The sequence below is a fragment of the Amblyomma maculatum genome, chromosome 6, assembly GCF_055883805.1.
Source record: "Amblyomma maculatum isolate TAMU_Amacu chromosome 6, ASM5588380v1, whole genome shotgun sequence".
Taxonomy (NCBI): domain Eukaryota; kingdom Metazoa; phylum Arthropoda; class Arachnida; order Ixodida; family Ixodidae; genus Amblyomma; species Amblyomma maculatum.
In genome coordinates, this window is record NC_139349.1 from 94688827 (window position 1) to 94938043 (window position 249217).

General features: G+C 45.7%; 5 protein-coding genes across 5 annotated transcripts in view; 2 read left to right on the forward strand and 3 right to left on the reverse strand.

The window, feature by feature from the left end:
- The first annotated feature begins 50413 nt into the window (after positions 1 to 50413).
- On the forward strand, positions 50414 to 95888 carry LOC146186304 (uncharacterized). The gene is made up of 12 exons (XM_084605653.1): positions 50414 to 50535; positions 61019 to 61080; positions 61976 to 62023; positions 69972 to 70019; positions 72410 to 72512; positions 79654 to 79763; positions 80878 to 80910; positions 86847 to 86882; positions 89719 to 89878; positions 90459 to 90497; positions 90634 to 90665; positions 95675 to 95888. The coding sequence occupies exons 1-12, from the start codon at positions 50457 to 50459 to the stop codon at positions 95753 to 95755; spliced, it is 831 nt and encodes a 276-aa protein (XP_084461779.1). The 5' UTR covers positions 50414 to 50456; the 3' UTR covers positions 95756 to 95888.
- A 2149-nt stretch (positions 95889 to 98037) lies between these two features.
- Positions 98038 to 112268, reverse strand: LOC146186305 (uncharacterized). The gene is made up of 4 exons (XM_084605654.1): positions 111914 to 112268; positions 102730 to 102944; positions 102072 to 102266; positions 98038 to 98513 (listed from the first exon to the last, which is right to left on the reverse strand). The coding sequence occupies exons 1-4, from the start codon at positions 112248 to 112250 to the stop codon at positions 98250 to 98252; spliced, it is 1011 nt and encodes a 336-aa protein (XP_084461780.1). The 5' UTR covers positions 112251 to 112268; the 3' UTR covers positions 98038 to 98249.
- Positions 112269 to 112820: 552 nt separating this feature from the next.
- LOC146186306 (uncharacterized) lies at positions 112821 to 143633 on the reverse strand. Its single transcript, XM_084608025.1, has 6 exons — positions 143504 to 143633; positions 122458 to 122850; positions 118845 to 119141; positions 116959 to 117342; positions 112991 to 113229; positions 112821 to 112842 (listed from the first exon to the last, which is right to left on the reverse strand). The coding sequence occupies exons 2-6, from the start codon at positions 122842 to 122844 to the stop codon at positions 112821 to 112823; spliced, it is 1329 nt and encodes a 442-aa protein (XP_084464151.1). The 5' UTR covers positions 122845 to 122850; positions 143504 to 143633.
- An 8464-nt stretch (positions 143634 to 152097) lies between these two features.
- Positions 152098 to 157933, reverse strand: LOC146186307 (prolyl 3-hydroxylase 2-like). The gene is made up of 3 exons (XM_084608026.1): positions 157825 to 157933; positions 153851 to 154041; positions 152098 to 152307 (listed from the first exon to the last, which is right to left on the reverse strand). The coding sequence occupies exons 1-3, from the start codon at positions 157931 to 157933 to the stop codon at positions 152098 to 152100; spliced, it is 510 nt and encodes a 169-aa protein (XP_084464152.1).
- Positions 157934 to 245522: 87589 nt separating this feature from the next.
- The window catches only part of LOC146186308 (putative cytochrome P450 12c1, mitochondrial), an 11574-nt gene continuing 7879 nt past the window's right edge, over positions 245523 to 249217 (forward strand). The window contains exons 1-2 of the mRNA XM_084605655.1: positions 245523 to 245721; positions 246607 to 246766. Of these exons, the coding sequence (XP_084461781.1) occupies positions 245612 to 245721; positions 246607 to 246766 (270 nt within the window). The 5' untranslated portion in view covers positions 245523 to 245611. The remainder of the gene's footprint in view (positions 245722 to 246606; positions 246767 to 249217) is intronic.

Genomic DNA, 249217 nt, shown 5'->3' on the forward strand with positions numbered 1-249217 from the left:
TGAAAGTATAGCAGCAATAAAAAACAAAACAAAATTCTCGTAGTTGGCATCCAGGTCATCCACATCGGTGGTGCCAATGCTCTCAGTGAAATCACAGTGTTTGAAGCAGCTTGCTATAACTGTGGTGGTGTGTTGTTCCAAACGGGCACTAGAATGTGCATTGCACTGAGAAGAGGGATGTCATACTTGCATCCTGCTTCCAAGCATAACAACATACCGTATTTATTCGAATGTAACGCGAGCTTTTTTTCATGATTTTTGGCTCTGAAAGTCCATACTCGCGTTATAATCGAATACTGCGATTCGGTGTGCTCAAAGCAGCACTGGGATGCAGCCATACTGAATCCGCTACCACTCGGTTTCGGTTTCTGCCGATTTACGATGTTATGTTGGCAACATGGGTACCAGGGAAGCCAAGTCTCAATCCATCTAAAGTCACAACGACTTGCTTTTTGCTCGTGGGCTCAGAAGCACGTTGTCGCCTTGATTGTGTACTTGTCGCATCTTTCACATTGGATTAGCATGGTTACTTATGTTATCGCATTTTGCACATGGTGACGTGCCGTGCACAATATGACACTCGCCTCAAGAAAGCTATTCTGATAGCAGAAGAAATCGGACATCCTGCAGCAACTCGACGGCTAGATGTTACTAATCTACCTTATGTGGATGGCGGGTGCAGCGGGAGGTGATTTTTAATTGTGAGCCTGACCGCAAAGGCTCCAGATGACATCGTCTGGGAAGACGAGAGTGAAAAGGAAGATTTGGTTTCTGAGAACTCGGCCTCTGACGACAACGACGACGAATCAGCGTTTTTGATTAGACTGCAATGGCGATAATATCTATTAAAGGTACTTTTTCAAGCACTTATCTCCCAATACATTCGCGGTTATGCTACATTCGAGTAAATACGGTACATTCAGAAACATGCTTGCGGTATCAGGTTTTCAGGTACGGAATTATTCCCGTGTCCATTGGGTTTATTAGGAGGCAGAAAAAGCAGCTCGATGTTTTCTAGCCCCGACATCCTGCTGTATGCACTGCAGTTGTCGAGCACAAGCAATGCCTTGCATTTTTTTTTTTGCAGAAAAGCTGCGGTCCAGTTGATGTAGCCAAGCTTGAAATATTTCGGATGTCATCCAAGCTTTTTTGTTTGATAGTCTACAGGCAGCTGTTTTATGTTCTTGAAGCACCGCAGTTTCTGTGATTTTTTAATAACAAGTTGTGGCAGCCACTCCGTGCTGGCCATGTTCACTCCGAGCAAAATTGTCACCCTGGTTTTACTCCATTTGCCGCTGATGCAAGGGCCTCCTTTAAATGCGAGTGTCTTATCTGGCAGAGCCTTGTAGAAGTGCGCCGTCTCATCTGTATTAAACACATTGCGGGGCTCATAGGCAGCAAGGCGCCTCGGAAGCTTGCTCCTCCAGTCGTTCGCAACGCTTTCGTTCACATCGCCTGTTTGGCCGCAGGCAATGTGGAAGAAAGACTAAATTATGCCTCTTTTTTGAAGCGGTCAAACCATCCTTCTGATGCATTGAAACCTTCAGTGTCCGTCATTAGAGCATGCCTTCCTGCTTGTGCGCAGATTAGGGATCCGCTGAAGGGCAGCTGTGGACGGCACATCTGTGATTCATCGAAGCAGTGCTTCTTTTAACTTTGGGTTCACCGCTGTTCGGGGTCTCTTCCGCTTAGAGAACTGTCCATCGTACGCTTCCAAAATTTTCGTTTCATTTTTAATGTATGAGCTGAGTGTGCTCCTCTTCACGTTATACTTTGCCATGATGTCCTGTCGCAGAATTCGTTCCTTTACAGCTTTCAGTATTTCTACCTTTTCTGACAACTTTCCGCCACATACGTCGCTGGGGCCACGATGGCGCTGTCGGGAGAACGCTGTCCACACATGCAACAACTCACACTCAATGGCACATATGCAAACAGAGAGAAAAAATGGCGAGGTGCAGCTGCGCAACAAGAAACAAGAAAGCATCCTGTCGTGCCTTCTTCGCTGATTTTTACAACGATGAGAATGGCACCTTTATTTCGGTTGAACACCAGCGCCGCTCCCGCTATCGTCGCCACCATTATCACCTCACCTCGGCTACCCTCACAGCTGCCCTCTACACATGCAAGCTCTGCCGCCTGTCCAAATTAACCGAAGGACGGCCAAATTTGTCCAAATTAACGAGTTTCACGCCATAGTTGACGGGACCGGATGGGCTGTCCAAATTATCTGATTTTCCGAATTAGTGAGGGTTGAATTAACGAGGTTTTACTGTAGCTCGCATTATCATAGTGCCTGCCATGGATCAGTCTACCTTTGTACCTCAGTTGTTAGCTACTTCTTGCATAGCTCAGTTAAGTCTTCAGCTTGTCGCAGTGTTCGCAGAATCTCTTAACACGCCCTCAAACAAGGTACCACGTGCCGGGAAGCTTAAAAAATGGCATGTGGCAATTATTCTTGTCACTTTCGTGCTTCCACTTCATGTTATTTCATGTCTTCATAAAGTTCTATGTAAGTATTGAGTCAAACTGTACTGTTCGAAAACCATCTGAGGATTTAAGTTAGGAGGTAGCCTAGACTAGGAGGAGAAAAGGTTTTAAAGGCCTTTTCTACAGAGAGTGTCAAGGAATGGCAGACAGCAGACTTGTTAAGGATGCAGATAGGCAACTGATCCTTGAATCGTGACCAAACAGGTTTGTGTTCCGCAAGCATTACGACAGCTGCATCACACACAGGCAATGCTGACACCATTTGAAAGGCTCAGAAAGGCAACTCTAATATCGATCATATCCATACCATCAATTAGGTGATAGAAAAATGCTCGGAATATAACCAGCCCTTACACATATCATTCATTGATTACGAAAAAGCATTTGACTCAGTTGAAACCTCGGCGGTGATGCAGGTATTGCGAAATCAGGGGGTAGACGAGCCGTACGTGAAAGTGCTAGAAGATATTGTTACGGGGATGCACTTAATGTAACAGCACTGCGATGGGCTGAACTCGGCGCTGAGACTTCAGTAGCCGTGCAGTGTCCACTCTGTGAGCGTCGTCCTCTTTCTCAACGCTTTTTGTGTCGTCCTCTTCGTCAGTGAGCACATCACTTTGGTACCGCGTTTCCAGGTAACACTACCCCCCTCGGCAAAAGGCAACGTCCCGGTGCGTATTAGGCGTGCGATGTGGAGGGGGAGTAATATGGCTTTAGGCGGGCGACATGTACGATTTCGGAAGTGGGTGTAGCAGTCGGTGACTTTGGGTGGAGCGGTGAAATCTCATAGGTAACGTCGGTCACTGGGCGTAGTACACGGTAAGGACCTGTGTAGTGGGGCAGAAGTTTTTGACACAACCCCACACGACGGCACGGAAGCCAGAGCAACACCAGAGATCCGGGAGGGTAGTGCACATCGCGGTGGTGAGCGTCGTAGCGGCGTTTTTGAGTTTCTTGAGAGATGGTGAGATTCTGACGAGCAATCTGGCGAGCAGCGTCGGCTCGGGCGATGGTATCGCGGGCATAGGTTGTGACGGGGCTAGCGGCGGAGAGCAAAGTGTCGAAGGGCAGTAAGGGGTCTCTTCCAAAGAGAAGATAGAATGGAGAGTACCCAGCAGTGTCATGACGCGAAGAGTTATATGCAAAGGTGACAAATGGCAGACTAATATCCCAGTCGCGATGACTGTCGGATACGTACATTGCGAGCATGTCGGTGAGTGTGCGGTTAAGACGCTCCGTAAGGCCGTTCGTCTGAGGGTGATACGCAGTGGTGAACTTGTGCCGAACGGAGCAAGAACGAAGTATTTCCTCAACAACTCGGGAAAGGAAACAGCGGCCACGGTCGGTAAGGAGTTGACGGGGAGCACCATGGTGTAGTATGACGTCGTACAAAAGGAAGTCAGCAACGTCTGTGGCGCAGCTGGTTGGAATGGCGCGAGTGATCACGTACCGCGTGGCATAATCGGTGGCCACAGCGATCCATTTGTTTCCCGACAAGGACTCGGGGAAGGGCCCTAGGAGGTCAAGGCCAACACGAGAAAATGGCTCAGTCGGGATAGCAATCGGCTGCAGGTGTCCAGGTGGTAGCACAGGGGGTTTCTTCCGGCGTTGACAGAGGTCGCAAGCGGCTACATAACGTTGGACAGAGCGGTAGAGTCCAGGCCAGAAGAAACGCCGGCGCACGCGGTCGTATGTGCGTGAGAGGCCAAGATGACCAGCTGTAGGAGCGTCGTGCATTTGTTCGAGAACGGCGGAGCGTAGGTGTTGGGGAACGACCAGCAAGTGCTCAGCACCATCAGGTCGCATGTTGCGGCGGTATAGCGTATTCCCATGAAGGAAGAACAGGGCGAGGGAAGAGTCACGGCTGTGTGTGCGGAGGCGGTCGATGAGAGAACTGAGGGTTGGGTCCAACCGCTGTTCGTCGGCTATGTGGGAAAAGTCCGAGAGAAGACCCAGGGGTCCGACTCATGGTCAGTAGAGGAAGGGGGATCGACGGGATAACGGGACAGACAGTCTGCATCCTGGTGAAGCCGACCGGATTTGTATTCAACGGAAAAGGTATACTCCTGCAAGCGCAGTGCCCAGCGGCCGAGGCGGCCAGCAGGATCCTTCAGGGAAGAGAGCCAACATAAGGCGTGGTGATCGGCAATTACAGTGAAGGGACGGCCAAACAAATAGGGTCTGAATTTTCCAACGGCCCAAACGAGAGCCAGGCACTCCCGTTCCGTAATAGAATAGTTCTGTTCTGCTGATGACAGGAGACGACTGGCGTAGGCAATAACGCAATGTTGGCCGCGTTGTCGCTGTGCAAGAATGGCACCAATCCCGTGGCCAATGGCGTCGGTGCGAAGTTCCGTCGGGGCAGACGGGTTGAAATGGGCCAACACAGGAGGATTGGTGAGAATAGCGATGAGGGTGGAGAATGCGTTAGCCTGTTCTGGTCCCCATGAGAAAGGAACGCCTTTCTTCAGCAGATTGGTGAGAGGACGAGCAACAGCGGCAAAGTTTGGGACGAACCGGCGAAAATAAGAACACAGTCCTATAAAGCTGCGGACATCACGGGGTGAACGGGGACATGGAAACGCACTGACAGCGCGAACTTTGTCGGGATCGGGTTGCACGCCGGTGGCATTCACCAAATGGCCAAGCACTTTAAGTTCGCGGCGACCAAAACTGCACTTCTTTGAGTTCAGTTGAAGTCCGGCACGGCGAAAAAGTGCCAAGATGGAAGAAAGGCGACTAAGATGGCTTTCGAACGAGGGCGAGAAGACAATCACGTCATCCAAGTAACATAGACAAGTCGTCCATTTGAAGCCGCGGAGTAAGGAGTCCATCATGCGTTCAAACGTAGCAGGGGCGTTGCAAAGTCCAAAAGGCATAACCTTAAATTGGTAAAGTCCGTCGGGTGTGACAAAAGCTGTCTTCTCGCGGTCTTGTTCGTCAACAGAGATCTGCCAGTAGCCGCTACGAAGGTCGATGGAGGAAAAGTAGCGGGCTCCATGTAAACAGTCCAAGGCATCGTCTATTCGCGGCAGCGGGTAAACATCTTTCCTTGTAATCTTGTTCAGATGTCGATAGTCGACACAAAAGCGCCAACTGTCGTCTTTCTTTCTAACGAGCACGACAGGAGATGCCCAGGGGCTGTTCGAAGGTTCGATGATATCATTGCCCAACATCTTGTCGACCTCCTGCTGGATGACTTGGCGCTCAGAAAGGGACACACGATAAGGCCTCCGATGTACAGGCTTTGCATCGCCGGTGTCAATGCGGTGAGTCACAACTGATGTTTGGCCCAGAGAACCGGCAGCAAAGTCAAAAATGTCGGAGAAGGATAACAAAAGGTTGCGCAGGTCCTGAGCGTGTTCAGGGCTGAGGTCAGAGGCAATCATTGCGGAAATAGGGTCGGTAATTGTGGTGGAGAGTACGGGTGTTGGAAGGACGCTTGAATGTGGGCCAGGAGTGAGTGCACAAATGGTGCAGTCTGTGAGAGGGGACAAGGTAGCAAGGGATATTCCTTCGGGAAGAACTTGGGGTGACAGACTGAAGTTCAGGATAGGAAGGTAGGTGCTGTTCTGTGTAACGCGTACGATGAGATGAGGAAGAACGGCGTTGCGGTCAAGAAAGACCTCGGTGATAGGGCAAGCAAGATAGTCACCGTCAGGCACAGGCGGGAAAGGTGACAGAGGTAGGTAAACAGCAGAGTCAGGGGGCAGGCGAGCGAACTCAGTGGAGCGAAGGCGGGGTGCAGATGGAGGATGTTCTGAGCAGACAGGTAGGTCCAAACGAAGAAGGCCGCTGGAGCAGTCGATAAGGGCAGAGTGGGCCGTTAAAAAGTCAAGGCCGAGGATCACATTGTGAGGGCACTGGTTGAGGACAGTGAACAAAACAGGGATGTGATGACCGGCAAGGGTGACTCGGGCAGTGCACTGCCCAGTGACGGCAGCAGTACTGCCATCGGCAACACGAACGGTGGGCGAAGCGGCGGGGGTGTGTACTTTCTTGAGGCGGCGGCAAAACGATGAGCTCATGATCGAGACTTGGGCACCAGTGTCAATGAGGGCAGAGACGGGAACACCATCCACGAACAGGGACAGGAGGTTACAGGGCGAAGAAATGGGCAGTAGAGGATTTCCAGGTCGGGGTACCAATGCAGCGTCACCTCCGGGAGCTGCATTGGCTAGTTTCCCGTGAAGCGGCCGGCAGAGGACGGCGAGGAACTGCGGCCAGGAAGAGGTGAACGGGAACGGCGGGCTGGCGGGGAAGGAGACCGACTGGACACAGGAGGAGGCGGAGTAGTATCGGTGCGGGGCGGCTCATAACGAGGCGTGAAACGGGGGTGACCGTAATTGGAGTAGCGGTCAACGTAAGGAAAACGTCGAGGTGGTGATGTCCAGCGGCTGCGGCAGTGGCGAGCGATGTGGCCAATACGCGAGCACGTGAAACAGATAGGCCTGTCGTCAGGGGTGCGCCACTCATCAGGATTGCGGTATCGGTAGCGTGGCGCGTAGGTGTTGCGGGGTGTAGCGGTGGCGACCATGGGAGGGACGGAGCTCGAACTGTGTTGTTCTACGGTGTGGCTACAGGGGACGCCCAAGTTGGCAACCTCTTGACGAACGACGGCTTGAATGAGGGATATCGTCGCTAGGTTGCTGTCCGAGGAGGGCGGGTTGGATGCAGCAGGGGCGAGCGCTTCTAGTTCACGACGCACAATGCGTGTCACATTTTCAGTGTTGGAAGGTTGCCTTAGGGTCGGCAGATCCTCGCACGTGGAGGTAGGGGCAGTGTTGGGGAGCCGATCGAAGCGATGTGCAATGCGTCTGTGTTTGGCCTGCTCGAAATGTCGACAAACCTGCAAAACGGAGTCAACCGTAGTACAGTCCCGACAGAGTAGAAGATTGAAGGCATCGTCGGCTATGCCTTTCAGGATGTGCCCCACCTTATCAGGTTCTGGCATGTCTTTATCAACTTTTCGGCAGAGGGCCAGAACGTCTTGTATATACGTAATATAAGGCTCGGTAGATGTCTGGGCCCGTTTGGCGAGGTCCCTCTTAGCGGCGAGTTGACGGCCAACCGGTTTTCCGAACAGGTCACGGAGTTTTTGTTTGCAAATATCCCAGGAGGGTATTTCTGCTTCATGCGTTTCGAACCAAACGCGTGCCGTGCCAGTAAGGTAGAAGATGACATTGGCCAGCATCAGCGTGGCGTCCCACCTGTTGTGCTGGCTAACACGCTCATAAAGCGAAAGCCAGTCCTCGACGTCGACCTCATCTGTACCGCAGAATGAGCCAGGGTCACGGGGGTGGGCTACGACGACAGTTGGGGTTGCGGAGGTAGATGGAGCCGCGTCGGTTGTCATCGTGACGGTTCCGAGGTGACGGCCACTGCGGAGATCCAGCGTCAGATTGTGTCGAACCCGCGACCTCCACCAAGATGTTACGGGGATGCACTTAATGTAACAGCACTGCGATGGGCTGAACTCGGCGCTGAGACTTCAGTAGCCGTGCAGTGTCCACTCTGTGAGCGTCGTCCTCTTTCTCAACGCTTTTTGTGTCGTCCTCTTCGTCAGTGAGCACATCACTTTGGTACCGCGTTTCCAGGTAACAATATATATAGTGGCTGCACAGCAACCATATATAGTTCTGAATAAAGAAAGTAACAAAATCCCCATAAAGAAAGGTGTAAGGCAAGGAGGCACAATCTCCCCAGTACTATTCACAGCTTGCTTAGAGGAAGTATTCAGATGCTTGGAATGGGAGCAGTCGGGGATAAAGGTAGATGGAGAATACCTCAGTAATCTGCGATTTGTTGATGACATTGCCTTGCTAAGCAACTCGGGGGATGAACTGCAAATAATGATTGGTGACCTAGACAGGAAAAGTAGAAAGGTAGGCTTGAAAATCAATATGCAGAAGACTAAGGTAATGTTCAACAGCCTCGGAAAGGAACAGCAGTTTACATTAGGTAGCGAAGTTAGTAGGCGAATATGTCTGCTTAGGACAGGCAGCAACCGCATATCCGGACCATGAAAAGGAAATAACAAGAAGAATAAGATTGGGATGGAGCGCATTTGGCAAGCACTCACAGATTATGACTAGCAGCTAACCGGTATCACTAAAGAGGAAAGTATATAAAAGTTGCATCTTACCTGTACTCACCTATGGGGCTGAAACGTGGAGGCTAACCAAGAGAGTTCGACTTAAGTTGAGGACAACCCAGAGGGCTATGGAACGAAAAATGGTAGGGGTAATATTAAGAGATAGGAAGCGTGCAGAGTGGGTCAGATAAATAACGTTACCGACATTCTAGTGGAAATTAAGAAGAAGATATGAGCACGGGCAGGACATGTAGTGCGAAGAGAGGATAACCGATGGTCGCTTAGGGTAACAAACTGGATTGCAAGGGAAGGCAAGCGTAGCAGGGGGCAGTAGAAAGTTAGGTGGGCAGACGAGGTTAAGACGTTCGCAGGGTCAAGTGGATGCAGCTAGCACAGAACGGGGTTAAGTGGAGAAATATGGGAGAGGCCTTCGCCCTGCAGTGGGTATAGTCAGGCTAATAATGATGATGATGATGATGAAAGGCAGCAACCTGACATTCTGGAAAAGTGCTTCACCATTAGCTTAAAAAGCTGGATAAAACTTCAGGAAGGCAGTTGCAATGCTTGATAAGTGTGTTGCATTGTGGTTGCAGAGATTTCCGACGTAATTTGCGAAATGGAAGTCTGTGACCTTGTGACGTCACACTGGTCAGCCATGCGTACTATTTTTCTCCAGATTCGAAGCACTTCCTGTTGTCACCGTTGGACGTCTGGGCTCTTTTTCGTAGTCTCGGCACATTCGAAATTGCCGCCCCCTTTTTTAAGTCATCGCTTTCTTCTCAGATTTCCTTCTGTTGCTCGGAGCGACAGTGTCATGCAGTCTGCGAAACGAATGCCGATATTCGGGTCAAATGGTGTAAATAGAGCGGCACAAGCGATTATATTTACCAAATTTACCAAATCGCGATGGGGTTTACCTTGGAAGCTGGGAAGAGGCTTAATTTCGTGGTTTATATTCGCTATGTGAAGCATGCCACCGGGAGCTAGAAACTGGTGAAATGGTGGAACCATGGATGTACCACCGTGTGGGTACAAAAAATGCAGATGCAGCGACTAGTGGTGCAGTGTCCTTAGATGGGATGATGAAGAATTAATTCGGGTGGTAGTGCAGCAAGTAAGTATAACTGATGAATGGATAAATACAAACTGGGCCTGTTATGACCGTGTGGTCGTTTGCACTTAGTAGCGCTAAACTGTGGGATTAGCAGCTTGTGGGAAGTTTGATGTCGCATGTGGAACAAAAAATATATACATTGCCACATGTCGCTGTTGATTTGTGAAAAAACTTCAGATTCAGATCAGATTGGTCCATGGGTGGCCTGATTCTTAGACCACGATGGTTCTAAGCAATAACGTGGCTCTTTACGCAACGACTGCTTTGGAGGAAATGTGCATAAGCAGTGCTTGAAGCAGATAATTACGTTTGGATGCACATTAGTGGTTTGCACATGTGTACGATTTGTTTCCAAGACTTAGGCTCATCGTGCACCAAAGAGGAACCGAAGGAATGAATGCATGGTTCACGACTGCAGGTCTCGAGAGGACCCCCGAAGTTGAGAGCTTGGTCCGTCGTTGTGCCAACCTTGCTTTGGAAGGAGCGTCGGCTCGTCCCAATAAGATGCCCATTTATTTTTTTATTATTTTTGATTTGTTTTTGCGTGTTCTTGCCGCTAAATGCAAGCCCAAAAAGGACCATCATGGCAGTCTGTGGTTGCGTAAATTTATCTACTTATTAGTACTTTAGTTTTGTCAGTTTTTCTTGTGGTGGTCATTTTTTTTAGTGAGTGTTCTTGTGGCCTGGCATCTGGGTCGTTTTCCGCCGTGCATGGGGCATGCAGCTACCTGCCCGTGGAGAAACACTTTATTTTGTTGAAGGCAGAAGACAAAAAGTTTAGGCAAACATTTTACTGCACTTTCAAGAACTTAAATTAAGGTCGCAGAGTATTACAGATCTGTGTTTGGGAAACTGGAGAAAAAACAATATTTCTCAGGGCTTTCCATGCAATTGCTGCCTCCATCAAGACGTCATTTTTTTGTTGTTGCGTGGAAATAGTTATGCGCCAAGAAGCATGGGTGAAACGTCATATGCCAAGTCCATTCTTATTGCCTTGGCAACCTGGTATGAACGATGAAGCCATTAATTGATGTGTCGTGAATGCTGTTGATTTTATTGGCCGCATGGCAGTTAAAGATGCTGAACCAGGAGGGAAGAAAAAAATAAAGATTTCCTGGATTGCGCAAAAAAATCAAGGCTGAAATGGTCTGGGTAGAGGAAAATGGCAGCTGGAAATGCTGGAGTAAGTCCAGTTGTGAATATGTAGTAGAGTTTCTTTTGTGTAGCATTCATTAATAGAAGATGAGAAATGCATTTATCTGTCAGGTTCAAAATTGATATGGGACTGTCGAAGGAAGCTGAATTTAATTGAGGAGTGCTCAGTCAGCTCTGTAGCATGCCTTTTCTTGCTCACACTGCATTTGCAGACAGCTGCCTGAACCTGCCTCCCAAGTCAGCTGTTGGCAACCTTGCAGACTTCCTAAAACACCTAGGGCTGTCTAAGTATCTGTCCGTGTTTGAGTCGAAGGGCATTGACCTGGAACAGTTCCTCACATTTGGCGACGCTCAGCTTGAGCAGGCAGGCATTCGGTGAGGACAGACTCAATTCTGTTTCTTTTTTTTTTCAAAATTTGTCGTTTAGCAAACGGTTGTGCATGCTTGTGTGTGTGTGTGTGTGTCTGTGCGTGCGTGCGTGCATGTCACAAGGGGCTTTCTGCAGGGCACCTTTACATGGGGGACTGGAGGTATATCCACCGGTAAAAAAAAAAAAAAAAAGCATATCCCAACCTCCACATGCCCACCTCCACAATCCTGAAGCTCCACATAGTCTCCTCTTTTGTTGCAAATTATACAAGAGGTAAAAATAGGTAAAATACGTACCAATTATGGAAATAGGATGCACATTCGAAAAACAATTTCTTATCATAGGTATTTGGTGCAGATATAATAAAAAAATTAGGGAAGCGCAGAATTAGTTGGATCGGGATAAAAAATTTGAATTTACAAGGCAGTAACTCTTGATGAAAGTTGCTAAAATAAATTCTGGAAGACATAAAACGTTTTAAATCTTTCTAGATGCTTGCCGGACAAGTCCTAAAATTATATAACACAAATGCGTTTTGAGGTAGAAATTTTCCTCGTACAACTTGAAACAGGGTTTTTTCAGCCTTTGATTTGAAATTATTTTTCTCTCCGGGAAGAGAAAAAATTTAGAAGTGAATTTTTTTTACTTAACTAAAATTTGATAACAATGCTTTAAACCATTATCGGTTTACACTAAGATCACTTTTGAGAACTTAAGGAAGAACTATCAAATGATAGTGAGAAACCGAAGCGTACGTGCGCCGCAGCCGCCATCGTTCTGGGTTGTTGTTTCCGAGTTTCAATATTGGAATCAAAATTCAAGGATGCAGCATTGTCTTCTGAGCCCCTGCTGCTGATAGCCTCCAGCACTGCTCCAGAGGGAAAAAATTTGCTCGAAACAGTTTTTTTGCGTGCGAGTGTTGTTCCCGAGGCTGATGCCATGTTGGGAGCGTTCCAAGCTGCAGCCTGACGTTCAGTGGCATTTGAAAACCAGCTTCCACATGAAAAAAAAAAAAAATTCAAAGCGCTGAAAACTGAAATAAATTGTTGAAAGTACAAGCTTGACGGTGCAGCAAGTCTGTCCGTTGGGGTGCTGGTGGTGCAAAATTTGAACTTCGAGTTTTTCAATCACCAGTGGGGGATGGAGTCAGAATGGAGCAGTAATAAAAGAGTTAATAAAATGTGAAGCTAATACGCCACCACTGCCTTGCCGGGTTAAGCTTAGCTGGACGGACGCGCTTTATTCATGACGCACTCTGACGAAACACGTAGCTCAGCAGCCCTCTCTTATACCATGCGTGAGGCGTACGCGGCCGTGCAGTCCGCGGCTATACACCACATCACAGCTGCTTCTCCGCGGCTCTTCACTGTAATGGAGCAAGGACTAGGCAGGCGGGCAAATATCAGCAAAATGCTGGAGTGAGGGTCTTGGAGCAGCACTCAGAAATAAATGTGAAATCAAGTTGAAATACCTCATAACAGTCATAACAGATGAAATACCTCAAAGCACGGCATAACAATAAAATATACAATCGGTACTACTCCTGAAGGTTCATTGCATCACATTTTAGATTGCACATTTTTCCGTGAGCTAATTTCGGTATCATTCAACCGGTATTGTTCAAGAGAAAAGTGTATAACAGTTGCATCTTACCCACCCATACTCACCTATGGGGCTGAAACGTGCAGCTTAAAGAAAAGTGTTCTACTTAACCTCAGGACATGGAACGAAAAATGGTAGGGGTAACATTAAGAGATAGGAAGCATGCAGAGTGGGTCAGAGAAATAACTCAAGTCACTGGCACTCTAGTGGAAATCAGGAAGAAGAAATGGGCACGGGCAGGGCATGTAGTGCGAAGAGAGGATAACCAATAGTCGTTTAGGGTAAAAGCTGGATTCCAGGAGAAGGAAAGCGTAGCAGGGAGTGACAGAAAGTTAGGTGGGCGGATGAGGTTAAGAAGCTTGCAAGTGTCAAGTGTATACAGCTAGCATTGGATCAGGTTAATTGGAGGAATATGGGAGAGGTCTTCGCCCTGCAGTGGGTGTAGTCGGGCTGCTGCTGATGATGATTTCTCCTTGAGCAGAACATGGAAAATTCACTGAACACGAGCCCTTTTACAGCATGAGCTGTTTTGCATAAGGGCAGGAATCACATAAATTTTCTGCATGCGAGTGTAACTAAAAGAGCACGAGTCAGCAACCTCTAGTTCTTTAGCCATCTTAGTGCTGGTGTTGCGTGTTATGCCTTGAGCATAGTTCATTTCTTTCAGCATTCTGTGCGTGATGCTGTATTGTCGAATGCTTAGTGCGTTGATATAATGCCTTTGTTTCTTTTTTTCTGATAATCGTCTTTCAGCCTTGATAAATTGTTAAAATGGGCTGTTATCCACACTGTGCCTCAGAATGTAAACAGTCGTGAAATTCTTGTGTTTCTTGCACTGCAGCCTAATTGGCCCAAAGAGGAAGATGGCTGTTGCCATTTCCAACTGGAACGAAAGAGAGCGACAGCTCGCAGCAGATCGTGGACGCTCGACTGTGCTTCCATTGTGATGACACTTGGCCGTAGTCTTCCAGAAGCTTTGAGGAGCTTTTTATTACGCTCTTGCTGTTTGTGATTGTGCTCCTGCGTTGATTTCTTAAGAACGCTTTGTGTGCTGATGGTACAAAGAGACAAGAAAGAAACGACATGGAAGAAACAGAGCTGCTAGCTCATTATCAATGAGGTGTTCAGCGTTATATCAGCTGAAGGAAGTTCAATGCTCGAGAGTTTGTAGGTTTCATGGTGAGTAGCAGACACTCTGCCACAAAATGTCTGTCGATGAATTTATTAGCGTCTAATGGCGGTTGCATATTGTAGTTTAGCCTTGTGCAAGCTAGAACTAACATTTAATTTCACATATCATAAACACAGTCTCTCTAAGTGTTTTGTGTCCACTTTACTATATTTCACTGTGAAATGCTGTGGCTTTTAAGGGATTTTTTACGTTTTATTTTAGATAATTTTAAGGGCTAGGCTATGGCTTAGTGATCCCACTGTTAGCTGGAACACCAGTCCTGTCAAGCATGAGTTCATATATCTCAAGTGCTCTTCTTGATATTTTGTTTCGGTACGAATTTATTTTTGATATGATCTTGGTTTTGCCTTGAGGAGTAGGTGTCGTGTAAACGGCCCCAGTATTCTTGAGGCTTGCTTTTAGGGTTGTACAGGGTCCATCATTGAGATGTATTTTGCTCATAAAATATGCATGTTGGACATTCACTCATTGTATTACTTTTGCACTGTGAACGATTGCTGCTATTTTTGTATCAGACTCATGCACAGGATGTTTCACTGCAAGAGATCAACGCACTACTAGGAGGGTAGTCAAGCCAGTAATCTTTTTTCATGGAGAAGTATTGTTAGAAAACTGCTGAATGCTATGACTATGAATATGCACAAGATTTCTTTTAATAGCATTCAGTCAACAAGAAATGCTAATAAACTCAGTCATTAACTTTATTTTAAAGACACAATTCTCGTGCCAATCCCAGGTTAGCCACGTTTGTTGCTCATAAATTGTCATGCAATGAAATTAAGCTTACCAACTGTATGAAATATCTACAAGATTTCTTTTAATAGCATTTACTCAATAAGAAATGATAATAAACTTAGTCGTCAACTTTATTTTATAGAAACTATTCTCATTCCAATCCAAACTTGGCCAAACTTGGCCAAGCTTGTTGCTCATAAATTATTATGCAATGAAATTAAGTTTGCCAAATGGATTACATGATTAATTAAAGGCAAACATGGAATATTATGTTGCTTTCTTTAGTGGAAAAAATCGTCTTCTGGGGAATGGCTTTTAGGAACAAACATTTCCTTCCATTTATACTTTCTGTTCTGGGGTCCGGTGTCCACTTTTGGTATAATTTCCATTAAAGTCCAAGGCATTTATGAGGCTGCATAATCTGTGTTTTTATCTTTTTATGTTTCCTTGCAACCTAATAAAGAAATGTGGTGTAGTACCAGCAATGCTTTATTTTCCTCTTTCAATTCACACATCACTTCACCGTACCGGCAGAATGCAGAACGATTACATAGAAACCCAAAGGTGTTGCTGGTTGAAGCATAAATTTACGTGTTTGGATGCATTTAAAAAGTGTGATCATTTCTCAGCTGTATATTGTGTTTTTAGCGCCGTCATATAGTGGAGACCGAGGCAGAATGTGATGGGGCAAATTGGTTAATAAACTTTGTAAGAGTCCTTAGATTTTAAATGGGTGACTGCATTAACTAGATATTTATGTGCTATGACCCGCCAGTTGTTCTTTACGATTCAGTTTAAAGTTGACTGAGAACGGCCTTTTTGTAAACAGGAAGAAATTCTGATGCAAGATTAGGTGAAGTGATCAGAATGGCGCTAAGTTCCGCATACAAATTCTTTAAAACTGTGCTGCTCATTCAACATGATCTAGATTAAGGTTGATTCATTGCAGTTGGTTACTGTCCTAGAATTATTTTTGCAAAAAGTTACTTCCTGGGGCAAAACATAATGTTCTGGGGTGGTTAAGTAAATGAAATTGTTTTGTTGCTTCCGGTAAAGCTCTGCCCACTTTTGTCTGCTCTCTGGGATGGTCTGTATGCACAAAATGGAAATTTGAATGCCGACTAGCAGGCACCAAACATGGACAAATCGGATAAATCTTTGAAAAGACACAAGCAGCAACCTGTCAAGCGTATTGGTGCTCCCAAAGGTTCTCACTGCTGAAAAATAATGAAAGTAAGAGCATATGAAAATCAAAAGCTGTATGTAAAGTCTTAAGAACTTCAGAGCCACACTCTGGTGACAGGACATCCCAACAGTGGACTAGCTCAATTCATTCTGGCCAACAATCACACTGAAAACCTCGAGATCATGGGATATGAACTCCACCAAATCGCATGCCCCTTCAACGCTGCTGAGCAAAAGAATGGCTGTCACACTAGATATATTGCAATGAAAGTCGAAAATTGGAAAAGACGCAGCCAGGCTATGTGCCGAGCCTGGCAATAAATACCATAGCTGATAGTGGGGCATGGAAGAAACCGGTGCTGGGTTCAGTCAATAGAGTATGTGTGATTCAAATAGGCTTGCGGACGTCAAGATGTCAATGGAGCAATCGCTGGCACTCATTGTAAGAACAAGGAATGTGTTCATTCTTAAAGGGATGTTTAATGTCACGCCATGGGGTGGAGCAAAATATGATAGTTCGAAGTTTTCAATCTTATCAAATTTCACTTCCGTCCTAGCTGGCCATTTGCTATTTGATGAGCATGATGCCAGAACAGCAGGGAATGATTTCGCTGTGTTGGCTATAACTTGGAAATTTCCGTCACATTTTCTCCCACTCTCCTACTGCAAAGTTGGGGTATGAAATCTTGGGATGTGCTAAAGCCAGAGATCACAGAGGTGACGAAAAAAGACAGCCCTTTTGCCACCCTGTAAAGAATTTCAGCAGAGGTCATTATAGTTGATGTGTCAATTGTGGAGGCATAGCTGGCAACACGAGAGCACAAACATTTTTTCGGCGCTGTCGCCTCATCACTGCCAGCAATGGAGAGAGCACAACATTCGTGGGTGACTCAAATTGCGTGTTTCATCCAGGTATGCGTTTTCGCACTTTGCCAGCTCCGGCTGTGAGCTGGCTTCAATTACTCGGCTATCTCGACAAATATCGGGTAATCTAACGGTGCTGCAGCACCGTCCCAGCTCATTTTTGAGCTATGCACATTCCCTCCTCAGAACAGCAATTGCGGCGGCCTGGCAGTGATGCCACCGAAGAAAAAAAGTTGCGGACGATTACGTTATTTAATGCGAAATTTGAGCGCAGCTCATCAGCTGTTTCACTTTTCGATAGATCGAGGCAAATGATTTGCGCAAGACATGGCTGTATGTACAATTACAGGTAACTTTTAGGCAGGCGGTTCACAGTGGCGAACGGCGGCGGCTATGCGTTTCGGCTCGGGCGGTGCACCTGTATCGAGATCCGCCGCCACCGATCCGGTGCTGATTGCAGCCGCGCAGGGTTGGCATTGGTGGAGCGAAGAGAGCAATTAAGTTATCGGGAGGTCGCGGGAGGCAGCGCGTGGGCCGTACGGCGAAGAGATAGAAGCGACTGACTGATGCCGCTAGCGAGTCGTCAACGTAGATCTGCGTTTCGGCTTGGGACACGCACCGCACCGTGATCCGCTGATGCCAAGCCGGTGCTTCGGCAACCGGAGAACACCGTCGCCGCCACGCCGGAAGCGGTGGGGGTACACGCAGCAGCGAACGATGGCGGCAGAAATGGGCGCAGGAATCGGAGAACACGCGGTTGCCGCCACGGAGGAAAAGGGAGAGGGCGGGTACACGTAGCGGCGAGCGGTGGTGGCAGGAGCGCGGGCAGCAACCGGAGAACACACGGCGGGAGGGTACATGCAGCGGCGAATGGCGGTGGCAGGAACGCGCGCAGTAACCGAAGAACACAAGGGGGGAGGTTACACGCAGCGATGAACGGTGGCGTCAGGAGCGCACGAAGCAACCGGAAAACACGAGCGTGAGGGTACATGCAGCGGCGAACAGTGGCGTCAGGAGCGCGCGCAGCAACCGGATAACGCGCTGTCGCCGCCATGGAAGAGGGAGGGGGCGAGTACACGCAGCGGCGAATGGTGGCGGCAGGAGCTCGAGCAGCAGCCGGAGAACACGAGGGGGGCATCAATTTGGAAGGCTTAGCAAATGAACTAATAATCCATTTAAAATGCGAGGTGATAACTGCTTTGCGACACATTCTAAGTGGTCCTTGTTTTTTAGTTTTTCTATTCATAAATTCGACCTTAACTGTACATACCCCTGTGTAAAGTTTACCAATGGAACTGCCGTGGAATTTGCAACAAAGAAGCGGAGCTAATGGTACACATTGACGAGCAAGACAACAAGCCCGATGGTAATTGCGCTACAGGAGACAAACGGGAAACCAAGACCTCCGGGGTACGTCACTTACACGGACCCCACGGAGAACGGAACTGCGCGGTGTTTGTTCGCAACAATGTGGCGGCAACTCAAAATGCTACGGCGCAGGGCGGGTGCGAGCACACGCTGATCGAAATTCATGCAAGAGAAATTGGCAGCGCGGGCAATTTATTTGTAATGAGCGCGTATGTCGGCCGTCACAACAGCAGTACGAATTTGACCGCATCGTGAGCCAGGCGAAAGGGTTGGCGGGGACCAGGCCGCTCCTGATCCTTAGCGACTTTAACGCCCCTCACACAACGTGGGGCTATAAGTTCCAGTCAAAAAGAGGAAAAGCATTGGTCAAAGCAATGGAGGATCACGAGATTGCCCTCCTGAACGAGCCGGACGTAACTACCAGAAGAGGAAACAGTGCCGCCAGGGACACCACACCGGACCTTTCGTGGTTATCGGGCATGCTAGACATCTCCTGGAGAAGCGAAGTAGTGGACCTGGGGTCTGACTACAGCGTGATCGACAGCACGATCCGAGGTTCCCGATATCGGGCTGTGTTGGGCACAGCGCGGATCACGGATTGGGACAAGGTGAGAGAGTTCACCCATGAACGAGAAGAGGCGTCTGAGGAAGAATCGGGACAAGCTGAAACGCAACAGACCTACACCGAATGGTCTAGGGACCAGAAGAAGACCCTCCAAACTTTTACCCAAGAAATCGCAACGACGTCGCAGACACCGTACGTGGATGCCAGACTGACCCACATGTGGGCGGCATGGCAGTCGTTAACGCGCCGATTGAAACGTCAGAGGCACAACAGAAAGCTGGCCAAGCGCATAGCAGCCTTGAACAAACAGATTGCCGAGCACGTGGCCCAAATATGCAGGGAGAATTGGCTGAAGACCTGCAACGGCGTGCAGGGCACGCTCTCGACGTGGTGTCTCTTGAGGCATCTAATCGACCCGCTGAGTAGAAAATTTAACTGCGACCAATCGCAACCTTACCAAAGTATAGAACATGTACAATGGAGACGGCCGCAGGATCCTGGAAGACCTGAAGGCGAAGTACCTAAAGACAGAGAAGAGGCAGTACCCGGTGCCCGAGAGGTTCAAAGGACCTGATAATGGAGTTGGACCGGCCGTTTTTCATGACGGAACTGTGGACAGCGATAGATGAAAGTAACAAGAGAAGTGCACCTGGCAGGGATGCCATCATACAAACTACTCAGTAACATGAAAGGTAAAGAGGCCCGCGGCCTCCTAGGGCACATCAACGAAGCCTGAGAGAGCTTGCGGTTGCCGAAAGAATGGAAGGAAGCCGAGGTCTGCTTCATTCCAAAGTCCGGCAAGGCCCCCACGATAGACAACATGCGGCCCATCTCCCTCAAGTCCTGCGCGGGAAAGGTGATGGAACGCATGGTCCTTCGCCGCCTGCAGAAGCATCTCGAAGAAACTGATCAGATGCCGCAGACGATGTACGGCTTCAGGCAACATCTCAGCACCCAAGACGTAATGATCCAACTTCACGAACTGGTTGTCAAGCCGGCAACGAGGCACGCGCCACGCGGGATGCTCGCCCTCGACCTGAAGGGAGTGTTTGATAACGTGTCCCACGCGAGCGTGTTGCGGAATCTGAATATGACCAGGTGTGGCCGAAAGACATTCGGCTACATCAAAGATTTTCTGTCAAACCGAACAGCGGCCATCAGGATAGAGGAGAAGTCAGACTTTGTTGAGCTCGGTGATAGGGGCACCCCACAGGCCGGGATCGGTCTTGCCGCCCCTGCTCTTCAATCTGGCCCTCTTGCCCCTGCCCGGTCTACTCAAGCAAATCGAAGGCGTGGACCACGCTTTCTACGCCAACGATATTACGGTGTGGACGGCTCGAGCCGGGTCTGATGCCTGGATGGAAGAAGCCTTGCAGAAGGCGGCATAACGAGTACGCAAAGTCGTGCGGACTGAGCTGCGCTCCCCAGAAATCAGAGCTGCTTATGATCCAACCGGGAAAATCCAAGAAAGAGCTGCCGCCGAACGTGATGGTCACCATCGACGGAACGGCCATCAAGCCAACACAGCAGATTAGGATCCTCGGCCTACTACTTCAGACGACAAGTAGGCACACGCCGCCATCACAAAGATCAAGACCAACCGAACAGATGCTCAGTATGATAAGAAAGGTAGCTAACAGAAACCGAGGCCTCAAAGAGGACGATGCCATGCGTCTGATACGCGCGTTCGTGGTATCGCGGTGTACCTACTCCGCCCCTTATCTCCAGCTGACGAAGGCAAATAGGGACACCCTTAACACGATGCTTCGTAAGGCAACGAAGCAAGCACTGGGCATACCCATATACTCGTCCACGCAAAGACTGTTAGACATGGGCACCCACAACACGGCGGAGGAGCTCATTGAAGCCCACCTCTCTAATCAGAGAATCCGGCTCAGTCCCACGAAACACGGACGAGCCGTCCTACGCAAGATAGGATGACAGATTGAGCTAGTACCCCTCAAGGAAGCCCTTCCGGAAGACGACCATTCAGACCAAACACCTTCCCCGGAACATGACGCCGGGCAAGGACGATGAGAGGCGCACCGCGCGGGCCAAAGCCATAACCCAGAAGCTGGAATAGAACCCCAGTGTCCTCTACGCGGACGCATCGCTCCGAAAACACAGTGAGCGTGTAGCGGTGGTGATTACGTCAAAAGACAGGCTGATCATCAGCGCGTCCATAAAGACAACAAACCCCGCTGTTGCCGAAGAAGCGGCCGTGCCCCTCGCACTCGCACAGGCGAGCGTGGACACCGTGGTCACCGACTCAAGGACAACCTACAGAAGCTTCCGCAGAGGCGTAATCCACTCCGCGACCCGAGCCAAGTGCAAGCCTCCGGGAAGAGCCATAGAGCTCGTGTTGGTCCCGGCTCACTCGCAGGTAGCAGGCAACACCATCGCAGACTACCATGCCCGAGAAATATCAATCCGGGGCGAGCACGAGTCGGAAGAGCTACCGCATCCAATTACTAGCTTTTGGGAGATAACCTGTATGTACCGAGAGGAAAGGTGCAGACTGCCAGAACCGCACCCCAAACTCACTAGGCAATATCAGACGATCCTGCGGCGAGCGCAGGCGGGATCGCTTGCGCATCCCGTACTGATGAACCGCATGTACCCTGCGGAACACGATATGCTCTGTCCTCTTTGAAAGAAAAAGGCATTCTGCCGCACGTTTTGGCAGAATGCACAAAACTCAAGACCCCCGCTTTTCCCCATCCCGCTAATACCCCCAATCCCCAACCCCTTGAGCGATGGGAGACCTTCTTATCCAGCACCGCCCTATTAATCCAGCTCGCACTGACGGACAGGGGCCAGGAGCTGCTGGGAACATATGGGTCCCGCAACTAGGGAACCACCCCCTCTGGTGCAAGCATGCACCACCGAATTATTTCGGGCCTAATAAATGTTGATTCCTCCTCCTCCGAGGCAAGCGTCTAGCGAGCTCCTTGTGTAGTTGATAATAATCATTTTTCCTGCGCATGAAGTGCGTAGTACATGCGTCTGTGATAAGCTCGAGTGTGGTATTTACAGACGTGTTGTATCGTGAAGGAGACAGTCACAGCAATCGACTGCTCTATAGCCGTTCCGTATTCTTTCTTTTCCTCGCTCGCTCTGCGTGCGCGGGTGCAATAACAAACACTTCGTCGTTATCACACGCGTCATGAACACAGGTATTAGGTAAGAACCACATTTCCCTCTCGTGTCGCCCACAAGCGTTATTTGCTCTTTAATCACGATGGGCTATGTGTCAGAGTCACTGTCCAACTAGACTGCTGTCGTGGCTCCCCCCCCCCCCCCCCCACACACACACACACACACTCCCAATGCGGTGTCAAGGCTTTTTGCTTTATACCGCATTTGCACGGGGACGTTAACCACAGTTAACTATGTTTCCCATAACTATAGTTAGCTGCGCTTACACGATATGCAGACGAAACTGCAGTTACTTCAAGTAGAGCTTGCGCATAACAATAAATGAATTCCTTCTCTCCATCCAAAGTGCTAGATAAGCGCTCTTGCGCCAAAAACAATTAGAACACGTAGACAAATAAAGGTGATGATTTCTTTTTCAGCTCTACATGCGCAGGTAGAAAATGTGAATGGTAGAAAAGCGGTGCCTCCCGGAGTCAGCGCCTTCAGCCTGCTGGTGCTGCTGCTGATCAACAAGCAGTTGGTATTTTTCGTCCAACGCAGTTTGCCTCCTCGTTTTCAAGTCCAACACGCGAGAGGCGCTACCGCTGAGTCTGGGCCTTCGCGGAGTTCTCGAGCTAGCCTGGATGGCCGACCACAAATAGTGGACGTTGCCTGGGAACTGACCGGCATCCCGACCTCAGTGAAGTCGCAGCGCTGTCATGCGAATTTTGAGAACAGCATGGTCGTCGCATGGCGCAGCCTATTTTCCTTCAGACATGATTTACAGGTTCTCATTGAGGATTTCACAGACACCCTCGCCGAAATCAAGACGCGTCACCGCAGATTTGTGCTCGATGTCCGAGCGCAAGGAGCAGCTAGGTTTTAACCTACCGGATGAATCTGACGAACGCGTGATGGCGGCTGCAACAAAACCGTCTGACAAATGTCCTTAAGCAAGTCACCGTGCTGACGGATCGCAGGAACGTTCATAGCAAACTGACGGTCTTCCACGACTACTTTGCATTCGCACTTTACCACCCTGACCTGCCGCTAGCTTTCGACTATAGTGAACTAGTTCACTATACTTTCGACTACGGTGGCGCTGGGCACTTCACTGCAGACAAAATTCTCAGACGACTCTTTCCAGATTCCGTGTACGACAAGAAGCCGGGGCTCACAAACACCGCCCGTGATACATCACAACCAGAGTCCTACTGCCGAGACTCCATCGGAGGGGTTCCCGCATAGCGTGCCGAGCGCTATCTTGGCCGCCTTGATTGGCTACCGACTACGCATCTAGCGGTACCCTATTGGCGAGCCTTCCAGGTTGTCGAGCCTCGCTCATGACCGACTTTTCTTCGTGTCCTCCTGTTACGCGCTCTGCTCTAGCTGCTACCACGGGGATGAAGTGTGCGGAGATGTGAGCGGCCGCTGGAAAGAGCAGCTCAAAAAGTTATCCTAGTCTACGGCTACTTCAAATGAAAGCTCAACAATCGTTCGCATCAGATTTAGCCTAGGAACCTTCTCACGGCTTCATCTTTTTTTTCTTTTTATTTTCAGGCGAAAGCCTTTCTTGCCTCATGAGACGCTCTGGTGTCAACTCGAGCTGAGGACAAGAAAGTGTGGACAGGCGGTGTCGATAATCGTCGGCCAATATCAATAAGAAAATCGTGTCCACGCTAGGACTCGAACCACTATCATTCTGTGCCCCAGCCGAGCGCGTTAATTACGTTGACAATTCATGCGAACGTGTCCATAATTCTCCTTGTCCAGCGCAATTTCTGCTTTTAAACTACTCGCATTTCTGGTTCAGTAAGTTTGTGGTACCTACTGTGTGACGCGTGTTCACTACGTGGCGCCGCGGGCGTATTGCAGTTGCCCGAAAACTGCAGCAACGGAAGTGCTGGGTACGTCACTAATATATAGAACACAACAAAAAGCAAGTCTACAAATTTAGCCTTACGCTTTGCTCGAGCATACAGAGAAGTACGCAAAATGCACTATTAATAAAATAGTTTTCTTTATTAAGTCTAGAGTAGAGATCTTAATACATTGGTTGCGTCCATTGCGCCATCTTTGCTACCTTGAATAAGTTGACTTGGTTATCGGTGCGGCATAATTGTTGTTGTTGTTGACCAAATAACATAAATTGGGTACCTAAGAAGTTTTTTGAAGTGTAATTAAAAAAAAGTGATTTGAGGGGTAGAGAAAAAGGAAACAAAATGGGAAATAAATGAAATATAAAATGAAATGTGGTAACACACACGGGAGGTTGACACTGGAATTGCAGAACAAGTGATGCTGAAATATTTAGCTTGGCAAACGATTTGATTCCAGTAAAAAAAAATTTGCATGGTGGCAAAAACAGACCTGTGACTGTGTCCAAGGATGGTGGTACCAAATGATAACAATATCGGGCTACTTAAACTGAGGCCAAGCTGTTGAAAGGCCTTTCCATCAACTGTCTTCTCAAAGTAGTGTAGTGGCGGCAAAACAATAAAAAGTGATCTAATGATTCATGTTCACCGCAAAATTTGCAGAATGAAGAAAGGGGCAAACCAGACTTGTGAAGATAGAAATTTAAAGGTGGAATACCGCATCCTTGTTAGAAAAATCTCAAGTTGCAGTGAATGACAATTTCCTATTGCAAGAATAATTTAGATGCAAGTAGTCATCAGATCTTTAAAGATGTCCAGTTTGAATATTTAATAGAACGTTTCTCCGAAACCTCGCTGCGGTGATGTACGCTGTCGCCAGAAGGATAGATAATACGGGGCCATTGAGAGACTCTTTTGCCAAACTATCAGCATATTCATTTAAAGTCACACTGCTGTGGCCTAGTACCCATACCATGTGCAAAAGTTTCAAATGTTGAGGGATCAGGGAGAGAAAGACTTTTACAATTGCAGAATCCACTTACGAAGAGAGGGACGAACACAAGGATAGAGAGTCGGAAATTACAGCCACTTTAGAAAAAGAGGAGTCTAATTTCCGTAAAGCGAATACCACCGCCAGAACCTACGCTTCAAAAATTGGGGTGAAGTCCGGAAGACAAACAGAAAACGACCAGTCTAAATGCGGACAATATATACCCAAACCCGCCTTTTCATTACACTGAGATGCGTTAGTTAGCTATTGCTAAGCTAGCCTAAAGGCTTCCTAAATGATTTTCTAATAATCAGTTTAGAATAACGGATGATAAGTCTAGCATTATTTCGGGAATATGTCGTCAAACACAGTTTCAACAGACGACCCGCTGGTTTGTATGGGCAGAATACTAGGAAGGGAAACGTTTAAACGATCTAGCAAATTTCAACCATAACTACCTGCGGGGTGTGAAATTCAGACCAATGGACACCGAAAAAGTGGTCGGTTGACAGCAAAAAATAGACATACATCGGTGAAACTCTGATTCATATATGCTTAGGTACGCATGAATAGTTAGAATTTGTAATCTACATATCAAACTGTTGTGGGCGCCCCTGACGACAGCGCCCCAAGCGGCAAGCTAACCAGGCGGACCGCCGGGAGACCCCGGCATGGGCGACCGCGCCAAGCAGAGCGAAAACGGGTGCCGTTACCTGATGTATAAATAAACGGTTTTGCTTGTTATACCGGCTACATCTATCACATGGTGAAAGCGGCGGGATAACCAACGCAGCGTGACACCCAGAAGGACAGCGAGCCTAACGTAAGCGGCCGCAGCGTCATGCCAGACACTCGCGGCGCGAACGAAGAGCGCGCGAGCGGCACTCCGAGAATGACGTTAAACCCGCTCGCCGTGGAACTGCCGACAAAGCTCGATTTCCGCAAGCCCGAAGATTGGACACGATGGCACCGCAGGTGGGAAGGCTACCAACTCATCTCCAGTCTAACAGGACAGGACGAGACGACGCAGATCAACACATTACTCTACGCCATGGGCGAAGAAGCGGAGGACGTGCTCGCTCTTTGCAACTGACAGGCGAACAGATGGCATCATACTCCGCCGTGGTGAGTGCTTTTGAAAAGCATTGCCTACCTCGAAAGAATGTCATCTATGAGAGAGCGCGGTTTAACTCTCGGAAACAAGAACAGCATGAAAACGTCGACGCATTTGTTCAAGATGGCCGAAAGATGCGATTACGGAACTCCCAAAGACGAACTGATTCGGGACAGGCTCGTGGTCGGCTTGCGAGACGTAAAACTCAGCGAGAGCCTACAGCTTGACGCAGAACTCACTCTTGAAAAAGCAATCACAGCTAACGGCAATTCAGAGAGCGTGAAACTTCAACACAAGGAAATTCGCTCCATCGAACAGCCAGCTCTAAACATGGGAGCAGTGCGCGGCCAGACAAACGTCAAAACTCGCCGGAACGAAGCGAAGGTGCCTTTCAAGTCGCGCCCTCAACGTACACACAAGACGGGAGACAAACGCTGCAAGTGGTGTGGTGGTGTGCGTGACCACACGAAGACACAGTGTCCCACGATAGACAAGACGTGCAACCAGTGTGGGAAAAAAGGCCACTACGCCCACGTCTGCATGTCTAAGCCGAAGGACGAGACCTCGAGTGTCCGACAATGACCAAAAGATCTCGGAGAGATATATCTCGGCGAAATCAAAGTGGGAGTGAACACGCCGTGGAAGATTACTGCTACCGTGAACAACTTGCCTTTTATCTTCAAGGTCGACACCGGCGCGGATGTGACTGCAATCGCACACGACCAGTACGACATAACCGTCATGGGACCCATCAAGTCAACGCAGCAGCTGTTGATAGGCCCAGGCCAGACAGCGATATCCACTGCGGGCTACATCGATATAACAGTCACCTGGCGCAACACTGAAGTCCAAGAAGCAGTATTCATCATCAAAGGATTAAAAGAAGCGCTGCTCAGTCGACCAGCTATAGAATCACTTGGGATTCTACAGCGCCCTCTTGAGCTAGGCGAAACTCTCGCACAATCAACTGAAGTCCCCAACTTCATGGCGTCATACCCAAAGCTAACGTCTGGGCTTGGAGTCATGAAGACTGGGTACCGCATCAAAGTCAAAAAGGATGCCGAGCCATACGCAGTCAGTTATCCTAGGCGCATGCCTCTTCCACTGCTTCCACTTGTGAAGAAAGAACTAGAAAGGATGGAAGACTTGGGAGTCATCCAGAAGATCGAGCGAGCAACCGAGTGGTGTTTTTCAATGGTTGTCGCACGAAAAAAGAACAATGAGCTGCGCATCTGCGTGGACTATGGTCAACTCAACCAACAAATAATACGCGAACGTGTGCTCATGCCTACGGTGGACGAGTGTCTTGCAAAATTATCAGGTGCAACAGTTTTCAGCCGCCTAGATGGATGAGCAGGGTACTGGCAGGTGCCACTGTCCAATGACTCTCGCGAATACACAACCTTCATCACACCAGTTGGCAGGTTCCAGTTCCTGAGGCTTCCCTTCGGAATCTCCACAGCGCCAGAGTTCTACCAACGAGAAATGCTCCGTGTGCTCGAAGGACTAGATGGTGTGAGTTGTCTACAAGATGACATCATTGTCTCAGGGAAGACAACTGAGGAACACGACACCAACCTACTGCTGGTGCTGAGGAAGCTGGAAGATGCAGGTGTTACCCTCAACATCGACAAGTGCTCCTTTCGACAAACAGAAGTAACATTCTTAGGACATGTCGTAAACTCAACAGGAATCAGCGCAGACCCGGAAAAGGTCAGAGCCATAGTCCAGCTCGACCCACCACGTGATGTGTCAGAAGCCAGGTCTTTGTTGGGCTTTGCAAACCACCTAGCGCAATTTCTTCCAGAGCTAGCAGACTTTACGAAGCCTCTCAGAGACTTGCTCCACCAAGACGCCGATTGGCACTGGGGCCCAGCTCAGCAGCAGAGTTTTGAAAACTCAAGCAAGCTTTAAGCAGGACGCCGATTCTCACTCACTACGATGCTCAGTCGCCTCACAGTGTCTGTGGATGCTTCCTCATACGGTCTTGGGGCTGTACTTCTACAGCAGTTGCACGAAAAGCTCCTACCTGTTACATATGCATCACGCTCCCTTACGGATACAGAACAAAGATATGCTCAAATCGAAAAGGAGGCACTGGCAATCACATGGGTTTGCGAAAATTTCCGCAAATACCTGCTGGGATCAACCTTTCACGTGGAAACGGACCACAAGCCGTTAATACCGCTGCTGACGACTAAACGACTTGACGAGCTGAGTCCTCGCCTTCAACGTTTCAGGATGCGCATTTTGGCATACGACTACACCATGTGCCACACTCCCGGAAAAAAGCTGTACACAGCTGAACTTCTGTCCCGGAAGCCATCTGGGAAACCAGCAGAAAAAGAAAGAACTCTCGAGAGTGCAGTGCGCGAGTTTGAAGAATTATCACTTGAACAGCTCCCTGCTTCAAACCAAATGCTGGACAGAATCAGGGCAAGCATCCAGTCAGACGAAACACTTTCCAGGGTGGCTAACTTCTGCACTACATCATGGCCAACTGTGCATGGGCTGTCGCCTGACCTGAAAAGGTACGTCGAGGTGGCTAGTGAGATTTCGCTCGTTTATGGTCTGCTATTCAAAGGCGACAGAATAATCATCCCGCCAGATATCAGAGTAGAGGTTCTGGGAAAACTCCATGCAGGCCACTTGGGTACAACGAGGTGCCGAGAGAGGGCAAGAAAATGCATATGGTGGCCAGGCATAGACGGCGGTTCATGGTGCGTCCCTTGTCGAACACAACCAGCATTCCATTGAGTGCATCAAAGTTCACTGGCGTTTGATAATTCGTTTACAAGAAATTAAAAACGCAGCATCTGTCACAGGCAAGCACATTGAAGACTACATGGAAAAGTGTCCAACTTGCTGAGAGCACAGAAAGCCAGAAACAGAACCCCTGCTTCAAACCCCATTGTCAGCACACCCTTGGGACACAGTCGGCATGGATCTCTTCACGCTGGAGGGGAAAGAGTATGTTGTAGTAGTAGACCACTACTCTCGATTTTTCGAGCTAGACCAGCTGCCGAGGACCGCTACAAAAACATAGCCGTAGTCTTGGAGCCAATGTTTGCACGGTACGGTGTTCCACGGATAATAGACAACGGGCCGCAGTTCACTTCCACGGAGTTCAAAGAACTAGTGCATCACTGTGGAGCCTCACACACAACTTCAAGCCCTTACTACCCGCAGAGCAACGGTATGGCTGAGAGGGCTGTGCAGACAGCAAAACAGCTTTTGAGGAAGTCTTCCAACATACACGAAGCGCTGCTTGCTTACAGGGCCACATCCAGCGTGGAAGGGTTTTCACCAGGAGAACTCTTAATGGGTCATCGTCTGAACACCACAGTACCAACCACTGCGAAGCTGCTAGCGCCGAAGTGGGATGACAGCGAATTCAGACAAAATAATGAAGCCTACAGAGCTCGTGCAAAACGATCATACGACACCCGGCACAAGGTACAGAGCCGAGAGCGCTTACCAACAGGCACAGCGGTGCGCATCGTCGCTGGAGCTGCATCAGACGGCGTGGTAACACAGCCAACATCAGAACCAAGGTCTTACGTTGTACAAACCGACACAGAGGACAAGCAAGACGTACAGCAAGTCACCTGCAACCGTTGCAGGACACGAGCACCACAAGAAGTGGACGTGTTTGTAAGAGACCAGAACGCCTGGACCTATGAGATCTACTGTTCCCAAGGACGCGGGATCGAATCCCGGCCTCGGCGGCAGCTTTTCGATGGAGGTGAAAAGCAAGGCGCCCGTGTGCTGTGCGATGTCGGTGCACGTTAAAGAACCCCAGATGGTCGAAATTACCGGAGTCCTCCACTACGGCGTCTCTCATAGCCTGAGTTGCTTTGGGACGTTAAACCCCACAAACCAACCAACCAACCAAACCTTCCAAGAAAGGGAAGTGTTGTGGGCGCCACTGACGACAGCGCCCCAAGCGGCAAGCTAACCAGGCAGACAGCCGGGAGACCCCGACATGGGCGACCGCGCCAAGCAGAGCGAAAACGGGCGCCATTACCTGATGTATAAATAAACGGTTTTGCTTGTTATACCGGCTACGTCTAACACACAAAGGAGGAATCCGGGCTTCAGGGTAGAGCACATTGTTGGCAACAAATTTTGGAAGTCCAAGACACAACCGAAGCGCGCTTTTCGCTCCAAGAGAACAAGCGGCCGAATTTTATAAGCTGCTGAACCAGAAAACAAGACTGAACAGTACTCTAAAACTGGACGCACATACATAACATAAACAATTAAAAGCCCATCTCTCCGCATTCCAGACCGGGGACGACTAATTCGGCGCAACATGCCCACGGACCGACCCCCTTTCGTAGCAATATGGTTAATGTGGGGCTGCCATGAAAGATTATCATCATAAGTTACCTCTAAATAGTTTAATGATTTAACCTGAGGTATTATTTGTTGCTGATACACTACAGACAAGTTTATAGGATCTTTTATATTGAATACAAGCACCGCGCTTTTGTTCACATTTAATTCCGGCACAAGGCACACCAGCGTGTGCCGGCCGCAATGGAACAAAACTTCATGAGTCCTGCTACCCCCTCACTTGTTAGTAATCCCACCGCTTTACAAACACCCCAGTGGGTCGACAGTCATCCAGAGTTTGCCGCCTCGTGCAACGGTATGCGCCGTAGTTTCAACTTGGGGCAGGAGGAGTGTTGTGGTGGTAACTAGCGCCGCCGAGGTGTGTCGGTAACCAGCGGCACGGAGTGGACATTCAGGTGGCGTGCAGAAGGCAGACTGGACGCGGTGTCTCATGCGGTGTCTGGTGATCTGTGTTCCGTGTGCTTGGGTTAGGGCTAGGGTTGGTTGGACAACCGCAATGCTGGCCGTATGTAGTTGAGGTTAATAAAAGTGTATTAACACTTGTAACAGTTGGTACCCGCATATTATTAACCTCTCGCTGTAACGATACACCACACCAGCCGCCGAAAAAGGTCGAGAGTCTCAGCTAGAGTTAAACTAGTGTCTATTCATCGGACCATTCCTTTTGTGCATGCAAGATGAGATTGGATAAAGCTGCTCACCTGAAGCGATACAAATAAATTGCATTTAAGGAGATCCTTAACGCAATTGAGGTCTGGAGATCGGCACAGTATCCCGCCACGTCCAAACTGCCTCACTTCAGCAATCGAGTCATACTGCGAAGAGGCTGCCTGGAGAGCAGCTCTAACTTCCAGGGTTAGTCATTTTGATAAATCCGCCATCCTTGGGCACCAGCGCTACAGGAATGTTTCGAACGCCAGATCGTTGGAACGCTTCCAGAGGTAAATAATGAGGCACGATGAAAGCCGACCAGGGGGAGCTCTCCTTGCCTTGTCAGATGGAAGGGAGCATGCACCAGATGCAGTCCTCCTGTGAGGGTACAGACCTCAACCAGTGACCATCATCATCCTACGGCAACCCCAGGCAAGGCCTCCCGCACCACAGGGGTGGGGGGCGGGGGTTGTTTCGGGGAGCGGGCTTTTTCCTGGCCGGGAAGCTGCGTAGACATCACTTTACAGCTACAATCTCTCTGCGTGCATTATCAACACGGTAAAAGGCGCAAATGCGCAGGGGAAAACAGAAAAAGAGGACCAGCCACCCAATACTTAGCCGATTCACACCATGGTGCGTCGTAATCCACGTCAGCACGTGTGCTGACAGCGGCATAATTCTTTTTTCTCAATGGTAGGGTCCCATAACTTCTTTCTCCTTGTCTCCCAGCGAAATAAATGGCGATTGCTGCTGAGAGGTGCTCTGAACGCAACCTTACGATAACATACATTCACTGAAGTCAGTAATTGATTGCGGTGAAAGTAATTGCATAGTGTAACCGTTGTCATACCGTCACCTCCTGGCTGTGTATTTTTAATTGGATCACAGGAAGGGAAAGGCGCTGTATGTGTTACACTTGAAGGGCTACGTGGTAATTTAGACCACCTGGGAATCTTTAACGTGCACTGACATCGCGGGATCCTTCCCCTGATGGGGCTGGGGCAGGTAGGTCACCGCCGCTTGCGGCGGGGGCTAGTCTGCCACTGATTTTTTATCTGTTGTAGGCCGTCATTGCACCCGGCACCGCTTCGGCGGTGGTGGACGGCGGCTGTTGTTGTGGCGGGCGTCTTTCTCTCCCTCTTCTTTTTTTCTTTCTTTTCTATTTTCTCTTCTGTCCACACGAGGCAGCGAAGGTGGCTCACCTACAGAGCCAGTAGCAGGCCCATGCATTTTCTTTTCTTTCTTCCGACAGCCACAAAACAACTGACATCGCACAGCACACGGTCACCATTTCGTTTCGCCTCCATCGAAACGCAGCTGCCGCGGTCGGGATCAAACCCGGGAACTCCGGCAAAGTAGTCGGGCGTCTCACGACTAGTTTTGGGGCTATCATCATCATCATCGTCATCATCCTGACTATACCCACTGCAGGGCGAAGGCCTCTCCCATATTTCTCCACTTAACCCGGTTCTGTGCTAGCTGCATCCACTTGACCCCCGCATACGTCGTAACCTCATCCACCCACCTAACTTTCTGCCGCCTCCTGCTACGCTTTCCTTCTCTTGGAATCCAGTTTGTTACCCTAAGCGACCATCGGTTTCCTCTCTCCGCACTACATGTGCTGCCCATGCCCATTTCTTCTTCTTAATTTCCACTAGAATGTCGGTAACTTAAGTCATTTCTCTGACCCACTCTGCACGCTTCCTATCTCTTAATGTTACCCCTACCATTTTTCGTTCCATAGCCCTCTGGGTTGTTCTCAACTTAAGTAGAACTCTCTTGGTTAGCCTCCACGTTTCAGCCCCATAGGTGAGTACAGGTAAGATGCAACTGTTGTATACTTTCCTCTTGAGCGATACCGGTAAGCTGCTAGTCATAATCTGCGAGTGCTTGCCAAATGCGCTCCATCCCAATCTTATTCTTCTTGTTATTTCCTTTTCATGGTCGGGATCTGCGGTTACTACCTGTCCTAAGTAGACATAATCACCTTCTACTTCCAGTACTTCGCTACCTAATGTAAACTGCTGTTCCTTCCCGAGGCTGTTGAACATTACCTTAGTCTTCTGCATATTGATTTTGTCATCAATCATTATTTGCAGTTCATCCCCCGAGTTGCTTAGCAAGGGGCTATGAGGAATCTAAAACATCACATTATGCAAGCTGAAGGGGATCACGCCCTAGGAAATATGTTAGTAATTTATTTGAATGGGGTGAATAAAAAATAAAAATTGCACTCACAGGATTCGAACACATGCTTTAGTGCTGAGATAAGTAGTGTAAATCCATTGCGCCACAAAAGCTTTTCAGAGAGCAGCTCTTTGGCGCCCGTTCCTGGGTTTCGCGTCGTCGTCGCCATCGACGTTGTTCCTCATAACCAGCTCCACTTTCATTCCCACATACCTTCTTTCCCTTACAGCGAGATTCTGGTGCTCACAGAAACAAGCGTGACAGCCCTACTGAAAAATGAAAAGTTCTACGGGGCAATAACCTCACACAATCTCATCAGATCACATACTCTCTCATACGTGCATATCATTATCATAAAATATCTTCCATAATTTATGCTAATGTGCAAGAAACGATGAGATCATACGCAATTATATGCGACTTGTATGTGATTTCTTACGTGAATTGAGTGAGACTGTGGGAGAAAATGTGAGATTATTTCCTCACACAAGTTTTTCAGTAGGGAGATACTGCGCCTTTCCATTCCTGCGAACCAATTATGAAAGACACTTCAGAGCTCAAATGGACATTCACTCCCACCTTCTTTCCCTTACGGGGCAATTCTGGTGCCCCCCCCCAAAAAAAAAAAAAAAAAAAAAGATCACTGCAGAATCTGCATTGGAGTAATGCGAAAGCACGGATGCAGGTGGTCGAAATTTCCGGAGTCCTCCACTACGGTGTCTCTCATAGCCTGAGTTTCTCTGTGTTGTTAAACCCCACAAACCAAACCAAACCAAGCCGATGCTGCTGTTGGTTGCTTCTGGTTGCTTCTAGTTGCTTAATTCACTTCTTGTTTCCCCATTTTAGTCTTTGGTATTTTCAAATTGCGCGCCAATCCCTTCCTATGCCCTTTTTCGGCTCTACTTCTGGTTGCATGACGTCACACAATCTACCTCACATTAATTCACTTCTTGTTTACCCATTTTAGTTTTTGAAAGTATGCCAAAGACTAAAATGGGTAAACAAGAAATAGACGTCATAGAAATAAATGAGCGCTATTTATAGAAAGGGTCGTGAAATTCGTGGCCTAAAATCAGGGAGGTGAGGCTAAGATGCAAGAGCAGTGTTAACAAGTTAGGCAGGCATAAGCATGGTTTGACCTTGTGCCGAATGCGGTAAGATGGTCCGGTTCAGAATAGTGTTTATGAGCAGCATTGAACAATTCAGTAGGTTCTAGTATGGTTCAACTAAGTATCGAGCGTAAGCGGTATGACGATCCGGTTCAACAGCGCGTTTAACAGGCTTCCGATTACGGTCATGCTCCAGCCTTGCAGCCAATTCTTTGGTCTCCGCCGCCGGATCGTCCACCTCACACCTACGCCCTCGCTTGCTTCGCTGCACTGCGGCTACGGCAGAGCCGCAGAGTTGCTATGTATAGCGTCAGCATTGGAAGTGGTACTATGCGAACCATTGAGATTGACTTTTGCATTTACTACAGCTTTCGCGCTAAACACTTTCTAAGATAAATTGTTCATAGAAGCTACGCGTTAAGACTAATAGAGAATTGATTATTATATCAATATGACAGATTTTTTAAAGAAATACGAAGATAAATATTGAGCATGGCGGGAGCTAACGTCCAATCGTTTGCAAAGAAATGCTCATGTATCGTCCACCTACTGACCCATCCACTGGGCAAGAGTCCGTTTGTCGTCCCGCCCGGCTATCAATCGATCCGTCGGTGCTTCCGTCCCTCTGTATGCCTGTGTGTACTGGAGTCTGTCAGTCCGTCCATCCCTCCGTCTATCCATGCACCCGCCAACCCACTCACCTAATAATTTACTAGGTCGTCTGTAATTCATCCTTTCTTCATTTCTTTCTCCGTACGGGAGAAAAGGTTTTATGGAACCTTTTTTGTACAGCTGGACACCCAGAATGGCCTAGTGCCCAATATCTGGTCATACTATATGATTCGGCAGATATTGGTGGGTCGTGTTGGGTAACCACGTTTTCCAGAGCTGCCGCACGAAATTCAGAAGCGTGCCTCTATTAAAATTGGTGCTTCTCATTTGCATCTTTAAACCAAGTTAGGAGCTGCCGTATCCTTTTAACTGCCGACCATTAAATGCACGCAATGACCTTCAGAAACAAGTTTATGAATTACTCATGAGAGCAGTGCGCGGGTAGCTCTTATGACGAAATTTTGGCAGCATTTACATCACGTATCAGATAATACTTGCGGATGTCGTGAATGAGATTGTCGCTGGGGAAAATTCTTTATTCTCGTTAGAAGCACACCGCGCTGCTGCGCCCGATAAGGGGTAAGTGGAAGCCTGCTTGCGACAGGCTGCGTCACGAGTGCCAGCGAAGCGACAGGCAACCTGCCTGCGAAGTACCTCAGCATGGACTTGCCAAAGAAGAAGGAAAGTAGCCTAAAAGCATAAATATAAAGTGCATGATCTCGGCGCCAGCAGACGACGCCGGACGTATTGCCAAATACACGCCGATTTCCCGCAGATGCACGGGCTTGCATGATACCAAGTTTGCGGCGCACATTTTTCTACAAAGCTTGTTGCTATGAGAAACGCGGTCTCTGCAGCTGTACTGATCTGCGCAACTACAGAGTTGAAAGCGGTAAAATGTAGCGAAGGTGGTAAGCGGAGGAAGGAAGCTTTCACAATGCACAGCCTTCTTACACGTGTGTAAGCGTCTACAGCTTAGTAAAGTCTCTGTTAAGCTATTTCCTTTATGGAATTATGATGCAGTCAAAGGAGAGTTTATATAAGGTAATGAATGCTCGCAGATATTGCACATATATGTGAAAAGCATGCTTGAGCGCGACAGAATGTAGACTATAGCTATGACATTCCTAAAACCTTTTCCAGGTATGAAAACACATTCCTACAAACCCAAAGGAAACAACCTGAACACGCTGCGGCCTTTTGTTGGGCAAGAATTATTCAGTTCAAAAAGGCATGTGACATGATCCTCCCCCTAAAAATTAAGCTTCGCCTCGATGTGAAAAGAGTTGTGTATAAGAAAAAAAAAAGAAACAGAAAAAAGACCTACACAATTATTGCACAAAGGAGCATTACACAGCCTGGGCAAGATGGTACACGCAGCGATGGTAAACACAGCGCCGATGACGCTCAGTCCCTAGAAAAGTAAGGCTTGAGCCTCACCTCGTTCACGACTTCGGGCCGCTGATGCCGATGAGCCACTGTCGTAGTTCCGTCAGGCACAACTTCGTAGTTCACGTTGCTTAGGCAGCGGAAGACATTGTACGGGCCAAAATACCGATGCAGGAGCTTTTCACACAGGCCCTTGCGATTCACAGCTGTCCACACCCACACCTGGTCACCCGGTTCGTAGTGCACGTCCCTGTGGCGAAGGTTGTAATGTCGGGCATCGGCACCTTGTTGTCCTTTGATGTGAAAGTGGGCTAGCTGGCGTGCTTGTTCTGCTTGTTCCACGAATTGGCCAGCGTCGGAGGTGATGTCGTCACCTCATGGTAGCATGGCGTCTAACATCATGCACATTTTCTTACCATACACGAGACGGAACGGGGTAAAACGTGTTGTTTCCTGCCTCGCGGTATTGCAAGCGAAGGCGATGCAAGTCAGCATTTTGCCCCACGTCTTGTACTCACAATTGACGTGCATTAAAATCATGTCTGCCATGGTCTTATCGAGCCGTTCTGTTAGGTCACTCGTTTGCCGGTGGTAGGCGGTAGTTCTTCGATGTTCAGTATGGCTCAGTGTCACGATATCCCGTAAGAGCTGAGCGATGAATGCATGTCCCTGGTCAGTGATGATGGTCGATGGGGCGCCATGTCGAAGAAGGATGTCGTGCATAAAGAACTCAGCCACTTCGGCTGAAGTAAAGCGCGCAAGGGCCTTCATCTAGGCGAAGCGGGTCAATTAGTCCGTGGCAACTACGATCCACTTGTAGCCAGTCGATTACAGAGGAAAGGGCCCAAGGAGGTCTATGCCCACTTTGTCGAATGGTATTTGTTGGGCTCGATGGACTTAAGCATGCCTGGAGGTGGAAGCGCAGGTTTCTTACGACGCCTCTGGCATTGCCGGCACGTTCGTACGTAATGCTTGACGTTGGACGCAAGGTGTGGCCAGTAATAATTTTGACGGGCTCTAAAGAGAGTGTGCCTGTAACCATGATGGCCGAACGTCGGTTCGTCATGACACGTAATAAGGACTTCATCGCGAGGTTCTCAGGGTCAGCCGGGATGCCACCAGCACACACGATGTGCCCAAGAAAATTCAATTCAGTGAAACCGAAGTGGCAGTTTTCAGGTTTGAGGGACAGGTTGGCAGACCGAACGGCGTCGAGGACAGCTCTGAGACGATGACAATGTTCTTTGAAAGTTGCCGAAAAGGTGATCACATCATCCAAGTAAACTATACATGTCTGCCACTTTAGACCAGTGAGCAACGTGTCCACCATCCTCTGGAAGGTTGCAGGAGAGCAGCACAGCCAGAAGGGGAGGACACGAAATTCGTAAAGCCCATCGGGTGTGATGAAGGCAGTTTTCTCCAGGCCCCTCTCATCAAATTCAATCTGTCAAGAGCCACGTCTGAGATCGACTGAAGAAAAGTACTTAGCGTGTCGAAGTTTGTCCAGGGAGTCGTCTATGCGCGGGAAAACGTCTTTCTTCGTCTCGCTTTTAGCTTTCTGCTGTCGACGCAGAAGCACAGTGTGTCATATTTTTTCTTGACGAGAACGACAGGAGAATATAAATGGAAGTTGGAGGTAGCAAATTGGAGAAAAGCAACATGGCTATACTGCTGATTAAGTTTCACTTTGGAATGCCACACTGCATATTTCAAAACAAGGTATGTTTGTCTCAAAGACAGTATCACCTGTAGAAGCTCCTTGACAGTAAGCTCGGAGTATTGTATGTCGGTAAAGTCCAGTCATGTATTCGATAGAGACATCATACACGACGTAACAACAGCCATGCGAAGCGTGCATGAAATGTTCTGCAGTTTCAGGCGTTATATTGGAATTATGATTAATAAGACAGTTGATGCATGTGCTATGTGAAGTCACAAAATAAAAAGAAAGAAGAGAAGCATGTCCTAAAAAACTGCATAACGTGCTAAGTTAAACAATAATATGCGCCTGACATGAAAGTAAATAAATCCACCTAGCCATGATTGATTTTGAACGCAAAAGTCATGCACACACTACTGACATTTTAAAGCACATTTCATGCTGTAATCAAACGAACCGAAAACTTCAGTATATAAATCGTTTTCTGCTTATTGGCAATGTTAATGATAACTTAAAATGGAATAAATTCGATATTTTTTGCCATTGCATGGTAATTACATATGCAATTGACGGTTTAGCTTTTACTCTACCTTGTATTTTTTATTTTTTAGAGCAGTACTATTCAATCCAGCTCTTAACAACTTTACTTCTTATCTTGGCTATGGCAATGATAACAATACATTGTTCAAGATTACCTAAAGTGCACTTGCGTACTATCATAAGCAGAACGCATAGCGTCATTATAGTTCTGGTGAAATTATATTTCTTTACGCCTGCGGCACGAATTAGCCGAGATGGCGAGTATTGTTGTTGGAGAAGCTATCTAGCCCAGAAAAAAGGCGGGATAACACAAAGCGAACCCGCCATCCACTTAACCTGCAAAGTCTCATGGCTTGCAGGTTAGCTTAGTGGCGGGTTCGCTTTGTGTTGTTTCGCCTCGCCTAGCCTATAGATAGCTCTATCGACATGAACACTCCCTATATCGGCTCTTTCGTGCCGCAGGCATAAAGCCATATATAGTTCTCTCAAAGCTATTATGCTGAGTAACAGTTTCATGGAAAACTATAAGTTCAGAGTTGATTTTGAAACCAAGAAGTAGTGTTCGAAGGTTCCTATTAGCAGTTATCTTTCGTTAAAAAGAGGGCGAAACTGCATCTTTTGTTTCTGTGTAGACACTACTTATCAATGCCGTTGTTCGAAAGGGCGAATAATCATTGAATTAGTCGCGCCAGAATACCTTTTCAGCTGAATTATCTGTACCAGACGTCAGGGCTGCAGCGTTTTACGCAGATATCTTTGACATACTAGGAAAGTATTTTCATACTTGGAATGTTTTCAGGTGTGCCATATGTCTGCCTTCTATCCCAAGTATGCATTTCACATATATGTGCAATGCATGCTGGCCTGCTTTTTCTGATAATAAAACTGTCTCTCGCAACTTCCTCCTGTGTCGGATCTTACTGTGTTTACCATATTTCCATAAAGAAATTGCTTCGTTGAAGGTTTCGTAAGTCGCAGCCGCTTACAAACGTTTGCGACGGTAGAATTTACTGTGCTTCATTTCACCATCCTCGCATCTTTTTCCTCCATTCAACATTCATACTGCAGTCGAGAACATCCACTCAGAGCGCCCGCATACACTTGTGAGCGTATGTAGCCGTATGTGAACGCATATGCGGGCCAGCCAGTTTGGTATTCATGCAAGACAATGCATCTGCGGTATACTAACAAGTCTTAGGCAATACGCATTTAGGCCAGTGCTAACAGTGCGCCGTGAATAACATTCCTTGCTTGTGCTTGTTTTGCTTTGTTACCATGCAGTGCATGCTCACATGCTGCACAAAAGGCGCATCTCTTCGCTGGGTCTACTTTAGTGGCCAGTCGCAAGCAGGCCTTGAAGTAACCTCTCATCTGCCTCAGAATCTAGAGGTACCTCAAAAGAGAATAAAGACTTCCAACAATTTCCTAGATAAAGCGTAATGGCGAGCAAGTAAAAAGAGTATGCTCTTTTTTCTTGTATATGCTTGGGCACAAATGTAGAATCATACATTCCCCTGCATGCCCAAATTGCCCAGAACACTATGCAAACTTAGAGCATTGCATCTTTTCATGCCCTGTCGCCCTCCAATCTCCTCACTTTCCACACCCTCCTCCCCCAACGTGGCGGGCTTGGTTAGCCTCTGACCAGCTGCAAGATCAGTTGGCCTTGGTGACCCTGGCCCAGGACATTCTTAACGCTTAATGCAATGCGTTAAATAAAGTTGTTTCCTCCTCCTCCTCCTCTAGAATGAAAGGTTTTCTGTTGATGGCAGTTACGAAAATTTGTCGCTAAAAGCAGCGGTTAGTCTTTCACATTGCTGCCTTGACTTCGTCATAAAGTTGGAAGTACCAGAAGGACGTGGTATCTCCTGTCAAGTCGGTCTGTACACGAAAGAGAGAAATATAATTTTTAATTGAGGCATGTATTCAACGACATGCAGCAATGCGCGAAGGTGTACCCACTCAGAACACCAAAAACCTGTACAGCCAACTATTGCAGGAAAGAGGCCACAAGGCAATTCTTGATGTCAACTTTAAGAGCACGTTCAGTAAAGTTATCTGCTTTATGCAAACTGACGGATGAATGCATGTATAGCTGGACGGACGGGAGATAAAGTGGTTGGCTGGATTTTATCATGGGGTGAGTGACAGATGATGACTGACGGACGAACGGCCGGACGGACCAACAGGCTGGCGGGCGTGCAGACTGGTAGGAGGAAGGGTGTTTATGCATTCATGTATGGGTGTATGTGTGTGTCTATATATTTATGTATGAACAGGTAGATGAACGGACGGATGGATTGATGGATGGATGGATGAATGGATGGATGGATGGATGGATGGATGGATGGATGGATGGATGGATGGATGGATGGAGGGACGGGCGGACGTATGGATGGATGGACAGGCGGATGGACGGATGGATGGATGGATGAATAGATGGGTGGATGAAATAACGGATGGTAGCAATGATGGCTGGACGGATGGACGGACAAACGGATGAATAAGAGGTGTGATGGGCGGGTGCTTGTTTTGCTGAGTAGAGGATGTATGGGTGGGTGGATGGACGGACAAGTGGGAAAATACGTATGCATGGATGGACAGATGAATAAGTGGATAGTTGAACATTCCGGGGAGTCTACCTGCCCAATTAAATGCAAATACCTGCGCGTGAAAGCCACGTTTAAACAAAGTTGATGTAGCAAGCATGCATGAAGGCGCAGAATTTCACGCGGAACATAAAATGACAGTGTTCTATCAAGTCTTCTTAGACGGATGTTTCGGGCGCCTGGCTGGGCCTAGTAAGCTGCTGTAGCATTTTGCATACAGTTCGTTAGAAGACACGCGGTATCCGCTCATGAAAAAGGCACAGCTGTTTGGATTCCACTGCTGAGGGCGCTCTGCTTCAGAATCGACCTGTTCATTTCCATTGATCCCGCAGTGCGCAGCGTTTCACTAAAACATTGTACTGTGGCCTTGCAGTCGGGCAGCAGGTGAAGGTGGTGAAGGTTGGCTGTTCCTGGCCCTATGGGGCTGGGATGGTAGGTCAACGCCGCTTGCGACGGGGCTAGCCTGCCACCAGATTTTTATCTGTTGTAGGCTGTCATTGCACCCGCCACCGCTTAGACGACGGCTGTTGCGGCGCGCGTCTTTCTCTCCCTCTTTTTTTCTTCTCTACTTTCTCTCTTCTGCCCGCACGAGGCAGCGGAGGTGGCTCAGCTACAGAACCAGTAGCAGACCCGTGCATTTTCTTTTCCTTCTTTCTACAGCCACACCAACAACAACAACGGTCGAGCAGCAGGGGTTAGCGGGAGGCGGACAGGTAGTGAAGGTTGACTGTTCCTGGCCCTACGGTGCTGGGACTGGTAGCCTGCCACCAGATTTTTATCTGTTGTAGGCCGTCATTGCACTCGCCACCGCTTAGGTGGTGGACGACAGCTGTTGCGGCGCACGTCTTTCTCTCCCTCTTCTTTTTCTTTCTTCTCTACTTTCTTTCTTCTGTCCGCACGAGGCAGCGGAGGTGGCACAGCTACAGAGCCGGTAGCAGGCCCGTGCATTTTCTTTTCCTTCTTCTTACAGCCACAACAACAACAGTTGGGAAGATGTAAGGAGTTCCATGGTGTTGAGTGCCAGAGACTGGTACGCGGTGTGCTGTAAGAAATTTTTCGAAATTTGCAATGCAGTCTTTGAGTCCGTGAATATATATCATCATTGAGGTAGTTCCCCACATATGTAGGTAATAGATTCCCGAAGGGCTGCAAGTTCAGCGGCGATTGACGTGGAAATATGCCCCAAAAGGAAATGAACAGTCGTTTTCTGAGCAGGTATCACAACGAATACAGCGGATGCCTGTGCTGACACAGATCCGTCAGTGTATACGAGAATATAAGTATGATTTTCTGACCAGATGTGCGCAAGAGTAAGTTGTTTGAGTCGACTAAATAGCCCCATGAATTCCTTTAGTATCTCGGGAACACGTAGGAGGCCCCGCCGGGGTGGTGCAGTGGTAAGACGCCCGACTACTGTGCCGGAGTTCCCGGGTTCGAACCCGACCGCGGCGGCTGCGTTTCGATGGAGACGAAACGAAGAGGCGTCGTGTGCTGTGCGATGTCAGCGCACGTTAAAGATCCCCAGGTGGTCGAAATTACTCCGTAGCCCTCCACTACGGCTCCTCTTTCTCTCTTTCCACTTTCATTCCCACCTTCCTCCCTTCCCTTACGGCGCGGTTTGGGTGTCCACAGAGCAAGTGTGACAGTTACTGCGCCTTTCCCTTCCTGTGAACCAATTTAACTTTAACTTTAACACGTAGGAGCACAGAAGTATTATCCATCACGCATGGTGGTTGGGCGGGATAATATAGCCTGTTGGTACTTGCGAGTGATGACAGCGAAGTGCACTTTTAAAGCTACAGTCCGGCCGTTCATCCACAATCTTCATCACTGGCCGACAACGATGCAGTGGAAGTGCTCGTAAATACACGCGAATTAGTTCGTGTGACAAGTATATCGACATTGCACGAGCATGTGCCTCTTCAATTGTGCCTTTGTTAGAGGTATGTACATACATATGGGCAATTCAAGGAATATCATCAGCGTCTGCGCTTGCACGCTTTCCAAAGTCCGCGAGCAGGAAATGCTCATTACGAGCAGTCTCGTAAAGTCGTATTAAGGAGCGCTGAGTGAATTGTTTGATAAATGAATAGGTTTGACGGATGAACGCTTGCAATTATGCATGCATGGACAGATGAATGGAGGAATTGATTGAGTGACAGGTGGTTGCGAGTTTTTGTGGGTTTGGTGTGTTTAGAAGTCGAATGTAGATATATACCTTGTTTGCGCACTTTGTGCACAATTATAGCAACTTGGAGTTCATTTTTACAAACACAAATCCTGGAATGAACAGGTAGAAGCTTTTCGACAAAGGCTTTCTAAAAGTGTGATATTAGTAACGCATGCTTTCTTCAATGGGAAAACATTATGGTGTTAATTTGCGACTCTTGGCTTCTATCATATATAAATTGTTTCAAAGTGATATGAATTACCACTACGCAAAATTAAATTGCATAATTCATGAAAAGAAGTGCTGTTCATTCTGGCTAATAAATCTTTGGACGCCGCCACAGGACACATATTTAAAAAAAAATTAAGCTTGGGCTTGTAACTGCTTTACACGAAATTATGCTGTTAAAAAAGTTGGATGTGGTTTAGCTCTTAGCGCACGTTAAAGATCCCCAGGTGGTCGAAATTACTCCGTAGCCCTCCACTACGGCTCCTCTTTCTCTCTCTTTCCACTTTAACGCCCACCTTCCTCCCTTCCCTAACGGCGCGGTTCAGGCGTCCACAGACACAAGTGTGAGAGATACTGCGCCTTTCCGTTCCTGTGAACTACTTATTATTATTATTATTATTAGCTCTGGTTAACCCTAGTTGAATTGCGAAAGCAACGGCGGAAGATTCTTTTGCCTGCTACATTATTCCCCTATAATCTTCTAAATTTAAAAATGCTACTGTTTCATTGGCTCCATCTCTATGTGTATTTGGGACATGAAAAATTGCTAGGGGGCATCGCAGAGGCTTTCTGCGAAGAAGCGAAAGCCGATGGTTGTAGCCCTCCACTATGACACCTCTCTCTCTCTATTTCTTCTTTCACACTCGCCTGCCTTCTTTTCCTTACCCCCGCCGGGGTGGTGCAGTGGTACGGCGCCTGACTACTGTGCCGATGTATCCGGGTTCGAAGCCGACCTCGGCGGCTGCGTTTCGATGGAGGCGAAACGAAGAGGCGTCGTGTGCTGTGTGATGTCAGCGCATGTTAAGGATCTCCAGGTGGTCGAAATTACTCCGTAGCCCTTCACTACGGCTCCTCTTTCTCTCTTTCCACTTTTACTCCCACCTTCCTCCCTTCCCCAACGGCGCTGTTGAGGTGTCCACAGAAAACAAGTGAGACAGTTACCGCGCCTTTCTCTTCCTATAAACGAATCAGTTTTTTTCTTTTCCTTACGGCTCGGTTTAGGTGTCCGCGGAGAACTGCGACTGATACTGCGCATTTTCTTTTCTATAAACCAATTGAAACGTCGCTGCAGGCTGCTGTACTGCGTCTGCTTCTATATGCTGGGGACAGCGTTCGAGGTAGCGCTGTAAGAAAGGCGTTACACGAACGCCTGGATCTGCCGCCCGGCGGGATCAGCTTCGTATATTCGTGAATTTTCTGGTGGCGTCGTGACCGGACGTGACGTCCGGTTACTAGACATGTTTGTATAGGACATCATGATGACGTGTCGTCCGGTTATGACCACGGCCGATCACATCACTATGTGATGACGTTATGGTCAGTCATCTCTGTCATTACCCATGACTTGTCAGTAAGACTAATTACTAATTAGTCCTAGTTAGAGACTAGTTGGCCATCAGTACTAGGTAGTCAGTTCGTACTGGTTAGTGACTATTTAGTCATTAGCCATAGCTATTATTGGCACTAGTTAAAATGCGACATGGTCGTAGCCGGACGGACAGGGTCATGGCCGCGAGTGTGAGCCATTGAAGGCACAATCTCGCGGAATTTCGTGGAATCTCGCGAAGATGCGTGACACTTCTCGTAGCCGGACAGACAGGGTCATTCATGGCTTTCGCCTTAATTGACATAGGCACTACGGCACGTTGGCCTAGAATATGTTGCGCCCGTATCTATCCCCAGATTGCAGAATGAATGAATGAATGAATGAATGAATGAATGAATGAATGAATGAATGAATGAATGAATGAATGAATGAATGAATGAATGAATCCTTTATTTGAAGGAAGGGGTGGCTCTCGGCCGCTGTTTGGGTAATTAGGGAGTTAGGAGGGATGGGAGTGTAGCTTCGTTTTCACGGTTCTTCAAGCTGTTGCTTGTTGTTTGCCATGCTGCCGATCTTCGCGCTGTAAGTCGACCTCTTTCACACTACACGAAGCAGGCCACACTCACTGCCGTATGTAGCAAAGGAATGTTATATTGCGGTACTTGATAGAATCTGATCTGCTAGGGTGGGCATGTCGTCATGTGGAATATGCGTAATTTTGTTTCTTCGTGAAAACAAGGGAAAATGCCATATAAGGTGTTTTAGGTCTGCTGTACACAGTTTCTGACAGTGGGTGCATATGCTGTGTTTTAGTGTTTCGTGTCTTCCGAGAAACCACTTGTCAAGTAAGTGCGGTGTGTAAGTTGCGTTTGTTATTTTTACTTTGTTAAGAAATATGTCTTGTGGTCGAGTGAGCCCTTTCGTGTTAACACCGGCCTTGGTGTTGATTCATATAACCTAAGCTTGCTGTCGTGTTTTATTTTGGAGCGTACTATCGGGCGTCAAATGAAACGCGAACAGCGGAACGCGCGATAGGCCCAACTGAGGCCGCCTGCCTATCGTTATCAGAAAGAGGCGCGAATTTCCAGTTCGCGATAGTTTGTTTCATTTTCTTTGGCGTTCATTATCTTGTTTTGCCACAGGAGCATCACAGTTATATTATCCATCGATCGCAACTGCCGCAGCGCGGTTTCTCTGGCGAAAGTGGCTTATCAGAAAAAAAAAAAAATCGATGAAGAACGTCACGTAGAGCACCGACCGTTCCCGATCGGCCGCCTGCGCTGTTCGCATCGCAACCAGATGCTGATGGCATGCATCGGTGGAAGCCCAATCAAAGTGCTGTGTGGTGCTGTGCGATGCGGCGTTCGAGGAAGCGGCAAATGGTTTGGTTTGTGGGGATTTAACGTCCCAAAGTGACTCGGGCTCTAAGAGATGCCGTGGAGGAGGACTCCGGAAATTTCGACCACCTGGGGTTCTTTAACGTGCACTGACACCGCACAGCACACGGGTGCCTTTGCTTTTCACCTCCATCGACAAGCGGCCGCCGTGGCCGGCATTCGATCCCGCATCCTTGGGAACAGTAGTCGAGCGCCGTAGCCACTGCGCCACCCCGGCGGGGCGGAAGCGGCAAATGAAAGGCGCCACACGGACGCCTTGATCGGATGCCCGGCGGGGTCAGCTTTGTATATGAATGAATGAATGAATGAATGAATGAATGAATGAATGAATGAATGAATGAATGAATGAATGAATGAATGAATGAATGAATGAATGAAAACTTTATTTCCACCGAAAAGGAGCCCTTCATCTCCCGCCCCCGGCACGCAGGCCGGGGAGCAGGTCAGGAGGGCCCCGCAGGCTGAGGTGAGGTGAGGTTACAAGCACTCTTCACGGCCTCAGCCGCCAGGCGGGTCGCATGCCGCTGAACGGTGGGATCTCCGCTCCGCAGACAAACCTCCCAGGCTTCTCTACTATCAATGTTAATGCCGGCGCCTGGGGAATCGGCGCATTGCCATATTATATGATCTAGCGTGCCTTTTTGCCCGCAATTTTTACATTTAGAATCTTCTTCCTCCCCGGTCTGTGTTAAGAAAACCTAGACAGGGCAGATGTAGTTATCGGCTTGTAATCGCCTACAGATGCGTGCTTCATTGTTAGTGAGAGACCGATCTGGGGGAGGGTATACTTTTCGATCTAATTTGTAAGATTCTGTGATCTCATTGTATGTGATAGCGCATTCTTTAATTCCCTTGCATTCGGGCTGTTCTACCGCTGCCCGGTGGTAGGGATCTCGGGCCAGCAGGTGCGCAGCTTCCTTGCCAGGGACAGACTCGTGTGCTGGCATCCATATGATGGATATGGTTCTAGTAATGGGATTTGTGAGAAGAATCTTTTTGGCCTCCTCTGAGATCTGTCCTTTTGCAAAATTCTAGACAGCCGTTTTGCTGTTAAAGTTAAAGTTAAATTGGTTCACAGGAAGGGAAAGGCGCAGTAACTGTCACACTTGTTCTGTGGACACCCGAACCGCGCCGTAAGGGAAGGGAGGAAGGTGGGAATGAAAGTGGAAAGAGAGAAAGAGGAGCCGTAGTGGAGGGCTACGGAGTAATTTCGACCACCTGGGGATCTTTAACGTGCGCTGACATCGCACAGCACACGACGCCTCTTCTTTTCGCCTCCATCGAAACGCAGCCGCCGCGGTCGGGTTCGAACCCGGGAACTCCGGCACAGTAGTCAGTCGGGCGTCTTACCACTGCACCACCCCGGCGGGGCCGTTTTGCTGTCGCTGATTATAGTTTTGGCTTGTGTACCAGTGCATGCGAGCGCTATTGCGACCTCTTCAGCTGTACTAATGTGACGGGTGCGTGTTGAGGCCGCAATTTTAGGTGCACCTTCTCCGTTTACTACTGCCGAGACAGCTGCTCCGTGTCGTCCGCATGATGCGTCTACATAAGCAACTTCATCGACTGCTTTGCGTTTCATTCTTGTTAGCGATGGCTTTGGCTCTGTATTCTCTGCGTTCTTTGTTGTAGTCTGGGTGCATGTTTTGAGGTAAGGGTGGTACCAGTATGTGTTCCCTCATGTTGGGTGGGATAGATGTTTTCATCTGTGGGCCTCTGTCTGATTGGAGTCCGACCCAGTCCAGGATGGCTCTGCCTGTCTCCGTCTGACTTAGTCTTTCCAGTTGAGAGATTCTGACAGCCGAATTGCCTGGTGACGTCATGACCAGTCGTGACGGTACATCGCGCGCCTTTTGTCGAACACAACCAGCATTCCATTGAATGCAACTAAGTTCACCGGCGTTCTTTAATTAGTTTACAGGAAAGGAAAGGTACAGATATCTAGGTGTCACTCGCGGAATCCCGCTATCATCCTCGCGGTAGAGAAGGGGAATTATGATAAGCGTCTCACGATCCGGTGCGGGGCGCAGTTGGTTAAAGCGTTGGGCTGGGGATCCAAGGGATGGAGTTTCGATTCCTGGTGGAAGCAACATTTCTTTATTTTTAACTTCACGTCCGGTCATGGTCGATGACGTTACCAGGCCATGACGTCCCAATCTCGCAATATCCCGCGGAATCTCGGAAAGAAATGTGGTGTGGAAATTAAAAAGTTGTTTGTAATTGTACATACATGTCTTGTTCAAATTCTTTGCCTCAATCTATCGGAAAGCTGAAACAGCTAATGAGCTGCGCTCAAATATTGCATCAAGAAGTAACGTAATCGTCGGCAAAAAAACATGGCCAGCGGCAGCTACGTGATGCACGTACCCATTTTTGATGAGAGGGATCAAGCAGCGTTTTGTTTCTTAGCCTTGCAATGAAACGGTTTTGGAGCCCTTTGTCTTAATAAATTATATGAATTATAGACCTTTTCAACGTTCCAGATAAGGAGATATTAATGTAGCAGTTCCAGAGTGCTGTCTTTGGATAAAGAAATGGTTTCGAAAGATAGCTGGTCTTCTAAACGCCTAAACTAGCATGATGGCGCAGTCTATTCCTCGCAGGCGCCTTCACCCACATCCTATTTTACTGGTCATGTCAAACCACTTCTTAGAGATTTTTCATATGTCTATGAAAAATCCATCGGTGCGTTCTCTGCAGCTTGCTTGTATGGAGCGTCAGGCATTATTTAATTGATAAAGCTAATAGAATAATATTGATTTAACACTGAAATTTGTAATTTGAATGTATTGTGAAAGTGAGCCGACTTTTTTATTGCTTTAAAATTGAAAACTTGGCTTCAAATGCAAACTTAAAAAAAGATGTTTTTGCCAGGTTCTACAGCATTCAAACGGCGTTCATGCATCTGGTGCCCCTGCGGGAACGGCGAAAATGTATTCTGCGCCATAAAATAAATGAAACGAAAAATATTTCATGCATTAATAACGAGTAACAGTTCGCATCGCTGTTCAACGTAGGAAGGAAATACTGATCAATTTTAAGAAGTAAGCCTTAAAAAAAAAATAGTATAAATTGGTCCTAAGAAAGGAGACGTGCTGTATCTCTCCCACTTCGCGGTCGCCACCTGGCCACGCCTTATGGGAATAGAGGATGATAGATATGACTAAATAAAAGAGGTGCCATAATGCAGGCCTTCAGAATAATATCGATAAATTGGGGACATTTAGCGAGGTCGGAATTATTCGGCAGCCCTGTACCACGGCACCTTTTATCTTTTGCTTAAAGTATGCATTGCCTGCTGGGAAAAGTCATCGTGCAAGAGTTATGTGTGTATAATAACATGAATCGTTTGCTTCCTTAACTGAAACTGGTTTAGGAAACATGCATCTGCATAAATTCGTTAAAGCAAACAGAATATGAAAGTTCATGCGATAACTTCATATTACTGTGAGTTGTCCATCACGGCTGAGAAAATGTTTTTCATTTCGCTCATATACTGCGTGCCTTTTTTAGTGGGTCTTGGCGAAGTTTGCATAAATAGTCTAAACAAAAACTCCTTTTCAGTAATATAGTGTATTGAAAATTACCGTTTTCGTTGCAGTACTTTGCGGTTGTTACTTGATTTTGCTAGCATACAATTTCTTGTGCTGAAAGGTGACTGGCTACTTCTATATATGAAATTCAAAAGCGTATAACGGCCCGGCAAGGCACGCTTCTTACATATTTTGCCATGAAATATCACAAAAACGTCACTAGGCCTATAGAAGAGGAAAACAGAACACTGGCAAATTATAGCAGTACATAGGCAAATTCGCGCACTAAGCGGGCTCAAAATACTTCTGGCAATTAAAAATGCTAGCGGCTAGTTGTTGGTAATATAAAAGATTTGAATTTAGGGTTAATCATCGAATATTCCAGAACTATAGCATATCCACTCGACAAAACTTTAAGCAACATAATTTTTTTTTTTTTTGTGATGTGATGATAGAGTAGAGCTAGCTGTTCGCAGCGCTCTTTTTTTTTTTTTTTTTTTTTTTTTTCTTGTGAATACAGCAGGGTTTGACGGGTGGCTGCGCAATACATTCCCAACCTCGTAACACATGACTGCTGGCAGCTGGCGACATTTGCCACGCATGCGGCGAATGCGGCTATTGAGCAAGCACTTGAGATATAGCTTACTGGCGGTGAAATAGTGAAAAAAGAATGAAAAACTAACAAACCAAAAATAAATGTCTAATATCACGTTAAGCTTCCTGTTGGGCCTTTAAATAGGGCGCGCAAGATCTAGCTAGATCATATAGACTTTGTGAGAGGCTGTCAGTCCATTTAGAAAGCACTCTCTGGCTAAGAAATACTGTAGAATCATGTTAGGATGGAATCTGGCAGCACTTCTTGGCCTTGCCATCTTTACGTCCTGGGCGCCGCTTATTCCGACGGATGCAGGTGAGAAATCATCGTCACCGTCCTGCGACTGCGGACCATTATTCGGAAACCCATCTATTAGAAAGAAGTGCACATTCTTTCAATTTCATATGCCTTGTTTGCTGCTTTCATACGCACAATTGATTTACAACTTCTCATTGAACTTTCTTAAATATGGCAAGAAGATACAACAACAGTCGGTGCACTCCGAAAAGTATGTTATAAAAGTAACGAAGTCCACAACTGCGTGCCTAGCGACAGCATTGCGGTGCATCAAAGAACAATAAAGACTGAGCAATCGGGCGAATTTTTCGCCCTACGAATTTTGTACTGTAGCAGCTGAGAGTCTCAAGGGCATTTCCCTTTAACGAATGCGCAGGACACCTTCAACAACTGAGTGCCTTGCTGTCAATGCGGAAACGGGAAGGGGAGACAAAAATTTAGGCTCAAGCATTTTTAGTTGCCTTAGATGAATTTCTTTTGTAATCATTTTTATATTTTCGCACAACTGAAGGAACAAAGACTGCAGTGAAAGTTTAGAAAAGGTTAACAGAAAACTGAAAATATTGAGGTCGAAGAAATTCTGTGGAATAAAACTTGTAAATTGTAGAGAACATGCTCAGCACAATACCTGCAAGGACAGTACTGCGTTGTGCCTGATTTTATGGCGCATATTCAACTGAAGCTATCTTGAGCCAAGAAATGAAAACTGCAGGAACACCATTTTTCTAAAGATATGCACCCCAGGAAAATATTTCTCAGAGCTTTGTATTATTTGTCTTTTTTGCTTCAAAGGCATTGGCACAGGCACATATCACTGGCTTGTTATACGAGATAGGACCCGATTTACCTTAAATGGTTATACCCATGCGCAACTGCTTCTACACAGTTCCAGATTATTGTGGCTGTTATTCCTACCTCAGAGAGCAGCGGTGATTAAGTTTGTTGTTGCTACTTGTAGCACATTTGTTGCTACTGTTGCGGTTGAATTTCTGATTTCAGTACAGCCCTCCCAATACAGACATTCTGAAAGCTTTTTTTATCCTCCTGAGCACTGGACTGCTTTCACTACTATTCACCAATGTAAAAGAGGCACACATACTATACGTCCGAAACTGAGTTTTGAAATCGGATATAAAGACGGAATAAAGCACATATATGGTACGTAAGACTCGTTCAAAGCTCATTTTGCATTGCTAAGTAACATCGATGACTGACATTACGATTTCCAAGTCCATAACCAGGAACGTTCATAGTGTTCTGTGATAAAATTCTTCCCCAAATTGAGGACCTCTTGAGAAGGCATGTAACTCTATAAACAAACGAAAAAATAGAGGAGGGGGGGGGGGTCCATTTCTTCCCATTCAGGTATTAATGCTATTTGATTTTGAGATTTTAGTGTGGCATGTACTCTTCAGTGTGTAACCAAGTATATGGTGCTGCGGCTGGTAGCTCTATTACAAGAAATATTGAAAAGCGCACATTACACCAGCGCTGAAATAATGAAGTCTTCACTGGCAAAAACACTTGCTAAGGAAGCTTGTTTTATGCATGCAGCCCTTATAGACCAACCGGAGGTCTTTTCGTTGAGCGCACCCATACGGTAGATGCCAGTTTTACTTTGCTATTTGTAGGCGACAGTATTGTAGCCACATAATTTGAGTTGGAAGCATATGTCGGCCTTTAGTTTTTATTTTGAGTTGCAGTGCTTTGTTTGATATTGTGGACTCCAATGTCCCTGCCAGGCGCCTGAAATTCTACATTGTTTTAATTATGGGTCTGTGTATTCAGCGTGTACACAGACAATGCAACCACTGGGTTTAAAATATGGAATACAAAATGTTAGCGCGTGCGCACGAATGAATTTCATCGCCAATGAGAGCAGTATCAGTGTAGATGCTGAGAGTATCTGAGTCCACATCCTGAAGCTGCTGAATTGCAAAAACCTGTGGGGAGGGAAAAATTGTCGCGAGATATAAGTGATATATCGCCGAGAAGCGATCGGAGTATATCTTTCGCGAGCCGAGAAGGAATAAGCACGGGAGCACCGTCACATTACTGGAAATTTCAAGCTAGAAGGCGCCTGCCTTGTTGGTCATTTTACGAATGAATATGATGTTAAAACAGGCATCACAGATAGCGTGCCGCAGTGTTGGGCTAGCGCCAAAATGTGCCTTCTTCGTTTATGTATCCCTCTGCGCTCTGAGCTTCTCACAATCTTAGAACCATTTGCGCCCTCCCGCGAACTGTAATGAAACCAATATGAGTCTTCACTGATTGATGCGCGGCTTACTAAGAAATATTTCGCTGCCTCAAAGGAGGCCGCAGACACGGGCATTCAACCATCTTCCACATGCATGCGCAGGTAAGGAATGATATTGAAATAATTTGTACACCATGCCCGGTGATAATATGATGGGAACTGCTGCTCCTGCTACCCCAGATAGGACGATCATTTTTAATTTACCAACCCTTCAGGAGAGAACTTGTATGCTACACAACCTCCTCAGCAGCTACACTAGGGAACAGGGCAACAAAGACTGGGGAACAGGGCGACAAAGACGGGACAAGAACGAGACAATAACTCTCTCGTCCTTGTCCTTATGCCACCTTTGTTGCGCTGTTGCCCAGTATCAATGCATAACAACTCGCCCACGTCTCAGCTTTACTCTTCAGTATCCACCATGCACTGAGCTCGTGCGTTTCTTCATAAATCAAGTCGTTCCCGCATGAAAAAAATCACTTCACCGGTCCTCGTTTTGTGCAAGACCAGCCTTGAACCGTCCCACGTGGTCTTTATCAACAAGGGTTATGCTGACTCGGCGTATACCCATATACTCTTGAGAAATAGCGACAGCCCGTACTGTCGCGGTAACGTGCTCGCAATGCGGTCTGCACTGCGGCGCCGACCTTACCATTTGACTCTGCCAGTGTACTGCATTTGAAACCGGGCGAATGGTGTCCAGCCGACAGATTCCAGAGCCGCGCTGCTCCGTGCTCTAGTTAGCGACATATAGAAGCCAAAACTGCCTGATCAAGGTTGAGTAGGGAGGCTGACTGAGGCCCATCTGATAGGGTGCAGCCATAGAAAAATGGTACACACATTCGGACCTAGAGATGTGACTAAAGCTCTTTCCGCATTTCCGCCGCAGAGGACTCATGCCTTCCCTTCAAAATAAAGGACTCTCAATTAATGAATCTCAATGTTTCTTCGATTGAGCCCCGTTAGGTCCAATTATGCACACCTCTCGCATACAATGACATCTAGTCACAGCCATAAAATACTCTTTTGTTTATAGGTAACAATTTTAGTGCAGCACTTAAGAACGTACTGCTCAGCAAATAAGGGAACTGATGGAGAACTGTTCAATTATTGAAAGTATCAATTAGCTCGGAACAAAGTGTGGTTTTCAACTTGAATTCATTACGTTCTCCTATTTGTAGTTTTTGCACTTCACCTGCATGTACACTCCTATCGTAGTCATGAATAAGACCGATAGTACATCTAATATATGAGATATAAGAGAGCGAAAGAGCAATTACGGTTCCTTCAAGACAACGCCATCGCTTAAACAATTCCTGAAGGAGACACATTAAAACTGCAACCTATATATAGTGCCGACGCCCGGATTTATCAGACCAGCCACTTATGTGACTATGTATCTTTTACCGTTTTCAGTCGTAATTTCACGCAACACAGTCTAGTGCACGAATCACGTAGTGTCATTTGCCGGCTTCGCCATAGGTCAGAGATTTTAGCAAAGCGCGCAAGGACGGCACAAGAGACCCAGTTAAACATCCTCCCACCTCAGCGACCGGAACCCGACTACACGCACGAGCACCTCTTCGTCCTACTGCCTATAATTCATCCTATTCAAGCGCATTAGCAATGTGCAATTCTCATCTAAACACATCGATTCATACAACTGATCGTAAGATAATCACCGAGAAAGCTGTAAGGGGGGCACGCAATTACACTATATCTTGGCAGTGCGCACTAGAACAAAAAAACTGTTGATGCCATTGCACTGTATTTTTTATTCCGTCTAAAGACAATTATTCGTATCATTTTGTCAAGGGTCTCGAACCCGTACTAATATAAACACCACGCTAAGAACATCTCTTCTCCTGCGTGCCAGGACCTAGAAAATAACAAAAATAGGGAGGGGAGGAGGTCACTGACATTGCGCAGAGTGTGCACTTCGCAGTCCGTTAAAAGAAAATAGGTGTTAAAAGAAATAGAAAAAGAAAGAAAAGAAAGCAACGGCGGAGGCTTTTTTTGCCTGCTACATTATTCCCCTATCGCGCCCTATCAGTGTAAGGTGCTACATTATTAGGGACACTTAAGCTCACCCTATGACGCGAGAGCGTAAGCTACCAGCCCACATATGAAGTTACGCTTCAACCAAGCCGTATGGATGAGCCTGCGTATCGTACGGGTAACGAGAATGCAAACGGTTCTGGCATGCTGATTTTGATATTACCCTTCCATATGAAAGGACCCGCGTTGGCAGCTCCTGTCCATGGCATAGGGGTAGCGTGAATTCATATGTCATGGCAGGCTGATTTTTTTACGAGCAGACCGTAGGTAGGTAGGTAGCAACTTTAATGATTCAAAAAAGAACCAGGTGAGGGGGGGTAAAGGGAAGCGAGGGAGCAGGACGACGATGGGCCCTCAGGCCGAGATGGCCGGGCACTTTTGTGCTTCGGCGACCCCTCGGGCCCAGCTCACTGTCAGAAGCTGTACCTCGGGCAGCGAGCTGCGCAGAGCAGCCTCCCATCGCTCCTGGTGTCTTGGCCCTTGCCACGGGGGCTTGGGTTTGTTCGGGCAGTTCAGGAAGACGTGAGTAAAGTCGGCTCTGGTGCTAGGACACAAGTGGCAGTGAGGAGAGGTTTCGCCACGGTTTATAACCGAGAGAAGGAAAGGGGTCATGACTGTGGCCGTCTGAAGTCTGCGCCAGAAAGCCTGGTCGCTTTTGGGAAGAGATTTATGCGGAGGAGGGTACAGCAGGCGGGATTTCTATAAAATACGGTGAGGTCGTGGTAGTTAAGAAGCCGATCTCTGGCACTGCCAGACGAAGGCACCAGGTCGCTCTCAGCCCGGTTGACGAATGCTCGGGCTTGGGAGTGAGCGGCCGTGTTGCCTGGGTGCTCGCTGTGCGCAGGGACCCAGAGGAGGGTGATGAGGTGATCCGGTGGAGGGGATGATGCTAGAATGTTTGCGGCCGGGGAGTGGATTTTGCGATGGGCATAATTACTAATTGCTGTTTTGGAGTCTGAGAAGATATACTCAGCAGAGGAGTGTGTGATTGCTAGGGCAATTGCTGCTTCTTCAGCTTGCAGGGAATCCTGCAAATTTGGAATGGACGCACTGACTATCGTGTTGTGGAATCCATCCACGACGGCAGACCGTAGCTTCGCCTCTTCACACCTCTTCACGGCGTAGCTGCGGTCGCCCGAGGTCTAGTTTTCGCTGTCATAGTATTGCTTTCGTAATAATATCCGGCATTAAGCGTGGCCCGCATGGAGCGTTTTTCTAGGCGATTAGTCGGCGTCAATGGCAGCGGATAAGTTTTTCCGCCGTCCGAAAGGACGTTTTTGCCAAAGCCACGGGGGAGAGGTGCGGCAGAGGGCCAGTGAGAGTCGGAGGTGTCGTCACGGGATTCTGGGTGGAGCCTTGCCGTTCGAAGGAGTCGCGCACGCGACTCGAGGAAACAGTCATACGTGGTGGCGCAGCTGCTGACCTCGACTCCAGCACTGAATAAGCAGCTTTCCCGGCGTGCGTCATCGACGGTGGCGCATCTACCCCGTTATCTCGTTAAATGCCTCTTGAAGGTAGCTGCTCAAGGCTATACTGAACTAGCTATACTAGACTCAAAAAGTAGGGGTGGTAATGGCAGCGCGGAGCACATCTATGGAAGTCACTGACTCCGAAGTACAGTACAGAGTCGCGCGCTCAGCGCATTGTCAAGGGAGTCAATTTTATGAGGCTTTCAAACCGCAGTCGCAGCCAGTTTGCTTCATTAGGAAAAACTATCCTATATTTTAGTGATTAGTGTAACAGCGGAGCGCGAGTGCGATTGTTGTGTGATTGCCAACTCTCGCCCTGTCATCGCACCATTTCGCGCGGGTAGGCGCATGGTGCCCCGCAACTACCCCATCCCCATAACCTGTTGGTCCCCCTATTCTAAATCTCGCTAAGGAGCGTTTTGCCTTGTCAGCAGACCTCAGGCTCCATTTTTTTGGTATAGCTCCAGGGATGCTTTTTCAAGCATCCTCTGAGTACCGTCGTCTCCGAACCATAAGAAATTAGGAAGTTATCGGAACCGGCAGTTCCTTTTTATGGCAACGTAGACGCACATAGATGCTGTGCAGTGATTTTTTTTTCGGCGTCAGATGCCTGCGAACCGGACTTCGGCAGCGTTGACGGGATTCAGCTGCTTAACGAAAAGGCAGTAGATTGGAAAAAAGAAAAAAAAAATTCAAGGACAGGTTGGCAACTGAAGTGATGAAAGGCGAAAGCCTGAGTTTTGCGCTAAATTTGCGCCTGTCCTTAGGTGCAAGCATTTCGGGGAGATGACATTAGCTCATTAGCAACGAGATCGCGCTTCTTGTATCTTCGCAGTTGTTCTCCGTTTACGGTTGTGTGGTTGATTTTACCGGGTGCGCGGCATTAATTAGTAATTATTGGTTAGTTAGGCATTAGTCAATAATTATTTATTAGTCAGTAATTATTTAATGAATTAGTCGTTAGTTAGTAATTGATCATTGAATGACATACGACCATGGTGTGCGGCATGGATTAGTAATTAATTAATCAATCAACCATGCAACTATGCCATTAGTAATTAATACTCATTTATAATTCATGATTAATTAATAATTTTTTGCCATTATTGATAATTGTTTAATAATTAATTAGTCACTGATTAGTGATTGGTCATTGGCATATGGCTATATAAAGCACGCATGGGCGCATACTGTGGTGATGCTCTGTGATTGGTCGAGACCTCCATGACGTAATCCTGTCTCGACCAATCAGAGCCGCCGCAAAAGCGTGACACTTTTGCTGACAACGATGAGGCAATAAAGGCTTTCGCCTTAATTAACGCGCTACAAAATACAGCAGTGGGAAGAAAGCATGAGTGTTCATTGTTGGGTAGTAGGCTGAGAAGCGTGTGCTACCTCTATAAATGCCTAGCGAAGATGGATGCTCAAGAAAATCAGAAATTGTAATGGCAGCGAGGAGTTTCTGGGGAAGGGACCCGTCCGGAGAACATTGAATCTCACTCTTAGCGGATTGTCGAGGGGTCAGTTTTATAGCATTTTCAAGTCGCAGTCGCTCAAAATTGTTGCAGGAGAGCGAGGTCGGTGAAGGCCAAGGTGGGCCGCCGACAGGGACCACGTGCGATCGTTCGTGTTGAGCTCAAAAGTCGTTAATGAGCTGCTTGCCTTGCCAGAACCCAGACGCCTTCCGTGTGCTATGGCTTCAGTATTTACATCCATAGCTGTTGGAAGTGATGACTGTGTACGTTTCTTTGGCACAAATGACGCAGAATAGAGAGAGAGAGAAATCACAGCTCAAATTTCGCGGCGACAGGGAGACCCATAGATGCGTGTGCCCGGAGGGGTGCGTTCGCATCGAGACACTTTAGGGCGATCCGATTAAACGGCGCTCTTCTGGCTCGGCTCCTGACCATGCGGAAGTGAATTCGTCGACGCCGGCTGGGGCGTTTGGCGCGCAGCGTGATTTCGCGTGCAAAAAATGCTTCATGCGGGCCAAGCTTTAGATCTTGTGCGATGATGATTCGCATGCTTTCTCTAAGGAGCCCGGTTACCATTCTTAAACGCAGAACACGGTTTTTCAGTTTCAGGAAATAGAATATATAGCTCGCAGAACTTTGGCTCAGAATCACAAATCCTTACAACTTAGAATTAAGGGAGAATTTTGAACTTTTATTGAAAGTTCGCGGATGTATTCAAACTAAGTTTATTTTTTATTGAGATTTCGGAGAAAATCTTGTTAAGCATCGAATATTCTTGGGTAACGTGTCCTAGAGATTACAGGGGTGGAAAGTAGTTCAGAGTTGCCGCTCTTCAATGGCACCGCCTAAGTTCTAACTTCGTCGAAAATAGACGAGCACCTTCACTCTCTGCCATTATATTTTTCTCGTTTTCCCAAAAGCTATGCGTTAAAGATGTTCCGGGGATAGCATTAGTTTGTCAGAAATGCACGGTCGATTGGATTACATTGCACTTTCAAGAAGCAGTCGGTTTCCTTTCTGGGGTAAAAAAAAAAAAAAAAAAAACTCTATTGAGCACATGTATTTGGCTGAACGAGCACGCGTTTGTGCGGCATAGAATCTCCATATGAGTGTTGCCTTTTATCTCTTGCAACACAGAAGTGAACTGACGGTGGTTAAGCGTTCTTGAACGAGTGAAGTTCACTACGCATGACACAATGTCCATGATAGATTTCGTATGCAATTCCTTGCTGCACTGTGCTTCTTCGTATAAGACGCAGTGCACCACCACGATCTCTTCGGTGACCCCGAGTCCTGCAAGCTTCGTTATACCAACGTCGCACCCAAATATAACTAGCTACTTATAGAGGCACGCGGGTAGTAGTGAGATTGTCGGGGATAAGATATGAATGAGAAAATCAGCTTACTGGACCGTGTGGGGCTGAAATCGCAAGTTTTCCTTTAAACAAATATGAACCAAAACATGCTACCGTCGGACACCATTCGCTCTTTCCTCGCCGAAGGAAAAAAGGACAACGTGCGCTCTCTTGCGTGAACTGCGGACTGTCGCCACTTAAGAATGGCTCGGTGACAGCTATTGAAAGTGTGCAATGAGAAATACCACCCTCTCTTACCTTCAAAAAAGAAATGTAGACTTGAAAATCAGACACAGGGATGAATACACCAATTTTCTAAGGGAAGGAAAGCTAGCACTGGGGGACAGATAATTAGGTGGGTGAATGAGGTTGAATTCGCAGTGGTCAAGTGGATATAGGTAGCACAGGACCTGTTAAATTAAATGATAACGGACAGGTCTTCTCACTGCAGTGGTATAGTCTGGCTGATGATGAAGGGAATGGTGATGATATATTCACACGAGGAAGCCATTTCCATTAATGGAATGCTTAGTCGTCATGTATACACTGCTGCACAAGGAAGGATGTAGCATATTTGCATAGCGTAAGGTACCGTGAAATATCAAGAGCAAATGCACAGCCCTTAGGATATTACACTCAGAAATTGTAAGCACGATCAGCACCAATCAGGAAAGGTGTCAGACAGCGAAGTGCAAAGGTTAAGTGCTTTTCGACGCGCCTTCACTGAAGGTATGTTGATAATTGCAATCAGAAGACTTAGATCAGTGTTGAGATTATCTCGGACTTCCACCGTCATTATTAACCTCTTCCGACATATTACAGCACTTGCGCTTATCGAAACAAAAGTTCCGCCTACATCTAAATGATTGCACAAATCCGAACAGTGTAATTTACGTCGAATAAAACGATGCCATTTAACAATCCAGGAAAGCTTCAATGAGTCAGAATCATTCTAAATGGATTGTAAATTTTGCAGGCAGAAAGCAGATTTATGCCATACGGTATGGGCCTGCCAGGCCAATATTACCTCATTCACTATAATAGAGCCAACGTGGGGAGGATTGGGTGTAGCCCTGTCCAGCTCGGGCCTCGAGGACCGAGAGCATTCTCGAAAGAGTGAGGGCGGGAGCGCCAACAGAATTCCGCGCTAAGGATCCGACCATCCTTCCCACAATTCCGCCTCCCTCTTTGCTTTCAATAAACGTTTTTCACCATCATCATTTTACATTTTCATTTTCTGATGAGGTAGCCTTGTTTTATCGTTGTGCAAGTCAGGAGACGAATTATGAAGCTTAAGAGAGAACAGAGACACACAAAATATATCAGTGAACTCGGGAATTACAACCAAGAGTTCTAAAGCAACGTTCAATACTCTCGGAAGGGCACAGAAGCTTACAGTGGGAAGTAAAGCATTGCAAATTTTGTCAGCTGTCGTTGTGTTGCATTTGAACTAACCACTTTGGCTGACAGTAGTGTATTATCGATCCGTCGCCTATTAGTAGCGTAATCAGCATTCTGCTGACGCTAAAGATAGTGCAAGTGCCGCAGGGATAGTAGCCGTTGTGCCAATTTGTGTATATTGAATCCGGCTTTGCGATCCCGCGACGGTATAAGCTTTTTAAGTCCGTAGCTGGTACCTGATCCTGGTTAATTGGAGGAATATAGCAGAGACATTCGCATTGCAATGGGTGTACTAAGGCTGATAATTTTTTTTATGTCGCCCTTTAATCTCTTTCTTGATGAGTGCCAGGTCAATATTGCCGAAACACTCTGAGCTGTATATAAGCGTTGGTTTCGCACTTGTGCGTCAAACGATACAGAGTCATTCTATTTATATTTTTTTTGCAGTTTTACTAAATATATTTGCTTTGTGCATGATTCCAGCTGATTGTTGTACATTTCGCCTTCCCACCATTGGAAACAAATGTGTTCTGAAAAGTGGAATGGTAAGTTATCTCCTCATTGTCTCGAAACGTTTTTGTTATTGCGAAGGTGAATTGTGCTGGTGTCGAAATATTTAGGCTGAAGGTGAAGTGTCGTTGGTGAGAAAAAAAAAAAAGGGAGTTATGAGGCTTTTTTAAAAAAGAATATGAATCTAAAGAAGACATTATATCTTAGTCGCTAGTGCTAGCGAATCAAAGAAAAATTTTAAAGAACTCAGAAATGATTTTAATGCCTAACTAGAGTGAAAACATACTGCAGATGTCATCATTGGGAGTTTTAGAATAAGTTAGCTTTTATGCGTTGACCCCATGATATAAATCTAGTGTTACAAACAGCAGTTTGTCATTGTATCCAATGAGGGCAAACTATGACGGTGCGTTCTAAACCGCACATGCACCGTTCAGCCTTCGCAATAGGTGCACCCAAACGACATAGGCGGGATGAAGCGCGGTAGGTCAAAGCCCCAAACATGATATATTTTTTAGGCATTCGCATGTATCAGTTTCAAGGGGAAGAAGATACACACGACGTTTATCTTCAGATAACTTGTACGTAGTGAAGCCCAGACAAAAATGTTAGTGCGGAGGTGAGAATACCTAGCTTCAGTAAATATCGTTTCACAATTTTTTACTCAAATTTTGCAATTTTTCCTCTTTGTGCTTGTTATGTTAGAGGCGGACGGTATGTAAATGAGCACCTCATCAAAGAAAATGCCATTTAAACGTAGCGCTTCATCTCTCCTCAATTTTTCCTTTGTTTACTTGATTTCGTAACAATCAGTTTTCATGACAGAGTATCAACGGCCTTCAGAGCTTTTCTTCCGCAATGTCGGCTTAAGTAAAGGTAAAGACAAGAAAGCGTCGCTGTTGATGTTTGTTTTATTCTTGCTGTTTTCAGGTGTTCCACATCGATTCTATTAGCCAGATGCAATGCGGCACATCCCCGGTAAGAACAAAAGTATATGAGATAGCTTGGGTAAGAAAGAAACGAAGAAAAAGTGGCTCGTTTCTCGGCATAAAGGTCGCATATTAACGGGACCGCTTTAATTAGCAATCCCGTTACGTCAAGAAATCCGGCTTCGGCATTTTCGTTGTGAGCGACAAATCGCGAACATTACTGCTGCAGGTGGTCGGTAGCAAGGGACTTTTTGGATAATACCAGTTGGGAAACTGCTTCAAAAGATGACCAGTTTTTGTATGAACTTTTCTGGTGCCGATGACGTGTTGCGCCATCTAGAAGCGGTCAATAGAAGCCTTCCGCTGTTGCCTTCATTACCTTATGGTAATTACTTTTTCTTTCTTCTCTTCCATCTCAATTACCTCGACGGCAGAGATTTCTAGAAGGTTTCAAATAAGAAATTTTCTCTATGCAAGTTTTCATCCAATTTTATTTTCCAGGCGGTTGTGAATTATCAACAATCTGAAAGTTTGTAACTTCGCCCAATTTCTTTAAAGGCCACAGGCGGTCCCAATATTCGTACACAGCCTAATTTTGACCAATCAAAATCGCCGAATTTTTATACATGGGCCCTACGGGAAGTTTCGTAACTGGTAGTATTGAAGAGCTCTGAGTGGCAGGTTACAAAGCCGAGCTCCCATTTGTATGCGGGTCGCGTGATGTCCCAAGATCGCATGACTCGGCCAAGTTCACAGAGCCTGCCGACTCAGGGCCTCTCAGTTTGGGATGGAACCTGGGTCTCTGGAGTCCAATCAGATATGCTACCCATAGTCTACACAGGCATGTTCGCATGGCTTTGCTAAAACAGGGCTTTTAAGGTGGAAGCCTGTGTCCGCTCATGGGCTGCGGACATGTTCCCAAGAACTGAAAGTTGAGAAAACAAAATGTCTCCACCGGTATTCGAACCACTATCTTTCCGATCATCAGTCGAGAGCGCAAACTATTTTTTATTTTCTTTATTATCTGGCTTTATCACCTACTGTTTCACAAAAACAAACCACAATCACAGCATTAAGCGCACATGGCTACGTATATATATAGAGAGAGACATCATGATCAGCCACGTTTAGCCTGGCTTTGTGACATTGAAACTCCCTCAAAGAAAACAAGGGCTGTACCCTTGAGGGCCGGTCGGGAGGTTCTGAAGCCACTTTTGCTATCATGACAAACCAATGCATAGTCTAAAAAATAAATTCGAGCAGGTCTGGCATCCCTGTGATAGGCGAGGCCTGGCTCGTGAGAAACCGATCATAATTCTCTTTCACTAGCGTGAGATTAAAAGTAGCGATGACAACGACTATGTACTCAGTGACAGTGATAGTACTAGCGCTGATAATGACTTTGCATATGGTTGATGCTGATGATTGTAGCGATAGTGATGATGAGAGTAGGGGTGAAAATGACGCAGTTCGTGAAACCGTCCTTTAGAGTGGCTTCCGCAATTTCCTCTCTTAAGAAGCAGAGTCCTGTAATTTCTATTCTTGTTGGGTAGTCTCTCACGTAATGCGGCAACATATGTACAACTGTATGCTCAAGAGTATACGTGTGAGGTGTCAGTCACATATAAAGGGATTTTCGTTTAAACTGTTAACACAGTGAATATACTACACGAACGAGGACAGGCATTGGGAGCCGTGGACAGAAGCCACTAAATGGATCGCAGCAAACCTTCCACGTCAGAGTGTCACATTATCGAAACTTTGTTCCCACAACCAAGAGTTTCAGGTGTGGTCAAGCATTTTCACTTCTGAATATCTGTAGGGGCTGATACCTGGCACTCTTTGCTTAGCAGATTTCGAAAGATTTCATCCCTATGTTTACCGTGTCCCACAGTAGCGGTCCTGCTTATCACTTTTAGCGTGCTAATTGCGCAGCGGTTTTTAAATCTTCTTTGCATTTCGCAGATATGTAATGCAACAGAAATGTGGTTCTCATAAACAAAAGAAAAAATTACAGCACTGCATGTAAGTGTGCTTAGGAGAGAAAATCGCGAATGCCACTTTACTGCAAGGTTTTCGCTAACCGCATCTTCATTGTCATCACTAATATCATCACCTCTGTCGCTACCGTCATCATAATCATTGTCACTGACTGCATCGCGTTGTCATCGCTATGAATCTCATCAAGCTAACCAAGGAGAATTACAATCGGTTTTCGCGATCCCGAGGTGGACTAGTTTCAAGACTCGGAACTGTCAATTCGTGCGAACATTTCCTGCCAACGTTTCCTGCCGGCATTTCCGGCGCCCATCAGACTAGAAATGCTTAAAATATGAACCGCTGTAACGTTTATTAGAGGCGGTAGGCATCAACTGACTCAGTATTTGCCTACAACACGAGCTGTGAATTCAGGCTGAAGAAGCATGAGCTATTTTATTTACTGATGAGACATTCTTCCGCGCTCTTTGCGAATGCACTTCTAGACATTAAATCTTTCTCGTGCAGTTAGATTTTCTCTTGAGCCTAGTACGTACTGGCCAACTTTTTCTAATTGTCCGTAAAATACATGATTTTAGACGCGTCTACTGACTTTAGAGTCCAGCTTAGTAAAGGTAATTTGTATTTGCTTTGCGCTTTTGCGAAAAGACAATTTCTTTCATTCATGTTACAATCTCAAGTCGCAAAAACGCTCTGCAAGACGCAAAAACGCGGAACACGAAGGTAACCCGCCGCTGCAAAACTTTCGCATGCCTGTAATCTTTATTATGTTTTAGTTTGTTGGTTACGTTATTGCTGTTCACGTCGCTTTATTGGTTTGTAGCTGCTGCGCAAAAAGTGGGGGGCTTCTTTTAAATGTGAAGAACAGCCATCGAAAGTAATTTATGTCTAGATATGGAGACGAGTAGGCTTGAATAGCTGTAAAATTTTCGCATTTAATTGGGGCTATGCTCGGGCTTTTATCGTCAGTGTATAACTACGCAGCAAAGATACAGTGTAAATATAACTTATGAGACCATTAACTGCTTTAAGATTTCTCGTATTCTAGTCCGTAGACCTGAATTCGAACGCTGTAGACAAGCCTGCTCACGTCGGTACAATTCATTCCACTGTCAGACTGATGCAGCGCATTTTTCCAGGAGCGGCCGTATCAGCTGCTTCCGAAATATTTTGCAGATGTTTATTGTATGGTTTTGGCCGTCTCTTTCACTAATCCGGAGTGGACCTTGTATGTAATGGGAAAGGATTGCTAAAAATAAGCATTCTGCATAGCTTGTTCCTACCCACTGAACTCCAGGTAGTTCGGGACCTTATTAAGAAAGGTATATGTATAAGTTACAGAGTCCACCTACTTCCAGATATGAATATCTCAACGGATCATCGCATATACTTGGCCTCTCTCTATAGAGGCGTCGCATTCAGCTGGAGGTGTTCGAGTCGTGACATCGGCACAGCGGTCAATTGGTAGCTTCTGCTTTCATCTATGCTCGATTTAGTCTCGCACTTAATGCACATAGCTTGGAAACACAACCAGTGGGGAGCGCGGACACAAGATAAACATTTCGTTCTTAGTTTCTTGGAGTCCTCTTGATTTCAGTGCAGCGATGTATACCGGTTATTTGTTACTCGGCTTACATGTACTTCATTTAGAGCCTGGATCATGCAAGGAAGTACGCGACAGCGCGGTTGCATGCGAGGCTTTTATTCGACGATGACCGCGTAGCGTAAAGCCTCTCGCTCACTAGAAGTTGCAAGCTGCAGACTAATGAAGAAGCGATGGGCGCCGCCACGTAGCTTTCGCTTTCGACTCGAAAGAAAATGTAATCAGTGAGCACCAAAACCGCAAAGTGAAACAGTGAGAACAGCGATGCTCTTAATCTTGTGATAATTCGCGAAAGTGCAAATTTCGACAACACTTTGCTTATTGAAAGAAGCGTAGATAGGTCCCGCAAGTCCCGCAAGGATTTTCGTGCTCGAATGAATACGGTGTCCCGTTATCGCCACCACCACCACCACCACCACCACCACCACCACCACCACCACCACCACCACCACCACCACCACCACCACCACCACCACCACCACCACCATAATTATCATCATTATCATCAGCAGCAGCAGCAGCAGCAGCAGCAGCAGCAGCAGCAGCAGCAGCAGCAGCAGCAGCAGCAGCAGCAGCAGCAGCAGCAGCAGCAGCAGCAGCAGCAGCAGCAGCAGCAGCAGCAGCAGCAGCAGCAGCAGCAGCAGCAGCAGCAGCAGCAGCAGCAGCAGCAGCAGCAGCAGCAGCAGCAGCAGCAGCAGCAGCAGCAGCAGCAGCAGCAGCAGCAGCAGCAGCAGCAGCAGCAGCAGCAGCAGCAGCAGCAGCAGCAGCAGCAGCAGCAGCAGCAGCAGCAGCAGCAGCAGCAGCAGCAGCAGCAGCAGCAGCAGCAGCAGCAGCAGCAGCAGCAGCAGCAGCAGCAGCAGCAGCAGCAGCAGCAGCAGCAGCAGCAGCAGCAGCAGCAGCAGCAGCAGCAGCAGCAGCAGCAGCAGCAGCAGCAGCAGCAGCAGCAGCAGCAGCAGCAGCAGCAGCAGCAGCAGCAGCAGCAGCAGCAGCAGCAGCAGCAGCAGCAGCAGCAGCAGCAGCAGCAGCAGCAGCAGCAGCAGCAGCAGCAGCAGCAGCAGCAGCAGCAGCAGCAGCAGCAGCAGCAGCAGCAGCAGCAGCAGCAGCAGCAGCAGCAGCAGCAGCAGCAGCAGCAGCAGCAGCAGCAGCAGCAGCAGCAGCAGCAGCAGCAGCAGCAGCAGCAGCAGCAGCAGCAGCAGCAGCAGCAGCAGCAGCAGCAGCAGCAGCAGCAGCAGCAGCAGCAGCAGCAGCAGCAGCAGCAGCAGCAGCAGCAGCAGCAGCAGCAGCAGCAGCAGCAGCAGCAGCAGCAGCAGCAGCAGCAGCAGCAGCAGCAGCAGCAGCAGCAGCAGCAGCAGCAGCAGCAGCAGCAGCAGCAGCAGCAGCAGCAGCAGCAGCAGCAGCAGCAGCAGCAGCAGCAGCAGCAGCAGCAGCAGCAGCAGCAGCAGCAGCAGCAGCAGCAGCAGCAGCAGCAGCAGCAGCAGCAGCAGCAGCAGCAGCAGCAGCAGCAGCAGCAGCAGCAGCAGCAGCAGCAGCAGCAGCAGCAGCAGCAGCAGCAGCAGCAGCAGCAGCAGCAGCAGCAGCAGCAGCAGCAGCAGCAGCAGCAGCAGCAGCAGCAGCAGCAGCAGCAGCAGCAGCAGCAGCAGCAGCAGCAGCAGCAGCAGCAGCAGCAGCAGCAGCAGCAGCAGCAGCAGCAGCAGCAGCAGCAGCAGCAGCAGCAGCAGCAGCAGCAGCAGCAGCAGCAGCAGCAGCAGCAGCAGCAGCAGCAGCAGCAGCAGCAGCAGCAGCAGCAGCAGCAGCAGCAGCAGCAGCAGCAGCAGCAGCAGCAGCAGCAGCAGCAGCAGCAGCAGCAGCAGCAGCAGCAGCAGCAGCAGCAGCAGCAGCAGCAGCAGCAGCAGCAGCAGCAGCAGCAGCAGCAGCAGCAGCAGCAGCAGCAGCAGCAGCAGCAGCAGCAGCAGCAGCAGCAGCAGCAGCAGCAGCAGCAGCAGCAGCAGCAGCAGCAGCAGCAGCAGCAGCAGCAGCAGCAGCAGCAGCAGCAGCAGCAGCAGCAGCAGCAGCAGCAGCAGCAGCAGCAGCAGCAGCAGCAGCAGCAGCAGCAGCAGCAGCAGCAGCAGCAGCAGCAGCAGCAGCAGCAGCAGCAGCAGCAGCAGCAGCAGCAGCAGCAGCAGCAGCAGCAGCAGCAGCAGCAGCAGCAGCAGCAGCAGCAGCAGCAGCAGCAGCAGCAGCAGCAGCAGCAGCAGCAGCAGCAGCAGCAGCAGCAGCAGCAGCAGCAGCAGCAGCAGCAGCAGCAGCAGCAGCAGCAGCAGCAGCAGCAGCAGCAGCAGCAGCAGCAGCAGCAGCAGCAGCAGCAGCAGCAGCAGCAGCAGCAGCAGCAGCAGCAGCAGCAGCAGCATCCGGACTATACCCACCGAAAGGCGAAGGCCTATCTAATATTACTCCAATTAAACTGGTCATATGCTAGCCGCATCTACGTGATCTCTGCGAACTTCTTAACGGCACCTCATCTACCCACCTAACTTTTTGCCGCCCCCTGTTACGCTTTGCTTCTCTTGGAATTCAGCGACGATTGATTATCCTCTCTTCGCACAACATGCCCTGCCCATACCCATTTCTTCTTATCTTTAATTTCTGCTAGAATGCCATTAACTTGAGTTATTTCTCTGACCCACTCTGCACGCTTCATATCTCCTAATGTAACACATATCATTTTCCGTTCCATAGCTCTCTGCATGGTTCTCAACTTAAGTTGAACCCTTTTTGTTAGCCTCCACGTTTCAACCCCACAGGTGAGCACAGGTGATATGAAACTGTTACATACTTCCTCCTTGAGTGATACCGGTAAGCGGCCAGTCAAAATCTATGAGTACTTGCAAAATGGTCCCCCTTCTAAATATTATTCTCTGTGTTATTTCCCTTTCATGGTCCGGATCTGCGGTTAGTACCTGTCCTAACTGAAAAAAAAAAAAAAAAATCGTCTAGCACTTCCAGCGCTTCGCTAGCTATTTTAAGAGGCTCTTAATTCCCGAAACTGTTCAATATTAGCTTGGCCTTATGCATATTAATGTTTAGGCTCACCTTTCTACTTTTACTGTCGAGATCATCCATCATTATATGCAATTCATCACTTCAGTTACGTCGCAAGGCAGTGTCACCAGCGAATCACAGATTACTGAGGCATGCTCCATGAACACTTATTCCTAACTAACCCCATTCCAAGTCTCAGAATACTTCCTGTAAGCAAGCTTTGAATAGTACTGGGGAAAATTGTACTAACTCCTTCCGTCATAGCAGTTTTTTTACCTCCTTTATTCTGAAAGTTCGTTACTGTGCAGTCGCTATAAATATCTTCCAGTACTTGCACACACGGCTCATCTACAACCTGATTTGGCAATGCCAGCACGATTGCGAGGTTTCGACTGAGTCACGGGCTTTCTCGTAATCATTCTTTTTGTGTCATGCCATACGTCAGCTTACATATCGCGCTGACGTAGGAGCCTAAACGAGTATAGGCTCCGGAAGTTCATCTATGAGGTGATGGCTGATACCGTCGTGTTGCAAAGCAGGGCTGTTAGACACGTTAGCCTTGCTTGCCCCGTCGGCACCGCAAGCTAGCGTCGATTCATGCCAGGTTGTGAGCGCCACCTGCTGCATTCCACGGTTGGTGCAGCGAAGACTCAGCTGTTCTTCACCATTCTTGGTCCACGCTGTAGCCACCTGCCAAACTTGGCATGTGCAAAAGGGGAGACGGAGTCCCCCCTATACTGGTTGCGGATGGAAGCGAGAGGCCTCCACAGAATGAAGCCTCATAAATGAAATTTGTAATCTAGTTAGCCCCCCCCCCCCCCCCCAATTAATGGGAAATCACTTGTAATAACTCAACAAAGATTACAACAAAGGTGTTAGGCAGTTTGCTTAACAAAGTTAAGGAAAATTTTAATTCAGTAAAATGCCCATAGAAATCTATGTAGTAATACTTCTGAACCAGATGTAAATTGATGAAAAGGAGTTAAGCCCAAAGTGAGTAACTAATGCTAAACATTGGCAATTAGAAATAGTTATTATAAAATTTGTAATTTTTTGTTCACTAGCCAGTGAAATCATCTTGGTTGTTCATGAGCCTTTATAGTTGAGCTTGCGAGAAACAGTTCCACTGTTGCTCTTCTTTGCCACTTAAACAATATAATTTAAATTGATGGAATAAGCTCGCCAAGGTCATGATACCTTTTCCTTTGCTATGTTTTGGGGCTCGGTAAATATCTGTCTCTGCACAGATGGTTTATAAAAGTTGTCAAAAAAAAAACAAAAAAAAAACGTTAACGAGAACACGTAAAAGCATCTAGTGAGTCGGCTTCGTGCCTGAATAAGGATCTTTGCTTTAACTGAAAATTTTCATTTCTTTCAGAAAGAAGATTCACTGAAATATGCGATGATCTTGATTGATATCTTCAACGTACGTCTTAATTTTTTTTATAAAACGTTTCGCTTGTGCCTTACTCTATTGCTGCGTCAATCTTGAATAACAGTTGCCAGTTAGAACCTGTTCTGTCAAATAGCCACTCTTGCTCTTAAAGTGAACAATAGAAAATAAATACGCACCGGTGCCTATATCAGAACTGAAATTAGGATTCAGATTATGACACTGTAAGGCGACTTTCTTTACGCATCTTACGAGTTAGGAAGCAAATTTAAATACAGGCATTCATTATTTAAAAAAATAATTGAATTTTTTCGACTAGATGCTTGTATTCAATAATATAGAGGTCATTGCAGTGTCTGAATAAAATTTATCTGGAATAAGAACTTACACGAGAAAGTTTAAATGCAGTATGCTTGGCTCTTAATAAATGATGCAATTGCTACCTCCGGAATAAGCATCAGCATTGTTTAACCCTGTAATCTGGCTAATTTTGTTCTCAAAAAATGCATCTCATGAAAGATTTTATGTTTCTAGTTTTCATTCACCTAGATATTAGAAATGAATTCTAAATCCAAACTGTATAAAACAGGAAAATAAAAAAAGATACGTGAATTATCAGCAGCATCATATCATCTAAGACAAAGCGGCGTCTAACTCTCAGAATGCTGTTGGTCTTTAGAATCCCAGATGTTTACCACGCGTGTCGTCCTTGTGCGTCTGCCACAGGTGGCATTAGAGTTTGTCTGCCTGTGTCTGACATGGACTTCCTGAAATTGAAGTGCCTGGCCATGTCGATGTGGTCGGAAATTCAATATCCTAGTTGCGCTAGCATGATCTATTCGAACCCGCACCACACTGTACACGTAGCAGATATTGGTGCGTCCTCTCTGCAAGCGCTCTCCGGAGGTATGTTCACGTGGTCATTGTGATTGTACACGTGTAAGCCAGAGAATTAGCAGTCTTTAAGACTGCCAGCTCTGGTTATGTGCTCGGCCGTAAGCATGGACTTCCCCATTCACCTGCTGCTCGAGACATCTATTTAGGTAGGTGAGCGTGATACTGCGACCGCAATGGGAGTTTTTCAAAATGCAATATTATTGCCTTTATATCAGTTAGTTAGAATGTGTATTCCATAAAGGTATGGTATCATGAAAAGGGCGCTCTCGATGTTTACTCACCCTTTCCAATTTAAACAAACTTAGACGCTTTTGACACACTCGCGTTTCAGATTATAGAGCTGGAAGTAAAAAAATAAAATCGCTTTTTTGAAACTGCATTGACCAATGATGAACGCCCAACATGCAATGTTCCTTGGGGACGTTTAATGGTTATCATGCAAGATTAAAGAAATCATTTTTGAGAATATTAAAACTGCTTTCCAATTCATTTAATCTGACCAGAAATTAGTTACAGCTTTAAAAATTTGCATAACGTGAGCTCCTTCTTTTAAGTGGAAAATAACGTGCCTGTGAAATCAGACCCGAAAGAGGAACTCGTTTTCATTATTATTAGATCAGGCGTCGAGCATCTTTTGGTCAAAGCGAAATTAAATCTTGTCTAATTCTTTTGAAGAACAAAATCGTTGTTGAAACGAGATTCTGAGAAGTCGCGAAAACGGAAGTGGAAGCACGGGACGCTTAGCTCAGTGATTGAAGACAAATATACAAATTAAAATAAATATATATTCGAGCCACACTTACACGTAAGAGAAAGCTGTGATATATTTGCCTTTCCCTTTCTCCGCCTTTGGTGACGCATTTGAAGCCTGATTACCATCCTGATTGTGAGAGCACTACATAAAACATGTCGCCAAAGAACATTGTGAAATAAACAAAAATGAATCGACTTGCAAAGGCAATGCATCCTGAGGAGAGCAATCGAGTCTGGATTGAAGCAAATGGACTGTGATGTCAAAATAAATCATATCACTAGATACAAATCTAACCAATGACAACAAAATCATAAAACGAAGGGCTACCTAAAAATGAGTGTTCAGACACTGCGAATACCTTAAGACCCAAACAATCTCGTAGCTAGATGGTGGCGCATATTAGAGCAGGAATCTACTTTTTTAGGCTCAAACTTGGGGTGACCTTGAAGCTTAGCAAAGGTCAATCTAATACTTAATCTGCATACCGACAAGCTTCTTGTAATGTAGTTGGTATGTTGAGCTGGTGTATAACCGAGTCACTACCTGGACACGTGACCATGTCTAATCCCATTTGGTCGTGTAGGGTGCCTGATTTTTCATAACGTTGGGGATTACGTCATTGGCGTCCGAAGACGTCAGCTGCATATATGGTGTTAGCAACACAGACTTTCTCTCGTAACACTTGTCTTTGCGTTTGACCACATGTATGTTTTCCTGATTTGGGCCATCGAGGATGATTTCGCAACGATCTGTTCTTTTTTTTTTTTTTCAGTGTATGTTCTATAATTTGGTAGCCAGTAACAAAGGTTCGGTGGCTGCGCTCGCACTTAAAAACTCTTTGTGGACGTTTTTCGTGTTTGGCCCGGAAGGATACAGTGAGTAAATTGTACACTGCGTGTTTGTTTCGTGTTAACTTCTAGTCGATATGTTTTATAGGGGTCTCTTCAGTACCCATAAGATGTGATGCCACAGCATTGACGTGAGCATATAAGTGATGTTATTAAGCGATGGTCATACTAAGTAGAGCAAGTGATTAGTGCTATATAGTAGTGGTAAGTAATACAGTTACATAGTAGCGAAAAGTAGTAGAAGTAGGTAGTAGTGCCACCCTGTAGTTCTGATTAACAATGTAAGCTCTTTGCTATCAACAATTTCTATTTGCTGCCCATTCTAAGATATGAGGCACGTGCCTAACATCTCGAAAAATATCACGCTAAACGAAAGCTCCTCAGCGGCGCAGAGTTAGATTGCCCGGCTAGCAAGCGAAAGGGTTCGGTTCCCGCACTATCACTTTATCTTTTTCGCGCGAGTGTTTTGCTTTCTTCGGAAGCACTTCGTAACAATATACAAATAGACGCTTTGCGTAGTACTCTTTAGAGCGCAGTTGCAAAAATATTGGGAGGCCAGTGAAATGAAAAGTCACAACGCGCAACTTGTTAGTGGCGCCTAGAGCACAGCAATAGCACGGAAACTGGCAAACTTCTCGCTTTATTGGAAGGCCTACAGAGACATGAAGACAAAGTTTTTGTCAGGCATTGAGTAATGTATTTGCAAAAGGTAATCTTAATGGACTAGAACGAACAGTAAAAAAAAAATGGCAGTGGCTTAGCTCCGGTTAAGTCTGGTAAATTGCGTTAGCAATGGCCGCATGGTAGCTTGTGTGGTTCGATAATTTGGGAGTAACACATGACACACAATGGTTACGGCTGTTCTTCCGGCGATTCTTCAGACGAACTGTATAACGGAACTTTTTGTTCCCTCAGACTTGGTCGGCATGTATTACACATTTTAGCATTTTGCACAGTCTCATCGTCCCACTCTGGGTAAGCTAACCGTTGTTCACGTTCTTCAGCAGTCTCTTGAGCCCGTTGCCGTTTTCTGGCTTCGGCGCATCGCCGATGCTTCTCTTTGCAAGACTGCACAGTAACTGATTTACCCCGACGCGAACTCCCATTTCTCTTCTTCCACTTTCACTCCTATTAGCGATCGTCTTTTAATAATGCGCAATTCCTTACCCTGGGCGGCGGCCGTCCACCCCTTGGACCCTGAGTGGTGCGTCCCGGCCACCGCTATGGCGCACGTGCCTGGATTTCGACGCGCATGCAACATTGGACCTTGCTCGCATCGCATGTGGTGAGAGAGTGCGATCCGGGGAATGCCAGGAGTGCGAAGTACGTGAGGGCGCGAGTGAGCTGTGCGTGGTGGTGGTGGTGACAAACGTTTATTGAATCAAAAAGGGGTAGATGTATGCATCGGCCGGATCTATGAACATCCAGCCCTTACAGATACTGGGTGGGGTCCCTAGTACGGGACCCCAGTGGCGTCGGCCGCTGCCCGGGCGCGCTCGACCAAGGCCTTTTGGGCCTGCAGGTCATAGCAGCCGAGCAGGGTCGCCTCCCAGTCCTCCCGAGTGGGGTTGGGGTGAGGAGGAATAGCTGGGTTGGATGGGCAAGCCCTCACCATGTGGTAGATGTCCGAAGACTTCTCCGCACAGTGCGGACAACTGCCCGTGAAGGAGGGATTAAAATGTTTTAGTGCTGCCGGGCACAGCAGAGTGTTGGTATAAAGACGGAGTAGAAGCCGCTCCTCCGTCTTAGATAGACCTTTACATGGGCGAGGGTAAAGGCTATGACAAGATTGATAATAAAGAACAATGTCTTTAAAAGAATACGCGGGTTCGAATTCGAAATCCTGATCTAGGGGGTCGAGATGGGAAGCCCGGAAAGAGAGCGCGCGGGCGGCGGCGTCGGCTGCCTCATTCCCCTCGAGACCCATATGAGCAGGAGCCCATACTATTTTCCGGTAAGCGGGGTCCCCGGTGTAGGTGCAATTTTGAAGTAGTCGGTAGGCTAGGTATGGCGCCCAGCCTTGCTCGACGTTCCGACAGGCCCCTCGCGAGTGGGAGATAATTGTTTTAGAATCAGTGTGGGTAGCTGCCAGCGCAATGGCGACCTCCTCCACGTGGGTTATGTCATGGGCGCGAAATGTAAGCCCGTTAACCGTTTTAGACTGGTGGACCACTGCGGCCGTATAAAATCCCCCATGGTGGGGGCCGGAGGCGTCCACGTAGTAAATGCCGGGTTTCGACCCATAATGGCGGCCCAGGGCTTCCGCCCGCGCCAGGCGCCGGCCATTGTGGTCTTCACGTGTCATGTTTTTAGGAAGAGGGCGTACGTGGAGGGCGCATCTCCAGCACGGAGCGCGAACGCTTGAAAATTGTGTGAACGTGTGTGAGCACTCCCCCCTTTACGGCGCTGTTCATGTGTCGACGCAGCTGCGACTCAAGATGAAGCATGGCCATGAGCATGGCGTTGTGAGGCCGAAGCAGCGGCGCCGTTGCAGCGCGCGGCGCGCCGACCTGTGCCGCCATCTGGCGGAGTCCGGCTGAAGCGATTGCTGTTCAAGGTCAAGCACGGCGTCGGCTGGGGACACGCGACTGCACGAAACCTGGCGCATCAAAGTTAGCTGAGCATAGATGAGCAAGTGGCACAGTGCAAACGCCAAATGTATTCGCCCTCACTATCCATCTAATGATAGACTTATTACGGCGTTCTACTTTGGTGATATGTTTTGTTTTATATACAGAAATGGTGTGGATTGAGAGAACAGTTGATATTTTTCGTTTTATCGATTAAACGTCGATTAAACGTGGTGTATATTCAGAGAATAATTTTATTATACCTACTCGGACTGGTAAATTGGTAAATTGGTTTACAGAAAAGGAAAGGCTCAGCATCGGTTAAACGTCTCCGTGGACACCTGACCCGCTCCGTAAGGGAAAGGAAAAGTGGGTGTTGTTGTTGTAGTGGTTATTTATTGTATGTACAAAAGGAAAGAAAAGATGTTTGCCAGCCCCGGTATCTGCTATCTTATATCTGAAGCACCTGAACTGGGGCGGCGGAAATAAAGGGATAGCGAGGAGAAGGTAGATGAAATCAAAGAGGTGAGTGATAGGGAGAAAGAAAAGGGTAGGTAAAAATAAAAGAAATATATACACTATGGTACAGTATACAGTAGTTTACTTGAGGCCCACCCGCAAATGTCTTGTCACTGAGCACTCGCACATCGGGCGGGCCTCCGCAATAGCTCTGCGTCCAGGCAACTGTTCACAACGCACGCACTGGCCAACTGTACAAAACACTGACGGCTGTCGTGGGCGATAGGCCGTTATTGTGGGAAATAGCACACGTGGAGCGTTCAGTCCCAGCGCGCACTATCTGGCGAGGTGAAATAGGCGGGTCATCAAGCCCGCCTGTTCGATGTAATCACACAGGCTCACGTGAGCTCGCTCGCGGACGCGCGCACAGCACGGCGGCCACAGGAGCACAGCTACGCTGTCCGGGATTACCCCCTGCACTCTGTAAGCCGCCAGAAACTCACGTCGTGGTTCGGCTAGCGCGGTGCAGCGCAGTAGAAGATGTTCGAGAGTTTCTACCGCGCCACAGCCGTCACACACGTCACTAGTGGCAAGTCCGTGGCGCATCCGTCGTACCCCAGGCCACACACATCCAATGCGTGCACGGAGGATCATTGCGCGTTGCAGTCGAGTCAGCGAGCGGCCGCTGACACTGTGAATGCGCTCACCTCTTGCGATGCGTGGGTCGGGGGGCTGCTTCCGGAGGTGATCGTCAATTACCGCACGCACATCCTCCAAAGCGAGTTGCTCATCGCTAGGAGGGAGTTCATGTGCTGCGGTCGCGAGCTCGTCGGCACGTTCGCTGCCCTCTATGCCGCAGTGCCCGGGGATCCACTGTGCCCGTATAGCGCAGCCACGCTCCGCCAAGCGCTTGAGACGCGCGCGAATCTGACACAGCAGCGGAGTTCCCCGGCCGGTGGTTCGAAGGCGGCTGAGGGCAGCGCGGGAGTCACATAGCACGGCACACCTGGGTGGCGGCGGAGTCAGTTCAAGCAGTAGATCCAGGCCTAGGCGTAGGCCCAGCAGCTCCGCCGTGGTGGAAGAACCCAGGTATGACAGGTGCAGCTGTCTGTGCAGTTGCAGGGCGGGGATGGTAGCCGCCGCTGCTAGCGAGCAACTGTCTCTGGCCACGGAGCCGTCGGTGTAAACGAGGAGGTGGTGTTGGAGTTCCTCGTAGATGACGGCTCTGGTCAGCTGCTGCACTGCACAGGGCGGTGTGGTGCGTTTCCCCGCGATTCCGACAATCTCTCGCTGAACCTCCGTAGCAGCGGGCCAGGGCGAGAAGAGGTCGTAGGGGGCCGTTGCATTGGTGAGCTGCTCGTACTCGAGCAGCGCCGCTCCCATGCGCGAGTGGCGATGATGTCGCAACCGATCTAATAGCGGGCCGCCGTCCTTTGCGCGCTGTAGGCGATCGATGTGTCGGAGCGCCCGCTGCGTGGCCTGAAGTTGTAAAGGCCACGCACCTGCCTCGGCCAAAGTAGCTGCGCATTGAGAGCTCTGAGGTAGGCCGAGGCAAATGCGGAGCGCCTTGCGATGCTCGACCTCTAGCTTCTTCCAGCATGGTTTGCGCAGTGTGACGAGCGGTAGCGCGTAGAGTATTGCCCCCAGAGCCGCGGAGTTGTACAGCCGTAATGCTGCTTGCTGGGAGATGCCCTGATCTCGAGCAGTGAGCCTGTGTACGGCGGCGGTGGTTCTCTTCATCTGCAGGCAGGCCGAGTGGGTGCAAATTATGATTTTCCCTCGGCTTGTCGTATAGTGAACTAGAGTACTAATTTTTCCGCAACGGTCGGCCTTTACCCGCAAACCCCTTCTTTACGTGCAGTTCACGTGTGGTAATGGTTTACAGGAAACGAATGACGCAGTATCAGTCACGTGTTTTCTGCGGGCACCTGACTCACGCCGTAAGAGAAGGGAGGGAAGTGGGAGTGAAAGTGAAGAGAAAGAAAGGGTTTCAGGTGTCCGCAGAGAACTGTGGCAAGTTCGACTCCTTTCCTATGAACCAATTCAGCATTTAAATATATAGATGTCCATCTAGAAATGTGATCGATACTACGCTTTTCCTTTCTTATGTCATCATCATCAGCTGGACTGTAGCCACAGAAGGGCGAAAGCCTCGCTCATAATCTTCCAATTAAGCCATTATTGTGCTCGCTGCATTCACTTGACCCCTGTCAGCTTCAGAACCTCATCCACTCACGTGAAGTTCTGACGCCTCTGCTACGCTTTCCTTCCTTTGGCTTCTAATTTGTTACCGTTTTCAACCATCGGTTGTCCTCTCTTCGCACTACATGCCTTGCCCATGCCTATTTCTTCTTCTTCATTTCCAATAAAATTTGACTAACTCGAGTCATTGTTCTGACACACCCTGTACGCTTCCTATTTCCTGACATCACACCTATCATTTCTCGTTCCAAAGTTCTCTGCGATGCCCTTCATTTAAGTAGAGCTCTTTTCGTTACTCCACGTTTCAGCCCCATAAGTGAAGTGAGGTACGATGCAACTGTTATTAATTTCCTCTTGAGCGATACCGGTAAGCTGCTAGTCATAATCTGTGAGTACTTGCCAAATGCATTCCATCCCAATCTTATTCTGCTAGTTAGCATCTCCTTGTTATTTTCCTTAACAGCCCGCCAGTGTTGATCTCTTCCCAACAATTCTGTTGATCCATACGCTACCAGGAATAACTGATGCTATAACTCTACTGATGGAGGACTCGAGCGAGGCGCGGTTTTTATTATATCATGAAAGCTTTCTTTGCAATTAACTCTCGCATTCTGTCTCTAAAGCGAAATCTTCAGGAATCTGCAGTCCGACTATAACCTTTATACGCAGTTACCTTACTGAGCGAATTGAATTGTTCACGTTAGGGGAAAGTGTAACTCAGCCAGTGTTTATTAACCAGGTTATGCCATAGGGTTCAATCGTGGGCCGCTTCTTTTCTCAGTACGCCATAAAAATTCTACTTTAATTTTGAAAATTTACTCGCACTTTGTTTGATAATAACACCCTATACAGTCGCGACCGAAACATATATGACCTAATATCAACCTTGAATATTGACCGTGAAATTACACATGGTTGAGATCGAAATAATCGCCTGAATTATTCCTCAAAACCACATTTTGTGGTCTTTTATTCGCATCGTAGTAAACAGATTGCTGTTACTCCACATTGTTATGTCAGCTACCTCAGATCGATTTTTAATTGTGCTGTCCATTGTGACACCATAATACTCTAACATCTGAGATATGCCTTATACTATGAATAATTATGGAGAAAGTCGCTTTAGGCACACGGTTGCGTAAGATACTCTCCACAACATGTTCTTTGTCCCTATTATGTTTCTTCTATTCACAGCTACCTAATGTATATCATTTCGTGGGTGGACGTGTTACTAATATCTCAAGCATCCGCCATTAAAAAAAAAATAGTGCACTTTGATTGCTTACTTGCCCTATTCACTAGCACAGCTGTCCACTCGTATTAAAATCCCAATAGCCTTCCTTTACTCAGCCCGCTTCAGTTGCAATTTGTTTCGCTCATCCACCGCGCGCGTATGGAAGGCATTTCAATCACTGTAATTCCCCCATCTTACTTTAGAATGTCTTCTTGCTACATTTTCCCAGGACGACAATTTGCTGCTTCTCAAAGTTATTGTAAGCAAACCCTTTTGTTTTCTACAGTAACGTTATGGTACTCACTGCTTTCGCGCATTGATTCCATAGTTCGGGGTTTACAATGTGGCCTTAAAATTTTTGTTAGCAGTTATAACCAAGCTGTTGGGCTATATTTTTGAATTTTTAATTGTGTTGCTGTGTATTTGTATTAGGCACATTGCTTTAGGAGGGCCCCCTGAAAATTTTGATTTGGGACCACCTGCTGTAGCAATGTACTGAATACCCGCTTTTTTAATGTATTGCATTCGATAAGAAAACGTGAAACATTTAAACTTATTCCAGACAAGAACGAGGACTTTCACTCAGCAATCACAATTAGCACGGGCCGAGAAAGCGTGTAAAAGGTTAAATTTTGCAGCGTCAAGGGAAGAAAGCAGGAATAACAGTGAGACACTGAACATTCATTTCTTTTTTTGTTTCAAGAATACCTCGAAAGAGATGTGCGCAATGCTTTAAACAGCTCGTTCGATCCTGAATCAATAGTAATCCAAAGGTCAGCGGTTGACATCTCCCTCAGCGAGTGCCCAGAGCAGGTGAGTGTTCTCACAGCAGGTGTTTGAGGAATATCAGTATAATGTCGACGATAAATTATTTTCCTTAAAACATTATGTGTGTCCAAAGGTTAGTCTTTTCGTTTTTTAACGCTCAGAATATAAATTTTCTTGAAATATTTAATCAAAGCGTTTTAACTTGATTCCTAAGAGAAAATCCCAATGACGGTTAATCCTAAAGGCTCGTAGACAGCGGAAACGCCGCGCAGATAAGTCAATTACTGCAAGATTATGACTATATTGTTACGAAGCGGCAAGCCGATGACAACAGGAGAACAGAGGACAGAAAGAAGATGTTAGATGACAGTGAGATGATGTTTAATGAAAATGTCAGTGGGCTTAGCGCGAGCGCTCCTGCCCGCGCCACTGCTCGCTTCGTCTTCCTTCCTCGTCCGTAACAATATGAGGACGAAAATAGGAGTTTGGTCAAGGGAATTGGCCCAAACTGGTAATACTCTTTTTCCAGCAAAAATAATTTATCCGTCGAATATTTCTAATTTTTGTGTTTGTTGGTAAAAGCGAGCAAACATATTTTTAGTTTGAAAGAAAAACATTTTAAAAATTTCTTGAGGGGAGCCGTGAGTTATGGGAAGCATACAGACTCGAGATTTGAATGCGGAGTTCGGAAAGAAAACTATTTATCGAATAGACTGTTAGTGCTTTCTGAATACCACTCACCAAAATTGAATAAGACCTACACCGCGATGACACCATGTGTGGCCTTAAATGAAGTGCCTATTTCATTCATTTTTGTTTCCCAGTCAATTTGTGCTTATAAAAACGCGAGCGGACACAAAAGAATGCACAACAAATGAATGAAAAATAAAACAATATTTCGGCATTTTTTGGAAAACATTTTTTTCACTGTTATTAGAAAAATCGACGTAAAGTACACCGACTGTGCCACGTATCAAGAATACATCTGCATTTGAAGTGTCGCTTTAAAACTAGAGCTCTTCACCCTCTTTTCCCTGTAGTAGTAGCTAAATGTACAATAATAAGACAAAAACAGCAGGGTGCAGACAGTAAAATATGCGTCTTCAAGACCTGTTAAATGAAGCTGTCGGCGATCAATCAACAATTTCTTTTCTTTCAGTGCAAGGAACCCGAGAACCCTAACGACAACAACGTAAGTTTTTCTTGCCAATAAGCAAACTCGAAGTGCACCCAAGTGGGAGTACAGCTGGGAAAGGAGAAATGTTAATGCGAGCACAAGTGCCTACAGGAGCATCTAGATTATTATACATTCATAGCGGGAAAATCAGTCGACCATGGTGATTTTTGTCCCAGCATAAGGATTTCTATAAAAAGCTTGAACGCAATTCATCATACCGTTTAATGATGACTGGTGAAGGCTGCTCTTTCTGCCCGGACATGGTGTATTTCTAAAAACACCCGTCTACGTTACTGCTCGCATAGCTTAATAGAGACAGGAAGCTGAAAGGTGGCCCGAGAACATATGACGCGAAGTTTTACGGGAGGAAGTTCGCTGCCATTCAATTCACGTTCTTCGCGCCGTCTAGAGTTAGCCAGCTACAAATGCAGCGTTCTGTGCGCGCAAAACTGATAATTTTATAATAACTTTTGTTCAAACCGTTTCTTAATTTGAAACAATATGCGAGCATTGTGATCACAGAACATTAGATACCATCGCACAGTATGGAGGCATCTGCGAAACCACGAATGGTCGAAGAAAATGCCGACTGGAACATCATTTTATAATGACGAACACAAGTTGCCCAAGAGCCAAGCCCAGCGGGGGACACTAGATAAAACTATATATAGTTGTAGGAGAGTAGTTGTTATTGTTAACAAACTGATAAATACTCTTTTGGAAACAGGACGCTCATGTTGTAGAGAGTGAAATCAAAATTCTGCAAAATTTGTTTAAGCCACCCTTATTAGGCACACTACTAAAAGCGTTTCAAAAAACGAGCCAGATGACGTCAGTCTAAGAGGTAGTTAAGGTTGCGATTGGTAGCGAGCAAAAAACGTTGGTTTTCACATCAGGAGCCGCACCGAAAACCATGGTGGTTGGCAAAAACCGAAGGATTTCGAATCAGGATGTGTTGCGACTTGTCAATACATATTGTTGCCTTGGTAGTTTGCATGCTGTGGATGTTGCTGCAATTGAATGATAGCTATCACAATATTGATGTTGATTTCTTTGAAAACTGATACTACTCAAATCTGATTTTAGTTGTCTGGAATTGGGGGGGGGGGGGGGGCTGTAGCAATAGAGTGCTCAGGGATTATTTTCATTATGTGTCTCGAGGCATCCTTGGTGCCTTTCAGTATCTTAATTAATATCACCCGGTCCAAGGACACTTGACAAGCTTGGCTTATCAGATTGGTTTGCTATTCCATAAGAAGTTATCGTAAGACGCAAACCAGCGAAAATGTCAACCTCGTGAGCGTGATGGAACTTTGGAGGAGTCATTGCTAGTAAAAGAGCTACAAATCGGAGAATTCTTCAGTGACACCTTAGTTTTGTAGAAAACTTTTATGGTAGAATGATGGCATGACGTTCAGGGGGATATTACAGCGTTTTTAGTGTGAGGAATCTCTCACGTGTCCGTGAAGCACCACAAATGCTTTTCCCACTTCAATGCACTTGTCAAGAGCTTTCCTTGATGTAAGAGCAGTTTGTTTCATTTTAAACGTTTCTGAGAATTTAAGAAAGCTTGGGCTTCCTGGCCACACTTCGAATGCACATGATAGGTATATGTGTAATTATGAGTAAAAATATACTGTGCTTGAAAATGAGCCAATTTTACGAACCCTTCTCTCGAAAGCGTATATGGTGAAGTTTGGAAGATCTTGTCAAACAGAATGAAAAGTCTTTTTTTTTTTTTTTCGTAAAAACAATTATGCATGGTTTGGGAGTATTGATGGGCGAGGAAGAAATGTAGAACAATGTACAGTGATTGCTGAAGCCAGCAGTGCACGATAATAGCGTTCTCCATTCAGAGCTCGGAGCAAAAAGGCAAATATTTTAGGCAAAATGGAGCCCCGAAACTGTGCGTGAAGGTGAATGTAAAAACCTAATAAAAAAACCTTCTCAATTGTCAGTATGTGTGAATAAGCAAACCGATTAAGCTCTAAAGCTGTAATGTCGTCGCTTAGTAAGTAAATGGCCAGGGGAAAGCATTGTTTAGACCCTGTATTACCGAGTACAGGTGACTAAGAAATTCAATTTCGCTGTCTGAAGCGCGATAGCATACATCGAATAGGATTGTAGTCTGCAGAAGCCATATGTTAACAGAAACAATGTCATGATTGGAGATGATGAATGCGACTGACTTTATTGTAGTAAAAGGTGTAGGGTACTCCGCCGTCGATCTGCAATGTTGCAATACGGTATCCCAGCCGACAAGAGATGCATGCTACATGGGCGTTAAAGCGGAAACCATATGGCGGGTACATTCTATGCGGCAGCAATCAAAGAGGTCAGCAGGGCACGACATTGTTACTGAGACAGCACTACTTGGGCAGAAAACTGCCCCGAGGTGGTAACTAACTTGCGCAGAGACACTGTTTAATGCAACTTTTGGACGCTCCGGCGTGTCGCCTGCAACGAAGTGGGCATGGCGCTTTAAGTATAATGCAAATATTAGACAAGTATAGGTTTAACAAAATAATTTCTTTACTAAAAAGTTAGTCCTGCCTGGTGTTTTCTCGGTCCTTTTCGAAATCACCACCTGCCAGGGGCACGTTTAAGGTTTTCAGAATCTGTAAGTTTTCCAACTGTCGATGACGCCAAAGCCAGCGCTTACGACATCAGACATTTTATTTTGAAGCGGAAGCTTCACGATGGCAGCGAGCTCGAGCAATCAGCGTCACTGTCGATGGGAGCCTGAAAGAGCGCCAACTCGGGCCTCTTCTTTCATGTGGAAGGCTGACATTAAAATCAGCCTGCCATGGCATTTGAATTCCCGTTACCCATATGCCACGGGTAGGAGCTGCTAACTCTGGTCTCTCCTTTCATACCGGAGGGTGATGTCAGAATCAGCCTCCAGAACCCTTTGCATTCACATTACCCCTAGGACACGCAGGCACGTCCGTACGGCTTGGTTAAAGCGGGACTCTATATGTGGGCTGGTAGCTTAGACTTTCATGTCATACCCTTGAACGCTGAGCTTAAGTGTCCCCAATAATGTAGCTCCTTACACTGATAGGCCGTGATAGGGTAAGGATGTAGCAGTCAAAACGTTGATCTAGGTTTAACCAGAGCTAAACCACAGCTGATTTTTATTACACGGTGACACTAAAAGATCATGTCTCATCAGATCGGTGGCGGCAAAGAAAATCTGGCGGTGAAATCAGTGAGCGCCTTCAAAACGACGCGCCGCGTGGTCCCGTTACCACTATGTCAGCGTGTTTTGTGTTCAAGGAAAAATTCTAGTTTTATTTTCCACGGATGGCGCTCCCGATGAGGCGCACTAATGTCATTTGGAGGTTATTTAGAGCGGGCTATACCCATAGGTAGTACTAGAATGATTTTAACGCAAGATGTTTAGTACACTATGTCGGGGAAAATTGTCCGGTGACGTCAGCGGTGTCGACCATATGAAGTCACGTAGCCTAGAAGTGAGTGTGCCTTTTCGAGTTCATAGTTCCCTGGTAACGTTACCTGACATTGATTGATCAGCGGGTTGATCGGAGGACAGTACAAGGGGAATAAGAGGACGACGAAACGAGTAGTTGTTCGCAAGAGAGGGCGTGACACGTATCACGCATTAAGCGTGCAGACCCGCAACTCATCATTCCCCGTAGAACCGTAAAAGGATCAGCATTTCTAGGACAACAGCACTTTCATTGGCCTAAACAGGTGCGCTTATTCATGCGATACAGCCGAAAGTGGGCCAGCAGTATTATCGAAAAGTGTCAAAGAATTCCTCTACCAACATTTAAAGAACTATTTAAGTATCCCTGAAGCAGCCTGAAACCATTTGTTGGGCACCAGAGCGTAGGAGCTGTTTTTGCTTACGTCGTCCCAAGATTCTCATACCACAGAAATATGGTTGAAAATTAAATACTAATTAATTAGTGCCACACAAGATGGACGCTGTATTTAATTTGCATGCCCTCAAATCGGTCATTTACACATAGCCTCGGATGGCCAGTATCTGGCTTTTCACAAGGCAGTTTTAATGGCACATTGTAAGAAACTATTCTCGTGGTTTTCCAGCAACCAGACACTTTCTCGCAAATAATTCGACGCCATAGCTTGAAGTTTGCTTTCGTCCTCTTCTTCCTGTCACGAGCGGCCCTTTTGTGCGTAATGAAATTGCTATAACCAAGTGGCAATGCAACACTTATGAACGTGAAGGTGAAAGGCTACCAAAACAATGACAAGTAAAAATAGTCTGCGTAGTTTTCACATGCCTTAAGGCCCAGGTCCTTCGGTTATCAGCCCACGAAAGTTCTGAGCAGTGTGACTACGTACAACACAAGAATACGCAAACGACAGAACGTGCCATACGGCGAGAGGCTGTTAAAGAGCAAGTGCCAAAACAGTGTATATTTTAGAGGAAATTCAATCGCACCCTTGTTCACAATCTACAGAAATACATTAGTAACAAGGAGCAGAATGGAAACATGTTTTTTCTTCACACTTTTCCTGTTTGTCGGTCGCATTCAGGGATCCTTTTCATAGGGCCCTCCTATCGTTTTTTACACAACGGTCTTGAGAGAAGCCGTAAACTATGAGCCCCTTTTGCGTCAATCCGGTGTACAAAGGACGCAAAAGCTGTTCATCTTCCTGCGCCCAAGCTAACAAGTGAACGTCACTATCTAACGTATTTACGGGATTGTGGACATATAATGCGCATAAAGGCCGCAAATTACGCACCACTGCAGCTTGCTTGTGCCAATATAGCGGCCGGGCGGCGCGAGGTTTCGCAAAGGCTGTCACCAACCTGGACTATGGCGCTGCCATCAAGGCACCCTAAGTGAGATACCTATACTCCTAGGCGATGGAAATAAGCTGTGGGCGAGGAAAGGCAGAACAGGGAGCGTAGAGAGGGTGACAGGTCGAGAGCTATGCCCAGGGAGAAAGGGAGGAAGGAGACGCTGCAGCTGCGTTGATGTTTTTGGTTTGGTTTATGGGTTTTAACATCCGAAAGAGGCCTCAGCCTATGAGAGAAGCCGTAGTGGAGAGTTGCGTAAGTTTCGATCAACTGGGTTCTTTAACATGCACTGAGACCGCACAGCACACGGTCACCTTGCTTTTCGCCTTCATTGAAAAGCGGCCGCGGCGTTCTGGCTTCGATCTAGCATCCTTAGACACGGTAGTCGAGAACCATAAACACTACATCACCGCGGCGGGCTTGATGCACTTGGGTAGCATCTACTCGGCTTACACGCAAGAACACTTTCGATCGGCGCCTAGTGCCACATTTGTCAATCCCAGCGCACCAAGGAGAGGAAACTCGGTCATCCCGGTGCGCTGGCACAATAAATGATTCAAAGTGATTGAGAGCAAAAAAAAAAAAAAGAAAACTTCCTGTCATTTCTTTGCATAGACGGTAACAAAAACACCTAGCATGCTGAATAATGTAAACTCACGCCTACGGGCTTAATAGATCTCATTGGTTGCCTTCGAAATTTTTGCGAATAACATGACCTGCTCAAGAATTGGCTGGCTTCTTTTCAAGAGATACCGTCCCTAAAGGTAATTTCCGATACTAGGCCCTTTCAATTAGAGGAGCTAAAAACGCAAGAAAGCATTTCTAGCCGCCCAATGAGCTCATACACTCGATGTTTTTCTCAAGCGTCAGCGTAGATTTTAATATGGGTGAAGTGATAAAGACCTCTGAGCATGCATACTAGCAATCCCCGCGGAGCGCTTCAGAGCCGGCTTGAGCGGTGCTGTAACATGGCTAACGGGGTTGCGTGCCTGCATATTTTCTAGATCGAATCCTAAGGGGCACAAGAGGTAAATACACTGAAGCTCCATTGCAATGCTATTGGCGGCACATTGAGTGCTTTTTAAACATTGAGGCTTCGTGGCGCAAATTGTGGCATCCGTAATAAAGGCTCACCACCAAATTTCTTTTTCAGACCGTGTACCTGGAACGAGTCAACATCGCATTTCCAGTAAGGATGCAACGGAATGCCCTCCGTGGACTTTCTGGCCTTCAGTAGCTAGCAGCTGTATAGTTGTAGAAACATTTTAGGAACATTCAGCTATTAGCATTGAAACCGGGATATAAATGATAAATAGCGAGGTGGCTGCTTGCAACACACGTGTTGCTTTATTTCAGCACTAGGAGTTTACAGGCATCACGATTAGCACATAAAGAGCCTATATGCCCTTAATATACGACCTACATAAGGCACAGAATCTGGAATTTTAGATCAGAACTATAGATGTGGCCTGCCCTGAAAGAACAACAGTATAGTTGTTTCGCTTTGTGCGCAAGATGCATAAACATCATGTCTTTTTGGCTCACTATTGTAACAGGTGGCTTCTTTCGCTGAAATTAAAGTTCTCACCTTGCAGGGCAATGCTGCGGAGTTTTAATGTGAAAGCTTCCAAATAAACTTGCATAAACACACACACACACACACACACACACACACACACACACACACACACACACACACACACACACACACACACACACACACACACACACACACACACACACACACACACACACACACACACACACACACACACACACACACACACACACACACACACACACACACACACACACACACACACACACACACACACACACACACACACACACACACACACACACACACACACACACACACACACACACACACACACACACACACACACACACACACACACACACACACACACACACACACACACACACACACACACACACACACACACACACACACACACACACACACACACACACACACACACACACACACACACACACACACACACACACACACACACACACACACACACACACACACACACACACACACACACACACACACACACACACACACACACACACACACACACACACACACACACACACACACACACACACACACACACACACACACACACACACACACACACACACACACACACACACACACACACACACACACACACACACACACACACACACACACACACACACACACACACACACACACACACACACACACACACACACACACACACACACACACACACACACACACACACACACACACACACACACACACACACACACACACACACACACACACACACACACACACACACACACACACACACACACACACACACACACACACACACACACACACACACACACACACACACACACACACACACACACACACACACACACACACACACACACACACACACACACACACACACACACACACACACACACACACACACACACACACACACACACACACACACACACACACACACACACACACACACACACACACACACACACACACACACACACACACACACACACACACACACACACACACACACACACACACACACACACACACACACACACACACACACACACACACACACACACACACACACACACACACACACACACACACACACACACACACACACACACACACACACACACACACACACACACACACACACACACACACACACACACACACACACACACACACACACACACACACACACACACACACACACACACACACACACACACACACACACACACACACACACACACACACACACACACACACACACACACACACACACACACACACACACACACACACACACACACACACACACACACACACACACACACACACACACACACACACACACACACACACACACACACACACACACACACACACACACACACACACACACACACACACACACACACACACACACACACACACACACACACACACACACACACACACACACACACACACACACACACACACACACACACACACACACACACACACACACACACACACACACACACACACACACACACACACACACACACACACACACACACACACACACACACACACACACACACACACACACACACACACACACACACACACACACACACACACACACACACACACACACACACACACACACACACACACACACACACACACACACACACACACACACACACACACACACACACACACACACACACACACACACACACACACACACACACACACACACACACACACACACACACACACACACACACACACACACACACACACACACACACACACACACACACACACACACACACACACACACACACACACACACACACACACACACACACACACACACACACACACACACACACACACACACACACACACACACACACACACACACACACACACACACACACACACACACACACACACACACACACACACACACACACACACACACACACACACACACACACACACACACACACACACACACACACACACACACACACACACACACACACACACACACACACACACACACACACACACACACACACACACACACACACACACACACACACACACACACACACACACACACACACACACACACACACACACACACACACACACACACACACACACACACACACACACACACACACACACACACACACACACACACACACACACACACACACACACACACACACACACACACACACACACACACACACACACACACACACACACACACACACACACACACACACACACACACACAGCCCTTTTGAATCTGCATCTGTAACCTTATCTTCTTATTTGGGCTATCATTCTTCTTCAATACATTTTTTTAACATTTTGTCGCTCCGAGATTTATCGTCCTCTTCGTTCACGCTTCTTGCAGTGTTTGTACGCCCACTTTTGGCGACACTTTACAAAAGACCAAAGGGAGGCATATATAGTACGTATGGCCGACAACGTTCTGCACTCGGCCCACACTTTAGAAACAAGCACCCAGGATGACATTATGAAAGAAGTGGAGCGTATACTTGAGCGTGTATCAAGTGAGTATTATAAATAGGCTTCTTGGGAATTATGCTGTACATTACCCGCTGTCTGGTGGTGTATTCTACAGTTTTAAAATATGAAATTGTTAACCTCCCCGTAAACGATGCTAATATCGTGGCAGGTGACTGAAAGTTGTGGGACATTTGTGCATCGCGCAATTTAAGGATAAAATGGTGCATTTTAAGCGCAGTTGACATCACCTCAGCTATGAGTTGCGAAAATAGTTATTGTCTATTTCGACGTGGCGACAATGTTCCCACCATGATTTCTTGAGAAGCTCCTACGTCCATTAAAATGCCCATAATACTTTGATTTTTAATCAGGAGCAGCTACATATCGAAAGGAATTGCTTTTTCCTTGCTGATTCCTGACAGATTTCTGAAACTGAAACATTTCCCATTTGTCCACCGAGTCACTTAGCCTCGCTACTAAAGATCGAGGAATGAGAAAACCAATTCAGGCAACTCAAGTCTTTTTGTGAATATGACTGTACCACCACTTTGGCTAGGCAGCCATACAGTGACGTGATATGAAAAGTTTTAACACATGAAATCTTTATGCACTCTTTTATTTTAGATGATACCAGTGACTCTGGCGAAAACAACACCGAGGATAGTAAGTAGTGCAACGCCTCTCTGCTATTTTTTATACTGTGAAGATTCCTACACCGGCATCTTTGCCACGCAGCCGTTCAATACTGCCATATGAAAAATTTTAGCACATGAAGGCTTATTTTCTTCTTTTGTTTCAGCCGACCGTGATGATGAATACGAGGAACACATAGTAAGTCAGGAAACTACTTACTTCTATTTCCTATATGCGCAAATTACTACGCCGCCAAATTTTACGCGTAGCCATATTTAGCGTCATTTCAAAAATTTGACCGCATGAAGGCTTATTTTCACTTGTTTCAGCTGAAGCCAGTGACTGATACAAAACAAGAACGAGCGGAGTATGTCGTGCTACTTCTCTCAGTTTTCCGTATACCGCAGAGATGGCTACCCCACCACCTTTGCCACGCCGTCGTACAGTGGCATATCTATTGAAAGATTTAACGCATAATAGCTTATGTTGTGTTACGTTTCAAGAAACACCATTCACTAATATGCAAACGAGGACTAAATTGAGTCGTGCTATTCCACTCGGTTTTTGTCATGCCGCAGAGATTCGTGGTGAAAACATGCAACGCTTATGTGTGGCCTTTAGCAATAAATCAAAACAGTTAATCGCCTAGTAATAACTAGAGCCCAAAACTTTCGTGCTCTTAGTGTGGTTATGGTAATGTTGAGCAACCTTTAGTTTGCCTTGAAACAGTTCTACTTATCATCTTTAGTAATATCATTCACATCGCTTTTCCGGAAAGCTACAGACTCGTCATTACTCTAAGGAATTATTTCGCTCCTTTTGTGTTTACAAACACAACAAGCCTCACGTTTTTGGTTCTGCTGGCGCCGTTTTGGCACCGAGAAGCTCCTAACCACGACGGGCGTTATGCGCATCACGAAAACAGCAATGGACGAATTGATGCTTTTTGTTTATTTTGTTTTGTTTTTATTTATTTATTTAATAATTTTATTTATTTTTTTTATTTTGTAACAATTGAGTGCTTCTGAGTGACCCCGTTGGGCATTCTGCGTCGGTGAAGACAGCCAGTGATATCAATTGGATTGCAGCCGGTGATCTATGGCGTATATCGATGACAATATCGGTAGTAGTTTTTTCAGACAAGCTTACCAATCTGTTTAGGTATTGTCAGTGACTCTTCATTTAGTTCCAATTCGTCGATTTCCATTTCATTTGCTATTTTATATATGTGCAGCTCCTTTATGCAGAGCTATACACGTGAAAGGTTTACCTTTAGTTTCTTATTCTATGTGCTTGGTGCTGTGAGCGGAACTTTAGCTCCAAAATGATGTTTTCAATTGGTTTCTTTGTCTCATGCCCGTGTCCTGCACAATGAACAAAGAGAAATTTGGGCGCGGATAGTCATGCCCACCAGTTTGCAAACAAGTTGGCGGTTTTTGTTTTAAGCCTATATCTTTGCTTTGTATAAAGGTAAAGGAGCCTAGGGGATTCGTTGAGGGGATCCATAGTTTGCCACATAATATTGCCAGTAGGAGTAGCCAGTAGCATTCGCCCGAACCGTTTCTGGTTTCTGAAGGTTTGGCTTTTTTGCAACTATAACTCATGCTCACGGAATAATATTTGCCCTAAGAAATAGTCATTTCATTTCATTTATTTTCCTTAAAGGCCCGGTGAGGGGCATTATTCGTTAGTTATATTATGTAGCTTGCACTGAGGTTCCTTTTTCTTCTCTTGAACCTGATGCTTCTGCCTGGAATGCCCCAACGGTGGCGTGACAAGCGTAATTTTATAGCATACCTATTCTTGAACAGTTGCTCAAAATGGCTGAATAAGAATATAACCGTTGCATGGCTGTATATTGATCAGTATTTAAATAAAAAATGTTTGAGGTGGTTTGGGCTGCCAGTCCTTCAAAGAATTCAGGACTTTTGCATAACCCGTAGGGATACCACACATAAACATCGCATAACCTATGATTGAAATGGCGCATAGTATGTAGTGTTTTCTTAAATGTCCATTTGCAAAAGTTAAAATTAAACTCTCTATACTTCGCCATGAAAGACTCTTTTCCGCACACTAAGGTTTAATGATCACAGCTGAATATGCGATGTAGAAACGACTTCTCTGCGGAAGTTTTTTTCAGAAATCTGAAGCTGAGTATCGCACACAAGTTTTCATGCGGGCTGGCAGTTGTATGTATACAAGTGCACTTGCTGTAATACGTTTCTCTGGTGAAAGAAACATTCTTTCAGGAATTTTTCAAGTATTTATAGACGGCAGCGCCAGAAGTGGACCTGATTCATAGACGGTTGTAATTCAGTGCTACAGGTGGAGCGACAAAACCAGTTGTCACCAGATTAGTGCTTGGGAAAGGTGTGGATACTGTTTTCCGAGAATTTAGCTGGTCGGATCCAAGAAAAAGGTCAATAAACTCCTGCCATTGACCACTGTGGTTGCATTAAATGCATCTGATATAAGAGTGTGCCTCTTGTTTTCAGAACCTTTTTTTTATAATTTCCAGCATTGCATTATGTTTTGCTGTTCGGCCAACAATTGCATCTGCTCCTGCGACATCGGAAAACACCCTGCAATTCGTGTACAAACGTTGGCCTCTGCCGGAATTCTCTAATCATTGTTGCCATTGTTTAGCTTGCTTGGACGCCAGACAGCGGACAGCTTTATTTTGCAAGTGTTGGTTATTGGAAATGTAAATTATTCACGCAATATACTGGAAGCCAGCAGTTGTGGAGGTCAGGATTGTCAATAACAATGCTCATTGTGTAATACTTTTCTCAAAATTTATTCTATACTCCTTCAATTATGGAGAGCAATAAATAAAGGTAGAGCTAATAGTACATTTGTAGGTGCCATGCATCCGAAGCCATACCAATCATATACAAAAAAAAAAAATAAATAGAGCTGCGCTGAAGGTGAATAAAGTATTAACCTCTATCAGGGGAAGAATGCGAGAACAATAAAAAAAAAAGACTATGTTCTGTAGATCACTCAGCAACTTATCGGCGATGCTCCACAGCAGATGGGAGGTATACCCTGCCGATGCTAGCCTCTGTATCAGGACGCGCAAATTGGAGCTGTCTTCATGCTCTCAGGACCTCTCGACGGCGCTCATGAGTCGACGATCCCTCATTTCGCTAGCTTCGAATGGGACGATGTGAATGGAAAAAGCAGCTTTTTTGAGCGTGCCTCATACTGCCAGCAAACTTGGTCTAGGAAAATTAAGGTAACCCGTTTGTGTAAAAGTAAAAATATTTATGACACTGAAGCCATTTGGTAGAAAATAATGTTTACACGCTCCAGGTGCCTCCTACAATGCAGAGCTAAATGGCCTGCTGCAAAGTTGAGCCTAGCTTCACTGTGGGTATGCTTTACAACCTTCTGATTTACATAAACAGAACATTTGGTGTTCTTTTTGCTTTCTTGTTTTTCTTAAATTTATCCTGCCCTTTTTCTTCAAGAATGCTTCATATGCGCATACTCGCGCGCCTCGACCCACTGAGACATTCTTGCGCCACCCTTCAAAACACCGCGTCAGCTTCGGCTTTTTATATATCGCTTCAACGATCGAATTAACAAGGATTTAGCGCGCTGTCGTTAAATGTCACGTGTTGACGAATCTCTTACTGCGTCAGCATCGTCATTGGTTGTGAGCGTAAAAACCCGATGGACATTAAAATTCAAGACCAGATTGAAATGTCGAATTGTTGTTAAATTCCACAAGGAAGTTCATGTAACCAAAAGAAAGTAGTTGAACAGTAAATGAAAGGACTTAGCTTTGAGTGGGGTCAGAATTCGGGTCCAGGGCTAGAGGAGTGTGAGGAAGACGCGCAATTCTTAGGCCACGAAGCAGCTGGTTCGAACTGAATAGAGATGGACCTACTGAACGTGCGATGGTGGTGGTGGTAATAACTTTTTTAAAATAGAGGAGTTTGGGGCATGCATGCCCCTGGGCGCCCGACGACCCCACTACACTCAAACGTTCATGTTCCTATGGTAAGACGAAAGCCTTCAATGGCTCATACTGTGGTGGACAAAGTGTGTTCCGCTTTTGCGGCGGCTGTCGCGTAGCGTTCTTTAGCGCACGTTCAAGTGTGGGATTGCAGATGGCAGGATCGCTAGACAAGATCAGACTTCTCAGGCTTTCGCCTTTCACTGCTTTAGTCGCTAAGGCCCTCGTAATTTTTTTTGACAGACGCGCATTCATACCTCGTTCGCAACGCGTTCATAACTCGTGTCTGTTTTTGACAGCGTACGTCCAACTGCAGTGCGAGATTTCGCCTTTGTGCAACGTGTGTCGCAAAAGTTTTGCTGATTTGTTTTTAGAAATAAGCACTGGATCAGTGGCGGTGACAGGTCTGCGCTGATGCTGCAGTGTTTTCATCGAGTGTGCACGTTTTGAGAATGCCTGGACATTGCTGTGTACCGCGGTGCCGCGGAAACTGTGATGGTGGGGATAAAGTGAGAGTCTTCACGTTCCCAACGAACCCTGTGAGAAGGGCTAAGTGGATAAAAGCCATCCATCGTGCTGATTTCACACCAGGAAAACGATCGGTGGTAAGGCAAATATTCCTCTTTACTATTTGTTATCGGCAACTTCTTTGCATCATTAACGCTACATAGATACTCCGAGATTATGTGTACGTGATACTTACCTTAAAAATAGCGAGGGACTTTAGCAAGTAAAGTAGTGGAAGGCGAAAGCCCGAGAAATCTCATCTTGTCTAGCGTTCCTGACATCTGCAATCCCACACTCGAACGCGCGCCAAGGAACGCCACGCGACAGGATCGCGATGGCGTACCATCCAAACTAACACTTGTCGGAGAAAGTGCGACTGATACTGCGCCTTTCCTCCAGAAGTCTCATTTTGTCTAGCGTTCCTGCATCTGAATTCCACACTTGAACGCACACCGAGGGACGCCAAGTGACAGCTGCCGCAAAAGCGGGACACACTTTGTCCACGACAGTATGAGCCATTAAAGGCTTCCGCCTTAAAAGAGAAAGTTTCCATAGCTATGGTGCGAACGTTATTCTATACTACGTGAATGTGACTTAGAAACACAGTATTACTGATATTTAGTGCGCGCGGACTTAAACTAAATTGCGATCATTAGAACCTTAAAAGGAAGGGCTGCTGGTTGTTTTTACCTTCTGGTATTGCATCCTTCTAACGTCTCATTTCACATCCTAGGCCTGGCCGCGTCCCTATAGGCCTTTGTACGTGCCCTACATGAAGAAATACATGGATGCGAAGACAGGAAGAGTATATTGAAGCTAAGCTGACTGGTACGACTTCGACCTGACGCAGTACCAAGCATACTCCCAAACTGCTAAACGTATCTTTCTGGTCCAGCTACAAGTGCTTCTCGAGAGTATTTTTTTAATAAATACTTTCATACTCGATACGTTTTACGTATTTATTGAGCTGAAATCAATTCTATAGCCAAAAATAGTCTACTGCTGATCGTAGAGTTGCATGTTTTGAGTGCTATGAAATCATTGCGAAACTTTCTTAACATTTGTTTCCAAAACGAGTACAGAAACTTAAGAACGTCCCACCGTTTATAGAGCTGACTCTGAAGCTATGTTTACATCCGTAGCGTTATACTAACACTGGCACAATAAAAGCAGTGCTTCTGGCTTTTCATAAACTCATTTAGATTATGTGCTGTTGTCTGAAACTTTAACCTTTAGAAAACCCGCTGCACGAATATACAGACGTTTACTTACGATATTGCAGCCGACTGAAAAGTTATGTATTACCTTCCTCCCTTCCCTAACGGCGCGGTTCAGGTGTCCACAGAAACAAGAGTGACAGATACTGAGCCTTTCCTTTCCTATGAACCAATTATTATTATTATTATTATTATTATTATTATTATTATTATTATTATTATTATATTATTATTATTATTATTATTATATTATTATTTTTATTATTATTGTTATTATTTTTATTATTATTATTATTATTATTATTATTATTATTATTAAACAACGGGGCTTAAAACACCAAAGAATATTTTCGCGTGCGGCAACAACTACAATTCTAGTGAAACAATAAGTCCGCAGCAACGCGCAGCAGCGTGCACCTTCCGCGTTCGTCGTAGTGTGATGACGTCTCGGAGGAGCGGAGAGGCCTTGAGTAGTCTAGGTGGTGTTGGCTCCTGCCCTCATCGTTCGCCGCTGAGTGTACCCTCCTCCCCTCTTCCTGCGAGGCTCCGGTTGCTAGCCCCGCCGGGGTTCGATGGAGGCGAAACGAAGTGGCGTCCGTGTGCTGTGCGATGTCAGCGCACGTTAAAGATCCCCAGGTGGTCGAAATTACTCCGTAGCCCTCCACTACGGCTTCTCTTTCTCTCTTTCCACTTTCACTCCCATCTTCCTCCCTTCCCTTACGGCGCGGTTGTGGTGTCCACAGAAAACAAGTGAGACAGTTACCGTGCCTTTCCCTTCCTATAAATAAATCAGCCCCGCCGGGGTGGTGCAGTGGTAAGACGTCCGGCTACTGTGCCGGAGCACCCGGGTTAGAACCCGACCTCGGCGGCTGCGTTTCGATGGAGGCGAAACGAAGAGGCGTCGGTGTGCTGTGCGATGTCAGCGCACGTTAAAGATCCCCAGGGGGTTGAAATTACTCCGTAGCCCTCCACTACGGCTCCTCTTTCTCTCTTTCTAGTTTCACTCCCACCTTCCTTCCTTCCCTTACGGCGTGGTTGCGGTGTCCACAGAAAACAAGTGAGACAGTTACCGCGCCTTTCATTTCCTATAAATAAATCCGGAAGCGCCAGCTCAAACGGGGGGGGGGGGGATGAAAGGGGGCGGAGCTGGTTACGAGGCCGACGCGGATGACGCAGACGAAGACGCGAAACCCAGAAACGGGCGCCAAAGAGCTGCGCACTAAAATGAATTGGTTTCTATTGCAGTTTGTATGTTCAAGGTCTATAAGAAGACAACGCCAATCCAGCACACAGGTACATTAAGTTTGGTTTGGTTTGGTTGGTGGGGTTTAACGTCCCAAAGCGACTCAGGCTATGAGAGACGCCGTAGTGGAGGACTCCGGAAACTTCTACCATCTGGACGGAGTAATGTATATATATATATATATATATATATATATATATATATATATATATATATATATATATATATATATATATATATATATATATATAGAGAGAGAGAGAGAGAGAGAGAGAGAGATATTGAACGCCAGTGCAAGGGAAAATTTACAGTACTCCTACTTACTAGCTTTTTTAATTCCGCTGGAGCAGGCTGTGGTTAGCACTCTGTGATGGACAATTTCTTGCTTTATCTTGGCCAGGCAAAGGTTTCGTTACCTTTAGCAGCGTGTTCTTAGATTTTCGTGATTGGATCAGGCCGCCACGCGCCGAAAGCAACTTCCAATATGATTCGCTCTTCTAACTTCGTCCATCTTTTTAATACCCAGACACTTCTTTCCAAGACACTAGTGTTTGCCTTTTTGCGTTCATTGAAGAGTGAACGCCGGGGCATAGATTGAAACAATTACCTGTGGGTTCCATTGCGAAGTTTCTTCCTCTTTATTATTCTGTTTGCCTTCAGTGTTGTTCTTTTGGCTTCAACGGAGAGTTGTCAGTGCATAAAATACGCGATGAGCGTATTTGACGCCGCAGCAGTGGTACAATAAGGGAGAATGGTTCAAACACATGCAATGGTGGGATGTGAGCACTCGTTATCTGAGCGTCGTCTACCTCATCCGCAGGACTTGGGCCTTATACCTTCCGGCGGCGCTAAGCGCCTGACGGAGCAAGGCTGTTTTTAGTCGGCTTTTCCTCGTCTCGTGTGCTGCATAGATGCAAGGCTTCGCTAGGAAGGCTTGCTGACTGATCTTCATCGTCCAGGATGTCACTAAGCTTGAGCAAGGAGGAGATATGCGTGAGCACGTACTGCCCGAGTTGATCAAGCTGTAAGGGCACATCTCTGTCATCGTGGCTGCCGTTGTCCGGTTGGTTGCACTGGAGCTCTCCTTTCACAATTCTCGCAAGCTGCCAGAACTGCATACAACAGAACAGAAGTCACCGTTGGCACAAACATCAGATGCATTTCGTGAAAATGCTGCCAAACCATTCCGGAAGGTGTTGCATCACAGCAGTATAGTTTTGCTTGGTTTGCTTTATATTATTTAACGTCCCCGTGTACTCAGGTTATGATAGAGGTCGCAGCGGAAGGCTCAGTAAATTTCGATCATTCGGGGTTATTTAACCTCTGGTGACTTCGCACAGCACACTGGCGCCTTGCTTTCCGCCTCCATTGAAAAGTGGCCCAGGCCGGGATTCTATCCCGTATTCTAGGGTACAGTGTGCGAGCGACCCCTCTACTTCGCCACCACTGCAGAGAGAAAACAGCCCTGTATTAGCGCTAATATTACACCGTTATATGTCGAGGTAGATACATTGTTGACTCACATTGAATGTTATGCTCCACTGAACAGAGCTGGAAATATTTGATCTGTTTTTTAAGGAGTCATCATCATCACCATCAGCCTGATTATACCCACTGCAGGGTGAAGGCGTCTCCCATATTTCACCACTTAACCCGGTTCTGTGCTAGCTCTATACACTTGAACCCTGCGAACTTCTTAATCTCATCCGCCCACCTAACTTTCTGCCGCCCCCTGCTACGCTTTCCTTCCCTTGGAATCCAGTTTGTTACCCTCAGGGACCATCGGTTATACTCTCTTCGCACTACATGTCCTGCCCATGCCCATTTCTTCTTCTTAATTTCCGCTAGAATGTCGGTAACCTGAGTTATTTCTCTGACGCACTCTGCAAGTTTCCTATCTCTTAATGTTACCCCTACTATTTTTCGTTCCATAGCCCTCTGGCTTGTCAACTTAAGTAGAACTCTCTTGGTTAGCCTCCACGTTTCAGCCCCATAGGTGAGCACCGGCAAGATGCAACTGTTGTATACTTTCCTCTTGAGCGATACCTGTAAGCTGCTAGTCATAATCTGCGAGTGCTTGCCAAATGCGCTCCATCCCAATCTTATTCTTCTTGTTATTTCCTTTTCATGGTCCGGATCTGCGGTTACTACCTGTCCTAAATAGACATATTCGCCTACTACTTCCAGTATTTCTCTACCTAATGTGAGCTGCTGTTCCTTTCCGAAGCTGTTGAACATTACCTTAGCCTTCTGCATATTGATTTTCAACCCTACCTTTCTACTTTTCCTGTCTAGGTCATCAATCACTATTTGCAGTTCATCCCCCGAGTTGCTTAGCAAGGCAATGCCATCAGCAAATCGCAGATTACTGAGGTATTCTCCATCTACCCTTATCCCTAACTGCTCCCATTCCACGTCTCTGAATACTTCCTCTAAACAAGTTGTAAATAGTACTGGGGAGATTGTGTCTCCCTGCCTAACACCTTTCTTTATGGGAATTTTGTTACTTCTTTATGCAGAATTATGGTTGCTGTGCAGTCCCTATATATATCTTCCAGCACTTTCACGTACGACTCGTCTACCCCCTTTTTTTGCAATGTCTGCATCACCGCCGAGGTTTCAACCGAGTCAAATGCTTTTTCGTAATCAATGAATGCTATGTATAAGGGCTGGTTATATTCCGAGCATTTTTCTATCACCTGATTGTTGGTATGGATATAATCGATACTAGAGTACCGTTTTAAAGGAGTGAACAGGTAATAATCGCGATATCGTACAAGTAGCAAAACTTAAGAAATCCGAAGTGAATGTGTGTGCCTGGCGTGGTAATCAACAAATCCAACTTCATATAGAGACTGGGCAGAGCAGTTGCACTGCGGAGGTATCCCCCACTCTTCCGGAACCCGTTAAACCTATCACTTTTATGACAAAATACAAACTCGAATACGGAGTATTTTTACATTTAAGTGCTTCATCACCCCGTAGTATGAGGAGCGGAGAGAATGAAAAACTGATTGAGTGCATCATTTACGGTTGGCTGACTTGAGAAAAATAATGATAAATAGGAAATAAGGCTTTTATGAAATAAAGCAGGTGGAGCAGACATTGTCTAGAGACAGGTGATACAAGCTTTGAAGCCAACACAAACACATAAACACGCACATTATATATATATATATATATATATATATATATATATATATATATATATATATATATATATATATATATTGTTACATATATGTCATTGCAGAAGGCAGAAGACGGCTATCAATAACAGAACTGAAGACGAATTGGTGGCTGCGGTTGATGCAGAGAAGTACAGGTACATCCAAGCAAGTCATCAGCTGTTGTATCTCTTTGGTTTTCCTTGCCACGTATAAATATCTCTAGTGGCTGCATAGCAACCATAGTTCTGCGTTAGAAAAGCAAAACAAAATCCTGTAAAGAAAAGTGTTAGGCAAGAAGACACGAACTCCCCAGTACTCAGTAACCTTCGATTCGCTTATGACATTGCCTAGCTAAAGAACTAAGGGATTGAACTGCACAGAATGATAACCTAGACAGAAATAGCAATACGATAGGCTTGAAAATCAATATGCAAAAGTCTAAGGTAATGTTCAACAGACTAGGAAAGGAACAGCAGTTCACAATAGGTAGCGAAGCACTAGAAGGAGTAGGGTAATCTCTCTACTTGGGAGACTGTTTGTGGGGCTCAATGCCCCAAAGATAAGCAGACTATGAGACGTCGTAGTGGAGGACTCCAGAAATTTCGACCACCTGCGATTCTTTAACATGCACTGAAATCGCACAGCACACGGTGCCTTGCTTTTGGCTTCAATTGAAAAGCGGCCACCGTGGCCGGGATTCGATCCCGCATCCTTGGGTGCAGTTGTCGAGCGCCCTAAACGCTGCACTACCCCTGCGTGACTACTATCTAGACCATGAAAGGGAAATACCTTGGCGAATAAGGTTGGGGATGGAGCGCATTTGGCAAGCACTCGCAGATCATCACTAGCAGCTTACCGGTATCGCTCAAGAGGAAAGTATACAACAGTTGCATCTTACCTGTACTTACCTATGGGGCTGAAACGTGGAGGCTAACGAGACGGGTTCTACGTAAGCTGAGGACAACGCAGAGGACTATGGAACGAAAAATGATATGTGCAACCTTAAGAGATAGAAAGCGTGCAGAATAGGTGAGAGAAATAACTCGAGTTACTGACATTCTAGTGGAAATCAAGAAGAAATGGGCATGGGCAAGTCATGTAGTGCGCAGAGAGGACAACAGAAGGTCGCTTTGGGTAACAAACTGGATTCCAAGGAGAGGAAAGCGTAGTAGAGGGCGGCAGAAATTTAGGTGGGTGGATGAGGTTAACAAGTTCGCAGGGGTCAAGTGGATGCAGCTAGCGCAGGACCGGGTTAATTGAAAAAGTATGGGAGAGGCCTTCGCTCTACAGTTGGTATAGTCCGGCTGGTGATGATGATGACCAGAGGGAAACATTTTTCGTTTGTTCGGAAGCCAGAACAGAAAAGTGGAGCAACTAATTATGAGGCGATTAAAATGGATATGGCATATGCCGTCAACGGCAAATTGTTCGGCTGTGGGAAGAATCTAAAAGGCTACTGTCTACGTGGTCCAGGAACTTTGTGTGGAGCACAGCACTTACGTTGCAGTGAACACGACAGGCGGCAACTCTGATCCTTCTCTCAGCTTCTGCTTGGCTCAGAGCACCGATCCGCTGCACCGCTTCCACAAGCTGAGGTTGCGACAAAACCAGTTGGAAGGCTTGTGCTGCGCGCTTATTCTCAGATCCGAGAACGAACCCGACGGCGCAGTGGAGAAGACCGTAGTTACGGTGAGCCTACAGTGTGCAAACATTGAGAGAATATAGCTGCAAACACAACCGTGTCTCCGTAAGAGTTAAATAGCTTGTTTGCGACTTTAAATTACGAGCTGATTCACCGTTGCCAGGGGAAGGTTTTCGGAAAGCTTTTGCAACTGGCTTGTCATAGTTATATGGAAGAACGACTCCTATAGCTTAAGTGAATAATCCAACTCAAGTTCATGCAAATCAAGTAGCGATAGGACTGCAGTTTAAAGGCTTATGTTTCAAACCTTCATGACAACAGACATTTCTGTGAGAAAAAAATTGGCTTATGCTATTTGCCCCGTATAAAGGTACAAAAATGCAGCCGAATGAAGTAAAAAGTGTATACAGCGGATTTGGCACATGAAAGGTATACGTGTCGCAAAAGGACTCGCCAGCAACTCACATGCCCGAGGAGCTGAAGTTTTATATGCGGTAAAGTGTCAAGAAATCTTACCAGGTTGGCGACTTGGAGTTTGTGCTTTTCATTCAATTCGTAGCCTATTGCAGTGATTGATGTCAAGGAGTAGTTTGATTGTAGATATTCAGCAAATGTTTCCAGGACTCGATTCGCCGATTCAAATACCAGTGACAGTGTTAGGCTGTTCGTTCGCTGGCGGTCCCGAAGCCATTCGCTAAGCAGCTTGATAGCATCGTCGTTGAAGTTAAAGCCTGCGCATAAAAATAAAAAGATGTCGCTTAAGGGCGCATTTATCGTTCTGCTGGACGAAAACAAATGTTATAGCTTTTTTGAAACAGTGGATCAGCCCGCGGAATCATCGCGGCAGAAAACCCCCACTCGATGAGCACTGTATATTTCTCCCCTACCTATGTTCAATACGGCAATAAATATTTAGGATACATGCGATCGGCCTTTAGGAGTGCTGCGATAGCACTAGCGACTCCTCGCGTCGGCTCCCTTGGTGGTTCCTCGCTAGCGTATATGCACTTTAGTACTCGCCTGTTCACGGATCCATTCAATTGTACCTCTGTAATCTCATACAGTTAACATACAGTCGTAAACAACACAGCTATGTAACAGACCATTCAACAATGATACAGAGTCCCGCTTCAACGAAGCAGTACCGACGTGCCCAATAGGCACAGGCTTCGGGTTTAATTCTCATTCATTAATAAAGCTCTTGGCATTTCGGCCAAACTATGTGCTAATTAAACGTCTAGATCCCACCGATCATCCACTCCCCACCCACGCCAGCTTCTAAAAACCAACTGTCAAAGGAATGCTCGGGCTGTTTTCGCTCGCAACGCAGGGTATGCGGCTGTCATAGTATAATCAGCGCTCCTTATATCCCCGATTTATCAATCACCTAGGGCCTCAAAATAGAAACTAATCGCTTGCAAGCCCAGCACACCATTCCTTGATCTTAAAGACCTCAGCTATGACGCAGACGATGATGCTTCTAGCCAAGCAAGCGCTTGGCACAGCGGCTCCTCCAAATGCCCCGCTTCCAATTGCGCGCTTTCAATTGAATTTCAGACGCCTCTCATGAAGAAACGGCAACTTGTATTGCGATTGTCACTATGGCTGGGCGAGACATGTGAGCATGCTGCTTGGCCCCCGCGGCATTTTAGCGTATAAATGAAGAATCGTAAATGAAAATATTATAAAGCAAAAGCTTTACTATGCCCCTGCGCAGCTTGGACAGCGTGTGTTTGACATGGCCTTCAAAGTGCCTAGCGGCACACGGCCTCAGTACCGCCCGCTTCTTCGTAAATGTGGCGCTCGGCCCTAACGGTGCACGCTTCTTGTGCCGCTTAGCTCTTCTGCATCGCACATCGCTTCTTCGCACACCTGACAAATTTAATTTGTACCGGTTCATTCACGATGCGACACATCCTTTCAGTTCCCTGCCTACCCTTTCCCTCGATGGCCACGGCTGCCTTTCGGGCTTACCTTGGCACTTCTACCTTCAAAATGCACTCGACACCCATCTAGAGCTGGCTACAGTGGACTTGAGATTTGCAGATATCCATAGAGGTGTCGCACGCTTTCGATTTGTCAACCAAGGTTTAGCCGGGTTAAACCTTTCCTTTATTTTTTCCTTCCCTGAAAAAGCAAGCCCGACTCTCCCCTCAAAGTAATATAAGCGATAACTTGCTGCGAGCAGTTAGTTATATGAGCAGCTTTTCTTAGAGTTGGCACAATTAATAACAGCGACGCACAGACAATACGTGAGGAGACGATTTTCGGCTAGCTATGTGGTACTCATGGGTCACTTCGTTGCAGTAATAATACTTCGGAGCTATTTTGGGTTATTTCTAAAGAATACGCACGGTGCGCGTCTATAAAATATTTAAGCCCTTCTTCGCTTTCGTCACCAATAAGGATTCGCGTTGAAAGAAGAAGTACACATTGTCCGCCATGCACGTTGCACCATCGTTTTTTCTCACCACCCATAGCGAGCATTAATGGCTATTTTCATAATATCAACTCGACTATGGGATCGCGCCGTGACGGCGCCTGAACTTAAAGGTAGAGTGCGGAGCCTATAAGGTTGCTCAATTTATTTTATTGGCCCATTAGGTCGGTGGTAAACATTCTTATGGAATTATTTATTGCCGCTCTTCATGCCACAGACGCCACACCACAACCGTGCTTTGAACCCATCCAATTAGAACTGGCTAGGTAGAATTTTGCTTCTTGCCACCGGTGCTGCGTAGAGCGAGCCTTTTTGAATGCTCGCCTTGGGACGTCGTGTAATAGGAAATCTCCGGAGCCCTTTTGAATGTCTTCTTATTACCCACTCACACTTGCGACATGCAGAGACCGTGTAACCGTTTTCTCTGTAAAGCGACAGTAGCAGGCAATAGCATGCTGCTTCTGTGAATGGGAGCTGGTTCCACATGTGGTGCTTCTATGCTGATACAAAGTGCAGATTGATTTTATTTAGCGGTTCGACGTCCCAAGCGGACTAAGGCTATGAAATGCGCCGTAGGGGAAGGCTCCGGAAATTTTTACCATGTGGGTTGTTTTACCTCTTTCGGCCCTATATGTTCCTTAAGCGCAATATGAACAGATGAAAATTGATGTTTACTCTATAGCATCTTCGGATTCCTGTTTCTACCGGTACTACTATTGTCAAAATTGAGCAAAGGTGATCGGTATGAGGAGGAAGAAGAGGCAGCAGGGAAGCCATCACTAAAGAAGCAACACTACAGCAAATTGGCAAATTGACATTTCCCTATCCATTTTATCTTTTACAGCAATAGCTTTAGATCTTTTTGTTGAATATCTTTTTAAGCTTACACCCAGCTTTTAAATACAATGGAATGTGTAGAGGCCTCGCTGGACCACGTTTCCGACATGTGCGAGCTCCACACTATCAAGACTGAAAGGTTGTCAGGGGGGGCTATTGAGTGATGGTAGAGAATATTTCTTGACGAGCTTCGGCTTGCTTTTTTTCTGATGTACCTATATTATTTAGGCTGTTTTACTGCTGACATCAGTTATTTACGGTAATCACACTAAATTGTATACTTGTTTCTGAATTTTCGGAAAACTGAATTTTTTTCTATCAGAGAACACAAAGGTTGGAATCTAGCCATGCACAGACGATGATCACATCGGTGAACAGCGAATGGCAGTGAGAATAAATTATTGCTTCAACACTTGCTTTTATTTAACTCCATTACTGCACTGCTCTTCCTGTGGACACAGCTAGGGAGCGCCGCAAACCTTGTGCGGCATTTGTACAAGATACACGTATACTATGTTCTCACTAACTCATCTTGTCTAAGAGGAACCGGCGCTGAATTCGGATATGGCAATGGCTTCCCATGTGTAAGCTCTATAGGGTTTAATAACGAGCCGTCACTGCGTCCTAAAAACAGCGCAAGGCACAACACGGAGACAAACAGGAGAAAGGACGAAAACAGGCGCTGTGTCTTTACTTTGCATCACTGTCTTTACTAGCAACCATGGCACGCCACACGCGACATCAATTATTTTAAACGAAGGAGGCAGTGCTTACGGTGTATGTTGATGGCGCGACATTGGTGGAATTAGAGTCCTAGTTGCACGGCATTGCATATAGTCTTTGATGTCGGACAAACTAGCGGCGTGCAGCTGGGAGTAGCGCATTTACTCGAACCTCACAATTGGCGGAAGACCGCCCCGACGCGTCGAAAATATTTTTCTGGTGCGTGTACTTGCGAAACTGGTAACGTTGTGGTGGCTGTCCCTATCACAGCGCTCCCACAACTGCCGCCCGCTAAATAAAATAGTGATTAGGGTCTACACCCACTGCAGGGCAAATCCCTCTCCTATATTCCTCCAATCGAGCTTGTGCCCTTGAGTCTTCTTAATCTGATCAGCCCATCTAATTTTCTCCCGCTCCAACTGCGTTTTTTTCCCTTGATCTCAATTTGTTAACCTTAGCGACCATTGTTTAGCCTCGCTTCGCATCACATGTCCTGCCCATACCTATTGTCGACTTCGACTAGAATGTCATTAACTTGTGTTATTTGACCTACTCTCTACGCGTACTATCTGTTAACATTATATCTACCATTTTCCATTTCATAGAGCTCTACGTTGTGCTCAGCTTAACTGGAACCCCTTTCATTGGATTGCACATTTCAGCCCCATATTTGAGCACTGGTAAGTGTAACTGTTGTATACTTTCCTCTTGAACGAAGGCAGTAAACCTGTTGCGATATTCTGAGAGTACACGCCAAATGCGCTACATTACATTGTTGTTCTGCTAGCTATAAACTTGTCGTGGTCTGGATCTACAGTTACTACCTTCCTTAAGTACACATAGTCACTTACCTCTTCGAAAGCTTCGCTACTTATTGTACACTGCTATACCATTCCAAGGATGTTGAACATTACCTGCCTTCAGCATATAGATACATAGGCCTCCCGTTCCGCTTTTCTGGTATAGGCCATTAACCATTCTTTGCGATTCGCTCTTGAGTTACTTAGCAAAGCAATACATTCGACGAAGCGATTATTATTTTGGTATTCTTCATCAATGTTTATCATCTAACAGTTCCCACTCCAGATCTCTGAATACTTTCTCAAATAAAGCAGTAAATAATCCCGCGGAGATTGTAGCTTTTTGCCTAACACATTTCTTAATGGGAATCTCATAGTCACTACAGTTTCATTTGTGGCTCCATGATTTCACAATGCATGCATGATGGCAGAGGTTTATATTGAGTCAAATTCCATCCCATAATGAATAAATGCTACGTACAAAGGGCTGGTTATAGTCCAAGTACTTTTGCATCACCTTGTTGATAGTATAGATATGATCAAAGGCAGAGTACCCTTTAAGAAGGCCTGCCTGATCCTTTGGTTGATTGAAGTCTAAGGTGGCGAGTGTCCGATTAGCTAGTACCTTAGTAAATACCTTGTATAATGCCATCCACATCTAGTTAAAACATATTCACTCTTTTCAAAGCCCTACTGCTTCTGACCCGACAACGCAAAACGCCAAGTGGCAGGCCATGCGGAGCACCATCGCCGGATACCCCTGTGCTTGTGTCGCTCTGCAGCGATATGCAGTTACGTCAGACGCATTGTTGCTTTGAAAGCATTGACTGTGTAATAGCTGAAGGGGATGACGCCAGACGTATCGGATAGTAAGCTTCTCGGTCAAATATTTCAAGACCTTGTCCTCTTTCTGAGGATTCAGGTAATGTGAACGCTCTTCTACTATTCCGGTACTCTTGAGGTCATGAGGCATTCCTTATAAAAAGGGGCCAGTGTTTATAGCACAATCCTTGAACAGTCTTTCAACTAGTCTGCAGTTACCTTGTCCTCCCCATCTACTCCCCCTCTTTTCATTGCTGCTAATACTTCGTGTACTTCGGTACAGGCGCAAACGTTTATTTGCTCAACACTTTTATTATTCTGCTGGTTAAATTGGCTACTATATAAATCTGTATGAAACTTCTCAGCTACATTGACTGTCCTCGTCATGCCTGTAATGACATTGCCGCTTTATCCTTCAGCGCATACACCTGCTTTTTGCTAGTCCTAGTTTCCTCTGGACAATTTTGAGGCTACCACTATTCTAGAGAGCATGAAATCTCCATGTTACGCTTCCTTCTGGGGAAATTTTATGCTAATAACCGATCTCGCTTGAAAGATCTGCAGAATGTATCTTCTCTTAGTTTGAAGGCATTCGTGCTTTTGCGTTTCTCAAAAAGGTTTTTGGTCTCCTTAGATAGCTTACCGGTATCAGCCTAACACTACCAACCTACTATCGCGCACTCACTAACGCTATCTCTGAAATTATTGCTCATTGCTTCTACATTAAGGTCAGGTAAGCTAAGCATCAACTCTGCAGCGAGGTCCAGAGTACCTCTAATTTCCCGCTTAGCTCCAATTCATTGATCGGCTTCTTGCTTACCAGATTGTTCAGTTCCCTTTTGTAAATCTTCTGTATGACTATACCTTATTACGCTATGATTATTGCATCGCCCCTCCTCGATGACCTCCACATCCTGCAGAATGAGGGGCATAGAGCACATAAAGTCGATTTCATTTTTAGCCTTCCAGTTAACGCTTATCCGTGTCCAGATAATGTACGTTGAAGAAGGTATTCATGATACGTAAATTATTACTTTGTGCGAATCGTACTAAAGACTTTCCTCTGCTATTTGTAGAGGGTATTCCGTAGTCCCTTAATATCTGGTCGCCAGTGTGCTACTTGCCTACCTTAGTATTGAAGTTACCTATATATACGATTAGCAGTGCGTGAAACTAATTTCCTCAACTATGGAATGCGGCTGAATAGAATGGTATCCGAACCTGAAATCCTTGCGTGGTGTGTAAAAAGTGAATATTTGAGGCTTAGCTTGCATGAAGTAATATCCTCTTATAGCTATGGAACGAAAACTAAAAGATTGTATATGGCGTTCCGTATCGTGACTGTGAATGTCCAGTGCAACCGACAGATGTAAAATAAGAAACATATTGCCACCTTGTTATCTAAACTGACAATTTTAAAAACAAAGCTTGATACCAACCCTCAGCGCACGCTCTTCAGAGATAATGAAATTGCCAACAATATGGCACGTTATTATGAATGTAATGAAATCATCTTCTGCCGTATTTTATATATTGAGCACTGGAATATTCAAAACCAGAGAAATAAAGATTTTTCTAGACAGCCAAAAATAACTGAAAAAAGAAATATCGCCTTGCAGAAAAACTGCAATTATCATTCTAATCCAATATAGAACAATATTTAGCCAAATTTTAACTGATTCCTTCAAGTGGGCAATGATAATTTCTCCTTCAGGACCGCCTGTCATGTTTTTATTATGTCTAGCACTGGCCCTGCTTATCCTTGACTATGAACGCTTCTTTCGCATCGCAAAGTGCATGCTTGTGGCTTTTGCTAATTAATGGCGCACATTTGTTTTGGATTTCGTGGCGTGCAACGAGGTCTGCTAATACTTTGTCCAAGAACGTACAAACAAAAAAAAAAGATCAGAAAGAACAGCCGTGAAAAAGTACAGCCGTGAGCAAAAATGGTACAAGACGCAGCTCATGGTGGAGCTCGCGAGAACTGCATTGGAACGCTATCTAGCAACAGCTATTTCGGATCTATGCAACCGTGGCAGTGTCCCATTTTATCGACATGCATGTGTCACTTCGCTAGATGGCTTTTCGGTGCAGTTTTTCCGATCTACACCAGGGGCTGCTTATTGTATACCACGCTTGCTCACAACTGTACAGTCAGGGAGAAAAGTTTCCGGAATGCGGATTTGTGGAAAAACATTTCTTTGCTTCGCTATTTTCCTGTGACATTTTTCTCTGAATGGCGCGTCCATTTCTCCTAGGGATTCAGCAGATTTTATTCACTGTTTCCCTGGTCATACAAAAATAAATAAAAAGAAATACTAATATTAACAATAATAAATAATAAATAAATAATAAATACGTCCCGAAAACTTGTGTCTCTGGCTGTACGTCTCTATACCTTGCGAGCCTCGAGTTTGGAAACTGAAATAGATGTTATTCTCATTTTAACGCATTTGATTGTCAGCTAGTTATGGAGATCTATTTTAAGTTTCAAAATATGACCATTGCAAAAACAGTGTTGCATTCTAGCTCGATCATCGTATTTTCGACACTAAAAAGACAAAAACAACCGCTTGCACTCAAACATTTTCTGCAGCGGTTCTACTTAACGCATTTTGGCAACGACCCCTCTAGTGAGCACGTTTTCAGATGCGCTGATACGCTGTTTTTCGGTCGCTTCCAGAAAAAAAAATGATTTAAATGCTCAACTCCTCTTACATCAATGTGTGTTTAACCAAAGTTTCAGAGTGGATCGCATTATTATGAAACAGACCCCCTTGGAATCAAATAAGGCTATTATACTAGTCAATTCTAACATTATGCAAAACGCCTCTTAATTCTATTTCGAACATATAGCCAACGGGTGACGGCTGCTGCTCCTTATCTTTTTACGGCTTAGAGTTTCGCCAGACTGTCTTTTATAATGAGAAAAACTACAGCGTACCTCCGGATAGATGGCAGTCGTCCCGCTGAGAAGACTGGTTTGAATGCACAGTGTACTTTTGTTTTAAATTTTCTTGCTAGATTTCTGTGTGACGCTTACGGGTATCATCGATGTTGCTTACTCTTGACAAATCATCCATACGGTCATTTGTACCCTGCCGATAAACGTTTCTCTACCTAAGTAAGAATCTAAAGGTCATTTAACCTTGCGTACTACATTTATCAAGTTGTTCACCATATGACATCGCACGGTATGTGGAGTTTATTGTACGGAAGCTACATCGGTTGTGAAGTACGCCGTACTGTATGCCTGATAATTTTGGTCACCTGTGGTTTCTTAAGGTTGTGGGATGCTTTAAGTTTGTTACTTTCCGCAAAAAGAATCTTTTTTTATGTTCTAATCTTTACAGTACATTACGCGCCTATTATGCTTCTTGAGTAATAAAAAAATAGGGTCGCTGAAAAATCCGACTAGTTGGGTAAGGGGTGTGTTACTGTCGGCTAAATGGTAACCACATGTAGTACGAAATTTGCGACGAAATACGGTTTACTTGTTCACCTCTATCTGGAAGGGTGGAGGATATCTTTCATTGTTTACCGTAACGAGCTTATGGGATCAATTCATACAATATTGTAATATTAGACTATTTCACCAGGCGAACCGATTCTCGCCACGTATACATGACCTTATATCATACTGAGGGCGAGAAAAATGGCATAAATAAGTATATATGTAAAGTCGCCCAAATCTTTAACTGGCGCGCGTGCCGCCCATATTTCCTGTCATTCTGAGCGCTACAGACAGAGGAGTTAGCCTGCGGAAAGTCCACGTATAAGCAAGAAATCACCAAACCCTTGCTTTATCTTAACCTTCCAGCAACCTTTATCTGCACTAAGACGCAGGAGCACAGAAAAGGCGGCCATCATGCACGCCAGCTAAAGATGTGGGCGGCTGTACAAGCATATAGAGATACCAAGTTAGCAACAAATGGCTAAATTTTTCCCGAACACAAGTCGTCTGTGCTGCAGATGAGCCTTCGTGGAACTTTAAATTATGGCTTACATTTTTGACGTTACTTCTGTTCCGCGTATAAATATGAGCATTCGATATGTACAGAAATTAGCATAAACTTACTATCTAATGTGAGCACCTCGATGCTTGCGCACTGAATGATGCCGTTCACGATCACACCTGCAATTGAGGGCCAGGCCAGGAACCTTAATGAAAGCTTCCGCAAGCCGTGCGCCAAGGGCAAGTAGGCGGCCAAGGCCTCCGCAGCCTCCTGACCGAACTTGAGAAACTCAACCCAGATTTCCAAGGAAGTCAGACGATCTGAACCGTAATCAGCGAGGGTGCGGCACATGTCTGGCATGGACTGATTCCGATTGAGCAGGTTGGCGGCCTCATTGAAGTGCAGTTGCTGTCCGCCGCTCAGCAGCTCGCTCCAGGTGCGAATAGCCAGCGTAGTCATGTGACTATCATTCGTTAACCAGCTGCATAAAAACACGAGAGAGCTCTGACGTCATTTGATGTTCAAGTAAAAACAATGCTGATGGCAGGCGACATTAGTGTGGGCTGCATGACAACTATGTACAGTTCGTTATGATGTCTTCATGTTCTCGATGACAATGAACAATAAGGTAATTGTCTTGCTGCTTGTTTGGGGAGAGAACAATGACGTAAAAGCATGAGAGCCGACACGCTGCCGTGATGCACACATGAGTATTGCAACACCATCTCGAAAGTGTTTTCGAAATCGTCGAAATGAGTCCAGTTGTATATAAGATAATTTCTTTCTTCGGATGTCTTGTTGAAGACATTGGATAAGATGCAGTAAGTTATTCTAGTACATACCAAGTAAAACATGTTTTACAGCGGTAAGAACAAACTAAATTATGGAAGAATGGCAATTTGGCCAAATTGGTAAGGTGTCCGGTTGAAAGTATAGCAGCGATAAAAACAAGGGCGAGAAAGTGGACAATTAATACAGACGCTATTATGGCTTCACAGCAGGATCGCCGTAAATGATGACTGTATACATTTATGAGTAGATAAAATAGCATCTGTAATAAGAACAATTTTTATAGAAGTGCACAAATAATTATATGATAGGGACATGCCCGCAGCTGGTTCGTAGAATGTGGACTTCGCAAACCCTTTGAGAATGCAGACTTTTCACTTAGCAACGCCAATAAAAGATAAACCACTCGCCTTCCAACTGTAACCTTTTTTCCAGCGCCGGTCTTGACTAGCGCACTGTGGAATGGCTCAAGATCTCGGAATGGAATGCAGCTGAAATGGATCTCTGCGAGGCAGGCGCAATCACGCACTGCCGTCAGCACCGCATCAATCTCCTTGGGCATGAAGTTGTACGGAATAGCCAGGCGACGTAGCGATGTAGAGTTCGAAAGCCCTTTGACGACAGGCTCAGCGTGCCAACGCAGCCGATCCTGATGGAACAAAGTGAGAGAAAAGTAGCCATTTACCTGTGGGCCTACGGGCTCAGCTGCGGAAAAATCCTGAGCCTAGAGCAAATGGCATAACTATAGTGTCCACCAATTACTTGAAGTTTCCAAAGAAACTCAGAGGTAAGAACAGGTTGGCGTGTTTATATATTCTTTACTCTTAAGTTCATTTGAATTACTAATTGACTGCGCGAGTGATCTCACATGCAACAACAAGGTACCTTTACAGGATCCTTCGTTTGTTCGGGGCTATTAGCAGCGAAATTATTTATACCACATGTTTTGCACCCGTCTCAAACCGCCTAAGCGGGGCAGCAATTCTTTCTATATTAATATTATTATATGTACTAGTACCTATAATCCTCTATAGAGGCTAGATATCTCCTCTAAACACCGAGTCTTGAAGCCTGGTACACAGAAGTAGGGCACCGTCAAGGCCGACATTAAGGCTGTGAAACAGCTTCTTTTGATAAGAAATCATTTCGCAGGGTTTTAAATACCATTTGCCCTTTAATTATGGAGGGACGGATTCATTTTTCTACTGAGATAGAAATCCTTTGGCGCCAGGACTTTTGATCAAAACTACATATTTACAGCGCCATGCTCTTAAAAATTGAGTATACCTCACTAATAAGCCTTAACGTTCTGAAAATACAAAAGGAAATACTTTATCCATTCTTGAGGCTAATATCACCTCTAGACAGTCAATACCAAGACACGCGATCGAGACGTTACAAATACAGTGCCGCGCTTGCTTCTAAATAATGATTGTATATTTTCTGCCCTTAGGCTCAAACACTAGAAGCCCACATGTAAGCATTTTTGCCTCTAGTGGGTCACTGGTACCGTTTTATTACTCATGACCTTAGAGCAGGGACGATGCGAGCTATTTTCACCGTCTCCTCTTCCATCCTCACCACAGTGCGCAAAGAAGCGAAGTGCGTCGTCCATCTCTACTGCCATTATGCTCTCGATGTACAAATGCTGAACAGAACGTCCATATGCAGTAGCACCAAACATCAGCTTTTTCTTTAAAGCATTGTGACACATTTGATTCCAAATTTTTATTTTTTTTAAATATTTTTTGTTTCGATACTGATTCATCAATTATACATTTTAAGTTTTGTTATTTAGAATCAAGCATGGCCTTCTCATTTTTAGCATTTGACACCTTTGGAACGCGATCTTTTTAGTTTTTCAATTATTTTAGTTATATAATTCATGAAATTATGCTTTTAATTTTTATTTAGCCTCAGCGACATTAGCTTTTCATTTCGAGCAATTTGATACATTTAAGGCCATTTTTTCACAAATTTTTATTTAACCGTATTATTAATTGAAATAGACACCATATATTTTAATTGGCATCGTCCAGAATTATTTCATTTTGAGCATATTGACACCTGTCTTTCCTATTTGTGCACAAACCAATCAATCGCCAATCACTAGAACCACAAATTACCATGAGACGACTTTTTAACGCTGCCGCCCGATTATTTCAAACACGCGGTGTCGACAACTCTAATGACTCCAACTACAACTACTACGATAATGATGGCTTTTCGGGCAAACGAGCTGAATAAGCTATCCCTTAATACAACATCAACACCTACCCTATTCCCGCCGTTTACTTCTCACCTTTTCTTAAACCACACATGACGCTAGTGCGAACGTGACATTAGTGCCCGGCTATTTTACCTTCCATCTTTCACTTGGGACACTAGCTTTCACCTACTTGCCTCTACACCCTACTCATGTAATTTCGCTCAATTACAAAGTAGCCACCACCAAATACAGCGTCCAGCTTGCAGGAGAGGTGGGCTTTTATTGACTTTGCATGATTAAGTTGACAGTGTCACGCGTGTAAGGATCCATCCAATCGTAATGGAAACACGGAAGGAGGTGTTTGCTCGTCTATTGCAAGTAGCGAAAACACGGCCGCTCTGTGTGGTCCAGTTGCATGCTGTGCGAATCACCATCCCCTGATCTCTGTGCCTGCTGCATTTTATCTCGATGTGCGGTCGCAATCGAGGCAACAGTGATTTGAAGATAGCGACTACCTGCTCAAGCATTCGGACTAATGTCTGCTACCTAGACGATGTTGTCATCTTCTCGAAAGGCTTTCCGTCCCATCATCTTCGCCTCGACAGTGCTTTTCGATGTCTGAGCGATGCAGGTCTGCAGATCAATTTGAAGCGCTGCAGCAATATACGCAGTGGCTTGATTACTCTGGATGAACACCGAACTCACGTCGTAGGACAGAACACAAAAATAAGGGGAAACCAAAGCGACAGGTTCGTTCTAACTCACGGCCTAGGGTTGCCGGTCAGGCACTTGAATTTAGAAAGATGCAATCGACACTAACCTCTAGTGTGTTATCTTATGTGCAGGTCGAGAATCAAGGGTGCCCTGAAATATTCCAGTATCTATGAATATGGCGATGCGTTTTCACTTACTATTCGAAGCCCTCGTTCCCCTTTTTCCAATAGAGACGTGGTTCAATGTGTAAATGAAGAGTTAGATGGTTAATTCTTTTCCTCCTGCTCCTCCCCCTCCGTGCGCCTGTGTTGAGCTGAGTGCTTTTAGCTGTCTTTTCAAATTTTCTGGAGGTGCCTGTGACTGATATGCGAAAACTTCCTTTTTTATATTATTTTTAAGTATTACTTACAAATACTTTGTCTCGCATGCTTCTTGTCAGGCCTGTCAGGTACAGTGATGCTTTAGTTGTGTCTTAGGCATCTCTGTCAAGCGTCTCGCTCCCCGCCTCTTTCTGACCGCCCCAGTATGATATAAACTTGATATAGTGAGACATCTGCATCTATCCAGGCTCACTCGCACCTTTCTTTTGTTTACTCTCGGCTATATATTTCTCTCTCCTAGCCTTTCGTTTTATTTATTGGCTTTTATTATTTTCTGTTGTATTTCATTCTTCTGCTCCTGGGGGGTTTTAGTCTTTCTTAGCGCCTTCCTCTTAGACACACTTAAAGTGCCGTAGGTCAGTGTCAAGTTCAGTTTTCCATCCGTTCTGTTTGTTCTCAAATATCCCGCTTACTATCTTACTGTGGTATTTTTTTATCCAATATTTCTGAGTAGCGTGTCTCCCTCACCACACGTTCTTTGCTCTTTCGTTTGTTTTTCAGCTCTTCTTTGCTTATCCTATTCTGGTTTCTACTTTTGACATTTACAGTTTTGGACCCTACCTTCAGGATGCCTTTTTCAGGCCAGCGATGATTTCCTTACAGAATTAGAATTCGTCATTTTAATTTTTTTTTACTTCACCATTTCCTCAAAACCTTTTTTTGTTTTTTACGTTGAGCTCCTGTTTTTCGTTTCTTTTTAATTTAACTTAATCGCGGTTAAGCTTTTGTTGGTCCGGGATCCCTCACCTTTTGATATTTTTGGGGCTTGTTTGAAAGGAGATATAAAATAGGTAAAATAAGTCAATTCTCCTTCCATTTGCTTTACCAACGTCGCCGCGGCACAGGTTACGAAAACTGCAATTTATTTCGGCAACGGCCCCTTATCTGATTTGCAGAAATTGAAAAAAGAAGTGTGCTAAGAGATGAGGTGTAAAAAAGTGTTCAGAGCGCATCAGAGCGTCGCAGTCTGTAAAGGCTGCTTTTTCCCGACGCAATATGCGGGCCCCGGGAATAACTAACTTCAAAATTACTAGAATTTCTCTAGTAGAGCTGACGTGCCTACATTATTACCTACCTGAGGCTTAAAGTCGTTTCTGAGGCACCACTGGGAACTGCAGAAGCTGATGTCCTCAATCGTGGAGTTGATTGCGACGAGCTTCGAAAGAGCCTTTGCATCCATATTCGCTATATTGAAATCCTCCATGATCACTTTCTTGACAGTTGTGCTGGACAGCAGTGCCTCAAGGGCCAAGTGTGCTTTGTTCCGGTACTGGTGGCCGTGCGCCCGTACGGTGAGCTCTGCTGGCCCCGGAAGGTTGGATAGCATGCGCTTTAAGCTCGCGCCGTACTTACGTGCAGCAAATGAGGCGTCAACGGTGAGGCTGGAGACGGTGGTGTTCTTGGTCAGGGCTCGAAGAATTGTTCCTATGAAGTCCAAGGGTTTGCCAAGGCCTGTCTTCTGCTTTGAAATTCAGAGTCGTAATAATATACAAATATGCGCGAATAACAGCATGTGAAATGGTATTCCACTAATCTTTCTCAACTTTAGCAACGTTAGGAAGCATTCAGAATAAACAGGACGAAGATGGATTGCGCAAAGAACATCACCTCAGCATTTGCTTCTCTGTACAACTCAAATCAAATGCATACTACGCATGCCAGCAACGTAAGAGCATTAACCTGTGACACGCGATATATTTGGGAGCTCGCAATGTCGCTGAATTACTCCATATGACTTTCCAGGACCTCACAGCCGGATTTCATTTATGTTCATTATTAATTCTTCTTAATCCAATTTTTCTACATATGTACAGGGTCTGATTTTTCATTGAATTATTCCAGCTCCTCGTAGCGAACCGACGACCTTCCCGTTGAAATTCCGGAGTGCGTATCCGATTAGCTTCTTGGCAAGATATACAATAACCTTGATGTTATTACCGATGGATACCACCCATGACAACATGTGATCTGGATCTGTAAACTAATGTGGCACAGTGAGACGAAAGAAGGGAATTTTCTGCTCACGAACTTTAACGTACGTGCTATCCTGAATACGCTCACTGGTCTTGAACACGTCCCTACGATATCAGCCTCACGTTCTTGCACTTCGGAGCAGCGGCTTTCGCATTGAAAAATCTAGCAAGATAACGCCACTGATAATACTGAAAAACTGATCCGCATGCCGGCAGTGTGTGCTTGTTTTGAAGTAAGGAGTCTTATTTTTTTCTCATTTTCCCTATAAAACTATTTATCTACATGCAACTGCGTCCCTGTCGCGCAGAAAGATGATTAAATCATTCCTTTACATGCACGACGGCTAGTATACAATTATTCATTTACCGCCGCGTTTTAAGAACAGACAATCTCCTTAAAGTTCACAACCACGCCGTTCACTATCTGAATAGAATTTCCCGTCATTGCTAAATAATACTTCATGTTTGTTATGGAGACTGACGTAAAAACCTGCATTCTGTGTGAACATTTTTCTCCTGAACTGTTGTATTTATGTATTGTATCCAGAGAGCAAATGGCTGTAGCACAATGTTTATCAAATTTAAGATGATTTTGCAAGCTTTGTTTAAAATTTGTTTTCTTAAAAATTTGTTTGCTTACTCAACTGTTTTCAATCTGTACTGGCTTTACGGGTTTCATCACCAATAATAAACTCCTACCGCAACACCAAATAGCATTTGCACTGCCCTTAAAATGATTTGGTTTATGGCGTTTAACATCCCAAAGCAAATATTTTGACCACCAGGGGCTCTTCAACATGCAAGGACATCGTACAGCCTTTCGCCTTTATTGAAAACCGACCGCTGAGGGCTGAATTCGATCCCGCATGCTTGGGGACAGTAGTCAAGTGCCCTGACCACTGCGGCACCCTGGCGGATATTACCGTTAGAATAATATTTCTTCATTAAATAATTTAAACGAAGTATCTAGAGGCGCAGATGATATCACCTGATCAAGCACACAGATGTCGATCAGCTTCAGCGTCTTGAGGTTGATTGAGGTGGCCAGTTGCTCTGCCATGGCCTCCAGTGGCGCACAGGCTGCTCCACAGAGTTCGAGCGACTCCAGGTGCAGCTGGCGCAGCTGAGTGGGCAGCATGCGGCAGATGGCGGCCAGTGTGGCAGAAGTGACCTCCGCATTCATATAGAATCCGGTCAAATTTAGGCAGGTAACCGATTGTGTCGTGGTCAGGGCATCGCACAACAAAAGCTCGAAGCTGCGTTGGGGATGCTCTGCCAGCAGGAACTGCAAGAACGTCAACCTGTGAATTGCACTTGACAACATGCACAGTTATCACTTTGACATTTCATCGGATTTCACTGACATTTCACGATGACATTTCATCGGAGTCTATAGAAGAAGCAGCGCTCTCCGCATTCCTCATAAATCATTGAGGAACGCGCCTGGGCTCTGCAGAGACTCATCGGATGATTTCGTATATCTTGCGACATCACTGTTTTACGCTCAAATTTAGAAGATTTCAATATATATTCGACTTCCAACGTCATATGCTTAGATTTCTGTTCACTAAGTACAATCCCAACAGAAACTTTATGTGGCCGGCATCCTTAATTGAGGAAGCAACATCATAGGTACCTTCGCGAGCAGACTTGTCTAGAGCGCTAGACTGGTGGGCTGCGAAGATATAACGCAACTACTCCAGTTAAGACAAACTTCTTGTTTTTTTGTTGTCTGTAAGCCGCTTCGCATCATCGCAAGCACTAATGTGAAAGCGGTTATCTGATGTAATATTTGGCCTCGTTTTGTTGCACTGCTCCAGCATCTTGAGTTAAGCCTGATTACGTCTGTGCGTGACTTGAGCACTGACGTCAGCAAGGAAGAGTCGCCGTTCATCGATCTTTTATAAAGTGTAAGCCTTAATTTGCAAAAATTAGACCTGCATTACACCTTTTTTTGTCTTACCGACTGGTTCCTACTTTAACAAATGTGCTCGTACATAGCCTGTCTTGCTTCTGCTTTTCTCCGGTATAATTAAGGGCAAAAAAAACCCTCCAAGTTTTGAATACCAAACTCCAAAGTAAAACTAGAAACCGGATAACAAAAAAAGCGAAGCGCTGGCGCTTTAAGTGGAGCTTCGGCTACAACGAAACAGGTTTCGCAGCGTTACGGTCGCATTGCCACCACATTTGCAGCAGCAAACAAAGGCTATCACGTTAGTCTCAATAGGCATGGAGTAGCTATAACGACACCGACTCCTTCCGAGGAAGGCATCGGTAGTCTGCCAGCAAACATTGCGAACACACAACCACTGACCGTGTGATTTACTTGCCAATCTGCAGTTCCTCCATAAAAGCTGGCTTCCTTTTCAGCTGATGATGGCGACAAAGGATTGAAAATATGCCTGCCACAGTTGTTCGCACTCTTTGAAATACCAAAAAGCACGCGTCTATGTTACCGAGGTCTTTTTGCCATGACGCCTCGGAGTAAAGTCCTTCCCACGCAGCCCAACAGTAAGCGACGGTAATCTGCCAGGCAAGGTCTCTGTAGACGGGATCGTGGTACGGTCGCAGTCCGGTGCCAGTGGTGGGGAATTCGCAAATACTTTCATAGAGAAACGATGAGAGCGCTATCTGAATGCTTCAAAGGAGCACGTGCAAACGAGCAAACTAATTATGGCGAATGCAGCTATTACTCTGTAGCTATTCTGCGACGCTACGTAGCGTCGAATTTATGAAAATTGCTAATAGTCCCCTTTTTCTGAAGCTGTATTACATGCAGGAGAAACGAACGCTTCCACCAAACCCTGGCAGAGGATAAGTTAATTTAGGACTCCCATTGCTCTAATTTAGAATGCCAAGCTGCTTACTGGAGCTGTCTGCTGGGGAAGTAGAAAAGAAGGACAGGCGGACAGCTGTAGAGAGCCGCGTGGCAGCCCACCATATATACTTCATGTTTGAACCACAGGAAGCGTCTTATCTCCGCTGCAAGGCTTCATCGATGACTGTGGAGTGTTAGTATACGCTCTATACCCGAATAGATTATTGAATCGCCCCAGCCATTTCATCCGCTTTCCTAGAACGATCCATTGAGACAATGGAACAACGGGAGGTATCCGGGTGCTGAGGAGCCATGACACCTAGGCACAGAAAGCGTATTCTCTATGGCCTCCTCTTTGTTACCTTAGCCCGAATTATCGCGACTTTATTTTATATAAAGTAAAGAATTAAAACAGTTCATTTTTTATACATAAGCACCGATCTGTTACGACTCCATAGTGTTTAACTCTGAAAATTCCATGTTCGTAGACACCCTCTGTGCGGCAGAAGTTCAAGAAAAACGGAGGTCATACGAGAACAAGCCGCACACCTTACATAAACTCGTGCTGCCTGCAAATAGTCTGGTATGCGGCAAACCCAAGAAAAAAACTGTCGTGCAGGTCGCCTTTCTAACAAAGCGCAGGCTGCTTATGTTACCGAAATTGAAGATATCAACCTATAGTAATCATTCAAGCTTCCTACTGCTCTACTGGGAGAGTGAACGCCATGAGAGATAGCGACCCGGGTAAATATTGGGTTAGCATAAAGTTTGTTACCGCAGAAACACTAAATATGAATAAGAATATTTTTACATTTGGAGCATCTTGATAGCTGTCCGAAGTCGGCAAAGGAAAAAGGCGCCTACACTCCAAATCTGTTGTCCGATTTCGAAACGTTACCATTGTCGAACTTCAAGTAAACGTATAATAGGAGATATACATGTTCAGCTTAAACTCTCCGCACAGACGACTGCGGCAATCTCCATAGGAGGAAGACTTAACATGCAAGTTATGATGGTAATGATGTGACTGTCGTAGTCATTTTTTGTTTTTGCATACGATTGCAAAGTACATGCCGTTTCTGGCTCCGATTGTGATAAATGCCTCGGGAAATATTCGAGTCAAATCAGTATTTAATAGGGTCAAGGCACAGGCTTGCTAACTAAAGGCGACCACGAGTTATTGGTACTTATTTTTATTAGCGCGAAGAGCCATTAAATTGATAAAAACAGCTTATTTGTTGTGCCCGAAGGTCAATTAGAACTCTAAAGTGTTTTTTTTTTTATCTCTAATGGCAGAAGGGAAATTCTGAACAGTTCGAAAAAATTATAGGATTGCTGTAAGATTCGCGTAAGATCTCCATGGCGAAAGTATTTTCTCCTGACTTGACATGGTCAGTGACTCAACCTTAATTGTTGTGTTGTAATAGCATTTTCTTCTATTTTACCTCTTCTCTCTGCCCCTTCTACCTTTTTTTTTAACCTCCGCCATCTCACTTGTTTGTCTACTTATAATTTCAGTTCTTTTATCTGGCTTAATCGCCGGCAACAACGTCATCTCAAGACCCTTCACCTCGACGTGAAAGATTAAGAATTAACTACCCCCAATGAAGAGTAACGTGGACGTCAGGACCTATTGGGACCTCTCGCGGACACATCTCGCGGCCTCTCATCGAATCTCGCGGACATATCTTCCGAACGCGACCAGGAACCTAGAAAGGCTGTTGCCTTAAAATATGCATTTGAGCCACGTGAACGTAAGTTTCCCAAGAAGCGCATGCGGTACCTGTACACTTTCCACGCATCGGTGTCGGGCAACGACGCAGTTGAGCAGAATGGCCGCTGTCTCGTGTGCAGATCCGTCGTCGCTGTACACAGGCTTGGCGAAGCCACTTTGAATGCGGACGGATATTTTGCCATGAGCCTCCTCCATCACAGCTGCCTTCATTGCATGGAGCATTTCATTGCTGACGGGCAGGCGCTTGAGCAGGGCGCACGCCCTGTCCGGGCCCGCAGTGCAATGCAGAGGGAGCTCCACGCTCTCTCCGCTGAAGGGTGCTCGCATACGGAGGAGTTTGTCGGGGAGTGGAGCCTTCTGTGGTCTGGCTGATAAGAGTTGGTGCACATGGGCAGCGAATTCATGGACAGACCCCTGAGCGGCTTCTGAAGCCATGGAAATCTGAAGGGGACCGGACAGAAGAAACAAACAGTCCTGTTACAAAATCTGCTTACCAAGCTTATGCGGATTAGACCTACACATAGAGTTTTCAAGTTTTTTTTTGCAAATGGGTAGTTAAATTGCGCTCTTATAGACAGGTATAAATGCTTTGTTTAGAAGTCGAGTAATGAGCGTTTCAATTTCGCTCATCAGACCTCTTTACTATCTCGAGCAGTGCATATATTTCTGCGTGACTGTGCTGTGAGAGAAGAACGTTATTGCATGCAAATACATTATTTAAAATGTCTTCCTTGGTACAGAAGCCGACGTTCTATTTCGTAAAAACCTCTGAGCATTTCAGATGTGCGACATCACAGCTAGGTTCAATACGAGATTGGCAGAAGATCCGTCGCCATTTTCTGCGATAGAACCTTTATACATCTTTGTTGTACGAGCTCTTTGGCGAATAAGTAACAACCGCGTTAATGTGCGAAACGAAAGAATAAATTGTCTTTTGTCTAAAGTAACAATGGTTACGTGACTGTGTAGAGTTTGCAAAATCGTGTGCACAATTACTTTTGTATAAAAAGGGGTGTATTGAATGTAAATAAAAAAAAACTATTGTTCTGTACTTTTAAGAGTAATGTGCATGACATTAAATATCATTTACTATGAAGTGTTTACGGCACATTTCACGTAAAGGTTTTTATCTTTTGGTCACTAAAAATTGTGCAATATGTCTTTATTCTAAGCGTAGGCATTTTTAATTTCCTGTGATAAAACACTCCTGAAGCCGACATCAATTGCACTATTTTAAGAAGAGCTTTACAGAATAAAGTGTTTTGTTTGCTTTATTGTTATGAAACCGCAACCAGCTTTTTTGTTGCTGTTGTAGGGGCTGCAGGAAGAAGGAAAAAATGCACGGGCCTGCTGAGCTGAGCCACCTCCGCTGCCTAGTGCGGACAGAAGAGAAAATAAAGAAGAAAGGAAAAAGAAGAGGGAGAAAAAGACGCGCGCCAGTAGTGTGCGTTTTTCCTGGAAGCGGGTCAGGATGATTTTAGAAAGTGCGCGGAGAATACGAGGGTGGCAGTGGTTCATCTCCTTGGGAAACATTTTCTATCTCAAACTTCAAAACTATAGACGTCCTGACGTTTTTGTTCCTTCGCAAAAGGAATGCATTAATAACATGAATCTTTGCGCTGAATAAAAGCCTGTATATGCATTTTTTAAGTAATCTGTAGTAGGCAAATTTCGCTTTGTTTTAATGCATTTTATGTCGCCTAATCCAGTACGACTATGGCGCGCCAGCACTAGGTTTAATAAAATTTCTTCGATAATGCTAGGATATCAAACTATTTATAAAGATCCCTTCTTTTTGGGAAGTAAAAATGCAGGAAGTAATGAGAAATGTAGTCTCCTTTAGGACCAGTGGGAGGTACAACTCAATATGTTTGCAACAAAGCCGCTTTTTTTTCGACTTTGATAGGATTATTTACATTTCAATAAATATGTACTCTTAAGGCAGGTTATATGCGAACCCTGCACATGTTGGTTTATGATCTCATTATGAAGAAAGCGTGCGTCAAATGAGAGGGTCTGATATGTACACAATATAAACAAATTCGACAAACCGTTTTTTAAGACTGCGCCATTTTTAATCTTTAATGAGGGTCTTTAAGGTATTAAAGTGAAGTGAAGTGAAAGGTTTGTAATTTTCCACGTTTTATTTGCACATATTTTATGGCATTTTTGTGGCATATTCACGCTCTGTTTAGCTTCGCGTGAATCACATGCATCAGCAGTTTTCGTTACATTTGATACCTACATGACTGCGAGAGATGCGATACCTGAAGCGCACGTCCGCATGCTTTATCACATCGCTATGTAGTGTGCCCCTTACTAAAGGCTACGTTGCATTTATTTAGCACTCTGCTGCAATTGCATTGAAGTAATCTGCGCAGGGCGCACTGTTTGCAGAACTGTTATTTATTTTTTTTTTTCTGCAGCCAAGGAAATTTCATTACGTGTGGCACTGAAAACAGATACCCACAAAGCATAACCTTTCTGTCTTTCCCTTTATTCTTCAGCTACGGTGCAAGTAACATCAAACGGTCTTTTAGAACCTTCTGGATAAATTGCTCTAATTTCTACAACTCTCATGAACGGCCAAGAACTATTAGAATGTGTGTTCATGTAGTGTTTTACTTCCCAGAATCTGTGGTCACCGAACAGTTAATCAAATCCCGGCCTCGGCGGCCACTTTTCGATGGAGGCGAAAAGCAAGGTGCCCGTGTGCTGTGCGATGTCAGTCCACGTTAAAGAACCCCAGGTGGTTGAAATTTCCGGAGTCCTCCACTGCGGCGTCTCATAGCCTGAGTCGCTTTGGGACGTTAAACCCCACAAACCAAACCAAACCTAAGAGACGCCGTTGTGGAGGGCATGCGCCCCGGAAATTTAGAGCAGCTGTTTTTTTTTAACGTGCACTGACATCGCACAACACACGAGCGCCTTGCTTTTCGCCTCCATTGAAAAGAGGCTGCCTGGATTACATCCCGTATACTCGGGCATAAAAGTCGAGTTCCCTACCCACTGCACCACCACGGCGGAGAATGAGACAATAAGGTTATAATATACATGTTTTGTATTACATACAATGACAGCTTAAAAACACTCCTTTAACTAGAAACACCGTCCATAACTGCTTTTGCTCCCAAGGGTATACGCTGGGGTTGAATGCAATGGTATGACTAAAATGTAGTAAAATGCTTTTTCGCAGTTTTTGGAGTAAGTTGTTGGCTATCAGCATCGTTTACCAATATTCGCCTGTAGGTTTGTTCGGGCTATTACTGAAAAAATGTGCGTGTACAATGAAAATTCCAGAAACTATTTTCATGACCCTTCCATTAGTTTTCTCAAATTGCATTCTCGCATAATGGGCTTTAGCAGGAGTAATTATTTTTGTGTGATTTTCTTATTCCATGTGGACATCCATTTGTAGTCCAGTTTTTTTCTTTACTACTGGTTTCTATCGGGCATGCTTGCATTCTCTATTTTCTTTCTGCGATCTTGTGAAGCACACCCGTCGCGTAATTTAGTCTCCTCAACGGTAGGGTCCCGCAACATCTTTACACCTCTCGGTAACAATCGCCGTTTAACCTGCTGAGGGGCCACAAATGAGGAGAAAGATGTTGCGGGACCCTACCGTTGAGGAGACGGAATTACGCTGGACGCAGCTTTCTCGCCTTCAATAACTACCTGTCTTAGAACCTCGAAGAAAATAATTTTATTTATTCGTGTTGGTTGTGTATTCCGCGAACTAACTGTGTGGCTATACTTCATGGATGTTGCGCTGTGACCTTTGTTAAATAAATGTGTAGATTATGTTCTTTATATACCCGCTGATCTTTTCCACAACTATCCACAGAGAGCAATATAACGCACTAAATATTGTGAACACATGGGAATTCTATCTTCCTATGTTTATCTACACTGCATAATACTCTACAAACCACATGGTTCTTGACCCATCCGTATAAAAATCTGCGTAGTCACATTTTCTTTCATTGCGAAGAATTCTTTCATATGTACCAGTGGGGTTTGCCTTTTGCTAACTTTGTAGAGGATGATGCGCACAGCTGGAAAATTGAACCATAAGGGTAGGGAGGGGTGGTGGGGGGTTCTTGATTAAGAAATAATCTATAAGGTGCCCGGGATATTATTTTAACAGTGCGTGTTTTGAAAGTATTATCAGTGACTTAGTTTTTTGACATTTATATTCGTTCGTTTCGTTTGTGGGGTTTAACGTCCCAAAGCAACTCAGGCTATGAGAGACGCCGTAGTGGAAGGCTAGAAATTTCGACCACCTGGGGTTCTTTAACGTGCGTTGACATCACACAGCACATGGGCGCCTTGCTTCTCGCCTCCACCGAAAAGCGGCAGCTGAGACCGGGATTCGGTTCCACGTCCTTGGGCGCAGTAGTCGAGCGCCGTAACCACTGCGCCACCCCGGCGGGACTTGACGTTTAAAGTTCTCGAGAGGGGCGAGTTGTAGCAATGGAATTGAAGAAAACATTCAAATAACTTCATTCTAGTGCAGGCTGAGTTGCCTAAACATGAAAGCTATCAAAATGGAATATTCTTTATGCGTTACAAAATATGCAGAAGGCTAAGTTAGATATGAATCGGGTATTCATTTCTTGGTAAAGTGGTCTAGCTGATCAGTAGGTTAAGCATGTATAGTCTCCGCTAGACCGTACAGTAGAGCGATATATATATATATATATATATATGTATATATATATATGTATATATGTATATATGTATATATATATATGTATATATGTATATATATATATGTATATATGTATATATATATATGTATATATGTATATATATATATGTATATATGTATATATGTATATATATATATATATATGTATATATGTATATATATATATGTATATATGTATATATGTATATATATATATGTATATATGTATATATATATATGTATATATGTATATATGTATATATATATATATATATGTATATATGTATATATATATATATATATATGTATATATGTATATATATATATGTATATATGTATATATGTATATATATATATGTATATATGTATATATGTATATATATATATGTATATATGTATATATATATATGTATATATGTATATATGTATATATATATATATATATATATATGTATATATGTATATATATATATATATATATATATATATATATACGTATATATGTATATATATATATATATATATATATGTATATATATATATATATATATATATGTATATATATATATATATATATATATATGTATATATATGTATATATATATGTATATATATATGTATATATGTATGCATGCATGTATGCATGCATGTATGCATGCATGTATGCATGTATGTGAGTATGCATGCATGTATGCATGCATGCATGCATGCATGTATGCATGTATGCGAGTATGTATGTGAGTATGCATGCATGCATGCATGCATGCATGCATGTATGCATGCATGTATGCATGCATGTATGTATGTATGCATGCATGCATGCATGCATGCATGCATGTATGTATGTATGTATGTATGTATGTATGTATGTATGTATGTATGTATGTATGTATGTATGTATGTATGTATGTATGTATGTATGTGTGTGTATGTATGTATGTATGTATGTGTGTGTGTGTATATGTGTATGTATATGTGTGTGTATGTGTATATGTGTGTGTATGTGTGTGTGCGTGTGTATGTGTGTGTGTGTGCGCGTGTGTGTATGCGTGTGCGCGTGCGTGCGTGTGCGTGTGTGTGTGTGCGTGTGTGTGTGCGTGCCATTCGATACATGCCATTCGATACATGCAATGCATTCGGCGTAGGCCGATTTTGCTACTCGAACGCCCAGCCCGCGTGCAGCGCTCAGCTTCGTACTGTACTCTCTCCCTCAGCTCCCCTTTCCTTGCCGACGCGGCTTTGGTCACGCTTTCCTCCTTCCCAATCGTAATTCCAGAAAGAGACAAATATGCGTGCCACCTGTCAATAGGGTTGCAAAACGAAATGCCTCCGAGCTCGATCCAGGCGACCGGGCGAGCGTCGCGTACAACGGGCGGAGAGCAGACGGAGGGGTAGCTTTGCGCGTCGTCTGCTAGGCGAAAAACGCACAAGTGGAATCGTGGTCATCACTAATCTGTTTTTTTTTTTAAAGTAAAACTTTAAGGTAAAGCTGATCCAGTGTTTTTTTTTTGTCTTTTATCGTCTGCGTACTCCCTTGAGAATGAGCCAACAGGGGCATGCAGATGACAAACCACGCAGCGAGATCACCAGTACGGAGACGGCACGGCGCTCAGCAAGATATACGTTACGGAGCGCATACTGTGCACTGCTTCTTTCTTTATATGCGGATGGTAGGGTAGGCGACGAAGTGTTTCGTCGTTGGATGTAATTCAGTGTACGGCAAAGGAAACGAAAAAGTCCCCTTGTTTCGGCCGCCAACTGATTCAAAGCTTTTCGATCAGTGGAAGCAGAACATTCCCCAGATTGGACAGGAATTAACTCAAAATGACAGGGTATGTGCGAGGCATTTCAAGGATGAATTTCTCTCTCTAAAATACTACAACAGCTATAAAAGAAATGTATTACTTAATGAAGAAAAACGGGCTCACCTTGAAAAGGGCGCAATTCCAAATTTCAGAAAAATCGAGAACCGAAAGTTGTTGAGCGCTCCGAATCAGAGGGAATATTGGTGAGCTGTATGAAGCAGGTGAGCGCAACGGGACTGAAAGAGATATATGCCAGCGATGAGGCAGGCAACAAGTGACACCTCAGTGCAGCTCGAAGATGCAGACAATACGATTTCTAGGGATAAATTCCTCGCAGCGATGCAGGCGATACATATTTCCGCAGCGATGCAGGCTACAGAGCTTATTCACGTGACGTCATTGCTTCTCCATTGACTTATTTATTTATAGGAAGGGAAAGGCGCGGTAACTGTCTCGCTTGTTTTCTGTGGACGCCGCAACCGCGCCGTAAGGGAAGGGAGGAAGATAGGAGTGAAAGTGGATAGGTGGTGGTACAAACTTTATTCATTGAAGGCCAAAAAATTAAAAAAAGTAAAATTATGTTGCCGCCGTTCCGTGGGTGGCCTTCCGGCTGCTGGTCGTGGCCTCCAGGTCACGCCTGGCGGCGACTTCCGCTGCCCAGGTCGTAAGCCGCTGTTGTATATGCGGCTCCGAGCTGGCCAAAGCAGCCTCCCACAGCTGCGGGCTGTTTATTTGCCAGGAGACGGGGGGAAAGTGCGCCGGACAAGAGTAAAGAATGTGAGCATAGTCTGCTCGGGGAGAGCTGCAAAGCGTGCATTGGGGCGAGAAGGCACCGGGGTGAATAAGGGCAAGGCGTGCAGGGGAGAGGAAAGTGTGGGCCTGTAAATGGCGCCACGTATTCTGTTCGATTTTAGATAGGGACTTGTGAGGGGGAGGGAGGGATAATCGGGAGTTGCGGTAGTGGAGGGTGATGTCATGGAAGGTGAGGAGGGAGTCACGCGTGTCCATCCCGGGGTGGAGGGGGCCAGCTCGGTCGGTCATTTCGCGAGCGATAGAATTTGCCGCCTCATTTCCAGGGTGCCCCGCGTGAGCCGGAACCCAAAATAGTTGGATAGATCGGGAAGGGGGGGAGGAGTGCTTAAGGATATTGAGCGCAGAGGAAGAGATTCTACCCTTTGCAAAGTTGCGGACTGCGGTCTTAGAGTCGCTAAATATGAAAAGGGCTGGTGTGCTGGCAATGGCGAGGGCGATGGCTGCTTCCTCTGCGGCAGTAGAAGTGAGAGCATGGATAGTGGCGACGGAGAGGGGGGCTCGTGTATTAGAGACAGTGGCCAAGGCATAGGCGGGATGCGAGAGGTAGGGTGCCGCATCAACATACACAGCGTCAGACCGTGTACCGTACTGGCACCAGAGGGTGGAAGCGCGGGCAGATCGGCGAGCGGCATGATGCTCAGGGTGCATGTTCTTGGGAAGGGGCTTGACAGTGAGCATGGAGAAGAGGGAGCTGGGCAAGGGATGGGTGACAGAGATAGGGGAGACAGGGGTCAAGCGAAGGGAAGTAAGAAGGGCTCTACCAGGGGTGGTGCGAGATAAACGATCGAGTTGTGCCACGCGATGGGCATCCACAAGTTCTGAAAGAGTATTGTGGACGCCCATCGCCAGTAGACGAGAAGTGGGGGTGGAAGTGGGAAGCCCGAGAGCCGACTTATAAGTTTGGCGGATGAGACAGTTGACCTTGTCTTCCTCGGTACGAGACAGAAGAGAGAAGGAGGAGTCATAGTGGAGGGCTACGGAGTAATTTGGACCACCTGGGGATCTTTAACGTGCGCTGACATCGCACAGCACACGGACGCCTCTTCGTTTCGCCTCCATCGAAACGCAGCCGCCGAGGTCGGGTTCGAACCCGGGTACTCCGGCACAGTAGTCGGGCGTCTTACCACTGCACCACCCCGGCGGGGCACCATGGCACGCACAACGCACCATGAGAGAGGGGGAAAGAGAGAGAGAGAGGGCCTACGGCAAATCAGGGTACGGCGTCGTTGAAATCCGAGCTCTGGTTGAACGGCGTTCCAAACGGCGTCTCAAGTATCGGACAAATGAGAGGCGCGGAGCAGGACGCTGGTAGATCGGCGCCGATCGGAAGCATTTTTTGTATGCTTTTAGTTTCGAACCGCCCAACGTTATGGCATCTCCGCAATACAGGGTTGCCACAACGGCCACCTGCTAAACCTGATACTAAATAGGTCTATACGCAAGTGCAGCGACAAGAAGCAGACGACAGACGCGGCGGCAGTACGGAACCGCCGGAGCGGTGGCGCGGCGGCGGCACGCTTTAACAGAGTCTGTGATAAATACTAGCGCCATCTACCGGATTCGCCATTAAGCTTTTTCCTACGTAGCAAAATTTCGCCCTTCCTAAAGCGGAGTCTGCGCTCCTGTGGTGATGGCTAGCCTGCCACCGAATTTTGCGGCGGCTGTCGTGTTATAGTGCCTAGAGGCACTGTAGTTGCGTGGCGTTTCTTGGCGCGCGTTCAAATGTGGGATTGCAAATGACAGGGACGCTAGAAAAAATGAGATTTCTGGAGAAAAGGCGCAGTATCTGGCACACTCCAAAAGGTGTGCGTTTGGACGGTACCCCATCGCTCCTGTCGCATGGCATTCCTTGGCGCGCGTTCATTGCAGATGGCAGGAACGCTAGACAAGATGAGACGTCTGGGGGAAAGGCACAGTATCTGTCACACTATGACAAATGTGCGTTTGGACGGTACTCCATCGCTCCATTCGCGTGGCGTTCCTTGAGCGCGTTCAAGTGTGGGATTGCAGATGGCAGGAACGCCAGTCAAAAAGAGACCTCAGGCTTTCTCCTTTCACTACTTTAGTCGCTAAAGTCCCTCGTAATTTTTTTAGATTGCTAATGCGAGATGGAAATGGCAGTTTTTTTTTTCTTTCAAAATATATCTATCGCAAGGAATTCAAGTTCTCTTTACTGGCAACTCATTTTCGTACAGATGCAGGCCATCATTGCACCTGCCATGCGGATGGAAAAAGATCAGAATTTGTTTCAAAAGACGCTTTTTCGTGCTTTATAATGCTGCTAAGACTGACAGGCAGTCAGAGTATGATTACGTGAGTAACGTTACCGGCAACGTTTTGAGGGGTCAAACCAATTCCAAGCAATTCAGCAGTAAATATTGGTGTGTAATTAGGGATCGGTACAGAAAAACTCCAATCGAGTGCTTGGGAATAAATACCTATGCTGCTTTTTCATTCCGTTGTGAGGCATCTGTGAAGATAGCTACGTGTCGTGGATACTGTAATCTTCAAGGTGCCCATTTATTACAGTGGTAGTCAAGTGTTTTGCATTAGACGGCAACGAGTCGTCAAAGAGTGCGGAAGTAGCTTGAACATTGCCAACACGTCTTACTGACATAAGCGAAGCTGCAATTTTGGACAGCAAGGACTGAGTAAATACAAATTGTGGTTGCTTATATTGCGGCCAATGATAACCTAGAAACTGAGCTTTGTGTGTAATAAAAATGGGAGAAGCCACTCCAGACAGAGATTCCAGTGCTCGTAAAAAGGTTCGCACAGTGAGGAGCTCAAATCGAGCGTTCAAGTCACGTACACGGGCCTCTAAATAGAGGACTGCATTTGAAACTAATTTTGGCAACCCCAAACAAAGTCGTAAAGCCCGCCTCTTCAGTAGCAACAAACAGTTCGTATTTAGGACTGCCCGAGAAAAGAACACAGCCGAACTCCACAATTGGTCTCAAATACGTTTTATAAAGAAACAAAAGAGTATCTCTACGCATACCGAATTTCTTATGGCTAATTCGAATCAGGCGACGAAGGGCTCGCTCACCTTACAGGCAATTACTTTGATATGAGGCCGTCAGTCTAATTTGGAGTGGTATAATACACCCAAGTACTTTAAGGATTCAACCTGTGGGATTTGTGAACAGCAATACGTAAGGGAGATATATAGAGGGTGTGCCGGTGGGAAAACGAGTACTGAGGATTTTTTCAATTTAAGAATTAATTTTACTTTACCCAGCGAAACTTCAATGGCATTCAAGTAGGCTTGCAATAACTGGTATAAAGAATGAACATCTCGTGCAGAAGAAAAAAAGGCAATATCATCCGCATACACGTACACTTTTTTAATTGGATGAACAGGAATATCGCTCATTAATATAATAAATAGTAATGGAGATGGCACCGATCCCTGAGGCACGCCTCTAGTTTGGTAATAAACTTCAGAAGTTATAGAACCTCTAGTGCAGAAAAATTTCCTACTCCTTAAGAATTCTTTTGGCCATGCAAACATGTAAAAAAGTGGTCTAATTTCGTTTATTTTATTCAACGGTGTAGAGTGTTCTACACTCTCATATGCTTTGGCGATATCCAAAGTGACCAATGTCAACACTCCTTTCTGCTTCATTGCTAACCTGATTCTACTCTACAAATCTGTATGAGCCGTCCAAATCGAGCACCCTTGACGGAACCCAATTTGTGCATCGCATTCAGGGTCTTAACATGGTTTGTGAGGCGCAGGTGAACTATGCGTTCAATAAGTTTCACTAGATTTGAAGTTAGAGAAATTGGCCGAATATTACCCAAATCAAAACCGTTTTTCAGATCTTTGAGGATTAGTATAATTTTAGCAACTTTCCAGTCTTCAGGTAACCAAAGAGTTTCCAGGGAAAAATTTACAATATTCAACACTTCCGAGTTGTGGTCTTGCACTAAAGCTTTCAGCATAGCGACTGTATTACCGTCACACCCAGGAGCTGCAGGTTTCAGAGCAGCTGCTAAACAATGCAGTTCTGATGGCTCAACTGCAATGAAATCAGCATCTGGCATAGTTCGAAGTAAGGGAACCACTGTTCGCGCTTGAATGCGAATAGCAAGACCGTTCGCAATTTGTTCAAGTTTATCTTTTGCTGCATTGGGTAATAACACCTCTGACTCGGTTACATGTGGTGGAGATGAACTTTGGCTGCGTTCCATGAACCTATACTAATCCTTCCGATTAATTGGATTAGAAAGATAAATATTCATATTAGCATTATACACATCCTTTGCTATACGAATAGCTTTTTTAAATGAAGCCGCATAAACTTTATAATTTCTCCAATTTTGGGGACACTGGTTATGGAAAAGGCTCTTCCATGCAGCTTTTCTACGACGGAATGCTTTTTCACATCCTTCGTTCCACCATCGGCACTAGGGCAGATGATTTCACAGTGAACACTGAACGCTCAGTGGCGTCTGACAGAGAAGAGAGTGCTTGTTGAGCACGTTCAGAATGCTCAGATGATGCTACGGTGGAAAAAGAGGAATTCACAAACTTTTTAAAGAGTTCATTGCTGACAAATTTTGGTTCACAAGTAATTACTCTAAGGGGAGCAGATACTATAATAAACGCAACTGGGAAGTGGTCGCAATAGATGTACCACAATCCACCGTAGCCCATGATGAGGCCCTTAATCCATTTGCTGCTATCCATCAATTACTGACCTAGAAGCTGCTCGCATGTAGGTTACGCTAGGACTATTACAGCAACGCACATTATTTACAGAGATCCAGTTCCAAAGCCGCTGCCCACATATATCTGAACGGTAACCCCAAATAACATGGTGTGAATTAAAATCGCCAGCAATAATCAGTCTGTTGGTTGAACTCAATAGATCACTTAAACAATCTGTTGTACGGACACTTGTTGGGAAGTAGACATTTGCAATAGTGAGAGGAGCAAACTTTGGAATTGCGATATCAACTGCAAGCAGTTCGCAGTCTTGTCGGAGAATTTTGTGTGACACCTTCACCCGATGAAATGTTTTGAAGAAATTAATGATAGCAAGCCAGCACACCGGTCGCTAGTGCGATCTGATCTAAATGTTCTAAAATATTTGAGCGAAAATGGCTGATTTGGCAAAAGCCAAGTTTCTTGTAATAAAATTATGTCTACACAACCAGCAGCAGGCCCGTGCATTATCTTTTCCTTCTTCCTACAGCCACAACAGCCACATCAACAACTACTACTCTGTTCTGTGTGGAAAATTTTAACCCTTTTTTTTTTCTGCTCATGCCTCTAGTTTACTATTAACTGTGTTTTTTCTTTGCACCAGTGTGCCAACTGCGGTGCTCCCGAGAGTCTCTCGCATGTTTCTTTTTTTTTTTTAATGTGTAGTTGCGAGAACAATGTGGGGGCTCACATATATGATGTTTAACGTCCGGATGAACCCCGGCGCAACCCTTTCGAACATCTTGCGTCACTGTGGTTCTGTTTGTGTTGTGGCGTCGTAGGTGCCTCGCTGAGGCGCGCCGCACTCCCGCCCGAGCAAAGTACCCAGCCTTGCAAAGGCTGCGCCTCGTCATCTGTAGGTATCTGTCTGGACATCTCTTGAAAAAAGGTAGCAGAGCAGGTAACAACACAAAACATAAGTTAGCAAGGGAAATTTATGAAGCATATACAATCAGTGACTCGGGAGACCAGTGTGTCAGTATGCCTTCAGTGGTTCTGTTGAAGAAGCAATTAGAATTTCTGCGCAAACCGGCAGGACTGTAAAGACAAAGAAGTTGGCTGCAGACGTGAAGTGAAGGGAGAAGATTTACATTTCCTTCCCTATTCTCTAGCATTTATCTCTATTCATTGTTGCTATGTAGTTATACATCTCAAAATCTAATATCTGTGCACCCCAATTCTTGGCCGATCCCTCTGTGTGGGTATGTGGCATCAAATTAGAGGAGAACAGCAACAACATCAAGATGTGCGGGTTCTGTCAATATAGTTGTCAGTGCACGTTGTCCTTGTGTTTGTGTGTGCTTCTTATGTTTTGTGTTACCTGCTCAGCTACCTCCTTTCAAGAGATGTGTGACCAGCTAGCTCAACGTTCAACTCTATTATTCTGTCACGTTCAACGGACGGCCAAGAGCGGTTTCTGCGGTGCTGGCACACGGCTTCTATGTTGTACGGGGTAGCAGACTTGAGATGCTTTACGCACTTTTAAGGCGAAGGCCTTTAATGACTCATGCTATCGTGGACAAAGTGCGTCCCGCTTTTGCGGCTTCCTGATTGGCCGAGGCGTGATGCGTCCCTGCCATTTGCAATGCCACACTTGAACGCGCGCCAAGGCACGCCACCCGACACGAGCGATGGTGTACCGTCCAAACACACTTGCCGGAGAAAGTGTGATAGATACTGCGCCTTTCCTTTCCTGTAAACCAATTATAATTATATAATTATATGTAGCACTGCAACGAATGCCGACAAGAGGCTAACGATGGGAGGCAAATGGATGGGAGGAAGGGTAGGCTTTCGCCATCCTCCTCCAAAGAGACATCTAAGAGACCCTCTAATTTATATCCCCCCCCCCCCCCCGCCTTGTCTTTTTCTACTCTATCGGGAATCATGTTTTTGAGTTTATTATGTATAAGTACCCTATAGTGTTTTGTATAGTGCTTTGGTATGCGAGTAATGTGTGTTTTTGTATGTATGCATGTACGCAATAAATTCTTTGTATGCGGTTTCGTAAGGTGGTTCACATAGACCGAACACAAAATGCATTTTGGTTTTATCTCACTAATAGAAGTTGTTGGTTGGTTCACAGGAAGGGAAACGCGCAGTATCTGTGACAATTGGTAACAAAACATTTCTTGCTTAGAATACAGCTTTGATCTAATCTATTCTTCTGAATTGTAATCTTCTTGACATAGTGGCACAGAGACATACATGAAAGGAACGTTCTTTCAGGAAATCATTAAAACGTTAAGCATCCGTCCACAGATGAGTAAAATGCCACGTCAGATAGAATCCCGAACTTTCAAGTTATGTCGTTTGTTTCTCCTAGCCACAAAATTATGTTCTTATATTTTTTTGTTTGCATAAGGGAGTGGTTTTCCATCCTACAATAGACGTTACATCAGTAACAGAAGCGTGCTTCCTCGTATCCAACTGCGCTCCGCAAACATCTGACGTGTTTGCATTCACGCATGGCTGCTTAACAGAGAGGGGCTCGGAAGAAAGGTGAGCGGTCAGTACTCATTTTCTCGTCTACAACGGTAGCGCCTCGCCAGCGCATCACGTTAGAGTTTGTTAGTTGAGAACATAAAACATTTTCGTTCTTTCTAGATCAGCCTCTTGATCTAGCTCTGAAGATGCAGTTTTGCCGCCAAAAAAATTGCACCATGTGCTGATTTCAACGAATGAATGTTTATCGAGACCACCGTTGCCTGCATAACGAGCGGAATGAATGCTATGCACCACTGTGTCCCAAATACGGAGGGCTCAATTATCTTTATAAAATAGTGGCTTCTTTTCAATCAGCGTAAGCCTTGCGCAGCAAAAATATAAATATCGTTATACAGGTGTTCATAAAAAGAGCCCTTCGTTGCCCGTGTCACGATCAAGACAGCTAGCTTCAAAGTACTTAGTTGCATCTGAGCCATCAGCAAAGATGTGGTGACATATGTACGACACTTTCCGAACCGCATATGGAACTTCGTTAGGTGGTCCACAGGCAGGGTATATGCAATCTGAACTCGCTGATATAAGGCATGTGATTTCATACCGTCCGGCGAAGGAATAGCTTACCCGAAGTATAAAACAGTGCTAGCCGCCGAGCAACCATTTGTCGACGAAGGTCGTCACTTTGTTGCCTCGCTTGGCGGAAAACCGACAGCGGCCCGACATAACTGAGCACACACTCTCCAGCGAAAAGCGACCGCGGTTGCGAAAACCGATAACCACGACTAGAACAGTTCCGAGCCCCTGTGCGTCAATGCACATATGTCTGGGTCAATTTTTGCTCACGAAAAATGCTGTTACAACGTTACAAACGTGCTGACATTCTTGTAGAGGTGTGCTGCTGAAGTGTATAGCTATAAAAAAGCCAACACTCGAGCATCACCCGCAAACATTCGTGAAATCGTGAATGGCAAACATTTCTCTCATAATTTATACATATAGTGCACGCGTTCTGAACAAGGAATCCTATTTGACAAAACAAAAATGCACAGAAATAGACAACAAGGAACCGACCAGCATGACACTGAACCAGTTGTAGCAGTAGTTGAACGAATACCTCGCATACTCGAAAACCGAAAGACAGCATTGCCAATGCTACCAAAGGCGCACGAGATTTTCTTGAAGGTGTTTCTCTGTTTGGGATTCTAGCCTGCTGAAAGGGAAGGAATCTTTCCTTGACGGGTGTTAATAAGGTTATTCATCATCTCCGTATAGATTCAGTTTGGATAATCGGTTGTACCAGTTTGTTGCTCTTCTCGGACTGACTGTTACATCTAAAGGGATCAATCTTAGCAAGCTATCGGTTAATCTCTTTGCTGTTCATTTATAACCTGAGTAATGGTCGTTGGAACACAGGTGGTATATTTAAAACGAAACGTTGGGTCAAAAGGACGGAAAAAAACGTTTTGAGAGCACTGCAGAATCTAGTGCTGAATTCAACAGCCTAAACGTTGCTGCTCCGCACAGTAGTACATCGCCAGCGCGTTGCCAAAGATAATCAGCGTTCCATTGAACGCATCAACGTTCACCGCCATCCTATACTTTGTTTACAGCAAACGGAAAGGTGTACTGTGTCACTTCCGGAATCTCGCTGACACATCTCGCAGACATCGCCGACGCAATATTTTGACATTAATTACAAAGTTTTGGGCACTATCATGCAATTATTTGGCTCATTAAGTCCGAAACACCTCGGCTTCCGTTTGGCAAGACGTCACATCCCTTGGACGTTGTCTTTAGTCGTATGGCTATTTAGAAACCCGATTAATTTTACTTTTACCTTTTCGGCTCTAACTAGTTAAATAATCATCCTACTGATGCGTTTTTCTGCACCATCCTCACCTCCACCTCTATCGAACACAACCATACGTTTGATGCTAATTTTTCGGTGAACAACACAACGGCTACGGATATGTTTGGTACACACTTTCTGTACATGCGACCTTCCCGACATAACTATAGTAAGGCTTTCGCAATAATAAAGGCGCAGACTTTTGCAGGGCTTGGTGGACAGCTGACTGCATCTTGTTGTGACAACTGGTCACAACCAGAACTACAGGCCTCTGTTACTCCTATCAAGTTGTGCTCCGATAACTGACTATACGAGAGCTGAAACTTCGATGCGGCGACGGACTTTCATCGAACGATTCTGGCTTAACCTTCCAAGGTTAAGCCAGAATCGTTCGATGAAAGTCCGTCGCCGCATCGAAGTTTCAGCTCTCGTATAGTCAGTTGCTGGTAATGTTGTGCTGATAGTGCTCCAGCACTATCAGCACAACATTACCAGCAGTTCAATACGCTGCTTATTTGTTGGCCTGTGCTTAAGGCTGCATGAATGGCTTGCGCAAGCCCCTTTGGATTACTATACTTCGCTGTGTCGTGATTACTTTTGTGACAAGGCGATACACACGTGGCGATAGATTTGGTGGTTGAACATCAATATCAGCGTAGAATTTGTCACACTGGTGACCTATAGTAAAATTTCTCCTGCGGGATTTCGCGACCAACAGATTTCAATTTGACGATAACCTCAGATTTATGACGATACCGCTGATGACAGCCTTGGACTGCTCAATATAATGGGCGCCCCCACCCCGCGTTTAAATTGGTTCCTCGAAAATGGGCCCATTGTGTGAAACGTTGCATCACTAAATGAGCAGGTGTCCAGATAAAGCTGTTGAATAATGGGATAGCAGTGAACTTCGACCCCCACACTTGCCTCCAATGATAGCAAGGAGGGAGTGGGACTGAGAAAGAGGCACTTTGAAATTGACCGGTATGATCAACAGAGGGGAGAGGCTAACACTAAATAATGAAGTTAATGAAAAGATTACGTCATACTACTGAGACCGTTGAGATTGAGGTAAAGGCAGCACCGAGAACAAGGTTTTGTGAGTACTAGCGTCACTCAACGTCTATAGAGCAACGCCGATCTGTGACGTAAGCATGATGCGGTGGCGCTTCTGTCGTCAGGCCGGGCCGACTGAGGATGAAAAGTAGGGTTAGCGCCCATAGGAATGCGTGGAACCGAAAGATTTTAAAGCAGTTTGCTCATTACACAGGCCACCTATGATGTCATTCAGCGCAGAGCAACCATGAACATCTCAGAACAGATCGCGAAAGCATGGAATCTCATTACCGAGGCGAAGTATTTTTAAAACAACGCAAAACGTATGAGAGTGCGAGTTGGGAGGGCGACCGATAAAAACACATGCAAACGCGACTTACCGCAGCATTTTTCTCGTTTCGCAGCGCACCAGAAGGGGTGGCCGGCCGTTAAACGTTGGCCAGCGCTTTGAGCAAGTGTGTGGCAAAGTATGCTGCGTCATTGCGGAGGTAATCCACATTTAAAACCACTCGTTGTGTAGAATATGAGTGAGAAATGCATTGCGGTAGCGCGGCCCATACAAAACTATCTAAAGAACGGTTCGCAAAGAAGCTGACATTGTGCCTACGAAAGCAGTCATTTTTAAGGGCTGATGCATTATTTTAAGACCATGAATATATATCCATGTATGCAAAATTTCGCGTCTGACATCTCTAGTAAAGCTTATTTATCAATAAATATGTGCGGCGCGTTTACAGACGAGTCCCCACGTCTACGAGGCGAGTAGCCCAAGCGGCCTTTTTTGTGTGTGTGAACGTCTTGTACCAGATCATGTTGCATGCCGGAAGTAAAAAACAAACATTCATTTTGCTGGCGACGCGCATGAGCCGCGTAAGGCATTATAATGATGCCAACGAGACATGGTTCATTTTGTAAATTGAGAGTGACAAAACGCAAAATAATGGGTACGACATCATTCCGTCCTGAATACATCGATCGTGGCTAAGTAGAGGCGGTAAGTATTAAAATGACTGCATATGTAGTTGCGTCGCGATACACGAATGTGGTGAGCAAGTCGCAACCAAACATCTCGAGAGACTTTACATTCCGACGTTAGTGCACGCACTGCCTGATTTGCACCGTAAGGAAAAGAAAAAAAAAACGAGGAAAACCCCACAGAAATCGCAGAACGATAGTATATGAGAAACATAGAAATACGACGAGGAAAAAGAAAATTGAAAAATAGTTAACTAGCATATATGCCCGTTAATGACCTTACGCGCGCCCACCTGATTCAATATTATTGCATGCCTCCAGGGACTTGTATACGCCTGGATGGTCTCTGCAGTGAAGTGACTCGGAGAAAAGATCAAATATACTACATATTTTACCTTGCCCACTGGTGGCAGAGCGCCCGTGTCAGTCCGGAGGATTTCAAATCTGTTTCAGGCATAACAAATGGGTTCGAGAGCACAACGCCGTCAACGTACAGCTTTTCATTGTAGCGCTGTTTACTCAATTCCTAGAAGCTTTTCATGTAGTCCGACATTGCTGCAGTGCACACTACGTTGTCTTGCAAGTACTGCAAGTCTGATGACTTACCGGACTGTTCAGAGCACGATAAAGTTACCGCGCACAGTTGCAGACGAGCATGCACCACCAACGCCGTCGCTAGCAGACGTTCCGGAGCTGGAGGCGGCCGCGGTGCACATGGCCAGCTGCGCTGTCGTCTGCTGCAATGCGCGAGTCGCACGTTCGGTCCATATTGTCGTATGACGCTTGACAACTGCTTTTGAAATCTAATTGTCTCTTGCATATATCACTTGGGCGATAGTTAAAAAGCTAATTTACCAAATGCGGTAGCATATCAGACTGTAAACAAAACTGCGTGATTCACTACATGAGCCTTTTAGTGGTGTCCGGATTCACAACATAGATTATTCGGAGAGATTTAAAAATAGACTGCGTCCGCAATGAAGCAGCATACTTTGTCATACAATTCTTCAAAACGCTGGCCAACGTTTAACGACTGGCCACCACTTTTGATATTATGCGAAACAGAAAAATATTGCGGTAACTTGTGTTTACATGTGTTTCTATGGGTCGCCCTCCCAACTCGCACCCCCATAGGTTTCATTTCATTTCATTTCATTTCATTTCATTTCATTACCTTAAAGGCCCCTAAAAAGGGGTGTTACATAAGGGGTGGCAAGAGCAAAAATACATAATCACAATAACAGGAAAGTTTTGACACTATCGATGAACTGTGGTGTGCAAGTGATGAGAGCAATGTTGTCCGGAAGGCCGTTCCAGTCCGCAGCTGTTCGAGGAAAAAAGGAATTTGAAAACGTGACGGTACGTGAACGTGGACGGGCAATTTGTAGCTGATGGCTGGTGTGATGAGATATGCGTGTGGGGGGAAGAATATAAGGTGCGATGCGCATAGGACCGTGGAAAAGTTTGTGAAATAAAGATAGGCTGGCAATGCGACGACGGAGCGATAAGGGGGATAATCCGGATGCTGTTTTTAAGGAGGAAACGCTGATTTCATAAGAATACGATGAATGAATAAAACGAGCGGCGCGATTTTGAACAGATTCGAGGGCACTAATGAGGTAAGCTTGATGAGGATTCCAAATGGGCGATGCAAATTCTAGTTTGGACCTGACGAATGATTTGTAGGCTAATAACTTTACGTGTTCGGGAGCATGATGAAGATGGCGCTTTAAGAAACCTAACGTCCTGTTAGCTGACGATATTATGTTAGTAACATGCATACTCCAAGAAAGATCGCTACAAATTGTTATGCCTAAATACTTATATGATGGAACTAGCTGTACGGGAACTTCAGAGATTACGTAAGGAAAAACAAGAGGGTTACGGCGACGGTTAATAGACAAAAGATTACACTTACGTGGGTTAAGTTCCATTAGCCACTCGTTACACCAGTCTTGAACAGCATTAAGATCATTTTGAAGAGAAGATTGGTCAGCGGTGGTGAGAATAGCACGATACAGTACACAGTCGTCAGCAAACATACGTAAGTTAGATGTTACGTTTGAGGGCAGATCATTAATTTATATTAGAAAGAGTAGCGGGCCAAGCACAGACCCCTGGGGGACGCCTGACGTTATTAAGAGTGTTTTAAAAATACCTCGTCTTTGTACTGAGATTTCATATTTTCACGATCTGATGTACGGTGTTCACGGTTGCTCTGTACCGAATAACGACAACATCGGTGACTTGTGAAATGAGGTAGCTGCTTTGAAATTTTTCGGCGCCACGTATTCCTATGGGCGCTAACCCTACTTTTCCCCCCCAGTCGGCTGCGGCGCCGCGAGCGCCCCTCTTGTTTGTAAACACGATGTTGGTCTAAAGTTGAAGCGTTATGACAGAGAAAGATAGCTTGTCTCGGAGGAAGCGAAGCACATGCCATTAGGCCTCTTTCGGCCCATCACCTTTAAAACCACAGTGCTTCCTTGTAATTATGGCTATGGGCTGGATAGCCTATTTATGCATTCATCAGTGTTGTCTGGGAATGGCGGCATAGGTGCTGCAATACTAAAGACATGGTCTTCGCAATGATCGTACGCTAGGGCCAGGCAGAACTTTTTACCAGGAGTGGTCCGCCATTGCGCTTTACAACAAGACCCTGCAACAGAGACAACTTGTCTCCGACAAGCGTCTCTCCGCATATCTCTGACATGAGAGTAAAGCAGTGTTAATAACTAAATTATGCCTACCTTTTCAGCTGGACTCCTGACGAGGCTTGCAGCTACTCCGAGGGCGGGAGGAATCACGAGCGATGCGTCGTGTGCCAGTGAAGCTGGCTGTGTCAAACGCAGGCACGTAGCAGCAAACGACAGTGGCGTACCACGCCCCCATTAGCCTACCGAAAGGATCGATATTAACGGCCCCGAGCAGCTAAAATTGCACCGCTTGATATCTACTACTCATGCCGATAACATACATGAAACCCAGGATCCGCAATCCCTGTCACCACGCAAATTTTTAGTGCGCATCTTTTCCACGAACTAAATGAATTTGCTGTATTCGATTACTATCATACAATCTTCGCACATCATCGAACGCAGATCACCAACTCCCGACTAAAGGTAAAGTAGCTTTGCCTTGCTGCGACCGTCAGCAATTCTGATTTGGCAAATAGCAACGCCAGACAAATTATACAAATCTTTGCTTCACAGTAAGGCAAAAGTTTTCCCCCCAAATGTTTGTGTTTTCCACAGTTTCTTGCACAAATACAGGTAAGCCTCGATGGCTCACTGAATACGCGACAATCAAACATCTCTTAGAATGAGAGCTGCTTTGGTTTCCTCTTTTTGCGGTTAGGGGCAGAAGATTCTGCTGTATGTATCTGATGGCGAGTTGAGTGACCAGGCTTGGGCCTTTGCCTCAGACGTCCGGGCCTCCAGACCTGGATTGACCATCCTTATTGCCCAGATACATCGGCCTGAGCTGCCAGACTCCAGCGCAGCTGTCCTCGGACCTTCCGTGGATCGCAGCCGTGATTACATGGCCACCACCCTGGTGACCGAACGCAAGCTGCCCGCGTCTCCACTAGACGCTGCTCCGGCCATCTGAAGCACGCGAACGAGAAGCTGAACTGACAGGTCCTGGCTGTAACGTAGAGGCCTGCTGCATACGCGCCCTTGAACCGACACTTCGATTCTCGACCATCGACTCGGCCGCACGCACCACACATAGAAGGAAACGAACATATGAGTGGACGTTTTTTTTTTCTGCTCTAGATTACCTTCCTGTTGTGTCATGTGTTTTCGTTTTCCTTTTCCTGCTTTTACGTGTTTTTTCCAGTGTTAAATTAGTGTTTTTTCCCTTCAAGTGCCTCCGCCCCAGGAGTTATGATCTCGAGTAAACTTCCTCTGGCTTATCGACGCCTAAAACCCTATCGGTCTGACGGCAGGAACTATCTCAAGCCGCAGCGTGGCATGTGAGAGGAGGTGACCATTGCAAGATCGTGAACCAGGAATCCCTGGTAGTGTCGTCGCCTCCATCCTGTGCGAGCTTTTTTCGCAGCTTCTTTTCAAAGAGAAGAAAAGAGCTTTTTTAAGAGTGCGCCATATTCGCCAAAACATCTGCTCTTTCCTTGAGTGAATTAGATGCCGAACCTCTATTATAAATTGCAGTTTGGTTCCCTCTCTCTCTCTCTCTCCCTCATACGCACGCACGCACGCACACACACGCACACACACACACACACACACACACACACACACACACACACACACACACACACACACACGCACACGCACACGCACACGCACACACACACACACACACACACACACACACACACACACACACACACACACACACACACACACACACACACACACACACACACACACACACACACACACACACACACACACACACACACACACACACACACACACACACACACACACACACACACACACACACACACACACACACACACACACACACACACACACACACACACACACACACACACACACACACACACACGTGCTCGGCTACTGTTCCCAAGGATGCGGGATTGAATCTGGGATCGGCCTCGGCGGCCGCTTTTCGATGGAGGCGAAAAGCAAGGCGCCTATGTGCTGTGCCATGTCAGTGGACGTTAAAGAACCCCAGGTGGTCGAAATTTCCGGAGTCCTCCACTGCGGCGTCTCTCACAGCCTGAGTCGCTTTGGGACGTTGAACCTCACAAACCACCACACACACACGCACACACGCACGCACACACACACACATACGCACACGCGCACACCCGTACACACACGCACACACACGCACGTGTGCGCACACGAACACACGCACACAGGCACACACAAACACACACACGCATGCACAGACAGACAGAGCGATAAATCGTGACCACTGACGTTACGGCGCATCTCAACAACAGCTTGATGTCATGGGAATCACCAAACTTGCGGCATCAAGGGTCGAAACATTGCTACCTTGCGAGAGTGCTGCCAAGCACTAGGTTTCAAGGTTACTGTGATGCAGTTAGACGTTACAAATGCCATCGATCGCGTGTCTTGTAACGTTATTTTCACCATGCTGGATTATGATAATGTGGGAAGCGTAACGAAGGGAGTACGAATGGCGTATGCAAAGTGCACAACATGCATCATTTTTAATGGAGAACTCACTGAAAACCTCCATATGCGATCCTGAGTGCAGCAGGGTCGTCCGTTGACGCCCCTATTGCTCGCACTCTACCGCAAACAATATATCCCGTAATTCTGACCAATTACGGGCTTCATTACTGTGAGTGCACGTGAATATCTTGACTTACACTGACGACGTCGCAGTTTTTTATTTAAATAAATAGAACGTTTGTGAGGCAATTGTAATAGTTGAAACGTTTTCCAAATATACAAGCGCGCAAACAAATTGTAACAAGGTTATGGGTTCTGAAATGGTGACTGTCATCAAATCCGAGACTACTGCTCACGACTTCGATGGTATACTGTACCCTCTACGTGCCTTGGCTTGCCACTGCACTCTTATTGCAATCCGGAGTCATACAGGAATGAACATGATGCAACGGCAAAATAAAAGACGAATGCGTGGCAAGAGACAATTTATGTTCTCACGTGCTACTATGTGAATCCTCTTCCTCGTATCCTAGATATGGTATGTTATGCATGTGTTGAGCGCATCGTGGATGATTATTCAGAGGGTATATCGGGTTTTTGCTCTATATATTTGGACATCCACACGGGATAGACGGAAAGACCAACAGAAGAATCTTGTTCTTACCCATAAAGAACGGTGGCCTTGGTCCTGCATAAATATTCGTTAGAGAAATTGTGGCGCGGTTTATGTTTCTTTGCAACCAAATGTATGTTTTTATTCGAACATTACTTTCAAGTTCGCTTATGTTGATTGCTTACAGGTTAATGTATGTTCGGTTGATGAAATGCACGGTGCCTTGAGAAGTAATTTGCATGAAGTTGTGATGGCGTACAGGATGTTGCAGGTACGAGTTTCCATGCAGTACCTCACCAATCTCACTAGGAACAGCCTGTATAATGATATAGTGTAAACAAAGATGCTTGTGCCGACTTCCCGTTTGTCAAGCTACGGGGGGGCAGGTGAAGATGTACTCAAAGAGGTTAGAAGAATATCAAAACAGCTCTCTGCAGAAATGTTCTTTAAACTTCACAAAGTTAGACTTTCAGTTGAAACACTGTTGCAGGGCAAAGGCCTAATTGTGCCTTCGCCGACAAATTGAAGTTTATGTAAACATTAAACCATAGATCATACGTTTTTAGACTGCAGGGAAGCAATTTGGGGCGGGAGGATGGTGCTTAAAAGGGCATTAAAATAAACTTACCATTACATCCGTGCGGTATGTTGTTTTTGCCAGTAGTAAAGCAAGAATTCCTTTATGACACTATCATGGTTCTCGGCCTCCATAGCATATGGAAAACACGGAGACAATTCAACAATGCTAACTGCTTTGTCAGACTTGTGCGGAAGCATTTCATTTAAGGTGTCTTAGGCCTGAGGGAAGTGTATCCAGTGCAACATGACCAGCCAACGTGGACAAACGTTCTTGACGATTTGATAGAGATGAAAAATTTATGCCGTGTAATCGCAAGTGCGCCTCACACTTTACGTCTTTTGCCTTTTGTTACAATGTTACGTTTAGTGTGTTTTGTTACAAGAACAAAAAGCGCGGCATTTCGTAGCCGGTTAGCGCACTCGGCTGGTGATCGGAGAGGTATGTGTTCGATTTCTCAGTGGAGGATGATTTCTTTCCTAAAGGTTAAACAGAACCGTGCCGCCATTTGATTGACAGGTTGAGTGTAACATCTCTTGTGGACGGACGCACACTTATAAGCCTATAAAGGCTTTTGCTTTAAAAAAGAGCTCCACCGCCGCAGGGGTAGGAGTAAACGTGTTAGCCCCAGTTTCAGAATTCTAACAACAGCGTGTAAATTACAGAATAATGATTCGTTTGTTACCCCCGAACCTCTCTACGACAGCTGCTTCGTACGCCAGGGCCTCGATGAGGTCTCTCCTCATATCGATGTCGAGGAATAAAGGTCACCAGTGCGAACCTCTCGCTTATGTTAGGATTCCAGATCGAAACACAAAAACAATTATGTGCGTCACATCGTGCCGATTCATTTGACACTACTCAAAACATTATACATCAAACGGCTGGACCACAATTTTGCCACGAATGGTGATCGTAAGTGGCGACAAACAATTATTCGCAGGTGGAGTATATAGGGCCGGTCGATAGCGTAGTAGGTAATGCAGTGGGAGCGGGAGGCCTTGGTCACCTGGCTTAAAGGAATCATGACCTCACACATGGTGGGCCAGGTGGTGAACTCTATTGTATGTGTGGTCACGCGGTAGCTAAGAAATTATTTGAATGCTGCAGCTATGATAACGTGCGTTATGTGCTATCTTTAATCTGACAGCAACGGAGAAACGGACGAAAAACCGAAAAACGTAAGTAGTAACAACTAACGCTCCTGGGATTTATTTTGGCTTAGACCACACGATACATTATTACGCATAAAGCTACATCTGGAGCGTGACAATAACTGAAGGGCTGATGTAAGATGTAAAGTTTATAGGGAACAATTATCTTCTTGCAGGAGAAAGCAAGACTGTGCAGCGCCCGTCTATGCCCGGAAAACCAGCGATGCAATGCGACTAATAGATGTCGATCCTGTGTGGCTGCGGCTGTTCGAAATCACTAATGCATCCAACGATTCTGCTACCTTGGGTAGCGGGATGCCCGCCGGCTGCCTAGGATCGCCGATGCGCTGGTTGCATCTTTCTGCTACCCATTGCATTGTTCCGAACATTCGCCGCCACAACTGAGAAGTAACTTAACAGACCATGCGTCCTCTGAATGCTTGGCGACACGTGTGATTTGGCGCTTCACGACAGGCATGTTTTCAGTTAGTTATTGACCAGATGTCCGGGGCCATCCCTGTGAGTGCGCCTGGAGGTCAGTTGAATTATATTGGTTTTGTGGCGTCTCCGCTGACTTTCAGAATCCCACATGCAACCGGAAGGCGGAATGCGTTGTTGTGCCCGGCCAAAGCCTCCAAGACATTCATCAGGACGCCAAACTTCTCCGGCGAACGCCTCCTTCACAAAAATCGGATACTTCTGTGCAAAGCAAGGGCGCACTGGAGGCGAGCCATGCCAAGGGGAGAGAAGCGACGTGTTTGAACATGAGCTGAGCATCCAGACAGCTCGGCGCCGTGGCCCCGGGCTGGACCGCTTATCGTCCCGCGGCATATTTGAAGCAAGAGCGCAGCAAGCTCTCCCATTGGCCCTGCGAAAGTGCTGCCGTTGGACTGGACCATTTTGAGCGTCAACGGTTTCTCGGTTACGGAGACTCAAGTGCTTCCGTTCGAGACCCCGAGTGTGAGTTCGTCACTAGCGTCCATCGGGAGCAGTTCGCCCCCTGAGAGAGCGGACGCGGCGGAATCTCCCCGGCCGTCGCTGCGCGAGAACAGTAGCGTATGGCTATGTTAGCTTTCGGCCCCAGAGCCGAACTCGTGTAAATGCCTGTATATAGTGTATAAAGCTTTTCATCTCACCAGCGCCGACTTGGATTCATCGCTACCGGCCAGGGAGCTGACAGCCCTCGTTCACGAAACGGGTGACGAGCGCTACGCAACCAACTCCTTGGCCCAACCCTGTTGAGGGTGGGCTACTGTGTGATAACCCCACCGGCAGAACATTGGATGGCAGCTGCGGGATTGACCGGCGTCAGGCACCTCGGCGCAGTGAGTACCTGAAGTTTCCCTCAAACGCCAGGCTTTCTCTGACACAAACGGTAGCTTATAGAAAGGCTGAGAGTAGCATTGTGTTAACCTTGCGTGTTTCAAGCCTACAAGAAGTGTTTTGAAAACGAAGGGATGCTGAGAGGGCAATCAGTGTGAGAAAAGCTTGCGCGTCTCTTGCTAGAAGCGAGACAGCGAAAGTCTAGTACGCTATTCTAAAAGGCAAACAACAAGAGACCGGTGTAAATGATGGAGAGTTACAAGGTCAAGGAACTACTCCAAATTTGTGAGGAGTTGGGCATCGATTTGGGCTCAACAAAAAAAAAAAAGGAAATTCTTGACATCATGCAGGCAGAGAAAGTGACGGCTGAGGAAGCCGCAGAGGCCTGGGATGATATTCGAGAGAGAAAAAGGAAGGAGGAAGCCGAAAGGCTAGAACTCGAAAAGCGCGAGGAGCGTAAAAAGCTAGAACACCAAGAGAGCGATGAGCGTGAAAGGTTAGAAAGAAAAAGGCGGTTTTCCCGCTTAAAGAAGCTTACGCAGCTCGAGCTTTTATGCACAAGCTTACGCTTACGCAGCTCGAGCTTTTATATTATGCACAAGAGCAACTCCGTGATGATCACTATGATGATGCTTTATCATTTCCTTTGTTGCATAAGATGCATCGAGAGGAATCTAGAAGATTCATGCGACTTGCGTGTGTTTCTGAAATGTTGCAGATTACACTAGTCATGGCCTGCGGCTTTATCTCGATGTTTCCTTGCCGCCTTTATATTGATCGTTGGTCCGTGCGACGAGCATTCTTTGTTCGATGACCGACGATCACATTTACCGCTATCGCCACCGCCGAGTTGCTCAATTATTTTGCGGGTGCAAGTAAGCCCAATAACGAATTCACGTCAGTGTTATTACGACTGCCTTTTCTTTTGTGCCTGCAGCCTTGTCACTAGCACGTGACTATATGAACTCTTCGGTTGTAGGGCACGCGCTTTAGATCCTTACCTCCTTGTTGCACTCCCACATCTCCGCTTTATTATTAACAACTTACGAGGGCATACTCATAATTTTGTATATAATCATCATCATCATCATCATCATCATCATCATCAGCCTGATTATACCCACTGAAGGGCGAAGGCCTCTCCCATATTTCTCCACTTAACCCGGTTCTGTGCTAGCTGCATCCACTTGACCCCTGCGAACTTCTTAATCTCATCCGCCCACCTAACTTTCTGCCGCCCCCTGCTACGCTTTCCTTCCCTTGGAATCCAGTTTGTTACCCTCAGCGACCATCGGTTATCCTCTCTTCGCCCTACATGTCCTGCCCATGTCCATTTCTTCTTAATTTCCACTAGAATGTCGGTAACTTGAGTTATTTCTCTGACCCACTCTTTATATATGCCTCTAGTTGATTGTGCCAAACAATATCACGAATATATCATTTGTGTTGTTATATCTACTCATGCCCTAACAAGAGGATATCAGAAATCGACCAATAAGGTGTTGCGCAGAGACAGCGAAGAAGAGGTCGTAGATCAGGATTTTATTTCAAAGCAACCAGATTTACGTACATCTCTCACCTATATTTGACTCTAAAAGCTTCCTGGCGACATCTGTCAGAAGTAGAAGCAGTATAGTATGCGGAATGAGCAGATGGTGAACAAATAGAAACATAATCACCCCATTTTAGTGCGTGTCATATATGAAGAGACAACACCTCAGCAATTGGGCTTGCTCGAATTCAGCACGACTGTAGTGAGCACATACCGCGCAGCAGCATCTTCCATGGACATGCGTAGCAGAAAGCCAGCGCGTTTAGCTGTCGGCCAACCAAAAAGAAAACTTTCTGTGCGGTCAGCTGCTGATGTGTGGTAGGATTGAGTGGCAGGTGGCTATTTGCTGCGAAAAAAGAAAACTGCTGCAAGCTAGATGACTGCCCTCAATACTGAATAATCATTTGCAGATGGAATATAGAGACTCTGGAATATAGACTAGAAGAAAATTATGAAAAAAATTGTGCTTCAAGGCTATTTATGCATGCTTATTACCGCTCTTTTATGTTGTTCCCAAATTATTCAAAATTATTTTTGCCTCAAGAAAATACTTGTGAATAGGTCGCTTTCCTCAGCCTTCGCCATGGTTGGTTAATGATCGCAATTAGCTAGTAAAACGTCCCAGGATTAGAAATGTTTAAGAAATCCAGCCGCCTATCAGATGCAAATAGAGCATATTAGAACAATATTTAATGCTATATACTACTATAGAGCACGGCAGAACAATATACAGTTAAAATATACAATAAATGAAGTGCAACACTAAGAGAGCTAGAGCAGAATAATATAGAAGATAATGTATGTTTTAGCGTAGTGGTTTATTTTAGTTGGTTACTTCCTCAGGATGCCAAATAGAAGTAAGCCATAGGTGGAAACATTTTAATGAACTATACAGACATGCAGCAAATGGATCTATTTATGGGAGGCATTGTTCGCGCTCTTCACCTCATAGTGAAGTCTCCCGTTAACCTTACATGAAAGCTATGGTCAAGAGCCCCCGTCGAAACGGACGCTACTGTTGGCTGCGGAGTAGCCCAGTATATCGGCGCACTCTTTTCTACCGGACTCCCGTTGGTCCTTCGTGTGGGTCATCCAAACCAGCAGGGCGCAGCGGCGGCCGGTGAATACCGGCAGCACACCATGGCAGTTGCTGCCGCTGAACGCCACCAGGCGGCCGCACTTTGGTCGGATGATAGCCTATATTAGATGCACATAGAAATAAAATGCACAAATTATTACACTGCGTTACATTTACCACTTGAGAACTTGTACAGAAGTTACACTAACATGGGTAAATGAAGTATGTTATTGGCAACGAAAAATTAATTGGGAGGGCGTGAAATTGGAGGGTGTTATGCTACCGTGAAAATATAGTGTTCAAATTTTGCCCCCCATTGTTTTTTCCGGCAGTAAGTAAGGTATTTTACAAAATCCTGATCTATATTTGTGCATGGAAACGATTCGCTGTCTATTTTACGAAATTTCTCAAAGCTAGAATATTTTCCTTAAAGCTGTCTCTAATTATGCAGCAGTGGGATCATTAGGCGCAATCACATGCATTATTTGCGTCTTGCTAGAAAATCCTCGCCTACAGACTGCTGCGATATCAACTTTATAGGTTTTCAGAAAACAACGTTAAACATTGCAAAAAGGCACTCACTACATCCTCCATTGAGCACCTGCTTTCCTTCCATATTGCAATGACATCTTATGGTTAGGCGAATAATATCCATCAATCATATAGATAAGCAATCTCTCCATGCGTATTTCGCATTATTGAAATAACCTCATCTGCTCTAAAACAACATAGGCGGCAGGTACATGTCGCATGCTAACAAACGCCCAATGACCGTTTGCCCACAACGCCTAACGTCACCGCTCTCTGCGCTTTGAAGGCAGCGATTGTCATTTAAACAGGAGGATATTTAGAGTCACTTTTGCTAAATCTGCATTAGACCGCGACTTGAAAAAATTATTTTGCCCCCTAAATTGGTGACGAGCAGGAATGTCGCAGATTTGCTTGGCCTTGAAGGTGGAGTGAAAATTAAACGCAACATGGTGAGTATTTGGTGCTATAGTGAATACAGTGCTTTACGCACATAGCGCAACATTGTTCAACAATCCACAGGAAGAAATATATGTAAAACTTTATTAAGTCCTATAATTTGTGTCGTCATGAAGCTCGCGCTCTGTAGCCTAACCATTGACCGACAATATTCTAGTCTGCTGGACCTGTTTTTCTAGGTCGCTGTGCTGAACAATTTCACTCAGTGAGGTGATCTAGCTTTGGATGGTGTTTGAATCGACGAGTTTCAATGTTATAGGCAGGTGTGCGACAAAACAAACATAATCGGTGATTGCCGACGGCGGTGCAGCTGACGTGGACGTCCAGTCACCGATTAAAATTATGCATCCCTTTCTCTGCGAGGTTACTCTTATTTTCTGGTTTCGAGGTCCTGTAGTGGCCTAATCGAGATAAGGTGGCTATCTAGCGAAACTTTTATATACCTTTCTTTCACTGCATTCAGATACCCTCTCCTTTCGTTAATCGTTGGTGACCGTTTAGGCGTGAAAATACTCCGGGTTCGCTTGATGCGCTTCTGTTTGTACGGTTTAAGACCTTTTAATTGAAGGCGCTACACAGACGAGGACGCCGGTTGATGCATTCATTGATCTATTGCCGATTCAGTTTCATAAGTTATTGAAACGCGTTGTGAAGAACCCTCCAACTCGCACGCACCCGGACGCTGGTGCGCGGCGTCTTGGTGAAAATGAACTCTCCCCCATGTGCGTCGTCGTTCAGGTAGACGACAGCGCTGAAGTCCCGGAAGCTGAACTCCCAATTGAGAGCCGAGCAGCTTCCGTTCTGCCAGAACTGGCAGTTGTCCGCGTGCAACGGGTGGCTCATGTCACTCCTCTCGATGCTCGAGTCTGCGCAGCGTCGAGAACAGTATGTATTCACTGGAGGAGAGTGGAGCTGCAGAGCACCTTATCTCATCAGTAAGAAATTAATTGCAGGAATGAGATATTCAATACGAACTCACGACTTCCGTTATTATTCATCTGCCTAGCGGACAAGTGGAGAGAACGTGGAAAGACAAAACGGACGCAGGCCAAGGTGAAGTCCTTTTGTAGAGACTTACAGCTTCACGCCAAATGATAGTCTTTTTAAAGACACATTCTACTTCCATTACTAAAGACTAATGTAAAACTGCGTCGGAATTAGTGCACAGATCTGAAGAGGGTGCAGCTCTTCCTGTAGAGAAATATGTCTGTTTATTAAATTCCCTATTTTCTTTGACACTTCTGGGAATATAATCCTTACCATGTCTGCTGATTATCCTTTCATAGATTTTCCTTTGGCATACCCAATAAAATATTACGCATAATTTAAAAGGCCTCAGGGGTAGTCCTGTGGAATCCAGCTGGGAATTCATATGCGCTTTGCTAGCACACGCATGATGGTATAAAAGCCATCGTTCTTTGCTGATATAAACATTTGTTGGAATTTAGCGCTGGGTATGTCCCCTCCTTGTGGCAGTGTCTATTAGCACTACGTTTTTTTTTTTTTTTTTGATATCATGAACCATGGAGCCGAACCCGTGGGGATGGTGCATAGATATGGCGCTCGACTACTGTGTTCAAGGGTGCGGGATCGAATCCCGGCAGCGGCGGCTGCTTTTCAATGAAGGCGAAAAGGAAGGTACTAGTGTTCTGCGCGCTGTCAATCCCCGCTAAAGAACCCCAGGTGGTCGAAATTTCCAGAGTTCTTCACTATGGCATCTCTCATAGCATAGTCGGAGTTGCCTTGGGACGTTAAACTCCCGAAGCCAAACTAAACCAACAAGCCCAAGCATTACTTTTCTATAAATACGAACTTTTTTTTGTTAAATACAATCGCACACTTTTATATTATCTTAACTAGTCTTCTTGGGCAGTCGCTTAATACAGGTTGTGAACCCGATCACTGGAAGGTTGGAAAAGCAATTCCTCAGCACAACACTGGCTATACATTCTGTTTTAAAGATTATCGCCCCACGTAGCTCACCGAAATTCTGTGTAATATTGTGGAACGCGTCCTCTTCTTTCATCTTGATAAGTTGTTCGAAATTAATTCTTTCTTCAGTTATATTCTGCATAGTTTCCGAACAAGAACATTATGTCATGAGAATAAGTTTCATTCCTGACATCCAATGCATTGCTGGCAATGGGTAGCTTACAAAATGAATATTCCTGCACTGCACTTGTGTAAAGCTTTTGATAAAGCATTGCATCAATTACTTTCCTTCAAACTGAACGAATTGTAACTTAGTGTTAATGTGCTTTCATAGCTATACTTGTTTTCTTACTAAATGATCGCAATTCGTAAAGGCAAGTGATATTAGCTGGCAGTTTTCCCGAGTTCATTCTCTACGGCACCTGCTTTTCCTCATATACATTAATGACTTTCCGAGAAACAATAGCTCGTCATCTTGTCTCTTTGTCGGTGGTTGTGTTGCCAATCCTAAAATTAAGACTGCTTGACATCTTCATACTACAATTCGATATTATTAGGAATTCGCACTGGTGTATCTTCATACAATTATTTATTTTCTTCTAACGGTACTAATAACTTGTCATGAAAACTGCGTGGTCATCACGGAGCTAATAATCCTAGCAGAACGTTCGGCTATCTCAGGAGAAAGTTTTAATGTTGTCCTAGCACACTAAAAAATCTTTAAAACTTTACATTGTCCAAAAATTGCAATATCCAGGTTCTGCTTAAAACTAAGGCGTCTTTAAATATTCCACTGAATTGCGAAAGTGTGCAGATTCTCGCATCTCAGTTTACATTGCCTTACATCGCACATCTGGAGTGACTACCCTGAAAGCTACCATTGGCTCCTCCAGTGGAACGCAAGAAAGTATTTTGGCTATGTTTATTTTATAGGACCTTTCGCTACTAACAATATGTCAGGAAAGAACTTTTAATTTAATCGCCCTACATTTATGTTCGAGTCTATCATCCTCAGTAGTTAGGAATTTCATTGTCGCACTAAATAATGTCATGAACTTCTGCATTCCAAGTATACCTTCCAGTCTGTATGGTGTTCCTTTCGCCTGTGCTGAAATTGCGGCTATCAATCTTTTTCTTGCAGCTGTCATCAACCTTTTAATTCCAATTAACATTGTATTTCTCCTATCGCTTTTTTGCGTGTTGTCGTTTTTAACGCACCTACTGCTCTGCTGGGTTGCTGATTTTTACTTTGACATCTTGTTGTCCAGTCGTGATATTCTATATAAATAATTTTGTTTTGTGTTACCTATTTACTGCCTTGTGATTCACTCTTTTCGTGTCACCTGCTCCCCTCTGTAATGCTCTTGGTCCTCGTGGTTAAATAAATAAAATTATTGTTAGCTTGAGCTAATTGTCATCCCTACCCCAACGACACCCCTTTATGCCAAAGCTTCTCCCAAATCTGTCCAATGAATCCGATTTAGGGCCATCTGCAGTCCTCACCTAATCCTTGCAGACTTCCTTATGTCATCCGCCTATATAATTTCCTACCGCCACTGCTATGCATTCCCTTTCATGTAATCCAGTCAGGTTACGTTAAAAAACAATGGTGATCTTGTCTTATTATCATATGCTCCACTGTAGCCCATATCATCTTCTTTATTCCTAGTAGAATGCTTTCCTCGCATTCGATTCGTGACCCATTGTGATCGTTCCTCTCTCTTAAACATTATACCCACCATCGTCGCATTCAAAACTCATTGCATTGCTCTCAAAGTAGACTGATTTTATTTCGATATCCCCCTAGTTTCTGCCCCATAGGTTAATATCTGTAAGGGACATTTGTTATATATTTTAATAATAATGTGTATCGGTAGACTCTCTTTGCACCCTCGCCTTCAGACGAATTGCACACAGCCGCATTCTATTCTTCCACCTATTTCATTCTCTAGAGCCCTATCTGGGGTTAGTACATGCTGTAAATGTGTTCTCTTTGAAAGTTCCTCTATCAACCATAAGCTCTTCCCTCCATTCGAGACTACAACATTATTGAAAGTTTATCAAAAGTACTCTACGTCCGCCGTATTGCTTTCCTCTCTGTATCTTGAACCATGCTTTGCGATTAGGCTCCTGAATTATTTAGTTACAGGTACCGTAATCAGCTAATCAGAGATCACTATAGCAATATCGATTAAATTTTGAAGCAATCTGTTATAGCCAAGCCAACAGCACGCAATCTAAATCCAGAATACGTACTTTAAACACTCGGTAAATAATGCTAGGTATATCCATTCTTGCATGCCCGAAGTCCTTTTTGGTCGTTTATTTTTATTTTTTTTTTGTGTGTGAAGGACCACGGTCTTTGTGAAGACGCTATAGTTATTTCCCTAATTTACTAAACTCCCCTATGCCTCCCACATCGCCGCGACCATTTAAAATAAAATATGAATATTCTGTCGAACAATGGCTACCAATCACAAGGTTTATATAACATACTGAAGTTTTTACACATCGAATGGTTCCTTCAAAAGTTCAACCGAAAACACACTCAACCCGCAATTTTACTATGCGATGGTAGTGTATGAAAATATTTGAAGATATGTCGGGAAGAGATTCTTCGGAAGGCATTTTTATACGGTTGTGATACTGATAGGCTCAATATTATGCCTTCCTCGGAAGCAAGTGAACGGATTTGGCAAAATTGCTTATATATTTACCATTAAGTGCGGTGCGGCATGTTGCCTGCACCAGATGCATGTAGAGACGTCTCTTGAGCCCGAAATAGGCTTCGGTGAAGAGCCGGGCCCTATCCGAAGCGGCCAGCATCACTCTTGTGGCGGTGGCAATCTCAGCTGAGGATCGCAAGTGCTGTGAAGACAAGCGCGTTAGGTCACTGACCAGCGCTTGCTTTGCTATGGACGCTTGCGTAGGGGCTCACTTTTTACTATTATCGTTAAGCTTCTTGTCCGTATCAGCTATTTTCGATCATGATAATGCATAAAGAAATGGAGATGGTAGGATCCCTTACGGGTATCGCAACATGCTGCCTGTGTTTGGTGACAACTCAGCTACTTTCTGAGCCTCAGCTCGCATGATATGGACACTAATCGGACGGGCTGGTACCACTATTCTCTATAGATACTGTATTTTGTGTTATACTTTTCCAAGAAGACATCTAATATGCTGCTAGGTGGAGCTATCAGTGTCTTTATTGATATCGTAGCACATGTCACTCTACGCGAAAGCCAGATTATGTGTTAGCGTTCATAGTAAATACAGCATCAACAGACCAAGGATTGAATTCAGGGTCTGATTGATTGATTGATTGCTTCACAGGAAAGGAAAGGCGCAGTATCTGTCACACTAGTAGCTGTGGACACCTGAACCGCGCCGTAAGGGAAGGGGGGAAGGTGGGAGAGAAAGTGGATAGAGAGAAAGAGGAGCCGTAGTGGAGGGCTACGGAGTAATTTGGACCACCTGGGGATCTTTAACGTGCGCTGACATCGCACAGCACACGGACGCCTCTTCGTTTCGCCTCCATCGAAACGCAGCAGCCGAGGTCGGGATCGAACCCGGGTACTCCGGCACAGTAGTCGGGCGTCTTACCACTGCACCACCCCGGCCAGGGTCTGAAATGGGATTTAATTTTTTTCAGCGGAGTGGTCTTCGGGATTCCTTATCCATCGGATGGCGATTTGTTTGTGCTACTGGAGGAATTTGGGATGGGGATATGAAAACAATTGCTGCAGATGCGGCAGCAACTAATGAACATTTTATTTGGAATATTACTTCCGTAAAGAAAAAAATTACCGACGATTACGTTACTTCCTAATGCGAAATTTGAGCGCAGCAAATAAACTGTTTCACCTTTTAGATAGATTGAGGCAAAGAAATCGAGCAACACATGTATGCGATATCACAGAATTTTTTTTAATTTTTTCACACGTATTCCTTTAACAAAGACTCCCTTCTCGGCGGCGGCGATGAGCTTCTGCTTTAGCCTCGCTTACACCTGGTTGCTCTCGACGGTGGCGATGAGTCTTCGCTTCGGCTGTGCGAACGGCAGGGTCTTTTCGACGGCGGCGATGAGCTGCTGCTTCAGCCTCGCTTACTGCTCTGGATTCTGGCGGCGACGGCGCTGGGCCTCTGCTCTGGCAGCTCGTTTAGCAGCAGCAGCAGCAGACGGAGGACTTCCACCGGTCGTCTCGCTCATGGCTCAGAAAGAACTGGCAGATAATTTCACAGTGGCGAACGGCAGCGGCAATTTCGGCTCGGGCGGTGCACATATACAGATCCGCCGCCACCGATCTGGCTCTCTGATTGCCACCTCACAGGGGTTGCATTGGAGGAGGAGCGAAGAAAGGAATTAAGTTCGAGCCGGCGCTTTGACAACCGGAGACTCACAGGAAGAGGGGGGAGGGGGGCGGCGTGTACACCCAGCGGCAAACGATGGGGGCAGAAGCGCGCGCAGCAAGCGGACAACACGATAAAGGGAGGAGGGAAGAGATAGCAGCGACTGACTGATGCTGCTGACGCCGATAGTGAGTCAACCCAAGCTGCGGATTTGGTTTCAGGGACAACGCCGCCGATGCCGACGCAAACAATATGATACCCTCGCTTCCGCAGCGCCAAGAACCAGGTCTAGCCGTGGGAAGGTGGTCACGTATTCGTCGACGTGCCGGGGCTTACGTGAGATAACCGGCGCGTCGACAACTGACGAGCACCCCATCCGCCACACAGGAACAGGGGGGGGGGGGGGGGGGGGACCCTCCCCTCCTCTTTCTGCATGGCGGCGACGGTGTTCTATGCAGTCACGTTATCTTGACCCTCTAGCGGCGTCAGCGGCATCCAGCGTTATCAGTCGGTCGCTGCTAGCGCTGGGGGATGAAAGGGGGGCGGAGCTGGTTACGAGGCCGACGACGACGCCGACGCGAAACCCAGGAACGGACGCCAAAGAGCTGCGCTCTAAAAAAGAAACAAACACATCCCAATATTTGTTTTGTTAGCTTGTACAAAGAACTCGCGGCCGATGTTGTAAAAACCACTTTCCGATGGTGCCTTTTCAAATGCAGCGCTCATGATAGGGCTGGCTGCTTCGCTAAGGCGTACCTCTACCCCCTTTACCCGTTAGTGATCTGGCAGCCGCTTAAATACATCGTACAGTTTTCGTTTAGTGTTCAAATGCATCTTGAAATATATCCGCATCTAAGGAGTCTGAAAAAACGTAGCTGTAGTTTAGCTTGTGGGTAATTAAACCTGTAGTTACGCGAGAGCAACATTTGCATGGCTATGCTTAGTTTAGGCTTGAAAGCATACATGGCTTTTGCACATTTGGTTTCAACTTTATGCCATAGAAGGCACTTTGGAGCTCTGAGGCGGAACCGTTTTGTTGCGTGGTGGTCCAAAGCTCCCGACTACGGCACCTATTTTCCTATTTTTTTCACTCCCACCTTCTTTTCTTTACGGCCCTGATAATGTGTCCGCAATGAATTGTGACAGATACAGCGCCTTTTCTTTCCTGTAAACCAATTTGTAACCCCACCAATGCCCGCCCTGATTTTTAATAATATAGCGCGAGCGTCGACCAAACTGCTGGTCAGCGCCTTATAACGGCGATAAGCTTGCAACACAGCAAGAGTTCGCGCACGCGCAAAAAGAAAGGGCGTCGTCTGCTACGCTGTTCCGATCATGAGGACACACTCCCTGCCATAATACCACTTCGCAGAAACACGCCAGGCAGTACAGCGCATGCGCATGAATAAAATGTGACAGTGAGACGTGATGCCGCTTCTTCTTTGCCTGATACGTTGGCCGCGCTGGGGAAGCAGAACGAATATAAGAAAAATAAAAAGAAGGTAACGCAGCAGTAGATGGAAACGATTGCCTAGATCACGATAAAAGAGGCATAGACCAGCTGTTTAACTGGTATTTCAGTGTCTAGACGGTATAACGGCGGTATAAAAATTACACCGCAGCTTTCAAACGTGCCCTTCCGCGGAGAATCTCTCCTTGCGAGTTGTCACTTTTTGGTTTTTGTGGCTCTGGACCAAAGCCCACTTGTCTTAATTCAGAAAGGTTTACTCGCTTACTCCTGAACTACTTGAAGAGCAAAGACACGGAGCCAGGAATGATTGCGCTTTCCTTTTTCTTTTCTTTTCTTTTTTTTTTTTTTTGCAGAGGGTTGCCGCTTTCTGCATGCGTCAACTGAGCTGGAAATGGTAGTCGCCAGGTTAGGAGCAATGAATTCATTAAGAAGCGTGGGGTTAAAAGCACGTTTTCTTGCCTTTTTTTTTTTTTAGGAGAAGGGGGTAGTGTAAGGTATAGCTGTATCGTTGATACTTCTGCGTATTTTCACCAAATAACCTTTATTTGCTTAGTGCATTTTATACTGAAACAAGGCCTTGACTCAAGGCTCTCACAAATCAGACTTAGAGTTAATAACGGTGAAATTCTCCTCCGGACTGAGCAACACCCGCGATGCGCCTAGGCAGGGAGTCGAACAGTGCGGGTACAAGATCCGCGTCATCCTTGAGGGCATCCCATTCACTCGTCACGGCTTCCCACAAGTCGCCTGGCGATGCATCATGCAGACTCATTTTAGACAAGTTGGACTTGAGGATACCCCAAACATTTTCAATTATATTGAGGTCCGCTCCCTGGGTAGGCCAAGACAACGTCATGATGCCTAGTTGTTCCAGATGTTCTTTAACGGCGCGTGCAGCATGCACCGGTGACAGGTCATGCTGTAGGCAGAAGCAGCCGTCCGTGCAAGGGCCGTTCAGAAGATGGGGAAGAAGCTCCTCGTTAATAACGTCCAGGTATGCTTCAGCACAGAAGCGGTCCGATATACGACGGAGTAGACCAAGACCGTATTTAGTTATTACACCCCAAATATTTACGCTCGTTCTGCCACTAGACTTGACCTTCTGAACATAGTGTGGATCAAACCTGTAGCCTTTTTATACCGTCGAGACACTGCAAGGCTGATTAAAGAGCTGGTTGGAACCCCGTTTATCGCAATCCAGGCAATAATTTCAATGTGCTGCTATATTTATTTCCTTTTATTTTTTCTTATCATACCTTTGCATCGCCAGGCTGGCCTCCCGTAATAGGCAGAAAAAAAAAGAGAGCAAGAAACCACGTCTTATGCAGTCTCGCATAATAATCATGCGCATGCACTCAACGACTTGGCGGGATTTTGCGAACTGATATTGTAGCAGGGCGTGTGTCCTCTTTCTCGGAACAGCGTAGCAGACGACGCTCTGCCTTCATGCGCGTGCGCGTACTCTCACCTTGTTGCACGCTTATCGCCGTTATAAGGCGCTGACCAGCAGTTCGGTCGACGCTCGCGCTATATTGTTAAAAATCAGGGCGGCTGTACTGCCTCTGCTTCTATATGCTGTGTGGTGCGGTGTTCGAAAGCACCAAATGAATGGCGCCGCACGAACGCATGGATCCAACGCCCGGCGCGGTCAACTTCGCATACGCGTTGGTTGGTTGCACAACTTTTATTTCCATCGGAAATGGGCGTCCTCTTCCCCGCCCCCGGCAGACGGGGAGTCGTGCGCCCGCGGATTAGAGGCTGGCAGGTAGCCCTTGGCTTGTTGCGGCCTCTTCCGCCAGATGGACTGTGCGGTGCTGGATCGCAGGGTCCGCGCTTCGCAGCAGGGTATCCCAGGCTACTCTAATATACCCGCCGGGGTGCCGCAGTGGTTACGGCGCTCGACTACTGTATTTTATCCTCCGGACGCGAATAGCATCGGAAAGGGTAAGATGCCGGATCGGACAAGCAAAACTCACGGACTGGAACGCGTTCCGCGGGGCTTGCAAAAAATCTGAAGGCGGCATTCAATCACTAGAAGACTGGAGCGGCATGTTGACAGAAACGCGAGACAAATGCACAAAAAGTGTAAGACGAACAACAACAACGCCCGAAGTAGACGGGCACCTTCTGCGACTATGGGAAGCCAGACGCTGTCTCACCAAAAGATGGCGGAAGCAAAAACACAACAGGAAACTAAAACTAAAGATAGCAGAAGTTACGGCAAAAGCTGAAGAATACGCAGCGCAACTCGCGAGACAAAATTGGGAACAATTCAGCGACTCGCTTAAGGGAACCTTAGGTACGGCCAGAACCTGGAATCTCCTAAGAGCACTAATCGATCCGACCAAAACAAAATCAGAAAACAATAAAAGCATCCACAGATTCATCCACTCCTTCAAGGGCTCGGACACCGACCTTTTAGAGAAGGCACGAAAAAAATGTTTCGGTGATCGCAACCCCTCACGATACCAAGGAAACTATCGCGGAGCCGAAAACGAGAGACTCGACCGCCCAATAACTGTGGAAGAAGTTTATGCGGCCATAAGGAATACGACCAGAAACACGGCAGCAGGAGCCGACAGAATCGACAATGCCCTGATCCGAAACCTGAGTGACGACCTCATACAAGAGCTCGTAAGTTTTCTAAACAAACACTGGGAGGCGGAGACGGTTCCCGAAGAGTGGAAACACGCCGAAGTAATTATGATACCTAAACTTGGCAAACAGCTCCAAATTGAAAATCTCAGGCCCATATCGCTCACGTCGTGCCTCGGCAAGCTTTACGAGCGGGTGGTGCTGCAAAGACTGCAAAATTTCATGGAAGATAATGAACATGTACCCCATACCATGTTCGGCTTCAGAGCAAAACTCTCGACGCAGGACGTGCTGCTTCAAATACAAGATGATGTGCTCCGCAACGTACCCCGAACAGGTGAAAATGTCATAATGGCCCTTGACATCAAGGGAGCATTTGATAACGTCAGTCACGAAGCGATCCTTAGAGGTCTAGACGACCTGAACTGCGGACGCAGAATCCACGGGTACGTCAAAGCCTTCCTGTCAGATAGAACTGCCACCATCGGCATGGGAGACCTTCGATCGAACAAAATTCACGCGCCAAACAAAGGAACACCACAAGGATCAGTCATCTCACCTATCCTCTTCAATATAGCTATGATAGGTCTAGCACAAAAACTAGAGAAGATCGAAGGCATCAGGCACGCCATGTATGCAGACGACATAACAGTCTGGACGAACACCGGTTCCCTCGGGGAGAAGGAAGGAAAACTACAGGAAGCGGCCTCCTGTGTACAGAAATATCTCGGAGAAAGAGGACTCGCATGCTCGACCGAGAAATCGGAACTGCTTCGAGTGTGGAGAGGCAAACAAAACCGGACCGTCCCAACCAGTGAGAGCCTGAAACTCAACATCTACCTGGAAGGAATGCCCATCCCTGAAAAGACAAAAATAAGACTATTAGGTATGTGGGTTCAATCGAACCAACGCAGTAGTCACACTTTTACCATGCTCAAAACTACAACGCTACAAGTGACACGCATGATCACCCGCATCACCAACAGGCGGCATGGCATGCGCGAAGAGGACACACTAAAACTAGTTAGAAACCTGGTAGTGAGCCGAATTATGTACAGCCTGCCCTACCAGTGCCTCAACAAGAGTGAAATACAACAAGCTGATGCCCTGCTACGCAAAGCGTATAAGACGGCGCTCCGATTACCGCGCAACACGTCTACAGAAAAGCTCATGGCGCTTGGATTGCAAAACACATTCGAAGAACTACGCGAGGCGCAGCTTGAGTCGCAAAAACTCAGGCTGCTGCAGACAACGACTGGAAGAGCGCTTTTACAGAGACTCGGATACTGTGAGCAGATGCGAGAAATAGCGAGGACGGTAACGATCCCCGACGAACTTCGCAAGTCCCTCAAGGTAGCTCCAATCCCGAGAAACATGGACCCTAACCTCCACCAAGGTAGAAGAGAAGCAAGGGCCAATTTTATTCAAAAAACATACGCTCCTGAAGACACGACTGTGTATGCAGACGCGTCCTCGAGAGGAGGACAGAACAAAATTGCAGTGGCCACGGTGGTCAATTCGTCTCTACGCGAAGTGACCAGCGCCTCTATCCGACACTGCACAGCAGCAGAGGCCGAGAAAGTAGCCATTTCTCTAGCGGTGGCGGAGGGCTATAGAGCTGGGCGGTCGCTAACGATACTCACGGACTCTCAAACAGCCTGTCGAAATTTCATGAATGGTAGGATTGGTCGTCACGCGCTTCGTATACTCCTCGAAGCGAGCGACAGATTTAAAAACCACGAAGAAAACAAGACCAGACAAAAAATTATATGGGTACCGGGGCACATGGGGGTGGCAGGGAACCAAGAGGCTGACAGGATAGCTCGAGCATACACTACTTTCCGAGCATCCGACGGGTCCGCGGAACTTTTGCCAGCACCCAAGGCATACTCGGCCATACTAGAAAACTATAGAGGAAGAAGAATGCGATATCCCCCACCGCACAGTTCTCTCACCAGAGAGGAAACTGTCATATGGAGACAATTACAGACGGGTTCATACCGAAACCTACACATACTAAACAAAATGCACCCTACCTTATACGCTGACAGATGTCCGTGGTGCTATGAAAAACCAACACTGTATCACATCACATGGGCATGTCAAAACATAGATGTGGTCCCCAAAATTCGAAACCCGAGTGCGGAGCAATGGGAGACTCTGCTGTCCAGCGACCGCTGCGAAGACCAGAAAGGTCTGGTACAGCGAGCCCAACGGGCGGCAGCAGCCAGCGGAGCCCTGGACTGAGGGCAACCGACCATTGTAAAAAGTGGACGAAGTCGACGGAGAAGACTCTTGTGGATACAACAAGCAGACATCTCTGAAGACGTCCAAAAACCGCCAAATAATATAGGACTAAATAAAGTTTTTCCTCCTCCTCCTCCTCCCAAGGACGCGGGATCGAATCCCGGCCTCGGCGGCAGCTTTTCGATGGAGGCGATAAACAAGGCGCCCGTGTGCTGTGCGATGTCAGTGCACGTTAAAGAACCCCAGGTGGTCGAAATTTCCGGAGTCCTATACGGCGTCTCTCATAGCCTGAGTTGCTTGGGACGTTAAACCCCACAAACCAAACCATCTACTTGTAATATTTTGTCCTATCCCTGGAGATTGTGGGCACTCCCAAATTATGTGGTCGAGGGTCCCTCTCGCCTCACAGTGTTTGCACAGATTATTGTCCCGCATATGCGTGAATCGCCTGGTGACATAACCTGTCGTGACGTCACGAGCCAATGTGACTTCAATATCACGTCACTTCTGGTTATTGGATATAATAAGATGTGACGTCATGATGGGGCAACATCCGGTAATGCTGTTGCAGTCAATGACGTACGTCACCATGTGATGACGTCATAAACAGTCATGTTTGTCACATGACGTTTTTAGTCATTAGTAGTATTTGGCGACTACTTAGTCATTAGTACTGGTTAGTGGCTAGTTAGCAATTAGTCATTAGAACTATACCACTGATGACCAATCGCGCGCCGGCGCATGCACACAGCTGCTGCTCTCCACGTGAACAGTATTGAATGCATCATAAAACCGTGCAAAAAGACAAGGGACAGGAAGAAGGCAACAGAACAAATCGTGCTTTGTCCTGTTTCCTTCTTCCCGGTCCCTCGTTGTTTTCCGCGGTTTCATGATGCGTTCCAATACTAGTCACCAACTAGCCCGCCTCACTATTTACTCGACGTGACCCCTAACTGCTTGAAGGCCACGGCGCAGCCACGCTGACTGTTGCTGTTGTTGTGGCTGTAGGAAGAAGGAAAAGAAAATGCACGGGTCTGCTGCTGGCTATATAGCTGAGCCACCTCCGCTGCCTCGTGCGGATAGAAGAGGGAAGGGTCGCTGATCCTGGCCCTGACGGGACTGGGCAGCGCCAGATTGGAACAGGTAGGTCACCGCCGCTTGCGGCGGGGGATAGCCTGCCACTGTATTTTATCTGTTGCAGGCAGTCATTGCACCCGCCACCGCTTCGGTAGTGGACGACGGATGTTGCGGCGCGCGTCTTTCTCTCCCTCTTCTTTTCTTCGCTATTTTCTCTTCTGTCCGCACGAGGCAGCGGAGGTGGCTCAGCTACAGAGCCAGTAGCAGGCCCGTGCATTTTCCTTTCCTCCTTCTTACTGCCACAACAACAGAAGAGAAAATAGAGAAGAAAGAAAAAAGAAGACGGAGAGAATGACGCGCGCCGCAACAGCCGTTGTCCACCACCGAAGCGGTGGCGGGTGCAATGACGGCCTACAAGAGAGAAAAATTCGGTTGCAGGCTAGTCCCTGCTGCACGCCGCGGTGACCTACATATAGTAGCCCCATCGGGGCAAGGAGTAGCCACCCTCCGCCCATGTTAACTTTTCAAAAACCTGGCGTAATGCAGCTCTTGCTACAAAATATTCGCGAACAAAGGCGAGCGTTGTAACACTGCCCTATCTGTTCCTGCTTTGATGGAGGCGAAACGGAGAGGCGGCATTGTGCTGTGCGATGTAAGTGCACATTAAAGATCCCAGCTGGTTGAAATTACTCCGTAGCCTTCCACTACGTCTCCTCTTTCTCTCTTTTCGCTTTCTGTCGTGCTTTCCTCCGTTCCTTGACGGCGCCCGTATTCCGAGTTTGCGTCGTTATCGAAAGTGTCACTATCTGTTGTTGTGGCTGTAGGAAGGAGGAAGAGAAAATGCACGGGCCTGCTACTGGCTCTGTAGCTGAGTCACCTCCGCTGCCTCGTGCGGACAAAAGAAAGAATAGAGAAGAAAGAAAAGGAAGGGGGAGAGAAAAACGCGCGCCGCAACAACAGCCGTCATCCACCACCGAAGCGGTGCCGGGTGCAATGACGGCCTACAATAGACAAAAATTCAGTGGCAGGATATCCCCCTTCGCAAGCGGCGGGGACCTACCTGTCCCAGCCCCCGACCTTCAGTCATCTGATTGGTGGAAACGCCGGAACATGATGTCACCCCTCCCGGCTCCGTAATGGCAACCCCCAACTCCGGAGTTTTGACCAATGGGATGACTCGAGGTCACGTGAGATAGCGACACTTCGATAACGACGCAAACTCGGAATACGGGCTAGGTGTCCACAGACAACCGCGACAGGTACTACTCCTTTCGTTTCCTATGAACCAATTATTATTACTATTATTATTTACTACATGCTGTCTTGTGTGCGCAATTGCGACTGAAAAAGATCCTAAGGCGCGTATATAGTCTGACGTGTTTTGTGCGCGCGCAAGCTTCGCTAGGCGTCAGTCACGCTACGGCGGTTTCGCTACGCCAGATGATATGTACTTCGACGCTGCGCGCCGTCAGCGACTCTCTTCGGAGCATGCGCAGAAAGATTGCCGACCCGCGGGCCGTCTGCATCCTGTTCGCAGCCTCAACCATTTGCGTTTAAAGTGATTTCAGAGCTTTTTCCATAATTTGTGGCATTCTTCAACTATAGATGGAAACGAGAGAGAAAAAAAAAGAGAAAAAATTATTGTGCGTGCAGCAAGTGGAAACTCGCTTCGGCTGGCAAACAAATGAAACCGAACACAGCAGCAATGAACAGCTCACCTGTCAGCAGACAGCAGCTCCGCCTTATCTGTTCACACGCGTTCTATTTGCTGTGCTGGTCTCTGAAGTCGAGTCGCTTCGTATCGTGCACACTAGGAATGTTCTTTAATGGCATCAATAAACCTCTCCAGCAAGCTGTCCGACGCAAGTTCAACGTCTGTGCCCATCTGTGCCGCTCGCGCCACTCACGTTGTCTATGCAGCCGCCCGCCATCTTTCTCTGCGCGATGCATTGTGGGTCAACGCTGTCGGCGGCGCCGACGCTTGAATGAAACAGGAGCTAGGGCAACACCACCTAGGCTAGGGCCCTTACAAGAGCCGTCTCTACGCTGAGCCCGCAGGGGCGCGCTGGCCGTCGCCGGTTACGTTTTCGGCTACGTAACGCAGCGTGTGCGTAGGCGTTGCGTTGGAGTATATTCGCGCTTTTAGCTATCACTCACCTCAATGACGTCTGCGGTACGATATCCAGTGAAAACCTCTTTCTCCGTGAGCTTATTTGTATACATCATGCGGCCGTTGTCGACAGGGCCTGCCAGCTGCAATAAAAATTGGGATATTTACCAAAGCGCTGCACACACCTTTTATAATGGAGGGTTAGCTTCTATGGCCTCTATGCTGAAATAATTACAGGCCACTTAAGCTCCGCCTGTAAATGCATGTCATGACAGCGGAACTGAAAGCAGTCAGTGGCCAGTGTTTCACATCCACACGCACACACTTTGAGGCTCAAATAATCACTATGTCCTTCTGTTATCCCATATAAATAATTAGCATAGACTTGTAAGTCACCAGATTATAAGAAATGCCACCGGGGATAGATAGAGAGTTTCGCTTTAAACAAGCTGTACAAACTTTGCCCGCGTGGCCATGATCTAGTCTGTTTGACCCACCGTCTAAGGGGTCCCATTGTGTTCGCTTCCCAGCTCGCCTTCCCATCTCACTGACATTGGCAAAGGTGGTGGCTCCTGCACACTCTGCGATGTCATGTCGCCACGTGATGTCACACAACGCGTGTTCCAATCAGTGCACTGTCATGTGCTACGCTAAGTAAAGGCTACCAGCAAACATTAACTATATTATGACTCCACATCCTAGGATAACTGGGAGGAAGACGACAAAGATAGACTCCAAATATTGAAAGCTGCGACGTTGCATAGAAAACAAGAACGGTCACCATAGGGTGAATAAGACGAATACGAAGGAAGGAGCAGGTACTGTGCTATTGTAACGGCATTTCCGGCAAGCGTCCTATCGTCCAATGCATCCTATTTTTTGCTATTAGTGTGCAGTTTCATACGTTCACCACCACCGACAAAGAAACGTTTTTCCAGTTTTCTTGCTTGTGTCGTTGCTTTCACACAAAAAATTATCGGAGCGAATTCGAACCGGTGGGGTTCGACCTTAGGTGATCGAGTTCAGGTGCGGAGTGCCTTGATTACTGCTTCCTCTCGATAATATCAGGTGTGAACAGAGTTCTACTTTAGCCATTTTTTCCCTTAAGTTGACGCGTAGCAGCTGAACGGACCAAGTAGCCAATGAAGGGAAATAAAAGATTTTAGAGCGGTACAGAATGGAACTTTTGAAAACGCTTACGTAGGAAAATAGACTGCCCTCGAATGTTCACTTTATACGCCTGATCATCCATGCACAAATTAGTCTCCTGATTAAGAATTCGAAACATGTTTACTTACTCCTAATCTGACCAAGACATCGCACTCTCTCTGGCTCATTAGACCATCAGCGACCACGCTCTGTGGAACGTTCAGGCACACGTCGTCCCTGGACACCCGCACGCCGGCGTCCAAAAACTCCTTGTCGCAGTGAGGTGGCTGATCCTGTGCTCAGAACACGATAGAACGGACAGGCACACAACGAAGTCAGCAAACCTGTCATTCAAGGGACTAATGAGACTATCTCATCTAGGCCTTTAATAGGGTTAGCCGAGTATGTCTGCGGTTAGAATGTCCTACAACTGAATGTTTCTCTGAGCGCCTCGTACTGTTGTATTCCATACTACGCAAATAGTGATATGGTGGTGCGCACGCATTAGATTCTGCGATTGTTATAGCGCCAGGAACTCGATGCTTCCGAACCGTACGTTTTCTTATAATCTTCCTCACATCTAAACATTAGCCACAATTTCCAGAAACATAAAATTTCCTGCAAAAAAATGTCGATGCCTGGTGTCATCTTCAGCGTATCGTCCAACCCAACATTGGCCTCTCCTGCCCAACCCTGGGTCACGATATTTGGCACGACAGGGTGCGGGAAGACACCTACCCTGTACCACATAACATGGGAATGCAGCTCACATCAACTACGAAAAATTGAAAACCGAAATGAAAGACAGTGGGAGGCTTTGCTGGCCAGCTCTGACCCGGAGGCTCAGCTCTACCTGGTCACAAGAGCTCGCAAACTGGCGAAAACCAGTGGTGCCCTGGACTGGGGGCGCCAAACGCTGGTCAGCCTCGGCTGAAGAGGCGAAGAAAAAGATCCCCGAGCAGTTAATAAAGTTTCACTCACTCACTCACTCACTCACTCACTCACTCACTCACTCACTCACTCACTCACTCACTCACTCACTCACTCACTCACTCACTCACTCACTCACTCACTCACTCACTCACTCACTCACTCACTCACTCACTCACTCACTCACTCACTCACTCACTCACTCACTCACTCACTCACCCGGAAGCTGTATTACGCATGACCTTAAACGAACAATTCCTCCAAAACACAAAACGCCTCGGGCATCGTTGAGCCAGTCCGTATCGTGCCAGAATACATGCAGTGATATCGCCGCGACAAAGAGTGCTACATACGTTTATTTCGCGCATTTTGTTGCTTTTATTGATAACAACAGTTTACACCAGATGAAAACAGCTACAATTGCAAGGGACCCGCAGGATTGATACCGTAAGTTTTCTTCGTTTTTCTTGAGGATTACCCGGCTCGCTATCAGCGGATCACGGTGCGTGCATCCCGTTCTCGCTTCACTCGCTAACGGCGTCTGCGGCATCAGTCAGTCGCTGCTACCTGTTCGTCGCGCAACGTTCCTATGGGCCACGCGCTTCTTCCCGCAACCTCTGGATAACTCAATTGCTCTATTCATTTCTCCTATCGCGAAGCTTCTTTCATGACAGCCAAGAACTGTTAGTGGAGTGTTTCTTGAAGGAATATGCGAGAAAAAGAACAAAAAAATTGTCTGTAATTGTATATACGTGTCTTGCTCGAAATCTTTGCCTCAATCTATCGAAAAGGTGAAACAGCTGATGAGCTGCGCTCAAACTTCGCATTATGAAGTAATGAAATGGTGGGCAAGTTTTCTTTCTTCTCTACTTTCTCTCTTCTGTCCGCACGAGGCAGCGGAGGTGGCTCAGCTACAGAGCCAGTAGCAGGCTCGTGCATTTTCTTTTCCTTCTTCCTACAGCCACAACAACAACACCAACAACAACAACAAGGAGGAGGGTGGCTGATTCTGGCCTTACAGTGCTAGGAATGATAGCCCCCCCCCCCCCCCCCCCAAATTGCGGCGGGGGAACGCCTGTCACCGGCTGTTGCACCTGTTGTAGGCTCTGATTACGTTCGGTGGCGGACGACGGCGGTTGCGGAGCGCGTCTTTTTCTCTCTTTCTTCATTTTTAAAGCAAAAACCTGTATTGGCTCATGGAACGAAATTCCGTGCGATAGATCTATCATAATCCGCGGGATTCTGCGAGATGTGTTTTAGACTAGCGTTCCTGCCCTCTCAGTTCCCACATTTGCACGCGCGCCAAGGACCATGCAACAGGAGTGATATTGTACCGTCCAATATCACACTTGCAGGAGAACGTGTGACAGATACTGCGGTTTTCCTTTCCTGTAAACTAATTAAAAAGATATGTAGCACTGCAACGAATATCGATAAGAGGCAAACGATAGAAACAAATGATAGGAGATGAAGGGTAGGCTTGTCATTCTCCTCTTTAGAGACATCTCAGTTCAGTTCAGTCGTTCAGTCGTGTCCGACACTTCGTGACCCTATGGACCATGTCACGCCACGCTTTCTGGTCTCTGACTATCTTCCTAACATCACATAACTTCATCTGCAGTGCCTCGAGGATGCCATCTAACCATCGCGTTCGCTGCCTATTCCTTCTCCGGCGACCCTCAACCTTAGAGACATCTAGTGGCCCTCTAATTTTCTTTCTTCTCTATTCTCTCTTTTGTCCGCACGAGGCAGTGGATGTGGCCAACGGTGTGGCTCAGAAGCAGAGCCAGTGTCAGGCCCGTTACTTTTCTTTTCCTTCTCCCTACAGTCGCAACAACAACAAGAAGGTTTCGATTCCTTGTAGATTGGTAAATAAGAAATAAAACGCGCAATATTTGTCAAGGTCACTTTAAGGTGGAAACCGTGCATACCCAACGGATTGAAGTACCTGGCGTAGTGAAGCTTTCGCTTCAAAATTTTCCGACCTGACTGCAGAACCCGCAGTCGAGAAATAAGTAAGCCTCAGTGTTGCTGTGTTGACCGCGAGATGTGGTGGTGGGATTCCGTGAGTGCCAGATACTGCACCTTTCCTTTCCTGTAAACCAATAATAGAATGCCGCCAACTTAAATGCGTTCAACGGAACCCTGGTAGTGTTCCACAAGGGGCGCGCGATGTACCGTGTACAGCAACAACGTTCAGGATTTCACAATTCTGTAAGACAGATGCTGCTGTGCTCGAGGAATTTTATTGCGAAATCAAAACTACGCCAGGTTTCGAGGCTTCAGCATAGCATGGTGCGGTAGTTACGCTTTAAACCAATGACTGGTGACGGCATACCAGCGCGAGAACTGGGCTACCAAGTCGGCTCTTCAGCGTAGCGTGGTCCGATAGTTACGCTTTACACCACGTGACTACTGACGTCATACCAGCGCGAGAACTGGGCTACCAAGTCGGATCTTCAGCGTATAGTGAGCGTTCAAGTTTGGGATTGCAGATAGCAAGAACGCTAGACAAGATGAGACTTCTGGAGGAAAGGCTCAGTATCTTGCACTTTCTCCGAGAAGTGTGCGTTTGGATGGTACGCCATCGCTTATGTCGCGTGGCGTTCCTTGGCGCGCGTTCAAGACTGGGATTGCAGATAACAGGAACGCTCCTGAAGCACTATGAGAAGGGTGGGGCAAAGTATGGCGAAGTTGTCTCCACCTTTCGAGGGCGCGAGGGCGCGCGCATCGAGGCACCCTAACAGGTTGTGTCATCTTCCATTGAAGACACCTCGCCTCTCTTGCTTTCGCAATCTCCTAGGCTTAACTACAGCTAAGCCACTGTGAATTGTTTGAGACTGCAGTTGGTTGATTACCTTCCTTAACACCCTTCTGACATTCCCACCCATTTGTGCACGCAAACGACGGCCTTTCCCGCTTATTCACGTTTCAAACATTTCACTTTCCGCCTCCAGAAGTTAGCCTATTTCACCGGAAGTCGAGTACCACGTGACCCCTTGTGGACCTTGAAGCTGACCTAGACATTGCCCTCCAGGCTATTTCGACGTCCGGCAGACTTAATTGGGTTTAAATATTAAACTAATTAACCCACATCAGTCATTTTGTCACTTGCACACACTTCTTGTTGCTCTATCGATGGTACCATTCTTTTTTTCGATACACTAAGTAGTTCCAGTTTTACGTCACCCGGGATCGTGAAACGCACATCCTAGTTCTCCTTGTCTGCCGTTAGGATGATAGTAGCAGTATTCCGCCAGTGACAAATACTTCGCCTTTCCTTTCCTGTAAAGTAATTATGGAACGCCGGTGAACTTTGATGCGTTCAACGAAACGATGGTTTTGTTCAAGGGGCGCACGATGTATGCCCCGCCGGGGTGGTGCAGTGGTAAGACGCCCGACTACTGTGCCGGAGTTCCCGGGTTCGAACCCGACCGCGGCGGCTGCGTTTCGATGGAGGCGAAACGATGAGGCGTCGTGTGCTGTGCGATGTCAGCGCACGTTAAAGATCCCCAGGTGGTCGAAATTACTCCGTAGCCCTCCACTACGGCTCCTCTTTCTCTCTTTCCACTTTCATTCCCACCTTCCTCCCTTCCCTTACGGCGCGGTTCGGGTGTCCACAGAGCAAGTGTGACAGTTACTGCGCCTTTCCCTTCCTGTGAACCAATTTATTTAATTTAACGATGTACCACGTGCAGCAGCCATGCTCAGGCTTTCGCATTGCTCCATGTGCAGATTCTGCAGTGCTCCCTAAAATTGTATTATTGCTTCAAGCGAACTCTCGATCTGAATTTTGTGGTGGACTACAAACGCTGCCTACGCCCTCGTACATTCCAAGTGCCTTTAACACTATTCACTGTTAGGATAACTTTGGCGGTCTATAAGTGTAATAACGTACTAGAAAATGGGCTCAAATGCTCATTAGAAGGTAACATTACATTGGTGAGGACGGGTGCACCATATCGTAGCCATAGGCTACCGACCACATATTAAAATAGTTCATTATTTCATGCAATATGCCCACAAACTATTATTGTCACTAACACTGCATGCACAGTTGCAGGTTCACTTGCCTTAGCGCACATAGGCCAGATGTCTGCAGCAACCGATGACGTGTCGTTGGTAGTCCCCAAGCAAACCGGACTAGAATTTTTGATTATTCCAGCGCTACTGGCAGGAACATCTATTCGATGGCTTGCATCTTCAGACTCGGACATCGATTGCAGCTCTCGAAGGCAGAATTTTCGCTCGCGACCTCGTTTGTTGCATACGGGATCACCGGCTCCAAGCTGACGAAAGGCGGAGAGCCGGACTACACGTTGACGGCTCAGGTAAGGCGCAGGTTTGCTGCCTCGTTCAAAAAAGTAAGCCAAGACAAGCGTCATGAGAAACTGAATTGTCGGGATGACTACAGTCATCGCTAGTGCACTTCTTGTTCTTCTACCATACCCACGAAGGGGGATTGTCTAGAGTTCCGGATTGACAAAGAAATGTACTGCGGATATTTGATTTCCGTGATAAATCAATGGTCGACTAAACAAAAAACCTTGGATTAAAAAATAATAGCATTGAATGAAAAGCTTCCACAGTCAGCAATTATTACATGTTAGATTATATCTCTTCTTCTACCACATTTTGTGACGCCACGGTTTCGCATCTGGATAACTGGATAAAAATATGCGCATAATCTTCAAAGAACTTGCGTTTCCCTACCTTTAAAGAAAAACTTACGTGATGCCATTAGACAAAATGGAAATTTAATTGGCCCTGTTTGTTTTATTCTAAATTCAGGAACACTGCTTTTGATGCAGTCTAAAATATTGAACCTTCAGCAGCATAACCCGGGTAGCATCTCTCTAAAGTTTTTGTCAGTCGAGAGCTGTTTTATGCCTATTTAGGCACAACAGCAAAGATTCCTGTATTCTGCTGCCAGATTATGCTATGATGTAGCCACGTAGGGCAGCAGTTATTGAATATTAAAGCTGCACTAGATAATGGGCCAAGGGAATTTCTTTAGCTCACTGTCTTTTATGTGGCCTCTGAACTTCAATACGATGCCTCCAGGATCAACCACAAGAAGCAGCCAAGTGGCCTTGTTCTAGCAAATATTTAGAAAACGTCCCTTGTCTTCAATTATATATGCACACTTTTAAACATTCAAGGGGGCACTTTTGATCACCAAGCTGTAATGAGGCGTTGCCCTGTTGACCCGAGGTCTCTGCTGCCGTCTTGTCCCTGTGTGTCAGTACGTGACACAACTCAATAAATTGACAAAAAAGTATGTATACCCACTGCCACGAATCGACGACACCCTCGATCGGCTCCGTCACGCCCGCTATTTTTCTTCGATTGATTTGAAGAGCGGATACTGGCAGGATAAAGTACATGAGCGCGATCGGGGGAAAACTGCGTTTATAACACCAGGTGGCCTCTGTGAGTTCAAGGTGATGCCGTTTAGTTTATGTACTGCCCTTGCAACATTATAACGAGTCATAGACACTGTTCTTGCCGGACTGAAGTCGAAGACCTGTCTTGTTCACTGAGATGATATTTTTTCGAGCGCCATTGCCGACCATCTTGTGCGCCTTGGAGCGGTTCTCTAGGCTACAAGGAAGGCCGGCCTCACATTCAAGCCTTCAAAATGCCGGTTCGCGTGTAGGGAGTTAACGTTTCTTGGACATATTGTCAGCCACACGGGCGTGAAACCAGACCCTGAAAAAACAGCAGCCGTAGCGTCGTTCCCACGGCTGTTGGAGAAAAAGAGTCTGAGGAGGTTTTTTTGGTTTGTGCGCCTACTTCAGACGTTTTGTCCACAACTTCGCCCAGATCGCCACGCCCCTGATCCATCTTACAAAAGATAGTATCGCCTTGGAATGGATTGAGGAGCAAGAGTCAGCGTTCAGGCAGCTAAAATAAGCCCTTCAAACACCACCTATACTAGGCCACTTCGATCAAGCTGCCGACACTGAGCTCCACACTGGCGCCAGCAACAACAACAAAGGACTGGGGGCAGTACTTAATACTATCGTAGGACGGCGCGCTGAGCGAGTTATTGCGCATGTTAGCCGAGCCATTTACAAGGCAGAGTGTTACTCCCCTACGAAAAAGGATTGCCTCGCTGTCATCTGGGCAACAACAAAGCTCCGATCGTATCTGTACGGCCGCCATTTTCGTGTGGTCACCGACCACCCCTCATTATGTTGGTTGGCCAACCTGAAGGACCCCGCCGGGCGGCTTGCTCGATGGAGCCTTCGACTGCAGGAGTACGACATCACTATCGTATATAAATCCGGCCGAAAGCATCATGCCGCTGAATGCTTGTCTCTAGGCCCCCTGTTGACGGCGCCAGGAAACAATGATGACACTGACAGCTTTATTGCGGCCTTAAACACGGCAGATATGGCGGTTCGACCAATACATAATCCACAGGTTGGTCAGCCAATGGCGCACCTTGAAGGAGACGATGGTGTGGTACCTCGTGTTTTCCTGCGTGTCCTACCCACATTTAGAATTCGCAATGGCATCTTGTACGCTTGTACAAAAAGAACTTCGACAGCAGCCAGGCATCATGTCTTCTTGCTGTGCCGGAAGACCTACGTAGCGAGATCGCGGAACCTTGCCATGATGATCTTACAGCTGGTCATCTTGGTTACAGCCGAACACTTTCACGGATTCGGGAAAAGTATTACTGGCCGAAACTCGCTAAGCATGTGCTATAGTACACAAGAACCTGTAGCGAGTGTCAACGGCGGAAGGCGCTAAACACACGTCCAGCGGGCCTTCTTCAGCCAATAGAACCGTCGAGTGCCCCGTTCCATACAATCGGAATGGATTTTCTTGGCCCATTTCCCACGTCCCAGTCCGGCAACAAATACATCATCACAGAGACAGAGTACCTGACGCGCTATGCGGAGTCCCGCGCAGTTCCGTCGGCGACGGCGGCGAAGGCAGCCAAATTTTTAATTGAATTTATTGTCTTGCGGCATGGCGCACCCGCAGTTTTGATTGCTGACCGGGTTACCACATTTCTGGCTCAACGTCTACAAGAGATCCTGCGTCTAAGCTGTACCAGCCATGGTCGAACTATTGAGTATCATCCGCAAACCAATGGGCTGACTGAGAGGCTGAACAAGACAGTGGCTGATATGATCGGCATGCACGTGGACGCCGACCATCGAAACTGGGACGAGGTGTTGCTTTATGTTACGTTTGCTTATAATACTGCAGTACAGGAGACAACACGTTTGTCACCTTTCCAACTGGTGTATGGCAGGTGACTATAATGCTCGATGATATGCTGCCGCACGAGCCGCCTGATGGCGCCGCCGATGATGCTCGACTATTATGCGAGCGCGCGGAGGAGGCTCGACAACTGGCACGACTCAATATACAGCACCAACAGTGTACCGACACTTATCGCTACAACCTCCGGAGACGTGACGTTGATTTTAGACCTGGTGATAAGGTCAGGGTTTGGACGCCGGTTCGCCGTCGAGACCTTTCGGAAAAACTTATGAAGCGCTTCTTTGGGCCTATGGCGGAAGGCAAGAACTTAGGAGAGGCCCTGACGTCATTTTTTTGAAGCCGGCGCGACCGCGCCGCTACCGAACGCTGCAACGTCTCTCGTCCTCCTTTACCCTCCGCATTTTCTTTCTCCGCGACATGTCCGCGACGCTCACGTACCTAGGGCCCTTAGCAACGCTGTTGCTAGTGGCCAGAGTTTTCATAGCAACAGCGTCGCCGTTGCTAATGGCCCGACTTGGCTAACCCTAAATTTTGACGTCACTTCCGCCACACTTTCTCCAATGCATTGGGAATGGCAAGGGCCTCTCCTAAGTTGTTTCCTCCCTCCATGTTTGGGCCCTACACGGTTATTTGTCGCATCGGTGACCTAAACTACGAGGTGCTTCCTAGTGGAATTCGACCATCGTCACGCTTTTCCTTATGTCCTGAAGTTGTTCATGTTGTCCGGCTTAAGCCGTATTACGTGTGACCCTCGAGGAACCCTTCGATGTTTTCTCCGCTCCATTTCTATCGCGAAACAACACGTGCACAGACTACCCGTGTTTTTGCGGGTGCTTTCTTTTTTCTTTTTCGTTTAGCATCGAGACGATGCTTCTTTCGGAAGGGAGATAGTGTAGCATCCGAAGGAGAAAAAGCGCGATCGCTTCGACAAAGACGACGCTGCTACCGTGACTCGCGCGCGTGCTGGTTCCGCTGCTGTTGTGGTGCACTGTGCCGTTGCCCTGCTGACCCGAGGTCTCTGCTGCCGTCGTGTCCCTGTGTGTCAGGACGTGACAATATAAAGCTCCGTTTTAACCGAGCCGTATGAACGTGCCTGCGTGGCCTAGGGATAACTTGAATGCAAGGGTCCTGGCAGGCTGGTTGTGATATCACCCTGCTATATGAATGGAGAGGCCGTAGTTACCAGCTCCTGCCAAACGTATTGTCAGGACGCCCTACGTCCAGTTACTGCTAGGCCATGTCAGTTACCATCTACCGCCTCCCACGCATACCGACGGACGGACGGACACGATCCGCGAGCATGACCCATCAGTGGGCCTCTTGGGAGCCATCCGACTCACTCACTCGACTGCTACGACATGTCTGGCGAACGAGCACCGTCGCAAGTGCCTACTCGATCCGCCTGACGGTGAAGGTGACGTCACTGTTGCTATGCGCAGCTGTACATGCGCTTCGGTACCGCCACCTGTCCCCGAGGAGCGGGGAGGGTGGGCACCAGTGCGAGGTGGGGTCACAGCTGGCACTCTCGCCGCCTTTGGTTGTAAAGGACGGACGGTCACCGCGAGTGTGAGCGATTAAAGGCTTTCGCCTTAACATTGCTTCTACAAATACTCTGTCTTCGAAAGACACAGGTCGGCCGCAACCTGTGGCGTCGACGGCAATCAAATCCGCTAGTCACTTTTCTTCGGCGAATGAAGTCACAGGCGCATGGGGTTCGTCGTCCACAGGAAAGAAAAATGAGGACTCGCTATACATTTTAAAAACCAATTAATGCCCCCTAGACATTTTTTGCTACACTTTGGATGAACGAAGTTTTGGTGGAAGAGAGTGTTTGGTTTATTGAATATTGGCACCTAAATGTTTACAGTCATCGACTTCGGCAGATTCACTAGTCATTGGAAAGCCGCTTAAGCGTTCGTATTTTCGAAATCACAACGTGTCGCCGTTTTATCTGTCTCCATATCTGCTCGAAACATCTTAATAGGAAGCCTGTAATTTGTGTTTTATGTCCGGTCCCTCCTGGGAGCAGAAGCTACATTTTAAAGGATTTGTAGTTTGCTTCCATTGTGGCCCACACTCTGATAATATAGCCACTCGTAACACGATGACATACCTCCTTGCCCAACAAGCTCGGTAGTATTCATCTTCTGTGGCTTTTCCAAAGGACGAAAACTTCGCAAGGAAGCTGGCTGGCCACAAGTTGCCCTATGCAGTTCGGCCGCTCTACCCCTCTCCTGCTCGCTTGCCTTACACGAGACTATTCGCCATGACGGAGCGGCTCTATTGTATCGGTAGCGCACATACTCTGCCTTATAGATATATTTGAGCGTGCACGATTCACCGCACCACCTACATATGAGCCCCATTCTGTTGCTTGCTGCTCAGGATGAGGAGGATCATTTTTAAGACGAAAGCCTTTCTAGGTTCATGGAGCGAAAATATGCGCGCGGGAGCTGTGCGCGTGTTCAGTGCGGCGCATCTTGCGCTCATACGTCACTCGCAAATAGCGGACTTGTGAGGAGGCAGATTACAAATGAAAACGATTGATGGGGATGCGTAATGAATTAGAGTTATAAATAGACATTTATGGAGGTTATTACAAATGCTAAAAATAATAATGATTATTAATGACTGCATATAATGTAATAGCCAATATGTCAAACTATGACTTGTAACGACCGCAGCTGATTAAAAAATGAGCAACAATACTTAGCGATGAGTGCTAATGACTACAATGGATATGTATCATTCTTCATGAGTTCTGTACGACTACGAAACGACCAATATGTAAACTACGACTCATAATGACCGCAACCGAGTGGAAATGAGTAAAAATGTTTAGCTATGGGTAGTAATAACTACAAAGACTAGGCATGACTATTCATGACTACGAAACAACCAATATCTTAAATGACGAATTACCGCAACCGGAAAGGACTAAAATAGTTAGAAATGAAGGCAGGCTTTCGCCGTTCTCTTAAGAGGGATGAGCCTCAAATATTTTTAACGTGACCGCATTTTTGTAATCAGCGTGACACACATTGGGAATATCATGGTGCCGGTGTTTGAGGAGACGATATTTCTCGGTCTGTGTAACGTCATGGATAGTATTCGATATGCCGCTAGCGTGACGCCCCTTTGTCAAGCTCTTAATCGCGCTCATACTTCCACTGTTAAAGTGCGATAGCAGCTCCGGTTACATTGGGACACGTGCGCTTAGCGACGTTTCACAAGAGGAAAGCCGAGACCCCTACTGTCTAGCGGCATCGGCGAAAATTAGCAGCGTGTGGCTGGCGCGCGCATGCGCAGAACGCCATTCGTCCAGCACACTGCCAGTAGGGAAATTTACTACTCTCTGTCGCGAGATAGGTTTGAGGAGCGCATGCTCCATTCTGGGTAGGTGCCATTGGAACATCCTCGTGTAGAGTATCGAAAATTGTTTAGGGAGCTACCGTGACGATCTAGCTAGGCTAGAGTTTCGTGGCACAGCCACGGGTAGGAATCTCCCCTGTCTATACAAAGAGAGATTAGAACCTCCAAAGTTCATCACTGAATGCGGGATAACAGCTAATAAGGATCATCTCATTTTGAAATGCCCTGATTTTCCCGAGCATATTGATGGAATCACAGAGAACGAAACCTGGAATACTATCCTCCGGATCCGGGCTCCGGAGCAGAAAGCTCGAGCAATCCGTCTTTGGGCAGAGTAGTCTAGCGTCCTAAACACTGCAACACCAAACAGTTCCCTGTGAATTGCTAATTCGTTAGCTAGAAAACCTCGTTTGCTAATTAGCATCTCAGCCCTGAGGAGGCGGAACTTGCTTTTGTGGAAAAAGAGGTAAACGAAATGCAGAGACACACCGCAAGCAGATCGAGACCCATATCGAGACCCAGATCGAGAGCGAGGAGACTCTGGGCACAAGATAATGCGGGAAACATTGACCGCTTTGGGGAAAGACGGGTCCTATCCTACGGTGCAGAAAATACCATCGATTGGTGTGCGCAATTTTGAAAGTTTGGCCGTGAAATTATCTTGGTCTCAGTCTTTAGGGCTTCGCTCGTTTGGTATAGTGGAGAAAAACGCATGTTGTTCGAAGCCCAAACCCAACTAATTACTGAACCAGGCTTCTGACAATAACTGCAGTGTACTCAACAAGGCACATTGGTTGTTTTGAAGAATTTATAGAAGTGTCTCGACGCCTGTATTGAAGGCTAACGCGTATATATCGAAACTGATGTGTGATCTGACATGCGGAATAAAGGGTCATAGTATACTTTATATTTTAGTAAATTTAGGCTTTAGTTTGCAGTATTTTTCGATCGCCCTGTACTATGGGTATACGAGTGCATTTTGAGCCCAACTTCCGTGACCCGGCGTTGTTGTACACTTAGCAGCCATAGCTTCACTATGTGATGCATGCCCTCTCCACCTGTGCAAGAATGCCATCATTTTCTAGACAGCCCACTCTAGGCAGAGCCTTGTAGGCACTAGAGTGACAGAGCAAGATGCTAGAGCAGAGTGTGATTCTGGGACAAAGATGACAGATCGCTTTAATATGGCGAATTTGTACAGGGTGAGAAGAATGAAATGCTCCTTGCTACGAAAGCTTAGAAGCCACGCCACGACAGATGCATGGCGCATTACGACCTCAGGAAATTCTTAAGCTTCTTGATGCGCGAGAAACTGCCGTTTTTGCAATGTTCGCCGACGTCGTCCAACTCGACGTCGAACAAGGCGATGCCGTGCTTCTTTGGAGCATGGCTGCTTTTAAGCCACTTTTTCACCTGAAAAGAGAGGATAACTTTATACGTCACTATAGACAAGGGTTGTATACAGCAGTAGTATGAAGTTCCTGTTCACACGAAACATGAACGCAATACTGTCCGTAATGGTCAAGTCTATCGCCTGTATATTGACTGCCCGGTCTGCTTATCAATCAGATCCGTTGATTTACTGTGTAATTGATAGATATATAGCCGAAAGAAAAAATGTTGCAAGCGTTCCCTTTCTAAAACGACTGGTTAGTGCCTCGTACTAGGTAATTTTCTCCAGTACGTTATTCTAATCCGTGTGCTCAACATTCATCCGCTATTTGGAATTGATTTATCGTTCTGAGTATGAAACTTCCAGATAAGTATATTTATCCTATAGAAAAGCAAAGAATTTTTGTGACAGGGGTAAGTACACAGCTAAAAGTCCAGTTTTACAGCGGGTTTAATTTGCAAGCGATTATCGCGGTTCTTATACGGGTAATGCTTTTCTAAATCAGCTTGGCACTTATTTTAGCAATAAAATTTAGCACCCTGCAAAACGTTCAACATTTCATCAGAGAATTTCTTAAGCTGTAGGTTCAATCATCAGATGCTTTGGATTCAAACTCAGTGTTTTAAAAAAAAGTATCAGGAGGCGAAATCTGGAAGTTTGGTATAGTAACATTGAGAGAACAGAATTACTTCTTCATCACAGTATCCACTGCAATGTGCTTAGCGTTAGCGAATTTTGTCGATGTTTGCAAATATAAAGTGCAAACAGTAGCTGAAGCTGCAGTTAGCAAATGAAGAACTCAGATACCAAGGAATTTGGGTTTCAAGGCGTTTTGAAAGTGGCAGTTTACTGCAGTCCTGGTTATAATGAATGTCGGTACCATGCGTGCGGGGCAGCCACAGAAGAGTTTCATGGTCGAATTTTGTAACGAGCTTTGTACCTAATATGCCGAAGCTCGCTGAAGTTAGCACTGCTCTCTAAACTCCTGTGAGACAGTGTGTCCAGTCTGGAGGCTGGATCTATTAGCGACCATGAAGATGAAAAAGCCGAAGTCTCGAGTGACACTCAATGCGTCGGAGAATTGCACAGAAAATGGCGTTTGTTACCGCCACACTTGACGACCCGAAGAGCCGCGAAAGCTACCGTACTGTTCTACGTTTCCATGGCTGAGTCCATGAAATTGACATTAGACTCGTGCAGCTTCAAAATTGAGCACAGGGTTAAAATAATGCAGGAAAATTGTAGTCGATTGTAGCAATGTAACGCAGTGGCAATATCGCGTGCGAGGCTTTACTTGAGGCATCTTTGAAGACTGAAAAAAAAATAAAGGAATCAGAACAGAACTTTTCGAATACTATCGCCGTCGAGAATCAGTGCGAATTTTGGTCAGCCTATCTTGAGTATGCCCTCAAGTCTGAAATCATCTTGAATTTAAAGGTGCGCGTTATGCAAGAGTGAACTCGTGGACGTTACGTGTCGTTCTTAAATTGACAGAATCAGCGTTCCTGCATATTATGACGCTGTATGCAAACATATTCTAATAATTAAAATGGTCAAGAGCCCAAATGTGCCAAGTTTAACAGCACAGAAACATGATCGAAACGTATCAGGGGCGTAATGTAAAGTGTGCACGCAAGTCGCCTGATTTTTAAAGAGCAGAAACACAAATCTATCTGTGGTTCTTCGTCTGGCTTCTTGAAATTTGGTTTCTAGTACAGTTCAGCACAGACATACCGACGCTTTTTATGGTACTACAAGTTTCATATGCTGTTAACAAGTTCGATTCATTAATGGTTATACTGCAACGGTTCTTACTGCGGTAGCAAAGATTGAGCACGGCTAAAGAGGCCAAGAAACGGTTGACGACACAACCAGTATACACCGGTATAAAGAAGAAAATACGGTTAATAAGTAAAACTTTGGTGCCTTCAGCTCCGCCTTAAGAGTATGACGCCATAGCGACTTGTGGTCCTCTGGGGTACTTCCGCATAGAGAAATCGATCTGGAGGCACATTTTGAACTTCAAAAGCCGTTTAAAAGTATAAAACGCAATTCCCAATCTGTCTCAGCAATGAAGTATCAGGTCTAGATGAAGTTCCGGTAGCCGCACCATGTCGGCGACGCAGGAGTTTTTCAGAGAGGTTTTTCTGAACTCTGGGCTATACGACAGCGGCTTTTCGATAGTATGAGCGCTATCTGCAGTACCGTAAATTTTTAGCTAAAGCACGCGTCAGGCGCAGGAAGGTCAAGCAAGCACGCAAAAATAGGCGAATGTCGTAGTCGTACAGCTGAAATGCAATAGTTAAAATGTTTCATACAGTTTCCGCGAAAAAAGTTATTAAATGTATATGTGCGAGAAGCCCGAAAGTGGGTTGGTGCCCTGTCGCAAGTTATCTTGAGAGTAAAATTCAAAACTATAATCAGTACATACTTTTCGTAGCATAGTATCCGACGTCTCCCCGCAGAAGCTGAAGTCTGTATCCGAAGACCAGATGTACACCTCGGCGGCCGCATCGAAGTCTTTGTGCATGGGAATCCCAAGGCAGACCTGCAAGGGCAATGGTTCAGTGCATACAGAGCAGACACTTTTCTGAACCCCTTCTTAGTTTTCTCTGTATTATTTTCAAAAGTTAAGTATCACTTGTACATAAATTTTCATGGGATGCTAAAATCAGATTCGCAATTTTTAAAGGCCTTATCACAGCTCCCCTCGACTGCATTAAGGCTCTAGGGTCTGACACATGCGAATATTCAACAACTTGGGCAGCATTTGGCTCGGTCCGCGCAGAATGCTATTAAATCATCGCAGAGCTGAAACGTTTATTAATAGGCACCGTGACTGTAGGGCAGGTACCTACTTGACGCTACTACACCCCTTTGGCAGCTTTCCAGGATATAGAAGTGACGGCAGAATTATGTAAATACTGGAAAATAAATATAGGCATAGATGACTACTGATAATTGATTTAATTAAGTGTATACCTAAATAGAGAAGCTGAAACATGAAGATTAAATGATCAATTTTGAGACAGAAATTAGAAGTCAACTATCGGCCAACAGGGAAACAGCCTGCAGACAGCAGCCACGTACTGAGAGTAGTGTAGTAATGACGCCATATATGGATGATGAAGAAAAAGTCTTGCATAAAATGGAATGGCTCACACACGTCAGGCATTCTGTAGTTATGATGAATTGTTTACGGACGTTACGAAGGAAAACTCCATGTCTGCGTTTCTTGCTGACAATACGTCTAGCGGCTGAGGTGTGAAGAGCAAAGAAAAAGTTAAATGAAGACATCGCGTGAAGCTTGGCATAACTGATGCGAAGGCAAGGTGAGAAAACTAAGCAAGGAATATGGGCTAAATTTTTGCCTAAAAAACTAATACGAAGAAGGACTGAGGCGTATATACAAGCTGCGAACAGATAATCGGATTTCTGTTCTTGCAATAGAAGGGTAGAAAAAACATTGGCAGGCACGAGTAGTTTGGATCGGTGGTCAAAGCAAGATGAGGTGGCGACAGCTATCGCATTGCTGATCTGATTGGAGATCAGGAAATGATTAGATACTGCCACAGAGGAGCGAAGACGACATAGTGGAAGACAAGTGCACTAGTGGTTGAAGTGTCACGGCGGAACGTGACCGAGATCTGGCTTCGTACGTCTTGCGCGACCCCGTCCTGAGTGAAGGTTGCACGACGTAGCATCCTGGTAGAGGTGCGGGGTTCGTCCTAATTAACAACGGATTAGCCTGAGCCCCAAAGGAAATTTGATTACTCAGACGAAGAATGCCAGACACAGACCGTTGATCGCCCGCATTTGGTTTGCTTCTGCTGCGGGAATCCAATCCACATTTCAAAATTCTGCCGTAGCCGTCGATCTTTTTGATACGGGCCACTAATGTTCACTGCGCGACCGGCTTACCAGGGTGCACCTACCATGACTGCTTGCTCATCCCCTTCAGCAGAACTTCGGCATACCCCCTTATGTAATTCGTCACCGGCGTCGGATCGGATTGGCACTGCTCCTACCGTGCTTTGCACGTAGCGGTCTCCGTCACCTCGTCGCCGGTCCTCATGACCTCGTCCAGAAAACTCAACAGCGCGACCGATGGAGGGTAGCCCGCTGGAATTTCGCTCTGTTCTGATATCTCCTCCCGTCTCAATGCTTAAGAACGCAGCCTGTGTGGTCGTTAATGATGTATCTACATTAGCTATCGTTGATACTGGTATGAGATTTCAACGCCTGCTAGGACGCACTAGAATGCAAATTGTATTCAAGTGTGATGAATCCTAAAGTTTTGTGGCGTGTGTGGCGAGCCATTGCGTCCTCGTGAAGAGTGTAATCTTGAAGTGGATTTGTGTGGAGCCGTTTATCAAGCGGAATTCGTCGTTATCTTTAGTTCTACCCATGACGTCATTTTAAGAATAGACTTTTTGAAGCTGTGTGGAGGGACGGTACACTGTGCAAGCGGCGAGGTTTAGTTTGAGCGTATGAATATGTCCAGCCTCATTGAAAGTACATGTGACAATATAACGGTGTTTTGTGTATAGCTTCATCGAAAGTACATGTGGCAATAGAACGATGTTCTCTCAATATACTATTGTGCCATCGCACAATGCAGTATTTGCTCCGGTGTTCGCTGCCCCTGGCAGAGATGAAATGTTTGAAGCCCTAATGGAACCAGTACATTCGGCCTACTTAAAGAACAGTGTTATAGTGCCACACTGTCTGACATCTGTGGGCAATGGCAGCGCGTGGTTGTGGACAACTGATTCATCTCAATCAGTCATTTTACCAAGTCTCTTAAAACTTGCTTTATCTGAACCCAATGCACCTCCAGCTGTGACATCTCTCATGGCTGCCCTGGCTGAACCCGTTCATGTGTCCAGCGCTGAATGCACAATTCTTGGCATGATCAACAAAGCTCTGAGCCCCACTCAACGCCGCTCACTTGTAGACATCGATACCCGCCACACTATCGATACCAGTTCGTCTAGCCTAATTCGTCAAAGGCCTTCTAGTGTGTCGCCATCGAATTGCGAAGTAATTCACGAGCAAGTCACAGGGATGCTTGAGAAGAATGTCATTCAGGCATTCAAGCGTCGTCCAGCCCTTTGGCTGCTTCCGTGGTTTTTGTTGGCGAGAAAGATGGCACATGACGATTTGACAGGGACTACCGCTGTTCAAATGCATCACCAAAAAAGGATATACCTTTGTTACGCATTGATGACGCCATAGACGGTCTTTCTGGCTCTTCTTATTTCTCCTGCGTAGACGGTGTTTGTAACGCCGGACAGACTTTTTTTGAAAATATATTGTGATGCCGTTTGGATATTGCAATGCGCCTCCGAAGTTTGAGAAATTTATGAACACTATCTCGCAGCATGAAATAGGACTTATGTTTATGCTATATTGATGACTTTTTCGCTTTTGGTAAGATGTTCGACGAGCATAACGAACACTTAAAGCGCGTATTAGACTGTTTACGTAACGCCGGACTTGTGCTCAATTCTAAGTAGTGCCGCTTCGGAGAGCGTCAAGCGTTGGGACTCGATCATGTCGTTGATGAGCAGGGCGTGAGACCAGATCCTCAGAAAACGGCAGCTGTGGAGTCATGTCAAGCAACACGGACAGTGAAAGAGGTACGTAGTTTTAGGGGATGTGTTCCTATTCCTGGCATTTTATCCATCATTATGTCGACATCGCCTACTCGTTGACGGTCCTTCAGAAAGGAGGTTTGTTTGCATGAACTGCCGAATGCGATGCCTCGTTCCGCGATACCTCACATCCTGTTCACCTGCATTGCGATCTCTCCTCATCAACAGAAGTTCATACCGATACTAATAGTGTTGGCATCGGCGCGGTTATGGTTCAGCGCAGAGATTATTAAGAGTATGTTACTGCATATAAGAGCCGCTTCCCCAGCAAGCCATAACACACTACACCGTCACCGGACAAAATGTCTTGCTGTGCTCTTTGCTGTGCAGAGGTTCCGATCAAAAATCACGGTCGCCCGTTCCCGATTGTGACTGACTATTACCCCCTTTGCTGGCTCGCCAGTCTTCGAGATCCGATGCATGTTTCGCAATGTTTCTGCGTTCAACAGAGTACGGCAGTGACATTTTCGACCATTACATTTCAGCCGTCGTCCAAGAGTTTCCTGACGTTGAGGTTTTTAAAACTGAACAACGCGAAGATACAGCTCTGCAGCCACTGTCTGCCACCGCACGCAATCGGGAAGTTAAAGGCCGTTCACTCTCGGCGACGGACTCTTGCGGGAAAAGAACTACTGTCCTGTCGGCCCACGATACCTGCTATTAGTCCCAATGACTCTGTGGACCTTTATTTCACGTGTGACGTGTGACACCAGATCCGGACATCTGGGATCGGTCCGCACGCTCCGTCGAGTTCAGGAGCGGTTATAGTGGCCGAGAACGCATTCCACGACAGAAGGATATGTGTCCAGCTGCACGCAGTGCCAATGCCATAAACGCCCTACCTCCACTCTACCTGGACTACTTCACCCTGTGACGCCTCTCAACAGATCGGTCGTATAGGTCGAAATTGATCGCAATATGTGGAAGCTACCTTGCTTGCTATTGTGAAACAGCTGTTCGACCATAGGTTACCCCAGTCAAGTGCTTATGTTTTTCGTGAACTCTGTCCTCTTGTGGCATGGACCACCACGAATAGTAATCAGTGACAGAGTCCATCAATTCACGGGCGATTTGGTTAAGAAGGCGCCCCGTCTTTGCATAGTCACCTACAGGCACAGAACACCATATCACCCACGTACAGACTTTAAGGAACGCATAAATAGGACACTAACCAATATGCTTGCCATGTGTGTGGACTCTGATCATATGAACTGGGAGACCATATACTGCACTAAGACACATAGGCTTTCAATATCTCTACATATCAAAATATCTTATACAGTCCATTCTACCTCTTGTACGCTTGCCCGCCGCGCTCCACCCTCCACACAATCCTGCCTTTTCTACGACTGAAAATCTGGATGTCACCGAGCTCCAGTCCTTGATTGAAGAAGCTCATCGGATTGACTGCCTTCGATCCATTCCATCACAAGAGCGCGTCAAGAATTGCTACGGCATTCGCCGGCATATTATCTACGCTCCGGGAGATATCGTCTGAGTTTGGCATCCTGTCCGGCGCCGAGGCTTGCATCAAAAGATGCTGGCAGACTACGATGACCCTTACGTTGCTGGCTCCAGAGTTAGTGACGTCAGGAATGAAATTTTATTTATTTAGTTATTTAGAATACACCTCAAAGGCCCCGGATGTGGAGTATTACATGGATAAATTTCGATTGGATAAATTGCTGACCGAACAAATTGCACACGTTACCACAACTGGTCGCCGTTCGGCGAAAACTGAACTGCTACACGTCGCTCGTCTGAAGTCATGTCACTCGGGAGACAGCATAACTCACCCGGTGGGCGTCGGCTGCGCAGGGAGAAAATGTCACATGGAGCGAAGACGACGTAATGGAAAAAAAGAACGTTGGTGGTTGAAGAAGTGGAAGTGGAGCGGCTGAAAGCGACCGAGATATGACTTCGCACGTCTGGCGCAAACCCGTCCTGAGCAAAGGTTTCAAGCCGTAACAATGCTCCAGGCAGACTTGAAGAGTCTGCTGGTGAAATGATCCTGATGATGAATTATTTGTGCTGTATGTTTCTCAGTTATAGCCGAGGCAGAGTCAAGTTTGGCTTAGGCGTGGGCACTGTGTCTACTTTCAAGACGACCCGTGGACGCAAAGGCGACTCGCGGGCCGCTTTCCCGAAATGGACTCATTTGTAACGAAATTTGTCGACCTTGGCTGCCCAACAACAACGAGGAGCCGGGTGTAAAACTTTCGTTAGTTCAACTGCATCGCTGATTGGTTACCGGTTTACGACCAGCTGTCGAAAGGCTAGACTATCAAGCATTGATCGAAGGTCCGGTGTATTTCAATTTTCGATTAATGCGACCATTTGCGACAGCCGCTTTTCGACCAAAACAGTCGCACTTCCTCTAGGAGTCACAAGGGTGCACTTGCTTTAAAGAGGCGCAGGTTATCAGGGTGTCCCCTCTAAGATGAACGAGGGATAAAAAAAAAACTAACTATGCATTCTTCCCAACTTAAATCAAATTTCACGAGTGCTGTAAATCATTCATTGGTAGCACATTCCTTCATGAGTGCCGACAGGTGGATTACCAACTCGCCCCAGCGTCTGTGGTATAGTTCGCATTCCGCTATACTTGAGTAATGGCTTGAAATTAAATGCCTTCTTAAATGTGCTTTCAACTACAAAGGTGAGAGTTGGAAAGTATTGGAAGACAAAAAAGATGACCAGATACAGGTATTTCCGACGAGTTAGTTCTAGCGTAGGCCTTCCTATTAAGAAAAAAGAAAGCCTGCGAAGTATAAGGAGGGAAAGGGCGCAGAAATCTCCAGGTTGAGACAAAAAGGTAGACGGCCGCTTCATGAAAGCGAGCGGACGATGCAGCATAGGATGACTTCAGTCAGCTTGCCTCGCTCAGAATAACTGTATATACAGCTGTACTATTCGCTGGGCCACAGTTCAGTTAAAGGCCAAATGACGTAAAAAGGCCTTGAGCATTGGAGCTTGAAAATAAAGTGGGAAGATTTCAATCTCGGAGTCCATTTTTCTCAACTTCTTTTTTTTTTTTTATTCAGCAAACTGCCAACTGCGGAAAACTATTTTTCTGCCGTTACTTGGTACTCTAGTCTCCTTCCTGAAGGAATCTTTTGTGCAACACAACTTTGCGCTCAGTCTGTTTACTTGCTATTAAAAAACAAGTTTAAAATAAAGAAGTGCCATTTTTTGTATGGCAGGATTTCTTTAACCTATGACCAACTAAACAAAACAATTCACAGTGGTCTATTTTAGACATTCCTGAGTCCAGATAAACCAAAAATTTGGAAAATTACCTTTTTTTTTGTGAATGATAGTTTTCTTAAGTGAGCATAGTCATAGCGGTCCACGCTTTTGCTATTAGCATATGAGACTTTGGTGCACGGTTTTAAGTTGTACTTGGTAATTTTGACCACTGATTTAAACAAGTGGAACGAAAAAAATAGCAGTGCGCACTTTACATGACTCCTAGCAGCATTCACTTGTTCTCAGTTCGGAAAAAAGGTGTATGTTGTGTTTTGTTTTTAATATTTTGGTCCTTATTAGGTTAGACTCTCTGTCAGTTGGGCGCTATTAATGACCAGTATTCACAAACATAACATCCCTGAAATCTGTTTGCATGGCGAATCGTAGTTGAGAACCACGTTGGTCAAAATTATTGTACGAAAAATAAACAGCAGGTTTAAGCTTCACCGAGAAATGTTTTTGCCGCTTACCTGAGCGTAATTGACCTCACCAAAGGACGATACTGTGAAGTTCTTTTTGGATGAGTGATAAGGGCTCGTGGTTTTCAACACTTGTGCACTCATCGTGAAAGATGTCATGACGATGATGTTTTGGTGTATGGAGGCATTCGGAATCACCCCAGTGATCACGTCTTTCTGCAAAAGGAGACGTAAGGGAAGAGCAATATGAAATAGCCTACTTACCCAATATTTCTTCCCGAAGAAAACAATTGTATGTGAGAAAAACCTAGTGTACACGTTATGACGAAACAGCGAGGCGTCCAAAATAAATGACCAACGTGACTAAGATGCTGCCCTGGCAAGTGCACAAGAACTTAGGATTTACCGTATCCAGTAAGAAGGCGTTGTTTAAAATGTTACTGACTATACTGCGACGGATTTCATACATTTGATCCATAATTACTAGTACTAGCTGCCATGGTTTTCAGCTAAAGCTATTAGATGGTGCAGGGGATGGTTTGAAGTTGAAGTTGAAATTTTACTAGGGAATTCAAACAAAGTTACAAGCATATACAGCATATGGTACAGCAAGTTCTTACACCCCGTCAAGGCCTCCAGCACACACTACACGAAAAAGAAACTTTTAAGAACGCTTTCGATTTGAAGATAGCCTAACAGCGTAGTACTTGTCCGTTGACGTAATTATTTGAAAAGCAATTTTAAAGACGTAGAGTATGACAGGAAAAAAATTCGATGGCGAACAAAGCGCTAACTATTAAAAAAAAAAAGTCATCTGGTTGGCAAAAAACACGGTGTCACTGCATGCAAGTAAGCTCGCCAGCGTTCGCTCTCTTCGCGAAACAAAAATTCTCAAATCTTCATAAAATTCTTCTCGAGACCTTCTGGCGCGCATTCACGCCAATTTCATAATGAAGCATATGCGGGAATGTTAAACACTGAAACTATTGAATGAAGTTAAAATGTTATAACGGAATTTTGCTTTTTTGGTTCGATCTCGAATACCGGAGCTATCCTCAACCTAGTGCAGTTGCTTGTTCTCCTTTCTACTATTTGATATGGTCCGAACAGCCATATCTTCTAAATTATGTGGCACCTAGACTCATGAGATGCCGAATACATGATATTACTTGAGAAAACAAAATTACTGAGTGCAGATCCGCGCTCGACAGCCGTCAGGCAATGTAAAAAATGTAGGCGCGTTTTGCGGAACAGTGGCACATTATACTCACGGCTCTTAGTGCTGCACGTGAGGCGTGGGATTTGTTTTCCTCCGGCACGGTTGTTTTGATTGCACTTCGGTTGTGCCGTAACAGAAAATGCTTAAAGAAGTTTCAGTCATGTGATTTAGCTAATCTGCTACCAACAGTGGTTAGTGCACTGCATTGGAGAGGCCCTGACACTTGGTGTACATGAGAAAGCCAGCTGACCAATAATCCTTTCAGACGCAAACACAAGTCAACGCTGAACTCTATAAATCTTGCTTCCAGCAGAAAGCTAGACCACAGTTTCTCAAGGAAGGTCACTGCGAATTAAACCAAAATGCCGCTTTTTAGCCATGTCGTCTCGGTGCGCTCACCAAAGAAGGCCTCCCTCAGAATTTAGGGGATGTTTTTCATGAGTTGCCGCTCTAGGTTCGCTATTTCGGATCAGTTTAGTCCTATGGTATTGGCCACTGTTATTGGGTCACAAATCCTCAGCTTTCAAACGCCCATGGAAAGTGACTGGACAATTGGCTCATTAGCGACCACACCTTAGCACTGGATGCAGGACGCAGTCAGTGATCAGAGGGCACGTGTGGCAAGCGGCATTTTTGTTAGCGATGGCGGGCCCACTATTTTGTGAATTTTGTGAGTGGCTGCGTTCGGGTGACGCTGCATCATGCTGACGTGCATCTGAAATGAAGCTGAAAATGTAGCCCGAGAGATTAAAATCCATATGCATAATTTCCGAAACGTCACTTTACTTCAGTAGCTGTCATACACAATGTCGGAAAATGGTTCAGAGCTCCTAAACTGAAGGCATTTCCGATCTGCATGATCGATGCTTTAAGTGCAAATATTGTTTAGTGATGCTTGCCGTCACTGAAACTATTTCGATCACTGAGAAAGATAAAAAGCAGATCCTGACATATTTGAGGAAAAATGAAAAGGAAGTGCAAAATTTACATGTATGTTTGGCCGCACAAAATAGCTTGCGTTCGCTAAACAGACGTTGAAAGGCTTGTTGCTCCTGTCCAAAAGTTGTTTTAAATGTGAGTTTTTTAAACAAAAAATAAAGGTGTGCAAAAATTGCTTTCAGCTTGCTTTAAGACGACAAAGTTTCTGAACTAAAAAATTCACATCCACTCATATCTATGCCGTAAGACTATGTTGATAGAAGATTGTTTTAAACAAATGGCAGCAATAGGTATGGCGCCACGAAACTGAAACTGCGTCACACTGCACTGAATAAAGCCCCGAGTTATTTTTGTGTTCTATATGATGCCCCAATGCTTACTGTATTATTAATAGCTTTTACGAAATAATAATTCTTTTGCAATTCGCGACAAAATAGAAAACAATGTGAAACGAACCAAAATGAGCGTGTGCAGTAGTAGCTGAGAAAGCTCGCCTTTATTAAGCATCAATACACGTAACAAAAACAGAAGCCTTCTGTATGGCATATTATCCACAGAACTATTGCCGTATATCTTTCAGCGTAAGAACAGCTGTTTTCTGTTCTTGCCGAAAGTGCGCAAGTATCAGCGGAAAAACGCTAGACATTGCTCATTCGAGGACGCGCCCAAGAACGTAGGTGCGATTATTTTCATCGAAAAAATTAGGAAAATTTAAAGCTGGTGGAATCGTAAACCCCTGGAAGGAGTTACGGTGCATTGTGTGCAGAATTCACTATTTTATCGCACTGGAAGCCTTTCGGTGCACCCACCATGTTCGGTTGGTCGCTCCTGCCATTGGGGTAGTCCCAGGGGCTCATGCACAGTGGTTTCTGGCCTGGATTCCACGAGTTGACGTGGGTGTGCACCACAAAGATAGTAGGCGACAACATGCTGCGAAAAGAATCGGCGAGATCACGGCGAAACTTTTGCGCCTGCATGATCACACTGCTGCGGCATGCTTCTCGCGAGCTCATAATCCTAACGATTACAATAACAGAAAACAGCGAGGAGTATAAGAAAACATCTGAATACATGACGTCGTTTCTATGTCCGAGATGTATATTCCCGAATTCACGTATGCAATCAGCAGACAATAAACACAATCAGATGTAGGAAACCAAATAAAAAGTATTCGATCGCAGATATCAGCACAAGGTGCCTTGATCATAGTTATCATTCCTGGCCAGCTTTACATTGCAGATAATGCGCCGGTTTATTTCAGGAGCTTCATCGCTTTTTAAATTTACGCTCTGAAACTGCTTCGCTCTGCACTAAATGAAGTCCTCGGTTATTTTTGCCTTGAATATGATGCAGCCCTGCTTGCTGTGTTAATTGTTCTTCAGTGATTAATAGTTCTTCAGAAGTTTCCTCGTCGCCGGCACCGCAACAACTGAACCAGAAACCTGCCATCCGAATGTAAGATGTATGCACGCGACGGGCATGCACGGGGGTAAAAGGGTGTTAGGAATACTTGAGATATGTTGTGCCGGTTTGAGCAGTTTCTGGTGGCATTTTTTCTTAAATATACCGTATTTTGCTCCTTTGACATCAGTTTGCCGCGCGAAAGCCAAAAGCAAACTGTAGAAAGTATGCATAAAAATGCCCTGGCCCTCAAATTCAAGCACAAATGCAAATTTAAACACACACATGCACACATTTGTATTGAGACGAGAGCAATACATTATGGCCGTGTGTGGTTTAGAGTAAAGACCGCCAATTTGCTGCGAAAGCGAAGCGTTCAGCTTAAACGAGAAGCTGCCATTTTCACCTTTGAGAGCCATTTTCATAAGGCCGCCTCCCTCAAAGATAACCTGGATAGGCAGCCGCCCTATCACTAATCGCCAGTCATGTTTCACGTCCTCATCTCCACCCACTGTCACCATGTCCAAGCGCTATTCATCGCACATGTAGAACTGTACCGTCCAGAATTCTTACCCGACTCTACCATCGACAACGGCATGTACACCCTGCACTTAAAAGCACGAATACAAACTGCGACATTTAGGCTGTCACGTAACATACAATTGACATTCACCTCTTTCATTTCGTTTGGTTTAGTTGCTTGTACGTTAGTATTTCTCAAGAATAATGGTCTCCTTAGGCGTGATTAGGCTAACCGGCGCAGTGATTTCTGCATGCATGGCTCTAACACAATAGTGACGCCACAGGCACACTTTCGTTCTATGGTTTAGTGACGTCGGTTTATGTAAGACGCATTCCTTACGTAAATGCTCTGATGAAGAAAACAATTACATCTACGCTGAAATATCTTTCTCATTGAATACTGTATAGGCGAACGTGGAGGTGTTCATTAGCAGTATCACCAGGACCATCAGCTATGGGTGCTACTGGCAGTCGCTACAAGACAGGCAACTCAATGTTCCCTGTGGAACCCTAAAGTTCGAGAACCTAAAATGCTCTGTCAAATGGCTTACGAAATACATTAACACCGTGAATCTAGGATTCAACAGCTTGCTACAGGCCGCGAAAAGAATGATGCAATTCTTACACGCCCACAATAATCATTAGGTCCAATTTCTTACCTTTTCTCGCCCTTCATGCGAAATAGACTGTCCAGTGTATTTCAAACCTATGTGTTCCTTTGCTCCGTTTGCGATGTGCACATCCCAGCTGACAGCCTAACTGGTAATGCTGAGTTGTGGTGTTGGTCATCACATGTACTAAACAAGAATAACATCGTGATAGCACGTGAAATTCTACCAACTTGCTTCTCATTATAAAAGGAAATATTGCGTAATTTCGGAGCCGGGTTAATAGCGATGTGAAACTGTGGGGGCATTATCCATGGTAGAAAAAGAGCAGAAAAATAGGACAATAAAAACCAAGGTGAACAGGGCCTCACGGCAAGCATGAGGTCACTAGCACGTGCCGCTGAGAGTATTCCTCTTTTTTGGGTGGTTAAATCAAGTGGTAGCATTGCAAGCTCAGTTTAGAGCACGAACCAGTACACTACGACGGAAGGGCTTCCATAAGGACGCACGCCTCTTTTGGGCATTATCGCAGATGGTATCACGCGTCCGGGGTGTGCCTAAATCTTTAATTGCAAATGATGGATGAATTATAAATGTTTCTTCTTGGCTCGATCTGCAAACACTTCCTCAGATGCGCCTGTAACAACTGTCACTGCTTCGCACTGCCCCTGCCCCTACCCACTTTGTCGAGTTTACAATCTGGTATGCTTGCACAAAATGAGCATGCTGAAATAGGTCGCGACCGCTTATCAACAAAATAGCAGTGGAAAAACGTCGCCTCTGCTAATCATATTGTACTGTGATAGTCAGCACTTCAGCCATCGACATGCACCAGTGCGTTGTGCGACGAAGACAAAGAAGAAGTACGCTGGGCTCGCCGTTGCAAGGTCCTCTCCTCACAGCTCTTCATCTGAACGTCAATAAACGCCCTATTACAATTGGTGGAGGTGCTGGGTACGATCCCATCCAAACTGGAACTGCGAAGCCGTACACTACCCTCTACAACCGCCATGCAAGACGAGTCCACTTCTACGCGGCCGGCCGTTCCACCCACGATCATGTGTTCTGGCGTCGTGCGCCAGCGTCACCCTTGCCTCTTCAGTGGCACGGCCGACCAAGATGTCGACGACCGGCTGTCATCGTATGAAAGAGTAAGCAGCTACAACAAGTGGGATGACTCATACAAGCTCAGTAACGTCATATTCTATCTGACGGACGTGGCGAACCTCTGGTTTCGCAACCATGAGGCTGACCTGTCATCTTGGTCGACATTTAAAAAGAATTTCGCGGAAGTGTTCGGCCGCCCGGCAGTGCGTAAGCTTCGTGCCGAACAACGCTTGCACGATCGTGTTCAGCGCGCTGATGAGACCTTTACCAGCTGCATAGAAGACGTCGTTGATCTCTGCAAACGAGTCGACCCGGCCATGCCGGAAGCGAACAAAATCCGCTACATCCTCGAGGGTATTTCTGAGGACGCCTTCCAGATGCTGGTAGCGAAAGATCCCACCAGCGTTAGTGAGCTCGTGAAGCTTTGCCAGAGCTACGACGAGCTCCGCAAGCGGCGCAATTCTAGGCGCCGCTCCAGTGTGTGCGACGAAGGCGTATCCGCATTAGCCCTGGGTGGTTCGCCAACTTCTGAAGGGAGCCCGCTGAATCAACAGATCAAAGATTTTATTCGTGAAGAGGTCGCACGTCAAATCTCACTCCTTCTCCATTTTCAAGACTCGGGCCGCCTCGTTTCTGAACTGGCTCCATCTTTGGCCCCTACTATACGCCGTGTCGTGCAAGAACACGTCGCTGATGTCTTGCCGTCCAACCCCGTGCTGCCGCCTGTGACGGCACCTCTCACGTATGCCCAAGTAACGGCTAGGCCACCACCTTCGCCCACGTCTGGCTCCTATGTGCAGGTCCCTGCCTACCGTTCACCGCCGCATGCTGAGCCTTCGTTCCAAGCCCCACCCTTAAGGTTCCGCCGACATCCTATGAAACCTTGGCGTACTACGGACAACCTTCCGATTTGCTATGCCTGTGGTCGGCCGGGCCATGTTGCACGCCTTTGTCGCCAGCGCCTCTAACCTCCACAGCCTGACATTCGACTTTACCCGTAGGATACCGACTCAAGCTCGCAAATGATTCCGCCCGGTTCTCAATTCGTCTCACAAGATCGCCAAACCTATGCCACTCTACAAACCTCTGCCACGCCCTATTACAATATAAACATTTCGTCGTCAGTGCGATGTTTTGGAGAATGGCCTGTATCAGCACCCCACTTGGATCGTCCGATGGCTGGTAATTTTAGTCGCATGCAGGATCGAGCGGATGAAGGCACTGTCGAAACGTTTCCGTCAAATTTAAATGCCAGGTACGTTAGGTGCGATTAGTGGTTACCTAGAGATAATGGACTCATATGGTCTTCGCACATGACGCGTAGCTATGTGTTGCTCCAGAGAAGTGCGTACTCTGCCATTTTCAAGATCTCATAGAACCCCGTAAGCCAAGTAAGACGTGTGCCCTACTAAGCTTCTTGCTACTATTTGGACCAACCTGACGATCTTGTTGATGGCTGCAGCTTTAGCATTGTTGTGGCTGGCGTTTCTGTACGAGTTGAAGCGCAGGCCAATTACCAGATGGCTGTTGTTGGCGTCCCAAGCCTTGTGTAGCTTACGGAAGTGCTGCGCACGGGAGAGAAACCTGGTAAGACTTGTCCCGGAGAGCAACATCGCGTAGATAAAGAAACGAGCGCAGTTAAAGGGAGTTAGCAGTACATTTCACGCTGGCTGCTTGCGCTGCATAGAAGTACAGGGATGTACAGATATCGCTGCTGGTCTAGCTTATGAGTCGATGACGCTCAAGAGCTACGCTTTGTCTATCAACAACACGTTTGTTTAACATTTATCTATAACGCAAAGCCAAATTAGCTATATGAAAAGCAGTAACGAATGAACGGGAACTAAGCAGCAACAACTTTCGTTCTGTATCGGTCCCCATTATCCGTGGATATTCAGCAATGAAATTAAATTCTCTTCTTTGACGGCGCTGCGTCCTATTCTTGTTTCGTACGTCAGGTGCAATAAAAAAGCTTTAAAAAACAAAATCTACATTTACGTTTCTACGAGTGAACCTGCTCTTGCAGCCGAAATCTTGTGTGTTGCTTGAGCAGCTTCGTTATGAGCATAAATATTTTTCATCATGAGTATTGATTACTTCTGTTTGCTCATACGCAGAGTCAATAGGCGGGCTACACTGTAGCAGCTGTGCTCGGACATAACTCAAGTATGCAGCGATGACTTCCCCTCAAATGATGTTCTTCGGTTAGCGATGCCAATCGGTTAGTATGACATTGCAGTAATCTTCTATTATGACATCGCTGGTGAATGTTAGATGAACGTATGTGAAATAAGATTAACCGAGACATCATGGCAGTTGTAAGACACCTTTGGCTGAAGGGCTTTCTTTAAGGTGTGTCTGGCGCTGTGTCCTTGGGCTTTATATGACTATCATGGCTGTACGTATACAAAAACAGGACAAACACAACTAAAAGAATACAAGAGCGACAAGACAACTTTAATGGACTCAATGAACCTGTGCTTCTTCTGCAAGACTTTCTTTTTAATTAAAAACGATTCGTTCTTTACGATGAGTGTAGGCTATAGCAATAAACAAGGACGTAGAAAAAGATACGTAACTAAGGGGAGAGAAATTCGGGATAAAAGCAGCTTCGAGAACGAAAAAATACAGTTCGGAGCATTGGAGAAAGGAAGCGCAAGAAGTAACCGCATTTCGCGTTACAGCAAAACTACAATGAACATCGCGAAGAATTTCGAAGAACAATTCATCACATCTGGGGTCTTTATCCTAAAAGCCAGACAAATTTAACATATTGAGCCTACGAACGTTCTTACGGTTATAGCGCTAAATAACGCTTTGTCGAAAAAATGTGGCATAGGTGTTGTAGTCGGTGTTGTGAACGAAAATGAAGAAAATTGCACTGATACATGGTAGATGGCACCTAACATGGCCGAGAACTGATCCTACGATGGCTCATACGTCCTAAACACTCTACGTAATATCATAAAATTTGGAGAAACTGCCAACTCGAGTTGATCATTTGAAGTGAGGATGAAATAAGAATCAACATTATTGAGTAAATAGACATGAACAGGCAACCGTCATTGTGTCATACCCTTACAGGTGGAGCGTAATGCGCACTAGGTTTTCTAACGCGTTTTATTGCCGCAGGTCACCAAGGTATTCACTAAAAGAAAAAAACAGCGGAGGGATGACAAGTACTCATTGTAATTTCTGGGGTCATTAGCCTAAATTTCAAGCAAACACAGCGCTTTCCAGAATTCATTGCAGAACCTCTCGGAATTACGGTGGTCAGTAACCCATTCCATCCGACTATCGCAAGCAGTATCACACGCAAGTCTTGACTTTCCTGATTTAGGGCACCAAAACAAACACTAATTCCAGCGCATAAAGGCGCGTTTAGTGACAACACTCAAAGTGCATGCCCGACAAGAAAACACAGTTGAACATGCATGCATTCATGCACTGCCACTGACCGAATACAGTTCGGCTTAGAAGCGATGCGTTTGGCACTCGCTGGCACACTTGCTATATATATATATTCGGAGGTCGTGGGTTCGGCTCCCACCATCGGCACGTTGTTTTTCTTCTACTTTGTGTTTAATTATCTTTCCCCTAAACAGATTACACTACTAATTTCTGTGATTATCCAAGTAAACATTAAAAAAAAAAGACATAAAGTACCATCCCCAACGCTTTCTTTGGCCTCGCCGACTGTTGGCTTCTTTCCTTCATATATATATATATATATATATATATATATATATAAAACGGGGGAAGCCTTAAAGCGGTAAAGAAGAAATTGGGCATAGGCAAAAACCAGATGTATGCGATAAGGGACAAGGCGGGCAACGTCATCACTAATATGGAAAAGATAGTCAAAGTAGCCGAGGAGTTCTATACAGATCTCTACAGTAGCCAAAGTAGTCAGGACCGTAATGAGATTGGCGGTAGGGAAAAACAGTCAGACGTTCCACCAGTGACGAAAGACGAGGTCAAGAAAGCACTAGAAACTATGAAAAGGGGGAAATCAGCTGGAGAGGATCAGATAACTACAGATTTGCTGAAGGACGTGGGGGATATCGTGCTAGAAAAACTGGCCACACTGTATACGCAGTGCCTGGTGTTATCGACGGTACCGGAATCATGGAAGAATGCAAACATTATCCTCCTTCACAAGAAAGGGGACTCTAAGGACCTTAAAAATTACAGACCAATCAGCTTACTGTCTGTTACGTATAAGGTATTTACTAAGGTAATCGCTAATAGAATCAGGACAACCTTAGACTGCAATCAAGCAAAGGATCAGGCAGGGTTTCGGAAACGGTACTCTACTATCGATCATATCCATACCATCAATCAGGCGATTGAAAAATGCTCGGAATATAACCAGCCCTTATACATAGCATTCATTGATTACGAAAAAGCATTTGACTCTGTTGAAACCTCGGCGGTGATGCAGGCATTGCGAAATCAGGGGGTAGACGAGCCGTACGTGAAAGTGCTGGAAGATATATATAGTGGCTGCACAGCAACCATAGTTCTGCATAAAGAAAGTAACAAAATTCCCATAAAGAAAGGTGTTAGGCAAGGAGACACAATCTCCCCAGTACTATTCACAGCTTGTTTAGAGGAAGTATTCAGAGACTTGGAATGGGAGCAGTTAGGGATAAGGGTAGATGGAGAATACCTCAGTAATCTGCGATTTACTGATGACATTGCCTTGCTAAGCAACTCGGGGGATGAAATGCAAATAATGGTTGATGACCTAGATAGGAAAAGTAGAAAGGTAGGCTCGAAAATCAATATGCAGAAGACTAAGGTAATGTTCAACAGCCTCGGGAAGGAACAGCAGTTTACATTAGGTAGCGAAATACTGGAAGTAGTAGGCGAATATGTCTGCTTAGGACAGGTAGTAACCGCAGATCCGGACCATGAAAAGGAAATAACAAGAAGAATAAGATTGGGATGGAGCGCATTTGGCAAGCACTCGCAGATTATGACTAGCAGCTTGCCGGTATCGCTCAAGAGGAAAGTATACAACAGTTGCATCTTGCCTGTACTCACCTATGGGGCTGAAACGTGGAGGCTAACCAAGAGAGTTCTACTTAAGTTGAGGACAACCCAGAGGGCTATGGAACGAAAAATGGTAGGGGTAACATTAAGAGATAGAAAGCGTGCAGAGTGGGTCAGAGAAATAACTCAAGTTACCGACATTGTAGTAGAAATTAGGAAGAAGAAATGGACATGGGCAGGACATGTAGTGCGAAGAGAGGATAACCGATGGTCGCTGAGGGTAACAAACTGGATTCCAAGGGAAGGAAAGCGTAGCAGGGGGCGGCAGAAAGTTAGGTGGGCGGATGAGATTAAGAAGTTCGCAGGGGTCAAGTGGATGCAGCTAGCACAGAACCGGGTTAAGTGGATAAATACGGGAGAGGCCTTCGCCCTGCAGTGGGTGTAATCAGGCTGATGATGATGATGATGATGATATATATGTGAGCATTTTTATGTCCCCATATCATTGAGTGAAAATTTTGCTAGGAGCGCGACCACACAGAGCAGGGCTGTGTCAGTATCCGATTTCCAGTTAGCTATTGTACTCTGTATTCAACAACGCACTGTAACGATGGGTTGAATCTACTCGTACAATCGAGCCACACCACTGCAGCGAACGCGGCACCGCAGGGGAAGTCACGCGGTGCATGTCCTTGCGAGTGGCGCTGAAAATGTTTTTTTTTATTATGTACCAGAACGCGAAGGATATGTTATGCTATTTAATTTTCTCGCTTACCACATTTCAACGTTACGTACTGTGATTGTGTGTCATCGTAGTAACAGTGACGCATTATTTCTGCTTCTGACATTTGTTAGCAGTGCCTCAACGCCAGACGCACGACTTCAAGGGCCATAAGCGCAAATTCCGATGCAAACGTTGACAAGCTTCGGAAATCACAATCAGCTACGCAGAGAAAATGCAACAAAATGTGTTCACGCAGCCGCGTACGCAGCAAGCTGTTGTGGGAGAGTATAGTGTTCATTGTACTGTCGCTAAATGTCTTACCATGTAGTAGCCGATGCCAAAGTAGTTGATTTAATAACACCTCCACAGTTTATGAATATGAAGATTTGCTTTTTGGTGTCAAAGACACAGTATCATTGAAACAGCTCGTATTACCTGCTCTAAAATGATGTATGGAAGTAGTGAAGAAAGACAAACCGTACCACTTTATTCATTATTTGATTCGTATGGAATCGATATGAATTTTCTTACGAATAATCCAGCATTTTGATTGCAAAAATGCTATTTCCAGACCAGTGTCCACACGTGTCTGAATAGATAAGTAGCAGCTAAAGTCTATAGGCCTGATTGTTTAGCTATTGCCGACTGGCGATCCGCCGCGCAGCCATTTCGTTGGAGAATGCGGGGCTGCGGTATCTCAGCGACCGCGCCTACACGGTAACCATGATTAGTTAGCGTTAGGAAGCTTGAAGCATTGCCAAATATATTTGCACCGCGGAGTGCGTTGGAAAATGTTTATTTGCTTTGTCCTGGAGTTCGAATCGACGCGCTATTCATAGAACGTAGGTTAACATCCACCATTGTTGGGCTGGTGCTCAGCACGCAGCCGTGCTAACGCTGCCGTTTCGGTACCCTACAACCGAGAAACCATTTGTGAAAAATTTGCAAGCATTGCTCGCGTGTTTGGCTCACATGCAATTCAACTTCCAATGCATTATGCATCTTTCCTGCAACCCAGAGCGAACCTCACCATTTAGTTTGTGCTTTCGCCTGCGTGGTGGTGCACCAATCAGACGAGCAAATTATCGCTGTGTACTCATCTCAGATGCCAAGCTAATGGCAAGCGAGATTTATTGCGCTTTATAAACACCGCCGCATTATGTCTGGAAAATGTACAGAGCATATCAAACTGTTGCGCCTGCCTGTCACGCATGATACATCTTTTTAAATCCTGCGCGTACATTATCGTAGATGTCAAATAAAGAGCAGCAAGGGAAAGCTAGCTGAAGCATAACAAGTTAGTTTTCGTCTGGTATATAGAGTTGGTGGTCCTAAGTGGCATCGACCAGGAGCTATACGCCGTAGTGGAGGGATCCGGAAATATTCACTCCGTGAGGTTCTCTATCGCGCGCTGACATCGCGCACTACACGGGCGTCTTCCACTTGGCCTTCACCGAAGCGCGGTCGAGATCGAACCCATGTATTTGGGCTCGGCTGTCAAAAGCCCTAACCAGTGAGCCAGCACTGCGGAACGCTATTTGCGTTAAGTCTTGAAAAAATGTTAACAGAGTAGCCAGCGGTCGCGACGTCTGCAGCCAGAAGGCGATTACATTATATTTCGAAGCTATTGGCGTATTAGTCCACCTCTACGCATATAATGAAATCTTGTTTATTTTTTGTGCCCTAGGCTAATACTAACAGCAACCAAAATACTAAGCACAACTATTTTCCACACCGAATTCGCTCTGAAAGAAGAAAAAAATTGCATTGCTGGTGGCCGCGCTTATATTCCCGTATGGCGAAAAGCAGACTACATCAGGATCAGAAGTTAATTTCTGCAGTCTTCTGCGCCGTTCGCCAGCAGCCAAGCGTTCCTTGGATTCCATGTCGAGCGCTTCTCAGCTCACCGGCGTCACATTAGGGTGACGTCACATCCTTGCCGCCACTCTAATTGAGTGACTTAACTATTTTAGTATTTGGTAGTTTTAAATTGCGCATCAGTCGCAGTATCTGTCTCTTGCGGAATCCCGCTATCATCCTCACGGTAGACAAGCGGAATTATGAAGAGCGTTTCATGACCCGGGGCGTGGCACAGCGGTAAAGCCATTGGCTGGAGATGCAAGGAATGGAGGTTCGATTGCCTATTGAAAACGATTTTTTTTTTGTGAGGAGGAGTCGCACACCTCTTCAGCATTGCTAGGCAATGCTGGCAGAGCTTGGCGAGGGGGCTGCGCAGCTGGCCTTGGCTGTGACGTCACAGCATACGCGAAGCTCCGCTCTGACTCTCGTAGTGAAGCTTTTCGCTTCAAAACAAGCGTTTACCTAAGAAACCTTCAGCGCGAAGCCTGATGATCCAGTTACCGTTCACACCATGGAGTGATATCAAAAAATCACATGCTCCTGCACAAAGACAAAAATTAAAAAAGCACGAGAAGCAGGAAAAAAAATTCCGGCGGATTTCTGCTGTAAACGCTGATTTCCAATTCTTAACACATCATAGTAGGCTACCCTCGCATATCGCCGCAACGAGGAAACAGCGTTCTTCAAATTGTTGCAATACCTTACGCAAAAAAAAAAAAAAAAAAAAAACTGAGTAGCGATGCGCAGCACATACCTGCATACATGGGTGGTAGAAGAAGTTAATGACGGAACTAAAAAACCGTTTGGTCACAAACACGTAGATATATTCTACGCGAGACGCCCGCGTGACCCGCTGTGCGTGTGGCGCGTGTGGCCAACAGATGGCCTCTGGTGTCGAGAGTAGAAGCGCGCTAGCAGCCTGCGTTCAAAAGTAAGCAATTCTGGTCTATATATGTCGAGCGATAAATTTGAATTAGTTGACGAAATTGCGTGTGCGGTACCTTCTAGTATAACAGCGCTGACATATGAGATAACTGACGGCTGCGAAACTTCCGACGCTGTACCACTATTGCGGCGGTTAAACATCATCGTGTTGCTTTCCGACATTCACTTGATGAAATCCTTTGTTACGGCAAAACATGGCTTACGGGCACTGATGGACGAAGCCATAAAGGCGAATACTAAACGGCCTGGGCTGCACTACAAGGCAGCGAGTGGTGCAAGTGACAACGATTTTATCGTCACGAAGGACCTCTGAGGGATTATACCCAGTGCGGAATGTATTCGCATTTACTACACTTACACTGATTATCCCTAGTCCCTGGACGTCTTCCGCAGATTGTATGAGGTCGGTTTCATTGCCCTCAGCATTGAGTACTCCATGGTGAACAACCTTCTTGTCGAAGTACTCCTTAAGCTTTTTCTTTCCCGAACTTGTTTTGGAGACATTGTAGAAGCTTTTTAGGTATCTGTAAGAAAGGGGTAAATTAGGAACGTGGAATTCGCTGTGGACGCATTTGCCGGTGTTATTTATCGTTGTTTGATTGTTCTCACGGTAAAAAGATATTGTTTGTTATAACTCCTTTTTGTCATCCAAAACACTAGTAGTTGCGATTAAGTGACCACGGTTAGTGTATTTTTCTGGGTTCCGTTGTGTAATATAAGCAAATGAATATCACCACTTTAACTGCAATTCACCCACACAAAGCTGACTAGAAGTAAGTTCTTTTCGCCCGCTATGGATTCAAGTTTTTCTCTTGTAAGTTTGACACTCTTGCAAAGAAGTAATACGAACAATTTTTAATCCTGCACTTGAGAAGATTAAATCTCACTTCAATCAGGACACAGTATACCGGAGTGTGCGAGTGGCATGCGTAAAATTGAAATGAAACGTAAAGTTTGAAAAAAAAAAAACAATCTTTTGTGCTTCTCGGTTTGTAACCTACTTTGGTACAACTGTGCTTGATTGCGCTACACATGAAAACACCCGTTTCCTCTGTCCTGAACGGGAGAAGGATGGTTAGGTATATGAAATTTAACCGCCCGAATGCCGCGTGGACTATGAGGGATTACATAGTGTAGCATTGGAGCGAAGTATGCGACGCATTACTCGTAAAGGCAACAGCATCTAGGAAGAGCGAATTCTTGCCTGAAGTCAGCCGACAGGCCATACTCTGTCTTCCTGGATTTGGCGGCCATCTTCTGAAAGACCTTCCAATTCGGTGCACTCAGGTGGTCGAGGAAGGCATCGTCGCTGTATTTCAGGCCCACGTAGAACATTAGATTGCAAAGACCGTCGTCCGGGAGCGTCAGTACGACTTCCTTCGTCCCCACCACACAAAGCAGGGTGTCCGTCTGCTTCCCCGGATGCGGCTTTGGCCACTTTAATGTCGTCGACGGTTCTGAGCGGAAAATGGCAGACCAAGGCTTTGCAGTAGACCTTCGGCAGGAGTGACCGCTCTCTGGAGATCATTCTCGTTTAGGCCTTCTACGTGGGCAAATATATGCGGGGCTTTGTGTCTAAAGCTAAGCATGGGCTATCGACATTGCCGTAATGAAGAGCTGATTATTAATTTCGAGGACCAACGTCTCTTTTAAGTGAACTGATATCGCCCAGCATGCTGACGTTATTGCACCTGAGCTCCGTGTAAACGGAGTCGCCACGGCTGCAATGTATGTTGCGTCTTTGGGATCATCAGCCAAACACCGAAGCGACTGAGCCACAACAGCAGATTCAACATACCATACAGGATTCAACATACAAAGGCTTCAGGGAAGGTTTGTAGGCGAAACGCGGCATATTCCATGTTACTGCCCTCTGCTGATGAGCAATAGGTATTAAATTCGATTACAAACTTTGAAGGTTGCATTTCGCCACGGTAATACTGTGAATACGTACTCGAGACTACCATCGCTTCATGTCGAAGAACATCTGACGAACGAATATATACCGAGCCTTCAGTCACGTTACTTTCAAATAGGAGATGCGCGAGGTTCTGGATTAAGGGGATTGCAATCCCTTTGATTCGATGACACCTTACTTATTTGCCTTGCGTTCTTGATATTTCGCTTAGGAACCTTGCATATCAGGAGCTTTTGCTACTATCTGTTTTGCTATTCCTGAAGGCGTAATATCACCGTGGAAGGCACTAGTAAATTTTCTCAGTAAATCCGGTAACCACACCAAGATAAGAATAAAAGAACCACACATTGGATGGACAAAGACGCAGAGATCGACAGGAAATTGCAAACATCAACAACTGCAATGGCCAATTGCAAGCAAATGGCCAACTCAGGTATTTTGTCGTCTCGTGTGCGTACGCGCTCGTCTTCACTATTCTTTCGCAGTCAGGTTACTTCTGCCAAACAGTGGCTGCTATGACGGACCCATAAGTGTCCTGTATTTATCGTACCTCATGTAAGCATATATCGAGTGCTATGTGTAATTATGGTACCTGTTATCAGAGGCATATGCGCCACTGGCCTTTGCTATAGCACGTTTCAGCCAGTGTGATCAAGAATTAGACAGCCGCTATGTCGCTAGACATACTGACCCGCTGTGGAGCACAGAGCAGTAGTCGGTGTATTGTCAAGAAGTAAAAGGTCTGCCATGGCCACAATATTGACATAAACGCTGGTCGAGGCAAGCAAACGACTTACGGCTTACGTCAAAAAAGTCGTCATACTGCGGACGCATGCAGTTTCTCGCAAAACATTTATGTCATTCGTATTGCATTGTGTTAGTATATTCAGAGTCATTGCGCTAATTTAATATCGCCAGAAAGAACAAAAGCTGCTTCTAAGACATTTAAGCTCACAATAGAGCGCGCCGCAATGTGAGTGTGGTTCTTAAAGAGCAGGAAACAAATGACCAAAGAAAGCCATTCTTCATGTATCTACTAGCAGTCACCTGGGCCTTTTCCTGTGCAGCCGGTGATAAAAGTATAAAGATTCATATGCTAAGAAGATTATTACAATAGTGTCAATGCTTTGTTATGAGCACGCCTGGCAAACGTGTTTGCTGGTGCAGTATGAACGTTACCTTATATCTAAGGGCGTTTTCGAAAACTGGCCTGCTTCAGTCTGCCTAACTAACTTAGTTTTGGCTGGACCCTGACCCTTAAAGGGACACTGAACAAAAAATGAGATTTGAGGTTGCATCCATAGAATACTAGTTCCTGATCACAAAGACATCACCGTTACTGAAAACAAAGTTCTAGTAAGATAGAGAAGAGCAAGAACCGAGATACAGGCATCGCCGCCACAACCAAATCACCGATCGGCTCGCAACTGCGAGTCACATGACGCGCAATGGATCTCGGAGGCTAACAAATTTTAATTACGCTGAATGTTTGAATCGAAGTGTAGGTTTTGCCTCCATAATAACATTTATCACGTGGAGACGACGGCAAAAATGCAATCTAAATGGGACAAGGCAATGAGAAACATACTTGGCAGCGCCACAGGCGACCTTGTTTTTAGTTTCGGTGACGTTCCAGAGCAGGTATGCTATCATAGGTTTGTTTTCAATGTGCTGCTGAAACTGCTAAGTGCTCTTCGGAAGTTCATGTTTCACCGCGCACCTGTGACGTGCTTTCGTTGACTTTACCGCAGTCTACCTTACGCTAGACCACTGCGCGCTGCTGTGTCCTCCGTGCACGCCGCTTAACGACGGCACGACGCAAAGGCCGGCGGTAGTTTTCGTGCTATCATTTCGGCTGCTGCTAAATCACACCGCTCGCCGCGGGCCAGCAATCACGGAGTCTGTATTACGTCATGAACGGCGTCATTTTATCCAACTAAGTATTCGGGTTAAACTGTTTGAATTCAACCGGCGGGAAAAAGAACTGCTCAACTTCTGATAGCAATATCTCATCAATAAATGCAGCTTTTTTTTTTCCGACAAGTGACATCAATGTCGCGAAATATCGTACTATCAGGTTCTGCTAACATAAAAATTGTCGTCAGTGTCTCTTTAAACATCTGCAGCTTACACTGCACAACTCGCAGTAGTAGTTGAGATGCTGCGCGCACTGTTTTTTTTTCTTCCTAACTGCGGCTGGCGTCTAGCAGTGAGCGACGGAAGCGAGACTGCATTCAGAGGCACTGCGTACATTCGAGAGTACGTTCACGCAGAGGGAATATTGGGGAAATCACCCGGCTGTGCTCACCGACGAAGTTGTCCGCTGAGGGCGACGGCGTGACCGACCTCAGGGTGGTGACGCGCTTGCGCGTGCGCCTTGTGGTGGCTGGAGGAGTAGTCGTTGGTGTTTGGTAACTGTACTGTGCCCCGCTAGCAGGGTGGTCGTCGTCACCAGAATCATCAGCCAGGGCGCCTTTTGAACCCCTTGTGCCACCTGTGAGCAGAAGAACCCGGGCATAGCCATTGGGATTGATTATTATATCTCCCTGCCACAAACCACCTGTTCATCGGCAGCTAGCCCAAAGCAGAGCCTTAGAGAGTTGATTGCTGACACGGCGCCCCAGACGGGTATGCATTCGCTTGTACTAACTTGGTGGAGGGCGCCGATCGAGGGGCTGGGTGTCAATTACAGCCCCTTTCACAAGGAAATGTACAAGGCTGGAATGAAGCAGCAAAGATGCATAATATACTTGCTCTCCAGCACTGATCTAATTATTAGCCCCAGGTCACGCTCAACCGCCCAGGCTTTGCAGCATGTACCTGCCAGAAGCCGCTTTAAGGGAAAAGAAGCTTAACGAGACTTCATCAAAATCGGTTCCTAATCTTCGTAGCTACGGGAAAAAAGGTGGAAAAGTGAGTTAGTTGGCACATGTTAGGCTTGCAGAATTCGCACGCTTATAAATTAAGGACCCTTTTGAAGAATATCTGCCGCTTTATCGTATGGTTGTATGTGACCAGAGTCAATGTTAAATAATTTTACATGTTCGTCTGTGGGGCTTCAAGGCTAAAAGCTGTCTGTGAAGCTAACGGGTCCAGGAAACCTATGCACACGAGCTAATAGCATATGAGCTATACAGGAAATATAAAAAGCAAACTCACGTACAATAGTGATATTCTATAACATCCTCTGTATCTTCGTTATTATGGTAAATAAAATAATTTGTGACAACATCGAAAAATTGACAAAAATATCGAATTGGTCATGTATATGATCAGCAGAAATAATGATACGCAATTGAAAATTCATCTTTTAATAACAGACACATAGCAATAATATTTAAACACATCATTTTTTAATCACTTTTCGTACATCTTCGTGAGTGTTTATACGTGTCTAAAATGAGGACATGTTATAAGACAACATTCGTACTTTGTGATTAGTGCGAAAACGTGATGCACTCTATATGTTAGTACATAATGTATGCAGTGAGTTAGCACGGCACGTGTCGAGAGATGCGAAGGTAAACTAGAGCTTAGTAATATATGCAATCGAAAAATGCGTTTTGTATAGTAATGGAATATTATAACAGATGGTTTTTTTTTTCAACTGTTTGCAGGTCGTTATTTAAAGCCCTGCTAGATATGCTTCGGTGAGGTCTCTGCAGCGGCATCCCAAGCAGCACAAACCATGGACCCAATATTGCAGTGTATTGGTAATTCATTGGTCCTATGTAGGGCCGGACATCACAGGCACAGGACCAATATTGGGCCGATGTATTCTGCGGCTTGGAATTGTACCCATATAGGTGTTCATCATGAACAGTTGCGAACATAAGTAAACGGAGTACATTATTCTATTCTAAATGCAATCACATTTTGCTTATCAAAAATAACTCGACCATACTTATCCTTGAGGTAGCGCAATAGCGCTTCGTCGTTTACCAGGCTGCACATAAAACGGCTGCCAGTATCGATTAGGCATTGCGTGAAAAATATTTATATGCTATGACATGCTCTGTAAACGTCCGCACGCCTATATGACAAGTCGATCTATGTGATAAAACGATTTTTTGGCTTATATTAGTAATTTTTATGTCTTTTTTTTTGCTTTAATAGCCAACAATACAATATAGCATTTAAAAGTGTCAGTGTGGGAGTTGACTATAGTTTATAAATTTTCTTTATTGGCAATGAATTCTGAAATGTTTATGTCAAAAATACGCATTTTTCGCGCGCTCGTAAAGTTGAATTCTCGCAATGCACAATTTTAAAATGGAGAGACTAGTCGTAGTAATGTCGTTGAAATCACGTTAACTACTTCTACTGGATCACACAGAAAAACAGCTTACGTATTAGCTGTATTAGAGGTGTGCACGGGCCGAACTTTTGAGCCCGAGCCCGGCCCGGGTCCGACGCTACAGACCCGAGCCCGGCCGGCCCGATTTTGAAAGCGCCTGAGTCCAGACCGGCCCGGCCGGCGCTGAAATGTAAGGCCCGGACCGGCCCGTCATGTTATAATTTCAGTTGAAGCTAAGATACAGAACGAATTTCTGGATGACAAGTTTATCCAAGATCTTGAAATCTTTAGTTCTCACGTTTAAAATGACAAATTTGCTGAATATATAGAGGCACAGTACATACGTAGAATTACCTTATTCAGCAAAAACAACAAGTTGTGCACTGAACTGAAGTATTTGCGGTGCTCCTTCAGTGTCATGTCCGGCCTGGTTCAAACGGGTCGGACCAGAGCAGCAACTTCGGCTTGTTTCATCTTCGGGTAACACCTCAAAATACACAGATGGAACAAAAGAGCAAGAACACACAACGAGCTCTGCTGTGTGTGTGTTCCTTGTGTGTTCTTGCTCCTGTGTCCTGTCTTGTTTTTTGCGTTGTTACCTGAAGATTAAGTCCAAAGAAGGAAAGGGAAACTGTTGTCCCTTATGGTCATAAGTGCAAAAGCTGATTAGTTAAAAGTAGTTAGTAAATAATTTATTCTCGGTGCCCTATCACGTATAGTCGTGGTTACAAGTCCTGAAGCCAAAGAATTTTCATTTCAGCTTCAAAATTGAGCTATGACGGCACCTTTAAAAGCCGCAGGGCCTTTAAAAAGCTAGAAAATGGTTGCTTGTCACAGCAAAAGCTATCCTAAAGCCTTTTACAGCATCTAAGCCTTTAACGGTGACATGATGCTTTATTTTGCAACTGCGTCGAAAATCATTTGGCTTTAGGACTTTCGACTAAGACTGTACATAATGTCCGCCTTGCTGTACAATCCACCTGCAGAGACACCACCAAAATGACGATAATTAGGAGTTACAAAAACACCCTGTATAATTTTCAACGCGGATATTGTTGTGCGCTTGGAAGGCGGGTTAGAAGAAAGTTGACCTATTGTAACGGGTATTGCTGGAAGGATGCATGAAAGTTTTTTACGTTTGTTTTAGCCACTGTTACTCATAACATGCAGTAGTAGTAAAAGTGAAAAATAATGCACAATGAGTTTTTAATTTAGATTTCAAGGCTTAAGTAGCATGGAATCCTGCCTAGAGCACGAAAAAGGGAGTTTGTGTTGCAGGGCGTACGTGTAGCATACGTACGTAGTTACGCAAAAGAATTCTGGACATATTCTACTAATTTCCACAGTTGCTATCACGTGTCGAGTGGCTCTGGAGACTCAAAACTAATGCAGGAATTGTTTGGCGGAACATAATTCGTTTTCATGTTCTGCTACTGGCTGCCAACTGACGACACATGTTAGTGATTACCAGGACAGTTCGTCATCTAGTACTAAATCGTATGGAATATGTTCAAGTATGTCGTACGACGAAGAAACACTGATGATGTTTTATTTTTAAGCACAAAGTTGGTTTAACTAGTAAAGCGCTGCGCTCTTTCGTTTTTTCAATTCGGATATATTTGTGATGCATTGGATAAAGGCAGGTTGGGACGTATTACCTTCTGAACACGCGATATACTTTAGCATACGCTGAAAGAATAACCCTGTGCCTCTATTGCATTATCCTTACGCGCTGATATGATATAAACAGAAGCATCCATTTTCAAGAAGTCTTTCGAAGAAAGACTTTAATTTATCCATTAATCCCTGAGACTTCAGGCCACTTTTGCGTTTTCTTCCGACAGCGCTGGTGAGAGCTTAGTAAAGGCATTCGAATGGTCGATGCGACGTAGCAAATTTTTATTTTTGCGTGAAGTTGTGGGCCACGTGGACTGTGCGTGGCAAAATAGGATCAGTTTAAAATGTAACATGTCATATCAGATAATCACAAGACTATTGGTGCCTACTTCTTAATAAATCTAAATCACTGCAAATAGATAAATAAATAAGTAAATGATTCAGTTAATTATTCAGCCCAGTTCCCTTTGAAAAAAAGAGTCTCGCCCTCAACACATGTCGTACGTGTAGCTCTTTGCAATCATCAAACAATAAACGCAGAACCACAAGTGTAGAGGATTATCTGGAGATCTCACCGAAAACATTGACGCCAATGATGGCGAAGACGAGAAGCAAAGCAACTACAAGCAAAAGAACGAAGAGGCGATTGTTCTTGTCGCTGAAAGAAACATAAGTTTACAGAATCAGTTTTCCTCCTTTTATTCTTTTTTTTTTTTTCGAAAACGACAAGGAGAATCCAAGGATTTTAGCCACAGCGTTTACAGTGTTTACAGGAGCCTCTTCGGATTTCGGAAGAGTAAATTAATAAAATTCATTGAAAACTTTGAAAAATTACAATCTCGTTTTACGTCTACAAGGCTTTCAATTGGTGTTTGAATAACAGATATTCGGTCAAATGGATGTTTTTTATTCCATTCTCATTGCAACTTTGTGTTCAAAGAGCAATTTACTATACGTTCATACGGTAATACATTTATGTATCTGACGCGTTATTCACGCGATCGTGCTATTTTTTTGCCTATTCATTGACAGGTTATTTCAAGACGTAGCAAAGAGATGAAGTCCTGGATCTGAAAACTGACCAAGTGGAACACTTAATAATTCAGAAAGTAGCGTGTACCTTATTCAAAGGAAGCACACAATGTGTCGAGAATTAAGATAACGGTTGAAAAGATGTGATTGAAAGAGCAAAATATTATCCCTGCTAGAGAACAAATTGTACCATCGTGTAGGCGCCAAAATATAAGGGCGGGCAGTGTACCCTTCCTGCCCACTTTAGCGTTAGCGTGATCTTTGCGCTGATAGCTCAAGTAAAGCGGCATTAAGGAATTCTATTGCTATTATCGCTGCAATATAGCTGGTGTGTTTGTGAAAAATGGTGCATCGTCACACCGGTATAGCCTGGTAGGCAGAACGACGATGAACGAAATCATTTTCAGCAGCCTTGGGTATGTGAATGTAGAGAGTGAATGCATCAGCCTAGAATAAGTAGGGTAAGAGGCTGTTGTTTGACAGTTATTGCGATTGACCTCTGTTCGTAGGCTGGAATAGCAAGCCAGGAATAGGAGTATTTTATACAAATATTTTGCCTTCAGCCTTTACACACAAATGAAAGAGTGGAGCCGTCCGGGGACATTTATTATGAATACTCTTGGAGGCAAAAAACAAGCAATAGCTGGTACTATGTGCCAGTCAATGCAAACTTACTCTTTTTCGGGGGCTGTAAACATGCGAGCGACCAGTGTTAGTCGTGTTAAGTGAAATACACCGATAAAACTCGCATCTACGCAGTACTCACCTGGAGTCACTGCAGGTGACATAGTGGAGAGAGTTTCTAAATGAAAAAAGAACAAAATAAAAGAAATGTCATATGCACTAGTAACATATGAGCTTGAAGAAGATGACAACGTCTTATGAACAGAAGTAGGACCGGATATCATAAGTGAACAGCAATTCCGTGACCGAAGAGTTAAGCCCGAGTTTAGTAGCAAATTTAACCCTAAAAGGCACCTGCGCGCATGTCACCTAAACCATTCCCTATAGTTTTCTCCCCTGTCTGCTTTCCGACACTCTATACAATTATTGAATGTTCACATGTATACCTTCGTTTAACAATTATTTTCCTTGGGTAGGGAGCGCACTTTACGCCAATATGAGTCGCAGTCATGAATACCATCAGCCGAGCTATGCTCAATCCAGGGCGAAGGCCTCTACCATTTCCTTCCCAACAATGCGGTCCTGTGCTAGCTGCATCCACTTGATCCCTGCGAATTTCTTAATCTCATCCACCCAACTATTTTTCTGCCGTACTGTGCTACGCTTACCTTCCCTTGGAATCCAATTGGTTACTCTTACAGACCATCTGTTGTCCTCCCTGCCAACTACATATCCTACCCATGCCCATTCCTTTTAATTTCGAGTAGACAGTCAGTGACTTGAGTTATTTCTCTAAACCACTCTGCATGCTTCCTATCTCTTAACTTTACACCTACCATTTTCCGAGTCGTATGTGAGATCCTCCATGTTTCAGCCCCATAGGTCAGTATCGGTCAACAGTATCTCTTGCTGGGCTAGTTGGTCTGACATTGTGTTTAACCAAAGGAAAAAAACAGCTCTAAATATTAGACAGAACACAGAGAAAGACTAACAGCGCCTGTCCCGTTCGTCTTTCTGTGTGTTCTGTCTAATATTTAGCGCTGTTTCTTCCTTTGGTTAAACGCAAGGTCAGTATCGGTAGGATGCAACTGTTATACACACATTTCCTCTTGAGTGATACCGGTAAGCTGCTAGAGTATTTTCCAAATGCGCTCCATCTCGATCTTATTCTCCTAGCTATCTCCTTTTAGTATAGTCTGAATCTGCGGTCACTACCTTTCCTAAATAGACATAGTCGCCCACCACTTTCAAGGCTTCGCTACCTATTTTAAACTGCTGTTCCTTTCCCAGGCTGTTCACCATTACATTTGTCTTCTGCATAATAATTTCTAGGCCTACCTTTCTGCTTCTCCTGTGTAGATCATTTATAATTAGTGGTAGTTGGTCCCCTGAATTACTTAACAAGGCAATGCCATCAGCGAATTGGAGATTACTGAGATATTCACCATCGACCTTAATACTTAACTGCTCCCATTCCATGCCTTTGAATACTTCCTCTAAGCAAGCTATAAATAGCAGCGGAGAGATCTTGTCTCCTTGCCTAACACTTTTCTTGATTGGAATTTTATCCCTTTCTTTATGCAGAACTATGGTTGCTGTGCCGTCACTAAAGATATCGTCCAGGACTTTCACATATGGCTCACCTACTAATGCACTCATCGCATTCATACAGGCACAGATGGTTAATGTTTTCATCTTATTGTGAGATTTTATCTCCATGACTTGCGCTGTCTGTAGTGCTATGGGTCTATAGGCGAGCGCATCCATTTGACTCGTCAGCTGGACATGTGTCGATGACGTCAGCAAGCAATGCTGTTGTAAATGCTATTTTGGATTTCTTGCAGGTCATTTCAAGCAGTTGAAAAGTTTGTCAACCACCGCTTAAATTCAGCATTGGCCACCTAAACGTATACTCAGTAAGAGTGTTGCAGAAGCTTCAACGCTGCGTCTGCTGCTTTTATGTCTACATTTTGAGTGCTAAATGCATTTGAAATATAGAGAGGAAAACAAATCACGGGAGGCTTGCAAATGCTAGACATTGCAAGCCCTTTGAGTTTAGGCTTTTTTAACAGAAGTTTTAATAGCTGAATGTAACAGATAAATCTAACGCAGACGGGACAAGGTCAGGAGTGAATGGATGAAGAAAACCCGTTTGAGGAAAGGCCTATTAAAGGGGCACCGTGACGTTCGCCAGACAACTAATTCCAGTCGGCCTCTAGGTTCTTTACAGCTTCGCGATGCCTGACGCCCAATCGTAACTGCGAAATTGTGGGGCCTTATATTTTAATCCGCTTCCATAATCAGTGTTTCGGTACCGATGTGAGCGAAACACGAAGGCGAAGTTCGTTAACAGTTATGACGTTTCCTTCTCGCTTGGGCACTGCTTCGCTGATTGGCTAAGCACGAACTTTAGATTTTACAATCGAATGTTTAACAAATTACTATGGAGAAACCAAATAAAAGGTGTTTGAATTCCGCGTGTTTCTTGAAGTGCTTGTAAAGTTAGGTACTGTAAACTCGGGTAGATATGGTGTTGTCGACAAGCTCTCAAATCCCCAACGTTACTGATAGGGTCAAGGCAGCTGACAACGTCCGGATCTCGGAGGCTAGCAAAATCGCTGGACAGTCCAAAATCACGTGACATCGTTTCTGCCGATGCTCCACAGATGGCACAAGTTGTGTCGAAATCGCTCGTGAGGCGCGCTCACTCGCCACCCCCGAGTCAGCAGCCCTCTGCAGCGGGCTTCCGCCAGCAGGCGAGTGATCAGGGAGTTCTAGTAACGTTGACCAGGGAGTTGTCATATAGTCCCGGCCGATGACCTCTTTGTTGGCCCTGTATAGGTAGAAGGTAGGCTTCGCCTTAGCTTCTGGACACTATTCCTCCGTCTCCGCCTTTCATACTTGTTCTCGAACTTTCGCAAGCGCTCGAGCGATCCGCGGCAGCAGCAGCGATGGACGCCGGCGGAACACCAAAATGGTGACGCAGATTTGCTGACCGTCGGATCTACCTCGTCGATACTCCCGCAAAGATGGGGGGGGAGCAGCGTCTGGTGGGCTAGGCTAGCTTTGCGCAAACGGAGAAGCCGGTCCTCATAGCACAGCTTCGCGGCGTCGTTACTATGGTAACGACGCTGCCAAAAAGACGGCTACAGGTTGAGTTGGGCAGGCAACCATGGTGGATAGCTTGCGATACGTCAGCAGAAAGCTATGTTTCTAATTGGTTCCGCCCAAGTTGAGCGCTGGGCGAGCGAAATGGGAGAGGGGCTTCCTCTTGCATCGGCTCAGACGTGCTGTTCTTTTTTTTTCTTGTATTTAGAATATTATAAACCGCATAACTCTCGTTTCAGCGGCCCGATTTTTGTCATTCTTTTCGAACGAACGTCGGCACGGTGCAAAGAACCTAGACTTTGGCTGGAATTAGCGGCCTGACGAACGTCACTGCGCCCCTTTAAAGGCGAGTACTGAGCTTCTGAGCGGGATGCTAACAGAAGTAACCATCTTGTAGTTATGCTTTGAGATGCTACTGTAGCGTACACTAAGGCTGGGGTTGGCAATTCTCATTCGTGTTTTTTTTAATCATTGGGCGGTCGTTGTTCGCTGTTTTTATTTCAGAAGACTGATTTTGGTCTTCGGTTTGGTAAATAATTCTTACACATTAATTACAATTTCTTTAGAGGTATTGTGAAATTTATGTATGGTGAAACGCTTCGTCCGGTATCTCGGCGTTGTTATCAACTGAATCAAAATACCTGCAGTTAAAACCGAGTATATATTTATTTAAATTTAAGCTATTTACAGCTGTGCTATCAAAATAAGCTGCTATCGCAGGTGATTACAAAGGAATGTAAATGGTGGAACCGACCAACAAAAGCTCATGTGGTTGTTAATTTTTCAAAATCTCTGTGTTGTTGCACAAGCTTATACACCAGGGTGGCTTGTCATGTAGAGCGCTTTTGCATGAAAGCGATGGAACTGCATCTTACGGGCCGTACAAGCCAGGTCATGACAATTTCCGTGCTAAGTTACGCAATTCAGCTTTTTAGACCACTCACATGAGGTAGTCTTCTCCTTAATACGTAATCACGCTGAATGGTGATGGATGATGGTGAATAGCACTGAGCTACCTCACGAAGCGTGGTGACAAGGAAAGGAAAGGAACGTGTCTTTTGATTGTAAATATGCACTACTTCGTCGAACAGCACTTCATCTCGGCATGCCCCTAGCACATACCATTAGTCAATTTTTATTTTAGTGTTCGGGGGTAACATCTACTCAGCAGCGAGCTTGATGCGGCACGCAATAAATCAATACGAACCTTTTTCAACTGAAAATGAATTTAAAAAATTATATTTGGCAACTTTTTTTTTTCAGTAAAAACCAGAGACTCGAATTATTAGAAAATGATTAGCAAAGGATAGCGAAGAACTCGATAGCAAAGGATTAGGTTTACGTTCTCTTAGCCCCTGACCTAAAGAGAGAGGTCAAAATACCACGACGTCAAGCGGGCTTCCGTAATAAGCCCTTGCGACGCCTGGGTGGACGCCCGAACTCTAGAACGTCGCTCTAGCCATCCTATACATAACTGCCACAAAACACAAAATGAGTTATCTCATGCTTGTGCTTTAAACCTTCATTCAGCTCCCCCAGAAACGTCTCTAATGGTGCCACAAACAAAGGCACGATGGGCTTTCCTCCAATGTTTCGTGGCGACTGTCCGTTAGAAGTCGATCAATGTCCGGAAGAAGTGTAGAAATAAAAAAAGCAAAAGTGCCAGCGCTGGCTTCTCCAAGGAAAGTTCCCGTCCTGTGACGGCCTCACTCTTCGGTCTCTGCTTGATATAGGACTCGACGGTTATTACGCGGTAAATACATGCTTTTTAACAGCCAGGTCCTGCATACGAGCTGTCCGAGTCGTATATCAGTTGTCTCTTGTTTAATGTCACTGAAAATTTATTTAAACACCGTTGATATATACGGTGGCGAAGCCTATGTATGTGCATTGCACATTTCACAATATTTAGAAAAAACTGCCTACTTATGAACAATCGACTTTTCTTATTTCTTTCTTAGCGAAATTACACTGTGAAATTGAAGGTTGTGTATACTGAGTATTTTTCACGCTATCCTAATAGGCAATTTTGCCCAAGCGTCTGACTTCAACGATAATCATTTTAAAGTTTACTGAAAAGGTTTTCCCGCGTTTGAGAGTTATAAAGTGGTATCGCTAAGAGTGGTATATTCAGAAAAATTGTATTACCTTCATCATCAAATATCTCAATTGAGTTTGCATTCATTGCGCAGGAAATGCGAGCATACCAATTTTTAAATATGCTATGCGGGAAGGATAACTACACGGGATTTTAAACGCTTATCTTTGGCCACATAGATATTTTGAATCAGACTCTGATTAAGAAAAATTAAGAAATTCGCTCAGTTTTGGTGTTGACGCCTTTCAAATTTGCAATATTCTGCCACATTAAATAAAGAAAAATGAAAATTTGGTTTTTGAAGCCTAGTTACACAACCGTCTAATTATGAAGCTATCTTGCGTTGCACAGCACGTCGCTCAGGTTGAGAGGGAACCAAGTTTGGACGCTGAATGTATGAATACTCCCCTATTGCATTTGACAAGCACGTTTTTTTTTATAAGTCGTATTTACTTGCAGTATAACACAGAAAGATCGCTGTCGAGTTTATTAGAGCAATAAAAATAAATTTGTATGTTTCGTACAAACTGATTGTTTACTTTCACATTGAGCAACCCTGTACGCGATGCTTGCTACGAACTGTGCACGCACATACCACAAAGACATCTCTCTCCTGATTTCTAAGGTTTGGTACTGTTTAGAGAACGTAGCGTCCAAAGCGACTTAGGCGTTTAAGTACGAATATGTATACGTGAAATACATCATTCCGCATGTGGCTGCTATTAAGAAGTAATAGGTATTTGCCTCTACGCATGGAGAAACACCGCGTACATGCGAACATCAGTTTCGAGGTTTTACGTGAAATAACGTTGTCTCAAACATTTCAGCAGTTGTTTTTCTTAGACAGGGCTGAGATCGTGTACACCGACCATATACCGAAAAAGAAGCAGCATAGAGTTTTACGGAGCGAAGTTGCAACAGCACCTAGGGCTTTGTCGTCTCCTGTAGGTGAAGCAAAGTGTCTACGAGAGCCAATGAAATCTCTGTGCACACCGGTTGCAGGTGCACAAGAAAGGCTGTCTGGCAAGTGCGGGCTCACCTTGACTCGGCGATGGGTCGACCATGGACATTTCTGAAGTCGAAATACAAACAATTGTTAGGGGAACATTCTTTGCATTTTCTTGAACAATGTTACACGTAGTGCTGTTTTTCAAACAGAGGTGTTTACGGTATTGATTGCGCATCACTTTTGCTCTCGATTGTCTAAGATGTGAATCATCGTAAGCACCTCCATCGCCATCGTGACTACGTTCAGTGCAGAGCAAAGGCCTTTCATCAGGCTCAGATGCGTCCGTTTATCTTTGTGAGCTCTCTCATGTCATCCGGCCACTTAACATTATACCATGGCCTGCTATGCTTTCCTTCACTTAGAATCCAAACTTCCACCCTTATGGACCACCGGTTATCTTTCCTTCGCATTACCTGACCTACCCGCAATATTTTCGTTTTCTTGATTTCCACCTGAAAGCCATTTATCCGTGTTTGTTCTCTGACCCGGGCTTGCTGCTTACACCAGTAGACCCAACAAAGTTTTCTCTCTTTCTGTCTGAGCAATTCGCCAAGCTGCCTGCCTCTAAACGTTAGACGTATTATTTTTCGCTCCATAGCTCTCTGCGTTCTCCTCAATTTAAGTTCAGCCCTTCGACGCCTTCACGTTGCAGACCCACAGATGAAAACTTATAAAATGCAGCAGTTAGACGTTATCGGTTATTTTATTGTTTAATTGTGTCCGTGGTTGTTAATCCGGCGCATTTAGGTTTGACTCAGCTTTCGGTTCGTCTGGTGTTTCCTTTGTTAGTTCTGTTGTTGTTTTTTACTTTTGACTCTGCTTTTGCTTCGAACATTGGTCTTGACTGCACTTGCGCTGCTTTTTGTTATCGTCGTTCTCGCGGTGTACCATTCTTTGATTTCCATTTCCTTGTGTGCGTCGGCTCAGAATACGTTTAGCTGCGTAGCGGTTTTAAGCCGTTTCAGATAAGGGCCTTTAGATTCAATACCAGAATGACGTTTCTTGGTTGATAATTTTGTTCCTTTTGTTCTCTTGTCACGTGGGTTACGGATTGCGTTTATAAGTTGCTCCCCGCTTTCAATAAATCTGTTGGTAGCCAGCGCCTGCCCTGTTGTGTGTTCGTCCGTGTCTATGCGAGCTCCCTTTTATTAGTACGTATTCTCACCAAGCCCATGATCGAGACTCTAGTGTGACAGGAGTTTGGATTTTTCGAATCTCAGCATCCCTTCCATTTCGGCATGGCGATCGTGCAAGGAAAGAGTGCTTAGAATCGAGTAAATACAGTATTTGTAGCTCTAGCCCTCTGATTTGCCTGCCTAGATTATTAATCATACCTGTAGTTCGTCCCCTGAGTCATTTTACAAGACAATGCGAACAGCGATTCGCGTCATTTCTGAGGTGTTGTCCATCAATCCACATCCCTAACTATTACCATTTCAGTTCTCTAAATACTCCACTCGAAGTAAATGGTGAATAGTAGTGGTGAAAAGCGGTGAATAGTAATAGATCGTGTCTGTTTTCGTACAAACCTTCCTTATTACATGTCTCTCAGTCTTTATTATTCACGCAGACTATGTTGACATCGACAAACGTGTTCCCTAAGTAGCAGAAGAGAATTTTGGAGCGAAATGATTATTTCTTTTTATGATATGTTTATTGCCTCAGGGCGTCATTGGAGTATGAGATGAAGAATGAAGGAATGCTTAACTGAATGGCTAATATAGCTTGGGAATACTGCAACGTGAGAGCAGTGTTTAGAAATCACTGCGAGAAATTTTACACTTTTTGTTGTGTACGCTGATTAAGATGCTTTTTCTGCAACCAGTATTCGCGCGACCACCGTTAACGAAATGTTTAGAACTGAGTGAACACGTGCTAGAAGAGAGCACTGCTTTTCTATCATCCAATGGATCCTGTGTTCCGAGACTTCTTCTGTTTCAACAAAAGTATAGAGTAAATGCAGGCAATCTTTTATTATTAAAAAAAAAAAAAAACTACTCCGCCTATAGGTTCAACACGGCTGTTTAATACCCTTTCAGAGACACCTTGTAGCTGTGGGATATTGTAAGATATATGGTTGTACATGCCTTGAAAAATTGTATAAGCTTCAAATGCATATAAAAAGCTTTTTTCTATACATTGTGCTGCGCTGACAACGAGCAACTAAGACTGTCGTAGAAAAAATAATGCGGTGCGCTTTTTTTTTAATATATAGCAAAAGACTGCAATCCTGCCAACTTGCAAGGGAGCGCTAATAAATAGATTTTTGTAGTAATGTATACATGACAGGTAAAAGAAGTATGCTCGAAGCATTTTCCAATTATCTGTCGAACCTTTCTTTGTGTAGTTCATACACCGTGCAAGGTAATAATAATCTATGGACACCGTCAAGATTTGGGTCCTTCAGAACGTTCATAAAAAATGCGGAGTAAACAATGGACATCAATTTATATTTTATAGACTGTAGAGTTTTGAAAATAATAATTTCGTCCGCTGAACATATTACGCATGCCATACTAGGTGTGAAGCTTGGCATGTTTTGCGCAGGAATTCCCTTCTCTTCAGCACTCCTACCAATGTTCGTTATGAATTGCTTGTTTCGAATTCACTGGTATGAAGGCTCCAAAACTTCGTAATGAAAGTGAAATAGGAGACTCTACAATAGAAGGCTCAGCAGTAGGCACAAGACAGCACGATTTCACAGTGTCGTTACCGTTTTATTCTGACGTTCTGCCCGCGAGTTTTCATTTTACAATGAAAAATACAGTAGCGCGGTACTATTAGATGCAGGGAAAAAAACCGCTTAAAACAGCAGAGCACGGACAGTTATATGAACGACAGGTTCAATATAAATTCGGAATTGCGACTTACCCGACTCGGCACCTGAAGGAAGGAAAACAACAATTAAGCAACTTTAATTATTTGGTCATATGCTTCAATAACACTCTGGTCGCTTAGCCACTTTAGAGAGATAATCAAGCATTTGTTTTAGCACCCTGTGCGCGATGTCTAGGAGCCATTCATGCAGTCTCTACAGGGCAACGTGTTGATATTTTGATCCGCAAAATTTGCATGCGTGCGATTGCACGTGTATGCGCAATGTGTTCCAGCTTTGAAAACTCGCAGGCAGGCTAATACTCAGCAGTGGCAATGCTCGACTATGAGCGAAAGCATAGGTCGCGAGTTTTCAGTTTCACTGTTGCTAGTTCAACTCTATATTGCGATGTGCATATCACCGACTTTGTACGACAGCCGACGTCCCATGTCGAAGGTGTCTGGAAATTTTGAAGCAATATGCGCAGCTGGTGAACATGACTCCAATACAAATATTTCCACGTAATTACAGGCATATATACCTGATCGGCCGAAACATACAGGCAAGCAAAAGACAGACCGCGTTGCTCAATATGAAAAGCGCCTAGAAACAATTGGGCCCCTCGGTCTCAGTATACGTAGATCTTGCATATGCGACAGGTACACCTACAAGGAACGTTGCATGCGAAGTTCACCAGACGTAAACAGGGCGTTAAGTATATATGTCGACAAAGAAAAAAAAAAACTGATCATTGTTGTAGATCTGGGTTTATTTCAATTCTGTTTTTACTCTTTGTCTCTAATGGAAACTAATGCATCCTTATTTGGGTTTTTATTATCTGTTTCTATTTGTAATTGTAATCCTTTATTTCCTTCAGTTTGGTTTATTTTAGCGCCGACCTCACCCCCTCTTGCCTCCAATTATATTGGAACGGCGCTCCTGCCGCTCGCGAAAATTGTCCATGACTGTGCTACGTCAGTGCACGTCAAAGATTTCCGAATGGTCGAAATTACTTTGGAGCCCTCCTTTACGGCACCCCTTCCTCTCTTTCCGCTTTCACCTTCCTCCCGTCCCTTACGGCGCTGTTCAGTTGTCCATGGTACATGTGTGACAGTTTCTGCGCCTTTCCTTTATTATTATTATTATTATTATTATTATTATTATTATTATTATTATTATTATTATTATTATTATTATTATTATTATTATTATTATTATTATTATTATTATTATTATTATTATTATTATTATTATTATTCAACACGTCCCCTAGTGAATCCAATCGCTGTTGCGCTTTTTTTTTGGGGGGGGGGGGGTTGTCATTGTGCTCAAATTCTGTGTCGAACTTAATCAAATTTATGACAACTGGAGATACAGACTCAATAAACCTTATGAACAAGCTTAAAATTCATCACACTACCAAAACGATAGCAGCGAGTGATCCTCTGCCTTAATTTCCAGTACGCTTCTGGATTTTAAGGGTAGTGACGAAAGGCTGCGGCCAACGCTGTCGTCGATGGTGCGGCCTTCTCAAATACCGGATGCGCTCAGCCTGTGTATAGACAATACTAACCCCAAGACTGCGGTGTTTCTTGAATATAGGTAGATAAAAAGGTATGTTCACAATGCTGTATATCGTACTCCTTGCCTTCGGGAACCAAGCGTGAATGCCAGTGCCGAGCAAATAAAGAACAAGGAGAGCGTGTTTCTCAGCAGCCTACACAAAGGGAGTTCCGGACTGAGGACTCCAACCGCCGCTACAAACTCCTAAACATTTTCATTGAGCTATTTTACACCACCACCATCTGCTAATAACAGTAATTGGTTCACTGGAAAGGAAAGGCGCAGTATCTGTCACACTTATTGTGTGGACACCTAAACTGCGCCATAAAGGAAAGGAGGGAGGTGGTAGTGAATAGCAGAAAGAGAGAAAGGGGTGCCGCAGTGAGGGCTCCGGAGTAATTTCGACCACCTGGAGATCTTTAACGTGCACTGACATCGCACAACACACAGACGCCACTTCGTTTCGCAGCCGCCGACGGTCGGGATCGAACCTGGGTACTCCGGCACAGTAGTCGGACGTCTTACCACTACACACCACGGCGGGGCAATCGTTTCTCTGCTACGTTTACATTGCAGGGTCACGCTTAAAGGTGGAAGGGGTCTTTTGCGAAAGCTTGCTGTCGCGTTAGTGCCATACGCTTGAAAATATGAACTGAACTCTTCGACAGCTACTGCTACTTTTTTGGCAAAAGCCTCCTGCACTTACATCATTTACGCTGGAGTGTTCCTGCGAGTGCAAGGCTTAAGCAAAACTGCAAACCAAGTGGCATCCACCATCACTATCTGCCCGGGCATATGTGTAAAATTCTCTCACAGTGTAGTTGAGCCATTGGAAACCTATAAGATGTTCTCTCAGCATACTCACTCATGGCTGTAGATTGTCCCAGTAGAGTCGCTGTGCTAAGATGGCTCGGAGCTACAGGGAGGTACCCTCTGGTTCTATGCCCAAAAAGCTTTCACGCAGTTTGAAGACGCTGGGACCACTGGCAGCAGCAAGGAGATTAGCAGATGGCGCCTTCGCGAGTCAGGTCGAAGGACCAATGTTCCTGGCTAAAGCTGGATAGCTGGCTGCAACATGGATTGTGCCCCTCATCTTCTTGGCACGCGAACTTCGGGTTCGCTCGTGTCGACCGTTGTAACACTGTCGTCTTCGTCGCGAGCCTAATCGAATGTTCAACGATGATGAGTTTTTTCTCGCAGCCATAAACGGCATTTTATACGTGTCAAGAAAGTTCAGCTTAAATTCTTGGCAAGCTGCTTCGAGCAAATAAAACTGAGCAACCGGCATTCATATTTAAGCCTGAAAGCGGGGAGTCATGTTTAAATAGAGAGGCAACTAAAAGGCAACTCCTTTGTCAGAAGAAATTCTTTGGTTTCAATAATATGCTATGGATTTTGATTTACTTACAGTAATTTATGAAATAAATAATACCATTCAAAGCAGAATGCACATTTAACAGGAGGGGGTTACCATTGTATAAGACAAGATTCGAGGAGTAGAGTATTCTTTCTTTTCACTTGTTTTCTCACTTTCTTAAGTACTCAAGACATCACTATAGCGGAGACAACCTCGGCCAGCGGGCGTCATTCTTGGAGATTTTAGCAATACCTCCGCGGAGCGCGGCCCCATCGCTTGCTCCGCTCTGCATTCAACCGCTTGTTTACGCGCACGCGCGCGGTTGTTGCTCTCCTCCTCGTGCCGAGTTTTCGCCGCCGTCGCGTTCCAGAAAAGAAAACAAAAATACAATGAATAAATTGTGGCGGGTTCTTTAGTAAAATTTGTGTGTTAAATGGTAACGGGTGTTTGTCAGCCGTTTTTGTTAAAGTATCTCGTACCGCTCTTATCTGGCACCGCTGTTTGTACCTGGCGGTGCCGCATGCACTACGGAATCAAATCGGCCTCAAACAAGAGACATGTCAATCGTTCTATCCTCATCCTGCGACCTGCTTCCAGAGCATAAAACTGCGCACTCGACCAAGGAGATAACTGAGCTAGGAATTACATAGAAGCCGTAGAACTAAAAAAGAGAAATGTTCCCGTGGAAAGCTGTCCCAGTCTGCATGGAAAGTCGTCAGGCCTTTCTTCGCTGTTCGTTCGTAGAGAGAGAGAAAAAAAACTGCCGCATGAATGACTGTCACGAAATCGGCGCACGGTTTTATTAAGTAAGCGCGGAAGCCCGCGCGGCGCCGCATGGAGAAAGGCCTTCTTCCCTGCGCGAGAAGAGCACGTAGCCTTATACGCATCGACATAGTAAATTAGACCGCAATAGACGTTACCAAAAGATTTTGGAATATTGTGGAAGTACACATTGAGAGGCAATGGGAAAAAAAAATTGAGTACAAACCTTAGCCAAATCAGTAAGTGACCAAAAATAAGATACATACTTTTGATAGTTCTCAATGTTTACTAGTCGTTCTCGTTACAATTGGGTTATTTATTGTGCGCGGAATATTGAGAACTCCAACAATTCGCTTTCCACCAGACCTATAAAAGTGGCTGCCTGCATTGATCGGTAATTCTTAATTCATCAGCCGATGAACCAAAAGACGTTCAGCTTTGTATACAGACGGAGAAGTTGTTTGAGCTGTGGTGCGGACCGCGGTGAGCGATCATAATTCTTTGATCATATTGGCTTACAGAATCTGATACCTTTTTATTTTCGTTATTGCTGAATATAACAAAAATCAATTTGAAATTCTTTGCACAGCGGGAAAATATCTCAAGCACGACTAAAAAACGCACGCTGGCCGGTGCTGTGAATTGGTCCGCATGCTTTACTGAAACTGGATATATATTGCACTCGTAATCAAGATATTGAGATTGAGTGAGCACAAACGACTATCTTTATTGTCAAAGAGCAAGCAACTCTAAAATCTGGGCCACTCTTGATCGAAAGAGCACACATACAACTAACAAGGCAAATAGCATGAAAATTAAACTTCCCCCGTTTTTAAAAACGCTTCCGACTTCATTTAATTCAAATCCGGCGGCAGCTCCGCCAAGAGCTCGAAGGCAAAATGTACGGCGGCATTTAAAGCAAGTAGCTGAAGCGGCACGGTGTGGTGTCCGAGGAAGGTGATCTCTGAGGACCCACCCCCGTAGATGTACGGGTGTTGATTCGCACAACTGCGCCGAGCGGCTCGTGAAGAACCCCGAGTTACTTTGGCACCGGAACATCGGGCCCTTCAGCAGTTCTTTTTCTTTCTTCCCTCACTTCCGACATGCGTGCAGGGCAGCCAGAGAACTTGTTGGCCCCGCATCCTTCTTTAAGACGCGACCGCCGCGGTGTACGTACTTGCCACGTTTTCTAGACGCGTGATGCAAGAAATGCTCCTCACATAAAGTCGGAAGGTTATAGCAAACGATTCTTAATTGGAATTATATGTTCCCCCACTTTGAAGCGTTATTCACCTTTTAGTGCCGAAAACAGCGACTTTTTTTCCACAGTTCGCCTGACATCGAGCAGCAAGCACTTTCGTCCCAACGTCGAAGCACCGAAGCACTGGCGACAGTACCATACACCCTACAAATGAGAGCGTACTCATTTTTCAGTCAAATAACAACGTTGCCCGAATTCGAAGTTCGTGTCAAACAAAACTTACGTTGAATCGTGCGTTCAATATAACAGAGGACGACGACGTGCGCCCGATTTTCTGCGTCGCCATCTGTACGCAAGCAGCGGAACGAGAGCAAAGTTCGCAGGACAAGACAGGGTGAGAGCAATGACCGCCTCCCCCGCTGTCGTGGCCATAGCCATTTTGAGTGTGCAGCTATACTTAACTAACCGTTCACCACCGCCACCTTCGCGGTTCGTCCAATGAACTCGGCCTCATCAATATATGGGAGGTCCTGGCGCCCTGTTAACTTCTGACGCAATATTTCAATCCTGTGAAATGAGACTGCTCCTTCACCCTTGCTCTCTCCTCTTGCGCAGTAGAAAAGTGCGATATCTGCGCTCTTAATTTTGGCCCGATAGAGAACTGTGGTCACGGGCTTTCAAAGTGGCATCGATAGGCACACGGAGATCAAAGTTCCAAATATTCTGGAGGTATGGGTGCTGTCAGAATTAAGGGGCTCTACATTATTTCGACCAACTGGCTCTTTGACTTGTGTTTACATCGCACAGCTTATTTACGCCTTACAGAGTGTCCTGCTTTCGACAATGCATACATAGGGATTGGGGACACACAATTACGCGGTAACTAACGCTGTTTTCTCCCTGATTACAAACACGATTTCCTGATTTTTATCTAGTTGTTCCTGTTTATATTTAAAAAAAAGTTTACAAAGCTGTTTCAGTGACGTCGTTTTGGAATGTAACGTCTGAAATCTTTTAGTATGGTATGGGCTGCGTGAACAATGTGGTTGGGTTATTTCGTGCCCGACAAAAAAATGGCAAAGTCTAACCAAGCTGGATCTAGTTGACGGACATAAGCAGTGTTGACCTCCCGCTGAGATATATCAGCAGGATGTTAGATTAAATCTAATGCGTGCGAGAGATTGCAGATTTCGACGGCCCAGCCACCGCATCATCCATGGCAAGATTGGGGAAGGCAGTTGTTGTGACTGTAGTAAGTAGAAAATGAAAATGCATGAGACTGCCAACTGGCTCTAGCTGAGCCCTCACTGCTCGGTCGTGTGGAGAGATGACAGTTTAAAGAAAAAATACACAGAGAGAAATTAAAGGAAAGAAGAAAGAAACAAATGAAGACAGAGAGGAATAAATACGGGTAAGAAGAAAGGGATGAAGAAAAAGGAAGAAAGAACGATGCAACGGGTATTTTCTTGTAATGTGGATTCTGAAGTGCGTCGTTAGGTACAACTTGAATTAGGGACCGCAAGTGAATATGCATTTGTCATTAAGGCTTTATAGCTAATTATTCATTAAAGGATTCTGTAGTGGCTTTGTGAAATCTGTACGTGATTTTCGGCTATGGCAGATTCCGGCTATGACTGATATGGCTACTCATTATGCAATGTCCCTAATACATTATCGCCAAGTAATCACGAATGGATTCAGTAATTTGATATATTGGCTTATGTCTTTTGATATTTGGATCTGTCTTTTGGCCCTGCCTTCCGCGGACCGCCACTTTCTGCGCACGCCACAAATGACTCAAAAAGGCTTTCGAATTAAAATAAAGAGAGATAAAGAAATAAAAATGTACGTGTGCTGCAACTATCGACGCCCGCCACCGAAGTGGTGGTGAGTGCAATGACGGCTTGCACAAGGTAAAGATACATTGGTAGCAAGGAGCCACTGCAGCAAAAGGCGAAGGTATCTAGGCTCCCAGTCCATTTCGCGCCTCTTCCACGAAGAAGGCAGCCACAGTTAAGTAGCTTATATACACTCTGAAAGTAGCTTATATACACGAGATATACATCTCGTGGGGTGTATGTATGTATAACTTTATTAGGGAGGCGGCAAACGACGGGTTATGCGTCGTGACGCTGGCCAAGCGTCTACCCGGGATTAAGCCCTACTCTGCACTACCTCATTTGGCCCGTTTGTGGTGGGTTGCGAGGCTTGTGCTTTTCGAGCGCACCCCGGGCCTGCTGGACGGCCCATAGTTGAATGGCCTTGTCTGTATTCTGCACAGCACTTTGAAGTTCCGGCGGGTATGTCCTAGATGCAGCTTCGGTCGGGAACCTGGCACAGTCCCACATGATGTGCCATTGGTCTGCCGGACCCACTTGACATACACTGCACATATCACTCGTGTAGATGTCTGGGTGGAGGACGTACTTTCTCATTAAAATAGAGGGAGAAGGAAGGAAAGAAAAAGGCACGTGCCTCGCAACTACCGTCGCCCGCCACCGAAACGGCGGCGAGTGCAATGGCGGCTTGCCCAAGGTAGAGATGCACTGGTGGCAAGGAGCCTCCGGGACAGACGACGAAGGTCTCTAGGCAGGATGGATGGATGGAACATAGGAGCATCCCCTTCTAAACGGGGTGGCAGCAGTTTCTATCTCGCTCATTTTTTTTCCTATATCTTAATTAATGTTTTAACTAGCCAACTGTAGCTTAGTTCATTAGCGCACCCCCTATCTTCCACAAGGAAGATAGCCACAGTTAAGCGGCTTATATTCCTTCTGAAAGCAGATCTCATAGGGAGCTTTCGCATTAAAATAAAGAGACAATGAAGAAAAGAAATAGGTAAGTGCCCCGCAACTACCGTCGCCCGCCACAGAAGCGGCGGCGAGTGCAATGACCGCATGCACAAGGTAGAGATACACTGATGGCAAGGAGCCTCCGCAGCAAAGGGCGAAGGTGTCTAGGCTAAAATTATAAAACGTTTGTATGCCTTTCTTCCCGTTGGTGGTCGTTATTAAGAAATTTCTCTTTGACTATAAATTTATTGGTTCGGCTTACGTAGACTATGGGGACGCGGTAGTGTACGGCTCCGAACAATCTTGAACGCCTGCAGCCGTCGTGGACTGACACAACACAGTACATCGGTTATTTGCGTTTAACCTCAATCGAAACGCAAACGACATGACCGCAATGGAACCTGGGTCCCCCGGCTTGGGTTCGAGCACCCTGGCTACTGAGCACGTTGTTCACGTTTACCCGTCTTTTATCATTTGGGCTTCGCAGGAGCAGTCAAGAGAGAAATTATGCGATCGTTCATTTACCATATATCTTCCAGAGAGTAAGGTGCACTTTGTGGCGCGTTCCCTTTCTGACTTGAAGTACGAATAGGTATGGTATGCCTCGAAATGAAAACTGTATTGGAGGCGCTAAATTCCCCATGTCGTAGAACATTTGCAGCGTGTTTCAACGACTCCTCGTTGTTGTTGTTGTTGTGGCTGTAGGAAGGAGGAAAAGAAAATGCACGGGCCTGCTACTGGCTCTGTAGCCGAGCCACCTCCGCTGCCTCGTGCGGACAGAAGAGAAAATAGAGAAGAAAGAAAAAGAAGAGGCAGAGAAAGACGCGTGTCGTGAGATCAGCCGTCGTCCACCACCGAAGCAGTGGCGGGTGCAATGACGGCCTACAACAGATAAAGATAGGTGGCAGGCTGGCCCCCGCTGCAAGCGGCGTTAACCTACTTGTCCCAGCCCCATCAGGGCCAGGATCAGCCACCCTTCACCACCTCCTTCCTCGTTCCCCGCTTCTGACCAAGCCAGACGTAAAAGAGCGGCACACTATAAGCACTCTCCCGGAAAGGCCACTCCAGCTTCTTCAGGTGAACACAGTGATGCTGTTCCGGATGAGCAGATGATGAAAAAACATCCACACAAAATACATGAAAATATATAAAGCAGACTTTCAGCTTAGTTTTTGATATGTTAATCATTGTGTTTTTATTCCTTTCATCTTTTCAGTGACGTTTCCCGTGTCCGGTGCCGGAGGGCACCTTTTTGTGTGGTAGTGCTTCGAGGCACTTCGTCTGCGGCAGTGGCACAACTGCCCCTGTGTGCGTGTTAGATTAAGCATGTATTTGCTTTTTTATAAGTCCAGTGTGACGAAGTAGAGTTCCTCTATGTTTTTTATTGTGTGAGTTTTTTTGCATTTATTTAGCCTGTCTATGAAGCTGCAACTTCAATCCCCGTCAAGTTAGCAGGTGAACAACGTATGTGATTTTCTACACCAAGTAAAAGGTAGAGCGTTTCAAGATATTTCCTTTGAAAGGTTATGTATACTTGCGCAAAAAACGGGACACAAAAGGCACATAAACGACATATACGGTGCGCAAGTATACATAACCTTTCAAAGATGAACCAACTCGCCCAAACAAGAGTATTACTTGAAGTATGACCGCAACGTCGTTCTTCCTCATCTCATCGTACGCGTTACACAGAACAACACCTACCTTCCTATCCTGAACTTCAGTCTGTCACCCCAAGTTCTCCCCGAAGGAATATCCCTTGCTACCTTGTCTCCTCTCACAGACTGCACCATTTGTGCACTCAACCCTGGCCCACATTCAAGCGTCCTTCCAACATCCGTACTCCCCACCACAATCTTCGTCGCCTTTCTTCCATCTTCGCAGTTTTTCGCCGTGCCGGACTTCAACTGAACTCAAAGAAGTGCAGTTTTGGTCGCCGCGAACTTAAAGTGCTTGGCCATTTGGTGAATTCCACCGGCGTGCAACCCGATCCTGACAAAGTTCGTGCTGTCAGTGCTTTTCCATCTCCCCGTTCACCCCGTGATGTCCGCAGCTTTATAGGACTGTGCTCTTATTTTCGCCGGTTCGTCCCAAACTTTGCCGCTGTTGCTCGTCCTCTCACCAATCTCCTGAAGAAAGGCGTTCCTTTCTCATGGGGACCAGAGCAGGCTAACGCATTCTCCACCCTCATCGCTGTTCTCACCAATCCTCCTGTGTTGGCCCATTTCAACCCGTCTGCCCCGACGGAACTTCGCACCGACGCCAGTGGCCACGGGATTGGTGCCATTCTTGCACAGCGACAACGCGGCCAACACTGCGTGATTGCCTACGCCAGTCGTCTCCTGTCATCAGCGGAACAGAACTACTCTATTACGGAACGAGAGTGCCTGGCACTCGTCTGGGCCGTTGGAAAATTCAGACCCTACTTGTTTGGCCGACCATTCACTGTAATTACCGATCACCACGCCCTATGTTGGCTCTCTTCCCTCAAGGATCCTGCTGGCCGCCTCGGCCGCTGGGCACTGCGCTTGCAGGAGTATACCTTTTCCGTTGTATACAAATCAGGTCGGCTCCACCAGGATGCAGACTGTCTGTCCCGTTATCCGGTCGATCCCCCTTCCTCTACTGACCACGAGTCGGACCCCTGTGTGTTCTCTATATCGGACTTTTCTCACATAGCCGACGAACAGCGCTTGGACCCAACCAGTTCTCTTATCGACCGCCTCCGCACACACAGCCGTGACTCTTCCCTTGCCCTGTTCTTCCTTCATGGGAATACGCTATACCGCCGCAACATGCGACCTGATGGCGCTGAGCACTTGCTCGTCGTTCCCCAACACCTACGCTCTGCCGTTCTAGAACAAATGCACGACGCCCCTACAGCTGGTCATCTTGGCCTCTCACGCACATACGACCGCGTGCGCCGGCGTTTCTTCTGGCCTGGACTCTACCGCTCTGTCCAACGTTATGTAGCCGCTTTCGACCTCTGTCAACGCCGGAAGAAACCCCCTGTGCTGCCACCTGGACACCTGCAGCCGATTGCTATCCCGACTGAGCCATTTTCTCGTGTTGGCCTTGACCTCCTAGGGCCCTTCCCCGAGTCCTTGTCAGGAAACAAATGGATCGCTGTGGCCACCGATTATGCCACGCGGTACGTGATCACTCGCGCCATTCCAACCAGCTGCGCCACAGACGTTGCTGACTTCCTTTTGTACGACGTCATACTACACCATGGTGCTCCCCGTCAACTACTTACCGACCGTGGCCGCTGTTTCCTTTCCCGAGTTGTTGAGGAAATACTTCGTTCTTGCTCCGTTCGGCACAAGTTCACCACTGCGTACCACCCTCAGACGAACGGCCTTACGGAGCGTATTAACCGCACACTCACCGACATGCTCGCAATGTACGTATCCGACAGTCATCGCGACTGGGATATTAGTCTGCCATTTGTCACCTTTGCATATAACTCTTCGCGTCATGACACTGCTGGGTACTCTCCATTCTATCTTCTCTTTGGACGAGACCCATGCCCGCGATGCCATCGCCCGAGCCGACGCTGCTCGCCAGATTGCTCGTCACAATCTCACCCTCTCTCAAGAAGCTCAAAAACGCCGCTACGACGCTCACCACCGCGATGTGCACTATCCTCCCGGATCTCTGGTGCTGCTCTGGCTTCCGTGCCGTCGTGTGGGATTGTGTCAGAAACTTTTGCCCCACTACACGGGTCCTTACCGTGTACTACGCCCAGTGACCGACGTGACCTATGAGATTTCACCGCTCCACCCAAAGTCACCGACTGCTACACCCACTTCCGAAATTGTACATGTCGCCCGCCTCAAGCCATATTACTCCCCCTCCACACCGCACGCCTAATACGCACCGGGACGGTGCCTTTTGCCGAGGGGGGTAGTGTTACCGGGAAACGCGGGACCAAAGTGCGCTCACTGACAAAGACGACGATCGAGGAACGCGGGCACGACGAAGCGTTGAAGAAGAGAACGACGCTGAGAGAGTGGATTCTACACGGCTACCGAATTCTTAGCGTCGAGTTCAGCCCATCGCAGTGCCGTCACATTAAGTACATCCCCGTAACAATATTTCCAAAAGATAACAAACTTTTCACAGTGATTGTGCTTGCCAAGGAATAAATATTTTGACGTATCGCTGAAGCTCCAGGGAGAGATCTTTCATCTTATCAGCAGCGAAATTTTCCAACGGGTATAAGTATTAAAAAGCACTAGTTCTATGGAGCGAAACTACGTGAGTTTACAAACTTTCCTGACGTCCGCTTTCAATAACATGAACGACGTTCACGTTAAAGACTTCAAGAGTGTTGACATGATTTGTGAAACAAATGTAACAGAAAAATATGTAGATGCGTCAGTGACGAAGTCAGTGACCAGACGACAGCTGCTCTGTAGCATAAGCCTTTAGGCAGTCAAGCAGCTACGGAAAGCTGTTTCGAGACAAGCGTATGCTTGGTCGGGATATGTTTTATCTAGAAGAGATACCGACGGTGTTTTGCATGCATCTGCTCGAATGAAGTTGTGCCGCGGCAAGAATCGTATCCACATTTTGCCCCGCGATGCTTGCAAGTACAGACAGCAGAACGCCGAAAACGCGACGCCGTCGTGTAACATTGGAGTGAAAGGCTTTTGAGTACCGGCATGAACATACGCCGCTTTAGCCCACTTAAGAGACGGAACAACTGGTTAGCGCCTTTGTCAAAGCGCATTGTGGGATATCGGGGATGCAGAGTCCGAGCCTCGTGCGCGATCACCCGAGACAGGCCGTTGACAAGCACTGGTTCCACGCAGTTTCAAACTTCGAGAGTGAAAGAATTCGTAGAAGCTCCCAGATTACCTTCGCCACCGCTAGCTGGATTCTCCTGGAGTGACTGGCGCATTGCAGGTGAGAACTCTTCGCTGAGATAGTAAGCTTTCTCTTCATGTAGTTATTCTCCCTGTATTTCGTTTCGTCGCTTTTTTTCTCTTCAAAGGCTATCTGACCTTTCACCTGCGCATGACTCGGCGTTAGTTAAGAAAAATGCAGGTGCGAAGCAGATGTTATAAGGCTCCAAGTAAATTTAATTAAACACACCATCAATGGAATATTTCCTAATATCGCTCAGTTCTAGTCAACCCATTATTTCGCTGTTTTATTGCGAAAGCAACACTGCTCGCACTTTCAAGCCTTCGCGTGACCCGGCAGCAGTTACCTCTTACCCACGTGACGCTGTGAAGTCACATCCCACGTGACACACGGGCTGGCAGGAGCTGCTAACTTGGGTCTCTCGTTTCACATGGGACGGTTAGGTCAGAATCAGCCTGCTAGGACCATGGCATTCACGTTACCCCTACAGGCCACTAAGGCACGTTCATATGGGTTGGTTAAAGTGGGGCTTTATATGTGGGCTGAGGAAGAAGAAAAAGAGAAGAAGAACGCTCGCTCACCTGCAGCTAATGCTTTCGTTCAGTATTTGGTTCAGCAGCGTTGAACCCTTGCAATTTTTCAGAATGCTAACCAGAGATCGGATAATGCTTCGTAAAATTAGGCATGACAGTAGAAGCAATTATTTTAAATGTCATTTAGGTGACGTAACTTCCCAATTAAGGTTTACGGTGTTAGAGTGGCACTGAAAACTATAATGTGAGAAAAACTGACCAGAGATGGCGTCATAGCTTAGCATACCAGAAGACTCATTGTCAATGTATGATGTTGAAAGTGAAGTACGCAATGAAACATATTACTGAAACGAAGCGACAAAGGAGTAAAGATGAGTACACACCTTAAACAGTGTGCCCTATTTTTGTCCCTCCTTGGTCCCTTGATGCTTCATTTTTGTCAGAACAACCCAGCCACCAGCAGTGTGCACCTCTTCTCGAAATACACAAGTCACGTAGTTTTCATTGAACTGACTAGCTTTTTACGAAGTTTGAAACCCTGTAAAGCCCTTTTAATACTTATAGTGTTCCGCACTTACGTCTAAGGCTCAACGGGATCCCGTCTGGCGAGGGAAATTCATAGCGACGTTACAAAACATGCGCTTGCGAAATGCTTAAAAAGAGGAAAAAAAAGAAAAGAAAGATTGACGTTTCTGCGCCCATACGTCTGCCTTGATAACAATGAAGCGAGGCAAGGGAAGATTACCTATTTAGTTGCGAGTTATCGAAAGGAATGGATGTACATTCCTGGGAGATTGCCTCGTGTTTGATGTATCGTATGTGGTGGTGATTATATGTACAACACTTCCGTGATCACGCGTATGATTTCTACGATGAAATCATTGCCGAAACGCTTGCTCAGGAAATCGCTGCACATGTACAATCAACGTCACATACGATACACCGAACACGAGGTAATCTCCCAGAAATGTGCATTCACTCCTTTCAGAAAAACTTCCGTAAATAACCAACCTTACCGTGCTTAACTTCACTGTGATCAAGGCACCCCTAATGGGCACCAAAATGTCAATCTTTCTTATTTTTTACCCTTTTACTCATTTGGCGAGTGTATGTTTTTTACGTCGCTTAGTATTTAACATTATGATGTTTCTTTAATTATACCCACTGTTTTTGTTTTTTTCTCTCATATGGTGTCACTTTTTCTTGATCTCTTCGGCGCTCAGGAGCGAAGACCCACATTGAACCGTACGGGACTGGCATTGGTCTGTATCGTAAGTACGGTCCACTAGTGGTCCAGAAATTTCCCGGACGGCACTATCTTGTGCACCTGTTCAGCGCCAAGGATTTTCAGACGGTTTTTCAGGAAGAAGGACCAACCCCTTTTCGAATCGGAATGGCAGCATTGAAGCAATATAGACAGAGGACGTGCGAAGACTACAGTAAGGCTAGTATTCTACACATGTAAGTACCACTTCCGACGGCACTGTATTTCTTTTAGGATTTTCCTTTCAGTCATATTTTTGTCTGATTCAGTCTCTTGAAGGCTGACTATAGCGATGGACGTACGTATTTTGTTAGCTTTTAATTTGCAGACGCAAATAAATACAATGTTTTGTTATATATGATCGAGCGTAATGTATATTCAAGCTTAATCGTAACTGCACAGTCAAGAGTAGAAGTGAAAGCAGCAAAGACGTGATCAGGTGGTAAAATCAGGCGGAAATAGATAGCACCGGCTACATTTCAGCCATAGTGCTACAATGTTAATAATTCAAGCTACTGAAAGCAATTTTTATTCATGCTTTTAGATGAGGCAGGCCGAATGTATACTACTCTTTTTTGTTTTTGTTTTTCATTTTCTCTGAGTCGGTTCACTGTGGCTGCTGCTACCATTTTAAAGGCGTTTCCGCTTGCTCCCTTGTCCTGCAGAAAATTCAGTTATACCATTTATTTCTTGCATTTAAATGCATACAAGAACCGTTCTCTTGTGTGGGTGAGATGTACGTACCTTTCGACCACAACTCACTGATGGTGTGCGCCTTACGTTCTACTTTTATCAACGCCGAAACGTTATAGACTTCTCACTTGACATAATGCCTCCACATGGGAAAATTTGATGATCTGTACAGCGATCCTCAACGCACTCCTTCAATTATATCGCAGTTATTTTTTGAATGTTTCTCAAACAATAGCAGCCGGTACTTTTGAGTTGTAGGACTCTATCAGAACATGAACGTTTGCGTGAGAATTTGAGGCCTAATTTTGAGAAACTTCAATTTCAGCTCTCGAATCGTTCACTTAATGCGTGGACCATTTCAATGAAAGTAAAAGCACGTGTTTTTCACGTCGAACTTTCTTTTAACCGCGCCAACAGAGTGGCATCTCTTGAAGCTATTTTGTGGTGCAGCGTTACCAGCAGCAACCTATTTTCACTGCATTTCCACTTTTTAGCTTGAAAACATTTAAGGGCCTCTACCTCACCTGAAGGCTTCCTCCTTTCTTTTGGATACATTTTCATTGTAAGATAGGCAACTCGGTCGGCCGGTAGCATTGAAGGAGCGACGGCCTATGTCAGCGTCAAGTATTCCTTCGGATTCTTCACTGCGCCCTCGTTTATCAAATAGATGAAGTGACGTACGATAAAACGCTATTGGAAGTACCGCGTCCAGATTACTGATTACGGCTCTCACTTCATATCTGCGTAGTGAAGTACATGATGGCATTTACGAAAATGTTTTCTGTCCGGTGACTAGAGGAATATTGTCGAGCCCCGGTGGCTCGTTTATACCTAGAGTGCTTAGTAAGAATTGCGATTGTCCTGAGCCATTGTTGAGTTTGAGCTTGCACAGAACAATGTGAAGTTTTCATTTCAGTTCAGAGTGTTGTTAACAATGAGAAATATCATTGTTACATCTGTGCCGCAGACCTTATATTTGACCCGTTTTCTCATTCACCTGATCCAACAAACATAACATATTTGGGTACATTCTGCATACCATATCAAATTGCTCTTATGTACAAGAATGTGAAGGTTAAAAATTGAATTTAGTCGTCTTGCATGCTAACTTGACGAAGCGGCCCGAGTAGTAGAAGACTCGCGCCGCATCAACCGGGCTCTGATCATGGCGATAATTCTGGCGTCCATCATGAAGCGAAAAAACAGTGAGCTGATCCATTTAGCACATCCAAACATCTGGCTACCATATCTTCATAACGCTCAAAATTTTGTTCAAATTGAAAAACTCAATTACAACGCGTTTAAAAATTTCTCAATTTTCTTCTCAGTTAAACGTTAAGATTGTTGCTAGCTGTAAGCATAAGTTTTGCACTTCCGTTAAAAATAGAACCTGTAGGAAATCTTAAGCAATATCTGAACAATTCTTGAGGCACTTAAGACCTCTTACGAACGATAAACCAACGGCCTTTGGGTTCTACTGTAGTGTTTATTTCACACAGTCCCGCCGATCACACAGTGCGGAACAGCGGCTTCTTCCGTCCCATTCTAAGTGAGCAGCTCCTCTGGGCGGCGATGGCACGCGCTCGCTGCTGCTCGTGATCTTCATAGATGGCGGCTGATGGCGTGCGCCACGCTCTTTCCCGGAGACGGGCGTGAAGGCGTCGTCGTCCCGCGCTTACGTTGCCATAGAAATGGCAGGAACGGCAGAAGAGAAGAATTAACATGCGTTTCTCACTTGCCCGGTGCGGTGCAGTCGGTTAACGCACGCTGATTATCGAAGGGGTTATAGTTCGATTCCCGGTGGAGGACCGGGATGATTTTTTTTCTGAAAGGTTAAATGTAACCTCGCCGATATCCCACGTACTCTCGCAGACACATCTCGCGGATACATCTTTCTGAGGGTTCTCTCCCACGCGAGTTTTCACCATGAGGTACGGCCTTTGCATTAAAATGATTGTAGATAAGTGCAGCGCATTAACCATGCACAAAAGCATCCAAAAAATAAAACCGCCACTGTCAACTTGAAGTCGAGATGAAAGGAGTGCTAGAAGGATCTTTAGGAGGAGTTCTTTGCTCCTGTGAAAACCAGGTATTTAACAGGCAGGATTCCTCCCTACTACAATTCCTTTACTATGTGACGTACTTTGGATACACACTTGAACGTTTAGGAAAGTACCGAGAGTACATTGACTAGCTCCTCCTTTCACTTTCAGCAAGAATGTTTTAAAATATTTATTTAAAATGAATCCATTCATATCTTAGAGTAAATGTGTGAAAGGAAACACGCCCAAAACTGTATATGTATTTTCATGGGCTACCAAGTGTCACGTCATATTTTTGTCGCAGTGCTCTGTATTATGACGAATTATTAAAGCTGCTAAACATTACAGGCAAGGGGAGAAGTGGCGCCACATACGGTCAGCAACACAGCATCAAGTCCTTAGGAACCATGCCGCAATGTCGTATGTTGAAGCAATCGACTCGGTAACCCAAGATTTCATCAGCCTTATCGAAAAGACGTCTAAGGATGACGGAGAAATAGAGGACTGCTTCTATTTATTACGTCGATGGGCCCTAGAAAGTAAGTAAAACCGATAAATGATGGCATGAGGAGCGAATAAATTAAGAATTAAGACGACCTTCGCTGCTGTTGATAGTTGTCTAACCGACATAGGAAGAAAGATGTCTGGCCATTACAGTAGGCTTAGCTTTCCCGAGTGTTCCATGACATTGATTAAGCTTTGACGTGTTAGCACATGAACACGGGGTTCTTTATTATAGAAAGCAACGGCTTCAGTTCAGGAGGATGCCGTGACTGTTCCATTCATTCACTCTTGCGTTCTTCATTACTGTAACGCATCTTGCTTTTAATGTTGTGGCTGTTTGAGAGGGTACCAATAAAGGGCAGCCCACTTGTAACCATCATGCATAAAATACCGCACAAAAAGTTAGGGGAACAATTTAGCTCTACTTTTAATTAAGTGTATGACGAGGCAGCGTTAAAGGCTCCCGTTTGCAGCCTCCACTTGTGGATCCTCGCTCACGTCCATTCTCTTTGTGTTTTGCTTAATCACTAAACTTCAATTAGTTTCCCTATTATACCTCACATACCTATTAGCACGCAGTCGTATTCTACGACATTCCTTGAAAGACCACGTTGAAATAGATACTTGTCCAAACTCCCACTTAACAAAGTCGTACAAACATGCATGCGTAGCCTATACGGGCAGCGTACCAAACATGCCAACTAATCTTCCTAGAGGGCTGATTTCGACCTCACCATCCCGTCTCAGCCGCTACTCGAGTTTGCAGCGCCTGCCATCTCGGACAAGTCACGTGGTCTCGTGACGTCACATAATCCACCGATTAACTAGCACCCTGCCATGTCACCTGTCAACTACCGGCTGCCAGAGCTATGCCCGTAATTTTTAGTACGGCGCAGTACGGCGCAGTGTCGGTTGACGCGTGCGTACAGCAGCAGGGGTGACTACGCGAAACTACCTCTAGACTAGCAGTATATATTTTGCCCATTTCCGCCTTCTTGTTTCCATCCGCCAAACCTAGCGTTGCTATGGAAACAGCCGAGCCTTCCTTTATTATAAATTGTTATACTATGATAGCAATGAGTGAAGATGACTACCACGAATACCAAGACCCAAGTAAAAGTCGAAACTAAACAGGCATAAATGGCATTAAATAAATTTCGCAAAGCTCAAATTATGAAATCATGTCTGGCCCTGCCTGGAAACACATTTGTTTAATCCTTCCCAATCTAACTGAGATGTTAGGCACAATAAAGGCTGGTGGGCCTAGTTGTCTATAGGTTCCCAAGTTCACATCACAGTAGCAGGCTGCTTTCAGAGCACACATCGGCCGCATGCATACCTTCCTAATCCTAATTAGGCGTTATAGGCTTAGCTAAGTTAAATAAAGCCTATTTTAAATTAATGTACTTCTAGCTATCTTAAAATTGCCACCTTATGAATCCGAACCTGGCCAACACAAGAGTGATATATTGGCCAGAATATCCAGCAACATTTCTTCTCATACTTGCGTCCTGCCTATGCCACCTCGTCTGACAAGTTTTATTGTATTTTAATGCAACTGCAGGTTAATTCCTAATTTAAATGTCGACGAGTAACTGGAATGTTGTGAATTCTGATGCTGGAGCTTCTATACCAAACTGTGAAGTTACACACTCGTACTTAATGCAAGATCACTAAAGAAACAATTACGTGACAGGCGGAAGCCATAATTTTTCCAGGAACTATACGCTGCAAATTAACCTTATAGCTAACACATCGTAGCCTTGCCTGGCAACGCTATTGCTGTATGAGGTGTGATTTATCCTTTGTAATTATGACTTTGATATAACACTCCTTCCTCATTGCTGCACTAAACAGGGGTGCTTTGTTTAAAGGTCGTACTGGTTTTCTCTATATTCATTTGTGTCCGTCGCTGCACCGTTTGTGTGTGGCGTTCTGACACTTTCTGTTTGCGTGATAGTACTCTACAGCGCAAGTTTTTTGGCAAGTCGCACGGCTGCGCACTGATTGTTCGGCGGGTCCTGTGACGTCACGAGAGCAAATGACATGGCCAAATTGGCAGGAGCTGCCGACACGAGTAGCTCCTGCGAGATTACATAATGACCTGGAAATCAAACTTGGAACATTAGGTCGCGAGTCTGACAGGCTATCCCTAGGCTTCGCAAGCACGAGCGTGTAGCGTTATTAAATTGGGGATTCAAATCTATGAGGTGGTCTTGCCCATAAGGGGGCGATTCTATGCTTTATTTTGAGGGTACGCATTCGCACTCTATGTAACTAATATGAGCGCGAATATATTAGTAAAAATTCAGAAATTAATTATTAGGAGGCCTCAAAACTATATCGATGAATGCCACGAGCAGATGAATGGTGGTTAAATTAGACGTCTGTTGTTTTAACGTTTCGCCGCTTTAGAGATTCAGTGACAGCCAATGCATTAATTAAAATTGTGTCGGCCACATATGGTCGTAGCATTAACTACATGCTATGCCGATGCCGCAACCTCACGCACAAGCACATACATGTGTCTGGGATTCCCGATGTTTCGCTTATGAGGCTGGGGCATTTTTAACTCCTGCCATTCCATTCAGGCATCCTTAGCACGCGATAGCTTGTAATCCTTCCGTTTAGTAGCACTTCGACTGACAGTAGCAGGTAATCTGTGAACAGCGCTAATTTGCAAATCTGATCACTATCATTCTTCTTTTTTTTTTCTAGGCATCACACTTATATCCCTCGGAGTTCGTCTAGGCTCCCTGAAGTCTGCTTGCTTGCAGCCTTCGGGGGACAGCGCATCTATACTGAAAGACAACATGGTCTCCATGCGATGCTTGCAGGCTTTCAATACGCGCTTCCCGTACTACCGTTATTTTCCAACTTTGAAATGGCGGAGGTTTGAACGTGCCATGGATGACTACACTGTGTAAGAAGGCTGTTTTGTTTTACCTTACGGATCTGCGATTTTTTGTTGCAAACAGCGATTGCGGGGTTTTTTCATTCTGAAGATTTGTGGAAATTTGCTCAGTATATAATAGGAGACGGAGTTCACGCTTCCTTAACGAATCGCTCTGTCTTCGTTTTACATTTTTCTTCAACTGGTTTGATAAAATATTGTATTTTTTTTTAAGAATACCGTGGAACACCCTGCGAAACTAACAGCTACCAACGGCTCGAATACTATTGCGGCCGTCCGCTCTCAAATGGTTTTAGGCTCCTCAAGAATATATAAACAAGTTTTTTTGCTCACGGACGGCGCATATGAAAGCTGCAACGCTTTTTTTTTTTTTTGCATACCTTAAAACATGAATATTCCATCCTGTTAGTGAGTATCGAATCGCTACGAGAGGATATACAAATGACACCAGGAAAAAGATATTCATGTCGAGAAAAAAAGAAAGGACGAAGTAAACCAATATGACCTGGAAACCTTTTGCTTACTAAACTTGCAGCTTTTCTAGCTAGTTGTGCCTTTTAGGTATCGTTATACCACAAAACGACTGCAATTGTTACATTTGTGAAATAACCCGGAAAGGAAAACTAAATTATGGTACTGGTCTCTAAACAAACTTCTTTAACCGTCTCTTCGTGAAGAAAAAAAACAAAAAAAAAAAAAAACGAAGGCCTGAGCTGCGCTCTGAAACTCAAAAATATCAATAAAATGGAGAGTGTTCATTCAAATCTCACTAACTTCTCGAATGCTCTCCGAAATGTCACTGTAGAAACAAAGCCCAAGTAACATATTTTTATTCGTTAGCATAATAAAGTGGTTTTCGATTCTGCCGTAATGCTATACGTTTCACTCTTCCAGGCGCATAACTAGACACGTCATGGAGGCTGCATCCCGTTTTTCATCTAGTAGCAGACGTCAGCCATCTACTATCTTACAGAATTTGCTCTCGGATAAGCAGCTAGCTTGGGCTGACATTGTGCCATTCACGAGGGACCTCATACTTGGTGGCGTTGAAACTGTGAGCATAGTTTTTCTGTCACGACTCCCGAAAACAAAATATCAGTGGGTACCCTGATGATTTCATTATATGAAAGGGTAAGCAGAAGGCGCCGGAAGGATGGTGCTTTGTTACTTGCCAGCTTTGGTGTTTTACGTTGCCTTAAAAATATTGTCAAAAGACATGGGTTTATTTTGGCTGCCTTATATTTCGCTAAGTATCCCCTGCTTTCAGTTTGCTACACCTGCACTCCGGTTAATTTTGGCAGCGTTGGTGAATTTTGTTAGATTGGGTGCTTTAGCGCATCCTGTTTGATCGGTCGATGATGTGCGCCCGTTGACATGATCGCTTTCGCCGTAATTTTCCTTGACTCTGCAGATGCGAATTTTCCACCTCGTTATAGAGCCGGCTCTCACTTAAGACTAAATGCGGATGCCGAAAGCTTCACTCGACCGCCACACAGAGACATACGCTGGAATGTACCTCTAATGACACTCAAATGCTTATTCTGTAAATTCTTCCAAGCTTAGTACACCACTCACCTACATGGAGGTAACCGAGTGGTACGAGTAATAAAAAAAACTCTTCTGCAAAACCTCAGAACTGTCAATATATAGCTGTAGCCATCACCGTTTGCGCTAACTCTAGATTCTCAGCGATCCGAATATTTTTCACCCCCGTAGTTCTTTCCCCGCGCAATACACCCATATACAGTCCCCTGTAGAAGAGTCTAAGTCAAATACTAGTTCTATCTCGCTGTCTGAGGGTGTCCTAACCAACCAGAAAACGAAACACCCATCTCAAACGTTTCTTTCTTCTCCTGTGAACTCGCCGTGTCCAGCTCGTACTCGAACGACCAGGTATCGCTCATCGAGCATCCGCACTGGATAGCCATCGGGGTCCTGTTCAGATGATTCCTTTGTCCGTCCACGAGGGCTATGCCTAACTTAGAAGAACGTTTTTACCATCAGGATCGTAAAATATTAACGACACTTGTGTAGGTATATAATTAACATCGACACGTCTTCACTAATCTTTCGTATTTAATGTACAATTTGACCATTAAGGTTACGCTTTTATAATGGGTACATCCGAATGACGTGGTACTTTAAACCTTCGCATTTCACATAAAGTTGAATTCTGAAAAGTTATAACTAAACGCTTTGAAGCGGCGCATGTGTTATGAGAAATGGTTGAGTAGAGGGCTCCGTATTAAGAGGCGGAAAATGCTGAAAATGTGTTTTGAAAATTTCCTCCAGAATATTAGTACCAAAAGCTGCAGCGACGACATTCACCAACAATGTTCGATATGAACACGGTACGCATGAGAGCTCAGAACTAGACGATATTTGTGCACTGTATTTTTTCACATCTGCTTTTTTTAGACTATACACCTTTCTTTACTGCCACCCACGAATGCCTTTCTTTGGCATAAAAATGCGAGCGACATAGGCTATTTGTTATAGTTGCACGTATTTAAAAGGAATTGATAGACGTTTTGAAAACGTTCGTTTGCGAGCATCTATGTCTTCCAGAAACATGCACATAAACTTACAGAACAGAGTAATCGAGTAAAAGAAATGAATATAAAGGTACTTGAAGTTTCAAACTTCCTCGATGGGGCCACGAAGAAGGGTGAGAAGAATACTGGAAGTCTCCAGTGCGTAAGTGTAATCTACTTTCTGAAGGCTTGTACAACGCTTTATTAAACTTTTCTAAACTATGATAAATCATTTTTGTGCAGAACAACCAATGCAAATGAAACCTCCGATAATTCCACTGTTTGCCCCGTGACATCGCAAAGAAAAGTATTGCAAAAGCATTTTTAGAGCGAGGATACATATGTTTATATCTTTCCTTGAAACGCAATGAAGTGCTAAATCAGAAGGCCGCAAAGTACAGCAATCATTTTGAAACACAGTCTTCCTCCCGCATTAATTTACACCATTTGTTTTTATTTATTGTGCACTCATATCGCATAGCACTCAGAGGTTTTTATAATCGCCTTACATCCAAATAATGGCCGCCATGAGCAGAATCGAATCCCCGACCATGGGATAAGCAGCCGAATGCCAAAGCTACCTTGCGAACTCTTATAGGTATAGCACGCATTTTTGATTAAGTAATAATAAACCAATCAATGCCGAATGACATCTTTCCAGTAAGATTAAAACTAACACCATGAGAATGTTGCGCCGCCTACGCTGTAATGATAACAAAATGGACTTAGCAGCCTATAGGTAGTAATTTAAGGAGAACGCAACAAAATTATTTGCGTTTAGCCTTACAAAGCAATCTTCTGAAACTTCTGTCAAATTATCAGTTATAGTCCGTTGACGAAGGAAATGTAAAATGCGCATTTGCTAGCGCCATGACTTTTTAAATATAGAAAGGAAATTAGGTTGCACTGAAATTGTTCTATTTCGACACTGTTATCGTAGCTGTGCCATAATAATCGCTGGTTACTTCGGC

Bases quoted from the DNA above. Each gene is read 5' to 3' on its own strand.
- LOC146186304 (XM_084605653.1), top strand. From the start codon at position 50,457: ATGTTAGGATGGAATCTGGCAGCACTTCTTGGCCTTGCCATCTTTACG. The intron at 61,081-61,975 runs GTAAGTTATCTC...TGCTGTTTTCAG, and splicing joins GTGTTCTGAAAAGTGGAATG to GTGTTCCACATCGATTCTAT. The intron at 89,879-90,458 runs GTGAGTATTATA...CTTTTATTTTAG, and splicing joins TATACTTGAGCGTGTATCAA to ATGATACCAGTGACTCTGGC.
- LOC146186305 (XM_084605654.1), bottom strand. From the start codon at position 112,250: ATGACTACGCTGGCTATTCGCACCTGGAGCGAGCTGCTGAGCGGCGGA. The intron at 102,945-111,913 runs GTAAGTTTATGC...TTTTATGCGCAG, and splicing joins CGAGGTGCTCACATTAGATA to GCTTTAACTTCAACGACGAT. The intron at 98,514-102,071 runs GTAAGTGCTGTG...TGTTGTATGCAG, and splicing joins CCTGTCGTGTTCACTGCAAC to TTCTGGCAGCTTGCGAGAAT.
- LOC146186306 (XM_084608025.1), bottom strand. From the start codon at position 122,844: ATGGCTTCAGAAGCCGCTCAGGGGTCTGTCCATGAATTCGCTGCCCAT. The intron at 113,230-116,958 runs GTAGGTAATAAT...TTGTTCCATCAG, and splicing joins GAAACGACTTTAAGCCTCAG to GATCGGCTGCGTTGGCACGC. The intron at 112,843-112,990 runs GCGAGTGGTTTA...TTCTTATTACAG, and splicing joins AAAAAGGTTACAGTTGGAAG to ATGCTATTTTATCTACTCAT.
- LOC146186307 (XM_084608026.1), bottom strand. From the start codon at position 157,933: ATGCTGGCCGCTTCGGATAGGGCCCGGCTCTTCACCGAAGCCTATTTC. The intron at 154,042-157,824 runs GTAAATATATAA...GACGCTGCGCAG, and splicing joins ATGCCGCACCGCACTTAATG to ACTCGAGCATCGAGAGGAGT. The intron at 152,308-153,850 runs GTGCGTGCGAGT...CATCTAATATAG, and splicing joins CGCCGCGCACCAGCGTCCGG to GCTATCATCCGACCAAAGTG.